General features: G+C 39.4%; 3 protein-coding genes across 3 annotated transcripts; all 3 read right to left on the bottom strand.

Annotated features, from left to right (window-relative positions):
* Positions 1 to 83,993: 83,993 nt before the first annotated feature.
* On the bottom strand, positions 83,994 to 84,944 carry LOC110158773 (olfactory receptor 51E1-like). The gene has a single exon (XM_020923292.2). It carries the CDS (start codon positions 84,942 to 84,944, stop codon positions 83,994 to 83,996), a length of 951 nt encoding a protein of 316 aa, XP_020778951.2.
* Positions 84,945 to 87,758: 2,814 nt separating this feature from the next.
* On the bottom strand, positions 87,759 to 88,694 carry LOC110158774 (olfactory receptor 11A1-like). Its single transcript, XM_020923295.2, has one exon. The coding sequence runs from the start codon at positions 88,692 to 88,694 to the stop codon at positions 87,759 to 87,761; it is 936 nt and encodes a 311-aa protein (XP_020778954.2).
* A 14,746-nt stretch (positions 88,695 to 103,440) lies between these two features.
* mylka (myosin, light chain kinase a) lies at positions 103,441 to 287,828 on the bottom strand. The gene is made up of 35 exons (XM_055148384.1): positions 287,674 to 287,828; positions 260,338 to 260,488; positions 245,550 to 245,757; positions 241,155 to 241,200; positions 237,297 to 237,462; positions 234,235 to 234,400; positions 234,126 to 234,147; positions 231,949 to 232,117; positions 231,809 to 231,876; positions 231,199 to 231,299; positions 229,016 to 229,225; positions 214,396 to 214,527; positions 199,240 to 199,437; positions 194,575 to 194,782; positions 191,348 to 191,392; positions 190,056 to 190,172; positions 183,646 to 184,439; positions 169,392 to 169,508; positions 163,222 to 163,281; positions 129,757 to 129,804; positions 125,741 to 125,868; positions 124,083 to 124,239; positions 123,184 to 123,374; positions 119,413 to 119,524; positions 118,149 to 118,187; positions 116,453 to 116,543; positions 114,370 to 114,573; positions 109,929 to 110,146; positions 109,667 to 109,790; positions 107,729 to 107,881; positions 107,529 to 107,652; positions 106,995 to 107,085; positions 106,139 to 106,267; positions 104,908 to 105,020; positions 103,441 to 104,006 (listed from the first exon to the last, which is right to left on the bottom strand). The coding sequence occupies exons 2-35, from the start codon at positions 260,482 to 260,484 to the stop codon at positions 103,875 to 103,877; spliced, it is 5,028 nt and encodes a 1,675-aa protein (XP_055004359.1). The 5' UTR covers positions 260,485 to 260,488; positions 287,674 to 287,828; the 3' UTR covers positions 103,441 to 103,874.
* Between the last annotated feature and the right edge of the window lie 530 nt (positions 287,829 to 288,358).

The raw sequence follows: 288,358 nt of genomic DNA, 5'->3' as shown, positions 1-288,358 counted from the left end.
TTCATGTGCAAGTTACATCTACTATACAGTGTTTTTCAAATTAAAACCAAAAGTAAGAAAACGAAAATGCTGAAAAACAAAAATCTACAGTGCTTTTATCAGTTCAAATTATAATGCTACCCATGGGAATATGCAGTTGGCTCCTATTGAAAAAGCTATTGTTGATCTAAATTTAAAGGTTGTATAGAGGATTTTCCAAGGAACGAGAAATCCAGCGACTGTTTGTCCTTTTTCAAATGTTGCGCATGCGTGAAACCACCCCCCCTCCCCTACAGCTCCTACGTAGAAACGCCTCCTCCCTCCTCCTCCTTACGCCAGAAACAGGTTTGTTTACAGCCGGTGCACATGACTTGTAAACAACTAACTACAGTGTTGGTTAGGCAAGACGGAGAAGTGAGGAGCGGGGGGAGGGGGTGCGCGGACATTTCGTTCGCGGACGAGAAGTGAGGAGCAGGGAGAAGAGCGGAGCAGGGAGAGGGAGAGGAGAGAGGAGAGGGGAGTGGTGCGCGGAGATTCCGTGCCCGGAGAAGTGAGGAGAAGGGGGAAGAGCGGAACGGGCAGCGGGGAGAGGAGCAGGAAAGGGGTGCAGAGAAGGTTGCGCGGAGATTCAGTGCGAATGAACTAGCTACAACACGCAGCAGCAAGCGGACTCTTTCTTTGCCTTGAAAATTACGTTTTCAGACATAGGATATCGCTTTCGTGTCCTGAAAAACGTTTGTCTAGCTCTTGGAAATAAAGTACGTTTTCATAATAAGCAGAAGTTTTCTGTCCAGGAGTAATTTGTGGACCAGTGCGTCAGTCTTTAGACCCTGCGTCTGCTTCAGTCGCGCCATCGCTGGAATGAATCTTCAAGAATCACCTTAGTTTGGCTTCGCTGCTTTTCCCCTTGTCTTCTTCTTTCAGCGACCTCAAAAACGGACTTTCTTTTGCGGCTAAACTGCTCCTGGATTCTTGTCGCCATTGCAACAAACTTTGTGCGAACTGCGAGGAAGATATAGGTAAAAAAAAAAAAAGCCGCTAAGAACTGTTGCGCTGGTGGAGTAAACAGCGTCTGTGCGTCTTGCGTCTGTGGACTGCGTGACAGTCGTACGTAAACCACGTACCGGCGCGCGCAGGCAAGTCAGTTACACTAGAAACGTAGGGAGTTTGATTGACAGCCTGTCAGCTAACAGATAACGAGGCAGTGTCGTTATCTATTGGCAAATGTTTAGCCCCACCACGTCCAGAGTTGATGAATTTTTATTCTCTTTTTTTTGGTCATCATAATTACAAGGCTACTGCATCTCTATAATCTATCATTGACAACTTGAAACAAAAAAAATCCTCCATACAACCTTTAAAGCAAAGTGTCATTAAACAATTTTACTCAAACTTGCAGGGACATAATCAACATAATATTGAAAAGTTGACTAATCGTTGGGAAGAAGATCTCCAATGCCACTATGAGGAACATAGTTGGAAGGACAGTATCCGGTCCACTCATTCACTATTCCTCAACAACAAATATAAAGAGACCCAATTTAAAATTTTACACAGGCAGCACAGAACACCAGTTTTTCTGAGCAGGATAGACCCAAGTAGATCACCTTTATGTCTTAAATGTAAGGCAACAGATGGGACAGATTATTTACACTGTCTGTAGACTTGCCCAAAAATGTCCAAATTCTGGCAATGTATAACTAAAGAAATAAGCAGCGTAGTGAAATTAAAACTAGTGAAGGATCCGGGTTGGTTTCTGCTGGGGCTGCCACCATTAAACAAAGTGGCAGACAAAAGTAAATTAAAACTAGTGGCTAAATTACTATTTCTGGCATGTAAGTGTGTGCTGTTTAACTGGATTCAAGAGAAGCCACCAACTGTCACCCAGTGGTATAAAGACATTTTTAGAGTCTTATCCATGGAAAGAGTCAGCGCTAAATTGAAAGGTAATGATGATTTCTTTATGGAGTTGTGGCGGCCTCTGCTTGATGACTCGCCCGGTGATCTCAGTGTCATTATACAGAGAGGTACAGGCTCAGTGTTTGACCAGGTCAGTGTGTCTTGCTTAATTGGGTAATATGTATGTAATGAGAAAAACTCAAACACATGCTCAGACTGCTGTTTGTTTTACGTGTTGTGTTAAAATGTTGAAAACTTAATAAAATATGTTTAGAAAAAAAAAAAAAATCTACAGAGTGCCTTATGTGTTAATTCTAGTTGTGCTTACTAATCTTGAACTGATTTTATGTGGTGCATGGCGCTTAAAAATCTGTCATGAGTCATGCCCTTCAGTCTTTTAGTCCTTTGTTTTTTCAGCGCTTATAGTTTATGCAAATTAGCCATGTGGTTTTAAGTTTCATTTCTATAAAACATGAACAAATGTGCTCAAAGCTGCATTAAACACATTATTACTCAATATAAAATTTGAGTCGTCCTCGTAGGAATTAAAAAAACAAACTTTAAATAAATCATCCACCCACATTCACATTCATAATACACTTTCACCAAAACAGGGAGGCAACGCCGGGCCCTCACCCCAAGCAAGCTGGGTCGTGACAACAGGATTATAAGGCACCTCACGCTCTCCTCGGGGTCACATTGACCCGAAGAAAAAATGTTTTCCCTTCCTGCTCTCTTGGGGCAGGTTAATCAGACCCAAACATTTATTTTCTCACCTGGCGAGAATTTATTTGAAAATAAATGTTTGGGTCTGATTGACCCGCCCCAAGAGAGCGGGAAGGGAAAACATTTTTTCTTCGGGTCAATGTGACCCCGAGGAGAGCGTGAGGTGCCTTATAATCCTGTTGTTATGACCCAGCTCGCTTCGGGTGAGGGATGTAACAAAACAAAAAAAAAAAACAAGATGGAAAAATGTAATAAATGAAGTAATGTTTAATTAACAGGAATAAAGGTAAAGTAACAAAAAAATATACAGAAAATAATCTAAACAAAGAAACAAAACAACAGACGAGTTTTGTGCCACAAAACGGGTCATGCAGGCTTACACAAAACGAGTTAACCAGTTAACTAAGGGACACACACAAAACTAAAACACAAGTTCGCCAAATTAAGGAGGAGGGGCAGGATTGGACAGATGTAAAAGTATTCCACCAATCACAAAGGAGGGCTTGAACAGCAAGATCCAGGACAGCTACAAAACAAATTACACCTGTGCACCTTATGTATGAAAATAGACGAGATAATTCAACATTATTGATATTGCATCTTATAATCAGGTGCACCTTAGAGTCCGAAAAACTTTTTTTTTTCTTCTGGTGGTTAGTGACCTGTAACCTGCCACAGTACGGCACTGAACTTAATCTACATGGACAAGCCACAAGGCTAAATTACAGATCAGATCAATGGAGAGTCAAACCAACTTGACATTACTGAGTGCCTGGAGGAAACCCACACAGACACACGGAGAAAGATGTAAACTCTGCACAGAAAAACCCAGGCAGCCCGGGAATATCCATAACCCATGACCTTCTTGCCACCACACAAAACACGCAAACCATCACGTCTTTCATGATATCTGTCACTCAAATGAAGGAGCAAACCGCAGAAGCTTTGATTGCATTCACAAATTTCGATCTTTTCAGGAACCATTTGATTGAAAAAAATGCCTCTACCCGCCCCGTCCGCTAGAGATGCGCGGATTGCGGTTACAACCGCGGTATCCGCGGTTAATCCGCGGGTCGGGCGGATGACGTGACGAAAAATTATATTTTAATTAAATTCGGGCGGGTGGCGGTTTAACTACTAAAAAAAAAAAAAAAAAAAAAATGTTAGTATTGTTACCTACATCTGAAAAGACGAGTCTCATTGTCTATGCTTGTAGTATGAAGTGTACGTCATATCCTTAATTAGCCCATTTGACCTCGTTTTTATGTTCTGAAGGTTCAGGTTGTGTCGGGTTATTGATGCCTAAGGTTTACGAGGCACATTTTATATGCAGTTTATTTTATTATTTCTAATTTATTTCAGCTGTTTGCCAACACATAAGTGGCTATAGGGCCATTTCGATATCAGTTATATTTTAAAAACACGCAGACATTATAGCGTAGACTGCCACTCGGGGATTTAAAACTTAAAGAAAGACCAATGGAGTGAGGCTATGACTTTGAAATAACATCGGGCAATGGCAGAATGTTCAGAATGTAACAACATCCAACACGAAGGCAAGAAGGTTCAAAAACAGCCTAGTCGGAAAACATTGTCAATTAATTAGCTGCGCAAGAAAACCAGGTAAGTTTGGGGTTGTTACGGACAATTAAGAATGTGAACATACACGCTGAGCGAATTTTGGAATGAATGAGCTGTAGAGTTTGCATTTTTTTCGAGGCTCCTTAGTTTGTTTGCTGTATGATTGTTCTAAAATCTAAAATCAATCGGCGGATGGCGGGCGGGTGCGGTTTTGAAAACCTTCGGTGCAAAATGGACAGCGGGCGGATGATGAGTTTTGTGTCGCGGTTACGGATGAAAAAATAGCCCATCCGCGCATCTCTACCGTCCGCAGACAGAGACGGTGATTAGAAGTGTTGTGTGTGGTTATAGATCCAGAGTGAGAGCTGGAGGAGTATCGAACAGCACAGTCAGATAATCCCTGAGCATCGTCCCCCGGTGACAGATCAGCAGCACATCAGGGCAGAGGGAGAACAGGTTAGAGACGCTCGCTTTGTCTACTCTGTGAAAACTCTAACTATGTACAAATGTGGAGGAGGCTCAGTCAATCGCTCCTATAATCAGGAAGTGCACTGTTAGTATTACTGTGACGGCAAAACAGCCCTTGTTTAGTCCTGGTTTGGGCCGGGTTTAGTTCTGGTTTAGTCCTGGTTTAGTCTTGGTTCAATTCTGATTTACTCCTGGTTTAGTCCTGGTTCAGTTCTGGTTTAGTCCTGGTTCAATTCTGGTTTAGTCTTGGTTTAGTCTTGGTTTAGTCCTTGTTTAGACCTGGTTTAGTCTTGGTTCAATTCTGGTTTAGTCTTGGTTTAGTCTTGGTTTAGTCCTTGTTTAGACCTGGTTTAGTCCTGGTTCAGTTCTGGTTTAGTCCTGGTTCAATCCTGGTTTAAACCTGGTTTAGTCCTGGTTCAGTCCTGGTTTAGTCCTGGTTTAGATCTGATTTAGTTCTGGTTTAGTCTTGGCTTAGTCTTGTATTAGTCCTGGTTTAGTCCTGGTTTAGCCCTGATTTAGTCCTGGTTTAGTCCTGGTTTAGGCCTGGTTTAGCCCTGGTTCAGTCCTGATTTAGTCCTGATTTAGTCCTGGTTTAGGCCTGGTTTAGACCTGGTTTAGACCTGGTTTAGCCCTGGTTTAGCCCTGGTTTAGTCCTGGTTTATCCCTGGTTCAGTCCTGGTTTAGCCCTGGTTTAGTCCTGGTTTGGTCCTGGTTTAGTCCTGGTTCAGTTCTGGTTTAGTCCTGGTTTAGTCCTGGTTCATTTTTGGCTTAGTTCTGGTTTAGTCTTGGTCTAGGCCTGGTTTAGCCCTGATTCAGTCCTGGTTCAGTCCTGATTTAGTCCTGATTTAGTCCTGGTTTAGTCCTGGTTTAGACCTGGTTCCCTGGTTTAGCCCTGGTTTAGTCCTGGTTTAGTCCTGGTTTGGTCCTGGTTTAGTCCTGGTTCAGTTCTGGTTTAGTCCTGGTTTAGTCCTGGTTAATTTTTGGCTTAGTTCTGGTTTAGTCTTGGTCTAGGCCTGGTTTAGACCTGGTTTAGCCCTGGTTTAGTCCTGGTTCAGTCCCGGTTTAGTTTAGTAAAATATAAAAAACAAAAACATACTCAAGTTAAAGTAAAAGTAACACATAAATAAACACTTAAGTAAAAGTATTAATGTGCATTTAAAAATGTACTTAAAGAATATTTTGTGCAGATTTTGAGGTCTTATAAGTGCAGTGATTTGGGCTGACCACAAACAATTTATTTCATTTTTTTTTCTTTGTATATTTTTCATGTCAACAATAAAAAAACACTTTACAAAATGTAGTGAAGTAGAAAGTACAGATACCCCCTCTCAAATATAGTGAAGTAAAAGTAGTGCACCTTTAAATCTCTCTTTCAAATGCCTTTATTTATTATGATTACATTAACTTCTGTGTAAAAATAATAATTAAATCACAGACACATTGAAACCTCTGTCCATCTGTCCGCCCTCTGTCTCTGTCTGTGTCTGTGTCTCGGTTAAGAACTCTCCTTATGAGCAGTGAGACTTTTCCCATTTAAAGTTAATGGGCTACAGTTAAAACAACAATACCCCCAGATGCCAGAGACCACATATCACCACAGCATGTACAGACCCTCCATTTAAGACCCAGATGCCCTTCCTTCCTTTCTCCACACATTCTGGAGACCTCAAGGCAAGGCAAGTTTATTTATATAGCAACAATGTGGAATTCAAAGTACACTAAGAGGCATTAAAAACGCAACAAAGTTAAATGCCAAATTATTTTGAATTTAAAAAAAACTTTGTACACGAAAACTGTTTTGTTTACGATCAGTCGTGGGTTATGAAACAGTGGAGCCACACCTTTCAGCCCAAAGAACAAAATAACGTGCCGGACGGTGCCAATCCCTACTTTTCAATGTGTGAGTCGTAAGGACATTGTTTGAAAACTTTCGATGAGTTCTCTCGATGATTTGAGCTCAGCTGGTGAAGGCTTTAAAAACCCAGAGGAAAAAAGAAAGATGTCGCACACGGTCATCATGCCACGCTTAGCAGCAAACGAGAGAGAGCAGGCCATTGGTGCCAACTTTAACGTCATATCGCACGCATCTGTCAGGAGTAGGGATGGGCATGATTAATCGATAATTGATCATTAAGAATTTCGTCGATTACGTTAATTTTAATCGACAAACCGAATGCAGGTTGTTGTGCGTAGCGTGACCAAACGGGTCTGTACATGTGTCTCTCTGCACTCAGAAGGAGCGAGCAAACACAAACATTCGGTGAGTCTGCAACGTACCGAAGCACAAATGCGTATTTAACGATGATTTGTACAAGAAATTCCACGCTTTCCGTTGCGTTCGGGACAAGTGTGAGTCCATGTGCACAGTGTATAAAGCAGGAACATATGTTTCTGTGTCCAGTGGGAAAAAGTTTTGCCAGGTGAGAGTCGCGCAATGTCGATGACGAGTCCCCACCTCCCTCCCCCCGTACGGTGTCCTGGTTTTGACAAACGCAAATATGGTCACACTAACCTGTATTCCACTGAGTCATGTCTTTTAATCCGACAGAAATTGACCGCATCAGCGACACAAGAGCTGTAGTTTTACCTTCGCTGAGTTTATGCAAATTAGCGATGTGGTTTTAAGTTTCGTTTCTGTGAGATTTGCGCAAAACTGAATTAAACACATTATAATCTCAAACGGGCTGATGTGGCTCTAGAGTCGTTACAGTTTATATGTCGTAAAGTTGAATTTATTTATGCAGATTAGTAGTGCAGATAGTAATAATAATGATGATCATTTTAATATAAAAACCTTAATGATTAATCGATAATCGATTGTTAATTCTTCCGACGATCGATTAAGAAAATTTCATCGAATGCCCATCCCTAGTCAGGAGTGTCTGGCCGAAAACAACGTGCAGGTTATGGACCGGCCGCCTTATTCTCCAGATATGAATCCGATAGAACACCTCTGGGACAATCTGGATCGCCGTGTGCGCCGTCGTATCCCACTTCCAGCAACTGTCGCGGATCTTCGTACTGCTCTCTTGGAAGAGTTAAGAAGTTGCCGGTACAACACACACCTCGATACATAGGCCACGATATGATACATGTCTTGATACAGTGCACTTTCGATTCGATACGATATATTTCAAATCGATTCGATACGGTTCAATAAAAAATAAAGGCTAAAGGTAAAAGTACTAAAAGTCTTTGTAAAACCACCGCTAAGTTCATACGAAACACACACATTTTAATCAGCAAAACAGTGAAAATGACAAATTTGTTGCATAAAAAAATTTCCTTCCACTAAACAAGGAACAAAACTGTAGCACTTTAACAAAATAATTTAGTAAAATATACCAAAAAATACTCTTGGCGTTATATCAATACAGCAGCGCACTATATTCATACAGTATCATCACATTAAACGATACGATATATCGATATTTCAGTATTTTTGCACACCTCTATTCACCAAGACAGGGAGGCAACACCGGGCGAATTACACCACGATCTGCCAATGGATCGTGGACGCCTGGGTTTGTTTTGCTTAATACTCCTTATAATGCGGTGCACCTTATGTATGAAAATAGATGAGAGAATTCAACATTACTGATAAAATAATGATAAAATACAACATCTGGGCTAAAGCCGGGCGTAGACATTTTTGACCCTTTTTGAGACAATTTTTCACTTGTGCGACTATTTTGGGGATCGATCCAAGTTTTGGCTTCATCGTGTGTCGTGCTTCATGTAGTTTACATGGGGTAAAGAAAACCGATTTATACCTCACGACCAACTCCCAATCGGCATTCGTAGGTCGCAAGAATATCAAACTTGTTTAAAATCCAGTCGCCTCTCGTGAGGGTTTCACTCTGTCGAAGTAATTCCATGAGCCGATTTGCCAGAATCTGCCAGACTGAGAACAGAAATTTGGTGAAAACTTGATGCTACTTACCTCCAGTTCCTTCTGAAGAACTGACAACCCGTACTGCCCACGTCTGCACACGCCTGCCCACGTCTGCCCAGTCATTTCTTTGACCCGATTCGTCGCCTCTTCTTTTTGGGCTTGTCTGCGCAGAGAATGGCACAAATTGCCAAGGGAGCACGTCTGTTTTTTGCCTGGATCAGCATCGTGTCTGTGGTTTTCTAATTTCGTGGTTTTCTTCTTCCAGAACAACAACTTTGGTCGTTAGGTGAACGTGCAGTGTGCGCAGGCAGGTCGCATCCGAGCACCGTTTCGTGAGAACAATGATTCGTGAGCTGTGAACTTTTAAACCCTCCGATTTGGTCGTACAGTTTAAGCTGGGACAGAGTGACGCGACCGAAAATATCGCACAGTGTACGCCCGGCATAAGGGATCAATCTCAAGTGTCGTCCGTTTGTTTCGCTTAATGCGCCTTATAATCCGGTGTGACTTATGTATCAAAATAGACGAGAGAATTCAACATTACTGATAAAATAATGATAAAATACAATATGTTTTTGATGAGATAACAGCATCATAACATGACTAAAAGCTCACAAAAATGAATTCTGTGTATTATAGGACCTTTAAAATCAACCAGCTCTGTTTTTCCGTTTTAAGCTTCTCATTGTTACCAGCGCAAGGACACCTCAAGGCACTAAAAACAGTGGAGTTCCTTTTCAAACATCTGCCAATGGATCATGAACGCCTGGGCAAAGGGATCATTGTCAAGTGTCGTCCGTTTGTTTCACTTCATACATCTTATATATGAAAACAGAGGAGAGAATTCAACATTATTGACATTCTGCCTTATAGTCCGAAAAATACGTTAACCGTTTTGAGCCCGGATTGAAATATTGTCAAAGCAGACAATGTATAAACCCCTCCTACCCCCTAACCCCCTACCCCACTGTCTCCATACCATACTGCCCCCTACTGAGACTCGGTCGATCTCCAGCTAGCGCGCTCCATTAACGATGCTTCTCTGGCCTTTGTGCAGACTCCGGGGGGGGCTGGGATGGGCACGGTTGGTGGGGGTCGGCGGTTGTATGGTGAAGGAGAGGGTTATGGTACTCACACACACACACACACACTGCACTAATGAGCTGCACCCAAGTTAATATTTTAACACTTGTGGCTATTGTGCGGCCATATGTCTCCGGGAGCTGAGGAGTTAAAGTTAGGGAAGGGCCAGAGCGGGATAGAAGTCAGCTTAGGGTAGATCAAAGCAGGTGTGGAGAAGAGTGGATAATAGACTGGTCCGGGGTGATTCTTGGAGAGTTTGGAGGTGGAGTTTTTTGTTAAGGATCCAATGATATGCGTTTATTCAGGGGTTTCAATGTGATTTTTCAACACTGGCTGTACATGCGAACGAAAAAGCAAGAAAAGTCACCAACAAAACGACGTAACTTTCTGGAGATGGCACGTTAAAATTAAAACCATACTTCAGAATATATAGATAGATAGTTTAATGCCATACTGTGGACAAGTAAACAACAATATTTCCATAAAAGCAACAAGGTGGAGGATTTCAAAGTGATTTTTCAACACTAGTGGAGTTACTATTAAAATTATATGTCTGTAACCAGCAAACTCAACTGATTTCTTTCTGATCATGGTCAGTCATAAGATTTTGGGGTTTACACGTCATTTAAGTCATTGTAAAGGTTCAGAAATCAGATTATAATCAGATTTTGTATGTAACCAGAGCCACTGTTAGTCAGTTTCATCAGCCGGTTTCACTTCGTAGAAACAGTCTGACCTCGCAGCGTTAGAATTCGTTCACTCAACGGTAGACGGGAACTTTTTTATTTAACCAATCGCTGCTATTTGGTCGTGACGTATGTAATGCGCCGTTAACAGGGCTAACAGGTATTCCTGCTAAGAGGTATTCCTAACAGGTTTTCACAAATCCCGTAGGAAGAAGGGCAATAACGTCTTTCCCCTTGATAAAATTTACTAAACATTCTCTTTGTTCTGGCTTTAAATCCTCGATCTCGGGAATCGTTGCCAACACAGAATGTCTTTTTACGTCTACATTCATCTCAACGCTTTGTTTACTGTTGTGCTGTTCCACAAAATGGACCCAGACAGACGCAACGAGTTTGACGTCATGGTTTCACAGCTCTTCACTGATTGGACGGTGTGCGTCTACAACTTCCAGGGTTCTTGCAAACCGTCTAGTGTATTCGGATTCCTGACCTAGTCCCTGGAGAGAAATGAAATTGAGCGGAACATTGTTAAAGTTACTAATATTTTATTTAAACTTTCAGGTCAGAGTAAATCAGACCTATTTGCTTATACAAAGTGTACAATTCACTACCAGTCTCACTGAAAACTATGGATGAGCATTTATGGAATGTAGTTAACAAAAAATAAAGGCAAAATAACTCAAAACTGATTTTTAAAATAGCCACTCTTTGCTTTTATCACTGTGTTTGGCACACAAGTGAAAGCATCTCGGGTCACTTCATGAAGACCAGCGCTGTTGACAAAACAAAGGTGGCTATTTTAATATAAAACATGTTTTTAAAAAAATGTTGAGTTAAAAAAAAAAATAAATTTGTCTAGTATTGTAGTATTAAAAGTGTAGATGATCAGGTTACATTTTGTTCATTGTAAACCTTCAGATTGATATAAAGAGTTTAGAGCTTTGTTGATCCTGTTCAAATCTGCAAAACTGGTTAATGCATGTGGACCTGAAGAACTTTTTGAAGAAACACAGCATCGCCCCATGACATCATTTGCCAAACCAAAAAACTGGAGTTGACCGTACACGAAAAATGACTCAAACCTGTTGTTGGGTACAAATATTACATGTTATGATCTGATCTCTTCACAAGCAGATTTGACGAGCATAAACAAAGACATAATCACCAAAAGCCTAATAATCTCCGACACTGTTCAAACAGACACAGTAAATCCACTTTGGCCCAAACAAAAATAACTATGTTTGACACAGTGATGTTTCATGTTTCATAATGTGGTTTTCCGTCTTACAGTCACATCCTTCACGTCTCATACACAATGTTCAATCTCAGGCTCACACAGATAAAGTAACTGAACAAATAAATCTATTAATATAAATTTCAGTTATTTAAAATGGGAAAAAGATGAACAATGCCTATTTTAAAGGTCATATATTATGTAAAATGTACTCTTGTGATCTTAAAGTCATGTTATAATGCTGTTACCTCATCAAAATCATACCTAGCGTTGTGTTTTGTTTCTTTCACACATGTTTGAGTAACACTTTATTATTAATCTGTCTATATCTTTAAATCTTGAAATGCTCTGTTCCAACCTTGTGATGTCATGAACCTGTAGTTTTCAAATTTTAAAGCTATATTTTACTTTTAGTTCAGTGGAGATTGGCAATTCCAGGGCTGAAATTATCTAAATCAGGGTCAAACTCAGATTCACAGAGGTCAAAATTAAAAACTGGGACTAATTTGTGGACCAAACTAAAACAAAATTTCAGCAACATCTGCGTGTTTTTTCTTCTTTCAACATCTGCAATGTTAAACCTTTTCTTATTAAAATAAATGTTTAATAATAGTTCTGCTTAAACACTGAATCCAGAACAAGAACATTTTAAATAAATAATGTCTCTATAGTCTGTCTGTAGCTGGTGGGCAGCTCTAATACAGATTTGATATGATCAGACGGGCCAAATGTAATTATATCACGGGTCAAATTTGGCCCACAGGCCTGAGTCTGACATGTCTGATCTAAGGTTTGTTGGGTTTTTGTCTTTAGTTACAGGTGCTGGCCTGGCTTCTACAGCCCTGTATGGGGGTTAACTCGGTGTCGCACCTTTTTGTTATGTTTGGCCAGCTCATCAGGTCCACCTTTCCATTGTTACTTTCGTCTTAGTTTTTTTCTGGCTCGGGTTAAGGGTTTGTTTTGTTTCCAGCGGCAACATACAAAGTCTGCAGTAAATAAAAATATCTTCAATCCTTAATTTGCTTCCCGTAAAAACACACTGGAGCACTTCCTGTATTACCAGATGACATCACAAGGTGGAACAGAGTGTTTTCTGTTGGAGAGAAGAACTCAGCCTAAATATGCAGGGTTTGTGAGTTAAACGTGTGTGAATGAAACAAAACACAACTCCAGGTCTGTGTGTGACAGAGGTGGAGACTTGTGAGTCGTGACTTGGACTCGAGTCAGACTTGAGTCACAATTTTTAGGACTTGACTTGATAAAATGGACTAAGACTTGGGACTCGACTCTGACTTGAAGATCAGTGACTCAGGACTCGGGCTTGAGCCCTGTGACTTGAGAAGACTTGATGCTTCTCCTAAAAAAAGATGTTTTCTGAAAATACTTTTGTCTTTACAGTTGATAAATGTGGTACTTAATTTTACAAAAACAAACTGGAACATGTTCCTCCCCCTTTTGTTTGTTACTTTGAATGGAACTGAAGTACTGTGATGTGGTATCCTCAAATGTACTACAGTAAAATGCAGTACAATACAGTAAAACAGAGGGAACTACAGAGAACAAGTTCTTTCATGACAAAATTGCTGTTATTAAGCACTTTTAAATCTGAAAATTTCTATTCTGATCGTAATGATTCACACTAAAATCTTGACAAGACATTTATATAAATACTCTTATACAGTATAACTACTACAATAAAGTACAATTTAGCTTAAAATTCATATAAACTACAAAAATCTAAGCTGTATTTGGTACTTTTTTGGTTTAAAGACCTGAAATTACTTGGACTTGACTTGGACTTATGGACCAGTGACTCGAGACTTGACTTGGACTTGCCTGAATTTGACTTGGGACTTGACTCGGACTTGAGGTCAAAGACTTGAGACTTGCAGAAAAACGACTTGGTCCCACCTCTGGTTTGTGATGAGGAAACAACATTTTAACAGATCAGAAAAGAGTCTAAAATGGGCCCTTTAAAGATAACTGGTCTAACTTTGATGACGGGTGTGGCTTTGTCCCTCAGGCTGCTCCAGTGTCAAATGTTTTCACTCCGCTATTTACACCTGATGCCCTGCAGGTAAGAAACATCATACACCACTCATTTACTTAAAGCATCACCATAAAACTTTCTGGACTCTCCACATCCCCTGCAAAATAGATCTCCTCTAGGCAAAGTAAGAGCAGGTTTGTGGAGATGCAAGCCCACCCACAGCCAAGTTTTGTATGTTTTTCAGTCCGAATAAATCATCCAAAATGAAATAAACATGCTTGGATATTTTTCTTTGGGATAAAAAGTTATAGGGGATTTTTTGTGTCGACTCGCCAGACAAAACATTTCAGATTTTCCATTTAGTAACATGGGCATTTCTGGACATGGGATCAACTTCACCTCTGCACAGTTTGACTACTTAAACGTTCATTCATCTCCTCTTAAAAAGCTGACACAGGCACACAGGCCGGACTCTGGGCTGAAGGGAGAGAGCAGAGGCTATAGAGCAGAGGCTATAGACCAGAAGCTGCCCGGGGTGAGAGCTTTGATGATCTGGGACAGTCTCAAAACACTGGAGCAGAAGAAAGAGGGAGAAAGCCCTCACATGTGGAGCAGCCTCTGACAGGAAGCCGCCCATCTGTGGCCAAACAGCTGGGGGCCAGACGGGGAGGACAGTGGGGGCCGACGGGGAGGGGGGGGCACTGGGACGGAATCAGGCAAGCCAAGTCTGCTTCCTTATAGTGACTGTGGGCTTCTATTTTTAAGTTGCTTGTAAATTTTGTTTTCGCATAATCAAAGTTAAAGTGATAGTACATCTGGAAATGGCATGTCACCTGCACGACTCCATGAAAACATGAAGTTAAAACCATATTTCAGAACTTTCTCTATGGCGATACATGAGTTTTTTGCCTCACTGAGTTATATTAGAACCAAAGGAACAATATTTCCGTGGAAACAAGTGATGGAGTCCCTCCTTTAGGTCAAAAAAGTGTTCTCTGTTTACACGAGAACACTTGCAGGTAAAAACGACAAAATATTTGATCAGAAGTGCCTTTCGTTTAGACGGTGACGGCGTTTTTGGGGCTTAAAAACGCAAAAATCTGAAACCACCCTCCAGAGTGGAAGAGTTGAATACGCTCCGCCGTAGCGTTTACGTCTACACTGCCCAAGACGCAAAACTCTGGTCAGATTTGCTCAGGTCTCGTACGCGTTTACATGACATACATCACCACCTAGTGTCACCATCGAGCCACCTGGCATGCATACACAATCGAATTCCACACACTTTTCTGTCACCGTATACGAGCAGATTTCCTCCTGAAAACGCTCGTCCAAACGCGGAATGAAAACCTCCCCAACTCCTTCCGGTCCGTGAAATGTTGTGTGATATAAACCCGTCCGTGGCGCAAAAAGGGTTGGGGACCACTGTTTTAGACAATTTTTTTCTGCTTCTCCGTGTTTGATAGAGCTTAAGAAAGTGACGTCCCCATCTTGTGTGACAAAATATTGTGTGACAAAATATTGCAGATGTGAGCGGGAGCGGGACTGCACAGTGCGGGTGCGGGCAGGAGCGGGACTGAAAATTCTGTCCCACGCCAATCTCTAGTGGTGACACTTTTTATACGCCAAAAATTAAAAAAATTACAACTTTTTTTTTGTTATTTTTGTTGTAATATGTTGAGATTTACACTGTAGAGGGTTTGAATAAGTCACTTCTATGGCTAATTATAGGTTCATTCTGCTATTTATACTGTATGTTGCAACTCTTTGCTTTTAATGATACTGTATGTTTAAAAATTTTAGATTACATTGCTTTATTTTTAATTGTGTCAGTGGCATAAAACAGTTTCAGTATTATTATTATCGATTTATCTCTATGGCAATATATCATGCTTCTAAATTTGTTATCGTGACTCATTATTTGGGTTTTTGGTTTTCATTCAAAGGCCTGGTCGCTTATTCTTCTCGGAAAACCTGGCGACCCAGGTACACCGTCACAGGAAGTGTCCACGGATCACCTTTACTCCAGACAGGACCCGACAGTTAGGGCAGGAACATGACAATTAACCTGTCGGAGAAGTTCCCTGGGGGCAGTGGACACCCTTGTCTGGTCCCCTGCACTTAGGACTAAAGCTGGGTGTATCCGTCAGTGAACTGCATCTGCTGGACCTCTCACCTCACTGCTCCAGAGGTATGTGCCACACTGACAATAGAACAGAACCGGCCGCCCCACCACCCCGGGGAGACCTGGGAGGAGACAGAAGAGTAACAATGACAGGCCAACGCATGAGTGCATGAGATAAATGAGATAAGATTGTGTTGTGTTTGGCCTACAGTGGGGAAAGTGCCAGAGGACGGATTGGCAAGAGAAAGAGATGGATGGAAAAGTAGATACTTGCCAGAGGAGGATAGAAATAAGCTTGGATGTCTCTGTATTTGAACATATGCCGTACTGTGTTACTGTGTGAACATTAAATCCATCTAAGACCCTGCAGTGCAAATCAACGTAAAACAACAAGCTTGGCATTCCTGATCTGTGTTCAGGTCAAAGATGTGGAGGAGATTATTGGCCTGGACAGTGACATGCAGACAAATAAAATATCCTCTCAACATTTTTGTTTTCATTTTGGCAAATTAATGAATTTAACTAAAACTGTGAATGTGCCGTATGTGGTCATATTAAATTACAAATACTAAAATGCTGTTTGGCCATTTTTTGGTTTAAAATTTTACTTCCAGATTGGAAATTATGACATCACACTAGAGAATACCAAATGTGTTTCCTACCAGCAATGTTGTACTGAGCTAGTATAAGAAAACATTTTTATTCCATCCATCCATTTTCTTCCACTTATCCGAGGCCGGGGTGCGGGGTCAGCAGTCTAAGTAGGGACTCTCAGACTTCCTTCACCATGAACACTTCCTCCAGTTCCTCCAGGAGAACCCCAAGCCATTCCTAGGCCAGCTGAGTGACATAGTCCCTCCAGCATGTCCTGGGTCTTCCCTGCGGCCTCCTCCCACTGAGACATGCTCGAAACACTTTCCAAGGGAGGAGCCCAGGAGGCATCTGGAACAGATGCCCGAGCCACCTCAACTGGCTCCTCTTGACATGGAGGAGCAGCGGCTCTACTCGAAGCCCCTCCTGTGATCATATTTATTTAGTTGAAACAGGTTTAAACAGGTTTAAACAGGGCCCATATTGCATTATGTTCTGATCTACAGTACTGGTCAAAAGTTTTAAAACACCACATTTTTTCCATTTCCTTTTCCATCCACACTCGTGGCTCGTTCTTTTTACAATAGAAATCAAATATTCTTCAGAAAGTTCTTCCCAAGTCTGTTGCACAAGTTTCCATAAATGTGTGACACTTGTAGGTTGCTTCACTCTTCTGTCCAGTTCATCCCAAACCAGCTCCATGGGGTTTAAGTCTGGAGACTTGGACTTGACAGACTCTGTCTGTTCAGTTCTTACTTTTGCACCATTTCAAGCTCTTCATTGGACTTGCACGACTTGAAATGCAATAAATAACTGGAAAAATTAGCGTGTTCTAAAGCATTTGACTGGTAGTGTTTATCTAATCAAATTAAGTAAAAATTTGAGAATGATAAAAATTTGCCGTGTGCTGTTTAATACAAGTATAGGTAGTGATTTTGTCCTCTGATTAGTTATTTCTAGTGATATATAGGTATATTCACTATTTAAAAATGTGAACATTTTCTTTTGCAGCTAATATAATTAAATAGAAAATTCTAATGATTTGCAGGAGCAAAAGTATTAGTAAACACCTACCAGCATTTGACTGTTCTTTCTCATTAAACAAACCTTATACCTTAGTAGTCAGTTTACCTGGAGGAGCATTTTTCTCTCCATAGCATTACAGTAGCTCTCCCCCCACCCATACCTTTGCAGTTGGAAACACCCATTATCCACCTAACGACCCAGACCATAAAGTCCAGTGGTTTATGGTGGCTCCTGGGGGCACGAGGGGTCATAAAGACATTATTGTTCATGCATACATTCAACAGCAGCAAATATCCCAGTGTACAAGAAGCACGGCCCCCGGCTCTGGTGGCACTGAGCATAACTGGGGGAGATGGATGGAGATAGTTACTCAGGCGGAGATCACGGGGAGGGCCAGAGGGTAAAGGTGACGTGTTTATATGTTTACGATGTGTAGTAGAAGAGAAGTACTGCTATCCGGGGGTGTCCTCTGTGAAATTAAGTCTATTTAAGGGTTTGAAAATGATGGGAAACAAAGCAGGAATGTTTTAATTTTGGTTCAGTAAGAAAAAGTGAAGCAAGACGGGTTACACACATGATGACACTAGATGAGCTGCCTACAGTTGCCTGAAAGTGTAAGAAAAAATCTGTTTTATTAAGAAACTGAATGTAGGGGAAACAGTAGCTCAGTTGTGTGTTTACTGATCTGAAGGTTGGCGGTTCAAATCCAGCTCTCTCTGACCAGTGTAGGTCAGTTTCAAATCAACTTTGTAAATTATTGCTTGTAGTCAACTTGCTTCTACTTGCATTTCTTATTTTACCATAGCACCACATGGAGGAGGTGGACTGTGTAGCATTATAATTTCAAATTTGACAAGTCTATTTGTGTACTCAGTAGGGACGGGTATTTGATTAAATGTTCGTAATATTAACGTTTTAATATTAAAATTATCATCATTATTATTATTACTATTACTAATCTGCATAAATAAACTCAACTTTACAACACATAAACCATAACCACTGTAGAGCCACATCAGCCCGTTTGACATTATAATGTGTTTAATGCAGCTCTGACACATTTGTTTACGTTTTACAGAAAGAAAATTTAAAACCACATGACTCATTTGCATAAACTGTAAGTGCTGAGAAAAAAAAACAGCTCTTTCCTTGTGACCTGATGCGGTTCAGCTTCTGTCGGACTGAAGGACACGACTCAGTGGAATATGAGTGTTCTCTCTGTGAAAGAGGGATGTTGACGATGTGAATTTTATCAAGGGGAAAGACGTTATTGCCCTTCTTCCTACGGGATTTGGGAAAAGCTTAATATACCAGTTATCCCTGTTAGTGGCGCATTACATACGTCACAACCAAATACCAGCGATTGGTGAAGTAAAAAAAGGACCCGCCTACTGTCGAGCGAACGAATCCTAATGCTGCGAAGTCAGACTGTTTCTACGAAGTGAAACCGGCTGATGAATCAGAGTAGTCAGTTGCAGCCTCATCTCCTTATGCTACACTACACACAGCAACCTACATTTTGGTTTGTCGATTAAAAATGAACGTGATCGACGAAATTCTTAATGATCAATTATCTATTAGTTGACTAAAGGTGTTTTAAATGGTAAATGGTTTAAACCTAAAATGCCTCTTTCTGATCTGAACGGTCACTACCTAAACCGCAGCACCAGCAGCCAATCATGATTCAGTGCTGGTGCAGCCTCTGCAGCTCAGGGAGGAAATTCTGGAGATTCTGACCTTTCACATGACCATATACTGAGAATGAGAAAAAAAAAAAGTGTCCTCACTATGCAGGTTTAGGCCTTGGCTCTGATCGTACTTATTTTTAACTCTTTCCCCCATGAAGACGACATTTGACGACCCCCCTGAACCCTTAATGACGACTTTTGACACCTCCGCCGTATCACTAAAGACGAGATTTGACGACCTTTAGAAATGGCTCGGTTTTTCACATTTAAACAGAGACTGTGATCGGTCGGGGCCACTACAACCCACACTAGACTGACCAATAGGATTCAAGGATATGTTTTCGCCGATTTTTTCCGAAGTTAATCGAAATAGTGACGATGGTAGCTTCCGGAAAAAACACAACACGAAACACGTGCAATGGAAAGATTGCGGCGCTGCGGCGCACAGTTTTAGAAATAATGAGGAGCGGACGTATTTTATGGATAAGTTTAGAGAAAGTGACTTTTATAGATTTCAAAGTGATGATGTTGAAGTTGATTATAAAGTGGAAAACAGCGATAGCGACGGACTTTCAGGGAGAAGATGAGAATGCCGCTGATGCGTCTGTGTGGAGTCCTGCGATATCCCAACAAACTATCTGAGCTTTATACTCGATTATGAACCAAAATTGCCCTGAAATCTGAATGTTGCCCAGGCCAGTCCTTTAAAATATTTCAGTGTTTTTTTCCAAGATGCGATGTATAACAGAATCGCTACAGAAAAAACGCTTATGTGGAGCTCTGCACACGAGAAAATAGCCAAGATGACAAATACTGGACACACACTGACGGGGAAGAGTTTTATTATTATATTATTATCTTATAATAAGCTAAATTAGTTGAATAAGCTAAATGAGTTGAATAAGTTAAATGGAAAAAAATTAATTGGGTGCACACAGGTAAAAACAGGTGCACACTTGGCTATACTGTATCTGGTGATATGAAATCTGTTTAAATACTTTGACAAAGTATATTTTTTATTTTTTTATGAATATAGTTTTCAGAAAATGCAGATATCAGATGCTGAATGTAGTTTTTTGTTTCAGTGAGCTGTTATACACCTATAAATGAGTTGAATCACATTTAAACATCCATAAATGAAGAGTTCAGAGTCTAAGGTTTCCAGAGATACAAATATGTCTGTGTTACAATTAAGTTCATGAGTGTAAAAATCATTTATAATCACTCGTGGAAGTCTGTTTTCTTTTATGCAATTATGCTCTATGGGTAGAACTAGTAACATATGTATGGGTTGTTCCTAGTAGGCGTCCAGGGGGGAAAGAGTTAAAGCAGGCTACATACCCCACCTTTAAGTCTCCAGCCCACGTGATGATCTCACATTACCTTTCATTTCCCTGTCTTCATCACTCACTCTGTCCGGACCATCCTCCACCTCTCTCCTCCTCTACACACATCCAAAACATGTCCACTCCAAAGGACTTCAAAAGTGTCAGTAGTCCAGAGCCCTCCGGAGGTATCCCATCTCTCCATTTTAAACTCACATACACACCAAAAAAAAAAACTTACCCTGAAACCTGATCTCACCCTTCACCCAGATGATGTTATGACAAGCGCGGACAAAAGAGCCAATCCTTGCGAGCTTCTCTGAGAATAGACAAAGATTGTGTTTAAAAGCGTACTGTCAGGATTTCCATGACAGAGTGAGACCTCCTTCCTTTCGTCGAGAGTCATTTTGATGTTTTCATATCTGCGCTGAATGGAGTTGGCGTTTCGGGTTCAGAGCGTGGAGACAATCGGAGAATACCTGAGTGTCACATGGAGAAACCTGAAGAGATGTTTGTGTTTGTGCAGCGATGTGGAGATTTGATGAGATTTGACTAGTACAATGCAAAGTTTTATCATGTTTTCATAAGACCCGGGGCATTTAAAAGTACAGTATGGAACCTTTTAGAGATGGCACGTCACCGAGATGACTCCATGGAAAAAGAAAGTTAAAACAATACTTCGAAACATTCTCCACGGAAATAGATAGTTTTTATGCCATACAGTGGAAAAAAACAAAACAAACTCTAGCCAAGTTAAGATGACTTGAATTAAGATTTGAGTAAATTTCACTTGACAAGTAAAATGATCTGCCAGTGGAATAAGACTTTTTGTACTTAAAATATGAAAACACATCTTGCTACACTTAAAATAAAGAAAAACAACAACTCTTTGCACTTAAAATAAGCAACCAAATTGAATGTTGCTTATTCCGTTGGTAGATCATTTTACTTGTCAACTTGAATCGACTCAAATAAAGTAAAATGATCTTAATTGAAGTCATTTTATAGCCAAAGGAACAACATTTCCATGGAAACAAGCAGGAGTTGGCCAAATAGTCAGGTTTATGAAGATGCAAGTCTGTACCTGTACCTGTTTTTTCTAAGCTTTTCAGTGAAATAAAACCTACAAAAAATCTATCTATCTGTATTTTTGGCTGAAAATTATGGAATTGTCTCTGCGTATGTCACGTTAGCTGTCTGTAATCAAAAAGTACAGTTCTTAACTTATTTCTACAAAGACAGAAGTTGACATTACAGGGTCAAGTTACATGTCAGATCTGTAGAAAGGCGAGCCCACTCACAGTAAGAATGCGACTTTTTAGGTCAATAAAAATCCATGTTACTGAGTAAATGCCGAATGGATGATTTTCAATATCAAACCAAAAATAAGAAAACGAAAAAACACATCTGTTTTTTTCATTATTTGGACTGAGACCGGGACCAAACCAGAACTGAGACCAGGACCAGACCAGGACTGAGACTGAGACCAGGTCCAGGACTGATCCCAGGACTAAACCAGAAGTAAACCAGGTCTAAACCAGGAGTAAACCAGGTCTAAATCAGAAGTGAACCAGGTCTAAATCAGAAGTGAACCAGGACTAAACCAGGTCCCAGTCTCAGTCCCGGTCTGGTCCCGGTTTAGTCCTGTCTGGTCCCAGTTTCAATCCTGGTTTAGTCCTGGTTCATGTGGCGCAAAAGTCCGGCATCGCAGTTTAAGTCACAGAAATGGGAAACCGTTATCCGTTTTTTTCTATTATTCATTTAAACACAAAATCGAAAACTGAAAAAAAAATAATAATAATAATAATTATCTTTTTTTTTTCACTTTGGTTTTGCAGACAAATAATGAAGAAAACTGTTGATTTTTCATTTTCTTATTTTTCATTTTATTTTGAAAATTGAATGAACGAATGATACACAGATTTTAATGCCACACTGAGACAAAACAATGACATTTCGATGGAGACAAGCAGCACAGTTACACAGTGCGCCTTTAACTATGAAAGTAAAATTAGCAATCTAACCTAATATGCACTTTAAACATAAATATAACACATGTACCACCTGGTGAGGGGCAGTGCTTTGTGTTCTGGAGCAGTCTGTGGTTTGGTCTTGTGGAGGTGGTGTGGACCGCGTGGGCTGGACTCTGCTCCCAGCTCAGTCTCCACATGTTGGGCTTCTCCTCGGGGAAGCAGAGGGTCACCACCTATCGCCTTCTCGTGGGCTGTGGTCACTCTCTGTGGGGTGGTGGAGGCGGTATCTGATTCTGAGACCGTAATGTTGTTTGACCGGTGAGGAAGAAAAGGAAATCTCTACTTTATCTGTTTCTATTGCATAATACTACCTTCCTAAAACATACAAAAACAGCTTCTTACAACTATTACTCTATAGTTTCCCCAATGGCAGTGAAATATTCCCTGATTCAGGAAATACGGTAAAACTACCTCAGGAAAAAAAAAAAAAAAAAAACAAGATGGTGAGCTTGAAAACATGGAGTGTCCAGCAGCACAGTGTCCAGACTTAAACCCCATCGAGCTGGTTTGGGATGAACTGGACAGAAGATTGAAGCAACCTACAAGAGCCACACATTTATGGGAACTTCTGCAACAGACTTGGGAAGAACTTTGTGAAGAATATTTGATTTCTATTGTAAAAAGAATGAGCCATGAGTGTGTTCAGCTGTTATATCTGCCAAAGGTGGACACTTTCATGAGTCAAAAGTTTAGAATATGTTTTGGTCAACAGTAAACAGCAAAAAACTGGAAAAAGTTTGGTGTTCTAAAACTTTTGGCCGGTAGTGTATGTAGTAGAGAAAGGAATAAGCTGATCAGTGCAGGGTTGGCAGTGATGCGGTTGCTGTATCGGACTGTTGTGGTGAAGACAGAGCCTTGGTTCATACCCTCACCTGTGGTCATGAGCTTTGGGTAATGACTGAAAGGAGGAGATTGCAGATACAAGCGGTCGAAATGAGTTTACTTCGCGGGGTGTCTGGGCGCTCCCTTAGAGACAGGGTGAGGAGCTCAGTCACACGGGAGGAGCTCGGAGTAGAGCCACTCTTCCACGTCGGGAGGTGCAGTTGAGGTGGCTCGAGCACCTGTTCTGGAAGCCTCCTGGGTGCCTACCTCGGGAGTTGGTATCCAGGCATGTCAGAATAGGAACCCCAGGGGAAGACCCAGGCCACGCTGGAGGGTCTATGGCTGCATTCAGACTGCAGCCTGAAGTGACCCAAATCTGATTTTTTGGCCCCTATGTGACCTCTAATGTCTGAACGACACAGATCTGATTTTTTCAAATGCAACCCAGGAAACTTGGATATGTGCTCCTGAAACCGATACATATCTGATCTTTTGACATGCGACTTCAGTCTGAACGGCCAAAGTTCATTCATCCACCTACACCTTATCAACAAGCCACAAACATCACTATTCTGCGCTGAAGTAGGCGAAAATTGTTAATGAACTCCGTGTCACTGAAGTGAAGCACATCACCACTCACCACTCTTGGCTCCGTCTCCACATCCACACGTTACTTTCAACGGACGTCGCTGCTGCTGCCCCACAAAACACCACGGCCAAAAACCTCGTCCTTCTCCTTCTCAATCTCCTCCTTAAAACAAGTAAGTTGTTCATGTTCTGGCTCTGGTACAAGAGGAACTTTAAAATCTCCAGGTGCTCAATGCTCGTGTCCATGTTTGGACAACTTCCGTAAACACAGAGCACGCTCGCTGCGGTTGACGTCGTCGTGTCTCCAGTGGGCATGCGGAACACTTTCGGGCCGTTTAACGTTCACACTGGAGATCACATACAAGTCGCATTTAATTGGAAATGTGAACGACCTCGCAAAAACATCGGATTTCACAATAAAATCGGAATTGAGCGTTAAGCCCTGCAGTCTGAACGTAGCCTATGTCTCTCGGCTGGCCTGGGAACGTCTTGGGGTCCCCCTGGAGGAGCTGGAGGATGTGTCTGGGGTGAAGGAAGTCTGGGAGTCCCTGCTTAGACTGCTGCCCCGGATAAGCGGAAGAAAATGGATGGATGGAATAAGCATAGAAATACTGGCCCTACTGAGGACAAGATATTCTGACTAAATGCTGATCCAGAATGACGATAAGGTCACAGATCCATGTTTACAACTGTATATTGCAGATCTACATGCAGATCGTGACAAGGCGACCTAAAAAAAAATCTCTTGCGACCCACCTGAGGGTTGCAGATCAGTCTTTGGGAAACAATGTTCTAAAGCCATTCAGGAAAGGTTCATTTCTATGCGAATTGTTTAGTATCAACATCTGCTCAAATGATTATCTAGTTTCGATTCTAGTTTTAGTATCAATCGGTATTTGATTTTTGATACTTTTGGCGACCTTATTACTTGCTGGAGATTCTGTCCAATGGTGCAACACTGGACACGCAGCCATTTATTTAATCAGTCCTACTATTGTATTTACTTCTTATATAAGCTCCTGACCTGTATATAAACAGACACATGGCACACATTCCCCCTCACACACACACACAACACACACAACACACACACACACTTGAAATCAGTCTGACAGGAAAGCTCCGGTCTTTCCCAGGGGAAGCCTTCACACAGCCCTTCAATAGACATTGTTATTAGGCTGTTATTCTTTGGGCTGACCCGGCCCTCTCTTCCTCCCTCCACACACACAGATATAAATACTACGCCTGGCTCAGCTGATGGCTTCTGCAGGTGAGTCATGGTCAGCTGTCGCCCTCATCAAGCTGATAATCCCGTAAAAGTTTGATCCTCTGATGGTTTAAGGGCCTTTCTGTGACGGCATCGGCCCTGACGACGATTCCCCAGGGTCTGGTGACACACGGAAACGAAGACAGTGAAGGATGGACCGAGGCGACAGCAGCTCAGTCACAAACATTAGCATACAAACAGAGCACTTCCTTCACCATATATATGCGCTGGGACAAATCCGTTGTTTTTCTTCACTCCACAGCATTGATTGTTTATATAAATGGACACACAGGTAACCCACTAGCAGTCACGTTCTAAATAGGAAGTGTTCATGGGGGCGTTTCCGGTCTCCTGTCGATTTGAGCTCCCGACACAGCAGTGGAGTAACAAGTCACATTTTAAAAGTGTATTTGTTTAATTGTATGTTTTGACCAGTTAAGTGTATAAGCATCGACATGTCTGTGATTTAATATTTGATTTTATCGTTATCATTTTCATTACACTGTATTTTATTTTGTTTCCATGTGTAGTAAACGTAACTTTGTTTAGAAAGGTGCTGAATACAAAATAAAATATCACTAGTGTATATTATAATCAGACATTCACACTGTAGCCTATGATATTTATTTAACATAAAGATTTCAGTGTTTCCAGTTATTTTTTTTCTCTTATATAGTGGGAACCTCGGCCTGAGTCCGATTATCGTTTTGAATCGGTTTTCCGAGGAAACTGCCTAGCGACACACGTGACACGCCCCTTTTCCTGGGACGGCGCAACTTGGACCTTGGTGGCGGAAAAAGTAGACAAGGATTCCGAGTCAGAAGCCAAGACGGCTGCGCCCACTGTGGCATGTAAATATGAAGTGTTTTCATTGTGTTTGTGTGAAACTTAGGTGGTTTAACAGATCATTTCAGTCACTCGTATCACTGCAGTACTTTACCGCGTCTGTATCACTGCCTGTGGGTTTGGTAGCCGGTGTTGTGATGTTGTGAGGGAATGTGCAATAAAAACTGCACATAGGCTTAGGGAATGTACAATTATTAATATTAATAGAATACAAGAATGCAAGGACTTGCCTGTAAAGAATGATTTAAAGGTCCTGTTGCTGCTTATGTGGTGCTTTGTGTTGTGTTGTCCTGTTTTTTGATAAAGCATATTATCCCTTGTCCCAAGACAATAAAGCGAGACAGTAAAGGAATATCTTATCTTGTGGTGAGGTCAATATTGAACAAATACTTAATTTAACGGGCGTTAATGTCCCTAAGGTTGTGACATAAGAGAAATCATAACATGAAATGAAGTGCAAATTTCAAAACTTAGATTAATTAAAGCGGTAGCATTTTCATAAGATGAATAGTCATTATCATAATCCATGTAGTCCAACACGTGAAACATAATGAAGCTTTGGACGTGATGTCAAATCCAAGGTCCAAGGGGGAGTTGGAAGATAATCAAATGCAGGGTTATTTGATAGAAGATATAGGAACGGTGAAATGAGCTCCCTCTACCCAAATTCATATAAATGAGTGAATAATGGTGATTCTACAGTGGGAGGATTATCCGATGGCTAAATTGGCCTGTCGCTATGTGCAGCCTTTAGTCAGAGCCCTATTTGAACAGAATATGACTGTCCAAATGAACTACCTACGCGTACTCATATATATATGTGAGCTGAAACTGTACATAACTAAGGTATAAAGTCGTGCAAACAGCATCAAACCCACGTCTCTAACCCAGTATGTTGTAAAACTGGGGAGGTCATGGGTTAAGGTTTGGCTTTATTAGATCTATACAACTTTAAATGGAAAAAACGTAAGGTGACTTATTAGGACGGAGGAGCGAGAATCGATAGACAGCTCTGTCGATTTAGGCTGCGGGTAGCTCATTTTGACGGGGCAGCCCATTTCGTCAGAACACCGGCTACATCGACTTTGGTTCCAGCCTCGGTCTTAATTTTGGTCTTAAAATGTTCACATTAATCCACTCTACATGATCCCGGTGTTTTCATTTCATTCTTATTATGTTTTTATTATTTAATTCTTATTTTTAATATAGACCTGGCTCCAAATTCACCTTCTTGAGCATCGTGATCTTCATTTGACGACACCCGGATTCTGTGGGTGAGGTCTACTTCTTTATACAGTCTATGCTCCACAGACTTTAAGATAAATGATGCATCTATCAAACCTTTTACGTGCTCCTCAGTTTACCGCCTGATTAGCTGTAGAGGCACAGACTGGATGTGAATGAGCGAGGGCCCCATACAGACCCACAGGGGGGCCAGCCTTTTCACCGGGCTCTCCCTGGGAACCTGCTCCTCACCCCATCGCTCCACCAAACCGGGCCTTTGCCATTCAAATGATAAGATCTCATTAGCTCTTATTGGATTGGACACATACTGTTTTCCCCATTTAAATCGTCAATAAACTGTCTCAGAGAAATAAAGTTTAAGTGCCTAATTTCCGCCACTCCTGTTTATTTGTTCGCAGATGTTGTCATGGCTCTGCTGGCTCTTCCCCGGGATTCCTGATCTAATGGACTTTGCCTGCGAGGACCCATTTTCAGTGCCATCAAAAAGGACAAATAAATGGAAAATATTAGAGATGTAATTATTATAATGGGTATTTCTAATTCATGAACACAGATTTCCAAAAACTAAACCTTGGTGCTTAACCATTTGATACCTGAGTTAAACCTGTTGGAAGAGGTGGGTGATAATATTTTTTTTTAAAATGTAAAGGAATTGTACTTTTACACCAACATTAGTAACAGTTTTATTGAAGTAACATGTACTTTTATTTGAGATTTGGTTCCTTTTCCCACTGTGATGTGGGCAATATTAAATGTTTTCGGTATTTGTGTTTCTTGCAGCGCTTCTTCAGATCTGATTTCGTTTTTCTCATTTTTGTGGCAGATTTTTTGCAACCAAAGGCAAAACAGCCAAACAAACCAAAACCAAAACAAAAATGGGCATGTTTTATGTTAAGCCAAGTGAACACTGTGCAATTTTTGGCCCTTTTTGAGCCCATTTTTCACTTGTGCGTTTTTGGGATCGGGCCGAGTTTTGGCTTAATCGTGTGTCGTGTTTCGGGTAGTAAACATTGGGTAACAAGAACCGATTAATACATCATGACCAGCTCCCGATCGCCAATCGTAGGTCGCAAGAATATCAAACCAGTTTGAAATCCAGTCGCCTCTCGTGAAGGTCTCACACAGAACTTGAATCGTGAGCTGTGAACTTTTAAACCCTGTGATTTGGTCGTACAGTTTGAGCTGGGGCTGAGTGAAACCATTGCAAATATCACACAGTGTATGTCCAGCATTAGTGTCAATACGATTATTTTGTTTCTGAAAACATGCAGAAGGTAAGAACTTTGTGCATTTGTGAGCATCTGAGCTTTTCTCCCAACAATTGTACTTTTACTCCAACATGAGTAACAGTTTTATTGAAGTAACAGTATTCTTATTTGAGTTTTGGTTCCCCTTCCCACTCTGAGTAAGTCTACACTTGACAAAAGCTTTATGTGGACAATATTAAATGTTTTCAATATTTGTGTTTCTTGAAGCGCTTCTTCACATATGATTTAGTTTTTCTCATTTTTGTGGCAGATTTTTTGCAACCAAAGGCAAAACGGCCAAACAAACCAAAACAAAAACAAAAATGGCCATGTTTTATTTTAAGCGAGTCGTACTTTATGTGATTTTTGGCCCTTTTTGAGCCGATTTTTCACTCGTGAGACTGTTTTTGGGGTTTTGGGATCAGGCCGAGTTTTGGCTTAATCATGCGTTGTGCTTCGTGTCGTAAACATGGTTTAAAGGGAACCGATTAATACCTCATGACCCGCTCCCGGCCATCGTAGGTCGTAAGAATATCAAACCTGTTTGAAATCCAATTGCTTCTAGTGAAGATTTCACACTGTTGAAGTCGTTCATATAGTGTGAGAACATGAATCGTGAGCTGTGAACTTTTAAACCCTGTGATTTGGTCGCACAGTTTGAGCTGGGGCTGAGTGAAACCATCAAAAATATCACATAGTATATGTGCATATGCATTAGTGTCAATACGATTATATTGTTTGTGAAAAAACAAGCTGTCTGAGCTTTTCTCTCGATTCAGTGTAACTTGTATACATTTGGTCCAATGAGGTTCATTTGGTCTTTCGATAATTTATATTATTAGGTTCATTTTTCAGACCAAGAGTTTGTTTTCATACCTGACAGTTTGGACTGCTCACTGCGCTCTTCTTCAGAGTTACATGATGTTGCTGTGACGTGTCGCTCAGCTGATTTAAACAGATTTTGTTTCTGTTTTCCCACCGGTGGAGGCAGGACGACAGCGCCACCTTCAGTCCGACTTCCTCAGGACAGTATCCCAGCTGTGTGTGAGAGTAAAAGTGTATACGTTTGATTTTTCTACATGTTCTGCTGTTGTGAAGCTTCAACAATCAGATTCTAATATTCATCATGACGAGCCACGTTTTCTGATCAATAATGTGTAAAACTCAATTCAGAGACACACACATCAGTTTGGTTTGAGCCAGGTTAATTCATCCACCGTCTTGAATCCAAGTCGTGTATCTGCTGGAGCTCTCTCTGGTGCGGTGAACGAAGAGGGTAAACGGTCCCAGGACGGGCCCCTGTGGTTCCCCTCTGGCCCCTGGTCCGTGGGACGTCTTTATGTTTGGGTGAAGTGCCGGTGACTCAGGGTGTAGTCAGTGTGAGCCGGAGCAGAACAGAGCAGGCACAGACTCAACAAGTGAAACTAAACCCGTATTAAGTGATGACACACTGGGAAATCAGATAAGTCCAGTAATCAGATAACCCAAGAAGCATAACTTTTCACACCATTTTGGAATCTTATCTGCTATTATCTCATCCATTTTTTTTATTTTTTATATAAATATTTGTATTAAGGAATCACAGTAGACTCATACAAGATTTACGAATCACTTTTTTCCTTTCAACATCACCATAATAGTACTAATAATAAGTGTCAAATCCAGATATGCTCAAAAATCTAATAAAGGCAAACAATGAAGTAATAATTATGAGGATGAAAAATAAAATCAGAAGTGAAAGAGGAGAGAAGAAAGTAGGATGGGGAATCTGTGTATCATTAGTTTATTTGTTTTCAATATAAAACCAAAAATAAGGAAACGAAAAAATCAACTATTTTCATCATTATTTGTCTCCAAAACCAAAATGAAAAAAAACAGATAACGATTTGTTTTTTTAGTTTTTCGATTTTGTGTTTAAATGAAGAATGGAAAAACGGATAACGGACGTTTCCTGTTTCCGTGACTTAAACTGAGACGCCGGACTGAACCAGGACTGGACCAGGACTGGACCAGGACTGGACCAGGACTGGACCAGGACTGGACCAGGACTGGACCAGGACTGGACCAGGACTGGACCAGGACTGGACCAGGACCAGGACTGGACCAGGACTGGACCAGGACTGGACCAGGACTGGACCAGGACTGGACCAGGACTGAACCAGGTGTGGACCAGGACGGAACCAGATCGGGACTGAGACGAGGACTTAGACCAGGATCAGACCAGGATTGAGACTGGGACTGAGACCGGGACTGAGACTGGGACTGAGACCGGGAACAGACTGGGACCAGACCAGGACTGAGGCTGGGACCAGACCAGGACCAGACGGTGATTAAGACTGGGACCAGACCAGGACTGAGACCGGGACTGAGACCAAGGGACCAGACCGGGACCAGACCGGGACTGAGACCAGGACTTAGATCAGGACCAGACCAAGACTGAGATTGGGACTGAGGCCGGGATCAGACCAGGATCAGACCAGGATCAGACCGTGATTTAGACAGTGACTGAGACTGGGACGAGACCGGGACGAGACCAGGACTGAGACCGGGACTGAAAATGTTTAGTCCTGGTGTAGTCCTAGTTTAGTCCTGTTTTAGTCCTGATTCAGTCCTGGTTCAGTCCATATGTGGCGCAAAAGTCCGGCATCGCAGTCACGGAAATCACGGAAACGGGAAACGGTCGTTATCCGTTTTTTCCATTTTTCATTTAAACACAAAACAAAAACAAATCATTATCCTTTTTTTACTTTGGTTTTGGAGACAAATAATGAAGTAAATCGCTTTTTCATTTTCTTATTTTTGGTTTTATTTTGAAGAACAAATGAAATGACACACGGATTAACAAGGCATTCACTGGGAGACCAAATATAGCTAAAAAATGATTATCTGGTCCATGTTAAACCCTATTTTTGTGTCATATTTTGGACTGCAACTAACAATTGTTGCCTAACCCATGTTATGTATACATCACATTTCATAAAATAAGAATGCGTTTGGGAGTTCTGCAGCCGCTTTGAACACAACACTGGAATTCTACCTAAAAAACCTGTTAAACTATGCGCCGCTAATGACGGGCTTCTCTTCTCCGACCCTCCCTCCGCACTGTTGTTGTTTTGCGTTCGCTGATGCAGATTCTTCTCCTTTCTCTCCCCTGTCTTTGTAGCTCCCCGCTGGACTCCTGTAGGCCGGGATTAACCCCAGACCCCCGGACCACCACCCCCACCTACCTGCCCGCCCGCCCGCCCGCCTCCCCCGACTCCTCCTCAGCCCCCGCTTCCTCTCTTCCTCTCTTCCTCTCTTCCTCTCTCCGTAGGCCCGTCGTGTTTTCCCCCCGGATGGTTCTCAATGTGAGGGGGGCGTGCCGTGCTCAGGATTAGGGACATTCACACGGCGGATGATTGGGAGATCAGGTGAAAAGTTCTGACCCCCCGTGGACGCTAAACAACTATTTCACTTTCAGTTAATTCGTTATAAGGGTCGAACGTGGAGCCTGATAATGAAATCGCTGCCATGTGAGAGTGGTAACTTTGAAGGGAATGTGTGTAAAATTCTTCATACATTCTGAGGGTTTCGGTTAAACAGCAGGTTTGGGATAAAATTTTTATTAAATTACAGCTGTTTTTATTCTTCAGAAATACCTCCTCAGATCTGACCTGAAACTATAGACCCTCTACCAGAAAAGTTAAATAGTACAGCTTTAACATTGTATGTGGTCATTAACTAAACCTAAATTAATAATAAAAGTAATTATTTGACCTTGATTATTACACTTTAGTTATAAGACAATTTGTTGTAAAAATGAACACTGAATAATGGATGAATCAGATCTATGAAGTAATAATAAACAAACTCTGGTGACTCTTTAATATATTGATATTGTGCAATATTTTTGGTTGATATCGACCTCTGCTGGGGCATGTTTTATAACTTTTTGATTATAAAGACAATTTAAGTGCATTTACTGACTTACTGACTTACTGACTTACAGATTTAATGTTTAATTGTAATTAATTGACATATTACTAAAATAATTAGCCCTGGTGAATGGTAACCATACTGAACTTTTGGGTTATTGACCAATGACAAAATTTTATTTAATTAGTATTAATGTGTATTTTGATTAATGATGAATTAACTGAGATATTGATAAATTGAATACGGACTGTTCACTTATATTTGATGCTTGTATGTTTGTGCATACATTGAATTTATGTTGGGTTAGTTTAAGACCTAGTTACTTTTATTTAAATGATGTTCATTTATGTTCTTTTTGGCCTTTTAGATGTTTTTTTTTTTTTTTTATGGACTCTGGATCACAAAGTCACAAAAATCATCACAAAATCAACTAAACTGCATCCTTCAACTCAATTTCGTTTTATGGTAGGAGAAAATCTATTATTTTTTTCCACTTACAAAACCTTGGATTAACCTGTATATTTACATGCACTGTGTATTTACATTTTTTATCCTTACTATTTTTATATACTATGAACCAGATATTATGTGTTCTTAATAAAGATTGAATTGAACTGAAATACTTTCAACTTGGACTGAGTACATTACCTTGGATTACACTAACTATCAGCTCTAACTGAATCATCGTGGACTGTACACACAAACTGCAACCACTGGACTGGTTTCCTTCCTCTTAAACAATATTATATTTTGTGTTTGTCTTTATTTTATCATTTGCTTTAATTTATTTCAATATGTAAATACTGTCTGGTATCTAAAGAACAAATCTGTTGCGGCGTTACACATGGTTGTAAGAAATTATAGGTATACTTCTGTGTCACCCTTTTTCATTTTATTATTTTATGCGACGCAAAATTGCTCAGACTAGATATTTAACTTTATTGTATTGCTCGAGCGCTACATCCACTTCTCTTTACGTCTGCCCCGGGTCACCTGAGCCTCTCACTTCTCACATTAGCGTTTATTTAAGAGTAAAAGGTGACCCCTACTGTAGCATTATGTAAACTGATCTGCCCATTAACCCTGAGCTGTGGACCTGCTACCTGATACTGTGTGTGTCTGTGTGTGTGTGTGTGTCTTTGTGTCCATGTTGTCGATGCTGAGATAAGCCGTGCCCAGACAGGAAGCAGTACAATGCCCTGGGAGGCCGAACAGGAAGGGGCGGGTCCAGCGGAGCGTTCCCAGGCTGCGCGGAGCCAGCTATGTCCCTCCACTACGGCGTCCGCTTTTGTATCGCGTGCACCGGCAATTAAGCGGCGTTTTATAGTGGGTAAAGCGTTTGTTTACGAACTGGAAGGTTGCCGGTTAGATTCCTGTCCCATGTGCATCGTGTTGTGTGACTTCACCCACACCTGCAGGCTCCACATCACAAAGAAAACTCTGAGAAAACTGATGAGATTATTTCAGATTTAGGGCAAGACACTGCAGATCAAATATTTTGGACAGATCACAGCACTGACCATAAACATCAAACTTATATATTTTGTATTTTATTATTATTTTCTATATTATTATTATTTATTTTGCAGCTACCAGCCGAAACATGTCACAAGGTACCCAAGAAAATAATTTTATATATTTAAATTTTATATATTTTGAGTTATAATTGATTTTGAAAGATCATGCAGAAGGGTTTGTTGACGTCAAAATCAAAGCCTGGTTTATTAAAGTTTTAACTAAAAATAAAATGCAATTTAAATCTGAGAAAATGTTGAAGAGGTTCGAAGCAGTGACATATTTTGTATCTAAATCAGGCCCCGTTTACACACACACAGGTATTTTTAAAAACTGAGACATTTTTCTTCGTTTGTTCACATATTTTACACGCAAACGGTGTGTTCGTCTCTGAAAACAAATCTTTCTAAAAACTCCGGCTAGAGTGGAGATTCAGAGTTTTAGGAGCTGATGTGCCAAAAGTGCGACCGATGTTTCCCTTTTGCTCTGATGATGATGATGATGATGAAGTATCAGAGCAGTAAACGCATTTCTTCTGGTGCAAACGCTTTTCATTTGCATTTGCACACACAGCTGATGTTTCATATCCATGACCGGAGACGAATGAGGCTTTAACAGATCTATGGAGAGGCGAGCCCGCTCACTAATGCACGTTTTTCAAGGTATATTTGAGTAAAATTGACAACTGTAATGAAATAAATGCGACAGGTTTGAATCTAATCCAGGTGATGCCCAGAGACTTGGTGTAGTTATGACGGCGCTCGATGGTGTATTTATGCAGGTTGATGTAAATGAAAACTTATTTGAAAACGATGCTGTGTGCACGATGTTATTTTGGAAAATGGAAGGAGGGAAACATAAAACTCAACATAAATGGCTATATGTTTAAACGTAGCCTTAATGTCTTTAACCTCTGCTCAAATTTGTTTTGTCTTTTTTTATTATGTAACTCAACTAAATACTGGGATTGTATGTTTCATTCTGTCCAGACTCGGTGGGGGTAAACTGCTACTGTAGCCACAGTTGCCTGGGACAGACTGGCGGAAGCGAGGCTGCCAATCTGTGCCATGGGCCCCTCCAACCACCATCTTCATTCACGCACACACTACGCTCATACTGGTCCTGGTTCTGTTCTGGTTAAGTCACTGGTTTGGTCCTGGTTTAGTACTGGTTGAGTCCTGCTGTAGTCCTGGTTTAGTCCTGGTTTAGTTCTGCTTTAGTCCTGCTTTAGCCCTGCTTTAGTTCTGCTTTAGTCCTGCTTTAGTCCTGCTTTAGTTCTGCTTTAGTCCTGGTTTAGTCCTGCTGTAGTCCTGGTTTAGTCCTGCTGTAGTCCTGGTTTAGTCCTGCTTTAGTCCTGGTAGTAGAGTTCTTCTTTAGTCCTGGTTCAGTCCATCTTAAGTCCTTGTTTAGTTCTTCTTTCGTACTGATTTAGTCCTGGTTCTTCAGTTCTTCTTTAGTACTAATTTAGTTCTGCTTTAGTCCTGGTTTAGTCCTGCTTTAGTCCTGGTTTAGTCCTGCTTCAGTCCTGGTTTAGTCCTGCTTTAGTCCTGGTTTAGTCCTGGTTTAGTCTTGCTTTAGTCCTGGTAGTAGAGTTCTTCTTTTGTCCTGGTTCAGTCCAGCTTTAGTCCTTGTTTGGTTCTTCTTTGGTCCTGTTTTAGTCCTGGTTCTTCAGTTCTGATTTAGTCCCAGTTCAGTCCTGTTTCAGTCCTGCTTTAGTCCTGGTTTAGTCCTGCTTTAGTCCTGGTTTAGTCCTGCTTTAACCCTGCTTTAGTCCTGGTTTAGTCATGGTTTAGCCCTGGTTTTCTCCTGGTAGTAGAGTTCTTCTTTAGTCCTTTTTCAGTCCATCTTAAGTCTTTGTTCAGTTCTTCTTTGGTCCTGTTTTAGTCCAGTTTCTTCAATTCTGGTGTAGTCCCAGTTCAGTCCTGGTTGAGTCCTGCTTTAGTCCCGTTCATTTTGATGTAGACCTGGGATAATCTGCCTTCATCCTGTCTCATTACATCTATAATACTCCCTGTGGTCTCTGCAGCGTCTCCGCAGGTTTGGACAGAGAAGGACAAAGACGCTAAATGACTGAACGAGGGATTTGAAGGATTTTGAGATGGAGCGATTCGGCGTTTACCTCTCTCTGGTACAAAAGGTAATCTGGGTTTAGTTACGCGTGTTAGAAAACAATTAAGTTAGTGGAGAGTGAGTAAGAGCAAAGTGAAGCACAGGTCACTAAACACTTCATGATTTTATTAGAGAACAAGAAAGAAAAAAATGTGGCTTTATGTTTATGTAACTTATTTTTTTAATGTTTTTAATAAATTTTGTGATTTAAAAAATTATAATAATAATAAATAAAAGATACTATAAAACTATAAAATATCAAAAATATATATTAATAAAATAAAAATAAAAATAAATAAACAAAATAACAAAATAAAATAAAATAAAAATATATGAATACAATTAAATAGAATATACACTATTTTCTGATCTGTTATTATGTTGTTTCTTCATCACAAACAGACCTGCAGTTGTGTTTTGTTCTGTTCACACGTTTAACACAAAAATCTGCAGATTTAGGCTGAGTTCCTCTAAACAGAAAACACCGTTCCACCTTGTGATGTCACATGGTAACACAGGAAGTGCTCCACTGTGTGTTCAAGCTGCAAACAGCAATCATTTAGATCTGTGGTCCACAACCTTTTTTGCAGACCGGGGGTGAAGTCCTTGTTAATACGTCGTTTAGTCCTGGTTTAGACTTGGTATAGTTCTGGTTTAGACTTGGTTTAGTTCTGGTTTAATCCTGGTTTAGACCTGGTGTAGACCTGGTTTAGTCCTAGTTTAGTCCTGGTTTAGGCCTAGTTTAGTCCTGGTTTAGTCCTGATTGTGTCCCAGTTTAGAGCTGGTTGAGACCTGGTGTAGACCTGGTTTAGACCTAGTTTAGTCCTGGTTTAGTCCTGGATTAGTCCTGGATTAGTCCTGGTTTAGTCCTGGTTTAGTCTCAGTTTAGACCTGGTTTAGTCCTGGTTTAGACCTGGTTTAGACCAGGTTTAAACCTGGTTTAGTCCTGGTTTAGTCCTGGTGTAGACCTGGTTTAGACCTTGTTTAGTTCTGGTTTAGTCTCAGCTGTCTTTACCGACTCTAAGGGGAGACTCACATACACCCAATTTGAAAACCAATGATTTAGATCATTTCATCGCTGGAATTGCCAGTCTCTACTGAACAAAAGGTAGATATTATTATATTTCTTGACATCACAAGGTGGAGCAGAGCATTTTGAGCTTTGGAAATGTAAACAAACAACACAAGATACTCAAACGTGTGAATGAAACCAAACACAACTCGAGGTCTGTTTTTGATGAGGTCTAAGATGACTTAACGCTCACAGGGTAAATTCTGAGTAATACAGGACCTTTAATCAACTATTAGCTCATTACAAATCAAGTCTTATTCATGTTTTATTAAAGGTGCACTATGTAACTTTTCTGTTTGAGCGTCCATCACCTGCTCGTTTCAATGAATATGTCATTTCTTTGCCTGAATTGTTCCACAGAGTGACATTAAACAGCTCTACTTTACATTTATTCAATTACAGGTGGTTTTATAGTTCAACAAAACAGGCATTCTGACTGTGAACGGGGTCGCCTCTCCACAGATCTGACCTGTAACTTGATCCGGTTTGGTCTCCATGAAGATAAAAACGTTCTTTAAGGCTATAAACAGTGTATATTATTATAAGGTTTGGTTATTAAGCTCGTTTTTTTTGGTTCACATTTTAACTCTGTCCTCCCAAGAGCCAATTAACTCTTTCTTTGTTATCACACCATCCTCCTCCTCTCCTCCTCTTCATCGGGCCCAGTGCCACATGAGCGCTTTGGGCTTTGGGCCTGAGGGGGGGGGGGTCTTTCACACCCGTGTCCCGTCCCGCGGTGAGGGGACGGGGAGGGGGGTCGTGAGGGGGAGTATCCTGGGCCCTGACATAATAAAGGACTCCTGTTTTTTCTTGGCGTTTTTAATTTTGTTTTGCTGTGATTTTGTGCGGAGTGGGAGTGAGGGGAGTGGACAGGGCTCGGTGAGAAAATCTGCTTCATAAACATCACACAGGAGCGCACAGAAACGGTTTCCCAGGGTAGCGATTTCTGGGCCAGCGTTACACTTTTAAGACAACAAAAAGTAAAACGTGAAAGTTAAAGGACGACCTTAAAGAGCCCATAGTACGATACTTTCTGATCTATGTTTGTTTGACATTTATTTAGTAAGAAGTTAACCCCTTGAGATGGAGCGTCTCGATTTCGAGGGGGTCATCAGAACAGGTACAGCAGCAGAAAAGACATTTACCATAGAATATACAATAGACAAGACAAAAAATAGCAAAAAAAAGTCAGGCACACACACACATTTACACACTAACATACAGGGCTCTCAAAATTATAATGTTTTCTCACCACAAACAGACCTGCAGTTATGTTTTGTTTCATTCAAACCTGTTGAACACATAAACTTTTTTTACTCTAAAGCATATTTAGGCTTTAGAGTAAAAAAACAAAACTGAAAACACTATGTTCCACCTTGTGATGTCATGTGGTAATACAGGAAGTGCTCCACGGTGTTTTTAAACTCCATGGACCTTCACAAGAATCGTTTGGATGATTTCAGCCCTGGAATTGTCCATTTCAACTGAACAAAAGATAAAAGGTGAAAGGTGAATGTAACAACAGTTTTACATGACTAAAAGCTCACAAGAGTCAATTTTGCATAATATAGGACCATTAAGGAAGTCTACATCGAACAATAAATAAATAAATACATAAAAGAAAAAAGGGCACATGTCATGGCACCATACACTGGTAAAAAAAAAATGTTGTCTCAACTTTAAATAATGAGCAAACCTGCTGCAAAGTTTTTTTTTGAGTTAACGCTAATCATTTCCTGGGGTCAACTAATTATTCCTTTTTCTTTACATGTGAATATTTGTTCACAAAAAAACATAAAAAGTCATGCAAGCATTTTATTTGCTGTTTAGTGAAGTCATTACATTAGTATTAGTAAAATGAGTTTCCTCTGCAGGGTCTCTGGGTGCTTCCTTAGAGACAGGGTGAGGAGCTGAGTCTCACGGAGCTCGGAGTAGAGCCGCTACTCCTCCACGTGGAGAGGAGCAGCTGAGGAGGCTCAGGCATCTGCTCTGGATGTCTCCTGGGCAACTCCCTTGGGAGGAGGCCCTGGAGAAGACCCAGGACATGCTGGAGGGACTACTGTATGTCTCTCAGCTGGCCTGGGAACGCCTTGGGGTCCCCTCAGAGGAGCTGGAGGAAGTGTCTGGGGTGTAGGAAGTCTAAGAGTCCCTGCTTAGACTGCTGCCCCCACGACCCGACCCCAGATAAGCAAAAGAAAATGGATGGATTATTAGCTGAACCAGGAAATGGTTAACCTATCAACTCTTGTCGAGGCAGTCAATTTAAAAAGCTCTGCAGCAGGTTTGCTCACTATTTTAAATTTTAAGAACGAACTGTTAAATTTAAGTCTTTAAGCTCAAGTGAAGAAGTCAAGTACATACACTGGAAAGAAAACAATATCTAGATAATTAAAATGACTTAAATTAAGATCATTTTACTTTATTTGAGGATATTCAACTTGACAAGAAAAATTATCTACCAATGGAATAAGTGTGTTTGTTTTTTTTAATTCAAGCAATATTCAATTTTGTTTCTTTTTTCAAGTGCAAAAAGTTGTTGTTTTTCTTATTGTAAGTGCAGCAAGATGTATTTTCAAGTACAAAAAGTCTTGTTCTAGTGGCAGATAATTTTACTTATCAAGTGAAATTTACTCAAATCATGATAAAAATTTCTTAATTCAAGTCATCTTAACTTGACTAGACTTTATTTTTTGCAGTGTACTATAACATCACATTTTACCAGAGCAATAAACCACAAACAATGTAAATAAACTATTATCAATAAAAATACACTGGGTATTTCAAGTGGTAGATAGTTATAAAGTGGAGTACATAATTTCCACTGTAGTTCTCGTACCACAGTTTGAGAAACACGGACATAGATCAATTGTTGCCAAAGATAAACTCTAAAAATATCACCCGTTTCATTTGATTAAACCTCTACAATTCAATTACCGCGTTATGTAATTAGCAGCGACGGCCCGGTGATGAGTCCCGTTATCACCGGCAGATCAGATTTTCTCAGGCTTAAGCCCCGCCCCCCTCCCACCCCCAGGCAGCTGACCCCCCACCCCGGGCTCCCGCGTGACCTCTGACCCCTGACACATGTCCACGCCACCAGCAGATAACCCGAAAAGCCCCGGAGAGGAGAGCAGTCGTCACGGTAACGCACTCACGCTCTCCTATCTGCACCATCTTAAGTCTAAAACAACAACACGAGGATGAAGCGAGACTGACGAGGACGCGGTCGGTGTGATAATGTGTTCTGGCCTTGTCGGGGTTAATTAAAGTAAATAAGCTGCAACTGTGTTACTAAAGATAAATGGAGAAGGAATAAACACATACAATAAAAAAGCAGTCAGGCAGTGTTTTGTCAGATTTTCTTGCTGCATTCTCTATTTTAAAAAAGCAAAAAAAAAAAAAGACTTTTTTTTTCACAAAAGTTAAAATTTGCTGCTACTTTGCAATAACAAATGTGGTCCAAGTAAATGACGTGCAGCTGTGTGACTATATGTAAATTAGTTACCAAAACTTAAAATTATTGAGGCCATTGATTGTCTCAATTATTTTAAGTTGATGAACTTAAAAGTCAAACATTTGCAGTTAACATGACTCATAGTTTTCTGTTAAGGCAACTCAGTTATTTTCATTTATTATGACTTAAAAATAAAACAGGTAAATAACTGTATATATATAACCAATAACAATATAAATATGAATATTTTTATTGCTCTGAAAAACTTGCTTAAAAAAAAAAAAGACTTAGAAGAGAGAGTCACCCAGTTGTTTCCTTTTTCTAGTGCAGGGATGTCAAACATACGGCCCGGGGGCTGGATCTGGCCCTCCAAGACCTTTAATCTGGCCCTCGGCTGATTTTCTACTAAAATATTTGAATTATATTTTCTATTAAAATATTGGTGTTAGCATAGCAGTGTCTCCAGCGTCTCTGTACGTGGCCCCTCCCACCAAAGCAGCACAAATGAAGACTTGCCTCTTTCCAAACGCTCTTAAAGGACGATCGTTTTGACTGTTGACCGTGACACCCTCATCAGCAAAATGTCAAAAATGAGAAAAGTGGAGCCGAGTGAAGAACTTTCCAAGAAAAATTGACTTATTCCTATTTGCAAACAAGTTGATGTTAAAACAGTGTGTTGAAATTTGATTATCTGTCACATAAGGGAGAGTTGTTGTACAGTTGTAGGGAGTATTATCTGTTTCATAAGAGTGAGTTGTACAGATTTAGAGTGTATTATCTGTTGCTTAAATTGTTATGTTTTTGTTTAGTTGTAGGGAGTATTATCTGTTACTTAAAGGAGCCTGTTGGAGGATGAGCTCTTCGTTCTATTTGTGAAAACGATGAGTAAGTTTTTCCCGTGAATTCAATGCAAATGAACTTGACTCATGTTGACACAGTTGATTATCCGACATGTGCTCAAATCGTTAGTTATTATTAGAAATTATTATAGTTGCTAAGTCGTTGTTAGCACGAGCGTCGGATTACGCAGCGCCTACTAATTATCGGTCTACGGCATGGACAATCCAGATGTACAGAAGGTTTCAGGACACCGTAAAAAAAAGGTCAGAACTTTGAGGTGAGAAATTTAAAGATATACTACGCGTCCTAAAACTGTCTCCGAAACCAAATTCAGCCACAAAACATGTCGCGTTTTTCTCTGTTTTTCTCATCAGTCCCACATCAAAGCTCGTGCTGCTAATGATTCATACGTTCCTGTAGTCTGCCTGGACGTGGTCAGCGCCTGTGTGTGAGCGTCCTTGGTGTGTGTCCTACCTCCTAGCTCCTTTGTCCTCGCGGGAGTTTGGTCGTGTTGATGCGGTGAGTAATGGCGTTCTGAGCGGGGGGACCATTCCTGTCATTCCTCGCATTAGAAGCGTGACACAGGGTCCTCCTCACGAACTCTGGGCTTTGTTACTTCTACTACTACTGCTAGTACTACTACTACTACTACTACTACTACTACTGTTAATGCTGCTACTACTATCACTTCTAATCAAGTGTGGAAAGTAACGAATTACATTTACTCACATTACTGTAATTGAGTAGTGGTTATGAGTAATTTGTAAAGGTGTAACTATATCCAAGTCTCACGATACGATATCGTCACGGTATGAACCTCACTGTACGATATTTATTGCGGTATCAATCAATCAATCAATCAAACTTTATTTGTATAGCACTTTTCATACATTTAAAATGTAGCACAAAGTGCTTCACATGCAACAGAAAAATTACAATACAATAATTAAAATCAAGAGCAACCCCCCACCCTCGTGGGAAAGCTCACGATATGGAGGGGAGGCTCACAGTTAAAGATGTAACAATATCCAAATCTTTCTGTAAATATTTTCATGATATACATCTTATGGTATATTTATTGCAATATTTTGTGAAGGTGAACAAAACTGTTAATTTGCTACTTTTTCCTCTTAAAATACCTTGACAAGACTTAATCTAAAGAACTAAGGCTTAAAAATGCTTAGAACTGTTATTTCTTCTTGTAGTCTTCACTGAAATGGAGCAAAGGATCATGGTCTATGTAGTTCCCTCTGTCTTTTTTTTTTGCTATTGCTGCACCATAACTCTTCATTTAAACAAAGAGACTTGTGATTCAATATATTGTGATGGTTGTTACTGAGTAAAATCAGACTGATAGAGAAAAAAGATGAAATGTGAAAAAAATAAAATAAAACAATCTGCCGGAAATGAAAGGAAAGGTATGCCACAGGACCGAGGTGCTACCCCACGCCTGGGGCCAAGCTGCCGGTGGAGCAACTGGAGCAAGGCATGGGCCAGTGCCGGCGTCGAGTGGAGCAGGAGGTGACCACAGTCAGCAGTGAGCCCCAGCAGCAGCAGCAGCAGCAGCAGAAGCAGTGGTCACTCAGTGTTCGAATTACGTGGGAGCCACAGGGAGATGAGAGGATCGCAGCCATAGACCTCAACGCAGATCCATAAATCAAAAATGACGGGGACAAGGCAACAGCAGCAGTGTGCGTTGAGTCAACTGAAAACTATACTTCACCCTTTTGTCCTGGTTTAGTCCTGGTTTAGTCCTGGTTTAACTCAAATGTACAAAGTTTGTCTGTATCACCTAAAAGTTGATTAAAACAACTTGTGCTGGATTAGATTTATGACTTCAATTACATTTTGGGAAAAAAAAAAAGCACATATTTAGTAGATTTTATCAGTCTACTTTATCATCACTGCTACAAACTCAGGGAATTGCAAGAAGTCGCCAGGTGGAATCTGAAAATGTGGACTTTTCTGAGAAATTATGTTACGAAAAGTCCATTTTAAGTCTAAACTATTTCCTCTCTCGTAAAAAAAAAAATACAGGAATACCATTATGTTGTCTTAGGACTGTCAAACTCTCAGTCAAAAGCTCCTTATAGCTCACCTCCTCTTCTGCCTTATCCTTTAAAACAAGACGTTTGTCAAAACATTGCATGAAGTATGTGTTGAAAAGACGAGGTGGGCGATGAGACGTGCCTCTTCAGATCTCGCTCATGTAGAAACACAGTGTGGCGTCTGCAGGTACAATGGTTTTATACTGAAGGAACGCGCTGCAGAGGAATGTGTGGGAGGAGAAAAAGAGCAGGGGAGAAGAGCGTCCCCTGAGGTACCCCACCACCACAAACAAGAGCACCTCTCTCAGACGCTTTGGTAACTGTGGGATTTAGACTAAGACGTCATACGGGGTGATTATGTGTTTAATTTTGTGGGGCAAGGTGAACAATTAGCATTCCAGTCTCATAGCAAGAAGGTAAAAAAGTTCAATTATCGGGATGGGGTGATCGGTTCTCTATGGCAACAGTAAAAGGAAAACTGAACTTAAAGGTGTACTTGTTAAATGTTTCTTGATCTCATTGTTTTCTGTTCACTAGTGCTCAAGGTGGATTTCTGAATCCGTGAGTCATTCGTCATTCATTTGTTTTTTCAAAAATAAAACCAAAAATAAGAAAACAACAATTTTTTTCATTCTTTGTCTCCAACACCAAAATGAAAAAACTGATATTTTTTTTTTTTTTTTATTTAAATGAATAATAGAAAAAACGTATAACAACCGTTTCCCGTTTCTGTGACTTAAACTGTGGGATTTTGTGCCACGTACAGACTGAACCAGGACTGAACCAGGTCTGGGACCAGACCAGAACCAGACTGGGACTGAGACAGGACTTAGACCGGGACCAGACAAGAACCAGGACCAGGACTGAGACCAGGATTGAGACTGGGAAGAGGACCAGGACTGAGACCGGGACCAGACCAGGACCAGACCATGATTGAGACTGGGACCAGACCGGGACTAGACCGGGACTGAGTATGGGACAGAGACCAGGACCAGACCAGGACTGAAAAAGATTTAGTCCTGATTCAGTCCATATGCGGTGCAATAGTCCCGCATCGCAGTTTAAGTCACGGAAACGGGAAACGGTTGTTATCCACTTTTTTCCATTATTCATTCAAACACAAAATTGAAAAATGAAAAGACGAATCATTATCTGTTTTTCATTTTGGTTTTGGAGACAAATAATGAAGAAAATAGTTGTTTTTTCATTTCCTTATTTTGGGTTTTATATTGAAAAGAGAATGAAAGAATGATACACAGATTACCTCCGTTTCCCGTTTCCGTGACTTAAACTGCGATGCTGGTTAGGGGTCCATCACCTGCTTGTTTCTATGGATATGTCATTACTCTGCCTGGAATGTTCCACAGTATGACATTAAGCAGCTCTACCTTACATTTATTCAACTACAGGTGGATTTATAGCTCAAAAATACCTAGAAAAACAGACATTCTGACTGTGAGCGTTGTTGCCTTTCCACAACTCTGATCTGTAACTTGGTCTGGTTTGGTCTCCATGAAGATAGAAACATTTAATATCATATTGTGAGACATTCAGATGAAGCAATAACATGTCCACAGAGAAAAGCATTTGACGGACCCTCCACCCGAAAACGTAAACAATGAACCTTAACGCTGACACTTAAAATATAAAATCATTATTACATGACAAAACTTGAGATAGCCCTGTGTCGGTGCGATTTTTCTCTAGCTCCCGTCTGCGTCTCCAAACCTTGATTAACGTGGACGTCAAGCACTGGTCCCAAACATGTCTGAATTCCCCTTTACCCCTTTTATCTCCACTCTCATTATGGTCCCTCACCGCTCTAATGCTTTTGCTTGTAAAACCCATTTGCCTTCATCTATCAGAGCTGCCACCGCTCCGTGCTCCTCACCCGGTCCCCATTGTTCGGCCTTCCACGCTGATTGGTCCCATGATGCATTGCTCTCGGGGCCCACAGACATGTTCGTCGGAGACAGGGCGGGCTCATGTTGTCATGTGTAGTGAGCGCGAGATAAGCTCCACGCACTCGGTTTGGATTGTGTTGTGTAAAACGGACAGATTCGTCATAACCTCTGCTAATGAGGGCTGGAGAAACAAAAGCGGGTAAAAATAAGTCTGAATGGAGTTATAGCAGAGATTAAAGTCATTCAGGACATATAGTGCGTCTACGTATATGTACTACAGACAACAATGTTTGAAAATCACATGTTCTGAAAAAGCAGGCGACGCAGGTTTGTGCTCTGAACATATATATAATGTTCTGTGGGAAATATTATGTGTTGATCAAGCTTATTCACCCAATATCTTGTACCTTGGAATGACAACAGGGTGAAAAACACATATGACTATCTGTAGTTCTATAAAAGACATTTTTTCTGTACTTTGAGATGCCACGAAGCAGAAAACTGATGTATGTGAACCCCGTGGCGTGTACCCACCCATGATAAAGTGTACCGGGTCAGCATTATTGTTCATTTTCTTCTGTATATGCTAAATCAACAAGTTAATGTTTTGTCAGATGTGTGGTATAAAGCTACCCCTCATTGTGAGTTGGGCAGAGGCGTCGTTCCGGGGTGGCAGTTGTACTTGGTAATCAGCACTGAATCTCTCGGAATGGAAAATGCTGAAATAAGTTCCCACACTTTTTCACTGACAAAATTTCAAAACTTTTCCACACCTTAAAGGTTGTATGGAGGATTTTTTTTTTTGTTTCAAACTGTCAGTGAAAGATTAAAATACCATTACAGAGACGAATCAGCTTTGTAATTATGATGACCAAAAAAAAAGAACAAAAATCGATCAACTGTGGACGTAGTGCGGCCAGATAAACATCAGCCAATAGAAAACGAGGCTCCCTCATTTTCTATTGGCTGTTAGGCTGTCAATCAAACTCCCTAGTATAACTGACTCGTCGGAGCGCAGGGATTATGTGGTTTACACAACGGTTCTTCGAGGCTTTTTCGAACTGTCGCTTCCTCGCATTTCGCACAAAGTTTGTCGCGACGGCGCACGAGAATCCATGACCGGTTCGCCGCAAAAGAAAGTCCGTTTTTGAGGTCACTGAAAGAAGAAGAGAAGAGGAAAAGGAGCAAAGCCAAACTGAGGTGATTCTTGGAGATCTCGTCCAGCGATGGCGCGACCGAAGCAGACGAAGGGTCTAAAAAGTGACGCGTCGGTTGCTGAATTACCTCTAGACAGGAAACTTCAACAGTAATTCTGAATGCGCACAAGGACTGTCACTGTATTTCTCTTCCCTTAAAAAAATCCTCTATACAACCTTTAAGTAAATGGTCACATTTTTCTATAGCGCTTTTCCACCTTCAAGGCACTCAAAGCGCTTTACAACAAGGAACCACTCACCCATTCACACACCAGGGTACGCAGACACTGTGGGCAAGGTGGGTTAAGTGTCTTGCCCAAGGACACAAAGACAGCATTCATCTGTGGGAGCTGGAATTACACCAGTCAACCTGTGGGTCAGTGGATCTGACCGCTCAACCTGTGATGTTTATGTCAAGATCTGGATTCGAACCACCAACCTTTTAGATCAGTGGACGGATGCTCTACCAACTGAGCTACTGCCGTGTGAAAAAGTGAATTTTTCATGACTTTACGGCACTTAAATGTGTAAAAGTTTTAGAACACCACACTTTTTCAATTTTTTTACTGTTGACGAAAAAACTGCCTACTGCCGAGCGAACAAATCCTAACGCTGCGAGGTCAGACGGTTTCTACGAAGTGAAACCGGATGATGAATCATGCTCGGCTTTTACTGCTCACTGCAATCACAAAATTACCCAAAGACTTAACACCTCTTCAAGCCTAAAATTTTATAAAATGGTAGAACGTTCCAAAAAGTCAGTTGTGTATAATTCCTCCTTCAGACAAAGAACTTGGCAAAGTTGCATTGTGAGGTTGGTAACTATGCAAGAAAACAAAGGAACCATATATATTTTTTCTGACTATTTTACATAAATTATTGCTTGTTAGAATGCTTTCACTTTTCTCGTTCATGTCTCATTCTGGAGAAGGGACTTTCCTCACTTGACTCCTGTCTTTGAAGTCCCAACAATGAAGTCCGTAAGCATGATGGATGGTGTGAGCGCCTCAGAGCTGCGGTCCTGACGTAGTCCTCCTTCAGACTGGACCGGACCAAAACACCAAAACCATCTCGTTCAGAGCTGCTGAGAACCCGCGCTGCTTTCCTTTCCTCACAGTCTGAGGTGTTTTCCTGTTTCCGAGAGCTGTTTGAGCCTTTTCGAACACAGACAGAGAAAATAACATTGGAGTGTGTGAGAGAGGAGAGTGGAGTTCACAACGTCCAGGACAATTCGTAATCGTACGCGCAGATCAGGCAGACGTCATGTGACTGTGACGTGCAAGAGTGGATCAGGGGAATTTGAGGTAACGTTCTTAAAATGTCTGAGATTTTAAACAAAGAAATGCAGGAATATCTAAATGGCCTGTACCCAAGGTTTTTTCCTCTTGTATTTGAGCAAAATTTGTCTTGTGCCAGTACATGTACTTTTAGAAACTCATTGCAGTAAATAATTAGGATGCCCAAGTGTAATACCCTTCATGATTATCCATTTCTGTTTTTCACATTTACTATATTTTCTGGACTATAAATCGCTCCGGAGTATAAGTCGCAGAAGTAAAAAAACTGCATAATGAAGAAGAAAAAGACATATATAAGTCACACTTTTTGGGGGGAAATTTATTTTACAAAATCAGAAACCAGGAACCGACATTTCATCTTAAAAGGCAAGTTATAGTAACACAACAGAACAGAGAACAACAGACTGTTAACGTCACATATGAACAGTTCTGCAGATAAACTATAACATAAACAACAGAACAGAACAAGTTTAACAAACTCTCCATCTCACTCCAAATCACTAAATCCATTAAATTCTTCATCTTTGGTGTCACTTCTGAGCAACTCTTCGGGAGTAAACGGAGCACCTGAGTCGTCAGATCCAGCATCAGTTTCAGTGTTATGACCTAAAAAGATGAGTCCCAACATATTTAGGAAGGACATGGAAACCAAATTAAGGATTAGAGTTTTTTTTTTTTCTTTGTAGATGTTTTGAAACCCTTAACCCGTGCCCAAAAAAGAACCAAGAAAAAGTGACAGAAACAGAAAGGTGGACGTGAGCCAGTCTTAGAATTGTTCCGGTCTTTCTGAATCCCGACAGGATGACTTCGGTGTCACTGAAGTCCAGGCTTTGTTGATCCATCCAGTGACTTCCAGGAAAGTCACAAGTTTCTGTCTCACGCCAAACTTTTTTTCTGCTGCTCGATTATCGTTTTCAGCTGCAGATTTCACGACTTGCAGTCTTGTAATCTGCAAAATATGATTTTGGTATTTGTGTTCAGTTTTCTCAGTCGTCTTTATAAGTTTATTTAGATGTTAAATTGTTCAGTGGTGCAGAAGTAATGGTGCGATCGACTGACATGATACAGACAGGACAGAGGCTCTTTCTGCAGGAGACATGCGCAGTAGAGCCAAGTGACAGTGGTACAGGAGGAACAGGAGCAGCAGATACTGACACACAAGACTCTTCTCTCTCTTGATGTTTCACTGTGACCATTTTAATCTATAAGTCACACCGGAGTATAAGTCACAGGAAACGCCCAAACCATGAAAAAAGTGTGATTTATAGTCTGAAGCTGCTTTAATTCAATTGATAAACCTGGTGCTTAGATACTGACTTTGGTATTTTTTGTACTAGGTACTTGTAGAGGTGAAGAAGAAAAGATATAGAGACTGAGGAGGCTCTTAGTTTTGCTGCTGTGGTGGAGACGTTATACTGAGGAGGGTTGAGGCTGAAAGTTGTGCGAGAGAAGCTTTATTTTAGCGCGATTTGAAAATTTTGCCTGTCACCTACTGGCCAATCATTTCTTGCCTCCTCTCCAGTCAAGTCATTGGTGTGGTCATGTTTTAGAGTCAGTGTGGACTTGATTTGGCCCTGATTTAGTCCAAGTCTAGTCCAAGTTTAGTCCAGTAAGTATGAACATGACCATAAAAACCCTTTTTAAATACTTCTATATTACGCTCCAGGTCTGTTTTTGAGGAGGTAACAGTATTTTAACACCACTTAACTCTCAATTTAGGCAATTTTGCGTAATATATTCATTCTTCAAGTATTTCCTAGTTAAATAAATACAGGATATCTTCAGTCATATTACCATTGTATAGACAGTATCATGGATTATCACTAAACCTGTTGAATGTTTTGAATTTCTTATCAGTATTTGGCTAAAGGAAAGTAGAACAATCCAAGCAGGAGCAGAGTAAATATTTGATCAGTTACTATCACTGAGTCCCACCTCCTGCTGCCACTGTCTCCAATTGATCACCATTGTTTTCTGATGAATGCTCAACCACATGACCCCAAACAACAGACTATAGACCACTGTAGACCTGACCTGTGCTGGAGACGCTATGACTCTTCTACAAAATACAAACTTACACAAGTATGTATATACTTCTGATAAAATTTCCACAGAGATGCAGTCATTTTCACATCATCAGTGGTTATAACCACTCGCCTGGCGAGAATTTATTTGAAAATAAATTCTCGCCAGGCGAGAAAATACATTTTTGGGTTTGACTGACCCGCCCCAATGGAGCGGGAAGGAAAAAAAACCCTGAGGTGAGTGTGAGGGCTAAGTTTCTCCAAGAGCCATGAACCCATCCGGACACTTTTTGGTTCTACTTTTGACTGCACCTCCCTACTCCTGCATTCAGTCTTTCAAATTAGATTAGCTCTTTAGCGCCCCCTACACACACACAGGAGACAAACTCACAGCAGTCGTTGGGTAGGGGACATTATGGGTTGATATTTACGGCTTCCTGGGAGCTGACAGACGCCGGTTTATTGGTGCATGGTGGGAGTGTGTGCGTCATTAGGAGGGAGTCTGGAGCTGTTAAAAGCCCACCACCTTTTTCCCTGCGGACATCAGCGCTCAGTGCAGGTTTACGAGGCTGGACAGTGATTGACATCTGCCCGTTATAGAGTTCAACAGTTACCACCCCCTTATTTTGGGAGCAGGAGTGAGTTAGCCATGGCAACTGTCCTCTACGGTCATCACGTGATTACCATATTTTTTGGACTATAAGTCACATTTTTTTCATGGTTTGGATGTTTCCTGCGATTTACACTCTTGTGTGACTTATATATTAAAATCTTCACACTGAAGCATGGAGAGGCTCTGGTCTTATGTGTCAGTATCTGCTGCTCCTGTTCCTCCTGTACCACTGTCACTTGGCTCTACTGCACATGTCTCCTGCAGAAAGAGCCTCTGTCCTGTCTGTATCATGTCAGTCGATCGCACCGTTACTTCTGCACCACTGAACAATTTAACATTTAAACAAACTTAAAGACGACTGAGAAGACTGAATACAAATGCAATACAAAATGCAATACAAAAAGAAAATCAAATTTTAAGGATTACAAGCTGCGAGACGTGGAATATGCAGTTGAAAATGATAATTGAGCAGCAGTTTGGAGTGAGCGAGAAATAACAAAGTCTGGACTTCAGTGACACCGAAACCATCCTGTCGGGATTCAGAAAGACCGGAATAATTCTAACTGCAACTGATGCTGAGTCTGAAGACAGCTACACAGAAGAGGAAGTGGTGCTCCCTTTGTCTCCAGAGGTCATGGAGTTGCTCATAATTGACACTGACGATGAGGAATTCAGTGGATTTAGTGATTTGGAGTGAGATGGAGAGTTTGGTAAACTTGTTCTGTTCTGTTTTTTATGTTATAGTTTATCTGAAGAACTGTTCATATGTGACGTTAACTGTCTGTTGTTCTCTGTTCTATTGTTATTACTAGAACTTGACTTTCAACAGGAAATGTCTATTCCTGGACTCTGATTTTATAAAATACATTTCTCCCAAGAAGTGCGACTTATATATGTTTTTTTCTTCTTCATTACACATTTTTTGGCTGGTGGTGGCACTTATACTCTGGAACTTATAGTCCAAAAAATATGGTATATTTTTTTCAGTGGGGAAAGGTCCTCACCAGGTCTTCAGAAGGTTCTTTCACATCAGAAAGGAATAGTTTGTCTGAAACCATACATACACATTTAATAGTATTTACATCTGTGTGTGTGTGTGAAAATGATTCAATCTTTAAATTGCACGTGGATCCAAAAAAATACATTTCTGCAAATTTCTAAAAAAGCAAAACTATTCTTATTCTTATTTGTGTTTTTTATCATTATTTTTTTTATTAAGAACAGTACACAACATACATTTCAATAGGCATATCAACAACTGTTGGTTCTTATTTTTTGTTAAAACAATAACCAGTTCTAACCAGTTCTGGTTTTTTTTTTTTTACTAAAATTGCCATATTTTCACATACAAGTCTGTGTCAGTCAATTGCACCACAAATATGTTTTTCTTTTACATATTATAAGAAAAAATACATACTTTTTAACAGAAAATGAAAAACTGAGGCTCATAACTCATGGAAATCGAACCATTACAACCATCTGTGCCATCACATTTTACACCATAATTTGTATTACCTCTAAAACAAGTCTGAGCATTACTACTGTACATCACAGTGCTCCCCGAGGGCCTTTGACACCTTTAATTAATTTGCTTTCACTTTGCAAGTTTGAGCGCTTCCAGATCACACCGTTGGGTCAAACTCAGCACGTGCAGGTGTGAAGGGCCCTAAAGCAGGACAGACTCTAGGAGCTCTGGTTTGTGTATGAGCGTTAAACCCGGGGCTGTCCATTATAATTTTAGTGACAGGGACAATAAAGGGACCACTGGTTTATGGCGAGTCCTGGGGAGCTCAGGTCGTAAAGGGACTTCTGTTCTCATGGTCCTGACAGCATGTAGACGGACTCTGGCACACACAGCTGTTTTAAAGGTATGTATGTCTGGTTACTGTATTTTTTGGACTATAAGGTGCACCGGATTCTAAAGCGCAATATCAGTAATGTTGAATTCTCTCATCTGTTTTCATACATAAGGTGCACTGGATTATAAGGCAAAACAAACGGATGACATTTGAGACTCATCCCTTAACCCAGGCGTCCATGATCCATCGGCAGATCGTGGTGTCTTGGTGAATGTGGATTATGAATGTGAATGTGGGTGGATCATTTAAGTTTTTTTTTTTTTTTTTCTTTTCCTACAAGGATGACTCAAATATACATTGAGTAATAATGTGTTTAATTCAGCTTTGCGCTCATTTGTTTACGTTTTACAGAAACTAAACCACATGGCCAATTTGCATAAAATATAAACACTGAATAAATAGCAATTTTTTGTTTTGTTTTGAGTGCCGTGTATGACATAAAATCGCTTCAAGGTCAATTAAGCTCAACTTGAATTAAAACCAGCGCACCGGATTATTAGCCTGATTCATCAGCTGCTTTCACCGTTGAAACCGTCTGATCTCGCAGCATTAGGATTCGTTCGCTCGACAGTAGGCGGGTACTTTTTTTATTTAACCAATCGCTGCTATTTGGTTGTGACGTATGTAATGCGCCACTAACGGGGTAAACTGGTATATTAAGCTTTTCCCAAATCCCGTAAGAAGAGGGACAATAACGTCTTTACCTTTGATAAAATTCACCAAACATTCTCTTTGTTCCGGGTTTAAATCCTCGATCTCAGGAATCGTTGACAACACAGAATGTATGTCTCTTCGCTGATTGGCTGGTGCCCAAACTCACACTTTTTCCAAACCGTCTAGTGTATTCTGATTCCTGACCTAGTCGCTGGAGAGAAATGAAATTAAGTGGAGGCACTAGGTGGCGCCAGCCTGGCTACCGGATTATAAGGTGCACTGTAGATTTTTCAATTGTACAAATTTTTATGTTCTGCACAACACTGCAAAACAAAAAATACAAACAGTATCTAGGTAAGTTAAAATGACTTAAATTAAGAATATTTTACTTTATTTGAGTCGATTCAACTTGAAAAGTCAAATTATCTACGGATTGAATAAGTCTGTTTTTCTTAAATCAAGCAACATAAAATTTTGTTTCTTATTTTAAGTGCAAAAAGTTGTTTTTCTTATTTTAAGTGTAGCAATTAAGTGTTAGCAATTAAGTAAGTACACAAAGTCTCATTCCACTGGCAGATAATTTTACTTGTTAAGATTAGATTTACATTTTTACAATTTACAATTTTAAATTGTCTTAATTGTCTGTACATGTAACTATGAAGAAAGTTATTTTTGCACTGTGTAAAATCTCAAGATAAATGTTTTTGTACATTCCACCATCTAAAAAAAAAAAAAAAATCTTTGGTCAAAATGGGAAATTTCAAACAAAAATCAATCATTTGAATTGTTTTCTCTTTTTCGTTTCAAGTGTGAGCAAATTCTAAAACGAATGGAGATTAAACCGAGGTTCAAAGCCGCTCGCATCAAAACCAAAACTTAAAACCACGTCGCCTGTTTACTCACAAAGTTCACTTCAGAGAAAAGTTGAGCAAAAACACACACCCCACAGCATGGACACTTCAAAGAGCGCCTCACACCTGGCCTCGGTCCGGCACACCTGGCCTGACTCCGCCCCCTCACCTGCCCGTCACCTCCATGGCAACGCACAACACCATACCTCCGGCGACCCTTCGACCCCTGCACTGTAAAAATACTGCGTTTACTTGTTAAATTTGAAACACTGTAGGGATTCTTGGTGAGTAAAAACATGTCATTCTCACAAAGAGCAGAGCCGTGTTTTGAAATTCAAGGCTGCGTTCGTCGGGGGTAAACACACACGGTGATACTCGGGAGGTATTTAGACAGATGTAACTCTTGTCTTCGCGTCTGGAGGTGGACAAACAGAATGACTCCCAGCTGCCCCCCCCCCCCAGGCTTCGTACCGACAACCTTGACCCCGTGACCCCGAGACAACAGAGAGTGTCCTTTACAAGCACAAGTGATTTATGGTGGAGCTACAGTTTAAAGTTTGTTACAAGACATTCCCAGGCTTTGTGTTCGGGAGATTGTAAATGAATTGAAACTGTAATTAGTGAAAAGAGGCAATTAGCATTTGCAGGGGCTGTGATGTAATTATTTCAACTAATCTTATGTTTAAAAAAATAATAACTTTGCTCCTGGTGTGTTTTAAAACTGCACTTTGAGCAGAATCCAATCAAAACATACTTAATTTTATTACTTTATTACTTAACTACAGATACCGGAACAAAAAAAATACTCTAGTAAAAGTAAAATTATCTGCTTAAGTAATCGTATTAAAGCACCTGTTCCTCTAAAGAATGCACTTAAAGAGTAAAAAGTAAAAGTATTTCACACAGATTTAATAAAACCTCAAATGTATTTTATTTTGATGGAGGTTTGTGTTGAATGTTGTTCAGCAGAAACAGCTGAATCAGTTGCTTTTTCCAATCGTTTTTATTTGTGTATTTTTGTTTGCTCAAACTATGAACATGTTAAAAAAAAAACTCAGCTTTTTCAGCAGGGCTCTTACTTAATACTACTTGTACTTTTACTTTTTAATTCTGTTCAAAACTGTAGTGGAGTAGAAAGTACAGATACCTGCTCTCAAATGTAGTGAAGTAAAAAGTGTCCATTTTAAGAATTGACTTAAGTGCAGATACCTACACTTTTTTTAAACATAAATACAGTATTTTACTATTTTTTAGTAAGAATTTTACATTTGATATTTTCTGAAAGTGTTCAGCCCTAGTTGAAGTGTTTTTAGTACTTTTAAAGTATGTATTGCTGCTACAAAGAAAAACTTTTCTAAGGGTCTGTTTACACGAGAACGCTTGTGGGTAAAAGTGACAAAATATTTTATCAGAAGTGCCTTTTGTTTAGACAGTGATGGCGTTTATGGGCTTAAAAACACAAAAATCTGAAACCACCCTCCAGAGTCGAAAAGCTGAATACACTCCACCGTCGTGTTTCCATCTACACTGCCCAAGACGCAAAACTCTGGTCAGATCAGCTCAGGTCGTGTATGCGTTTACGTCACATACATACAGTACACAGAAACAAACATGTCGGATCATTTCCTTGCGTCGGACCTTCAAGATGCTCTGGCAACTCTAATAAACTTACAGGAGGCTCCCAATAAATGTACAAAATCTACAGAGATACTATTAGTGAACAGAGAAGGATCTACAATCACAATAATCACAATCAAATTCTGGATGCACCAGTTCGTCGCAGGTGAGTCAGACGGATATGGACGAGACCTGGAGAACAGCTGATGAAAATGTGTGGCGTGAAAACTTCCGTATGTCCAAAGACGCTCTTGTTGCTTTAAGTACAAACATACACAATCAAATTCCACACACTTTTGCGTCACTGTATGCGCGCAGATTTACTCCCGAAAAAGTGAAGATGCAACGCCGCTTTTGCATCTTCTGTTCAGACCGTCATCATATAAACGTAGCCTCAGTAATACAAACATTGCCAATTTCGCAACTTTTTTCAGAAATAGTCATCAGATAAGTTCACAGTATCTGTACACTTTCACCCTATATATTTTCTGCATTCAAACTGCCTTCACTTCTCAAAAAAATCAAATCTCAATCAATGTTTTGAGATATTTAAACTGCTCCACTCCTCAGTGCATCAGCAGGTGGATTCCTTGCGCCCTCTGCCGTGACCATTTGTTGTTTTCTACACTCCATTATTACTCCATTATTTTTAGTACAACTTGAAATGACTAGTTGTTCAAATGTTGTTACAAAGGCTAAAAAACAGGTCTTGTAAAACCTTTGAATTCTCAGCTGGTGAGAAGATTCCTTGGTTTTGTTCATGACGCCTGCTGCACAATATCTCAAGTGTTTTTTGTCTTTTTTTACTGCTTTAATCATTATTTGTAAAGAATGTACTGGTGCTGCAAAGGAAAACATTATTTAACAGCACACAACTTTGTACATTTAGCTTGTTTTATACTGAAATTGTTGTTGCTTAGTTTCAAAATCAAATTCTTTTTAGGTAGACCATTATGACCAAACGCTTACCCTAACTCAGACATGTCAAACTCAGGCCCGGGGACCAAATTTGGCTCATGATATCCTTATATTTGGCCCACGAATATGTATTAGAGCTGCCCGCCGGCTACAGATAGACTATAGAGACATTATTTATTAAAAATTTTGTTATTATTTTATATTATGCTTGTTCTAGATTTTATGTTTAAGCAAAACTATTATTTTATTTACTATTATTTTATTATTTTTATTATTATTGTATTATTTATTTATTTATTTTTTATTATTGTATTATTTTATTTTTATATTTATTATGTTATTATTAAAACTATATTTTTTAGTATTATTATTTATTAAAAATTATTATTGTATTGTTTTATTTTTTATTTTTGTATTATTTTATTTTTATTATTTTATTATTGTATTATTAATTTTTTATTTTATTATGTTATTATTAAAACTATTATTTTATTTACTATTATTTTATTTATAATGATTATTTTAATGAGAAAAGGCTTAACATTATATATCTCGAAAGGAGAGAAAACGTGCAGATGTTGTTGAAATTTTTCAATAAATATTTAGTTTGGCCCACGACTTAGTCCCAGTTTTAAATTTTGGGCCTCTGTGAATTTGAGTTTGACATCCCTGCCCTAACTCCTAAAAAATAAAAGTTGGTGCTCCACTAATTTTATTTTTTGATGATTTTGTACACACACATTCACCATTCTGATTGCAATTCCCATCACGGCTCATCTAGCAGCTATTGTTTTTAGCATTATTTAAACTGCTACTGCTCTGTGCTTCAGCAGGTGGATTCCTTGCACCGTCTACTTTGACCTTTTGTTGTTTTCTGCACACTTTACTACATTATTTTTAGTACAATTCGTTCATACTGTGATTACAAAGCCTGAAAAATGTGTGTAGTAGAACCTTTGAATTCTCAGCTGGTGAAGATTCCCTGGATTTGTTTACGCTCGGCCATTTTAGGTCCAAGACACCTGCTGTGGGATCCTCCAGGTTGTTTTTGGTGTCTTTTATTAGAGAAGTTGCTGAATTGTTGTTATTATTACAGAAGGTATGAAGGGAACCTGTTTTTAGTGGCATTTGTTGTTCACTTTGCAATGGAATTTTTTCAGTGGTGGGGCCTGGAACAACCTGTACCTAACAAATTAAAAGGTTCACTAGGTAACTTTATCGTGCAATGTTTGTCACTTGCTTGTCTCCATGGAGATGCTATTGCTTTGTTTGGAATGTTTCACAGTATGGCAACAAACACATCAGCTCCTGTTTTAGTCCTGGTTTAGACCTGGTTTAGATCTAGTTTAGACCTGGTTTTAGTCCTGGTTTAGACCCGGTTTAGATCTAGTTTAGACCTGGTTTTAGTCCTGGTTTAGACCCGGTTTAGATCTAGTTTAGACCTGCTTTTAGTCCTGTTTTAGTCCTGGTTCCTGGTTTAGACCCTGGTTTAGACCTGGTTTTAGTCCTGGTTTAGTCCTGGTTTAGTCCTGTTTTAGTCCTGGTTTTATTCCTTGTTTTAGTCCTGGTTTAGACCTGGTTTTAGTTCTGGTTTTAGACTTGGTTTAGACCTGGTTTGGATTTAGTTTCCGGGAATGAGTTGAATGTGAAAACAGTAAAATACCTCTGTGTAATCCATTTATTTCAATGAAGTAACTGTAATCCACTTACCACTCATTGAAGCAGTAACTGTAACTGAATACAGTTACTCATAATTTGTACTCTGATTACATAACTCCGGTACATGTAATCCATTACTCTCCAACAGATCTGTGGAGAAGTGACTCCGCTTACAGTGAGAACGCATGTTACTCAAGGTATTTTTGAGCAATAAAACTTGTAAATTATGGACTCAGACTTGAATTTTAATAGCCACATCAAATCGATAACATCTGCAGCATTTTACCATCTAAAAAACAACAAAAATCAAAGGTTTACTGTCTAAATCAGACTTGGAGAGACTTGTGTTTATGTCCAGTAGGTTAGACTACTGTAACGGTCTGCTCACTGGCCTCACCAAATGAGCCGTGAGACAACAGCAGTACATCCAGAACACTGCAGCTCGGGTCTTGACACGAGCTAGAAAGTACAAGCACATACGCTACTAGTCACTACTCTAATTTTTCCAGTTATTTATTGCAAATTCAAGTCACGTAAGTCCATTGAAGAGCTTGAAATGGTACAAAGGTAAAAACTTAACAGCCAGAGGTTAATAAATAAATAATAGATAAATAAAAGATACAAAACACAAGTTCAAGCTCTGCCAAAACTACCTCAGGAACAAAAGAACAAGATGGTAAAGCTTGAAAACATGGAGTGTCCAGCACAGTGTCCAGAATTAAACCCCATGGAGCTGGTTTGGGATGAACTGGACAGAAGAGTGAAGCGACCTACAAGTGCCACAAATTTATGGAAACTTGTGCAACAGACTTGGGAAGAACTTTTTGAAGAATATTTGAATTCTGTTGTAAAAAAAAAAAAACGAGCCACAAGTGTGTTCAGCTGTTATATCTTGGACACTTTCATGAGCTTTGGTCTATAAATTGATTCCATAATTTTATTTTCAACTCAAATTGCTTACTTGTTCTATACTTTCATTTCCGTGTGCAATGACACCATAAACTGAATAAATTTCTGTAAAAAAATGGAAACAGTGTGAGGTTCTAAAACTTCTGGCTGGTAGTGTAAGTCCATCTCTGACATGTCAGTGCCATATGAACCGTCTCGCACTCTGAGGAGCTCAGGGACCGACCCAGAGTCAGGACTAAACAGGAGGAGTCAGAGTTTCAGATTTATGCGACCAAAACCTGGAACAGTCTTCCTGAACGTGTGAGACAGACTTGACTTTGACTCTGTTTAAATCCTGACTCAAAATGGTTTTGTTTAGCTGCATTTGACTGAAAGGTTTTCTTTTTTCATTCTGCACTCTTCTCTCTAATTTAATGTCTCTCTCTCTTTTTAATTTTACAATGATTATTTATGTGTTCATTTGTTTCATTTGTTCATTTGGGGGGGGGTACAGTGTATGAACGCATATTGTGTATTACAGGCGGGTAGTCATATACACACGGGTGGGTCAGGACTAAACCAGGTCTAAACCAAGACTAATCTTGGACTTAAGAGAGAGAGCGCCGAGCAGTTTGTCCGCAAAGCGCGGGTCCTTTCTCCTGGGGTCACCTCCAAGCCCGTCCCAACGGTGAGTCCTATTTCAGTTCTGGTTTAGTCCTGGTTTAGTCCTGTTTTAGTCCTAGTTCAGTCATGGATTAGTCCTCCTCTTCAGTCCTGGAATCAGTCCTGGGTTAGTCCTGGTTTGGTCTTAGTTCAGTCCATGGTGTAGGCAGCGCAAACGTTTGATATAAACTCAGGTTAACGGGCAGGTGTGGTCCTGTACTGCGCGAGTGCGGTGCTGTGGGAGTCTCCAAAAATGGACCCTTGCAGGACTCTGCGCTGTAGGCTCCATTACGGAATAAATTAATCGTCAGTTCGTTACATAAAGAAGGAGGAAAATAACAAAAGGACGACAGCAGCAATAAGATTTAAGAAGGATGTAAAAAGGGTTGCACCTGTCCTGTGTGAGAAAAGTGTATAAAGTTTGTGGTGAGGGGTTTTACAGCCTTAACACAGATAGAATAATTGTAAAATATAAAGTTGACTACTTCGCGGATTTCACCTATCGTGGGTTATTTTTAGAACGTAACCCCCGCGATAAACGAGGGACACTGTCCTCTCACCTCCCAACCTGTGCACATGGACTCACACTTGTCCCGACCGGGATGGAAAACGGAGAATTTCTTGGGGGTTAAACCCGTTTTTGCGCTTCGGTATGTTGCAGACTGACCGACTGTTTGTGTCTCGCTCCTTCTGAGTCACAGACGCTGTGAGAGACGCTCAGTTTAATGCCCCCAATGTACGGTAATGAAAACCCGGACATTTGCATCACTTTATAAAAAAAAAAACCCGGACAGGACGCAAAATACGGACATGTCCGGGGAAAAACGGATCTTTGGTCACCCTACAGTACAGTTATCAACAACTACCACGCTCGGAAAATAAAATGCTTTAAAATGAAATGCACGGTGCACAGTGGACGTATTTTGACCCCAAGAGCTGCTTGTGCAATGAATCTGTTCTGGGTCAACACAAATTCTGCTCAAATACATGGAAAAAAAATGTATACAGGCCCTTTAGGACAGTAAATATGGAGTCCTGGAAGCGACAAAAAGCTGTATCTTTATAACCATCACCACGTTTACAATAGAAAACACATTTAGCGTTCAGAGCCATTGTCTCGTCTCCACTTTCAGCTCTTTCCCACATGTTACGAGCCTGGGAGCAGGACTCGTACCAGTATTCCCAGTATTCCGAGCTTCCTGGAGTTGTCAGTGGACTCTTCCTTCTCCGCGGGGATGATGGTTTTCCCTTCTCCGGCCCCTCCTCTCCCTCGTCGGTGAGTGATGGAGGCAGGTCACGAGTGAGGACACGTAACAGCTGTAAGCGTACGCTCCACTGACACGGGCGATGTACGGGAGAGATCCGAAGATGGATGGAGGGGAGGACGAGATGCTTGCTCATGTCTTCACCGGCTTAAATGGAGAAAACAGATACAAATTCATATTACAGCGTGCCATTGTTGCTAACCGGCTGAAATTACGAGCTTTGTCTAGAAAATTCTAAATGTTACAGGTCTATAAACTTGGATACTTGGAGTGGATATTACAGTTCTATAGGGTTTTAACTGCTAACTTAAAACATATTTAGATGTTGTTGCCTTTTTATCCATCTATTCGTCCATTTTTCTTCCGCTTATCCGGGGCAGCAGACTAAACAGGGACTTCCTTCACCCAAGACACGTCTTCCAGCTTTTCCCGTGGGACCCCAAGGCGTTCCAAAGCGAGCCAAAAGACATAGGGCCTTGCGGGTAAAAACGACAAAATATTTTATCAGAAGTGGCTTTCGTTCAGTCGGTGACGGCGTTTTTGGGGCTTAAAAACGCTAAAATCTGAAACCACCCTTAAAAGTAGAAAAGTTGAAATAACTCTGCCGTAGCGTTTTCGTCTACACTGCCCAAGACGCAAAACTCTGGTCAGATCTGTTCACGTCATGTACACGTTTACGTCACATACATCGCGACCGAGCCGCCTGCCATGCAAACCCAATTGAATTTCACACACTTTTGCGTCACTGTATGTACGCAGATTTCCCCAGGACTAAACCAGGTCCTGGTTCAGTCCTGTTTTAGACCTGGTTTAGTCCTCAGTTCAGTTCTGGTTTAGTGCTGGTTCAGTCCTGGTTAAACCTGGCTTAGACCTGGTTTAGACCTGGTTTAAACCTGGTTTAGTCCTGGTTCAGTCCTCTGTTCAGTTCTGGTTTAGTCCTGGTTCAGTTCTGGTTTAAACCTGGTTTAGACCTGGTTTAGTCCTTGGTTCAGTCCTCGGTTCAGTTCTGGTTTAGTCCTGGTTCAGGCCTCAGTTCAGTCCTCGGTTCAGTCCTCAGTTCAGTTCTGGTTTAATCCTGGTTCAGTTCTGGTTTAAACCTGGTTTAGACCTGGTTTAGTCCTTGGTTCAGGCCTCAGTTCAGTCCTCGGTTCAGTCCTCAGTTCAATTCTGGTTTAGTCCTGGTTCAGTTCTGGTTTAAACCTGGTTTAGACCTGGTTTAGTCCTCAGTTTAGTCCTGGTTCAGTCCTTGGTACAGTCCTCGGTTCAGTCCTCGGTTCAGTTCTGGTTTAGTCCTGCTTTAGACCTGGTTTAGTCCTGGTTTAGTCCTCAGTTCAGTCCTGGTTTAGACCTGGTTTAGTCCTGGTTTAGTCCTCGTTTCAGTCCCGGTTCAGTCCTTGGTTTAGTCCTGGTTTAGTCGTCGGTTCAGTACTGGTTTGGTCCTGGTTTTAGACCTGGTTCATTCCTCGGTTCAGTCCCCGGTTCAGTCCTGTTTTAATCCTAGTTCAGTCCTCTGTTTAGTCCTGGTTCAACTCTGGTTCAGTCCTAGTTTAGTCCTCGGTTCAGTCCTGGTTCAGTTCTGGTTTAGACCTTGTTTAGTCCTGGTTCAGTCCTCGGTTTAGTCCTGGTTTAGTCCTCGGTTCAGTCCTGGTTCAGTCCTCGGTTCAGTCCTCGGTTTAGTCCTGGTTTAGTCCTCGGTTCAGTCCTGGTTCAGTCCTCGGTTCAGTCCTCGGTTCAGTCCTGGTTTAGTCCTCGGTTCAGTCCTGGTTCAGTCCTGGTTCAGTCCTCGGTTCAGTCCTGTTTTAGTCCTGGTTCAGTCCTGATTCACTCCTGGTTTAGTCACATTACGCATTACAGTTTTGAAGTAACTTGCCCAACAGTTCTTGTAATTGAATAAACGTTTGGTAGAGCTGTTTAACGTCATACTGCGGAACATTCCAGGCAGAGAAATCCACAGAAACAAGGAGGTGACTGAACCCCCCCCCCCAAAAAAATAAAAAAGTTACACGGTGCACCTTTTGAAAGTAACCGAAGCGCGACTGATAAAACGTAAACCCTGTGACATTGCACGTAAAATATAGTCCACAAGTTTTTCCAGCATCTTCATTCATTGATATCGGTTTTATTTATAGCTTCTCTCCGTTTTGCTTGGACTCGTCTGGTCGGATTCCAGCGTTTCTCGCACAGAACACCTTCCTTTTGGGGCAGTTTTACGATGGGACGTCCTGCTCCGAGGGGCCCATCCATCTCTTTATCGCGGGCGCCGCAGACCAGCTCCATGTTTGCTCAGACTAAAAACACTCCCAAGAACCACTACTTTCTGCCATTGTTGCTTTGTCAGGCGGAGGTGAGGGTTCACGGGGGGGAGAGGAGCATCGATTTGCCCCCCATGACACCTCACGGCTCTGGGGCAGCGCGAGGGGGTGGAGGACAGGGGAGGGCGATGGAGGTGGTGGTGGAAAAGTAGGAAAAGTTTTGTTCAAGTGGTGGATCTATAATAAGAGCTGGACAAAGCACACTGCAAAAACTTCAACTTAAGATCACGTGAGTTAAGAAAATATGATAATCCACCAGTGGAACAAAATCCATGTATCGTTCGTTCATTTGTTTTTCAAAATAAAACCAAAAATAAGAAAACAAAAGAACTGCTATCTTTTTCATTATTTTCTCTAAAACAAAAATGAAAAAAAACAAAAAAAAACAGATAGTCTGGTCTGGTCCCAATCTAAGTTCACGATCTGGCTGAGTCAGACCGGACTGAGACCAGGACTAGACCAGACCAGGACCGGGAACAGATCGGGACTGAGATCAGTTTAGTCCTGGTTTAGACCTGGTTTAGTCCAGATTCAGTCCTGGTTCAGTCCAGGTTTAGTCTGGTTCAGTCCTGGTTTAGGTCCTGAGTTTAGGACCTGGACTTTAGACCTGGACTTTGACTGGACTTAGACCTGGTTTGAGACCTGGTTCAGTCCTGGTTTAGACCTGGTTCAGTCCTGGTTCAGTCCTGGTTTAGACCTGGTTTAGTCCTTGGTTTAGACCTGGTTTAGACCTGGTTCAGTCCTTGTTCAGTCCTGGTTTAGTCCTGGTTTAGTCCTGGTTTAGTCCTGGTTTAGTCCTGGTTTAGTCCTGGTTTAGACCTGGTTCAGTCCTGTTCAGTCCTGGTTTAGACCTGGTTCAGTCCTGGTTTAGACCTGGTTTAGACCTAGTTTAGACCTGGTTTAGACCTGGTTCAGTCTTGTTTTTGTCCTGGTTCAGTCCTGGTTCAGTCCAGGTTCAGTCCTGGTTTAGTCCTGGTTTAGTCCCAGTTTAGTCCTGGTTTAGACCTGGTTTTAGACTTGGTTTAGACCTGGTTCAGTCCTGTTTAACCTGGTTCAGTCCTGGTTTAAAACATTTCAAGAAACAGGTGTCAGATACAGCATAATTATATAAATGTGTATGTACAAGTCAAAATAAAATATTGAAATATAGTAATATTACTATGTCTCAGCTATTTACAACACATCGTAAGAAAAAAAGTGCAAAGATGATATAATGATTGACAGGACATAGGACTCGTCTGCAGCTATGGCTTATCCTCCCACGGTTAGTCACTACTGGACATCGCTTAAACCCGTTTTTATGGTTTAAATCCTACAGAAGTGTCCGGGACCGAGGCTAAGCTGCGCCTGTGAACTTGAGCGTGTTGTAGTTTACACCAGTAGGAGCTCCTGGTATCTCCTTACCCCAAACCCAGACCTCCGAAAAGGGCTCCGTCTGTCAACATCTCCCCCTTTTCATGCAGAGGTCAGTCAGGCCGGTCCCCATCGACTCCTCCAAAACACGGAACAAGAAAGTAGCTTAATGTAATGCCTTTTTAATCAAAACAGAATACGTTTTAGGGATCGCTGGGAAAACCTTGTAGTCGGACAGAATATGAGTTTTAGTTTAGACGGTGATAATCCTTCTGTGAGAGAGTCTTGTAAAGATGTTCTTGCGAGCGTCTGCGTTGCCTGTAGCAGTGAGATGATGCTCAGCGACTCAACGTTAAAGGTGCATTAAACTGTTTTATCTTACATTTATTCAATTACAGGTGGGTTTTTATCCAAATCCAAATCCATTTTATTTCTATAGCACATTTTGTAAAGAAAGTAGTTTCCAAAGTGCTGCACAGAGCTCATTAAAATGAAGACAACAACAAGGTAAATTGCTAAAAATGTAATCATACTAATCCTAAAACAATAAAACCGGTAAAGTGAAATAAAAGCTGATCAGACGTGGCGTTCCAGAGCGTTCCAGAGCGTTCCAGAGCGTTCCAGAGCGTTCCAGAGCGTTCCAGAGCGTTCCAGAGCATTCCAGAGCTTGGAGCCAGCTGGTTTTAAGGTTCGTCTTCGCCACCTCAAGAGCTGGCCCTCGGACCTCAAAGCTCACAAATACCTAGAAGAAAAAAATCATTATGACGGGCAGGGTCGCCTCTCCATAGAGCTGACCTGTAACTTGGTCTGGTTTGGTCTCCATGAAGATAGAAAGGTTGTGAAACATTCCAGACAAAGCAATAACAGCTCCAAAGAGAAAAGCATTATGGAGACTCCACACAGCGTTTCCACTCTTTTTCACTGACAAATGTTCAAAACTTTCCATGACCTTTTCTAGTCAGGCTGATGTCGCCAAGTGCCTCTGCTTAATTTCATTTCTCTCCAGCGACTAGGTCAGGAATCAGAATACACTAGACCACAGGTGTCAAACATAAGGCCCGGGGGCCGGATCCGGCCCTCCAAGACTTTAATCTGGCCCTCAGCTGATTTTCTACTAAATTATTTTAATCATATTTTCTATAAAAATATTGGTAATTTTCTGTTCCGCTTAGCACAGCAGCGTCTCCAGCGTCTCTGTACGTGGCCCCTCCCACCAGAGCAGCACAAATGAAGACTTGTCTCTTTCCAGACGCTCTTAAAGGACGATCATTTTGACTGTTGACCGTGACACCCTCATCAGAAAAATGTCAAAAATGAGAAAAGTGGAGCCGAATGCAGGATTATCCAAGAAAAATTTATTTATTCCTATTTGCATACAAATTTATGTTAAAACATTGTGTTGAAATAGCATTTTTTTCATAATATTATAATATTTTGTAAAAGAAAGAGTTCATCAATTAAAAAAATTTCTGTAATAGATTTGCGTTTCTCTGCACAAATATTTGAACTTATTGCTGTTTTTGGGGTATATATGCCATGAGTTTTCCCTTTAGGATCAAAGTAGGTTGGATACGGCCCCCGGACCAAAATGAGTTTGACACCCCTGCACTAGACGGTTTGTAAGAATCCCGGAAGTTGTAGACCGCACACCGGCCAATCAGCGAAGAGCTGTGAAGCCAAACTCGTCGCGTCGGTCTGTGTCCCTTTTGTGGAACAGCACAACAGTAAAACAAAGCGTTCAGATGGATGTAGACGAAAACAGACATTCTGTGTTGGCAACGATTCCCGAGATTGAGGATTCAAAGCCGGAACAAAGAGAATGTTTGAATTTTATCAAGGGGAAAGACGTTATTGCCCTTCTTCCTACGGGATTTGGCGCATTACATACGTCACGAACAAATAACAGCGATTAGTTAAATAAAAAAGTATTCGCCTACCGTCACGCGAACAAACTCCAATGCTGCGAGGTCAGACGGTTTCCACAAAGTGAAACCGGCTGATGAACCTAAAGTGAATTTTCCATGATTTTATAGCACCTACATGTGTAGAACTGATCAAACTTTTAGGGCTAAATATGAAATGTGAACCCTTTTCCACTCACCTTATAGTTTGGGATTATAGTTTTTTAACATTTAAAATACTGTCAGTGCATTTATTGTGGTGTCTTTTAAACAAAAGGTGCAGATATTCAGAAATAATCATGATAGTCTAATGAGAACTTAACAGAACGCTGTAGTTGCATGAAAGAGATACTAAAAGACACACGTTTTTCTGTGCACTAAAAGCGAAACAAATAACAGCCGTTTCCCGTTTACGTGACTTAAACTGTGATGCCGGACTGAACCAGGACTGAATCAGGACTAAACCAGGTCCGGGACCAAACCAGAACTGAGACCAGGACCAGACCAGGACTGAGACTGGGACCAGACCAGGATTGAAAACGGTTTGGTCCTGTTTTAATCCTGGTTTAGTCCTGGTTCAGTCCAGTTTAAAATCACAGTTTAAGTCCGTAAACGGGAAACGGCCGTTATCAGTTTTTTCCATTTTTCATTTATTCACAAAATCAAAAACTGTAAAAAACAAATCACTTTTCACTTTGGTTTTGGAGACAAATAATGAAGAAAATTGCTGTTTTTTCTTTTTTCTTATTTTTGGTTTTATTTTGAAAACCGAATGAACGAATGATTCACGGATTGTTCTTAATTGAAGTCATTTTAACTCACCGAGACATTGTTTTTTCCCAGTGCAAGCAGCAGAAAAGTTCCACAGTGCACATTTAAAACAGAAAAAGAACTCAGAAGTCAGCGTTTCATCCATGAGGTATTCTGAAATCTCTAAATGATCAAAGTGGGGCTGGTCGGCCGGTCGGAGTCGGCAGCTCGGAGCACATGCCTCCTCTCTGCGCATAATCTGATTGTGGAGTTTGTGGAGCTTACGGAGACGAGCGAGTGTGAAACGCGCCGTGACAGGACCACGGCCCCTCTCGTCGGACACCCTCGTCCCCCTGTCCCCCTGTCCCCCTGTCTCTGTGGGACGTCCCGCTAACCCCACTGTCCTTTAAAGGTGCTGTATCTTGAGTTTTATGTTCGTTTTATTACACTGTTTTCTGATCTGTTGTAATGTTTCCTCATCACAAACAGACACATGAACCATCGATATTTAGACTGAGTTCTTCTCTCGAACAGTTTGTCTCACCTTGTGATGTCACGTGGTAATACAGGAACTGCTCCAATGTGTTTTAAACTCCACACACCTTCACTAGAATAAGGGCCCGTTTACACAAGCAGGTAAAAACGACAAAATATTTTATCGGAACTGCCTTTCGTTTAGACGGTGACGGCGTTTTGGGGGCTTAAAAACGCAAAAATCTGAAACCGCCCTCCAGAGTGGAAAAGTTGAATACGCTCTGCTGTAGTGTTTCTGTCTACACTGCCCAAGATGCAAAACTCTGGTCAGATCTGCTCACGACACGTACACGTTTACCTCACATACATACAGTACCAGTGTTGGGAGTAATGCTTTTTAAAAGTAACGAATTACTGTAATGCGTTGCTTTTTGCTGTAATGCGGTAATGTGGCATTACAGGGGGAAAAAAATGTATATTTTACTCGATACAAATGTGACTAATGCACGTTACAATGCTTTTTTAACCTGGATTGAAGTGGTGGGTTTTTTGTTTTTCTTCATATAAATTCGCTAAAATCACAGCGATATCAGCAGCGGCGAAACGCCGGAGACCTGCGTAGACTGTCGGGTAACAGCGGGCGAAAGAACCAACATAGAACTCAGCATAGGTTTAGTCCAAGATTAGTCCTAGCTATTAGCTCTGGTTTAGACCTGCTTGAGTCCTGGTTTAGTCCATATACAGTGCAAAAGTTCAGCATCTTCACAATTATTTTTATTGAGAGTAACTTAAAAGTAATGCAATAGTCATGTAATGCCTTACATTTTAACCCTCTCCTTGGGGTCACATTGACCCGAAGACATTTTTCTTTCCCTTCCCGCTCTTTTGGGGTGGGTCAATCAGACCCAAAAATTAATTTTTAAATAAATTCTTGCCAGGCGAGAAAATAAATGTTTGGGTCTGATTGACCCGCCCCAAGAGAGTGGGAAGGAAAAAAATATATATATTCAGGTCAATGTGACCCCGAGGAGAGCTTATATGCAGTAATATTGTAATGTAACTAATTATTTTGAAATGACAGTAACAAGTTATAAATAACACATTACAGTTTTAAAGTAACTTGCCCAACAGTGTGCAGTACACAGAAACAAACATGTCAGATCGTTTCGGCTCCCAACAAATGTGCAGAATCTGCAGAGATACTATTAGTGAACAGAGAAGGATCTACAATCACCTCTGTCAAATTCTGGATGCACCAGGTCGTCGCAGGCGAGTCAGACGGATGTGGACGAGACCTGGAGAACCAGTCGATGGTGCGACAAATGTGTGGAAGGAGGAGCTGATAAAAATGCATGGCGTGAAAACTTCTGTATGTCCAAAGACGCTCTTGTTGCTTTAAGTACAAACATACACAGTCGAATTCCACACACTTTTGCGTCACCGTATGCATGCAGATTTCCTCCTTAAAACGCAGAATAAAAAGTGAAGATGCGACACCACTTTTTGTGTCTTCTGTTCAGATCGTCATCATATAAACATTGCCTAATTTGGGTGATTGCAGCTCTGGAATTGCCAATCACTTCTGAACACAAGGTAAAATTGTAGCTTTTAACTAGAAAACTACCATTTCATGACATCATAAGGTGAAACTGAACATTTTGAGGATTATAAAATAAATCAGAATATAACTAAACATAGATCCTTTAAAGTCGCATTATTAAACTTATATAACTACCGCCTGCTTGTTTGTATGGAGAAGTTATTGCTTTGCCAAATATATTCCACAGTGAGGCATTAAACTTGTCACTAAAATGTCACTAGACTCAGTTACAGGTCAGATCTGCGTGAGGAGATCAAATAAAGATGCATGTTTGGTTTTGTTTTTTATATTTTTCACATTTCCTATAATAATTTCTAAACTACATCACAAGTTAAGACTGTAATTTCCCCAAAACATAGACAGAATCTTTTTTTTTTTTTTCTTTGCTGTTTCTGAGTTCGCTTTTTTCCTTATTCAAACCTTGGTTAACTCCCACTTTCACCAGCAGAGGGCGTCACATAATCCAAGTCTCATATATATTCCCGCACACAGCACAGATAGAAATGCGAGGATTTGTGGGTAAAACGTGCCCTCTAGTGGACAAATGTGGTACTAACTTTGCATAAGAGTGAAATGAAAGAAATCAAAAACTAGAAACTTATAGAAATGATAGAAATAGAAAATAGAAATATAGAATCATTGTATAATATTTTACATGATACGCATTTGATCTGATTCTATAAAAGCATTTTTGTTGTAAATATTTAAAAGGTACAGTATGGAACTTTCTGGAGGCGGCATGTCACTTGCTTTATTCCATAGAAATAAAGAAAAAAAAAAAATTAAAACCATATACTTCTGAATATTCTGCATGGAGACAGATTTATTTTATGTTACAGATTATAGCCAAAGGAACAACAACATCTCCATGGTAACAAAACAAGGAGGAGGCCCTAGTTAGTCCAGGTTTGTGGAGATGCAAGCCCACAGTGTAAAGATGCATGTTTTTGTTTTTCAGTAAATAAACAACAACAAAAAAAAAAAAAAAGACATACTTAGCTAAAAGTTACATACTGTGGCTTTAACAAATAAATACAAACACAAAATCAAATAACGTAACTGTCAATGTCATATTTTTTTTTCTGCTTTTGTTTTCTTCCTATGCGTTTTTTTTAAAAGGTACACTGCGTAACTTTTTTGATAAAGGGTCACCATCTTGTCTCCACAGAAATATCGCTTTGCCAGGAATTTTCCTCAGTATGGCATTAAACTTATTAATCTGAAAAAAGTCTCAATTTTATGAAAAAAAGTGTTTATGAAAAAAGTATGTAATTCTGTACATTTTTAAAACTTCATCCTACTCTTTTTGAGCACCAAGTCCCAAATACGTATCTTCATGTACATATCCTTGTTTTTGCAATTGTTGTTGATTTTGTTGTACCTTGCTTAAAAATTCTTTAAAAAAAGTCATGAGAAATGGATCAAAATACCAATTGATCAGTACAAAATTCTCACTGACAGTTACAGACATTGATTAATTGCAGCGATTGCCTTAAAACTTTGTGAAACCAAATATTTAAAAAAATGTTAAGGGACCCATCATTTTTGTCCAGGCCAGTTTCATTATTTTGTTTTTTCTAATAATTCTCTTGAACCACAGGTGAAAAGCAATGTTTGATTTTCGTTGGACAATTTTCAGTAAATTTATATTTATTATTGCTTTTATTTTATTTAGTTTCAAGTTATTTCAGTGACCATTGTTGATTTTTCTTTCATTGGCCGAGGGGTACCAACAATTTTGTCCACGTCTGTACCTGTGCCAAACTGTGGAGCTTGCAGACAACACAATTACATCTCCATGACGACAAGCAAATGACTGACCCCCAAGCAGAAAAAGTTACTTAGTGCATCTTTAAAGGTTCTATATTACACAAAATTGATTCTTGTGAGCTTTAAGTCATGTTATACTGTTGTTAAAAACAAAAAACCTGGAAGCTATGTTTTGTTTTGTTCACATCTTCGTTTTTTTTATTTTATTCATTATTATCTTAAAAGCTCTCAAAACGCTCTGTTCCACCTTGTGATGTCATGAAGTGGTAGTTTTCATGTAAAAGCTCAAAACGCTCCTTTTGACCTTGAGTTAGTTTTTCATGAAAAAGCTTTTTTACCTTGAGTTCAATAGATTGAAAATTCCAAGGCTGAAATTATCCAAATGATTTTAAGGTGTATGGAGTTTAAAAACACAGTGGAGAACTTCCTTTATTAGGCTATGTTCAGACTGCAGCCTGAAGTGACCCGAATCCGATTTTTTGGCCCCTATGTGACCTGTATCTGATCTTTTAATGACAGTCTGAACCACACAGATCCGATTTTTTTCAAATGCGACCCAGGCCACTTGGATATGTGCTCCTAAAACCGATACATATCTGATCTTTTGACATGCGACTTCAGTCTGAACGGCCAAAGCGCATTCATCCACCTACACGTTATCAACAAGCCACAAACGTCACTATTCTGCGCTGAAGTAGGTGAAAATTGTTAATGAACTCCGTGTCACTGAAGCGAAGCACATCACCACTCACCACTCTTGGCTACCGTCTCCGCATCCACACGTTCCTTTCAACGGACGTCGCTGCCGCTGCCCCACAAAACACCACGGCCAAAAACCTCGTCCTTCTCCTTCTCAATCTCCTCTTTAAAACAAGTAAGTTGTTCATGTTCTGGCTCCGGTACGAGAGGAACTTTAAAATCTCCAGGTGCTTGGTGCTCGCGTCCATGTTTGGACAACAAACAACCGCTCGCTGCGGTTGACGTCGTCGTGTCTCCAGTGCACATGTGGACACTTTCGGGCCGTTTAATGTTCACACTGGAGTCACATACAAGTCGCATTTAATTGGAAATGTGAACGACCTCGCAATAACATCGGATTTCACAATAAAATCAGGAATTGAGCGTTAAGCCCTGCAGTCTGAACGTAGCCTTACAGTATGACATCACAAGGTGGAGCAGAGTGTTTTCGTTTTGAGAGAAGAACACCACCTATATCTGCAACTTTTGTGTGTTAAACATGTGTGAAAGAAACAAAACACAACTCCAGATCTGTTTTTGATGAGGAAACATCATAACACAAATTTAAAAAACTGCGTAATATGGTCTCTTTAAATCTTTAAATCAACACAAATACTTCAAAACGGTAAATGACTGACTGGCGAGTATTTCGGCGTGTCCTTACGAGGCACATTCCACGCGCTCTGACACAATGACCTACAAAACATGAAGCTGGACTCAGGCTGCAGGCTTTAGGCTCTGATGAGAACTGGAGCGGGCAGAATGAGCAGAGGTCAGAGGTCAAACCAACACTACTTTATGGGAGAACAATAGGGCAGTTAACCAGGAAGTGGAGCACATGACACAAACGATCTTAAATCAACAGTAGTCTGGTGTTTGAGCGAAATCTAATGGGCAGATAACTGAGTCCATGTTCTATATTTTTTGGACTATAAGTCGCTCCAGAGTATAAGTCGCACCAGCCAAAAAATGTGTAATCAAGAGGAAAAAAACATATATAAGTCGCACTTTTGGGGGGAAAATTATTTTATAAAATGAGAGACCAGGAACCGATATTTCATCTTAAAAGTCAAGTAAAGTCTAGTAATAACAATAGAAGAGAGAACAACAGACTGTTAACGTCACATATGAACAGTTCTTCAGATAAACTATAACATAAACAACAGAACAGAACAAGTTTAACAAACTCTCCATCTCACTCCAAATCACTAAATCCATTCAATTCTTCATCCTCGGTGTCACTTCTGAGCAACTAGGCCTCGACCTCCGGAGGTAAACAGAGCGACGCTTCCTCTTCTGTGTCGCTGTCGTTAGACTCAGCATCAGTTCCAGTTAGAATTATTCGGGTCTTTCTGAATCCCGACAGGATGGTTTCGGTGTCACTGAAGTCCAGGCTTTGTCCATCCATCCAGTGACTTCAGGAAAGTTTCATGGTGCATCCTCCCGGTGTCACAAGTTTCTCTCTCACTCCAAATTTTCTTTCTGCTGCTTGATTACTGTTTTCAGCTGCAGATTTCACTACCTGCGGTTTGTAATCTGCAAAATATGATTTTCTCTGTGGGGCACTTGTGTTCAGTCTTCTCAGTCGTCTTTATAAGTTTGTTTAAATGTTAAATTGTTCAGTGGTGCAGAAGTAATGGTGCGAACAACTGACATGATACAGACAGGACAGAGGCTCTTTCTGCAGGAGACATGCACAGTAGAGCCAAGTTGTTACGGTCCCAGGCCTTAGATTGTAATTTGTTTTGTGTGTTCTAAATTATTCCGCTGACACACCTTGACTCCTGCTGTGGGATCCCTGGTTTGTGATTGGTGGGGCTTGTCTACGCCCACCTCACCTGCAGCCACCTCCCCCTATTTAAGAAGATTACCTGCACCTGATCGGGGCTGCTGGCCTTGGTGTCCAGTCTGCCATTTTGTGTTTGTGTGTGTAGTTTAGTTTAGTTCTGTTTTGTGCCTTTTTTAATTTGGTCACTCGATTCTGTTTGTGGGTTTATGTGGTTTAATTTGGGGAACTTGTGTTTTGATTTCATGTGTGCCCCTTAGTTTTACCACTCGTTTTGTGAAGCCTGCGCGACCCCTTTTGTGGCACAAAACTCACCGTTTATTCTGTTGTTCTGTTTCTTAGATTAGGTTATTTTCTGTATATTTTAGTATTTTGTTAATTAACAGGAATGTAAAGGTAAATTAAACATTATTTAATTTATTCAATTTTTCCATCTTGGTTATTTTTGTTACTTCCCTCACCCCCAAACGAGCTGGGTCGTAACACAAGTGACAGTGGTACAGGAGCAGCAGATACTGACACACAAGACTAGAGCCTCTCGCCGTCGTCATCAGTGTAAAAAATTAATATATAAATGTCGCAGAACCACCAAAACCATGACAAAAAGATGCGACTTATAGTCCAAAAAATACGGTACATAGCTACACTACACTATTCTACTTTCAGAATGGTACAGGAGTGGTCATCTTTGGCATGACATTTCTAGTGGAGAGACGCTGCCTGATGATAGTCCTGGTTTAATCCTGTTTTAGTCCTGTTTTAGTCCTAGTTCAGTCTTGGTGTAGTCCTCCTGTTTCAGTCCTGGTTCAGTCCGTAAGAGTCAAATTTGGATGAAACAGGAAACGTCCATTATCCTTTTTTTCCATTATTCATTTAAACACAAAACCGAAAACTAAAAAAAAAAGAATCGTTTTTCATTTTGGTTTTGGAGACAAATAATGAATAAAACAGTTGTTTTTTCATTTTCTTATTTTTCGTTTTATTTTGAAAAACGAATGAACGAATGACACACGGATTGTTGAGCTCCACAGATCTCGGGATGGAACATAATAAAAAAAACACTGTGACCACGGAAATCGCTCTGTGCAGTATTGACCTCGCTCAGTATCTGTGGACAGGAAGATATCTGTGTTTTGTAACAAGTTTGATTTTTTTGGTTTGATTTTTTTGGGGATTGTTCTGTTGTTGTGACGCTTTGACCGATCAGAGTCAAATAATCATCCTGGCGTTTCACATTTTCTCTGTGTTTGCCTACAAAAGCCGCTACACAAATGAGGCAATTAAAATCCTCTCGTACTTTTGCCTCTGTGTGGGTCTATTGTCTCTGGGGCCAGTCGGGTTTGGGGCCAGTTGTTGGAGGTTTGATCAAAGCGGGGCCCTCAGCAGTTCCTGTGTGTTTGGGATTATCACACCTGCGGATCAGGGATTAACCCATCGAGACATGGGAACCAGGAGCGGAGCGGTCCGACCTTCAAATCTGCTCCCCCCTTCCCCCCACGCAGAACCAGGAAAACAAAGACACATTTAAAGACTCCAGAGTGTTTAGTGACGAGGGGACGAGACGCGGTGTGACACTGTTTAGGCCACAGTTGAGGTTTCATGAAGAACAGGAGGGGGATGGTAGATTTTTGGACAACACAAGTATTTTTAGGGAAAAGTAAAGTAAAGTTTATTGTCTCCAAAGAGAAAATTTGACTTGCACTGCAATGGCAATCAACATAAAGTTCACCACACATTCACAATCCAATCCAACTTTATTTGTATAGCACATTTTAACATTCTAACACTAAGGCTACGTTTACTCATAGCCTGTTGAGAAACTAATATTTCCCTCCCTCTGTTTTCCAAAATAACATCTTGCACACAGCACCGTTTTCAAAAAAGTTTTTATTTACATCGACCTGCATAAATACGCCATCGAGCGCCGTCTTAACTACACCAAGACTCTGGGCGGCACCTGGATTAGATTGAAACCCATCCATCCACTGTCTTCTACTTATCCAGCAATCTAAGCAGGGACTCCCAGACTTCCTTCACCCCAGACAGTTCCTCCAGGTCCTCTGGGGCGACTCTGAGGCGTTCCCAGGCCAACAGTCCTGGGTTTTCCCCGGGGCCTCCTTTCAGTGGGACATGCCCGGAACACCTCCAGAGGGAGGTGCTCAGGAGGCATCTGGAACAGAGGCAAGAGCCACCCCAGAGGAGCAGCGGCTCTACTCCGAGCTCCTCCCGTGTGACTGAGCTCCTCACCCTGTCACTAAGGGAGCGCCCAGCCACCCTGCGGAGGAAACTCATTTTGCGAGCTTGTTTCAGACCTGTAGTATTTATTTCATTATAGTTGTAAGTATTACTCAAAAATACCCTGACACATGGAAAGTGTTTGCACCAGAAGAAATGTGACTGCTGCTCTGAATTCTTTCATGATCATCATCAGAGCAAAAGGTAAACATTGGTCGCACTATTGGCGCATCAGCTCCTAAAACTCTGTTTATCTCACTTTACACATAAACGTGAAACCGTAGTTTCCAGAATCTCCACTCTAGTCTGAGTTTTTAGAAAGATTTGTTTTCAGAGGCGAATTCCCTGTTGTGTGTAAAAGATGGGTACAAACAAAAGGAAATGTCTCTGTTTTAAAGGTTGTATGGAGGATTTTTTTTTTAGGTTCAAATTGTCAGTAAAAGTTTAAAATACCGTTACAGAGACGCAGAAGCCTTGTAATTATGATGACCAAAAAAAAAAAAAAAAAAAGAATGAAAATCTATCAACTGTGGACGTAGTGAGTCCAGACAAACATCAGCCAATAGATAACGAGGCTCCCTCTTTATCTATTGGCTGTTAGGTTGTCAATCAAACTCCTTACATTTCTAGTGTAACTGACTCTCGGCGCGCGGGGATGACGTGGTTTATGCGGCGGTTCTTTGAGGCTTTTTTTAAACTGTCGCTTCCTCGCAGTTCGCACAAAGTTTGTCGCGACGGCGGACGAGAATCCACGACCAGTTCGCCGCAAAAGAAAGTCTGTTTTTGAGGTCGCCGAAAGAAGAAGAGAAGGAGAAAAGGAGCGAAGACAAACTGAGGTGATTCTTGGAGATTCCTTCCAGCGACGGCGCGACTGAAGCAGACGAAGGCTCTAAAAACTGACGCGTCGGTTGTTAAATTATTTCAACGGTGATTCTGAATGTGCACTGGATGTAAACAAGTGTGATTTCTAGAGTAAAGAGGCGGGAGGAGGAGATGTTTCTACTGAGGAGCTGTGGAGGAGGAAGGTGGTGTCACACAAGCACAACATTTGACAAAGGACTGTCACTGTATTTTTCTTCCCTGAAAAAATCCTCTATACAACCTTTAATGAAAAGATGGGTACAAATGACCTACGAATTTTAGCAGTCGCCAGAAATTTTGTAAATATAAGATTCATGGCGCGCCGAAGATGAGGTACAGTTAGATGTGTTTTAAAACAACTCATTATTCAGTTGTGAGCGCACAGTTAGACATCAAAATTATTTACAAAGGAAATGGGCATCAAATAGGGAAATATGTATAATTCAGAAATCCCTTGGAGAGCGACTGGAAGCTCCTGAGCTACAGGTTGGAGACTTTTTTTTTTAAGCTTTTGCTACACCACAACTCTTAATTTAAACAAAGAGACTTGTAATTCAATATTTTGTGATGGTCCCCGATGTTATTGTGAGAACTTTGACTTGTGACTGTATTTCACCTCAGAGTAAAAGAGTTTAGTGCTTTGCTCATTGATTCTGCAAAAATACACAATTTCCGCCATAATTATTATTATTTTTTTCGATACCAACGTGACTCATATTTTTGTAAAGTATTGGAGAACCGTGTGTTCTGGATCCCAGGCAACCAAAATATAAGACTTAGTGGTAAATGACGAGGGGGAAATTGAGACTTTTGACTGAGACAAGAGGCCCCTGAGAAGCACAGTGGAAATGTTGCTGCATCAAAACTTGAACTTCCTTCGGTTCAATAAAATACATCTCTAAAAGATCATAAACATGTTGTACAATTTACAAATCACAGACTTTTTACCAACTGTCGTGACCCAGCAGACAAAGAAACTCTTGTATTTGACCAGATAAGATGAAGATGGATTCATTCAGTTTTCTTCGTGGAACAGCTCTAAGTGAAACGACTCGCACTTTGTTTGCCGTTGTGATTGTGGTAAAACAGTGTTGGGGAGTAACAGATTACATGTACCGACATTACGTAATCACAGTACAAATTATGAGTAACTGTATTCAGTTACAGTTACTGTTTCAGTGAGTGGTAATTGGATTACAGTTACTTTGCTGAAATAAGTGGATTACACAGCGGTATTTTCCTGTTTTCACATTTTGGGCTATATCCCTTTTTTTTTTCTCTCAGCCAGGTCTAAACCAGGTCTAAAACCAGGACTAAAAGCAGGTCTAAACTAGATCTAAACCAGGTCTAAAACCAGGTCTAAAACCAGGACTAAACCAGGTCTAAAACCAGGACTAAACCAGGTCTAAACCAGGTCTAAAACCACGACTAAACCAGGTCTAAAACCGGTCTAAAACCAGGACTAAAAGCAGGTCTAAACTAGATCTAAACTAGATCTAAACCAGGTCTAAACCAGGTCTACCACAACTTAAACAGGACTAAACCGGGACTAAAACAGAACTAAAACAGGTCTAAACTAGATCTAAACCAGGTCTAAAACCAGGACTAAACCAGGTCTAAACCAGGTCTAAACCAGGTCTAAAACCAGGACTAAACCAGGTCTAAACCAGGTCTAAAACCAGGACTAAACCAGGTCTAAAACCAGTCTAAAACCAGGACTAAAAGCAGGTCTAAACTAGATCTAAACCAGGTCTAAAACCAGTCTAAAACCAGGACTAAAAGCAGGTCTAAACCAGGTCTAAAACATGACTAAAAGCAGGTCTAAACTAGATCTAAACTAGATCTAAACCAGGTCTAAACCAGGTCTACCACAACTTAAACAGGACTAAACCGGGACTAAAACAGGACTAAAACCAGTCTAAAACCAGGACTAAACCAGGTCTAAACCAGGTCTAAAACAGGTCTAAAACCAGGACTAAAAGCAGGTCTAAACCAGTCTAAAACCAGGACTAAACCAGGTCTAAACCAGGTCTAAAACCAGTCTAAAACCAGGACTAAAAGCAGGTCTAAACTAGATCTAAACCAGGTCTAAACCAGGTCTAAAACCACAACTTAACCAGGACTAAATCAGGATTTAACAGGACTAAACCATGCTGGGCGGACGTGTCTCCTCTTCTTCTATCAATAATATTTTTAATTTGGTTCAGTAAAGTCTGGGCTTTTTATTTTCTTTTAGCTGATAAAACGTCTTATGTTATGATTTCCTCGTCTTTGCTTCTCTACAGCAAATCAAGTAATCCAAAGTATTCAGATTACGTTACTCACTTTAAGTAATTTAATGGATTCCGTTACAAACTAAATTTTGAGGTATCTCATCTGTAATCTGTAGGGGAATACATTTTAAAAGTCACCTTCCCAACACTGGTTAAGAGAAGGAGAGATTTGGAGTCCATCAAACTCAACAGAAATGTGAGGGTGGACTTTTGGAGCAGCTTTTGAAGGGATATCTCCGAGTGTTTTAAGGTACGCAGGCTGCAGACGCTAAGCTGCGAGCAAATGGACTGGGAAATGCCAGAGGAATTAACTAAACAAACAGAGGGAGATTTTCTGCGTGGTTGGGAAAGGCTGATCCAGCACTGACACATGACACTGCTGCTTTTCTCTTCGCTTCGTCAAAATGTGGCGCACAATAACGTCATAAAGAGAGAGAAAAGAGTAAGAGTGGACAAAAATCATACTCGAGTTGTTGGGTTACTTCAAAATAAAACTGATCAAGTTGAAGTAAGATTAGGAGTCAAAACGTAGGCTATTGGAATTGTTCACAGTAATCATATTAAACTTATCTATTTCCATCGAGAGAAGCTCTAAGCCAGTCATGTCCAAACTATGACCCGGGGGCCAAATGCGGCCCTCAGACAAATTTTTCTTGGCCCTCAGACTTTCCAAATTTCCTTGCATCAATTAAAAAATTTTTTACTGCAAGTTTTTTGAAAATCTACCTTGAAAAAGCTCATGTTTAATATTTAGCGTGTGGTTTTAAGGATCTTAGCGTGAATAAAAACTGATGGATCATTCTAACGTGTTAAACATGCACACATTTCAATTATTCCCTGTACTGAGCGCAAATCTACGGCCCTCGATCGGCCTTCTGCTTTGTCTGTGTTTAGATATGTGGCCCTTGAAGAAAAAAGTTTGGACACCCCTGCTCTAAGCCAATGTACAGGTCTGATCTATGGAGAAGTGGGCCAGTTACATTAGAATGCGTAGAATTTGCTGTTTACTGTCGACCACTTGTAGGTTGCTTCACACTTTTGTCCAGTTCAAACCAGCTCGATGGGGTTTTAAGTCTGGACACTGTGCTGCTGCTGCCAGGTTTTCAAGCTTTACCATCTTGTTCTTTTTTCCTGAGGTAGTTTTGGCAGCGCTTGGACTTGTGTTTTGTTATTTTTATATCATTTCAAGAATTGTTTTTGTCAGATGTGGACCTGGATGAAGAAACATCTGAGCTGCCTGCACGCTGAGGAAGACTGAGGAGCATAGAGAGCCTGTTTAAATCCAGGCTCAAAACATTTCTGTTTGACTGAAAACTGTATAACTGAAAGGTTTTCATTCCACACTCTTCTCTCCAATTTATGTCTGTCTTTTTTCATTTTAAATCTCATGTTTATTTATGTTTTGATTTGTTTTTATTATGATTTTAATGTATTTCTTATTCTTTAAAGAATTGTGTACGAATTGTGCAATACAAATAAACTTGCCTTGCCATTTTTACCTCTCCACAGATCTGACATGTAACTTGGCCCTATGGCATTTCCTGCTGTCTCCATAGAGATGAATGAGTGTAATGCTATACTGTGGAACATTCCAGGCAACATCTCCATGGAGAAAAGACGGCGATGGACCCTTTATCTGAAAAGTTACACAGTGCATCTTTATTATCTTTTATTTATTCATCTTTGACCTAAACTGATCAGAAAGTGGATTAGTGGCTTGTCACATCTTGGATTTTAGTCTCATGAGCAATTTGGAAAATATCTGCACTGAATCTTGTCTCGAACTCCACACACCTTCTCTAGAATCATTTGGATCGTTTCAGCTCTGAAATGTCCAATCTCTACCGAACTAAAGGTAAAAAGTAGCTGTTAACTTCAAAAACAGAGCATTTGGAACTTTGGAGGTCTCTCCTTGTTTTGCTTCATGCCTGAAAAAGAATTGTATTTACACAGGTTGTCCAGCAGAGGGCACTAAACATCAACTTTAAAACAACTGAGCCAAACCTGAACTCACAAGCAGGTTATGTGCAGTGTTGGGGAGTAACAGATTACATGTACCGCCGTTACGTAATCAGAGTACAAATTATGAGTAACTGTATTCCGTTACAGTTACTGCTTCAATGAGTGGTAATTGGATTACAGTTACTTTGCTGAAATAAGTGGATTACAAGACGGTATTTTCCTGTTTTCACATTTTGTGCTACATCCCATTTATTTATTTTTTTTATTTCGGTAATTCCACTCATTGCTGGAAACCCAAACAGAACGCGACAGTAAGAGCGATGGAAACGTCATGTTAAAGTTGGCGGTGTCAGTCACACAGTGGAAGCAGCAGTGCATTGGTAAAAACGCATTTGTGTCTTGGAAATTCTTCTCCCGATGTGAGATAATATATATAAAAAACAAAAACAAATATAAAATCGCCTACAACTTAAATGTGAAACAGGAGCTACTGGCACTGGTGAAAACAACCTGCATAGACCCATAATATCTGCACTACTGTCCTATAATGACCTGCCACATGAGTGGACGCACACAAACACACACAAACACACACACACACACACACACACACACACACCTTCATCATCGTCATCAACCTGAGAACCCGCGGACCACGTCTCCTTCCGTAGTTACAGCGCGGACACCGACGTCTCGTGCGCCGCGTGTGGACCGTGTTTTCTCGCGTAAACCGCGCTTCCTCCTGTGCGCCTCTAAACCAGAACTAACACCAGGACTAAACCAGGACTAACCCAGGACTAAACCAGAACTAACACCAGGACTAAAACCAGGACTAAACTAGGACTAAAGCAGGACTGAACCAGGTTTAAACTAGGACTAAACCACGACTAAACCAGAACTAAAGACCTGATCTAGACCTGGTCTAGACAGGTCTAAAAATCAGGACTAAACCAGGACTAAACCAGGTCTAAACAACATGACACCTAACAGTAGGTTGACATAATTTAAGGTGATCTCATATAAAAAATAATTTCTCTATCAATAATATTTTTTAATATTAAGGAAAGGCTGATCTTGTTATTGTCTTTTAACAGACAAAACCTCTTATATTAAGATCTCGTGGTCTTTGTTTCTCTACAGCAAACAGTTGCTTATTCATGGAGACTTGGGCTCAGACAATTTGAAATTTGAAATTTAAAAGTAACCTTCCCAACACTGGTTATGTGTCATACTATTTTAACTTTTTACATTTTTATTCTTGACTTAAATTGTTGATCTTTTACATCAGCCAATATTATTTTCAAGAAATTCTACTCTTACTATGAGGCACTGTGCTTTGAGTGCCTTGAAGGTAGAAAAACACTAGATAAAAACATAATCATTTATCAGTTGACTGACATTTTTCGTTACTCTACCCACACATTATTTCATGTATATTTTCAAATTACAGATTTTTTTTTGTAGAAAGTGTATATTTGCAACAATAAGCTCTATAATTAGTGCAGGTAGATAGTTGTATAATTACTGCCCAGTTTCAAACACTAGGAACTCAAAATACATAAAATAAGTTATAAATAAAATGACATGAACATGAAGCAAAAAAATGGTCAACCTGATTTATTTTTATTTTTTATTGTGGATGTGGAAATTGTATTTTTCATTATTATTATTTTTTTTTAATTTGGAGATATAAAATATTAATAGACAATTCAAATGTTATCAATTTAGGATTTCACTATTTTAAGAGACGTGTCAATAACCATATATCACAATAAAATCATTTTACTTCTTTATTTTTCTTACAATAATTGCAATACAAGTTTGACATTGCAAAATCTCTACAGAATATTGTTAAAATAAACCTGTGAAAACAAATGGCATACAATGATAGATATATATATATACAGTATAATAAAGGGAAATAAGTGCAAGATTAGATATTGAAAGGAAAAATAGGTTTAAAGGTTGAAAATATAGAGAAAATACATGACATATTATTAAAAATTGTTCTGAAAGAGGGTACTTGCATGTATAGAAAGGGGGATTGGCAAAACAATACACAGGTCACCAAGATTATGTTTACTTGGAGAGAAATCATGCCAGGGGTATCAAAATGTGAATTTAAAATGTGGTTTTAAAGGTCGGGGTGATACTACTGCACGGATAATTCTTATTGTGTGAAAGCAGCCCTCTTTTCCAGACCTTAACAGATGGATGGACAATATAATAAATAGTTTCATATGAGAAATTATTGTCAAGGCTGAATGATAATGTGGACATTTTTCTAAAATCTTGTGCACCAATTTTTGACTGAAGTGCCTATGACAAGTTCAGTTTTGCTAGAACACATTTAAGATCATTGTGTTTGGGATTTTAGTAGGAATTTTTCCAATTTGGACATTTTTAGGCTTGAAATTATATTTGCAACAGGTTAAGATTGAGTAAAAATTAGACAGCCACGAAAACTAAGAAAAATAACTCCACTAGTTTAAAAAAATATATACAATAATAATAATAAATGATAACCAAATCCTCATATTACCCATTTTTTTACTTTGTCGACAAATATTTAGTTGACTTTGACTTTTGATTGTTCAAATTACTGTTCAAACATATACAGATATTCAAAAGTTTAGACTCATTCTCTCATTCAGTCATTTTCAAAGTGTCTTTTTTTCTTGCTACTTTCTACATTTGATAAACACACAGAAAGCATCAAATACATGAAGTAAGATAAATGGAATTATTTAGTAAAGAACATTAAAAAAAAACTCTTAATTGACAAAATATTGAATAGATTTAATATATTTGACAAAGAAAACGTGGGTATTTTGAGGATTTGATTATAACATGAAAAAAGCAAATAAAAAAAAACCCAAATGCATCAAAAAAGCTTTACCAAGGAGCAGCTTTAATTAAAAAGGACCCACGATTAGTGAATCAGTGGCGTTAATATTATAGATTCACCATTTCATATCCCTATTGTAACTTAACACTGTTCCAAGTTTTGTATTTGTGTTGTTTTGTCTTTACTACATACAACTTGAAAAACTGACATTAAAATTATATATAAATATAATAATAACGAGTAAAAAGTGATAGTTTTTTTTTTTTTCTTTGTCACATAATTCCACAGATACTTCATATATTTGTTGTCTTTTGTATTATATCAAAAGTAGAAAGTAGTATACACTGAATGAGGGAGTCCAAACTTTTCACTTATTTCATGACGACATTCAAATTCTTATAAAAACGTAGTGGCGCATTTTCTCTTACTCTGAAAATGGTTGAGTTTTAGTTGGATGGCGCAGGAGCCTTTTCACGTGCCTGTATATCTCTGCCACTTTGAGCCCGTACACCACCGGGTTGAAAACCGACGGAATCACCACGACGAGAATCGACGTGGCCACTGTGACGTTACGGGCTGTAATGCGTCTGTGCAACAACTCGGTAGAAGCGGCTACGGAAAAATTCATAAAGACGAGTATGTGGGGGAGACACGTGTTCAGAGCTTTAGAGCTGAACGACCTGGAGCGTTGTAAAGAAATGATGAGGACTTTGCCGTAAGAGAAAAGCACAAACGCAACAGGTAAGAAAATAGTTATCGTGGCGCTCATGAGCCCGTAGGCGTTGTTAATCTGAGTCGACGCGCCTTCGCAGCTCATGCTAGTGAACGTGTACGGGTCGCAGAAGATTCTCGTGACCTGAGTGTAGCAGACGGGAAGCCGGTTGGACAAAACCATCGCCCCTGCCACGCGGAGAGCCGGGAGGAACCAGCAGAGGAGCAGCAAGGCCGAGACCGTGCGAGGAGACATGAGGCTGGCGTAGTACATCGGGTGGCAGATGGAAAGGTAGCGATCGAAAGCCATGGCCGACAGGAGCATGAAGCTGGAGCTGCCGAGCGTGGCCGTCAGAAACGCCTGGCACAGACAAGCCGAGCGGGACACCAGGACCACGCGCCGGCCCTGGACCAGGTCCCACACCAGCTTGGGGTAAACGGCGGAGCTCCCCACGGCGGAGTTGACGAGCACGGCCACGACGAACACGTACATGGGGCGGTGCAGGCTGCGCTGGGAGCACACGATGTACACCACCAGACTGTCGCTGAGCATCACGAACACGTAGAGGAACAAGATGAAGAACGCCAACCACAGCCTGTGCTCGTACAGCTGGGTCAGACCGTCCAGACTCACGGTGCTCATAGAAACGTTCATGTTCATCATCGTTTGACAGTCGGTTAATGACACGGTAAATCATCAGAACACCAGAGAGTAAAGAGAGTGCAGAGCGTACAGAGCCACAGACACATGCGACAGCGTCTGTAGCAGCAGCAGATGTTTCTCAGAGAGCTCACAGAGAGAGACAGACAGCAGCACACACGTCCCTCTCAACATGCTGAAGCACACACCGGCATGGTTCACACACACGTGGTCCTTACATAAGACAGGGACACAGGCCACGGTCCGCTCTGGCTTTTATTGTGCTCTTCGCTGATGGACACTCCCCGAGGTGCTTATTAGACACAAACATGTTTACGTTTGCAGAGATAATGGTGAGTTTTAAAATTAATTAAAGTGAACTGAACTGTGAGCACCAAACTTCAGCAACAGGATTGACCAAAATGTAAAATTTCAACCAATATTGGGTGTACCTCAGGCATATATGATAGCACCATGACTGTTTTATAGACTAAATTAATAGACCATAAGTGAGCCTTAATGGTCTCACAAACCTCCAGTGTCTATTATTACAGTGAATAACTGAGGCTACGTTTATAAGATGACGGTCTGAACAGAAGGCGCAAAAGTTGCGTTGCATCTTCACTTTTTATTCCGTGTTTAGACAAGTGTTTTCAGGAGGAAATCTGCGTGCATATGGTGACGCAAAAGTGTTTCGAATTCAACTGGGTAAGCGTACCTTCCGACGTGTTTGTTTCTGTGTACTGTATGTATGTGACGTAAATGTGTACATGACATGAGAAGATCTGACCAGAGTTTTGCATCTTGGGCAGTGTAGACGGAAATGCTACGGCAGAGCGTATTCAACTTTTCCACTCTGGAGGGTGATTTCAGAATTTTGCATTTTTAAGTCCCAAAAACGCCGTCACCCTCTAAACAAAAGACTCTTCTGATAAAACATTTTGTTGTTTTTATCCACAAGCGTTCTCGTGTAAACAGGCCCTTAATATTTGCTATTTTCAACTAATAATGGAACATCTACATAGCCACATTTGTTTCGAAAATATCAACTTTGCCTCAAATTATTTGCATTACATGTAAAGCAAACAGAGCTTTATATTTTGCTTTTCAAAACATGTAGGGCCTGCTCATGATAAAACCAGGCTAAGGTTCTGTGTGTGAAACGTGAGGCCTGCTCCAGTTTGAATGCGAAATTGCAGTAAGCATCAAATTGAAATAAGTTCACTAACGAAGTAAAATCATGTTAAACAGTGACATAATTAATAATTTTAATATCCCTTTATTCTTCTGTGCCTATATGCATGGATTTACTTTCAGGATACTGGACTTCCACACAATCTGCTCACAACCGAAGAGGATGGTCTGCATTGCCCTAAGCATCGGCTCTCCTCAGGGGAGTGTCCAGAGCCCTCTCCTGTACTCCTCAGCACTCTCCATTACCCCCCTCAGTGCCACTGGTTTGACACGGGGCGGGCACTTAGCAACGCTGTCAATCATGTCTCGTTAAGACTAGCAGGAGCTGACCTCAGGAAAAGAAGGCATCTGATTGGTCAGCTCTTAAAATTCATATCTTAATTTATAGACAAACAGTCTACAATCGAGACCAAGGTGTGCAACAACAATCTAGTGTCTTATGTACATCTGTTATACTCATATTCAACCAGTACACACTACATATTTTTATCTTTTTGTAAAGACATACATTTTGTTTACACATTAAATGTAATCCTTGAATATTGTAAATATTTCAATTTGATTTGGAAGTTATATGCACATATTGTTATTATTGTGTGACTGTGAGCACTTTTACCCAGACTGTATAAACATGGGGACTATGTGACGTCACCCACAGTGTTCAGCTCCAGTCAAATGGAACTCACAGGGCAAACATGGAGCAGAGTTTCATGTTAGGAAGAGATTTAGGGATAAAATAGTGAAATAAAAATACCAGGATCATATAGGAAAGGAAAGGTACTTTATTGTCCCCTGTAAGGAAAACTCGCCCTCTGCATTTGACCCATTCTTCTGTGCTGCTGGGACATCTCCTCAGGAGCAGTGGCAGTGCATGACCTGTCCCTGTGATCTGGAGTGTATGGAAGAAACCAGAAACAAGGAGAACATGCAAACTCCACACAGAAACACCCAGGCAACCCACGGATCTAACAGGTTAAAGGCAGGTTAAAGGAACAGTCCGGAATTTTGGACATAGGACCTCACTTCCTAGCGAACCAGAGTGTTGGAGATGTGTGGAGACACTTCAGCAGTGAGTTGTACTTCCTGATAGAAAGCTCTGCAATGGCGGACTGATATCACCTAGCGCTTGTTTTACCGACAAAGTAAAGTTCCACTGCTGCTGGGAAAATAGTCCCTCAACATGCGACAATTCATGCAGTGCAAGGTTAGTTTTATTTCAAACATTATTCTATCGATACAGACATTTACACTGACAGTCTGGTGTAATAATAGATTTGCTTTGGGTGTTTTGTGGAGTGGGTAAAACTGTTTTTAGTGGCAGGATAACTGTGACCATTGACATGCACTAGTCTAACACCAGTGACCTCTGCAAATACAAGGACTGGATGGAATATTTTTAAAAGTGTCTCCACACGTCTCCAACACTCTGGCTCACGAGGAAACGAGGTCCTATGTCCAAAATTCCTAACTGTGCAGCCTGCAATACGAACATTTTAAGATAAAAATTTCAACAGCAGCAGTTACAGAAAGAGTCAACTTGAGACCGAGTCAAGGGAACCAGAAGCGTCCCATGTACATTTTCTATTTGGAAGTAACAGGTCAGCCATTTTCATTTCCATATTCAGTCTCTGCCTTTTCCATTGTTTAGGTGTCAGTTTGTGGTCTTTGACAGTGCAGCAGTTCCTTTAGCTTCAGGTAAATCTCACGCATCTTCAGCCCGTACACGATGGGGTTGGACACCGTGGTCACGACCACAATAAGAACCGAGACGACGAGGGCCGAGCGGCTCTCCTCTTCGCTCGACTCAATCTGCTGCAGGTCCACAATCGTGCATATCGCGTAGTTGAGCACCACGATCACATGGGGCAGGCAGGTGTTGAGGGCTTTCGAGGCAAAAGTCCCAGAGCGCTGCAAACAGAGGATAAGGATGCGCCCGTACGAGAAGAGCACGAACGCAATGGGGAGGAAAAAGAGGAGCGTTCTGTTGAGAAAACCATACGCTTTATTCGGCATGTCTCCTGAACAGTTCAAACTGATGTAAGAATAGATGTTACAGTACAATCTAGAGAGTCTGTCATAACACGGTTGCAAACGATTCGCAACCAACAAAGCCCCTGCTATGGGCAAAGGAGGGACCAGCCAGCAGAGGAGCAGCAGAGTGGTGACGGCGATGGGCGACATGAGGGCGGCGTAGCGCATCGGGTGGCAGATGGACAGGTAGCGATCGAACGCCATGGCGGACAGGAGAAGGAAGCTCGAAGCGCCCACCGAACCCAAAACGAACCCCTGGCACAGACAAGCCGAGCGGGACACCAGGACCACGCGCCGGCCCTGAGCCAGGTCCCACACCAGCTTGGGGTAAACGGCGCAGCTCCCCACGGCGGAGTTGACGAGCACGGCCACGACGAACACGTACATGGGGCGGTGCAGGCTGCGCTGGGAGCAGACGACGTACACCACCAGACTGTCGCTGAACATCACGAACACGTAGAGGAGCAAGAGGAGAAACGCCAACCACAGCCTGTGCTCGTACAGCTGAGTCAGACCGTCCAGACTCACGGTGCTCAAAGAAATGTTCATGTTCACACAGGCGAGGCTAGAAAATATACCACTGCTCAAAAGTTTTAGAACACCCTAATTTTTCCAGTTATTTATTGCAATTAAAGACGTGCAAGTCCAATGAAGAGCTTGAAATGGTGCAAAGGTAAAAACTGAATAGACAGTTAAAAAATAGATAAAGGATAACAAAAGTCAAACAAAGTCCAAGCTCTGCCAAAACTACCTCAGGAAAAAAAGAACAAGATGGTAAACTTGAAAACATGGAGTGTCCAGCACAGTGTCCAGAGTTAAACCCCATCGAGCTGGTTTGGGATGAACTGGACAGAAGAGTGAAGCAACCTACAAGTGCCACACATTTATGGAAACTTCTGCAACACACTTGGGAAGAACTTTCTGAAGAATATTTGATTTCTATCGTAAAAAGAACGAGCCACGAGTGTGTTCAGCTGTTATATCTGCCAAAGGTGGACACTTTCATGAATCAAAAGTTTAGAATACATTTTGGTCAAAAGTAAACAGTAAACAATAAAAAACAGGAAAAATGTTTTGACTGGTAGTGTATATCGCAGTCGAATCAAAATGAGAGAAATGCAAAGACTGCAATTATTTAGGTTACATACATTCCAAAAATAAAAATAAAAATTACAAGATATCACCTCTAACCATGCTATCTGCTAACCCAAAACTTTACTAACATGTTCTTAAATGATGATTGTTAAAGTGTTGTGGTCCAAATGTTAGTCTTCTATCAAACATTAACAGCTCCTGCATGTGTTTAAAATGAGGCCTACCTACTTCTAAAACATAAATCACAAATACAATTGAAATCGCAATGTTTATCAGAAAAAAAATCACAATTTGATATTTTCCAAAACTGTGAAGTGTTATACTACGAGACACTATCATTCACCCTAACCCTATGTGGCGTTTATTTGGTAATTTAAGCATTTGTCATTTTTCATAATTCAGCAAATTGACAAAACAAATGGCTTTACAATAAATAAAATAAATAAAAATAAAGAAGAAAGATATAAAAGGGTTCAAAAGAAAAAGAAAGTTGCAGATATATTTTAAAAAATTAATAAATTATGCCACTGCATGCGTTATTCAAAGGTTATTTAAATTTTTCATTACAGCAGAAAGTGCAAAGTCAAACACAATGAGATGTTTGGTGTTTTTGAATAACGCCTTGACCTTTGACCTAACCTCTTCAATGGCTTTTAAAACATTATATACATACACAACACTAAAACAAAAACAACAACATCAGCTTCTGGCCCGTATACAAACTCTGAACGGTGGAAGAAGCAGCAGAATTATCGAGTAGTTACAATAAAAAAGTCAATAACGCACACATTTAAAAACATAACAATCCAAAGTTTACATTAACCAAGCAACAGGGCATGATATAAACTCACAAACCTGAAACTATAATACACCAGCAAAGATCAGAAAATGGGTGGAGAAAACAGAAAAGCGACATTATCCGTTTGTGTCCAGCTGAAGACAAAAATTGACCAAACGTAAATACAAATACATCGTTAATTCTGATAATGAACAGTCAATTTCAAATTCTGTTGTGTTGTTTGGATAATATCGCATGTGAAAAGGCTGAACCACGCCACATTTGGAGAAAACCCGTAGAATTATAATGGGTTAAGAGGAATTAACCAATATTACTGGAATTAGGAATTAAAAAAATATCCAAAAGTTGTCATTATTACACCATACAAGTGAATCGCAATTACAATTCTTATTTCTGGAAACAAAAGTGTACGTTTTGTTTAAGGACCTGCACAAATTTGTCATAAAATTGGAAATAAATGGCAACAATAATGTGATTATATAAAACCATCTGACCACTCAACCCTCCACCCTGCAAGAAAAACAAAGAGAGACAGCATACACGTGAATTACAATTACAGTTATTATTATTTTTGGTCAAAACAGGTGTATATATGTTGGTTATTGAGAGAGTTAGAAATAGCAGCAATAATAAAACGACATTAGACTCGCCTGTAGCTCAACCGTGGAGTTAGAAGAGTGGAAATACGAAGAAAATCACAATTACAATTCTTGTTTTTAGTCAAAATAAATGTATGTTTTGGTTATTGACATGCATAAATACGTTAGAAAATGGGAAGGAAATAGCAACAATAATACAAATACATTAGACTAGCAGAAAACAATGAGAAGACAGACTGCAGACCAAACAACAGCCGGTGTGTGGAGCAGCTGTAGCTTGTCCGTGAAGCTGAAAAACACAATTACGTTTCATTAGTACAAACATCAGCACGTTCGCTTCACTGTCAGGTTAAACTGTGTCCTGACGGGAGCAGAGGGGCACTGAGGTCTGAGCTTTTATCGGCGTCCGTACTCTCCACGGCGCTCATTAGAGACCGGGATTTAAAAAAAAAAAAGTTTTAGTGTTTTTAATTATTGCTCTGTTTAGTGGGATGGTCCATGTGGTAAATGTCAAGGGGGAGTTTGTGAAAAAAAACGTTAAAAAGTAATACAGGAAGTCAGAGGCGGGACCAAGTCGTTGTTTTGCGAGTCTCAAGTAAGTCTCAAGTCTTTGACCTCAAGTCCAAGTCAAAGACAGGCAAGTCCAAGTCGAGTCTTGAGTCACTGGCCCATAAGTCCAAGTCAAGTCCAAGTCGTCTGCTCTGAGCTCCAAGTCATTTCAAATCTTTAAACCGAAGTATTTTTGCAGTTTATATGACTTTTAAAGTAAATTATACTTAAAAAAAAGTCATGGTATATTTATATATGAGTATTTATGTAAGAGTTTAAACACAACGGATTCCAGGCACTCCAAAAAAGTAAAAAAAAGTTTTTAAAAAATCACACAAGGAAAAATATAGTTAAAAGGCCTTTATTTGAATGAAAATAAAAGGCCTTTTAACTATATTTTTCCTCATGCGATTTTTTTTTTAACTTTTTCTACTTGCCTGGAATCCATTGTGTTTAAGTTTTGATCTTTTTTCCAAGAGCACCCTCTACCTGCTCCTACTGATTGGAACACCTGCAGCAAACAGCCACATTTTTGTTCTTTCTGCATTTATATAAGTGCAAATTTTTCTTGTCAAGATTTTAGTGTGAATCATTATGATCAAAATAGAAAGAATTTAGATTTAAAAGAGCTAAATTACAGTTATTTTGTCATGAAGGATCATGTTCTATGTAGTTCCCTCTGTTTTACTGTATCGTACTGTATATCACTGTAGTACATTTGAGGATACCACATCACAGTACTTCAGTTCCATCTAAAGTAACAAAACGGAAAAGGCAGAGGGACATGTTCCAGTTTGTTCCTAAAATTAAGCACCACATTTATCAACTGTAAAGAGAAAAGTATTTTCTAAAAACATATTTATTTAAGGAGAAGCATCAAGTCTTCTCAAGGCCTCAAGTCCCAAGTCTTAGTCCATTTTATCAAGTCAAGTCTCAAGTCCTGAAAATAGTGACTCAAGTCTGACTCGAGTCCAAGTCACGACTCGCAAGTCCCACCTCTGCAGGACGTAGAGCTGAGTTCTAAAACGCAACACCTCCAACTATGACATCAATTCAGAAAATTACATCCCAAAACACAAGAATTTATGCACAAGGAACAAATTTTTCTTGTAGTTTAAACATGAATTTAACAAAATAACAGTAGTATAATTAATTAATTGTAACTATTGTGTAATTTAGATCTGTTAATGTGGGAGTAGGCCACTGACAGCCTTTTACATACGACCTGAACAGAAGAGTCTGTCACCGGTATTGACTCTTGGTTGAAACATAACGTCTTCCGCCGTCTCAGAGCTGATGCCGCCTCAGGGCAGTGGCACGGTGCTGCTCCACTCGAAGTCCAGTTGAGAATTGAGAGTGGCACATTTTGATACAAGCCAAATCAGACAGGACTAAGAGAAGCAAAACTGTCTCAAGTCCAAGGGTAAAATCTTGGCACTGAAGCCTTCAATAACGTCTGGAGACATACTGGTACGGATGAACTACTGAAGTAATTAAAAGAATATTAGACTGAAATGCAAGGAACTTTAAAGCACTGATTGAGATACGAGTGATTTTCAGAAGGATTTGGGGGAAATCACTAAAAGGATGAACACTGTGGAACAAAGAGTCTGAAACTGAATAGACCGAAATCAATGTTACGAAAGTGGTGATTCAAATGGACAAACATGTGCAAAAAGCATCGTCATCGTCGTCCTGGAGAAAAGTGAAGGAGGTAAGATGATCGATTCTGATATGGTAAAACTGGCAAGTTCATGGCTATAAAACTGGTAACGGCTCAGACGGAGACTCCAGACTGAGGGCGTGGCAGCGTGCGTCTGCTCTAAAACTAACTGAATTGGCGTCTGCTCCTAAAATACCTGCTCCACTGTGAAGTTATATGATAAAGCAAAACCAACTTAAGGAACCGTGGACAAATACACCAAATGATGATCTTTCTGAGCATCGAAAATACAAGGAGGTTTGCAAAGTGTCAGCAATCACCCTAAAATCAGTAATTCAGCCTTCAAGCCAGAAATTGTGCCGCCGTTGTTTTTCCACCAGTTTAATTCATTGATTTATGGAGCCAAACCCAAACATACGTCCTTGTCTTTCCAGGCCTCCAGCTCACAAAACTCGAGCACAAAGCTAAACCCCAATTCCAGTGAAGTTGGGACGCTGTGTAAAACTCACAAAAAAACCCAAAACAAAACAGAATATAATGATGTGCAAATCCTTTTCAACCTATACTGAACTGAATAAACTACAAAGACGTGATATTTAATGTTCAAACTGATAAACTTTATTGTTTTTATGCAAATATTCACTCATTTTCAATTTGATGTCTGCAACACGTTCCAGTGTTCCGACGTGCAGAGATTTCTCCAGATTCTCTGAATCTTTTGATGATATTATGGACCGTAGATGATGAAATCCCTAAATTCCTTGCAATTGTACGTTGACAAATGTTGTTCTTAAACTGCTGGACTATTTCCTCACACAGTTGTTCACAACGTGGTGACCCTTGCCCCGTTCTTGCTGGTGAATGACTGAACTCCTTTTATACCCGATCATGACACTCACCTGTTTCCAATGAACCTGTTCACCTGTGGAATGTTCCAAACAGGTGGATTTGAAGCATTCCTCAACTTTCCCATTCTTTTGTTGCCCCTGTCCCAGCTTTATTGGAACGTGTTGCAGGAATCAAATTGAAAATGAGTGAATATTTGCATAAAAACAATAAAGTTTATCAGTTTGAACATTAAATATCATGTCTTTGTAGTTTATTCAGTTCAATATAGGTTGAAAAGGATTTGCAAATCATGGTGTTCTGTATTTTTTTAAGTTTTACAGAGCGTCCCAACTTCACTGGAATTGGGGTTGTATTTTAAGGACTATAGACAATTTATTTGTTGCTTTTACATTTGTTTATTTTTTAAGTCTGAATTGGAAAGCGTGGCCTCTGATTGGCTTGACTGTGACTTTCAACGTTTTTGCTGAGGCCAACAATTTCAGCCTGAACCTGACAAAGGCCTAGACCAGGGGTGTCAAACTCATTTTGGTCCGGGGGCCGTATCCAACCGACTTTGATCCCAAAGGGGCCGGATCAGAAAACTCATGTCATATAAACCCCAAAAATAACAATAAGTTCAAATATTTGTGCAGAGAAACACAAATCTATTACAGAAATCTTTTTTTAAGTGATGAACTCTTTCTTTTACTAAATATTATAATATTATGAACAACCTGAAACTTTAAGAAAAATACAATTTCATCACAATGTTTTAACATGAACTTGTTTAACATTAACTTGTATAAATAGGAATAAGTACATTTTTCTTGTAAAATCCTGCACTCAGCTCGACTTTTCTAATGTTGGACATTTTTCTGATGAGGGTGTCACGGTCAACAGTCAAAATGATCGTCCTTTAAGAGCGTTTGGAAAGAGACAAGTCTTCATTTGTGCTGCTCTGGTGGGAGGGGCCACGTACAGAGACGCTGGAGACGCTGCTGTGATAAACACCACAGAAAATTAACAATTTTTTAATAAAAAATAGAATTTAAATATTTTAGTAGAAAATCAGCCGAGGGGAAGATTAAAGGTCTTGGAGGGCCGGATCTGGCCCCCGGGCCGCATGTTTGACACCTGTGGCCTAGAGCATCTCAGGAAGAAAGGCAGGAAATCAGGTTCTGAACTTCCCATGTTGTTCTAAAAGCCTCTCCTCTCTGTCCTGTCCAGACTAAAGTGACCCCCTCAACATTAAACTTATTTTACCAGTGTATGGATTTTATTTAAAGTGAAAATAAGGGGCCTATGAACATCATCCTGGCCAAGACCGTGAGAGATGACTTTCACTTTAGAATATCTAAGTCACATTTCTTTGTGATTTACAGAATAAAAGCTGAGTTGGATAAAACAAGTCATCTAAATGTGTGAAGTATAGAGAGACACACACAGGGGAGTGAAAGAGGACAGGATGATGTAACAAACCCCACTACAGGTGTTTGTCCTGAGCAGGTCCCCGAGGTGCTCATTAGACTGACCCGCTGCCCGTCTGAGCCCCCACAGACTCCGTCCCCCAGGGTCTAAACATGTTTACTACCATTAGTAACTAAAACACTTGTGTGAAAGTTTTGGATTTCAAATTCCATTAACATGACTGTCCCCAGATCCAGAGTAAATATGTTCAAAACAAACACAGATTTGGAAACAATTTTAATGTTGATTTAGTCTTAGATAGAAAAACAGTGAACAAGAAATCCCATTTGTTTATGTTCTAATGTGGTGCTTTGGTTCTCAAGATAATTATCCAATCAGAAAGCAGAACGAGCCTCATGTGAGTCTTTTATTTGAGTTGCGAGTTTTAATGCTGAAAAAATGTTGCTTTGAACCTAAAATGTCTCTCTCTGATCTCTCTCTCATCTGAATGTCACTACCTTTGGGTTTACCCAGCAGCTGCAGTCAATCGTGACTCAGTGCTAGTGAAGCCTCTGCAGCTCAGGGGGGGAATCTGGAGGTTTTGAGCTTCACATGAGGCCTGAGCCTGTCCATATACTGAGAATTTAAAAAAAAAAAAAATCTTGTATGTGTCGTCTATCTGCAGGTTAAAGCACTGGTACTGTTAGGATAAATAACTAGGCTGAGCTATTTTGTATAATCACTTCTATAGTTCATTATTGTACTGAGGTCATTTGAAGATCACGGCTCTGATCACAGCAGTGAGACTCATAGATTTATGTTAAGATAAATGTATGTTTTTCCAGTCTATCTTTTACAAACTAACTAAATAGGACAAGATCTACTGACAGGGATGATGTCATGACTTTGGTAGACAGAGAACAGCCTGGATGGAGTCTGACTGGACTGTGCAACGTGCCAAGAGGTCTGGCTGACCTGTGCACCAACGAAGAGGCACTAAGTCTGGGTCTGTATTTTATGGACATGTTTGTGCTGTTGATGCTAGATTCTAAAGTGGGAGGGCCAACCCATCGAGCTGCACCTGATTGTGGGCGTGGCATACAACCTTTAAAAGCCGACTGCTGGAGACGGCCCTTTCTCTTCTATCCTCTCCACCATGAGCCCACAACCAGTGTTGGGGAGTAACAGATTACATGTACCGAAGTTATATAGTCAGAGTACAAATTATGAGTAACTGTAGTCGGTTACAGTTACTGTTTGAGTGAGTGGTAATTGAATTACAGTTACTTTGTTGAAATAAATGGATTACACGGTGGTATTTTCCTGCACATTTCAGGCTATATCCTTTTTTTTTTTTATCCCGGTAATTCCACTCATTGCCGGACACTAAACCAGGTCCAAACCAGGTCTAAACCAGGACTAAACCAGGTCCAAACCAGGTCTAAACCAGGACTAAACCAGGTCCAAACAGGTCTAAACCAGGACTAAACAGTCATAACCAGGCTCTAAAAAGACTTAAAACAGGTCTAAACCAGGATTTAACAGGACTAAATCACAAAACTTCTTATGTTCAGATCCTCGTCTTTGCTTCTCTACAGCAAATCAAGTAATCCAAAGTATTCAGATTACGTTACTCACCTTAAGTAATTTAACAGATTATGTTACAAACTACATTTTGGGGTATGTAATCTGTAGGGGAATACATTTTAAAAGTCACCTTCCCAACACTGCCCACAACTTTATTTGCACTTTGTTTTTAAATAAATATCTATTTTTCTATTTTTTTTTAAACATGTGTGGACTCCCTCTTGTTCGAACCCTGAGTCAGTTCAGCCCATTGACTTGAATGGCCATTTTGAAACCGCGGGGCTTGGAGTGGAGTTTTAAAACACAGGGGAGCACTTCCTGTATTACCACATGACATCAGGAGGTGGAACAGAATGTTTTCTGTTTGAGAGAAGAAAAGAGAATAGGTTTGTAGGTGTGTTAAACATGTGTGAATGAAACAAAACACAACTCCAGATCTGTTTTGATGAGGAAACATTACAGCATAAATCAGAAAATAGCCTAATATGAACCTTTTAAAATGGACATTTAAAACAGAAAAAGCCACACAGCAACAGCCCGTTTATTTGTGATAAAAATTTATTTGGTTTCTGTGAGCAACTGCAGTCGTAGTGTTCTCATACATGGGATTCGCAGTTCATCAAACAGATATATTTATAAAAATGACTCATCTACATACAACGCCTAATACAAAACAATCCGGGTGAGACACTGCTTTAGGATGGAGAACAAAGGGAACACCGGTGAAAAAAAAAGAAAAAAAAAAAAATTAAGTGCAGACAGAAATCTCCAAGACATCAGAGAAGATAAAAAATACCATAATTATGAATCTGTGCTTTAAATAAGTCTAAAAATAAAACATTTGTTAAAACATGGAACACAAAGAGACGGTACGTTTCACACTAACACTAACACTCCGGTGAAGGGAAAAGGCAAAAGTCTTTGGTTTTGGTTTTGGCTGCAGCCCTTAAATACATGAAAACAACAGCACACAGTCTGCTGGAATGTGGCAACACTAAGAAAACACCCACAAGTGTTCAGACAGGGACAAGAGCTCAGGCAGGTGCAGGCAGGTGAAATGAACAAAGTCTATGAAATTATTTTTTTTTTTATTCTTTATATGAGGTATTAATTATTATGATTTTAAATTCTTACATTTTGTCTGTGTTCAGTTTGAATGGTGAGTGACTAAACGTTTTGATTTATGGATTTAAAAACAGTGCAGGAAACTGACTCGACTTTTACCTGTGACTTCACAAAACAGGGAATTTCAAAACTGATGAATTTGAAGCAAAGTGAAGCAAAATACAACTCGAGTTATGTTTTTGAAGAAAGGACAATGTTCTTACATGAAAAAAGCTAAAAAAAAAATAAATAAAAAAAAAGTCAAATTTGCATTATATCTGTTCTTTAACAGTATTTTTACTCTATTACTGAAGAAATATATTGTACAGTGTAAAAAAATCTGTGTATCATTTGTTCATTCGATTTTCAATAAAAAAACAAAACTAAGAAAACGAAAAAACAACAGGTTTTCTGGCTCCAAAACCAAAATGAAAAAACAGATAACGACCGTTTTCTGTTTCCGTGACTTCTGTGACTGCGAGGCCGGACTTTTGCGCCACATATGGACTGAACCAGGACTAAACCAGGTCCGGGACTACACTGGGACTGAGGCTAGGACTTAGGCCAAGACTAGACAAGGAATGAGTTCGGGACCAGGATTGGAACTAAGATCGGGATCAGACCAGAACTGTGACCAGGATTGAGACCGGGAACAGGACCAGGACTGAGACCGGGACTGAGACTGGGACCAGACTGGGACCAGACCAGAACTGAGACCAGGACTGAGACCGGGAACAGGACCAGAACTGAGACCGGGACTGAGATCAGGACCAGACCGGGACCAGAACCGGGACTGAGACAGGGATCAGACCAGAACTGAGACCAGGATTGAGACCGGGAACAGGACCAGAACTGAGACCGGGACTCAGACCGGGACCAAACCGGGACCAGAACCGGGACTGACACTGGGATCAGACCAGAACTGAGACCAGGATTGAGACCGGGAACAGGAGCAGAACTGAGACCAGGACAGAAACTGGGACCAGACCAGGACTGAAAACGGTTTAGTCCTGGTTCAGTCTTGGTTCAGTCCGTATGTGGCACAAAAGTCATGAATCGTGAATGTATCATGAAAAATAAATATTTTTTCATTTTCTTATTTTTGCTTTTATTTGGAAAAACAAATGAAAGAATGATACACGGATTGTAAAATTAGTCTTATTTGAGTTAAAATTTTGGATACTCATCCCACTGTGAGTGAGTCTACAAGTGACAAAATCTTTATGTTGACTATATACATTTATTTTAGTTTTAAATTTGTGTGTCTATCCTTTGAAAATACCAGATTTGGGGCATTATTTAAAGTTTTATCCTTCAAATGGCATTGACATTAAAATATAAATCAAATGTTACGTACAGACAGTTCCTCTAAAGTCGTAGTTTCCTTAAATACTTTTTATTCTTGAGTTTCTTTGAGTAATATTAATGTGAACTTTAACTTCCCAAAAACGTCACACAGCTGAAGATTGACACGAAAAATGACAGAATGAAAAATGTTACACAATTCAGTTTGATTTGTCATAATCCCAAAATATACTACTATACTCTCAGTTACACCTCGCACAATCTCTAGAATAAAATTTAACTGTCCTAAAAAAAATCCTAGTTGAAATATACTGTATAATATCTTAAGGCTCATATTAAGGCAACAGTGGAAACAAAGGCACGGTATAAATAAGTGCTCAGACAGTAGAAGATTCGAGAAAAGCAGCGCAGCAAAACACGGAACGAAAATAAGTCGGTTTCAAAATCACCAGAGCCTCGTGTTGACAGGTTAGGTTCAGTATTATGGCGTTTTGACAAAGTTGTGCTCTTACTGTAATCACGTTATCTTTTCGACAGTGACTTTTACAAAATTCGAAAGCTGAAATTTTAGTTTGGTAACTTAGGAACTGTATGTGGTCTGAGCTCTTACTGTTTTAAAGGGACAGTCTGGAATTTTGGACATAGGAGCGCATTTCCTAGTGAGCCAGAGTGTTGGAGACGTGTGGAGACACTTTTTTTTAAAAATATTCCACCCAGTCCTTGTATTTGCAGAGGTCACTGGTGCTAGACTAGTGCATGTCAATAGCCATAGTTAATCTGCTACTAAAAACAGTCTTACCGATGCCACAAAACACCCGAAACAAGTCTATTATTACACCGGACTATATGAGAAAACGTTTGTGTTGACAGTTGCGTCGTGTTTGTCTGTCATGTCATAACTCGTCTTATTTTGAAGTAGGTTTTGGATTTAATTGTTTTGACGTGACTTCATCATCTTACTCTACGTCGCTGAATGTTGAGGATCAAAAACGTTACTTTGAAAAGTTAAAACTCGCCGATAAACGTTGACGCTGTTGATCTTGACTTGTCGTTACGGACGCTTTTTGTCTACCAAAATGGCTGGTGTGACTTCATCGTGTTTTGTTGTAAATGTGAAAATGATGTTGATAGAATAATTTTTGAAGTAAAACTAATCTTGCATGGCATGAATCGTCGCAAGTTGAGGGACTATTTATCTCAGTGTGTGTGGAATTTTACTTTGTCGGTAACACAGGTGCTACTAGGTCAGGGGTGTCAAACTCAAATTCACAGAGGGCCAAAATTAAAACCTGGGACTAAATATTTATTGAAAAATTTCAACAACATCTGCATGTTTTCTCTTCTTTCAAGATATGTAATATTAAACCTTTTCTTATTAAAATAAAAGTTTAAAAATAGTTTTGCTTAAACATTGAATCCAGAACAAAATAACAAATTTTTAAATAAATAATGTCTCTACAGCTGTTCTGTAGCCGGCGGGTCAGCTCTATTAGTGGAGCTGTTAAGGACCAAAATAGTTCACTTTTATGGTACAAGCATGACATTTTGCCACATTACTAACACCCCCAGGACTAATATTTCTCGATATGGAACCAAGCCCAGAAATCCAGAAATGTTGGTCCTAGGGATGGTAATAATCTGGCAAAGTGTCATGCTTGTACCATAAAAGTGAACTATTGGGCACTTTTTTGGTCCTTAACAGCTGCACTATAATACTAGGAGTGTGCAAAAATATTGAAATATCTATATATCGTATCGTTTAATGTGATGATACAGTATCGATATCATGGGCTGCTGAATCGATATATCACCAAGAGTATTTTTTGGTATATTTTACTAAATTATTTTGTTACAGCGCTACAGTTTTGTTGCTTGTTTAGATGAAGGAAACTCATTTTTCACTGTTTTGATGATTAAAATGTTTGTGTTTCATATGAACTTCGCACAAGAAGTGGTTTAACAAGGACTTTTAGTATCACAGCCATCGATATGATCTCGCAGGCCAAATATAATTATATCACGGGCCAAATTTGACCTGAGTTTGACATGTCTGTGCCAGGTGATATCAGTTCGAAGTACAACTCGCTGCTGCTGCTGCTCAGACATAAATTCTTCAAATGCAAGGTTGGTTCTAATTTTTACTTCTAAAATTATTCAATCGACACAGACATTTACATGGACAGTCTGGTGTAATAACAGATTTGCTTCGGGTGTTTTGTGGAGTGGGTAAGACTGTTTTTAGTGGCAGGATAACCATAGACATAAAAAGTGTCTCCACACGTCTCCAACTCTCTGGCTCATGAGAAAACAAGGTCCTATGTCCAAAATTCCAGACTGTCCCTTTAATTAACCTACATATAAATATACTAGTACGTTTTGAGAGACTCTGCGTTCTGATTGGATACTTGTCTTAAGAGTCAAAACATCAAATTCTAACACAAAACTCGTCCATCTTGTTTGATATTTTTTGCAACTAAGAATAAATCAGCATCACAATTGTTTACCTCGTATCTGGGGACAAGTTTATGGAATTTAAAATCAAAATCGTACATACAGTTCCTTTAAGTTACTGCAGCTATGTGAGGAAAGGGTCTCACTACTGCCATCCGCCTGTTGTGGCCAAAGAGTGAAACTGCGGTCAAGAGAGTTCAACGGGCTCCGAGTCTTTTCCTGCTTTGCCCCTGTTTTTAATGTCGTTAAATAAAACGGTACAAGCAAAATGTCTGCACGTCGGCCTAGCACGTTCAACAGTCAATATAAGGCTCCTATTATCACATTTACGAGACCCCCACAGGAAAAGTTTAGGGATATTTAGTCACATTTAAGGTTAAAAATAAATAAATACAATAGTTTTTTTTAAAAATGGAACTCGTGCTTTTCTGAGCAATGTTGAAGAAATATTACATTGCTATCTCTCTTTTTTTTTTTTTTTCATTTTTCCCACCCGCTCCTCCTATTGGTCAGCCTCCTTCATGATTTGAGTGACAGGTGGGTTTAACCAATCACAGTGCAGTGTGAATTCTAGAAAACGCATATTCAAAAATAAAATACATAATGTAGGTGGTTGGTGAAGTAAAAAATTATATATTCTTTAAAAAGCAACACAATTTGCAACACTCCAAAAGTAAAATTGGATAAAACTTGCTAAAAAAAAAAAAAAAAAAAAAAAAAAAAAAAAGGAAGGAAATTCACAGAGTTCCACTTTAAGTATGTCAAATGGTTAGTGCTAGATCGTCACGTCCGGAGGGATGATAGAGATGATGCAGCTGTTGTTGCCAAGGCAAACTTGTAAACGTCTGTCGCTATGAACAGGCCTTAAATGTTTTATTATTCGCTGTTTTACATTTTATTTAATGGAGTAGACTGAGGTTACTACTGATAACTCGTTAACCGTATTTTTCGGACTATAAGGTGCACTGGATTATAAGGCACAATATCAATAATGTTGAATTTTCTCATCTATTTTCATACATAAATTGCACCGGATTATAAGGTGTATTAAGGAACAAACGGACGACACTTGAGACTGATCCTTAATCCAGGCGTCCATGATCCATCGGCAGATCGTGGTGTGATTCGCCCAGCGTTGACTCCCTGTCTTGGTTAATGTGTATTATGAATGTGAATGTGGGTGGATTATTTAAGTTTGTTTTTTATTTCCTACGAGTACGACTCAAATATACATTGAGTAATAATGTGTTTAATGCAGCTTTGTGCATATTTGTTTACATTTTACAGAACTGAAACTTAAAACTGCATGGCTCATTTGCATAAACCAGAGGTGTCCAAACTTTTTTCATCAAGGGCCACATCTCTAAACACAGACGAAGCAGAGGACTGATCGAGGGCCGTAGACTGGGGCTCAATACAGTGAATAACTGAAATATGTGCATGTTTAACACTTTAGAATGAGCCATCAGTCCTTATTCATGCTCAGATCCTTAAAACTACACACTAAATATTAAATATCAGTTTTATCAAGGTAGATTTTTTTTTTTAAACTTGCAGTAAAATGCTCATTTTTAATTGATGCGAGGTAATTTGGGCCAATTCACCTATAAGCCTGAGGGCCAAGAAAAAACTGTCTGAGGGCAAGCGCTGAAAAAAGCAGTTCGCTCCTTGTGCACTGATGCAGTCAGCTTCTATCGGACGAGGCTCCTGACTACAGTAGCTGTAATGCTCCAACAGTTCATCAAGCAGTGTGGCTTCGTAGTTTACCAAAGTCGTACTAAAAACATTTTGACAGATTTTTGAGCGCCGTGTACCACATAAAATCAGTTCAAGGTCAGTAAACACAACCATAGAGAAAAATCCTGTACACCATCTTACTTGCAAAATGTGAGATTTATTAGGACAAACCGTGCAATGTTTCGGCACTAGTTGCATGATTTGTCCTAATAAATCTCTCATTTTGCAAGTAAGATGGTGTACGGGATTTTTCTCTATGTTCTTGGGCTGCTCGCTCTCCTCCAATGCACCTGTCTCAAGTAATTGCAAAGTTAATTTTTTTTTTTTATACATTAAGCACAACCAAAATGAATACATAAGGCGCACCGTCGATTTTTGAGAAAATTAAAGGATTTTAAGTGCACCTTAAATCCAAGAAATACGGTAAATTATAACCCTCTTCATAATCTTCACTGACCAATCACAGCAGACCGTCCCTCCGGAGCGTACTGTCTAGCATTAACTTTTTGTAAATGCATTGATGCTTATGGCCGTTCTATATCCTGCTTAAGAGCTCTTCCTGTGGGGACCCAGACTTCTTCACACTCCTCCTTCACTCCACTCCTTCACTCTTCCTCCTCTTCCTCCTCCTCCTCCTCTCCGGCCATCACCTCCACCAGAAGCTCGGCCGTGCAGGTGGCCTCCCCGAGACTGTTCACCGCCTTCACTGTGTACTTGGCGTCGTCGTCCCCTGACACCTGAGCAGGGAAATCGGTAAATTATTCGAAGGTTACAGACGAGAGACGGATAAAATAAAACTTAACACAATATAATGAAGTTGTAAATGCCAAAATAGAGGAATGCAAGTGTGTGTGGATAGTGTTGCAGATATTAAAAGATAAAATATAATGTAAAAATTAAATAAAAAATAAAAGTGGACATTTATACACTGTACTTTTTTGTATATGTATACCCCATTGTGTGTTTGTGTTTGTTTGTTTTTTACTCTTTTTTTTTAATTTTGTATAAATTTTATCTTTAACTTTATATTTTATTGTATTATTTTGCATTATTATTATTATTTAAACTACTTTATTTTCATGTTTTTGTTATGTAAGTCATACAGAATTTGAATTTAAATTTATTGATTTATTTTTATTTATTGATTTTATTTTTTTTATACTTACAGTGTATTTTAATGATTATCTGGTACCAGCAATAAGCTTGTTCTGTCAGTTTTTTGTTGTTGTTGTAAAATATAAAAGTTACAAAAAAAATTTAATAAAAAATGAAAGTGGACATTTATACTCTGAACTTTTTTGTATATTTATACCTCATTGTGTGTTTATGTTTTTTTAACTCTATTTTTTATTTTGTCTCTATTATCATTATTATTATTATTATTATTATTATTAAACTACTTTATTTACATATGTTTTTGTTATGTAAGAATTTTAATTAACTTATGTATTTATTATTTTTATTTTTTTACTGTATTTGATTCTTACAGTGTATTTTAATGATTATTTGGCACCAACAATAAGCTTGTCCTGTCAGTTTTTTTGTTGTTGTTGTAGATATTTGTTCTAAACTGAAAATGTTAATAAATGAAGTTACAAAAAATAAAAAAATAAAAAAATGAAAGTGTATGATAGTGACCTCTGAAATGACCAGGCTGCAGTTGCCCTCCTCGTCGTAGTCGATCTGGAAGTGCCTGGTCTCTTTGATGGGCTGGTCGTCCTTGTACCACACCACCTCTGGGTCTGGGTAACCTGGAGTGGAATAACAGACAGATTATGGACACTTACGGGGGGTTATACACACTGGATATATGATGAGTATTATAAAGTATTAGGTCCAAACTTGTAGAGTGTTAGAAGTTTGAGTTGTCAGTGTGAAAAGTGTGATTGGACAAAGCTGACTTTAAAACGTGGCAAGGAGAAGGAGGTTCAAAATTGTAAACGGCAGCCATATCAGACTGACCTTTGTACTTGTGCTTTTAGGGGACAGGTTCATAACAATTAATAATTCTGGTACAAAAAATGAGAACAGCTAACACGCGCTGTAGTATAAATGAAAGTAGAGTTGTAAGAAAACGCGCTGAACCCAGAGATACAGTATGAACAATCTGAATGTTCTGTTTTTCAGGTGTTATTTAGTTCATTTTAATGCAGATACTTTTATTTTGAAATGTTATTTTGGTACTCCAAACCAGTCTGTGGGACAGAAAGTGTGAAAAATAAGCGAGAGAGATGAAAACGCAAGTTGGCAACAAGAACAAAACGGACTCATACCTCTGAAAATCAAATTTGGGTGTATAAATTACTTAAAAATTCAATTGTAAAGTTAAAAAGACGTTATTATTTAAAGTAGTCAGCTGTGATTTATGTTAACGGCGTGTTTGTATCACACATCCTCATATAAAAAGCTAATTATAAAAACGAATCTGTGATAAATTCATGTATTCATTTTTATGTTAAAATATTTGTTGTAACTGCTTTACTACAAGTTACTGAGGTCTCAGTGTATCTGTACTGGAATGTGAAAATATTAAGAGATAGCTGATTGTGTTTTTCTATTTCTCTTGCAGTTTCACTCTGCGTTCATAAGACGAGCATTAAATGTGAAAACTACAACTGTCTGACTGTCATTGAATCAGAGTTTAGCTCGCTGTCAAGCTGGAACTGCAAACATCTCAGTGAGGACAGAACAGTGGACTTGTGACAGTGTTCTCCATTCCAGCCTAGACTGTTTCTCTAGCTGGAATTCACTTTGTTTAAGAAAAATGAAGCAGAGTTAACAGCTGAAAGACTCCATTTCTGACTGTTAAATAAGAGTAAAAAACAGCCCTTGAGGTAGTTGGCACACTGGTCCTGATGCTGACGTGTACCTTCTATCTTGCAGTCGAAGCGGGCGGCGCTGCCCTCCACCACCTCCACGTCTTTAATGACGGAGCTGAAGGTCGGCTTACACTCGGTCTTCTGCTCGTACTCCAAACACTCCAGGAACTGATTATCCTCTGAACACAAGCAAAGACAGGATTTAAAAAAAAAAACTTTACAACATTATTAGTTTTGCAATACACACAGAATTAACTTATACTTAAATGTACAAAAAAATATGTTAGTACCGTATTTTTCAGACTATAAGGTGCATTAAGCGAAACAAACGGACGACACTTGAGACTGATCCTTTAGCCCAGGCGTCCATGATCCATCGGCAGATTGTGGCGTAATTCGCCCGGTGTTGCCTCCCTGTCTTGGTGAATGTGGATTATGAATGTGAATGTGGTTGGATGTGGGTGTGTTTGTTTTTTTATTTAGGATGACTCAAATATACATTGAGTAATAATGTGTTTAATGCAGCTTTGCGCACATTTGTTTACATTTTACAGAGAAAAAACTGAAAACCACATGGATCATTTGCATAAACTATAAGCGTTGGAAGAAAACAGCTCGCTCCTTGTGCCCTGATGCTGCGACAGTCCATCAAGCGGTGTGGCTTCGTAGCTTGCCAAAGTTGTAATAAAACATTTTGACAGATTTTTGAGCGAATTTTTGAACCGCATAAAATCGGTTCGAGGTCAGTAAACACAACCAGATTATGCGCACTGGATTATAATGGCGCACTGTCGATTTTTGAGAAAATAAAAGGATTTTAAATGCCCCTTATAGTCTGAAAAATACGGTAATTAACTTTTAACAGATTTTCTTTTTAAATGTACATATACTAAAGGCTGTGCAGACCTTCTGTGGGTGAGCCTTTCTTGGCGCTGACTCCTGCCATCATGGCCATAGACGACAATCTGCCGATGGCTCTCACTGCATGGCCCGTTTTCTGTGGGAGAAAGATGCAAGGACACAACCAGAGAAAGGAACATTTTAGTAGTAAGTAGTAGATAATAGGTAGTAGGTAAAAGTACATTTATAATTATTAAGTAACTTTTTCTTCACCATGTACTTTCTATGAACACTTAAATGCTACTTTTTTGAAGTAAAAGTGCTAAAAAAAAATAAGTTGCGTCAGTATTTAGATTGTATTTATTTAACCACAGACACATTTTTGTTTTCTTTTATATTTATTTTTCTTAATTTTAATATTTAACAAAACCAAAACAAAAATGGACAAAAAACCCTCTCTCCACATACTGCAACAGAAAAGTTGCTGTGTTTTCTTGAGTACTCATTTTTACCACTGCTGTACATTTTACTTGTAATATAGTAATAGTTTGGAAACACTGGTACTCTTACTGCATAAACAATGAGTTTGGATAGTCGTACCTGCCACTTCCTCCTGAGAATGTACTTCTTCATCCTCTCTTTGGACAGTTTCTTGGCCTTCATGGTGTTGGTGTCCTGTTTGAGCCATGGGTGTTCGTAGCACTGGGCACAGGAAAGTCTAGTCCTGCAACACACAAAAACACATCTATAAAACCACATCGGCGCTCAGAACGGCTCCCCCCGGTGGCCGCGGACAGTACTTCATGTCCTTCTTGAGCAGGTTGGTGATGAAGTCTTTGGCGTTGTCCGAGATTTCGTCGAAAGCCTCGTCCTCAAAGTCCCAGGTTGCCGAGGTAACGTTGGACAGGGTTTCGTTGTCGTTGTCGCCCATGAACGGAGACAGACCCGAGAGACTGGAGGGAGAATAAGAGAGAAACATAAATACACACTAGATAATAGTACAGAATTAATTAATAGAATTTATCTGCATGAAATATCAAAGCCAAGGTATGTAAAAGTCATAAAAAACAACTAAATAAGAGTACCATTTGTGCCCATCTGACTTTGATACAGTTTAAAGTTCTGTTTAGATGTCATTACTCAAAAACAAGACAAACGCAGATCTTTTCCTCTGTTGTGGATGTTTGTGACAGGTGTGGGGGATCACCTTGTAATCCAACACATATGTTTTTTCTCTGCCCAGTCCTGACGACCTTTTGGCGGGTTTACTTTGATACTTTGTCCAAGTGGTTGTCAAAAACAATGGATGTTTCTCTGTATGTCGCTGTCTTCGGTTTCCCAGAAGATTTCTCTTGTTATTCACCTTTACAGCTGCAGGTTTTGGCGTTTACTTCTCTTGTTGCAAGACGCTGTTTGCTCTCATACTGGAAATCAACAAATGCCCCATCCAACACTCAATGGATTTAAGAAGTTATGTTCTTTTTGAAAGTAGAGAAGATTAGGTATTCCAGGAAAGGTAAAAAGAAACAGAAAATGCACACCAAAATTCTTGTAGAGGTGCAAATGCAAGGAGCAGCCAGACAAAAGTGAAAAAATGCATAGCACACTCATGGCCCATGTCCAAAAGCTTATTTATTTTCAAAATAGCGTTTCAGCAAAAAAAGCCTTCATCAGATATTTTTCTTGCACAGTGATGTTGTGGTCCAAAGCAAGGCTTTTTTTGCCGAAACATTATTTTGAAAATAAATAAGCTTTTGGACATCGGGCCATGAGTGTCCTATGCATTTTTTCACTTTTATTCCAGGAAAGGTAATTTTTTTAGAAAGAGACAACTATTTATTGACTTTTTTGAAACAGTCACCACCATCACTTTTTTTTTAAATTTAATATACTTTTATTATTATTATTATTATTATTATTATTATTATTATTATTATTATTATTATTTTATTTTATTTGTTATCATTCTGTTGTATGATGCTACTCGTATTTCTTGAGTGACTTGTGTTTGTTAGTTAGCTTTATAAATTATGTTTTATCTGCATAAAAATGAAAAAAGTGTGTGTACATGTGTTGTTTGAATGACCTATCTATATCTGTTTACACATGAATAAAATCATGAAACTGATAAAAACAACTAAAAAGTAATATATAAAAACTGGACACACTGGCAGCAAATGTTTTAGTCTTTCACAATGTCTAAAAGGTTCATACTTAATACTGTTTTTATACTCAATTACTAATCGCATTTGTTCGGGTATTAACCATCTGTAACAGGTGAAATAGGAATTTTAGCACACACTTATTTATTAACAGAATAAAATAAAATGAATAAATTGTGCATATTTACACTAAAAAACAACACAAAATTTAAACTATTCTGTGTAAAGAAAAAGTACATGTGGTGTGTCAATATGTGTGAATATGAACACAGTGTAATACATGTATCAGGCCACCAGATGCCGCCAAAGAGCAACTACCAGCACACATGAGGCAGAGAAAGGCAGCAGAAAGCAAAATGTCTTTAATACCTCAGAGAGCTGGGACATGCAGAGTCAAAGAAAAAGGACTTCTAGCTACTCTGTCTTTTCTTAGGTAAACAGTTATATACTGCATGTATTTGAATTTGTATTTGAATTTATTTGTTTGAAGGATAAGCTCCTTGAGATGTCTCACCATCTCGTTTTGGAGGGGGTCCTCATGTAGCATGGACATGTCCAGGATGGTGTTTTACTCACAGGATGTAGCAGATGACTCCTATGCTCCACATGTCCGTGGGGTAACTGATGGCTTCATAGTTGATCACCTCTGGGGCCACAAACTCAGGGGTCCCAAACAACACCTTCAGAGTGCCGGCGTTTTCTGTACAAATGAAAAAGAAATAAGTTGTCCAAGAACACACAAAACATGTTCTGATGAGGGAACAGCATTATAAAAGTCCCAGCTCTGATTAAGAATGTGGGGTGTGTACATAAACGTTTAAGATGGTCATGTCTGTACCTAGTCTCCTGGCGAGTCCGAAGTCGATGAGTTTGATCTTGCTGCCGGTCTTGTTCACACACATGATGTTCTCTGGTTTGAGGTCCAGGTGCACGATGCCCTGTTTGTGGATGAAGCTCACTCCGTCGATGATCTGCAGCATGTATTTGATCACCTCCCTCTCCGTCAGCTCAAAGTCCTCGTCAATGATCCGCTCAAACAGCTCTCCTCCTGAAATACTGTCATAAAAGAGAAATAGAACATTTTAATTTCTTAGATTTTGAACAATGGGGTTGAACGATTTTAAGAAAAAAATTTGTTGCGATTTTGTTGGCAGATATTGCGATTTCGACTTCATCCACGATGTTTTTTTCAAATCAAGTTTCAGTGCACATGAACATTTGCAAACATCACAGAAACTTACATCACACCAGAGTCCTGCACCGACGATTTGACGCTGGACCATAAAGCCCAAATTACGCAGAAAATAAGGGCTGTGATTGGTCGCCTCTACCACTGCTCTACAGACATTTCCTGTACTCCACTTTTCTTTCTTTCAATATGCAGTAATCAATAATAATGTGTTTAATGCAGCTTTGTGCACATTTGTTTACATTTTACAGAAACAAAACTTAAAACTACATGGCTAATTTACATAAACTATAAGCACTGCAAAAACAGCTTGCTCCTTGTGCACTCGGACTAAAGGATACGACTCAGTGGCCATACCAGTTTGTCAAAGCCTGATCCCGTCAGAGCTCAGAAGCTCAGCAGGGCCGGGCCTGGTTAGTACTTGTATAGGAGACCACTGGGAAAATCAGGAGCCACAGGGGGCGCCAGTTGTAAAAACTGTTGTTGTGTGCAAGACACTTCACCCTCATTGCCTAGTATGAAAGAGGTGTGTGTGTGAGTGATGGTGGTGGTTGGAGGGGCCAATGGCGCAGATTGGCAGCCTCACTTCCATCAGTCTACCCCAGGGCAGCTGTGGCTACAATAGTAGTTTACCACCACTGGGTTTGGAGTGAATGAATAATGAACTGTAAAGTGTCTTTGAGTGTCCAAAAAAGTACTGTATAAAACTGATGGATTATTATTATTAGTGGAATATGAGTGTTCTTTCTGTGACAGAGGGATGTTCTGCTGATGGTGAGTCTGTTCTGTGCTTCTATCACGTTGGAGTTGGCTCATGTTTAACTTTACACGAACGCCAGTGTTGTTGAATTACTTTGAGGTGCATAGACCTCGACCCAGATCCATAAATCAAAAACAACAACGACAAGGCGACGGCGGCAGTGTGTGTTGAGTCGACACAGAACTAAACTTCATCCTTAAATTGTGCTTTAGGAGCACTGCAAAAAACCACGGCTTTGTTGCTCCCAAAATTGTGTTGTCTGAGGTCACCATTTTTGGTCCAAAATGATGGATTGTTCAGCCATATTCCACAGTACGGCATTAAAGAGCCTTTACTTCATTTTTTCTCATATTTGAGCACATTTTTATTGTAAAATGATATAATAAAAAAAGTATAAATAAGACCGCTATGTTTAATGTATTTAATTATAAAGTACTTTATTGTCTGATAATCAGGAAATGCGAGGTTGGCATGCTAGTTGTTAGGTTTAGCCTGATGTCACACTCCAATTTGGTTTCTGAATGTTTCTGGGAAGCAAAAAAAACACTTTGGACGACTGCAAAGAATTTAAAATGGACTAGTTCAGTTTTTCACTTTTTCAATCAGGTACAGCACCTTTAAAGCACCAACTTATCTCCATGGAAGACACAAGTAAAATCTGTGTGACATTTATTTTCACTTATTATTATAGAAAAGAAATATTTACTTTTTGTGTTATATCTGTGTATTCATTCGAGATTGATAAGTTTAATGCCATACACTGGAACATTCCAGTCAAACCAAAAACATTTTCATGGAACCTCCACCAAAATAGTTATACAAGTTATTAAGTAAGCCTGTATTCTCTGGTACTGTCTGTACTGCATCACCTCTGTGGTAGGGCTGGAGGAGTTTAATACAAAAACATCTCAAATCAAAGTTATCATGTTTCCACTGATCTTCTATATTTAGCCGAGGAAATAGCTGCTTCCAGATTCCCCTCAGAGCTGGAACACAAAGCTGTAAAAACAATGCATCAAAACTTGGTGGTAAAATGCATGTGACAGGTTTTTGTGTTTTTCTAAATATTACTTTGATTTTTGAGAAACTTTTGAATATGTTATTATGTTAATGTTTCAGTGAATGGTGTCTCTGCATTCATCTGCACTTCGTGGAAACTGTCTGATCTCGCAGCATTAGGATTCGTTCGCAGGTATTTTTTTGTTTAACCAATCACTGCTATTTGGTCATGACGTATGTAATGTGCTGGAACATTCAGTGGTTTCCAAGTAATTGCCGGAACAACAGCAAACAAAGCAGAGCAGAGTGAACATGTCTGTCAGTGATCATTGTCGTTTCTCTGAGATGAACTTGCGAATGAAAGGTGCAATAAAAAATGCAAAGTTTGTATTTGATAAAGGAAGTCCAAAAGAGAATAGAGTATTGCAGTCTGCTATTGGCTCAGGTCTCTGCACTGGCTCCTGTGGCTCAGAGAACAGACTTTAAAGCAGCTCTGCTTGTACAAGTCTCTCCATGGCCGAGCACCAAAGTCCATCTGTGACATGTTAGTGTCATATGAACCATCTCACACTCTGAGGAGCTCAGGGACCGGCCTCCTGCTGCTGCCCAGAGTCACGACTAAACAAGGGGAGTCAGAGTTTCAGGTTCATGCAGCTAAAACCTGGAACAGTCTGAACATGTGAGACAGACTCTTCTGTGACGCTGTTTAAATCCAGACTCAAAACATTTCTGTTTAACTGTGCTCTTCTCTCCAATTTATGTCTCTCTTTTTTAATTTTAATCTTCATGATTATTTATGTTTTGATTTGTTTTTATTATGATTTTAATGTGTTTCTTATTCTGTAAAGCACTTTGAATTACTGTGTGTACGAATTGTGCTATACAAATAAACTTGCCTTGCCTTGCCTATTGGAACTTGTGTTGGTTCAGCTCTTCACTGATTGACCAGTGCGCAGTCTACAACTTGCGGGGATCTCGCAAACCGTCTAGTGTATTCCAATTCCTGACTTAGTCGCTGGAGAGAAAGGAAATTGAGTGGAGGCACTAGATGGTGCCAGCCTGGCCACTTGATTGTCTTGAACATGAAAAACAGAAGTAGCTCATCTTAAACCGTCTGCCGCAGTCCAGAGTTACATCTCACTTTTCCTAACAAGTCCTAATTATTCATCACAATTACTAAAAAAGTAATTGTCAGCATTACAACAATGATAATTACAACAACTAGCATGCTAACAGTGCACCAGCATCACTTACCATCTACTTTCAATTCACTTTTACAACATACAGTATTATCTGCTCTGGGGCAAAACAAATTGGACTTTAATAATGCATGAACAAATTCGGTCCCTTTAACCAAGTAGTTGTCATTTTGTTTTCCCAGCATCAGTTTCCAACAGAGGTCTTTGTTTTGCAAGTCTCAAGTAGTTATTTGACCTCAAGTCCGAGTTAAGTCCCAAGTGAAATTCAGGCAAGTCCAAGTCAAGTCTCGAGTCACTGGCCCAAAAGTCCAAGTCAAGTCCAAATCGTCTGCTTTGAGTTTCAAGTCATTTCAAGTCTTTAAACCAAAGTACCAAATATAGCTTTAGTTTTTGCAATTTATTTGACTTTTAAATTGGACTTAAAAATCGTAGTATATTTGTATGTGAGTATTTATAGACTATATAAGGGTTGTAGAATTTAATTTAGTTATTTTTCCCTTTTTAAATGTCTTGACAAGATCTTAGAGTGAATCATTACGGTCAGAACAGAAAAAATTCAGATTTAAAAGTGCTTCTCAAGTCACTGACCTTCAAGTCCAAGTCGAGTCCCAAATCTTAGGCCATTTTATCAAGTCAAGTCTCAAGTCCTAAAAATAGTGACTCAAGTCTGACTCGAGTCCAAGTCACGACTTACAAGTCCCCATCTCTGGTTTCTAATCAAAAAAGACAAACTTAAACCATGTAAAACAGGAATAAACCAGGAATTAAAGGTCCAATATTACACAAAATTGACTCTTTAAGACATGTTATAATGCTGTTACCTCATCAAAAACATACCAGGTGTTGTGTTTTGTTTCATTCACACATGTAATCCTTTATTATTCATCTTTCTACAGGCTCAAAATGCTCTGTTCCACCTTGTGATGTCATGTAGTGGTAGTTTTCAAGGTGTATGGAGGCCTAAATATGCAGGATTTGTGAGTTAAACATGTGTGAACGAAACAAAACACAACTCCAGGTCTGATTGTGACGAGAAAACATTATAACACAGATCAGAAAACAGCAATACGGGCTCTTTAACTTGGACTAAGCCAGAACTAAACCAGGACTTGAAGCAGCAGTGAGTACATACAGCTCTAGCACCATGACGATGTCGGACTTTCCCTCGAAGGCGTCCACGCACTGCACGAGTTTGGGGTGGTGCAGGCTGTTCATGATGCCGATCTCCTGCCTCACGTTCTCCTTCTCTTTGGCTGAGTAGGCCTTGATGAACTTCCCCGCCCAGATCTTCTTCGTGGACTTCTCGACCAGTTTGAAGACCTGCCCGAACTTACCCCTGAAAAACACACAGACACACAGGAAAACATACACACATATTACTTTAGATGACTGACCAAATATCTGTATAGTATGAATCTAAACAATTAATTTAGACAGGTTTATAATGGCTCAAATATTGAAAAGGGACACTGTCACTTTTCTGCTGTTTTGTCTACCACCTGCTTGTCTCCATAGAGATGTTACTGCTTTGCTTGGTATGTTCCACAGTACTGCATTAAACTTTATCACTTACTAACACTTATTTGATTAATTTTAACTCTGATTAATTCTTTATAATGCTAAAAAACACTATTAACAACATGCAACAACAACTGAGTGTGGTCACCTCTCCACAGATCTGACTTGTAACTTGGTAACATGTACGATCATTGAGTTTTGGATCAAATAGTATAATTTATGGCAAGGCAAGTTTATTTGTATAGCACAATTCAAAGTACTTCAAAGTGATTTACAGAATAAAAAATACATTAAAACCACAATACAAACAAATCAACACATAAATAATCATCATAAAATTTAAAATAAAGAGAGACATTAATTATATAAGTTAGAGAGAAGAGTGCGGAATGAAAACCTTTCAGTCATTTGCAGCTAAACAGAACAGTTTTGAGCCTGGATTTAAACAGATTCAACATAGACCTGTCTCACATGTTCAGGAAGACTGTTCCAGGTTTTAGCTGCGTCAAACTGAAACTATACAAGTTATACTAAACTTTCATTTCATATATTTAAAGGTGTGCAAAGTAACTTTTATAGTGGGGGGTCCATGACCTTGCTTATTATTTCCATGGAGATTTTTTTGCTTTGTTTGGTATGCAGTGTTTCTTGCAGGAAATTGGTCTAGACTATAGTTTTGTGAGGATTCACGTGGTTTGGAGGGATGTAGTCAAGGTCACCTTAACTATAAAGTGCTGCGGGAAACACTGGTATGTCCTCATATCAAGTCAGACCTGTAGAGAGGCCGTCCTGCCCTCTGTTTTTCAAGGTATTTTTGAGCTATGAAAAAACACCCATAAGAGATTAATGCATAATAGATACGTTTGGTGGTTGTTATGGTGATAGATAACCAGGCTGGCGCCACCTAGTGCCTCTGCTCAATTTCATTTCTCTCCAGCGATTAGGTCAGGAATCAGAATAATAGACAGTTCCAAAAACCCCGGAAGTGTAAGTTTGGCCAATCAGCCAATCAGCGAAAGAGTCATATATTCAGTGTTGTCAATGATTCCCAAGATCGAGGATTTAAAGCCGGAATAAAGAGAATGTTTGGTGAATTTCATCAAGGGGAAAGACGTTATTGTCCTTCTTCCTACGGGATTTGGGAAAAGCTTAATATACCAGTTAGTCCAGTTAGCGACGCATTACATACATCACGACCAAATAGCAGTGATTGGTTAAATGATAAAAAGTCGAGCGAAATCTAAAAGGCTGCGAGGTCAGAAAGTTTGTATGAAGTGAAACGAAGTAAAACCAACTAATGAATCAGGCTAGGTGATAGATCCCCTCATAACAAAAGCTACACAGTGCATCTAAAGGTTCTATATTATACAGACCTGGAGTTGTGTTTTGTTTTATTCACACATATCTGTATAATCCTTTATTATTAGTCTGTCTACATTCCTAAAGCTTAAAATGCTCTGTTCCACCTTGTGATGTCATGAAGCGAAAGTTTGCAAGTTAACAGCTACTTTTTACAATTTGTTCAGAAGAGATTGGCAATTCTGGAGCTGAAATTATCCAAAATATCTAATAAATAAACATAAAATAAACATGTGTGAATGAAACAAAACTCCAGGCATGTTTGTGATGAGGATTGTCAGATGGATCAGAAAATAGCCGAATATGAGCCCTTAAAATCCACGAGTTTGTGTTCTTACGTTCCGAGTCTCTCCTCCACGTCGTACAGGTCCTTCACCTTCAGGTCCGTCCTGATGGTCACGTCTCTGTACTCGGGCTCCTTCTCTGCGTCTGAAACACCAGAGTTACTAACGACTCTACAAGCAAAGTTTAAATCACATCCACGTACTGCTGCTCCCGTTCAAATATCATTTATAATAACACATATTTTTTGCTGTTGAGTCTAGTATTTCATGATAATCAAGTCATAATTTCAGATGGAGGGCAGGGGCTACTGTAACTCTACGGGAGATTTACTGTGTTTGAAAGAAAAAATCCAAAACAGAAATCTATAAATGTTGAACCTTATCATTTGTTTTGACTGGCTCCATAAACTTGCCCAATAAAACTTACGGCTTTAAAGTCCTTTCAGCTGACAACAATCACCACATGCTGAATAATAGCACCGTTCCCTGAAACTACAGTAACTTTTTAAAAACTTTATTTTATTTACACTGACACAGAAGGCATTGAACGTTGTGCCAGTTTTTGTTTCGTGTGGATAGGCCCAGTAATTACAGAGATATGAACCATAAACCAGACATTTAAACAGCTAATTTCACCACAGAATTCTGACCCGCAAATCGATTTCCAACTATAGAAATTCTCAAATGTTATGATGTCGTCTGAACTCAACCCACCAAATGTTCTATCTTGCCATCTATTCTCAGTTCAATTTTGATACTAAAAAAAAAAAAAGGTTCAGTTCAATACCAATTTTAATACCACAATTATATGAAAAATATATCTTTAGTTACATTAAAGAAAAGTCGAGTTCTGCCTTTTCAGTATCGTTACTTGTTTGTGATTTTTGAGTTTCCAAACTAGTTTTGACAAGACATGATTTAGTTTGTCTCTCATTGATTGTTCTATTTATAGGACCTCGTTTCCTAGTGATCCAGAGTGTTGGAGACGTATGGAGACACTTTTTTAAATATTCCATCCAGTCCTTGTATTTGCAGAGGTCGCTGGTGCTAGACTAGTGCATGTCAATGGTCGTAGTTATCCTGCCGCTAAAAACAGTCTTACCCACTCCACAAAACACCCAAAACAAATCTATTATTACACCAGACTGTCCATGTAAATGTCTGCGTTGATAGAATAATGTTTGAAATAAAACTAACCTTGCTTCGCATGAATCGTCGCATGTTGAGGGACTATTTTCTCATATATCAGTCCGCCGCTGCCAAGTTTTCGATCAGGAAGTACAACTCACTGCTGCTGCTCCGATATAAATGCTTCAAATGCAAGGTCGCTTTTACTTCTAAAATTATTCTATCAACACAGACATTTACATGGACAGTCTGGTGTAATAATAGTTTTTCTTCGTGTGTTTTGTGGAGTGGGTAAGACTGTTTTTAGTGGAAGGATAAACTATGACCATTGACATGCACTAGTCTAGCACCAGTGACCTCTGCAAATACAAGGACTGGATGAAATATTTTAAAAAGTGTCTCCACACGTCTCCAACACTCTGGCTTCACTAGGAAATGAGGTCCTGTGTCTAAAATTCCGCACTGTCCCTTTAAAGTATTGTACTATTACTACTATTTTTTATATAGAAAAGAAAAGAGAGTTAGTCAGCAAAGTATGCTCTGTAGTTTTATGTACTGTATGTGTTTATTTTATAGAAAACTTGAAATTTGAAATTACAAATGAAATTTAAAAGCTCCGTACCATCGTCCTCTTCCTCCACCTCGGCCTCCTCCAGGTTTTCTGTCAGAAGAACCACACACATGTTAGTGAGGGGTAGCTTAAAGGTGCATTGTGTAACTTTTCTGGTCTGTTAAATGCTTAAAATAAGTTTTTCATCTTCCAACTCCTTTTTAAGAAATGTGTTTTTCTGTTGTTTATAATATATGTAGTATCTCCAACCTGTAGCTCTCCACCCCCTCCTAAGCAGCTCACCAATACATTTCTGAATTATACAGATTATGCTGATTAACTAAAATTTTGTTAATTAGATACCATTATTTTATTTAGCTGCATAATTTCTTGCGACCTCTAAAACTGGTACCTCCCTCGCGTTTGCGTTTTTGTAAAAGTAGCTCACCAAAGGAAAAAGGTTGGAGACCCCTGATGTAAATGGTAAATTTTTATTCTCACCTCGAAATCAAAACAATAAACAGAATTTCACATATTCAGATAGCAACCTTATTTAACTTTTACACAGTTGGTGATTCTGACCAGTTTTGTTTTATAGACTTTATTTTTGCATGCTCGAACTGAACGTTTCAAAGTATAAATATTTGTGATGTGATGTTCCACCCTCTGTCCTGCTCACTCTGTCCTCCCGACGTCAACTTCACTGGTCATTATTTATCTTTACACGCATTAACCTCAGTTATTCTGAATATCTTAAATAGTATTTAATTCCATTCAGATCCTCTTACAGTTTGCGCCACACAGATCAGATATTTTTTGTTGTCCCAAGAGTCAAAAAACAAATAGGAAAACACTCATTTAAATATAAAGCTCCTTCTGATTGGAACGATCTTCCCTCATCGATTCGTGCATTAACTTCTGTCCCTTCATTTAAAAACGCTCTGATTCGATATTTGCATAACCCATGTAATTGTTTTTGATCATTTTGTTGAATTTTGTTGTTCATCTTGTTGCATTTTGTGACTATATTTGAACTCTGTCTTAGTTTTTGTTCAAATTTGATTTATTATGTGTCAAAGAGTCAAGTGTGAGTGTGTGTGTGATTTTGTTGTTTTGATGTTTATTTGAATTTCTGTATCCGACTGTCTGCCCTTCTGTATCTGTCTTTTTTATTGTTGTAACTATAAGGACTCCCTCGAAAACGGGGGGCTTATCCTCTAAACAAATAAATCTGAAATTTGAAATGGTTGTCAGCTTGTCATTGTGCTGTAGTGTGACTCTAAATCCACATCAGACCCTGGAGTTGTCCTGAGTTGGTTTTATTTCAGTATCTCACCATCGTCCACCAGCCCCACGGTGACAGGCTCTGACTCTGCGCTGGGCTCCCCCACTCCGTAGACGTTCTCTGCCCGCACACGGAACTTGTACTGGCGCTCGGGGAGGAGGTTCTGGAAAACAAATATAAAGAGATGTGACAAATAATACAACAAAAATGTGACGAGTTATTTAGGGATGGGCAGTAGAGAGGGAGGGGCAAAGGGATCTGTTGTCCCAGGCCCCAGGGTTTTACGGGCCCTGGAACTGAACCCTCTTCCTATTAATTAATATTAGAGGGGGGGTCCATGTGAGACTTTTTGCCCCGGGCCCCCAAATCTCTGTCAACAGGCCTGAATATATAAATATATGTCAAGTGAAGTATAACAATTCTCTCAAAGCTGATATTTGCAGATATTTTTTTAGTACTGCTTCATTCTCTCTGTGCCGTTTTTGAACTGATTACTTTTACATGAAGGTGCATTTATATTATAGTGATCTACATCCATAGACTGTATAAAGAAGTGGACTAAGTGGGTGTGATGTCATTCATAGCGTTCAGCGCCGCTCAAATGAAGCTCGTGATGCTAACGGTTACAGGAGCAAAGTTGGAGCCAGGCTCTATGTTATGAAAAGGATTTTTTAGACAAACAAAACAGCGAAAGAACCTCAAAACATCAGGATCATGTACAGCGGGTTAGTGCCAAGCACCCGGAGTTTCAATGGGCCGAGCTCAATGGTGCATGAATCCAGATTCACCTTTAGCCCGGCAAGGTGCTTTTGGTGACTGTGAGCCGATTGAGCGTGTGCAGTAGTGCTCTTTTCTCCCGGGGGCACACACAAATGGACCTGAGCGCACGCACGAAGCGAGATCTTGTGTATCACGTGATCCCTTTGACCAATCAGAGCAAGAGGAGCTAGAACAGAGCGGGAGCGAGCGATTATAAATACATTTTTAAGACAACTGAAGGATGTTGAGCTAAGAAAATGTTTATGATCTAAAAATAGGTAAACCTTGCCAGAAAAGCTGACATTTTTGAAAGTTGCCCTGTCACTCGAACACGAGCAGTTTGTGATTTCATGGAACTTTCTCAGTCCAGGGTTTTTTTCCGCAGTAGTACCAGTGAGTGACCACTACATCAACTCGAGGTAGCTACAAGCAGCAACACCCTATCCAGTTATTTGATTAGATTCATGGTTAATATGAACATTTTAAGACCAAAATGACAAGGCTCACAGCAGTAGGAAAAGACAGAGGGACGACAATATTCCAGTGTAAATCAATAGGAGCTAGGGTCAGAAGGAGCCGGAAGAGCCGCAGCTGAACTTCTAATTCGGAATGGGGTGACTAGAGCGTTAGCCATGTCCATTTATATATACAGTCTCTGACAATAACTCAGCATATAATCTCAACTATCTTTTTTTTGTTGCACTGTTTGTTTTGCATTTATTTCTGTCTAATTGGAGTAAAAAAAAACACACACACACTCACCACAAGAGCTGTATTTTATTTTTTCTTACTAATACTATGCGCTTCAAAGCTAAAATTGCATAATGATGTACCGCTGTGTATTCCTTTTGTATTAGGAAAGTAACTCTATTCTGAACACCAACAATTAAAAGGCTGTTATTGGAAACAGGCACCGATACTGAAAAATTTGGTTGATATCAGCTTCCAAAAATCGGTTCAGGCGATACACTGGTTGGAAGTGATGTAATAAGATTATTTACTGATCATAGTTGGCCCAGAAAGTCTCATCATGTTTAAACGTTTTATTTATGGACTTTGTATCGGTGTAAGTATTGCATTGTGAGGTACTTTGCCCCAACAATCTGCCAAATTAATGTTTAATGTTATTTCAAAAAACACAATTCTGGCAGTACTTTCCTTTTTCTGAGAAGTTTTTCCATCTTAACTCGATTCTGAAGATAAATGCATTTCATTAAAACTAATTTTGATGTTTTCCAAGATCAGAAAAATAACACTGGACAGCTGCATTTTTGATCTTAGACGTAGCAGTGAACTGGAGATCGGACAACTATGTTCACTGACACGAAGCCAGAGTGAGATGGGGCTCGATTCAAACTTGGGACCCTCTCGTTGTTTGGCAAACGCTCAGCCAGTTTCAGCAGAGATCACAGTACTCAGATTAAACTGTAATTTATGTATTGCGCGCGCCCAGCCAAAGCCTCAGTTATCTCTGCAGTTAAAAGGACAGTCCAGAATGTTGGACGCAGGACCTCGTTTCCGAGTTATCCAGAGTGTTGGAGAATCTGTGTGTCATTCATTCATTCGTTTTTCAATATAAAACCAAAAATAAGAAAATGAAAAAACAACAGATTTCTTCATTATTTGTCTCCAAAACCAAAATGAAAAAACAGATAACGATTAGTTGTTTCAGTTTTCGATTTTGTGTTTAAATGAAAAATGGAAAAAAAGGATAACCCGTTTACGTGACTTCCGTGACTGTGATGCAGAACTTTTGCGCTGCATACGGACTGAACCGGGACTGATCCAGGTCCGGGACCAGACCGGGACCAGAGTGGGACTGTGACCGGGACCAAGACCAAGACCGAGACCAGACCGGGACCAAGACCGAGACTGAGATCAGAACTGAAACCGGGACCAGACCGAGACCAGACCAAGACCAGTCCGAGACTGAGATCAGAACTGAGATCGGGACCAGACCGAGACTGAGACCAGACCGGGACCAGAGCGGGACTGAGACTGAGACCAGACCAGGACCAGGCCGGGACCAGACCGGGACTGAGACTGAGACCAGACTGGGACCAGGCCGGGACCAGACCGGTACCAGACTGAGACTGAGACCGGGACTGAGATCGAGACCAGGCCGGGACCAGGTTGGGACCAGACCGGAGGCTCAGAGCCCACAGCAGGTCCAGAGCTCGAAGCTGAGGCTCAGACCCTGCGGAGGTTCGGAGTCAAAGCTCGGAGTTTGCTCTGGTCCCGCCCTGATCCCGCTCTGGTCCCACTGATTTGCTTCAGTTTTAGAAGCATTTGCAGCAGGGTATCCCCAGGTTTGACTACCCCAAATTTAAGACTGTTTTAAGACCTTTTTAAGACCACTTAAATGAAAATTAAGACCAACATCGCACCCATTATGCGGGCAAAAAACTTCAGATCCAATTCTAATAATGACCAACCTACTACTACTACTACTACTACTACTACTACTACTGTACTGATTGTTCACTCACTGCCGCCGGCGCCAGAAACCAAAGTATTGTTTGCACATACTCCAAATAAGATGTTCATGCACATTAAGTGATTTTATGTTAGTGTTTATTTTTTCCTCCAGTTAACGTTGCACTGCAGAACGGCTGAGTGTACAAAAAAAAGGCTAATGAAATTTAAGACCTTTGTGAAAAAAACAAGACGTGGACAACCAAATTTAAGACTTTTTAGACCTTAATTTAGGGACATGAAATTGAAGACCTTTTAAAGACTTTTAAGACCCTGCGGCTACTCTGTGATAGAAGTACGATTTCCTGATAGAAAGCTCGGCAGCGGACTGATATCACCTGGCACCTGTCTTACTGGCAAAGTAAAATTCCGCTGCTGCTGAGAAAATAGTCCCTCAACATGCAGCGATTCACGTTTTCCATTATTTTGAGTTTATTTTGTTTGCCACACACAGTTTTGATGCTTTAAATGAGAAACTACAATGTAAATAATCATGGAAATAAATAAGAACCAAAAATTAAAACACATGTCCAACCTTTTGACTGGTATTGTCTTTAGCAGCACCTAAAATTAAACTGTGATACAGACCTGTACATTGTAGGAGGTGCTGTTGCAGGAGACCAGGTGCTTCCACTCTTTCCCCACAGAGTCCCAGATCTCCAGGTTGTAGGACTGCACGGCGCTGCCCCCGTCGTAGGTGGGGCCGTACCAGGACAGGGTCAGGCTGGAGCGACGAATGTCTGAGGCGGCCGGGACCTTCGCTGGAGGATCGGGTTTATCTGGAGAGGACAGGGAGAGAAGGGAGTGTCACGGACTTCTGATAAACCTAAAAACATCGAAACTTTATGACACATCTACAGTCTTTGTGTCCATCGGAGTCGACCTCTCCTTCACTGTGGCTTCTCTTTTTCCTACTGAGTTTTAAGGAGAAAATTTATTGCTGAGAAGGAGAGTCTAACACAAATTACGGCCTTTCATCTTTTTAATCCAGCCAAACTTAAATAATGATAATAATTTTCAGTGTTTTAAAAGTTTTTTCAATAAATACTAAATACCGTGGGACTTGAAAGACATTTATTTTGTTGTAATGCTTTGTAATGATTTTCAATTATGAGATATTTCAGTAACAGTTCAATTTTTTTCTCTTATGAGGTGGATTCCCAAAAAAACTCCATCTATCTGCTCCTGGTCCGGCCCTTCCGTCAAATTTTAGACCCCTTTGTGGCCCACGAGTCAAAAAGTTTGCGCCCACCCCTGGTCTAACAAAAGATGGGACAATTATCCTGGAAAATGTTTCGTTAATCTCTGTTTGAATTTTTAACTTTATGTTTGTTAAATCAAAAATGTTGTTAAGCCCTGTGAGGTGCCTGTTGTTGTGGACTCTACAAAAACAAATGGATTCGAATGTTTTACAGGAAATGATTAGGCTTCTGTCAAAATCACATTGCAGAAATAAGTAAATAGTTCAGCACGAAGAGTTTCCGTACCGACGATGGTGAGGTTGAGCGCGGCCTGCCTGAGCCCGTAACTGTTCCTCAGCTCCACAGTGTAACAGCCACAGTGCTCCTGCTGACCGCTGGAGATGGTCAGTCTGCTGCTGCTGTCTGTGCTCTCGATGGAGATGTCTGACGCCCCCTCCTGGATCTAAAACACATTTTTACACGTGAACATAATTGTCGTTTTACCAGCTTGTCAAAACCTGATCTCCTCAGATCTCAGTGGCTGGAAAAGTCCTCTGAAAAGTACAATTTCTTAAAAGGTCCTGTAGTACACAAAATGGATTCTTGTGAGCTTGAAGTCATGTTATAATGTTGTTTCTCTTTTTCCGTCTTGTGATGTCATGAAAAGGTAAATGGTCACATTTTTCTATAGCCTTTTCCACCTTCAAGGCACTGAAAGCACTTTACAACAAGGAACTACTCTAGCCTGATTCATCAGACGGTTTTACTTCGTTTCCCTTCGTACAAATCTCACCTCGCACGTACGACGGTAGGCAGGTACTTTTTTTCATTTAACCAGTCGCTGTTATTTGGTAGTCACGTATGTAATGCGCCTGCTAACGGTCATTATTACTGGGACTATATTAAGCTTTTCCCAAATCCTCTAATGAGAAGGGCAATAACGTTTTTTCTCCTTGATGAAATTCTCCAAACATTCTCTTTATTCCGGCTTTAAATCCTCAATCTCAGGAATCGTTGCCAACACAGAATGTCTGGCTCCTCGCTGATTGGCTGGTGCCTGAACTCGCACTTCCGGGGTTTTTGCGAACCGTCTAGTGTATTCTGATTCCTGATCTAGTCGCTGGAGAAAAATGAAATTGAGCGGAGGCACTAGGTGGCGCCAACCTGGCTAGAACCACTCACCCATTCACGCACACATTCATACATCAGTGTACGCAGACACTGGGGGCGAGGTGGGTTAAGTGTCTTGCCCAAGGACACAACAACAGCATTCACCTGTGGGAGCTAGAATTACACCAGCCAACCTGTGGGTAAGTGATCTGACCGCTGAATGATGTTTATGTCGAGAGTGGGAATCAAACCATCAACCTTTAGATCAGTGGACGAACCCTCAACCAACTGAGCTACTTCCACCCATCTTGAAGTGGTAGTTAACAGCTCCTTTTACCTTTAGTTCAACAGATATCGGCAATTCCAGGGCTGCAATTACTCAAATGATTCTAGTGAAAGTGTAGGAAGTTTAAAAACACAGTGGAGAGCTTCCTGTATTAACACATGACATCACAAGGTGGAACAGAGTGGGGTTTTTTTTGAGATATGAACTCTAAATCTGCAGGGTTTGTGTGTTAAACATGTGTGAAAGAAACAAAACACAACTTCTGGTCTGTTTCTGATGAGGATATATGTTAATGATGAAAAAAATCAGGTGCCACAGTCGGGCATCAGTGTCAAAAACTGTCATTCACCCACGTATCCAAGTAGAATTGTGGTGAGGGAGTGTTGGTGTTGGTCAGAGGAGCCGACTGGCACAGATCTGCAGCAGGGTTTGTAGGACTAAAGGGTAGACTGAGGCGGGATGAAGGGCATAACCTTGAGGACCAAAGGGGAGACTGAGGAGGGGCTGTGTCTGGAGGACTAAAGGAGAGAGTGAGGGCCAAGACGACCAAAGAGTCTAAAGGTCTTACTGGTTTCCTGAACTTGAGCCAGGTGCAGTTGATGGGCGGAGCTCCGGAGAACTTGCAGAGGATCTCCACCTTCTCTCCAGCCAGGATCTTCATGTCCTCTGGGAACTGCAGGATCTGAGGAGGCAGAGCTGGGGACACAAACAGGAGGGATGCATTTAACCAGGTGTGTCTTTAGATACTGTCCCATTGTCAACATAATTCATTTGTGTGTCATTTGTTCATTTGTTTTTCAATATAAAACCAAAAATAAGAAAACAATAAAACAGCAATTTTCTTCATTATTTGTCTCCAAAACCAAAATGAAAAAAAAAAAAAAAAAAAAACGGATAAAGATTCTTTTTTTTTTTTCAGTTTTTGATTTCGTGTTTAAACGAATAATGGAAAAAGAACGGATAACAGCTGTTTCCCGTTTCCATGACTTAATTTGCAATGCGGGAATATTGCTCCACATGCGGACTGAAACAGGTCCGGAACCAGACCAGAACCGGACCGGGACTGAGATCAGGACTTAGACCGGGACCAGACTAGTTGTGAGTCTGGGACCAGACCGGGAACAGGACCAGGACTGAGACCAGGACTGAGACCAGGGCCAGTCCAGGATCAGACTGTGATTGAGACCGGGACTGAGACCGGGACCAGACCAGGACTGAAAACGGTTTAGTCCTGGTTTAGTCCTGGTTCAGTCCTGGTTCAGTCCTGGTTCAGTCAATATGTGGTGCAAAAGTCTGGCATCGCAGTTTAAGTCATGGAAAATCATTTAAACACAAAATCGAAAAATAATAAAGCAAATCATTATCTGTTTTTTCATTTAGATTTTGGAGACAAATAATGAAAAAAACATTTATTTATTTATTTTATTTTTTTCAAAATTTTTGGTTTTATATCAAAAAAACGAATCAACGACTGATACACGGATTATACTTGAACTGAATCACGTTTTGATTTTTGTTTTGTTTTTTGGTCTGCCTGTTGTTGAACTTCACACAAAATCTAAATGCACAATAAAATTAACCATAAAACTGCAGGAATATCACATTATCCCCTTGTTTCTGAGATGACACTAGAAGTCTCTGTCTGTTTTAAGGTATTTGTTTTATTAGTTTTAATTACAGACTATTTATCTTCTATATTTCCAGGACATCAATGGCAATATTATCCATTTGTTGATCTCTCACCTCTACCTGAAAACAGAAAATAGATCATGAAGGACTTAAAGTGTACACTACAATATAGTGAATGAATGGGCAGGTCTCTGGCAGCGATTCAGAAGATTTGTGTTACAACCAGGAAAAGAGTCCAGTTGGCTTAAATCTGAGACATGTTTTGTCTGCAAGCCAAAGTATTTATATTTTCAGATGTTAGGGTATTTGCAGTTAGATAGCGAGCCAGATGGACTTTCTCTTTGTGTTTTATACAGTCATCAATCAAAGCAGTAATAGGCTGAAATTCTCGGTTTGTAGCTTTTGTCCCTCCGTGTATTTGTGTAATCTTATAGCCATGAAATGCATGTTTTTTGAAGTTTTTACTGCACTGAAAACTTAGAAAAACGTGCGTCCTTACTCCGAGAGGGCTTGCATCTCCACAAACCAAAATTTTGCGTTTTTATTCTCTGTAAGCCGTAATCATCAAAATGTAAAGAAATAACCACTTGAAAGCTTCACTCTCTGTGCAGTGAGTCCATAGTGTGTATAAAAGAAGTGGACTAAGCGAGTGTGACGTCACCCACAGCGTTCAGCGGTGCTCAAATGAGGCTCGCTTTTTTTGATAGACAAAATAGCAAAAAAAAAAAAAATCTGGATCATGTAGAGTGGGTTAATATGAACATTTTAAGAGTAAAATGACAAGACTCAATGCAGCGGTCACAGAGAGAGGGACGACAAGATAATGTAAATCAATTGGAGCCAGAGTCAGAAGGAGCCGTAAGAGCCTCCTGGAGAACTTTCTATCTGCTATGTCCACTCATATTTACAGTCTATGGATGAGTCTATATATTATATGGGTTTGGCTTTCTGAAACCTTTTCATTGTATTCTAAAGGAAGAAACAGGGATCATTTTCACTGTCTTTCTAGTACATATTTTAAGAATGAATTTGCAAAAACGGGTAATCAGGTAAATCATACAAACAGTGGTATTTGGGAAAAGTTCTACTCAAGTAAGAGTAAGTTAAAGAGCAAGTGTTTCTTTTTTTTTTATGTAACTGGAAGAAAAAAAACATGAAATATTGCACAAAATCTGGAATTTTCAAGTGATAAATGAAAAAAAAGAAAAAAGTAATCCTATTAGAAGAAGAGTGAAGAAGAAGTGGAAAACACAAATATTCAATTCATTTTATATTATCTACATAAAGATTTGTCACTAGGGAAGAGGAACCAATACTTTTACTCAAGTAATAGCAGTGTTACTTCAGTAAAATTATTACTCAAGAAGGAGTAAAAGTATGCTGCTGGCAAAGTACTCTGAAAAGTACAATTTCAAAGGTCCTATAGTACACTAAATGAATTCTTGTGAGCTTGAAGTCATGTTATAATGTTGTTGCTCTTTTCATTCTTGTGATGTCATGAAGCAAATATTGGCATCTCCAGGACTGCAATTATCCAAATGATTCTAGTGAAAGTGTATGGAGTTTAAAAACACAGTGGAGCACTTCCTGTATTGACACATAACATAACAAGGTGGAGGTGGAGCGTTTTTTTAATAAGAACTCTAAATATGCAGGGTTTGTGTGTTAACTCTTTGGGCGCCAGAGGTTTTTTCCTAAAACGTTCAATTTTGACATCTTAGTCCTGGATGAGTCCTGGTTCAGTCCAGGTTTAGTCCTATTTTCATCCTGGTTTAGTCCTGTTTTAGTCCTGGTTTAGTCCTATTTTCATCCTGATTTAGTCCTGGTTTAAGTACTGGTTTAGTCCTGGTTTAGTCCTAGTTTTTAGTCCTGTTTTATTCCTGGTTTAGTCCTGTTTTAGTCCTGTTTTAGTCCTGGTTTAGTCCTGGTTTAGTCCCATTTTCATCCTGATTTAGTCCTGGTTTTAGTCCTGTTTTAGTCCCAGTCCTGGTTTAGTCCTATTTTCATTCTGGTTCAGTCCTGGTTTAGTCCCATTTTCATCCTGATTTAGTCCTGGTTTAGTCCTGGTTTAGTCCTGGTTTAGTCCTGGTTTAGTCCCATTTTCATCCTGATTTAGTCCTGGTTTAAGTACTGGTTTAGTCCTGGTTTTAGTCCTGGTTTAGTCCTATTTTCATTCTGGTTCAGTCCTGGTTTAGTCCTGGTTTATCCTCCTGGTTTAGTCCTGGTTTAGTCCCATTTTCATCCTGATTTAGTCCTGGTTTAAGTACTGGTTTAGTCCTGGTTTAGTCCTAGTTCAGACCTGTTTTAGTCCTGTTTTAGTCCTGGTTCAGTCCTGGTTTAGTCCTATTTTCAGTCCTGGTTTAGTCCTGGTTTAGTCCCATTTTCATCCTGATTTAGTCCTGGTTTAAGTTCTGGTTTAGTCCTGGTTTAGTCCTGGTTTAGGTTTAGTCCTGGTTTAGTCCTGGTTTAGTCCTGGTTTAGTCCATTTTCATCCTGATTTAGTCCTGGTTTAGTCCTGGTTTAGTCCTGGTTTAGTCCCATTTTCATCCTGATTTAGTCCTGGTTTAGTCCTGGTTTAGTCCCTGATTTAGTCCTGGTTTAGTCCTGTTTTAGTCCCATTTTCATCCTGATTTAGTCCTGGTTTAGTCCTGGTTTAGTCCCATTTTCATCCTGATTTAGTCCTGGTTTAAGTTCCTGGTTTTAGTCCTGGTTTAGTCCTGGTTTAGTCCATTTTCATCCTGGTTTAGTTTAGTCCTGGTTTAGTCCTGGTTTAGTCCTGGTTTAGTCCTGGTTTAGTCCCATTTTAGATCCTGATTTAGTCCTGGTTTTAGTCCTGGTTTAGTCCTGGTTTAGTCCTGGTTTAGACCTGGTTTAGTCCTGGTTTAGACCTGGTTCAGACCTGGTTTAGTCCTGGTTCAGAGCGGAAGCCCCTGCACGTGCTTCATTCACTTTTACCTTGTTTTGGAGGTGTTTTCGGCGTGGGCTTCTTTATCCTGGCTTCACCTGTAAAAAAAAAAAACACAAGTCAGTCAGATTAAACTTGAGACTTCGAGGTCACAAGGAGGACACGGTTCACATGTTTTTACAGCGCACGCAGCGGCGAACGGAGGCGAGCGAGGACCAAGAATGCAGGAGAGACTGTCCTATGCCCTTATATGGCCGTCCCAAAAATAGCCCTGTGTTCAGATGGCTGCAGGGGAAGAATCTCACTCTGAAATATGAAATGTACAGGCTTTAAATAAACCTCTTTAAATAAAATGTGGTCTTCTCTTGGCCCCGCCCCTCAGTGGAAACATAAACACGCGAAAACTTCCAACACGAGTTATTTGCGCTTTAAGGAAAACTCGGGCAAAGCTGAATGTATAACGCAGAATCTGTGTGTCAGTCGTTCATTCGTTTTTTCAATATAAAACCAAAAATAAGAAAATGAAAAAATAACAGTTTTCTTCATTATTTGTCTCCAAAACCAAAATGAAAAAACAGATAATGATTTGTTTTTTTTCAGTTTTCGATTTTGTGTTTAAATGAATAATGGAAAAAAAACGGAGAACGGACATTTCGAGTTTACGTGACTTGAACTGTGATGCCGGACTGAACCAGGACTAAACCGTTTTCAGTCCTGGTCTGGTCCCAGTCTCAGTCCCGGTCTCAATCACAGTCTGGTCCTGGTCTGGTCCCGGCCTCAGCCCTGGCCTCAGTCCCGGTTTCAGCCCAGGTTTCAGTCCTGGCCTCAGTCCCGGCCTCAGTCCCAGCCTGGGCCCGGTCTGGTCCCGGTCTCAGTCCCAGTCTCAAACAAAGTTTGGTCCTGGTCTGGTCCCAGCCTCAGTCCTGACCTCAGTCCCGGCCTTAGTCCCAGCCTTAGTCCCAGTCTCAGTCTTGGTACTGTTCCCAGACTCATTTCTGGTCTGGTCCTTGTCTAAGTCCTGGTACTGTTCCCTGTCTCAGTTCTGGTCTGGTCCTGGTCTAAGTCCTGTCTAAGTCCCGGCCTCAGTCCCGGCCTCAGTCCCGGCCTCAGTCCCGGCCTCAGTCCCGGCCTCGGTCTGAAACAAAGTCTGGTCCTGGTCTGGTCCCAGCCTCAGTCCCGTCAGTCCCGGACCTCAGTCCCGGCCTCAGCCCCGGCCTCAGTCCCGGTCTGGGCCTGGTCTGGTCCCGGTCTCAAAGAAAGTCTGGTCCTGGTCTGGTCCCAGCCTTAGTCCTGACCTCAGTCCCAGCCTCAGTCCCAGCTTCAGTCCCAGGCTCTGGTCTGGTCCCAGTCTCAGTCCTGGTACTGTTCCCAGTCTCAGTTCTGGTCTGGTCCTGGTCTAAGTCCTGGTACTGTTCCCGGTCTCATTTCTGGTCTGGTCCCGGCCTCAGTCCTGGTACTGTTCCCTGTCTCAGTTCTGGTCCTGGTCTAAGTCCTGGTCTCAGTCCCGGTCTCAGTCCCGGTCTCAGTCCCGGCCTCAGTCCCAGCCTCAGTTCCAGTCTGGTTCCGGTCTGGTCAAGGTCTCAGTCCCGGTCTCAAACAAAGTCTGGTCGTGGTCTGGTCCCAGCCTTAGTCCTGACTTCAGTCCTGACTTCAGTCCTGGCCTCAGTCCCAGCCTCAGTCCCAGGCTCTGGTCTGGTCCCAGTCTCAGTCCTGGTACTGTTCCCGGTCTCAGTTCTGGTCTGGTAAAAACTCTTTTATTTCGTTTTTTTTTAATGTATGTATTTGTTTTCGGTTTTTGGATTTCTTGCCAAAATGTTGCATACTGTGGCTTTAAAATGTTATGTCATACTGCTGCGCCTTCCTGTCAAAGTATAACATTCATATTATATATATATATATATATATATATATATACATCATATAACATAACATCACTTTGTTTGACAATATGTAACAATATCCAAGTCTCACGATACGATGTCGTCACAGTCTGAATCTCACGATACCATATTTATTACGATATTTTCTGGAGGTGAACAAAAGTGTGAATATGCTTCGTTTTCCTCTTAAAATACCTTGACAAGACTTAATCGAAAGAACTAAGACTTAAAAGTGTTAGAACTGTTATTTCTTCTTGTAGTCTACACTAAAATGGAGCAAAGGATCATGGTCTATGTAGTTCCCTCTGTTTTTTAGCTACTGCTGCACCATAACTCTTCATTTAAGCAAAGTGACTTGTAATTCGATATATTGTGATGGTCCACGGTATTATTATTACAACTCTGATGATACGATATCACGATATTTCAGTTTTAATGAATGCTAAAGCTCCAGCGCGCCCCGTAGAAGCAACAACATGACGACTCCTATATGGTTTCAGTGGCAGTGGCAGTAGTGAGTGTATTAATAGCAGGATGTGGGGAGGACATGCTGTTACTGTGTTGACAGACGGTGGTCTCAGTCCCATCATGTCATCACACTCACACGTACTTAGTGCTGTGATAAATAGACTGATGATAAGCCACTATACAGGTCAATGGGGTCATATGAAGGGATTAGAGAATGGATAAAGTTTGGTAGAGATATTCAGGAAGCAATAAAAGAGGGAGGATGATCAGTAATAAAAAAAGATGTAATTTAAACATTGACTGTTTTATAAATTACCTACAGATTAAAAAAGAGGGTGTGACCATCTCTGAAATGAGCAGTACAGCTATTGTGCAATGTCCCAGTCAAATAAACACATAAATAAACAAAAAGATAAATAATCAGTTAGTTTTATATATTATCATGTTGCCTCAATACAAAAAAAATCACTGAAAGGGAAAGGATCAGTACACGATACATATTTCAATGAATCAGAGCTCCTAAAAAAAACATTTTTTAAATGTCATTTTCAACTCTAACTTTTCTGATACAGGGCCTGTTATCTGCTTGTAATCATGGAACATTTTCTAAAATGTTCCACAATATGGAATTAATCTTTATCTCTTAATATAGAACAGAAGGTGATCCCACTAGGCCAGGCATGTCCAAACTATGGCCCATGGGCCAAATGCGGCCCTCAGACAAATCTTTGTTGGCCCTCAGGCTTCCAGGTAAATTGGCCCAAATGACCTTGCATCAATTAAAAATGAACTTTTTACTACAAGTATTTTGAAAATCTACCTTGATAAAGCTCATATTTAATGTTTAGTGTGTGGTTTTAAGGATCTTAGCATGAAAATGATGGATCATTCTAACGTGTTAAACATGCGCATATTTCAATTATTCACTGTATTGAGCACCAGTCCATGACCTTCGATCGGCCCTCTGCTTCATCTCTGGTTAGATATGTGGACTTTGATGAAAAAGTTTGGACACCTCTGCACTAGGCCATACTGCGGATCAGATCTGGCACACAGCACCAATGCAACGTATTTGTGTGCATATAAAACCTCTGTAACTGAATTAATGCAAGAGAGACAAGCTTAATGCCATATTGAGGAACATTTTGGATCTCCATGGAGAGAATGAGATGGCAAAACCTTCCTCACAAAAGTTAAATAATGCACATTTAACCCAATTTCACTCATTTCACTCTCATTCATCTACACTGCAAGGTGGAAGAATATACAAAGGAATGCTGTACACTATGAAACTTTCAGGGTTTGACACCTGCTTGTCACAATAAAATTGTTGTTGCTTTCACCAGAGTGTTAAACAGTATGGCATTAAACTAATCTGTCTTACATTTATCCAGTTACATATGTTTTACAGCTCATAAAGACCTCAGAAACATGCATTATTACTGTGAGTAACCTGGCCTCTCCACAGATCTGTAACTTTGCCTTGTCTCCATTGAGGTAGACATGTTAAGTGCTTGCCTAAACTAAATATATCTATACATCTATATATCTATCTACACCTATATCTATATCTATATCTATACCTATATCTATATCTATACCTATATCTAGATTTTTTTTTAAGCTTTTAGGACATTGGCCATCTGACTGACTGCATTTTTTCACTTTTACATTGCTGTTCCTTGCATTTTCACCTCTATAAGAACTTTGGTGTGTGTTTTCTGTTTCATTTAAATGCCATACTGTGGAATATTCCAGGCAAAGCAATAAAATCTCCATGAAGAGAAGCAGGTGACGGACCCTCCAACAGAAAAGTTAACTAAACACTAAACCCATAGTGAGTGCAGGGCAACACGTCCCGCTGTTGTCTAACCTCAGTCAAACTCTGGAGGAGAGGATACAGTGCACTTTTAATTAAAAAAAAAAGGTCCAGTCTAATGGAATTGTAACGTTTGACAAATAAATAATAGTGGTGAGAGGAGATATATCTACAGCACAAGTCAAAAGTTTGAAAACACCATACATCTTGCATATATTTGATGTATGTGTTGTATCGAAACTGTAGAAAGTAGTAAACAAAGAAAAAACCTGAAATGAGAAGGTGAGTCCAAACTTTTGACTGGTGAAGAATAGCACTGTGTGTAATTATGAACATTCTCCAGGAAGTATCTTCACCAGAATCCTCAACACAGCAGCAGCTCTGAGCTCTGGTTCAGATGAGACGGGTCAACCTTTTCCACCAGCTTTAAGAAACACCAATAAACAAAGCACCAATAAATACGGGCAAGTATTTATCACACTGTGGAGAATAAAACCTGTACACTCACATCATCATTTAACATTCAGATATGGGTTAAAGGGCTCATATTACACTATTTTCTGATCCGTTATACATCAAAAACAGACCCAGAGTTATGCTTTGATTCACTGACACATGTTTAACACACAAACCCTGCGTGTTCAGACTGTGTTCTTCTCTCAAACACAAAACCTGTTCCACCTACTGATGTCATATGGAAAAAGTTTGTTAGGTTTTTTAACTCTATACACCTTCACTAGAATCATTTGAATAATTTCAGCCCTGGAATTGCCGATCTCTACTGAAATAAAGGTAAAAGGTAGACTAAAGGGTTACTCAAATGTGTATGTGAATAAACCAAAACACAGCTCCAGGTCTGTGTTTGAGGAGGTAACGACATTATAACCAGGCCTAAAGCTCACAAGAGTTAATGTTGCGTCATACGGGACCTTTAATATAGGTTAGTTTAGGGCAGGGGTGGGCAAACTTTTTGACTCGTGGGCCACAAAGGGGTCTAAAATTTGACGGAAGGGCCAGACCAGGAGCAGATGGATGGAGTTTTTTGGTAATCCACCTTGTAAAAGAAAAAAATAACATGGTATATGTAGAAAAAATATCCAATGTTACTGAAATATCCCATAATTGAAAATCATTACAAAACATAACAAAATATCTGTCTTTCGAGTCCCACGGTATTTGCTATTTAATGAAATGGCTTTTAGACGCGCTCTTAAGCCTCCAGCCCCATCAAAAAAAGGCCGCGTGCCCCAAAATCCAGAGCGCCGTATACACGAATCCACTCGGGTGTCCCAGCACGACTTCAGTAAACTACAAAGCCGCACCACCCGCAGAACACGCGAACACACACGGAGCAGACAGCGACCGCACAGCGAAAAACATCCGCAGCCACACTCATCACTCCACGCCGACGAGGAACGGAACGGAGGAACGAACTGAAAAAGCGAGCTGCAATGTGCCGCTTCTAGACACAACTGAACAACTGAGTCACTGCGAACACGCCGACAATCCAGCGGTCCCAGACAGCACCCTCCCTACACGCCACAACTGAACAAAGCCCAGAGTCACCGTGAACGCGCCAAAGTCCGACTGAGCCATCTAAGGCTACCTTCAGACTGCAGGGCTTAACGCTCAATTCAGATTTTTTTGTGAAATCCGATGTTTTTGCGAGCTCGTTCACATTTCCAATTAAATGCGACTTGTATGTGACTCCAGTGTGAACATTAAACGGCCCAAAAGTGTCCCGCATGTGCACTGGAGACACGACGACGTCAACCGCAGCGAGCGTGCTCTGTGTTTACGGAAGTTGTCCAAACATGGACGCGAGCATTGAGCACCTGGAGATTTTAAAGTTTCTCTCGTACCGGAGCCAGAACATGAACAACTTACTTGTTTTAAGGAGGAGATTGAGAAGGAGAAGGACGAGGTTTTTGGCCGTGGTGTTTTGTGGGGCAGTGGCGGCGACGTCCGTTGAAAGGAACGTGTGGATGTGGAGACGTAGCCAAGAGTGGTGAGTGGTGATGTGCTTCGCTTCAGTGACACGGAGTTCATTAACAATTTTCGCCTACTTCAGCGCAGAATAGTGACGTTTGTAGCTTGTTAATAACGTGTAGGTCGGATGAATGCGCTTTGGCCGTTCAGACTGAAGTCGCATGTCAAAAGATATGTATATATGTATCGGTTTCAGGACCACATATCGAAGTGGCCTGGGTCACATTTAAAAAAAATTAAAATCGGTTCTTTGTCATTCAGACTGTCCTTAAAAGATCAGATACAGGTCACATAGGGGCCAAAAAATTTGATTTGGGTCACTTCAGGCTGCAGTCTGAACGCAGCCTAACTGTTGTGTTTCCTTTAAAGTCTGGTGCGGTTTATTTGTGAAAAAAGTTCGAAAATAGATCATTCAATGACAGTGCGTTTTATAATCTAGGTCGCCTCAGAGCCCGGAAAATACAGTATTCAAATTCAGCAGGCTGGATTAAAAAGATTAAAGGGCCGCACATGGCCCCCGGGCCGTAGTTTGCCCACACCTGGTTTAGGGTTTTGTTTCAGATTAGACAGGTAGTGACTATGGTAAAGGTCAGGATCTGCATGAAATTAATATCAGTGTAATGTCTCCACAAATCAACAAGAACTACTTTGATTTGTTTAATGGTTTAATTTCATTCAATCATAAGTCATGTCCTTGGATAGAAAACCGACATTTCCTAAATTCCTGAAACACGCAAGTCTGAACAAAAGGTCAAAGGTCATGAAGTTTGTAGCAGTGTCAGAAAAGGCTAAGAGAATCATTTAAGTGGACATATCACACATTCTTGTCACTTTTATACATGCTGTTTACAGTGTTGGGAAAGTTACTTTTAAAATGTATTCCCCTACAGATTACAGATTACATACCCCAAAATGTAGTTTGTACATAATCCATTAAATTACTTAAAGTGAGTAATGTAATCTGAATACTTTGGATTACTTTAATTTGCTGTAGAGAAGCAAAGAGGAGGATACTGTAACATAAGATATTTTGTCTGCTAAAAGAAAATGAAAAGCCCAGTCTTTCCTTATAATATATAATATTATTGACAGAAGAGGAGGAGACACATCATCCCAGCATGGTTTAGTCCTGTTAAATCCTGTTTTAGTCCTGTTTTAGTCCTGGTTTAGACCTGACCTGTTTTAGTTTAGTCCTGGTTTAGTCCTGGTTTAGACCTGGTTTAGACCTGCTTTTAGTCATGTTTTAGTCATGTTTTAGTCCTGGTATAGTCCTGTTTTAGTCCTGGTTTAGCTCTAGTTTAGACCTGGTTTAGATCTAGTTTAGACCTGCTTTTAGTCATGTTTTAGTCCTGGTATAGTCCTGTTTTAGTCCTGGTTTAGCTCTAGTTTAGACCTGGTTTAGATCTAGTTTAGACCTGCTTTTAGTCATATTTTAGTCCTGGTATAGTCCTGTTTTAGTCCTGGTTTTAGACTGGTTTAGTCACGGTTTTAGACCTGGTTTCAACCTGGTTTAGATCTAGTTTAGATCTGCTTTTAGTCCTGTTTTAGTCCTGTTTTAGTCCTGGTTATAGACCTGGTTAAGACCTGGTTGAGATCTAGTTTATACCTGGTTTAGTTTACGGGAATGAGTGGAATTACCGGGGGGAAAAACAAACAAACAAACAAAAAAAGGGATACAGCCCAAAATGTAAAAACAGTAAAATACCGCCGTGTAATCCATTTATTTCAACAAAGTAACTGTAATCCAATTACCACTCACTGAAACAGTAACTGTAACTGAATACAGTTACTCATAATTTGTATTCTGATTACGTAACTCCGGTACATGTAATCTGTTACTCCACAACACTGGCTGTTAATCAACTTTGCATTTTTACTTTTTTTTTTAAAGACAATTTTGGAATAGCAAAGCACTAAACAAACTCCCCATTTCTAATCGATTTAAGATTTGTGTTAGAGTTCACGCTGCAATGGAAAAAGCGATTTAACAGCCATTTAGCGAGGTGATCACAATAATGTATCCATGTGTTTGTCGTTATAAACTGTGTGGGAAACTTTGGGGTTTTCGATCTATCGGAGTGAACTCTGAGCGCTCGGAGAAAGACAAACTCACAAACAGAATTAAAGTGGAACTAAAGCATCTCGTTTTCTTTTATGAGATTAATCTGTTTGCACACGGTCCCTGTTAAAATAAACAATATATTAAACTAAATCAATAATTTGTTACTGCACTGTGTCTATGGTGTTTTAACAGTATTGTGTATGGTTCCTAGTCTTTTTTTTGGCAACTGTCGAGCTAAAAAAAACTGTCAAAAGCTGAGTGTGCTGCTTCCAGTGCACAGAGAACTTTCAAGTACTATGTGACATCACGCAGGACTACACTGATCACAACCAGGTGTTTCCTCCTCAGTTCCCAGTTTAGCAGCTCTATTTGCAATGTGGTTGTGGGCGGAGTTTAGAATCCGACAATGACATTTCCACTTTTCATGACTTTTCCAGGATTTCCATGACCGTGGGAGATCCGTGTATCATTTGTTCATTTGTTTTTCAAAATAAAACCATAAATAAGAAAAATTTTTAAAAACAACTGTTTTCTTCATTATTTGTGTCCAAAACTAAAGTGAAAACAACGGATAATGATTCGTTTTTTCAGTTTTCGATTTTGGGTTTAAATTAATAATGGAAAAAACGGATAACGGCCGTTTCCCGTTTCCGTGACTTAAACTGTGATGATGGACTTTTGCGATGCTTACGGACTGAACCAGGATTAAAACAGGTTTAAACCAGGGCTGAACCAGGACGGGCCCAGAGGTGCACCCGCATAGACTGTTGGGTGATCAGGACTGAGACCGGGACCAACCGGGGACCAGACCAGGACTGAGACCAAGTCCAGACCCTGACCAGGACCAGGACCAGGACCCAGGATTGAGACAGGCCCAGACCGGGACTGAAACCGGGACTGGGACCAGACCAAGACTGAGACCAGGCCAGGCCTGAGACCGGTTTAGTCCTGGTTTAGTTCTGGTTTAGACCTGGTTTAGTCCTGTTTTAGTCCTGATTCAGTCCGTACGCGGCACTAAAGTCCGGCATCGCAGTTTAAGTCACGGAGACGGGAAATGGCCGTTATCTGTTTTTTCACGTTGATTTTGGAGACTATAGACAAAAACAGTTGTTTTATCGTTTTCTTATTTTTGGTTTTATTTTGAAAAACAAATGAACGAATGATACACAGATTGTTTAGGTGTTTAGTGTTTGGAACAAGTGTGAAAGATGTAAAATGCAACTCTAGCAATGTCTTTGATAAGAGAACAATGTCAGAAGAGAATTAAAAGCTGCATGATGTGTCCTCTTTAATATCAAATGACATCTGGAATACTCTGTGGAACATAACTTCCATCTCCAGATGACCGATCACTTTTGGCTGTGACAATTTGTGCTCACATTACAATGGACACGACTCATGTACAGCTGTGTGTGTCAAGTGCAAATAAATATAAATGCTGCACCTTGGAACATTCCAGAAAAAGCGACAACATCTCTGTGAAGACAAGCCTAACCAAAGTTACTCAGTGCATTTTCAAGCTATATTTGAACCACTGTATTGTATAGTCCAATGAGGTTCATTTGGTCTTCCGATATTTTATGTTATTAGGTTCTTTTTTCAGACCTAGAGTTTTGTTTCATACCTGACAGTTTGGACTGCTCACTAGTGGTCTTCCTCAGAGTGGTCACGTGATGTTGCTGTGACGTGTCTCTCAGCTGATTTAAACTGGTTTTGGTGCTGTCTTCCTACCGGTGGAGGCAGGACGACAGCGCCACCTGGACAGTATCCCAGGAGTGTGAGCGTAAAAAAAGCCCCCTCGTCCCGGTTTATAGTCCTGCGGGCACGTTTCCTTATTTCGATTGCCTCTTTAATCCAGCGGGGATATTTGTTTTTCTCTATTCCAATGATGGAACAAACTGGTATGGAGCAAACATCATTGGGACTAGGGATGGGCATTCGATGAAATTTTCTTAATCGATCGTCGGAAGAATTAACGATCGATTATCGATTAATCATTAACGTTTTTATATTAAAATGATCATCATTATTATTACTATCTGCACTACTAATCTGCATAAATAAATTCAACTTTACGACATATAAACCGTAACGACTCTAGAGCCACATCAATCCATTTGACATTATAATGTGTTTAATTCAGTTTTGTGCAACTCTCACAAACAAAACTTAAAACCGCATCGCTAATTTGCATAAACTAAGTGAAGGTAAAACTACAGCTCTTGTGTCGCTGATGTGGTTCAATTTCTGTTGGATTAAAAGACATGACTCAGTGGAATACAGGTTAGTGTGACCAGATTTGCCTTTGTCAAAACCAGGACACCGTACGGGGGGAGGGAGGTGGGGACTCGTCATCGACATTGCGCGACTCTCACCTGGTAAAACTTTCTCCCACTGGACACAGAAACATATGTGCTGCTTTGTACACTGTGCACATGGACTCACACTTGTCCCGAACTCAACGGAAAGCGTGGAATTTCTTGTACAAATCATCGTTAAATACGCATTTGTGCTTCGGTACGTTGCAGGATGACCGAATGTTTCTGTTTGTGTCTCGCTCCTTCTGAGTGCAGAGAGACACATGTACGGACCCCTGTTTGGTCACGCGACGCACAGCAACCTACATTCGGTTTGTCGATTAACGTTAACGTAATCGATGAAATTCTTAATGATCAATTATCGATTAATCATGCCCATCCCTAATTGGGACAGAGGAAAACAAACATCGCCCGGGATACTGTCCTGAGGAAGTCGGACTGCAGATGGCGCTGTCGTCCTGCCTCCACCGGTAGGAAGACAGCGCCAAAACCTGTTTAAATCAACTGACCAGACACATCACAACATCACGTGACTCTGAGGAAGACGCTAGTGAGCACTCGAAATTGTCAGGTATGAAACAAAGCTCTAGGTCTGAAAAAAGAACCTAATAACATACACTGTATTGTATTTCAGCTTATATCCTGTCTTACTGTCGGCCAATGACAATTTTTACTTCTCAACAAATCATTCTTAAGGTTATTCATCAACAAACTTTCTTCCCCTCCATCACTCTTCTGTTTCAGCTACAATTTTCCACTGCACCATTTGCTTCTGTCCACGGAGATGCTGTTTCTTTCTTGTAGGCTCATGTTCGTTTGAGTTATTACGCTCAAAACTACATTAAAAACATTCATTCTGTTAGCAGGGTCATCGCTCCACAGATCTGACCCGTGACTTGGCCTGGTGGCATCGGCCGCTCGTCTCCAAGATATGTTTTATTCCATACTGCGGAACAGACGCACGCATTCGTATCATGCTTTTGTATATTTATGGAAAATTGTGGTATGGGAGCATGGGTGACGTAGGCCTGTGGCTTGAACGTTGGGATAGGGCCTGGGAAAGATCACTAGATTACTCAAACATGCGTATATAAAACCACTGCAGGCGTGTGTTTTCGACGTGGGAACAACATAATAACATGGTAAAAAGCTTTAAAAAGTCACGCAAATTGACAGATTTTTATGTAGTGCTTTTTTACCTTCAAGGCACTGAAAGCCCAGGGAGGGTTAAGTGTCTTGCCCAAGGACACAATAACAGCATTAATCTCTGGGAGCTCTCTAAAGATGCACTGCACAGCTTCTCCGGTCGAGGGTTCGCTACCTACTTGTCCGGAATGTTCCATAGTATTACATTAAACACAGCCATCTAGTATTTATGCGTTATCGGTGTTTCTATTGCACAAAAATACAATAATTCCTTCTGTAAAAAGGTCGACTCTCCACAGATCTTAACTCAGGGTTCCCACTCTTTTTCACTGACAAAATTTCAAAACTTTTCCATGACTTTTTCATGACCTGAAGTGAATTTTCCATGACTTGACGGCACCTACATGTGTATTGGGTTAGGGTTAGGGTGAATTGATCAGACTTTTAGGGCTAAATATGAAACGTTAACTGTTTCCACTCCACTTATAGTTTGGTTTTATAGTTTTTAAACATTCAAAATCCTGTCAGTGCATTTATTGTCGTCTCTTTTAAACAAAAGGCGCAAACATTCAGAAATAATTAGAATAGTCTAATGAAAACTTAACAGAACGCTGTAGATGCCTGAAAGAGATACTAAAAATCCATGACTTTTACAAAACTTTCATTTAATTTACGAAATTCCATGACTTTTCCAGGTCTGGAAAATGACATTTTTACAATGACATTTCCAGGATTTCCATGACTGATGAAAAGGATAACGAAAATTTCCCGTTTCTGTGACTTAAACTGCAATGCTGGACTTTTGCGGCGCATACGGACTGAACCAGGACTAAATCAGGACCGGAACCAGACCGGGACTGAGACCAGGACTTAGACCGGGACCAGACCAGGACTGAGGACGGGACTGAGTCTGGGACCAGACCAGGACTGAAACTGGGACTGAGGCCTGGACCAGACCAGGACCAGACCAGGCCTGAAACCAAGACTGAGACCAGGACCAGACCGGGCCTGAGACCAAGACTGAGACCAGAACCAGACCGTGATTGAGACCAGGACTGTGACAGGGATCAGACGGACTGAGACCCGGGACTGAGACCGGGACTGAGTTTGGGACCAGACCAGGACTGAAACTGGGACTGAGGCCTGGACCAGACCAAGGCCAGACCGGGACTGAGATGGGACCAGATCAGGACTGAAAACGATTTAGTAATGGTTTAGTCCTGTTTTAGTCCTGATTCAGTCCGGCATCTCAGTTTAAGTCATAGAACCGGGAAACGGTTGAAACGGTCGTTATCCTTTTTTTTTTTTTTTCATTTTTCATTTAAAAACAGAATCAAAAACTGAAAAAACAAATCATAATCTGTTTTTTCATTTTGGTTTTGGAGACAAATAATGCAGAAAACAATTGATTTTTCATTTTCTTATTTTCACTTTTAAATTGAAAAACGAATGAACAAATGAAACACGGCTTGTGGTAACCCTTTGTGCACGATCTCTTGTGTTAGGTTTAAATCTACACTGTGGAACATTCTAGATCAGGGGTGTCAAACTCATTTTGGTCCGGGGGCCGTATCCAACGTATTTTGATCCCAAAGGGGCCGGATCAGAAAACTCATGTCATATAAACCCCAAAAATAACAATAAGTTCAAATATTTGTGCAGAGAAACGCAAATCTATTACAGAAATCTGTTTTAATTGATGAACTCTTTCTTATTATAATATTATAATATTATGAACAACCTGAAACTTTAAGAAAAATACAATTTCAACACAATGTTTTAACATGAACTCATATGCAAATAGGAATAAGTAAATTTTTTACTCTGCGTCCACTTTTCTCATGTTGGACATTTTTCTGATGAGGTCGTCACGGTCAACAGTCAAAACGATCGTCCTTTAAGAGCGTTTGGAAAGAGACAAGTCTTCATTTGTGCTGCTCTGGTGGGAGGGGCCACGTACAGAGACGCTGGAGACCAAATTACCAATATTTAAATAGAAAATATAATTAAAATATTTTAGTAGAAAATCAGCCGAGGGCCAGATTAAAGGTCTCGGAGGGCCGGATCTGGCCCCCGGGCCTTATGTTTGACATCTGTGTTCTAGATAAAACAATAATACTTCCACGGAGACAAGCAGGTAGCAGAAAACAGTGCACCTTTAAATCTCTCGCACGGATCTTGACAAACAACACCCCCACAGCTCACAATCCTTAACACCAACTGTCACATTTCGCAAACATCTCCCCGTCCAAGTCCACCAAGTTTCGTTTTTACAAGCTCGTAAGAACGGCGTTGTGCCCCGCTCGGTGATATGCCCATTTATACTAGCGCTTTTAACAAGAGGAGGACACGTTCGTACGGTTTTTGCAGATGAGCTCTTCCAAACTTGGGCCCTGGACCATGCGGAGGTGCTCTTCTTAAAAGGAGAGCGGAGCTGTGTTTAGTGAGCGCCGTGCGGAGGGAAAACAGTCGGCCCCTGTGCAGGAAAGACGGCCTTATAAGGAAGTGGTGCCGAGGGGCCAGTGTCAGGGCGAGGCTCGAAGACACTTATGTGCAACTTGCAACTTGCAGGAGCGTGCAAAAATACTGAAATATCGATATATCGTATTGTTTAATTTGATGATGCAGGATCGTTATCGTGAGCTGCTGTGTCGATTTATTTCTTGGAATATTTTACTAAATCATTTTGTGACAGCGTGACTATTGTGTTGCTCGTTTTTACAAGAAGAAAACTCATTTATAAAGGTGGGACGAGATATAATTTTCGAGAGACGAGAGAAAATATGAGACTTGGTCTACGAGAACGAGACAGGATGAGATTGTAACAAAACTTAGACTTAGACGAAACTTTATTGATCCACAAGTGAAATTATTTGGACACATCACAACAGAGGTGGGACCAAGTCTTTGTTTTGTGAGTCTCAAGAAAGTCTAAAGTCTATGACCTCAAGTCCGAGTCAAGTCCCAGGTCAAATACAGGCAAGTCCAAGTCGAGTCCCGTTTCACTGGCCCATAAGTCCAAGTCAAGTCCAAGTCCTCTGCTTTGAGCTCCGAGTCATTTCAAGTCTTTAAACCAAAGTACATCTTAGATTTTTGCAATTTATTTGACTTTAAAAATAAATTGTACTTGAAAAAATCATAGTATATTTGTATTTATATAGTATATAAGAGTTGTAGAAATTAAGTGAGTTACTTTTTTCTTTTTAAATGTCTTGACAAGATCTTAGAGTGAATCATTACGGTCAGAATAGAAAGAAGTTAGATTTAAAAGTGCTTCTCAAATCTTCTCAAATCACAGGTCTCAAGTCCGAGTCAAGTCCCAAGTCAAATACAGGCAGGTCCAAGCTGAGTCTCGAGTCACTAGCTCAAGTCGTCTGCTTTGAGTTTCAAGTCATTTCAAGCCTATAAACCAAAGTACAGCTTAGATTTTTGCAATTTATTTGACTTTAAAGATAAACTGTACTTTAAAAAATCGCAACATATATTTGAATGTGAGTATTTATAGAGAATATAAGAGTTGTAGAAATTTATTTAGTAATTTTTTCCTTTTTAAATGTCTTGACAAGATCATAGTGTGAATCATTACAGTCAGGATAAAAAGAATTCAGATTTAAAAGTGCTTCTCAAGTCACTGACCTTCAAGTCCAAGTCGAGCCCCAAGTCCCTTAGTCCATTTTATCAAGTCAAGTCTCACGTCCTAAAAATCGTGATTCAAGTCTGACTCAAGTCCAAGTCACGACTTGCAAATCCCCACCTCTACATCACAATATAATATAATAACAAAAAGTGAAAATATAAATGGTAATAATAAATTCTATATAAGTAACAAAAAAAATAGCAAGAAACAGGTGTCAAATAAGACATAATTATATAAATGTAAATGTACAAGTCAAAGATAATTCAAGAAAGATAATTCCTAATACATATATTTCACAATTTAGGTTCACAGTTTTGTATTTATTAGTTTTAATATTTTTGTTTCCACTCTAGTACTGCTTTTTGAAACTATACGACTTTTAACTCACCAACAATCCAAATATTAAGACAAAAAATTGTGTCTTGTGGCAATTTTGTCTCATGAGATCTTGTGGTACGAGATCTTGTACCATTCCTACTCATTTATGCAATCCTTTTGACATATTTACTGTTTTGATGATCGGGGTGTGCAAAAATATCAAAATATATATATAAATATATCGCTTAATATATCATTTAATGTGGTGATACAGTATCGATATCGTCAGCTGCTGTATTGATATATCGCCAAGAGTATTTTTTGGTGCATTTTAGACTTTTAGTATCACAGTCATTATTTAGCATTCATTTTTTATTAATCCGTATAAAAATAAATGGATTAGAAATTAATCTCTGTGTCAATTAAAATGAAAAAGAAGAAAAACAGTCAGTGTGTCATTTGTTCATTCGTTTTCATTCAAAATAAAACCAAAAATTAGATTTAGACCTGATTTAGTGCTGTTTTAGTCCTGATTCAGTCCTGGTTTAGTCCTCCTGGGTCAGTCTTGGGGTCAGTCCTGGGTCAGTCTTGGTTTAGTCCTGGTTTAGTCCCACTGGTTCGCTCTTGGGATCAGTCCTGGTTTAGTCCTGATTCAGTCCTGGTTTAGTCCTCCTGGTTCAGTCTTGGGGTCAGTCCTGGTTTAGTCTTGGTTTAGTCTTGGTTTAATCCTGGTTTAGTCCTGGTTTAGTCCTGGTTTAGTCCTGGTTTAGTCCCACTGGTTCACTCTTGGGATCAGTCCTGGTTCAGTCCTGGTTTAGTCCTCCTGGTTCAGTCTTGGCGTCAGTCCTGGTTTAGTCTTGGTTCAGTCCTGGTTTAGTCCTGGTCCAGTCCTAGTTCAGTCCTGGTTTAGTCCTGGTCCAGTCCTGGTTCAGTCCTGGTTCAGTCCTGGTTTAGTCCTCCTGGTTTAGTCTTGGTTCAGTCCTGGTTTAGTCCTCAGTCCTGGTCCAGTCCAGTCCTGGTTTCAGTCCTGGTTCCTGGTTCAGTCCTGGTTCCTGGTAGTGCGGTTCGGTCAAAGTCCTAGTCCGGCAGTCAGTCAGTTTAAGACAAAAGTTTAAACACAAAATCGAAAACTGAAAAAAATGAATCAATATCAGTTTTTTTCATTTTGGTTTAGGAGAAGATAGTTGTTTTTTTTTCTTTTTTCGTTTTCTTATTTTTGGGTTTATTTTGAAAAACAAATGAACGAATGACACACGGATTAAAAACCCTCACGAAACACAAGCAAGCTACTATCTCTCTCCATTATTCCCGTTTCACCCACTTTAACAAATGAAATGTATTATTCAAATGCCCTGAAGTCTCCATGTTTATTCAGTGGTCGTCGGTCTGGTCTCTGAAACATGAGCCAGTAAAACCAACAACTCTGCAACAACTACTTCAATATCTTTGGGTAGGTTTACTTTCCTTTCCATCTTCATGGAGAACAAACCAGACCAAGTTACAGGTAAGATCTGTGGAGAGGCAGCCCAGCCCCCAGTCAGAATCCCTGTTTTTCTAGGTATTTTTGAGCTATAAAACCACCTGTAATTGAATAAATGTAAATGACATGTCAATAGAAACAAGCAGGTGATGGACCCTCTACCAATCCATGTGTCATTCGTTCATTTGTTTTTCAATATAAAACCAAAAATAAGAAAATAAAAAACCAACTATTTTCTTCATTATTTGTAACCAAAACCAAAATGGATAAACAAAAATTTTTCCCTTTTTTTTCAGTTTTCGATTTTGTGTTTAAATGAATAATGGAAAAAATGGATAATGGCCGTTTCCTGTTTCTGTGACTTAAACTGCGATGCCGGACTGAACCAGGAAAAACCGTTTTCAGTCCTGGTCTTCCCAGTCTCAGTCCCGGTCTCAAACCGTCTGGTCCTGGTCTGGTCCGGCCTCAGCCCTGGCCTCAGTCCCGGTTTCAGTCCCAGTTTCAGTCCAGGTTTCAGTCCTCAGTCCCGGCCTCAGTCCCAGTCTGGGCCCGGTCTGGTCCCGGTTCAGTCTCTCAAACAGTCTGGTCCTGGTCAAGTCCTGACCTCAGTCCAGTCCAGCCTTAGTCCCAGTCTCAACTGTTCCAGACTGGTCTAAGTCCTGTCTCAGTAGTCTGAGTCCTAGTCTCACCAGTCCGAACCTGAACCCTTTAAATGTGTTTAACCGTGTTTCTGTGACTTAAACTGCGATGCCGGACTGAACCAGGTCTAAACCTGGACTGAACCAGGACTAAACCAGGACTAAACCAGGGCTAAACCGTTTTCAGTCCTGGTCTGGTCCCGGTCTCAGTCCCGGTCTCAGTCCTAGTCCTGTTCCCATTCAAAGTTCCGGTCTCAGTTCTGGTCCTTGTCCCGGTCTGGTCCTGGACTCAATCCTGGTCTGGTCCTGATCTAAGTCCTGGTCTCAGTTTCGGCTTCAGTCCCAGCTTCTCAGTCCCGGCTTCAGTCCAGGTCTCAGTCCCGGTCTGGTACCGGTCTCGGTCCCAGTCGGGTCCCGACCTCAGTCCCGGTCTCAGTTCAGGTCTCAGTCCTAGTCTTGTTCCCAGTCAAAGTCCCAGTCTCAGTTCTGGTCCTTGTCACGGTCTGGTCCCGGTCTCAGTCCCAGTCTCAGTCCCAGTCCTCTTCCCAGTCTCAGTTCCGGCCTCAGTTCTGGTCTCAGTCCTAGTCCTGGTCCCGGTCTGGTCCCGGACTGGTCCTGGTCTAAGTCCTGCTCTCAGTCCTGGACTGGTCCCGGTCTGGTCCATAATTAATTTAAACACAAAATCAAAAACTGAAAAAATCAAACCATTATCCGTTTTTTCATTTTGATTTTGGAGACAGATAACGAATAAAACAGTTGCTTTTTCGTTTTCTTACTTTTGCTTTTATTTTGAAAAAACAAACGACCAAACAATACGCGGCCCCTCTACCAGAAAAGCTCCACAGTGCAGCTTTAAACGCCGCGATGCCTGCGTGTTTATTCAGCGGCCGTGGCTCTGGTCGGTGAAACGTGAGCCCGGTGTGGCTGTAAACACGCTCGCTCGGCCCTGCACACAGAGGAGGGGGCGAGGGGCGAGGGGAGGGCGAGGGCGAGGGCGAGGGCGAGGGGACGAGGGGACGAGGGGGCGAGGGGACGAGGGGGCGAGGGCGGGTTTTGCGGGCGGGCGGGAGGGAGGCCTAAGCCGGGATGATAAAGATAAGGCGCGCTTTTTCCACTGCACACAAAACATCCATTAAACGTCCATACCAGCGCAGATTAACGGTTTGATGCTCGGGTCACGGGGAGGGGAGCAAAATGTCAGACATGTCCCGAGAGGGGAGGCCTAGAGTGACCCCGGCACAAACACGACTACAGCAGGTTTACTTCAGATATGTTTAAGTTTGTTATTGTTGTTGTTTAAGTTGTTTTTGTCTCATTCATATTCACAAATACACAAAAGGTGAACTGCAAAGAGTCATTGGTTTGTACATGGTTTGGATCTGGTTCAGTCCTTGTTTAGTCCTTTTTTTACTCCTGGTTCAGTTCTGGTTTAGTCCTGGTTTAGTCCAGTTTTAGTCCTGGTTCAGTTCTGGTTTAGACCTGGTTTAGACCTGGTTTAGTCCTGGTTCAGGTCTGGTTCAGTCCTGTTTTAGTCCTCCTGGTTCAGTTATGGTTTAGTCCTAGTTTAGACCTAGTTTAGTCCAGTTTTAGTCCTGTTTCAGTCCTGGTTCAGTTTTAGTTTAGTCCTGTTTTAGTCCTGGTTCAGTTCTGGTTTAGTCCTAGTTTAGACCTGGTTTAGTCCAGTTTTAGTCCTGTTTTAGTCCTGTTTCAGTCCTGGTTTAGTCCTGTTTCAATCCTGGTTCAGTCCTGGTTTAGACCTGGTTTAGTCCTGGTTTAGTCCTGGTTCAGGTCTGGTTCAGTCCTGTTTTAGTCCAGTTTTAGTCCTGGTTCAGTTCTGGTTTAGTCCTAGTTTAGACCTAGTTTAGTCCAGTTTTAGTCCTGTTTCAGTCCTGGTTCAGTTTTAGTTTAGTCCTGTTTTAGTCCTGGTTCAGTTCTGGTTTAGTCCTAGTTTAGACCTGGTTTAGTCCAGTTTTAGTCCTGTTTTAGTCCTGTTTCAGTCCTGGTTTAGTCCTGTTTCAATCCTGGTTCAGTCCTGGTTTAGTCTTGGTTTAGTCCTGGTTTAGTCCTAGTTCAGTTCTGGTTCAGTCCAGGTCTAAACCCGGTCTAAACCATGACTAATCCTGGACTTGAGAGAGAGAGACAAACAACACTGAGTTCATGACGATTGATGATAAATAATGATCAGTTTTTGTTACTAAATGATTATATGTGTCGGCAAACCTCATAGTCTCTTGATAATTTGGTAACATCACTTAGGCCGATGTTTACCTTTATCAAATGCCTCAACAGCTAAGGACTAAACCAGAACTGAACCAGGACTGACCTAGGACTGAAACAGGACTAAAACAGGACTGAACCAGGACTGAAGAAACCAGGACTGAACCAGGACTAAAACAAGACTGAACCAGGACTAAAACAGGACTAAGCCAGGTATAAACCAGGACTAAAATAAGAATAAATCAGGACTAAACCAGGTCTAAACCAGAACTGAACCAGGACTAAACCAGGACTGAAACAGAACTGAAACGGGACTGAAACAGGACTAAAACAGGACTGAAACAGGACTAAACTAGAACTGATAAAGAACTGAACCAGGACTGAAACAGGACTAAACTAGAACTGATAAAGAACTGAACCAGGACTGAAACAGGACTAAACTAGAACTGAACCAGGACTGAACCAGGACTGAAACAGGACTAAACTAGAACTGAACCAGGACTGAACCAGGACTAAACTAGAACTGAACCAGGACTGAACCAGGACTGAAACAGGACTAAACTAGAACTGATACAGAACTGAACCAGGACTGCAACAGGACTGAACCAGGACTGAACCAGGACTAAAACAAGACTGAACTAGGATTGAACCAGGACTAAAACAGGACTAAAATAGGAATAAATCAGGACTGAACCAGATCTAACTAGGACTGAACCAGGACTAAAACAGGACTAAACCAGGACTAAAACAGGACTAAGCCAGGTATAAACCAGGACTAAAATAGGAATAAACCAGAACTGAACCAGAACTGAAATGGGACTGAAACAGGACTAAACCAGAACTGAACCAGGACTAAACCAGGTCTAAAACAACCATGTACAAATCAGTGACTATTTGTAGTTCAGCATCTGTGCATTTGTGAATATGAATGAGACAAAAATAACCCCATAAAGTTTTAGCTCTGTGTGTTAAACATGTGTGAATGTGACTAAACAAAACTCCAGGTAAGTTCTGATTAGGAAACAGAATCATCACAGAGATCCAAAAATAGCAGAATATAGTCCCTTTAAAGGTGCTGTTTTCTGGGTTGTCTCCATGGAGATTTTACTTCTACTTGAATCACAGTTTTTTCCTTATAGAGACGTTATTGCTTTGCCAAAAATGTGCCAGACTATGGCATTGAACAGGCACGATGGAAACTATGGAACATTCTAGGCAAAGCAATAACATCTCCATGGAGACAATCCCGAAAACAGAAAAGTTACATCGAGCACATTTAAAGGGCCCATTGTGTTATTTTCTGAACGGTTAAAACTTACTTATGTTGTTTCTAGGCATGTAACAGTAACCGAAATATCGTGATATCGTATCGTCAAAGTTCTCAAAGGTATTCCCAGGTTTGACTACCCCAAATTTAAGACTTTTTAAACACCTTTTTAAGACCACGTAAATCGCGGTGTCAAACATACGGCTTTTCCAGCCCTCCAAGACTTTCTACTAAAATGTTTTAATTATATTTTAAAACCTGAAGACAGAATTTGCAATTTTTCGCACACCGTTCACAGTCAAAACCTCTGATGTGCCCACAGACATGCAACGAGAAATAATAGATTTACAGTTACTACCTTTGTGAGCAGGTTTTCTCAGTAATGAACATTAATAAAACACTCAACACACAAACATGTGAATGACATTCTGAAGACAGCAGTGACTCAGGACATGGTGCCTGATATTGATGCACTTGTGCAGGCTAAAAGATGCCAAGTTTCAGGAGCAAAAAGAAAACATGACTAAATTCTATGAAATATAAACATACAAGTTAATGTTAAAACGTTTTGTTGAAATAGCTTGTTTTTTTTTAAGTTTCAGGTTGTTCATAATATTATAATATTTGTAAAAGAAAGATTCATCAATTAAAAAAGATTTCTGTAATAGATTTGCGTTTCTTTGCACAAATATTTGAAGTTATTGCTATTTTTGGGGTTTATATGCCATGAGTTTTCTGATCTAATCTGAAAGTAGGTTGGATATGGCTTCCGGACCAAAATGAGTTTGACACCTCTGACTTAAATGAAAATTAAGACCAACATTGCACCTATTATGTGTGCGAAAAATACCAGATCCAGTTCTAATAATGACCAACCAACTACCAATACTATATCTAGAATCTAAGGCTATGTTTATATGATGGCAGTCTGAACAGGAGACACAAACTTGACATCACGTCTTCACTTTTTATCCGCGTTTAGACGAGTGTTTTTGGGTGACGCAAAACTGTGTGGAATTGGATTGGGTATGCATGCCAGGCGGCTCGGTGGTGACGCTAGGTCAGGGGCGGGCAAACCTTTTGACTCGTGGGCCACAAAGGGTTCTAAAATTTGATGGAAGGGCCGGACCAGGAGCAGATGGATCGAGTGTTTTGGTAAATCCACCTCATAAGAGAAATTGAATTGAAAGTCATTACAAACCATTACAACTTTTACATTATAAGTTATTTAAGTTCGGAGGGCTGGATTAAAATGATTAAAGGGCAGCGTTTGGCCCCAGGGCCGTAGTTTGCCCACCGCTGCACTAGATGGTGATGTATGTGACGTAAACGCGTACGCGACCTGAGCACATCTGACCAGAGTTTTGCGTCTTGGGCAGTGTTTACTCACCGCCGCCGGCACCTGAAACCAAAGTACTGTTTGCGCATACTCCAAATTAAACCTTCATTCGCATTATGTGATTTCACGTTGTTTTTTTTCCCTCCCTCCATTTAACATTGCACTGCAGCTCGGTTGAATATACAAAAAATAGGCCGATGAAATTTAAGACCTTTGTGAAAAAATAAGACTTGCACAACGCAATTTAAGACTTTTAAAGGCCTTAATTTAGGAACATGAAATTTAAGACCTTTTTAAGACTTTTAAGACCCCACGGCTACAGTGCAATAATATCGTGGACCATCACAATCTCTTTGCTTAAAATTATTATTAGAGTTATGGTGCAGCAATAGTTAAAAAAAGACAGAGAGAACTACACAGACCATGATCCTTTGCTCCATATCACTGTAGACTACAAGAAGAAATAACAGTTGTAAGCACTTTTAAGTCTTAGTTCTTTGGATTAAATCTTGCCAAGGCATTTTAAGAGGAAACCAGAGGGACCATAACTCTTAATTTAAGCAAAGAGACTTGTAATTTGATATATTGTGATGGTCCACGATATTACTGTGAGAACTTTGATGATACAATATCACGATATTTCGGTTATTGTTACATCCGTAATTAAAACAGAACAAAAACAAGCATAATATGAGCCCTTAAACCTTCTCATTTGACAGCTTAAATCCTGTATCAGTGAGTCCAAGTAGACCAAAAGTTTCACTGTTGAGCAACTGCCTTGTGCAAAATTTCACTACATGAGCAGTGGAAACACTAATAAACAAAAGTGGAGACAGGAAATGCACTGACCACTTGCTGACCTCATTCATCACTCCCCATTATGTTTTTTTTCTGGTGTTATGAACGCAAATCTACTACGACTGGAGAGCTCACCACAAGCAAGTCATGTCTATGGACCAAGTTACTGCTCAGATCTATGGAGGAGTGATCCCATTTGAGAACATCATTTCAACAAGAACACACATTTGTCAAGGTATTTTTGCACAATAAAATCACCTGTAAATGCAAGACAGTTTTAATGGCATATAGTGGGACATTTCTAGTCAGGCTGGTGTCACTTAGTGCCTCCGCTCAGTTAAATTTCTCTCTAGCGACTAGGTCAGGAATTGGAATACAATAGCTGCTTCACAAAAACCCCGGAAGTGCGAGTTTGGGCACCAGCCAATCAGCGAAGAGTCATATATTCTGTGTTATCAACGATTCCCAAAATCAAGGATTTAAAACAGAAACAAAGAGAATGTTTCGTGAATTTCATCAAGGAGAAAGACGTTATTGCCCTTCTTCCTACGGGATTTGGGAAAAGCTTCATATACCAGTGGCACATTACATACGTCACAACCAAATACCAGCGATGATAAAAAGTACCTGCCTACTGTCGAGCGAACGAATCCTAATACTGCGAGGTCAGACGGTTTCTACGAAGTGAAACCAGCTGATGAATCAGGCTAGAACATTCCAGGCACAACAAAAAATATGTTTAAGGAGACAAGCAGGTGGCGGACCCTTCCCTTAAAAGATTACGTATTGTCCCAAACTGATGAACTCGCAAAAAGATGGGACCCCATTTTAATGTAATTGATCAGGACTAATGACAAATATATTTTATATATTCTCAATTTATAAATTTTGATTACAAATGATTTGCCAACATCTCGACCAGTCAAAAGCTCTCGCAAGTTTTTTATTTTGTACTTTTTATACACATACAGAAGACATCAAAATAGTGTATGACACAAAATGTATGAAATTATGGAACAAAAAAAGGGTAAATATCTATACTAAATATTTTTCACCAAAGCAAAGGGTGATTACTTGAGGATTTGAATATATAAAAAAAATATATATATATATATATATATATATATATATAATTTCACTATATAATTCCATATATCTTGTGTCATATATTTAATGTCTATGAATTATTATATGAAATGTAGTAAAAATGAAATGGTGTGTCCAAACTTTTGACTGGTAGCAAATATGTTAATCTACTTTTCTGGGCCCATGTAAAAAATAAAACACATATTTATAATCTGGGCGGTGTATGGATTAATGTTTGCTCTTCAGAATGACTTGACCTTCTTAGTTCAGATTAGAACTCAATATCTGTGGAATAAGATCGTGTGATGAGATGGGCTTGGCCGTCTTCCCTCTGTTATGTAACATAGTAAATAACTTAGTACAAATATGCATCTTGTGTCTAGTGTGGTCTCTGTATTGATTTATTTCAGGAAATGTCCAAATTGTTGTTTTATTTACAATATCAAACACAAAAACACACACCATGTCTTGAATTCAGAATATTAATACAGATTTTTACTGTTTTAAAACACGCTTTTCACAATCTTCAGAGAGCAAAGCGGATTTTTTTGTATCAACTAGCATGCCAACAGTGCACTTCCTGATTCTCAGACAATAAATCACTTATAATTAGACGCAGACAGTACACCGCACACTTATTTTCAATGTCAGGAGCTGCTTATCCGAGACACATTTGGCTGAAATACAAGGAAAAAACTCTAGTACTCGTCCTTTAAATCAAGTAGTTGGTTGATATTTTTCTAGTATTTTTGCACACAATCATGCAAAATAGTATTTATTAAAGACCAAAAAACGAAAACAATGTGCAACTTCTTCCGAGTAGCATGAATAAACTTATGAATATACTAATAATATTATAAACTTATAAATATTATGTCATACTTGGTTTCTACTACCTCACAATGTTAATATATAAACAATCTACAATAATAAAAATCTACTTTGTCTATTTTTGTCCTGGTCTACATGTAGATCAAAAAACCAAATGGGTGCGAACAGCGGCTATGAGACGTTCAGGCACGTTTAGTAATTTAGGATTGGCACAAAAACTGTGCAGCTATAAATACTAATATAAACAGCTATCACACACACAATTACACATTTGACCTAGATAAGCAAAATCTCATTCACACTGACCATTTGATTTTCAGACACTGCAGGACTTTGCTCATTGAAGCTCTGGCAGTTTTTACTTTCACTTTAACATGAGAGACCAAAACAGTAGTTTATCATCGCTGCTGTTAGGTACTGGTGCCCATTTGTGCGTCCTATTGCATGTATTTTTATATCTACTGTATTTTCCGCACCATAGGGCACGCTCATAAGCCTCCAACCCCATCAAAACAACGACCGCGCGCCAACAATCCAGAGCGCCCTATACACGAATCCACTCGGGTGTCCCAGCACGACTTCAGTAAACTACAATGCCGAACCACCCGCAGAACACGCAAACACACACGGAGCAGACAACGACCGCGCGGCGAAAAACACCCACAGACGCACTCATCACTCCACGCCGACGAGGAACGGAACGGAGGAACGAACCGAAAAAGCGAATCCAACGTGCCGCTTCTAGACACGACTGAACAACTGAGTCACTGCGAACACGCCGACAAATCCGTTGGTCCCAGACAGCACCCTCCCTACACGCCACAACTGAACAAAGCCCAGAGTCACCGTGAACGCCACAAACAAACAAAACCACTGACCCATCCAACTGTTGTGTTTCCTTTAAAGTCCGGTGCGGTTTATTTGTGAAAAAAGTTTGAAAATAGAACCATTCTATGACAGTGTTCCCTCCGTGCACCTGGGCACGCGCTCGTCGCCTTGCGTGCTCCCTTGCCTTGGCTTCAGCTCTGAGAAGGCTGCACCGTGCCTGTTCACTGATAGCCTTTTGTGTTTGACCTGGTGGGACCGGCTGTCCTGGTTTCGCTTTTGTTTGGGGAAGTTTTTTTTTTTTCCTTTAGGTTAATGATGTCCGCACCGGCTTCTACAGCCCTGTACGGGTTTGGCTCGGTGCCTCATCCTTTTGTTCTGTTCGGCCGCCTCACTAGGTCCATCTCTCAGTTGTTACTTTGTTTTTGGGCACGGGAGGGGTTTAAGCATTTTTAAAGTAAATTCAAATGAACTTAAAAGTAAAAATGTTTACTTTTGTAGCCTTTTTGCCTCTTGTGTCCTCTTTAATATGTTTGATCCACCCGGGTCATAACAGCTGCTGATCTAAAACAAACGAGAACACGTCCAAACAAATGTCTATATTATTTGCCAGGCTGTTTCTTACCTCATGCAGATGAAAGCCTCTCCTGCCTTACTATTGTTCTTTTACTTTGCCAAACAGCACCACACGCTTTGAAAACACTTTACAGAGACAAGTGGATCATTTAGTTCTGAATGTTTTGAGAATTTTGGAGAGGAGGTCTTCTGCATTTGTGGTTGGATCGTACCAAGTTTGGACAAAGGTTTTTCACGCTCGATGGTCCAATTCCAGACCCTTGTGGATTTGAACAGAATATAGAAGAGACTAGCTGTTTAGACAACAATATTTTTATGGGTACAAGTATTAATTTCTGTGTAGTAGCGGTTAGACTTGTGTTATTGGGATATGGGACATTAAACCATAAAACCTCAGTTGTAATTTCCTGGTTTAGGCCTGTTATCCTGTTTTCTCGAGAACACAGTGGGGGAAACACTTGCAGCCATTATCCCTGTATCCACGCCGGTCTTTAGTGGAGGTGTGAGCTTAGAGGGCGTTAAGTCCCCAGGAGCAGACCTCGGCGGGGGGGTGGAGCAGTGCCCAGAAGCGTCTCGTGATGGAGAACTTAACACTTGGCTGGAGTCAGTGCTTAAGAGTTCACAAGTGTTTATGAGTCTCAGGCTTCACACCAATGAAGGAGAACTAAGGACCCATCCTGGATAAGAACTTCAAACGGAAGCACAAAACAAAGCCAAAATAGCCATAGAAGATTTTCCACAGAAGCTGACGGGAGACAAAAAAGTACTGCACGAGCATGAATGTCTGTAGAACTGTAAACAACTGCACACCCTGAACTAGGTCTGTGAAATACGAACTGGAACAGGTATAGACACTAAAAAGAAGTCACATTCACAGGATGGAAATGAACCTTTCCTGAACAGCTTTAGAATGATCTTGAGCTCTAACATAACAAGTATAAGACCACTATGGAACATATCTGGATGACTGAGGGATTACACAGATATAAGACCACATGGTAGTATAAAAGAAAGTACCGTATTTTTCGGACTATAAGTCGCGCTTTTTTCATGGTTTGGGTGTTTCCTGCGACTTATACTCCGGTGCGACTTATATATTAAAATGTTTGAGTGAAGCATGGAGAGGCTATAGTCTTGTGTGTCAGTATCTGCTGCTCCTGTTCCTCCTGTACCACTGTCACTTTGCTCTACTGCACATGTCTCCTGCAGAAAGAGCCTCTGTCCTGTCTGTATCATGTCAGTCGATCGCACCATTACTTCTGCACCACTGAAAATGTAACATTTAAACAAACTTATAAAGACGACTGAGAAGAGTGAACACAAATGCCCCAAAAAGAAAATCAGATTTTGCAGATTACAAACTGCAAATCGTAAAATCTGCCAGTTGAAAACGGTAATCGCAGCAGCAGAAAGAAAGTTTGGAGTGAGCGAGAAACTTGTGACACCGGGAGGATGCACCATGAAACTTTCCCGAAGTCACTGGATGGATGGACAAAGCCTGGACTTCAGTGACACCGAAACCATCCTGTCGAGATTCAGAAAGACCGGAATAATTCTAACTGGAACTGATGCTGATTCTAACAACAGCTACACAGAAGAGGAAGCGGTGCTCAGTTTAGCTTCGGAGGTCGCGGAGTTGCTCAGAAGTGACACCGAGGATGAAGAATTGAATGGATTTTAGTGATTTGGAGTGAGATGGAGAGTTTGTTAAACTTGTTCTGTTCTGTTGTTTATGCTATAGTTTATCTGAAGAACTGTTCATATGTGACGTTAACAGTCTGTTGTTCTCTCTTCTATTGTTTTTACTACAACTTGACTTTTAAGATGAAATGTCAGTTCCTGGTCTCTGAGCTTATACAATAAATTCCCCCCAAAAAGTGTGATTTATATATGTTTTTTTCTTCTTCACTACGCATTTTTTTGGTGCGACTTCTACTCCGAAGCGACTTATAGACCGAAAAATACAGTACTATGATTTTGATATGATTTTATGTTGAAAAGCACATTGTATTGTCTAAAAGAGGGTTTTTTTTAATCATCATTACAGCATCAGAAACCGCACTGAGTATCGCAGCTATTCCTTAGTATCAAAATAGTTGGATAGTTCAGAATTATGACAACACAAACATGTTCCGAAATAAGATTCCTGTATTAGTTTGCTGATTCAGTCTTTTTGTCAATTCATCTCAATGTTTCAGAATCCTATAATTAAAACATAAAACGCAAATCACAGTTCTGTATTTTTCCCCAAATCCCTTCACTCTAAGCCAAGGCATGAATGCAAACCAGACGATGTTGCTATAACTGCTCCTGATAACAACTTGTGATAAGACTCTCCATCCCCGGTCCACGTAAAAACATAAATTTAGTTTAATGCTCAATGGGACCTTAGTTTAAACTGAAACATTTTGCATAACAGCAGTGAGTCAGGAGCTATCGGGGGGCTGTGAGACACTGAGCTGGAGGTGGCAAGATGACGGAGTCTGTTGCGCGGTTATTTTGAGGGTCCTGGCCTGGTTTGTGAATGGCCAGTGTTGGGGAGTAATGGATTACATGTACCAGCGTTAAGTAATCAGAGTACAAATTATGAGTAACAGTGGATTACATGGCAGTATTTTCCTGTTTTTCTAAAACCATGTCTAAACCAGGTCTAAACCAGGACTAAACCATGACTAAACCAGAACTAAACCAGGACTAAGCCAGAACTAAACCAGGACTAAAAACCAGAATGTCTAAACTAAACCAGGAACTAAACCAGGACTAAAAACCAGGTCTAAACCAGACTAAACCAGGTCTAAAACCAGGACTAAATAAAACCAGGTCTAAACCAGAACTAAACCAGGACTAAACCAGAACTAAACCAGGACTAAACCAGAACTAAACCAGGACTAAAACCATGTCTGAACCAGGACTAAACCAGGACTAAAACCCATGACTAAACCAGGACTAAATCCATGTCTAAACCAGGACTAAATCCATGTCTAAACCAGGACTAAATCCATGTCTAAACCAGGACTAAATCCATGTCTAAACCAGGTCTAAACCAGGAATAAATCAGGTCTAAACCAGGACTAAAACCATGTCTAAACCAGGACTAAATCCATGTCTAAACCAGGTCTAAACCAGGAATAAACCAGAACTAAAACCAGGACTAAACCATCTAAACCAGTCAGGTCTAAACCAGGAATAAACCAGAACTAAACCAGGTCTAAACAATATGACACTAACAGTAGGGTGGACATACTTTAAGGCAGCAGTGATCTCATATAAAAATAATTTCTCTGTCAATAATATTTTTAATTTGGTTAAGGAAAGAGTGGACTTTTTATTGTCTTTTAGCAGACAAAACATCTTATGTTACGATTCTAGTCTTTGCAGCAAACAAAAGTCTGTTCATGGAGACTTGGGCTCAGCCAATTTGAAGAGAACAAACAAGAATTTTCAGGATGTGGTTGTTACATTCATGTAGTTTTAAAAAGCATGACAATATCAAGTAATCCAAAATTTTCAGATTACATTACTCACTTTAAGCAACTTAATGGACTACGTTACAAACTACATTTTGAGGTATGTCATCTGTAATGTGTAGGGGAATACATTTTAAAAGTCACCTTCCCAACACTGTGAAGCACAATACAACACAGAAGGGATGGGCACACCGGTGTATGAATGTGTGTTCTATTATGTAAAATGCATAAGGTGGAAAAAACTTATAAAAATGTGATGTTTTACTAAATTACATGGTGCAAATACAAAAGTGCAATTAATTATTAAATGGTAATTACAGGAGCACTCTGTCGTTCTACTTTATAATAAGATTAATCCAATTTATTTACCAGAAATAATACAAAACACGGCTTCAAAATTCAAAAATCCCTGTGTTATATGTAGGAGTGTGCACAAATATGGAAATATCGATATATCGTTTCGTTTAAGGTGATGATACGGCATCAGTATCGTGTACTGCTCTATCGATATATATCGCCAAGAGTAGTTTTTAGTATATTTTTCTAAATTATTTTGTTAAAATCGTTACAATTAGCATTTTTCATATGAACTTTGCACAAAAAGTGGTTTAACAAAGACTTTTAGTATTAGCCTTTATTTTTTATTGAACAGTATCAAATCGATTTGAAATATATCGTATTGAATGGAAAGTGCACTGTATTGAGGTATGTATCGTATCAGCAGCTTCTTAATGATAGACAGCCCTAGTTATATGTAAATGTGCTGTAAAGTAAAGCCGTGGGTCTTGTCTATTGTACATTAGTGATTGGGGAAACCAGAGCACATAGAGTCAACTCCTACAGAAGCTGAAATTCTTTGTTCAAAAACATATTAACAATGTACTGGCCTTTTCCGGTCACTACTAAAGAATCTCAGCACCATTAAGTGTGACAGAGGCAAGAACAAACAATGTGTAACTTTTGACTGTGCCAAAAAGTTCTATTCCACTGAATCAGACAAATACTCTGCTGAATCCAATGCCACTGTCTGCAGTTACACACACGAGTTATAAAACAGTATTAAATCGCATCTAGACACTAAAATCTGATTCATGTTGGAGGCTTTGAGGATCATTTGGGGCGAACCACTATCACATTTTTTGGGATTGCACTATTCTGAAATCTTATTGGAGTCAGACAAACCATGTTTTTGGGGCTAAATCGATGTTTACTTTTGAGTGTTTATACTTGGGAGATGTTAATGTCCAAAATTGGAGAAATTATGATAAAACGTTATTAGCAATCCTTCTTGTAGTAAGCAAAAAAAAAAGCCATTACAAGAAAATGGCTGAGGACAAATCCTTCATCAATAGAGGAGTGGGTAGAAACAGTCTATGAAATTTATGTGATGAAAAATCTGTCTTTCCAAAGGGACTTTTTTTACGAAACATACACAAAATGGAGTATGTGAGTATATTTACCTAGGACTTCATCTGAAAACTTATGCTATACACATCTCACATCTCGATTAATATTTCAACAAATGACTGTAACAGCACTCTTCTCCTCTGGGTTTTTTGTTTTGTTTTGTATAATTGAAAAAAAAATAAAAATAAACTGTAAAATCTGCAGTTTTTTTCAGATTCCTCGCATCAGATTTGCAGTTTTCATGTCACCTAAATCATTTTAAAGGTACTATATTACAAAAAAATTACACTTGTGAGCTATAATCCATGTTATAATGTTGTTACCTCCTCAAAAACAGACCTGGAATTGTGTTTTGTTTCATTCACACATGTTTCAGTTACTCTTTATTATTAGTCTGTCTACATCTCCAAAGCTCAAAATGCTCTGTTCCACCTTGTGATGTCATGGAGTGGTAGTTTTCAAGTTAACAGCTACTTTTACCTTTTGTTCAGGAGGTGTATGGAGTTTATTACCACATGACATCACAAGGTGGAGTAGAGTGTTTTCAGTTTGAGAGAAATATGCAGGATTTGTGTGTTAAATGTGTGTGAATGAAACAAAACTCAACTCCAGGTCTGTTTGTGATGAGAACAACATTATAACATAGATCAGTGGTCTCCAAACTTTTTTGGCCCACAGACCGGTTTTATGTCAAACAGTATTTCACGGACCGGAGGGAGGAGGGGGGCTGGGATTCTTTTCGGGACATTCACAGGGATTTTCACGGACCGGCAGCGCTCGGAAGGAGATGGCATGGTTGGCATGGCTTAGTCCTGGTTAAATTCTGTTTTAGTCTTGTTTTAGTCCTGTTTTAGTCCTGTTTTAGTCCTGGTTTTAAACCTGATTTTACACCTGGTTTTACACCTGGTTTAGACCAAGTTTTATACCTGGTTTTACACCTAGTTTTAGACCCGGTTTAGACCCGGTTTAGACCTGGTTTAGACCCAGTTTAGACCTGGCTTACACCTGATTTTAGTCCTAGTTTTCGTTCTGGTTTAGTCCTAGTTTTACACCTGGTTTTACACCTGGTTTTACACCTGGTTTAGACCAGGTTTAGACCAGGTTTAGACCAGGTTTAGACCTGGTTTAGACCTGGTTTAGACCTGTTTTAGTCCTAGTTTTCATTCTGGTTTAGTCCTAGTTTTACACCTGGTTTTACACCTGGTTTTAGACCAGGTTTAGACCAGGTTTAGACCTGGTTTAGACCTGATTTTAGTCCTAGTTTTCATTCTGGTTTAGTCCTGGTTTTACACCTGGTTTAGTTTTGGTTTAGTTCCTGGTTTTAGTTCTGGTTAAGAGGCACGGGAAACACTGGAGGAGGCACAGTGGGGGGGTGTGGTTTGTGCTTTTGTGGCCTGGTACCAAACGACCCACGACCCGGTACTGGTCCACGGGGATTGGGGACCCCTGACACAGATGATAAAATAGCGTAATATAGTCCCTTTAAACGCCCAGAAATCTGAAAATAATCCGATTTTGGTGTAATATAGTGTCTCCAAGCTTTATTTCATACATCCTGATCTCACTACATCTACTCCTCACATTCCAACAACAACTTTTCCCCGCAAGTCATACGAAAATCTTGATGAACTGACTAAAGAGACAGCCGTAAACCCCGTAAGCCGCTCCCTGTCTGTCGTGTATATAACATTTACGGGGTGAGCGACCTGGGGGCTGATGGGAAACGCGATCCTATCATACAGAGGTAGGAATAATAACATGACAGTGATATACGCGCTGATGGTTCCAACGATACACAAAGCGCTCGAAAATAGCCCCGCGGCCCTCTCTCCCGCTCCCTCGCTCTGCGCTGGTGTGTGTGTGTGGGAACCGGCCATCCCAGCCCGCACGGCCATATTGGGACAAAAGGAAGGAGTCTGCCGAGTACCGCATATTTTGGAAACTCACTCTCTGAAGTCGGAGTCGCCTTCTTGGACTTCTTGTCGGCCGGGGAGTTCTCCGCCGGGTCTGTGGAAAGAGGAGCAGAGGAGGAGGAGAGGATAAATTATTAAAGGCGCTGAACCGGAGTTTGACAGTCTGAAAAGGCCCAAGTTACGCTATTTTCTCATTTTTAAGCACACAAACACTGAATATTTAAACATTCTCTTCCACCTTGTGATGTCACGTGGTAATACAGGAAATGCTCCACTGTGTTTTTAAACTCCATGCACCTTCACTAGAATTATGTGGATAATTTCAGACCTGGAATTGCCAATCTCTACTGAACTAAAGGTAAAAAAAGGAGCTGTTAACTTGAAAACTACTACTACATGCATGACATCACAAGGTGGAACAGAGCATTTTGAGCTTTAAAAATAGACAGACTATAAAGCATGTTTACTGAAACAAAACCAACTCCAAGTATTTTTTTTGATGAGGTAACACCATTCTAACAAGAGTTGTGTAAAACAGGACCTTTAAAAAAAAGAAAACATAACTACCGTATTTTTCGGACTATAAGGCGCACTTAAAATTTGTGAATTTTCTCAGAAATCGACGGTGCACCTTATGTATTAATTCTGGTTGTGTTTACTGACCTCAAACCGATTTTATGTGGTACACAGCACTCAAAAATCTGTTAAAATGTTTTAGTACGACTTTGGTAAGAAAGAAGTCGAGTCCTGAGTCCTGAGTCGTGTCCTTTAGTCCGACAAAAGCTGACCACATCAGTGCACAAGGGACGAGTTTTTTTCAGTGCTTATAGTTTATGCAAATTAGCCAAGTGGTTTTAAGTTTCATTTCTGTAAAACGTAAACAAATGCGCGCAAAGGTGCATTAAACACATTATTACTCAGTGAATATTTGAGTCCTCGTAGGATATAAACAAATTTAAATAATCAAACCACATTCATAATCAGGGTATCCCCAGGTTTGACTACTCCAAATTTAATACTTTTTAAAGACCTTTTTAAGACCACGAAAATGAACCCTTGTGCTATCCTCAAAGGGACACAGATGTACCCCTCTGAGGTTAAAACAGTTTCCAAATAAATAAAGAGCATAAGCACAACAAGGCACACGAAGAACGGAGACAATGTAAGGCCAAGTCACGTGGCTGTTATGTGACCGGGTCAAATGGATGGTTAGGGTCACAATTGTACACTTCTGAATCCCTTTGAGGATAGCACAAGTGTTAAGACCAACATCGCACCCATTATGAGGACGAAAAATATAAGATATAAAATAAGACTTGGACAACATCATTTTTAAGGTCTTAATTTAGGAACATGAAATTGAAGACCTTTTTAAGACTTTTAAGATGCCGCGGCTAACCTGATAAAACACATTCACAGGGAGCCAACGCCGGGCAAATTACGCCACGATCTGACAATAGATCGTGGACGCCTGGACTAAGGGATCAGTCTCAAGTGCCGTCCGTTTGTTTCGCTTAAAATGCTTATGTATGAAAACAGACGAGAGAATTAAACATTATTGATATTGCGCCTTATAATCTGAAAAATACGGTAGTTATTTTTAAACATTTTGCAGTTTATAAGCTCTTTTCACAATTTTCAGAGATTAGTTGAGTTTTACTGGCAATCCTAACAGCAACTAGCAAGCTAACCGTGCACTTCCTGACTCTCAGACAATAAAACAATAAACAATATTTTCCTTTATACGATATATCTGCTCAGAGACAAGATACAAATCCTCAAATACATGGAAAAAAGTAAATCAGGTACAGGCCCTTTAACACGTCAATAAATCCTGCGTCTGGTGGTTCGCGTTACGTTTTATTCCAGGGGAGCGGTGAAATGTAGAAGTTTTACTACAGATCTCAAAGTGAAATAGTGGCAGGGGCGGGCCTGTCCTGTCAGATTAGAATGTAAAGTTGCCAGTGAAATACGAGGTTAGTGAACCAAAACGTTTGGAGGAAGTTCTTTTATTAGTTTTCTGTTCACTTTGTTTTTATTAGTTCAGGAAATACAAGCGCAGATTTTGAGATTCCTGAGAAATAAAATATCAACAAATGTTTTAATACTTAGGGAAGAGATTCAAAAGTAATGGACTATAGGTTTTGTTTTTACCACATTTACTTATTTACTTAGATCTAGCTAAAAACTCATCAGACAAGAACAAATTTTAATATTAAACAAAAATAGAAAAGGGTTTATGTATTAATTTGTAATAACTATGGAACAAACTAGATATAAAGCAAGGTCATGAAAGAAAGAAAAACAAAAAAATATATGTAAAAGGAATTAGTCAATTGTATGGTCTTTGGATAATAATCAAAGTACGCAACTACATATTCTGAGTGAAAATGTAAACTTCTGCACATGGGAGGGTAAGATACTACTGCCTAAGGACTCCTGTTGTTCCCAGTGGTCTCCCATCCAAATACTAACCATTTGGAGAATACTGTAAACAAATTATTCTGTTCTGAGAATCAAACTAAAGAAAAAATGAAAAAAACAGATAACGGTTTGTTTTTTCAGTTTTTGATTTGTGTATTGTGTTTAAAAGAATAATGGAAAAAAAAACGTTTCTATAACTTTAACTGCGATGTCGGACTTTTGCGCGGCATACAGACTGAACCAGGACTGAACCAAGACTAAAACAGGTCTAAACCAGGACGAAACCAGGACTGAACCAACCAGGACTGAACCAGGACTGATCCTAGGCCTAAAACAGGATTAAAACAGGTCTAAAACCAGACTAAACCAGTTCTAAACCAGGACTAAACCAGGACTGATCCTAGGACTAAAACAGGATTAAAACTGGTCTAAAACTGGACTAAACCAGTTCTAAACTAGTTCTAAACCAGGTCTAAACCAGGTCTAAACTAGGTCTAAACCAGGTCTAAACCAGGTCTAAACCAGGACTAAACCAGGACTGAACCAGGACTGATCCCAGGACTAAAACAGGATTAAAACTGGTCTAAAACTGGACTAAACCAGTTCTAAACTAGGTCTAAACCAGGTCTAAACTAGGTCTAAACTAGGTCTAAACCAGGTATAAACCAGGTCTAAACCAGGACTAAACCAGGACTAAACCAGGACTGAACCAGGACTGACTGTCGGAACGGGCCCAGAGGTGTGCCCACGTGGACTGTCGGGTGATCAGGACTGAGACCTGGACCAGACCGGGACCAGAACAGGACTGAGATCGGGACTGAGACCGGGACCGAGACCGAGATCTGAGACCAGGACCAGACCAGGACTGAGACCGGGACCAGACCAGGACTGAGACTGGGACCAGACCGGTTTAGTCCTGATTTACACCTGGTTCAGTCCTGGTTCAGTCCGACGGGAAATGGTCGTTATTCGTTTTTTTTTCCATTCTTCATTTAAACACAAAATCAAAAAAACTGAAAAAACAAATCGTTATCAATTTTCTCATTTTGGTTTTGGAGACAAATAACCAAGAAAATTTTTGTTTTTTCGTTTTCTTATTTTTGGGTTTATTTTGAAAAACGAACGATACACGGATTCTCCAGGTCTGTTTTTGATGAGGAAACTACATTATAACGGAGATCAGAAAATAACATAGTCTGGTCCCTTTAACTGCTACGTGCACGTCCAAACATCCACCGTGCAAACACAATTAATTTGTCCTGAGTGAACTGTGACCCCAATAACAGAAGCCTACTAATGTTTTGGCTCATTTAAAAGAACATTCTGATATAAAGTCCTGTTTGCTTGTTTAAATGGCATTCCCGTAAGCTCCGCTGCTAACGAGCCATTTCCAGGAAAAAGTTTGGTAAATAAAGAATTACAGTTTGGCATAATTACAGGAAACTCAGGAGCAGCTGAGTTCAGAGAGGAATCCTCGCAGGACAAACAACATTAGGTTTAATATAATGTGGAATTTAAAAAGTATCTCTGTGATGCAGCAGGTCTTAATGCCAGATGCCCTTCCCGTTACGGCAAGTCACATGGAAGAGCTCGGGGAATATCGGTTGCCACAGTGGGGCAGAAGAGGCTCTAATGGTTAGGAAGAGACACCTTGGCACCTTCCTTTTATTATTATTATTATTATTATTATTATTATTATTATTATTTGTATTATTATAATTCTAAGTTGGAGTTTGTGAGAGCAGAGTTTGTTGTTACTTCATCAAAAACATACCTGGAGTTGTGTTTTGTTACCTTTAGTTCAGTAAAGACTGGCAACACAAACACAGCGAAGCACCTCCTGTATTAGCACATGACATCACAAGGTGGAACAGAGTGAATTTGAGGGAAGAACTACGGAAGCCGAGAGGGGTCACAACAAACGCAAACGCCGCAACAAATGCAAATGCGACGACACAACAAAAAAAGCCACAACACACCAAAAAAAGCCACAACACACAAAAAAAGCCACAACGCACCAAAAAAGCCACAACACACCCAAAAAAAAGCCACAACACCCAAAAAAAGCCACAACACCCCCCCCCAAAAAAGCCACAACACACCCAAAAAAAGCCACAACACACCAAAAAAGCCACAACACACCAAAAAAAAAGCCAACAACACCAAAAAAAGCCACAACACACCAAAAAAAGCCACAACACCAAAAAAAGCCACAACACACAAAAAAGCCACAACACACACAAAAAAAAGCCACAACACACAAAAAAGCCACAACACACCAAAAAAAGCCACAACACACAAAAAAGCCACAACACACCAAAAAAGCCACAACACACAAAAAGCCACAACACACCCAAAAAAAGCCACAACACCAAAAAAAGCCACAAACACACCAAAAAAGCCACAACACAAGAAAAAAAAAGTCACAACACACCAAAAAAAGCCACAACACACCAAAAAAGCCACAACACACAAAAAAAGCCACAACGCACCAAAAAAAGCCACAACACACCCCAAAAAAAAGCCACAACACACCAAAAAAAGCCACAACACAAGAAAAAAAAAGTCACAACACACCAAAAAAGCCACAACACACCCCAAAAAAGCCACAACACCAAAAAAAGCCACAACACCAAAAAAAGCCACAACACACCAAAAAAAGCCACAACACACCAAAAAAGCCACAACACAAGAAAAAAAAAGCCACAACACACCAAAAAAGCCACAACACACCAAAAAAAGCCACAACACACCCCAAAAAAGCCACAACACACCAAAAAAAGCCACAACACAACAAAAAAGCCACAACACAACAAAAAAAAAAAGCCACAACACACAAAAAAAAGCCACAACACAAAAAAAAAGCCACAACGGAAATGACCACGGGACTCTATTTTAATGCAAACGCCGTAACAAATACAAACGCCACAACACAAACGCAAATGCCACACAGAAGTGACCGCGGGACTTTATTTTCCAAGTGAAGAAGAAGAACTACAATGTGAAAAGTAAAGGAACGGAGAAGTTGGAAACATAAGTAAAAGTAATTTATTGTTTTATCATTATTCGTTCACGTTGTAGTTCTTCTTCTTCTTCACTTGCCGCTTGATCGGTCCGCCGGAAAATAAAGTCCCGCGGTCACTTCTGTTGTGGCATTTTAATGTGTTGTGGCTTTTTAACTGCTTTAACATACACACATGTACTCGCGCTAGTTTTAGAAGAAGGGGTAACTTCTGAAATTGACAGACTGACGTTTCATCTGTATGTAGTAGTAATGTTACAGGTTTTAACAGCTGGACGTGTTCTTTGTTGTCAGTATTGTCAGTCCGTCTGTAAACGGAGCGACGAACAACTCTAGTCTCAAATGTAAAATCAGCTCGGACATTTAACATTAATGCATTTGTGTTGGATCAACCTGTTTGGAATTTCAAGGGGAATTTATTTATATACTTAAAGAATAAAATAACATTAACCACCTGAGATATTTTTTTTCGTACTGTGTTTCTCGGCTTCATGAAAACAAATGTGAGCACTCAACTGAGAGGTGGGGGACGTAGGAAAAGTATTTGCGACTCATTCTCACGAGTGGCCTGTTGGGGGAGCACTACCGCTGATGTTAAAGTACTTTTGAGCTATAAAACACCTGTAACTGAACACATGCAAGAGATATATGTTTAGTACCCAACTGCGGACCGGACCCTCCACCAAAAAAGCTACACAGTGGACTTTTAAATACGAAAATAAATCAGAAATCGTGCACATTCGTTGAGCTCTACTTACCGTCCACTAGCACCATACAGGAGCACTCGCTTTTGCCTGTGGAGTTCTCTGCTATACACTTGTACTGGCCCTCGTCCTCGGGCAGGGCTTTGTCTATGGTCAGGGAGCAGAGGCCACCTAAAACACAACACACACACACACAAACACAGTCAGAAACAAGAACAAGTTTACTGAGGTGTTCTGATTCATTAATTGATGGATTGATTGATACTTAAATGGCGGCATTCAAGGCAACGCAAGTTTATTTGTACTGCACAATTCATACACAAAATAATAGAGGGGTGTATGGGAGGAGGAACGGTGCGAAGTCCACGAGGTATGGTTAAGTTCTGGCTAAATCCTGTTTTAGTCCTGGTTTAGTCCTGGTTCGGACCTGGTTTAGTCCTGGTTTTAGTTCTGCTTTTAGCCCGGGTTTTAGCCCTGTTTTATACCCGGTTTTAGACTTGTTTTAGATCTAGTCCTGGTTTTAAGTCCTGGCTAAATCCTGTTTTAAACCTGGTTTAGTCCTGGTTTCGACCTGGTTTATTCCTGGTTTTAGTTCTGGTTTTAGACCTGTTTCAGACTTGTTTAAATTTGTTTTAGTTTTGGTTTAGACCTGGTTTAGACCTGATTTGGACCTGATTTGGACCTGGTTTGGACCTGGTTTGGACCTGGTTTAGTCCTGGTTTTAATTCTGATTTTAGTTCTGGCTTTAGACCTGGTTTAGACCTGGCTTTAGACCTGGTTTGGACCTGGTTTAGACCTGGTTTAGTCCTGGTTTAGTCCTGGTTTTAATTCTGATTTTAGTTCTGGTTTTAGTCCTGGTTTTAGTCCTGGTTTTAGACCTGGTTTAGACCTGGTTTGGACCTGGTTTGGACCTGGTTTAGTCCTGGTTTAGTCCTGGTTTTAATTCTGATTTTAGTTCTGTTTTTAGTCCTGGTTTTAGACCTGGTTTAGACCTGGTTTAGACCTGGTTTAGTCCTGGTTTAGACCTGGTTTAAAACAAAAACAACTTTTAATCACATACACAGAACAGTTTTTTAGCCTGGATTTAAACATAATTTTGTAATAATAAAAATAATAAAAGTAATAATAAAGTTAATTTTGTAAAAGCGAAACAACAACAGAACAGAACTATGAGTATGTTCTAATATGTGACCGATTATATTTTGGAGTTTTTTTGGAGCGAGTATCCATGGATTTCAGAATTTCAGTCGGCGCACAGTAACCAAGTCCCTGTAGATGCAGATCGAGAAACAGATTATGGCATTGGCTCTTTCTGTTTATGTGCCCTGGGAAACTGGCCAACGTTGCCAGGCTAAACACCGTCAAACAAGTCATTCATTTTCGTGTTAACCTAAATATCATATTATGGTATCGTTAAAGTTCTCACAATAATATCCTGGACCATCACAAACTACTGAATTACAAGTCTCTTTGCTTAAATTAAGAGTTATGGTGCAGTAATAGCTAAAAAAAAAGAGGGAACTACATAGACCATGATCCTTTGCTCCATTTCAGTGCAGAACTACAAGAAGAAATAACAGTTCTAAACACTTTTAAGTCTTAGTTCTTTGGGTTAAGTCTTGTCACGGCATTTCAAGAAAAAAGTATCATATTCAGAGTTTTGTTTGTCTCCAGAAAATATCGCAATAAATATCGTACCGTGAGATGTATATCGTGAAAATATCGTAATGTTGTTACATCCCTAATCGTGAGCTTTCCCACGATATCGCAATAAATAATCGTATCGTGAGGTTCATACCGTGACGATATCGTATCGTGAGACTTGTAGCTACATAATTTAAAGTTGCATCATGTAACTTTTCTGGTAAGGATCCGCCGCCTGCCTGCCTGCCTCCATGGAGAGATGTTATTGTTTTGTCTGAATAGTTCCACAGTATGGCATTGAACTTGAGTATCTCCATGGAAACAAGCAGGTAACATAAGACACCGGTAATGCCGGACTTTTGCGCCGCATACGGACTGAACCAGGACTAAATCAGGACTGAGCCAGGACTGAACCAGGACTGAACCAGGACTGAACCAGGACTGAACCAGGACTGAACCAGGACTGAACCAGGACTAAATCAGGACTGAGCCAGGACTAAACCAGGACTGAACCAGGAGGACTGAACCAGGACTAAACCAGGACTGAGCCAGGACTGAACCAGGACTGAACCAGGACTGAACCAGGACTGAACCAGGACTAAATCAGGACTGAGCCAGGACTAAACCAGGACTGAACCAGGAGGACTGAACCAGGACTAAACCAGGACTGAGCCAGGACTGAACCAGGACTGAACCAGGACTGAACCAGGACTGAACCAGGACTGAACTAGGACTGAACTAGGACTGAACTAGGATTTGATCCCAGAACTGAACCACGATTGAACCAGGACTGAACCAGGACTGAACCAGGACTGAACCAGGACTGAACTAGGATTTGATCCCAGAACTGAACCAGGACTAAACCAGGACTGAACCAGGACTGAACCAGGACTGAACCAGGACTGATCCCAGGACTGAACCAGGATTGAACCAGGACTGAGCTAGGACTAAAACAATAAATAAAGCCTGTGAAGTGATGATGTATTTTTGACAGTCGAGTCGCGTCTGTGAATTCATACTGAAGAAATTGTAATCATACATTTTCATTTCGTGATTGTAATTCTTGATGTCCTAACTTTCCAGTTTATACACTGATGGACAAAATACACACAACACATTTTATGTATGACTCAACTCATTAGAGAGTTTACAAATATTTAATTTACGCTCATCTACAGCCAAATCACAAAATACAGCCAAATTTCTATCCTTTGCACACGAATATTTCTGAAAGTTTTCTTACTCCATAGTAACAGGCCCAGAAAGCCTCAAAATATTAGAACTTTTATTTATACAAAGTTATTCTGTAGTTACTTGGTGAATAAATAACAGCTACATAACCCATTTGGATCAGTTTTGTCTTATTTTATTTTGTTTTACAGACATTTTCAGCCTGTGTGTGTTGGTATCAGTTGATATTAGCTGCAGATACTTAAAGATGCACTATGTAACTTTATGGTCCGGGGTCTGTCACCTGCTTGTTTCTATGGAGATGTCATTGCTCTGCCTGGAATGTTCCACAGTATGACATTAAGCAGCTCTACCTTACATTTATTCAATTACAGGTGATATTATAGCTCAAAAATACCCACAAAAACAGGCGTTCTGACTTTGAGCAGGGTCGCCTCTCCGCAGATCTGACCCGTAACTTGAGTGGGGATGGGGATTAAATACATTTTCTTCTTTCTACTTATTTTTGGGCAGATTTTTAGTTGTGGCTGTTTTTATTTCTAAGAATGTAAATCTGTACTTGCCCAAAATAAAATAATAAAAATCAAAAATAAATAAATAAATAAATAAAAATAAATAAAATAAAAAATATAAAAAAATGTAATAAAAAAAATATATATATATATATATATAATATATAATATATATAATAAATAAATACAATTAAATTAAATTAAATATAAAAATGAAAATAAAAATAAAAATAAACTGAACTGAACTGAAATAAATAAATAAATAAATAAACTTGGTCTGGTTTGGTATTAAGACAGAAAGTTTTAATACCATACTGTGAAAATTCCAGACAAAGCAATCGGATTTCCACAGTAAAAAAAAAAAAAAAAAAAAAAAGCATTGGATGGACCCTACACTAGAAAAGTTACACAATGCACCTTTAAAGCCACAGTAACGAAATCGGTATTGGACCAGAAAAAGCCGGATCGCTTCATCCCCGGCAAAAACCCACGGAGACAAGCGCGTGGAGGTGGCAGAAAAGTGACGTAGTGAACCTTTAACTGCGACTAACGTTATTTAAGCAAGATGGCGTGGCTGACTGAGAACCTGAAAAACAATCCGACCTTTGTCTAGCCAGAAGATCAGCGTGGTCCTGTCCAAAATAAGATGAATGAAAATTACTCCCATGGTGCACTGCAGTCACTGACATTAAAGCGGATATGTTTACCTCTAAGTCCGTCTAATCCGGTCTAAATTTACAACAATGCGGTCGCCCATTAAACCCTACACCACTAATGTAACACAGCAACATAAACTATAGTTGTTGGGGATGAAGATTGAGAAGTTGCACAGTTTTAAAGCTGCATTATGTAACTTTTCTGTTGCATTTATTTATTTAAGAACCTGTATCTGAGTTTTCCCAAGTATTTTAACAAAACTTTTTCTTCATATGTTGTATAAGCAGCTCTTAGGGTCAAAATAAGGCTACTGTTTGTTCTATGTATCTAATTAGAAAGCATTTTATTGTACCATAATCAGGAAGTGTGTGTTAGCATGCAAGTTGTCATCTTTAAACTCTGCGCTGGTCTCTGAGACTTGTGAAAAGTAAACTCATCGCAGTGACTAATTAGGATGTTCGGAATGCGTAAGGTACCGTATTTTTTGGATTATAAGTCACACTTTTTTTCATGGTTTGGGTGTTTCTTATATTTATACTTCGGTGCGACTTATATATTAAAATTTTCACACTGAAGCCGTGAGAGGCCCTAGTCTTGTGTGTGAGTATCTGCTGTTCCTGTTCCTCCTGTACCACTGTCACTTGGCTCTACTGCGCATGTCTCCTGCAGAAAGAGCCTCTGTCCTGTTGCAAGTAGCGAAATATGGAGCCGAAAACGGTAATCGAGCAGCAGAGAGAAAGTTTATAGTGAGCGAGAAAGTTATAAGGGACTGGCAGAAAGCTGGGATGGAAAACATAGCTTCGCGGGAACCAGGAGCTTGCGCCATTCAAGTTTCTTGGAAGTCACTGGACGGATCGACTTCAGTGACACTGAAACCATCCTGTCGGGATTCAGAAAGGCCGGAATAATTCTAACTGAAACTGATGCTTAGGCTGACGACAGCGACACAGAAGAGGAAGCGGCACAACGTTTATCTCTGGAGGTCATGGAGTTGCTCAGAAGTGACACCGAGGATGAAGAATTGAATGGATTTAGTGATTTGGAGTGAGATGGAGAGTTTGGTTAAACTTGTTCTGTTGTTTATGTTATAGTTTATCTGAAGAACTGTTCATATGTGACGTTAACAGTCTGTTGTTCTCTGTTCTATTGTTTTTACTACAACTTGACTTTCAAGATCCTGGTCTCTGATTTTATAAAATACATGTCCCCCAAAAGTGCAATTTATAATCCGAAAAATACGGCAAGTGACGAATAACTTTGGATCACTGCAAACTGTTTAAAATGAACTACTTTAATAATGAACTACTATAAACAAGATACAACAACTTTTTTATTTTTTTATTTTTTTTTATGGGTATTTTACTGTTCAAAATGAGTGAGGCTGCTTCTCCACAAATCTAACCTGTAACTTAGCCTTGTTAAGTAAATTGCTCATCTCCATGGGGATAGATTTTAATTTTAATGAAATACAGTGGCCAAAAAAGTTTTAAGACTGCCAGAAAAAAACACAAAATGTATTTAAACCACACATTTTTATGAGCCTGTGATCAATAGGAGCGTTCATGTTCCTGTTTAGGTGTTTGATTGACAACAAAAAGTAACAAAAAATAACTAATAATAGTCTAAGGAGAGCACAAAACAGTTCACCTGGCTGTTGTAGTTCCAGCTAAATCAGTTCTTTCTGGTCAGATTGTGCTAAAACAAAGTTCAGATTAAGTTTAACTTGAGTTATAGAGCTTCAGTCAGAGTCATGATAACAAATTTTGAAGTACGATATATTGCGGAAGAAAATATAGACAATAAACAATAATATTTAAACTAATTTATGCCACTGACACAATAAACCTAAAGCAGGATTATCCCCAAAAAACGACTCTAAATCTACAATAAGTTCACATAAGTTATTAAATTCATCCTTTTATGACTTAAATCTGAACAAAGAATCAAAGTATAACCAAAAACTTGTGCACATAATAAATACGGGCCTAGTAAACTCTTCTTAATACCCTAACCTGCTCATATATCCTGACCACAGTACATGACCTGTGCAGAGCCGGTCCAGCTGTTGGGGGCAGTGACTTTTGACCTTTGGGAGGTGACCAGTCATCCTCAGCATGTGGAGGATCTGGACATGGGGCTGTCCTCTGACCGAAATAACAGAGAGGATTAGAGCACAGTCATACACGGGGAATCCTCTGCACCAGCCTGCGCACACGAAGGAGAGCGACGCCTAGTTTGATATTAGTCACAGACACATATATGTTTACACAATATATCGAGCTGATATTTGGACTTTTTAGTGTATCGGTGATCCGCCTTGAAGGTGTGTTGTGTAACTTGTGAGGTGGAGCGTCCATCCCTTGCTGCTTGGCTCCATGGAGATGTGCCTAGAATGTTCCACAGTATTAACCCGATTCATCAGCCAGTTTCACTTCATGGAAACTGTCTGACCTCGCAGAAATAGAATTAATTCGCTCGATGGTAGGTGGGTACTTTTTTTATTTAACTAATCGCTGCTATTTGGTGATGTATGTAATGTACTGTAACTGGTATATTAAGGTTTCCCAGATCCAGTAGGAAAAAGGACAATAACGTCTTTCCCATTGATAAAATTCACCAAACATTCTCTTTGTTCCGGCTTTAAATCTTTAATCTCGTTGTCAACACAGAAGGTATGGCTCTTCGCTGATTGGCTGGTGCCCGGACTCGTACTTCCAGGATTCTTGCAAACTGTCTCGTGTATTTTGTTTCCTGACATAGTCACAGGAGAGAAATGAAATTGAGTGGAGGCACTAGGTGGCGCCAGCCTGGCTAAGAATCTCCATGGAGACTTGCAGTACAAATGACAGGTTAGATCTGAGGAGAGGCGACCCCGATCGCAGGGAGAATGGCTGTTTCTGAGCAAAAAATAACACCTGTACGTGAATAAATGCGAGACAGATTAGTTGAATGCCATACTGTGGAAAATTTAAACCAAAGCATTAACAACTCCATGGACAAAAACAGGTTGCAGGCCCCCTCCAGAAACGTAACACAATGCACATTTAAATCTCCATCAGAGGGCGATATTTTGTTTTGGTCAATTTTGCTGGCTTGAAATTCATACAAAGCTTTAATATGAACACTTTAATATGAAGAGATACATTAAAAAACTTAACTAAACAGCTCTGTTTGTGGTAAAAAGGGGTTTGAGGGGAGTTTGGATTAAATTGAAATTACATAATTAGAAGACAGTCATCAAAGTCGGTGCAAATCAAATCATGTTTAAATAGACAAGAATTAAAAGTAACAAGCACTTCTGGGTTAATCAGACTGGTGCCACCGAGTGACTCTGCTCAATTTCATTTCTCTCCAGCGACTATGTCAGGAATCGGAATACACTAGACGGTTCACAAAAACCCCGAAAGTATGAGTTCGGGCAGTGAAAAGCCATGTATTCTGTGTTGGCAACGATTCACGAGATCGAGGATTTAAAGCTGGAACAAAGAGAATGTTTGGTGAATTTTATCAAGGGGAAAGACGTTACTAGGGGTGTAAGAAAAAATCGATTCCGTGATATATCGTGATGCTTCGCTGCACAATTCTCAAATCGATTCAAAACAGATCTGAATCGATTTTTGTAAAATTTTAACAAAAATTCACATTCACTGATTTTTTTCTGTTCTCTTCACTGTTCTCATGATTTAAAAATAAATATAAAAATGATAGTTCATACAATTGTGTTCTCTTGAAGGTGTAGTTGACTGTATTATTAGAAGTAATTATTCATAAATCGCAATATATCATCCACCGTTTTAGTATCGGGATATATCGTGATATACTGAATCGTGACATGTGAATCATGATATATATCGTATCATCAGATTCAAGGCAATGCAAGCCCTTAGACGTTATTGTCCTTCTTCCTACGGGATTTGGGAAAAGTTTAATATACCAGTTATCCCCGTTAGCGGCGCATTACATACGTCACGACCAAATAGCAGCGATTGGTTAAATGAAAAAAGTACCCGCCTACCGCCGAGCAAACAAATCCTACTGCTGCGAGGTCAGACTGTTTCCATGAAGTGAAATCAGGCTACTTCTAGATTACTTCTCTGAGTACATTTCAGACACTATACTTAACTATATTATTGTTACTCGAGTTATACAGTTTACAGTGGAACAGTACTCTTACTGTAAAACTTCGCAATCACCACATCAAAACTGGGACTAAACCCGGAACTAAACCAGGAGCAGACCAGGATTAGAAAGCGACTAAAGCAAGTTTACGTAAGAACCTTGAGTGAACAGGTTAGAAAAGCTTCATGCTGACAATATGAAATGTTTTAAACATTTGTTTCCTTCAGATATTAATTCGTTTTTTTCTCATTTGTGTGTGTATCCTTCAAAAACACCAGATTTTGTGCGTTACTTAATCTTTTGTTTACTCTTACAGTCACTGGATCACGACTTTGTACATGAGTTATGTTGATAAAGTCATTTTTTGGCTTCTCTACCCATTACTGGTAACAAAAAAGTGCTTAATTCCTTACAAAATACACAGCAGGACTACTGCAAGCTGTACAGTACAGTTAAGACATGCACTAACCACACGTTACATAACATTTTAACCTCCATCTGGCCAAATAATCTATATAAATCCATACATAATCAGAAAGTACTGGTTTTATTACATTTCAGTTGTTATCCAATTAACTTGGCTTGAGATTAGCTCGAGAATGTTTGACGGACTAACAAAAACGAGCAGTGTTTATGCGGTCCTGATACGATCTCCTCATGTCTGAAGTCCCATAGGAGCGGTGAACGGAGCCCTGCTGGTGCTGTCCTTCTGCTGTGACATGCAAAACAACTCACTGACCCATTCGATACAAAACACGAATACAAAAAGCTGTGTGTGATCTGCGTTTCTGGAAACTGGAGCTTAAATGTATTGCTTTGGATTCGATTTGTAAGGTTGTGACAGAAGTATTCCCTATAATGAAACTATCCCCCTGTCTATCGCTGGGAAAACTAATTGGAATATTTACAGTGAACTGGCTTGACTCCAAAATTTGGAAAAGATAGGGGATAAAATCTGAATTGTTAAAGGGACAGTATGAAAGCTGACCTGTGTGTTCCCACATTTGAGATTAACACGTTCAAATGAAATATTGCTCTTTCTGATAACAAATGGAATGCTGATTTATGATTAGTAACAAAAAAACACTGGATAATTCGATGTTTTGGTTCTCAAGATTATCCGATAAGAAACCAGAATCAGCCTCACATGAGAGTTTGGGTTGCCAGTTTCAAAGCTGAAATTCAATGGGCTTAAACCTGACAGGACTCTCTCTGATCTGAATGGTCACTACCTAATCATGAAGCAGTGCTAGTGCAGCCTCTACAGCTCAGTGAGTGAATTCTGGGGGTTCTGAGCTTTCACATGAGTCATGAGAATGAGAAAAACTTGTATGTGTCCTCTATCTGCATGATAAGGCACTGGCAACCCAAGTTCAGCTGTGATTGTAAGACCGCACTTTTAGAGATAGGACAAGTATTTCATATAGCTGGGCCTTTTTGGATTATTTCCAAATAGCAAAGGAGAAATTCAATTTGTCAACTCGACCAAAGGTTTTTGATTGAACATGTTTCGCAGCTCATCAAAGTTGTTTCCTCAGTTCTGGTCAGATTGCTGGTGGACACTTCTTTATATCTGCCTGAACAGTGGAGCCAACTACACTAACTGTAAACAAGTAGGTGTGTTAGTTTCAGAGTAGTTTCAGTGTAGTTAGCTCCTTCTTTCAGGAAGGTACAATAGACGAGACAAGTATTTAACCCCTTGCTGGTTTTGTAGGTTTGCCCACTGACAAAGAAATGAATGAATGAAATTAAAGGTAGATTTATTTTACCATTGAGAGATAGAATATCAAAAAGAGAATCCAGTAAATAACTTTAAAGAAAATATATAAATTGATTTGCATTTCATTGAGTGAAATAAGTATTTGAACCCTCTAGCCAAAAAAGACTTAGTACTTGGTGGCAAAAACCTCGTTTGCAAGCACAGAGGTCAGACGTTTCTTGTAGTTGATTACCAGGTTTGCACACATACCAGAAGGAATTTTGGTCCACTCTTCTTTGCAGATTATCTCTTTTCATGGCTGTTGCTTGACAACTCAAAGCCTTAGCTCCCTCCAAAGGTTTTCTATAAGGTTAAGGTCTGGAGACTGACTGGGCCACTCCAAGACCTTATTGTGCTTCTTCTTGAGCCACTTCTTCATTGCTTGGCTGTATATTCTGGGTCATTGTCATGTTGGAAGACCCATCAGTGACCCATTTTCAGTTTCCTGGCAGAGAGAAGGAGGTTGTCACTCAGGATTTTACGGTACATGGCTCCGTCCACCCTCCTGTTGACGCAGTGAAACAGAATGTTTCCACCTCCATGCCAGACGGTGGGGACGGTGCTCATGGGGTCATAAACAGCATTTCTCTTCCTCCAAACATGGCGAGTTGAGTTCATGCCGAATAGCACCTTCTCCCATTCTCTCTCCAAATCATTCAGGTTTTCATTGCACATGTGCCTTCTTAAGCCGGGTGCACTGCAGGATTTTAATCCATTGTAGCGTGAAGTGTTACCCATGTTTTTTCTTTAGTGACTGTGGTCCCAGCTCCTTGAGATCACTGACTAGCTCCTCCCATGTAGTTCTAGGCTGATTTCTCACTGTTCTCATGATCACTGAACCCCCATGAGGTGAGATCTTGTGTGGAGCCCCAGACTGAGGTCGATGGATGGTCATTTTGTATTTCTTAAATTTTCAAACAATTGCACCAACAGTTGTCTCTCAGCTTCTTGCTTATGATTTTGTAGCCCGTTCCAGCCTTGTGCAGATCTGCAGTCTTGTGCCTGACGTCCTTTGACAGCTCTGTGGTCTTTCAAGGGTGAAAAAATGCATCGCACACTCGGTTGGCCAATGTCCAAAAGCTTTTTTATTAACAAAATAACGTTTCGGCAAAAAAAAGCCTTCATCAGATATTTTTCTTGTTTTGGACCACAGCACACCCTTGTCTGACTGCTCCTTGCATTTGCACCTCTACAAGAATTTTGGTGTGCGTTTTCTGTTTCTTCTTCTTTCATGTTTGGAGAGTTTGGAGTCTGATTGATTGACTGATTCTGCTGACAGGTGTCTGTTATACAGGTGACTAGTTAAAACTGGAGTGTAATTCAGATAGCAAATTGATTAGGAGTGTCTAACTGGTCTGTGGGTAGGGGCTCAAATACTTATTTCACAAATGAAATGCAAATAAATTAATATACTTATACTTATACTATACTATACTATACTATTATACTATACTAATTTACTATCTGTGTGTTTTTTTTTTTTTTTTTTTTTTATTTCTATCTCTCAATGTTAAAATAAAACTAAGATTAAAATTATAAAGTGTTAACTTCCTACAAATTCAGCAATGGATCAAATACTTATTTCCTCCACTGTATAATGCAGTGTCCACCAGCAATCTGACCACAACTGAAGAAGCAGTTTGGATGAGATGTGACATGTATTCAATCAAAAAACTTGAATTAAATTTCGCCTTTGTTATGGATCCTACCTGGACGACTGGATTTCACTCATTTACTTCCAAATAGTTTGACTTGAGAAGCAAAACACGACAAAAACAACATTTACATACTGAGTGTTTTTGTACTTGTGAAGAAACTGCCCAGTAAAATCTGTCATTTGAACATTATATTCCTTCACATCTGATCTGTTTACGCTACCTTTAATGTGTGATGTTGCTGTTTTGAACCCTCTTAACACTTGTGTCCCACTCCCAGAATAAACACCAGGTGGGTACAGTAAGGCAGCTCTATGTAAAACGATCCGCGCTCATATGAATCCAGTGACTGTCGTGCATCACATCCGTCTGTCCATTGTTTGGGATGGAGCTCTATGTTTAGCCTGTGGAGGGTGAAGGGGGAGGGTGGGTGGTGGGTGGTGGGTGTAAAGGGGGTGCAGGAGGTGGAGGGGGGGGCAGATGTGCGCTCCCAGGACTCTCACTTTATTAGGAAGTATGTGCCGCTTGTCTCATGTGAAAGTGTTAACTGCTGGTATTAAAGGCAGTTTATGTTTCGTCAAAAACACTGCAGAGTTTGGGGGTTAAACTTTAAACCTAATGATGACCGTTTAAGTAATTATAGTCAAGATTATCTAGCATTAATGGCTCTAGGGCTTGACCAAATTGATGCTGCTTGTACAGTGAAAGTGCAGTTAAAGCCACAGTATTGCTTGCATTTCCACAAACCCGATTCTTATTTGGGCCTCTTCCCGCTTGTTTCCATGGAAAATCTGTTCATTTGTCTATAATCTTTCACAGTACCACATAAAAACATCTATATCCAGGGAGAATGTTCCAAAGTTTGGCTTTAACTGGCTTTAACTTTAACTTAACAGGTGACAAGGTACTTCCAGAAAGTTACACACAGCACCTTTAATTCAGATTTACTCTATTTTGCTACTGTCTGTGTTGTTTCATTTTAACAAGCAAACTTTTGGCCCAAAAAGAGATAAGGTTTACAGTTTGTATCCAGGCATGTAACGATATCCAAATCTCACAGTACGATGTTTTCAGGCTACTTTTTCCTCTTAAAATGCCTTGACAAGACTTAATCCAAAGAACTAAGACTTAAAAGTGCTTAGAACTGCTATTTCTCCATGTAGTTTGCGCCAAAACGGAGCAAAGGATCATGGTCTATGTAGTTCCTTCTGTTTTTTAGCTATTGCTGCACCATAACTCTTAATTTAAGCAAAAAGACTTGTGATTCGACATATTGTGATGGTCCACGATATTATTGTGAGACTTTTGACGATATGATATCACGATATTTTGGTTACTGTTACATCCCTAATAGCTTGTATCTAGGGATGTAACGATGTCCAGATCTCACTGTATGATATTTATTGCAATATTATGTGGAGGATAACAAAATTCTGAATATGTTATGAATACTTTTTTCCTCTTAAAAAGCCTTAACAAGACTTAATCCAAAGAACTAAGACTTAAAAGTGCTTAGAACTGTTATTTCTCCATGTAGTTTGTGCCAAAATGGAGCAAAGGATCATGGTCTATGTAGTTCCCTCTGTTTTTAAGTTATTGCTGCACCATAACTCTGAATTTAAGCAAAGAAGAGGTTAACAAAATTCTGAGTATGTTACTTTTTTCCTCTTAAAATGCCTTGACAAGACTTAATCCAAAGAACTTATACTTAAAAGTGTTAGAACTGTTATTTCTCCATGTAGTTTGTGCCAAAACAGAGCAAAGGATCATGGTCTATGTAGTTCTCTTTGTTTTTTTAGTTATTGCTGCACCGTAACAATGAATTTAAGCAAAGAAACTTGTCCACGATATTATTGAGACTTTTGACGATACAATATGACGATATTTTGGTTATTGTTACACCCCTACTTGTATCTCTTCTGTGTTGTTTGTTGGGCATGATAACACCGTAGTTACAATTCTAGTGGGACTGGTTATTACGGTACAGCGCAGTAGCGACACATGCATACGACCGCAGCCAAACACGATTGGGGCATTCGAGGCCCGCCTACGCTGTGATGGAGCGATCGGTACTTTGACAATGTGAAGCTATCTGGCTTTCCTGTAGCTCACTGCTAAATATTTTCTTACAGACCAACAATACAAACAGGTGCAAATCCGCAGTGGGTCTGTGCATGTGCTCCCGTGTGACAGATGACAGGAGAACATAAGGGGGAGTGTGACGTGAGGTCAAACGTACAACACACATCTACAACACACATCTACAACTCACATCATCTTGCGCATATTTCAATCTAGATCCACGTTTAGGTGCTCTGGGGGTTGGTTTAACGAAGCGGTTCATTCACAAATCGCTACCAAGCTTACATACCTGCAGAATTAAAGGTGCTGTAGCTGAGTTTTACAGTCTTAAAAAACGTGAAAAACAGAATTTATTCATTTTAAACTGTTTGCAGAGGTCCAAAGTTAGTCCTCACTTATCTAATTATTCACAGAGATGAGTTTATGAGCACTTTTCCGAGACCAGAGCAGAGTGACAGCAAAGTAAAGTAAACAACAACTATCAGGCTATGTGCACTTCCTAATTTTCGGGAAAAGAAAATGGTTCATAACTTATTTTGACTTTGAGAACTGCTTAAATCTGTACTGGGGCAAGACAAATTTTGCTCAGATAAGAAAATATCATGCAGGTTATCATATGGTTCACTCTTTTTGAAAGTCGTTTCCTTCTTTTTGCAATATTCTCATGACTGTTTTTGAGTGGGTCTTACCTTCATTGGCCAGCACGATGAACTTGGACGCCTTGACGACCTTCCCGTCCAGCGTCCAGGTGACAGTGGCGCCCCCTGGGTCGGCGAGCCGGCACTGCAGCCTGAGCCTCTGTCCGTCCAGCACTGTCACGTCGCTCAGCTTCTCCTTAAACTCCGGTCCTTTGCCGCCGCCTCCACCTGCGCCTCCACCCGCCGCCGCCTTCTTCTCGTGGTGCCCTCCGTCTACGCAGTTATTCACCGCCACTTTGCTGTCCTTCTCCTTCTCCGCGGGTTTCACCGGCGTCTCCCCGTTCTTCTCTGGAGCTTTCTTCTTATTGGCCAAAACCGATCGGAAGTCCGTGGCGTTTTTATTCTCGGACGGTTTGCTCGTGGCGTTCGGCGACGGAGCTGCCGGCGAAGAAGAACCTTTTTTCCCTAAAACGGCTCGGAAGTCCACCTGTTGTCCGGCGCTGGTCTTGCGGTCGTCCTCGAATTTGGCCTTGACGCCTTTGAGGTTAGCTTTAAAATCCATCTTATCGTCTTTCTCGACCACGGAATCGTTATTATTATTGTTGGCGTTGTTCGGATTATTTCTACGTCCGAGCAGCGAGCGGAAGTCTAACTGCTGTGCCTCCCTTTGCCGAATCTCGTCTTCTCCTCGCTCCCTGGTCTCCACCGATCTCTTCAGCAGACCTTTCGGAGCAGCTAGATCTTCCTTTCTGAGATCTTCTTGACCGACTTGCTGCTTGAACTCCCGCTTGGAGCTCTGCCACTGCGCACTGCTGCTCCTCTCCTCCGCTCCACCGGCTCCGGGACTGGGAACGGATGAAAAAAAAAAAAAAGAAAAGATGAGGGAGAAGAGATGCGGAGAGAGAGGGGAGAGAGAGAGAGATGGCTTAAAGCTGCAAGTGGACAGTGAAGCCAGTGAAGCCCGTAAAGGCGCAAGCCCGGCCCACCCGAGCATAAGCAGCTAGGGAGGATAGGGGAAAGAGTAAGGGGAGGGGGGAGAGACGAGGAGAGGGACCTGGACTCTAAATGTTACATCACAAATGACTCGCCGGTCCATATAAAGGCATGCGCCCGGTCGGTTCTCAAAGCATAAACACACGTTCCTCCCAGTTCACTTGATTCCCACTGGTGCAACTAAAGTGAAAATACTGGGAAAACTCTCCGTACACTGCAAAAACGCTGGAAAAGTGTGTTGGATTAAGAATATTTTTTTGATATGACTAGGGTTTAATAGCTTAGATGCATTTACTGTGAAGACAACTATTTCACTTAATTCATTTTCCATGCCTGGAATGTTCCACAGTATGGCATTTAACCTTTTGCTTTTATTCCATTACAGGTGTTTCTACTGCTTAAAAATATCATAGTGTGAGCAGGTTTTCGCCACAGAACTTTGCCTGGTTGGTGTCACTTGTTTCCATGGAGATATTGCTTTGAATGTTCTGTAGTACAGCATTAATCATGACTATCTTGATGAAGACAAGTAATGTATGCGCCAGACCTTCCACTAGAAAAGTTACACCGTATGTCTTTAAGGTTTGATTTGTTTTGACCTTTTACAGATTTTTGTGTACTACATGATTTGAGTAGTTTTGATGAGGTTTGGGTAACACTTTATAATAAGATGCCACAATAAACAGCAAACTAACTCTTTGTTAATATTTATTAATTGTTGCTAAAATATCTATTTGGCACAAGTTAATACTTTTTTCATCATTAACTAAACATTAGTTGTTAACTGTAACTATATTATTAACTAATATTGTATTAATATTTGTTAACAGTTAACTAAATGTCTTTTTGGCACCAATTAATAGTTATTTTTTTCATCATTTAAATGTTAATCTCTCGGTATAATATTGTCACGATATGCATCTAACGGTACAGTATTTATTGTGATATTTTGGAAAGGCTAATATAAATGTAGATAGGACACTTGATGAGATTTTGGTGTGAATTATTTCCGTCATAATCCCAAGAATTCAAGTCAAAAACATATTTCTTCATGTTGTCTGCACTGAAATGAATCATGGGATATGTAGTTCCTGATGTTTATAAGATGTTACTACTATAAAACCTGCATTTAAGCAAAGAAACTTGTGTAATTCGATATATTGTGACAACCCACGATATTATTGTGAGACTTTTGACGATACGATATCACGATATTTTGTTTATTGTTACATCCCTAATAGTTAATAATGCTCACAACTAATGTTTAGTTAATGATGAAAATGATCAACTTGTGTCAAACTGATATTTTCGTAACAATTAACAAATATTTACAAAGGGTTAGGTAATTACTACTTTGCTATTCATTATGGCACCTTATTATAACGTGTCACCAAATTTTGATTTGTTGCAAGATTTTTTGTTGTTGTGTTTTTGGGTTTTTTTTTTTCCCCAGAGTTTTTCATTTTTTTCTTACCAATAAAAAAAAAAATCTGTGTAGGTTATGTGGCTCCCTGCTTCACCTGGTTGTAATGTATAAAATTTAATCGACTGAAGGAGCAAGAAATTAATAAGTTTACTCTACCTCCTACAGCATAAAATAAAATGAAAATACTGAAAATATGTTGAAAATATTTACATTTTCAGAAATCTTTTGAAACCAAGCAAAACATATAGGTTAAAAAGTAAATAAATCCAAACTAGAGCAAAACCACTTAGAACTAAATTCTGAATTCAAGTCATTTTATTTTAAGGAGCTCTTTTCTGTTTTGCTGTTCTCTTGCTCCATTTTGCCTTGATTTCCTCCATTAGAAAAGCTCACGATTTGTCCAGAATGTCATTCCAGAGCCATGTAAACAATGGGAGCGTCCAGCTGGGAGGCCCGGAGGAAATGTGCCTGTGATTGGTTTGGGTGATATGGAGGGATTAGAGGAGCTTTAGGGAATTTCTGGATATAGGACAGACGGGTGGATGGATGGATGAATACGGGGATGAAAACAGGAGAGCTGGGGGCTGGTCGGGGCAGGATCACATGCACAAGTATCATTCATGCAGCGTGATTCGATACGTAGTACATGTATGCAGAGGTTTATCTTTTAACAGAACGTATTATGCTTTAAAGGTGCGCTATGTAACTTTTTGGTTTGGAGTCCATCACCTGCTGTAACTGCTCTGCCTGGAATGTTCAATTACAGGTGCTTTTATATAGGAATTCTGCTGTGTGTGGGGTCGCCTCTCCACTGATCTGACCTGTAACTTGGTCTGGTTTGGTCTCCATGATGATAGAAAGGTTTAAATCCAGTGGACTCACTCTGTCACTGCATCCAACAGATCAGTGTGTGGACGCAAAACAACTTTCTCCAGCTAAACGCAGACCAGACTGAAGTCATAGTGTTTGGTCCACAGAAACAAAGGGACAGTGTCAGCAGTCACCTCCAGTCTCTCTCTCTAAAAACTTCAAATCAGGCAAGAAATCTCGGGGTAATAATGGACTCAGACTTGAACTTTAACAGCCACATCAAATCAATAACATCTGCAGCCTTTTACCATCTAAAAAAACAGCAAAAATCAAAGGTTTACTGTCTAAAGCAGACTTAGAGAGACTTATCCATGCCTTTTTTCTCCAGTAGGTTACTGGAGGTTACTAGGTCTCACTGGTCTATCCAAACGAGCTGTGAGATGCTGCAGAACATCCAGAAGGTTCCAGCTCAGGTCCTGATTTGAACTAGCAAGTACGAGCGCGTAAGTCCTGTGGTCAGGTCTCTGCACTGGCCCCTGCGGCTCAGAGGCTTTAAAGCGGCTCTGCTTGTGTACAAGTCTCTCCACCTGCGCCTCCACCCGCCGCCGCCTTCTTCTCGTGGTGCCCTCCGTCTACGCAGTTATTCACCTCCACTTTGCTGTCCTTCTCTTTCTCGGTCGTTTTCACCGGAGCTTTCTTCTTACTGGCCAAAACCAGTCGGAAGTCCGTGGCGTTTTTATTCTCGGACGGTTTGCTCGTGGTGTTCGGCGACGTAGCTGCTGGCGAAGAACCTTTTTTCCCCTAAAACAGCTCGGAAGTCCACCTGTTGTCCGGCACTGGTCTTGCGGTCATCCTCGAATTTGGTCTTGACGCCTTTGAGATTATCTTTAAAATCCATCTTATCGTCTTTCTCAACCACAGAATCGTTATTATTATTGTTGCCGTTGTTGTTGGTTCTCAGAGACTTTAAAGCAGCTCTACTCGTGCACAAGTCTCTCGATGGCCGAGCACCAAAGTACATCTATGACATGTTAGTGCCATATGAAACATCTCGCACTCTGAGGAACTCAGGGACCGGCCTCCTGCTGGTGCCCAGAGTCAGGACTAAACATGTGGAGTCAGCGTTTCAGATTCATGCAGCTAAAACCCAGAACAGTCTTCCTGAACATGTGAGACAGACTCTATTTTGACGCTGTTTAAATCCAGACTCAAAACGGTTCTGTTTAGCTGCAAATGTCTGAAAGGTTTTCATTCCGCAGTCTTCTCTCTCATTTATGTAATTACTGTCTTTCTCTTTTTAATTTTATGATGATTATTTATGTGTTGACTTGTTTTTATTGTGATTTTAATGTAGTTTCTTATTTTGTGAAGCACTTTGAATTACTTTGTGTACGAATTGTGCTATACAAATAAACTTGCCCTGCCCATTCCAGACAAAGCAATAACATCTCCATGGAGAAAAGCATCTGACGGACCCTCCACCAGAAAAGTTACACAATGCACCTTTAATGGGTAGATACTATACATTATTTATATGGTTAATGATGAGTAAACCTGCTCTTGAGCACCTTGGCTTTGTCATTTCATGTTTTAGAACGTAAAATATTGTCTATCTTTAGACAAGAGACTACGAGTACACTGTTCAGCTCATATCCTGACTGGGCCTTGAATTTGATATAATGCGACTATTAATGGCTGATGTAGGCCTAGGATGTGTCATAACTTTTATTGATACAAATCTGTTGCGTAGTTACAAAATAATAATTACCTACAACTGGGATGTCCAAACTTTTTTCATCAAGGGCCACATATCTAAACACAGATGAAGCAGAGGGCCGATCGAGGGCCGTAGACTTGTGCTCAGTACAAGGAATAATTGAAATATGTGCACGTTTAACACGTTAGAATGAGTCATAAGTCTTTACTCATGCGAAGATCCTTAAAACCACACAGTAAATATTAAATATTAGCTTTATCAAGGTAGATTTTCAAAAAACTTTTAAAAAAAAAATTGACGCAAGGTCATTTGGGCCAATTCACCTGGAAGTCTGAGGGCCAAGAAAAATTTGTCCGAGGGCCTCATTTGGCCCGCGGGCCATAGTTTGGACATGCCTGACCTACAACAATTGGACCCAGATACTTAAACCCAAAGTATCTATATCATTATGAAAAAGATGTACAAGAGACCCCCTTGTTTCTACAGATGCACTCCCTATACTGGGAACTGGACTTTTACCTCTGATGTAACAAATCTGGGAAATTCTAAGTTGCAGTGTGCTCATGTATATTAAAAAAAATCCTAGAATGAAAATGCTCTGTTCAACATCATGTGGTAATGTGCTTTAAAAATCAAAATATTTTCAAATTAATTCTAATCAGATCTTCCATTGTGTTCACTAAAATATAATAAATATTTTAACACTGGTTCACTTGTTTTACCAGCACAGTTTTATTTCCTACATCTAATCCAATGACCGTCACAGTAACTTTTCTATATAATGTATTATTTTACGTTATCAAACATGAAATACCAACGCAATATCATAATATATCCCCACTGAGCACCAGTGTAAGCTGATTAAGCAGATAATGAAAATGGTCGATAGATGCAGCTGTGTCCTAAACCCCCCGCAGGCTGGTTATTAAGTTATTATAAAGAGGACGGGAAGCCATTTTGTCACTTCTGTGCTAATCTAAACCAACACACATGGTACTAGTGGTGACCCAGCCCAAGACCAAAACCAGTTACTGTTGTTGTGTCATTGGGCCAATACACTGACACTGCGGCCCCTATAATGATAATATATTAGATTTTGTAGATTTGTTACGTTTATTTTTGTTCTTGAACATTAAAAAACTGATTAGCTTTAGTCTACTTCTTCGCACTTTGCAGAATCAGACTGGTATCGGTATCGGTGAGTACACCAAGACCAAGTATCGGTATAGGGTCTATAGTACTTTGACTGATTTTGAACACAAAGCTGCAAATTCACCTGATTTGTACTCGCAAAGTAGCAAAAAAAAGGACCAGGAACAGCAGACAATACTTTTAAAACACCATATCCCCAGTTTAGTAATGAAAAAATGATAATATAGATTAGTTCCACTTTAAGTATGGCTTGCACATGTGAAGTAAGTGACAAATAAAAGGCATTTAAATTCAAAGTAATATTAGTTTTCATTGATGAACATTTTCTGAACCTAACAGTACAAAATCAATCTGTCTCTTTACCTGTGCTGGTCTCCCGTGCCCGTTGTACCCGCTGGTCTCCGTGCCCTGCTCCTCTCGCTCTCCCCCTCCTCTTTGACAGACAGAGAGGCGATGGCGCTGCATTCTCCCACCTTGTTCCTGGATCACAAACGCATCGTGTCAGAGCATCCCACGTCTCTTATCACCTTGAGTAACGCCTGTTTGTGTCAGAACTCTTCTTATCAACATTTTAATCATTCCCCAGTTTGAGTCATGTATAGATTTTGTATCAATCATGCAAACTGTAGAAAATGTTAAACGTCACGAACAGACAAAACAGCAAAAAAAACAAACACCAGGATCATGCAGAGCGAGTTGATATGAACATTTTAAGACCAAAATGACAAGGTTCACAGCAGCAGTTATAGAGAGAGGGACAACAATATTTTAGGACCGTATTTTTTGGACTATAAGTCACATTTTTTTCATGGTTTGGGTGTTTCCTGTGATTTATACTCCCATGCAACTTATATATTAAATTTTTCACACTGAAGCTGCGAGAGGCTCTAGTCTTGTGTGTGAGTATCTGCTGCTCCTGTTCCTCCTGTACTACTGTCACTTGGCTCTACTGCGCATGTCTCCTGCAGAAAGAGCCTCTGTCCTGCTGCAAGTCGTGAAATATTCAGGTAATCGAGCAGCAGAAAGAAAGTTTGGAATGAGCGAGAAACTTGTGAGGAACTAGCGGAAAGCGGAGACGGAGAACAGCTTCACGGCGACATGCGACTTTCCTGAAGCCACTGGATGGACGGACAAAGCCTGGACTTCAGTGACACCGAAACCATCCTGTCGGGATTCAGAAAGGCCGGAATAATTCTAACTGGAACTGATGCTGAGTCTGACGACAGCGACACAGAAGAGGAAGTGACGCTCTGTTTACCTCCAGAGGTCAGGGAGTTGCTCAGAAGTGACACCGAGGATGAAGAATTGAACGGATTTAGTGATTTGGAGTGAGATTGAGAGTTTGGTAAACTTGTTCTGTTCTGTTGTTTATGTTATAGTTTATCTGAAGAACTGTTCATATGTGACGTTAACAGTCTGTTGTTCTCTGTTCTATTGTTTTTACTAGAACTTGACTTTCAAGATAAAATGTCGGTTCCTGGTCTCTGATTTTATAAAATAAATTTCCCCCAAAAAGTGTGTGTTTTTTCCTTCTTCGTTACGCATTTTTTGGCTGGTGTGACTTATGCTCTGGAGCGACTTATAGTCCGAAAAATACGTTAAGTAAAATGCTGTTCTGTAATGAAAATTATTGTATTCATGTATAAGTGACTTACTTGAGGCTGATCAGATATTCTCCTGCGTGGTGCTTCTGGACTTTCCTTCAACACAACATTAGAAAGAAGAGGGATTATTTACACTTAGTTGATGAATTGTTGCAGCCCTGCACATAAGGTTAAAGCATCTTCAACACTGCATAAAATACTGCAATAAATATGGTTCTATCAAGTGAATAATGTCCTGTGAAGTTTTCCCTGGAATATTTAGGCATGTGTCAGCCTGATAAACACACAGCATCAGTCTTCCCAGCTTTTTGGCCACAAGCTACTGTCAACTTATATCAGTAAATAAAGCAATCCTGGCAGCTATTTTCAATAAAAATGTGTTACGTTGGAATACTTTACAAGTTATTCCACTGAACACAATGTCTGTTTTGTATTGTGCCAAAAATCCTTTTAGTAGGGACTTACATGGAACAAATATATTACAAAGCAAAGCTGCATCCAATCACAGAGCTCTCAAGCCTTCATATAAACGCTGCATCTCTTATCCCTTTTCCTGGCGTGTTTTAAAATAAAAAAACTGTTGTATTGTGCTCGAGGACAGGTGCGTAAGAGAAGGCCCCTGTCAAATCTGTCTTTGTGAATAAATTACTGATGATGATAAACGGCAGTATTGATCTGAAGCAGCTTAAAGGTCCTATATTTTTAAAAAAAACTTTAAAAATTGACTCTTGTGAGCTTTATGCACTGTGGTTAACTCATCAAAAAGATACTACGAGTCATGTTTCGTATCATTCACACATGTTTGAGTAATCCTTTAGTATTAGTCTGTCTACATCTTCAAAGCTCAAAATGCTCTGTTCCGCCTTGTGATGTCATGAAGTGGTAGTTTCAGTTTTAGTTAACAGCTCCTTTTACCTTTAGTTCGGTTGAGATTGGCAATTGTAGGACTGAAATGATCCAAATGATTCTAGTGGAGGTGTAGTTCAGGGGTCTCCAACCTTTTTCCTCCAGTGAGCTACTTTTACAAAACAAAAATGCTGGAGAGCGACTCATTAAGCGGCCGCAAGAAATTTATAGACAATTAAAAAACGAGGGCGAGCCTTTGGGTACAATTAGACGCCAATGAAACATAAACCACTGTCCTTTTATTAGTGCAAAAAGTTGGGCTTAAGAATTATACATTTACAATAGTAATGCAATAGTAAGGCATGTAATTAACCACATTTTTGTTATAAAAAAAAAAAAAAGTAAAAAAAAAAAAAAAGTATTTCGCTCTTTTCCCTATATTTATTTTTTTTATTTGATTTAATTTTATTTACTTATTACTTTATTTTTATTCTTATTATTAGTTATTTATTTACTTATTTTATTTTATTATTATTATTTCCACTGGAGACAATGGAGGAGGGAAATGGGAGGGGAGTGGGGGAATAAAAAACTTGTCACATTATATTATTGCTACTTATTGTTTTTTTTCTGAGACATCTGCTTTATGTGCACCAAAAAAAGAAAGAAAAAAAAAAAAAAAAGAGTTATTCATCAGCAAATGGTATAATTTCAAAATTCTTTGGGGAGCTACTTTGAAGGGGGTGGCGAGCTAGGGAGTTTAGGGAGTTTAAAAACACAGTGGAGCACTTCCTGTATTACCACATGACATCACAGGGTGGAACAGTGCTTTCTGTCTGAGAAAAGAACTCAGTCTAAATTTGCAGGGTTTGTGTGAATGAGTGCGTATACATGCACATCAGTAACCCGGTTATTAGCCATACCCCGGTTATGTCAGTATTCGTGTTACTGCGTATACATGCGCACTGAGAAACCGGGACACTCATATCCGCGTATACATGATCAAATGGAGTATCCCGGTTTCTTGACATAATCTTACAAATGCGCAGGCGCAAAAATTTACTTAAATCAATTTCATAAACCAGGAAAAATACAAACCGTGAGCTCCTTTAGCATAAGAAGCTAAGGAGCTACGAGATCTCCCACAATCCACTGTGCAGATTCTTCATTAAAATCTTCTGCATAAATAAACTCAACTTTACAACATATGAAAACACTATAGAGCTACATCAGCCCGTTTGATCAGATAATTCAGCTGTGATCACATTTGTTTACATTTTACAGAAACGAAACTTAAGACCGTAGGCTAATAAGCATAAACTGTTAGCGGCGATAAAAACAAAAAACTCTCTCCTTGCGCCGCTGATGCGATCAGTTTCTTTTGGACTAAATGACACGACTCTGTGGATTATGTGTGTTATTTCTGTGACAGAAGAGGAGCTAATGATGGTAAGTGTGTTTCCGTGCATATAGAGTATAGGAGATAGTTCATGTTTTAGTTTTTCAGCGATCACACGAGTGCAGGTCGTACGAGTGCAGATTGTACGTGTGCAGGTTTAGCGCAGCTCTTTATTTTACAGTCATTTCACTCGTTTGGTCATTTTATTTATGTTGGTCAATTTATTTATGTGACTACTGTTGTGGTGAAAAGACTGGAAAGTGTCTTTTGGACGCATGCGCACTCAACTTTATGTTGCAGTAACCGGGGTACTGCGTATACATGCCACAAGGAACCCGGTTACTATCGGAATAAACCAGCTACAGTAACCCGGTTTGTATTAACCGGGATACTGCCAGAACCGGGTTACTGAAACCGGGTTACTGCGTATACATGCACCATCAAGAAACCGGGATACTCAAAAAACCCGATCATAACCGGGATACTGATGTGCATGTATACGCACTCAATGAAATAAAACATAACTCCAGCTATGTTTTTGATAGGAAACAACAGTATAAAACAGATCAGAAAATACCATAATCTGGGCCCTTTAAGGTCCAGTTATTCCTATTCAAAACTGAAAACTCTCTATTAGGGGTGTAACGATATCCAAGTCTCATGATACAATATCGTCATGGTATGAACCTCAGGGTACGATATTTATTGCGATATTTTGTGGAGGCTCAACAAAACTGTTAATATGCTACTTCTTCCTCTTAAAATGCCTTGACAAGACTTAATCCAAAGAACTAAGACTTAAAAGTGCTTGGAACTGTTATTTCTTCTTGTAGTCTGCACTGAAATGGAGCAAAGGATCATGGTCTGTGTAGTTCCCTCTGTGTTTTTTAGCTATTTCTGCACTATAACTCTTTATTTAAGCAAAGAGAATTCGATATGTTGAGATGGTCCAGGATATTATTGTGAGAACTTTAACGATACGATATCATGATATTTCCGTTTTTGTTACATCCCTACTCTCTGCAGTACAAACCTGATCAGAAGGGAGATGACGTCCTCCTTCTGCAGCAGCTCGTAGTCTCCTCCAGAGGTCAGAGGTCGGCCGGGGTCAGAGCGGCTCCAGGTGAACTGTGGGAAGGGGTCACCGGCGATGGCGCAGGACAGCAGGACGTGTTGCCCCACACTGGCACTCACCGCTTTGGGCTTGGTGATGAACCAGGGCTGCACTCCATCCTGGGGCTCTGGGGGCATATAGTGTTGAAAATCAGATACTAATCAATACTAAAACTACTAGTAGTATCGAAACTAGATACTAATTTGAGCAGGTATCAATAATTTAAAAAAAAAAAATCAAGGGATTACACAGATATAAAACGACAGTGATATAAAAATTACCATTATTTAATGTTGAAAATCACATTCTATAGTCTAAATAGTGTTTTTTATTATTATTATTGTGGTATTGGAATCTGTATTGAGTATCGAGTATCGAGTCTATTCCTTAGTATCAAAATATTTTATCGAATATTGAAATTATAGTATCATCGCAATATTAATATCTAATATTGTACTTATATGAACTGTATATAATGCATGACAATTATTTTATCTTTTTTTATACAATGTTAGAGGTAGTGAAGTGTTAGTCTGATTCATCAGCCGGTTTCACTTCATGGAAACTGTCACATTAGGGATTTTTCGCTCGACAGTAGGCGGGTACTTTTTTAATTTAACCAATAGCTGCTATTTGGTTGTGATGTATCTAATGCACCAATTCACCAAACATTCTCTTTGTTCTGGCTTTAAATCCTCGATCTCGGGAATCGTTGCCAACACAGAATGTCTGTCTTCGTCTACATCCATCTTGACGCTTTGTTTACTGTTGTGCTGTTCCACAAAATGGACCAAGACAGGGTCATGGCTAGTGTAGTGTAGCTGTCAATTTTCTTTTTTTTTTCATATATATTTTATTTAATTTTTGATTTTTTTTTATATTGTGGTCTTACGGCCACACAAAAATGCCACAAAATATACAAGTGTACAAATGCCACATTTAAACCCCCTCCTCCCCATTCCCAAACCCCAATTCAACCTCCCCACACCCACCCCCACCCTTAACAGACGCTGAAAAGAAAAAGGAAAAAAAATAAATAAATAATAATAATAATAATAATAATAATAATAATGATAATGATATTGACCAGAAAATAATAATAAAAATAAAATAACATAATTACATTAATATATACAAATGACATACATTTACATACATACACATAAACGCACACACTCAAACACTCACCCATAACAAATACATTCAAAAATATATAAATAAATTAAAAAAAAAAAAAAAGTATAAATTACATATTTAAATATATGTGTACAGGTGTCCATATTTTCCAGAACATATCTTGTTTGCCATTTCGCTCATAAGTCAATTTTTCCAAGGGAATGGTTGATGATAACTGAGTTAACCATAAGTCCAGTGTAGGTAAATGCGGGGTTGCCCACTTCAAAAGAACACATTTTCTTGCCAAAGACGTCATAATCATTAACATAGACTGGGTAACATTATCAAAAAGTTTGTCAAGCTGTCAATTTTCAAAACAATTTAATGCTTATCCGTATCAGATTTATACTGTCTTCAAAACATGAAAAATCTTATTTTAAAGAGGAGGTATTATGTAAAATTGACTTTTTTTTCAAGATTTTACCATGTTATAATGCACTTCTATGATCAAAAACATGCCTGAAGAGGTCTTGAGGCACTATTCGAGCCCAGTAGTTTCTTCAATATTACATGATTAGTTTCACACCAATTGCAATGTGATAACACTCTAAGAGGGAGTGAAAAAAATGTAAAAGACACATATTAAACAATAAAGCATTTTCAAAACAATAAACGGTAACATGGTGATCTAAATAAATGCATTAGTAATCAATACCCCATAGAAGTGTGACACCCCTTGAGTTATTGTAGAGGAAATGTCATGGCTGAGGTTTCCAAAAGAAGTTTAAAAAGTTTGAATACAAATATTATCTCAGGTTTATGTGGCTTTACTCTGGACCATTATTTATTCACTCTCCGGTCACCACCTGGCTGCCCTCTGCACAACCTCTCCGACCATCATTAATCATGCGAATACAATCACTCTGGCTGCGCGGGTGAAGTGTCTTGCCAAAAGACACAACAGCAGTATGCAATGACTGCGCTACAGCTGAACCAACAATAAATCAAATATATACATTAGGAGGCATGTCGCTCTGGGTGGGTTTTCTTCCATGTACCCAAAGCTGTTGAAAAAAATGCACGTTTCGTTTGTGGAGATAATGAGGCTCACCATACACACACGTTCTGCTCCTGAGTGAAGTTAAAAACATTTTGGACACACGTTGGATCAACAAATGGACAAATAACCAGTTTTAATGTTACTCAAAATGTGATGACACTTTACATGAGGGATATACCCGATTGACCAAGCTATGTCAGATATTTATTCAAAATTTGTTGAGCCTGTGCGAAAAAAAAAAAAGCAATTACACATAAATGGCTTCAACCAGACCCACCTTTGCTGAAAAACTGGTTAAAATTAATGGAAGAAACTCATAAAATGGAATGTTTGAGATACATGTTAAGGGTTCAAGCTGATGTTTTTTATTTAAAATGGGCTAAATGGTCCAAATATCACTTTTTTTTTTTTTTTTTTGGACATGTAAATGTATGTTAAATGTATGTTAAATGTATGTTAAATTCTTTGCAGACGGTACATTTTTGTTTTTGTTATTGTGTAAAATGCTCAATAAAAATTAAATGACAAGAAAAAAAAAAAAAAAAAGACATGGTTTATTTCTGTCCTGTGAGTGTTGGTTGTTTTTAGTATCAGTACCTGCACAAATAAGTATCTTGTTTCAATATTTTGCATTTCAGAAAACAACAAAACATGCTATAAGATAATAATATTTCATACAGATGGGGGGCTGCCAAAATTAATATTGTTAAAATGCTGTTTTTTGTTGTAATACAGTGAGTTCTTGGGTCGTCAGGTTAAACATTTATGAATCTACCTTTTGGAAATTTCATGGCAAAGTACAATGTAATCAATAAAAAAATCTGGCTCTTATCAGCTATTTGGGATTATGGCATCATCATACTTTAGAATCTGAAAACCGCCAATTTTCAGTACATCAGACAACCCGAACAAAGGCATATCTTTAGTCATATTGATATTTTTATAGCTGATGCCATCAACATTTCCTGGGGGTGTGAAGTTAGACTTTAATCTGAGATTTATTTTAACACAGTCTGACCATAAAGAGTTGAATTTGGTTGAAACTACAACAGGTGAGACGATTTGTGTTGTTTAAATCCATTTTGTATTTTTTCATGAGTTTTCAGACTACTATTGAACATTGCTTCGGATTAAAAGAAGCAATATCAATAGTGTTGAATTCTCTTGTCTATTTTTATGCATAAGGTGCATCGGATTATAAGGCGCATTAAGCGAAACAAACGGACGACACTTGAGACTGATCCTTAGCCCAGGCGTCCACGATCCATCGGTAGATCGTGGTGTAATTCGCGTTGTCTCCCTGTCTTGGTGAATGTGGATTATGAATGTGAATGTGGGTGGATAATTTAAGTTTGTTTTTTTATTTCCTACGAGGACGACTCAAATATACATTGATTAATAATGTGTTTAATGCAGCTTTGCCATGTTTGTTTATATTTTACAAAAACAAAACTTAAAACTATATGGCTCATTTGCATAAACTATAACCGCTGAAAAAAACTCATTCATTGTGCTTCTATCAGACTAAAGGACACGACTCAGTGGAATATGAGTGTTCTTTCTGTGACAGAGGGATATGTTGCAGGTGGTGAGTCTGTTCTGTGTTTCTATCACGTTGGAGATGGTTCATGTGAAACATTTCAGAGATTATAAGTCTGCAGGTCATACATATAGACTGTATATATGAATGGATTTATATTCTCTGTAGCATTTCATTGATGTCATAAATGCAACACAATATGTTTTTTTTATACAAAGGATACAGGTTAAAAATAATGATATGCAGTGTTCTCATCATTTTAGATGTCAAAAGGGTTTTGTGGCTCCAGGTGTTTTCTTTTCGGTGGGAGTCGGTCCAAATGGCTCTTTGAGTATTTAAGGTTGCCGACCCCTGGTAAACACGAGCCCCATGTTTAAATCTTCACCTCCTAGCATTGTGGTGGTTAATTACTTTGAGGCACACAGACCTCGACACAGATCCATAAATCAAAAACAATGGCGACAAGGCGACGGCGGCAGTGTGCGCTGACAATAATTCGCCCTTTACTCGGCGAGGCTCCTGACTACATTAGCCAACAATCCATCAAGCGGTGTGGCTTTATAGTTTACCAAAGTCGTACTAAAACATTTTAACAGATTTTTCAGCGCTGTGTACCACATAAAATCAGTTTGAGGTCAGTAAGCACAACCAGAATTAATACATAAGGTGCAAAGGATTATAAGGAGCACTGTCGATTTTTGAGAAGATTAAAGGATTTTAAGTGCACCTTATAATCCAAAAAATATGGTAGATTTAAATACCCCCAACGTGATGTCACTGCAAAGTATCAGTACAGCTGTAGTTGATGTCTTTTTTAAGTTAATATTTTCTTTTTCTTCTGTTATATGGCTCGTGTGTTGTGCCTTACCCTCCACTGTGAGCCTGGCGTGGGTGCTGGCCTCCCCGTGCTGGTTCCAGGCTCTGCAGCTGTAGGTGCCCGTGTCCTCGGGGAACACCTCCTGGATGAGCAGGGTGCAGCGGTTCTTCTCCCGGAGCAGCTGGAAGTCCTCGCTCTCTGTCACCTCCTGCCCGTCGTGGAGCCAGAGCACCTCAGGAGGGGGCTGGCCTGAAGAGCAGAGCACAATCTGTTTAATCATCTGTATCATACTACTTAAACTGCTAATAAGACACACAACAAGAAGGTTCTGGGTTCAACTCTTCACCACCCAGGCCTTTCAGTGTGGAGCTGCATGTTCTCCCTGTGTCTCGGCAGGTTTCCTCCACCCAGTTTTTTCCCATTAACCCAAAACATGCACCATAGGTAAAATCCTCCAGCTAAGACACTCCTGACTAGAGCTGCTCAATTATGTAAAAAAAAAAAAAATACTATCATGATTATTTTGGTCAATATTGAAATCACGATTATTCAAATGATAATTTTTTAGTTACATGATGCATTTATTCAGCATTTCTCTCTCAAAAAACACACTTTGTTATTGATAATTTACACAAAACATTCAAAACTGAAAATAAACTCAAGCTACAAATATGAACCTTAGAGCAGTTTTGTGATGTATAAAATATAAAACGAATAAAATAAACTTTGAACATGAAATAAGGCATAGAAAAAGATAAATGTATCCAAAATAAACCATATATCCAGCTGTACTTCAATCTCTATATTTAAAAAAAATGAATAAATATACCCAAAATAAACTTTGTTAAGCTTTAAATCGTTTCAACTCGATTATATGAATTTGGAGATGACACACAAATTGAAATCGCGATCGAAATTCGATTCATTGCACAGACTTAGTCCTGACCAAGACTAGCTGAAGATCGGAAGATGAGTACGACACTGAAGGATGGGTCGAATGGGTTAATTTTTTCTTTTTTTTAACACTCCCAAATTCTAATCTAGATAAGGAAAAGTCTAATGGACAGAAAGTAACGTCTGCTTTCAATACATATATTATTTTAACATGCAAGGCCAATCCGTTTCAAATACTCAAGATCATATTAAAAGGCAAATAACAATCCAAATTATGTATAAGAACAAAATATAACTCCAAGTACACAAGGAACAACATTATAAAAACTGAAAATTCCCTAAATATACTGTAACTTCTTAGAGGATTACAGCTACATCTTTCATTCACAATAACTTGAGTCGTTGGTCGGCTGTGCTCTTTAAAGGCCAGACAGGAAGTAATGATTGTTGATAGTTACTTAACGAGATAATTTCATTACATTTGAGAAAGGTTAGTTAAGAGCCCCTGTTCAAAGACACGTGCAAGAGCTTAACCTTTGAACGAGATGGTTAAAGTTCTTACGCATTCATCCTAAGCCAAAGAAACCAGTTAACCCAAGATTCTACATCAGTGCACACATGAGGAGTTGGAAAAGGTGGAAGAGCTGGAAAATTAATCGCAACTGAATCAAAATCTCTGTTTGAATTAGCATATCACGTTTTACTTCAGCCTAAAGTTTAGCCTTTTCAGTCATGTCGTGATCCAAAAGGGATTGCAGTCTATGTCCCCGAATAGGCAATTTGTACAGCACAATTCGTACACAAAGTAATTCAAAGTGCTTTACAGAATAAGAAATACATTAAAATCACAATATAAACAATTCAAAACATAAATAATCATCATAAAATTTAAAAAAAGCGAGAGAGAGAGACATTAAACGAGAGAGAAGAGTGCGGTAAGTAAACCTTTCAGTGATTTGCAGCTAAACAGAACAGATCTGAGTCAGGATTTAAGCAGAGTTTAAGTAGAGTCTGTCTCGTGTTCAGGAAGACTGTTCCAGGTTTCAGCTGCGTGAACCTGAAACTCTGACTCCCCGTGTTTAGTCCTGACTCTGGGCACCAGCCGGAGGTAGGTCGAGATGTGCGAGATGGTTCATATGGCACTAACATGTCAGAGATGGACTTTGGTGCTCGGAGAGACACTTGGAGGTGCTTGGAGTTTACCGTATTTTCCAGGCTATTAGGCGCTCTGGATTATAAGAAGCACTGTCAATGAATGGTCTATTTTCTAACTTTTTTTCACAAATAAACCGCATCAGACTTTAAACGAAGCACAACAGTTGGATGGGTCAGTGGGACTTTGTTTGTGGCGTTCACGGTGACTCTGGGCTTTGTTCAGTTGTGGCGTGTTGGGAGGGTGCTGTCTGGGACCAACGGATTGTCGTTGTGTTCGCAGTGACGCAGTTGTTCAGTTGTGTCTTAGAAGCGACACGTTGCGCTCGCTTTTCGGTTCGTTCCTCCGTTCCGTTCCTCGTCAGTGTGGAGTGATGAGTGTGACTGTGGGTGTTTTTTGCTGTGCGGTCGCTGTCTGCTCCGTGTGTGTTTATGTGTTCTGCGGGTGTTGCGGCTTTGTATTTTACTGAAGTCGTACTGGGACACCTGAGTGGATTCGTGTATAGGGCGCTCTGGATTGTGGGCACACGGTCATTTTTTAATGGGGTTACAGGCTTAAGAGCGCGTCTAAAAGCCCTGAAAATACGGTATTGTTTTCAGAAATTATTTTTATGATTTTAACTTTTATGTAATTGTTTTGTTTGTAAGTGTCTCATTTGTTGTTGTTCTGTGTGAAGAGTAGCTGGTGTCACGGACGTCAGCTAATTGGGAATCTGAAAAAAAATCACATCAAAATACACAAACACACACAAACATGAGCTACCTATCTGGTCAGTCAGGACACTTTCCAGCTATAATTCAGTAAAATCCATTGGCTCTTAAAGTCTGAATTTGAGATCAGTTTAGTATGTGACTCAGTTGTTCAGTTGTGTCTAGAAGCGGCACGTTGCGCTCGCTTTTTCGGTTCTTTCCTCCGTTCCGTTCCTCATCGGCGTGGAGTGATGAGTGTGTCTGTGGGTGTTTTTCGCCGCGCGGTCGCCGTCTGCTCCGTGTGTGTTTGCGTGCGCTGCGGCTTTGTAGTTTACTGAAGTCGTACTGGGACACCTGAGTGGATTCGTGTAAGGGGCGCTCTGGATTGTGGGGCGCGCAGATGTTTTTTGATGGGGTTGGAGGCTTAAGAGCGCGTCTAATAGCCCGGAAAATACGGTATTCTCTGAACCACAGGAGCCAGTGCAGAGACCTGAGCACAGGATTTATGTGCTCGTACTTCCAGGTTCAAGTCAGGACACAATAAATAAACAAACAAACTGCTATCACTACAAGGGCTGCAATTTTTTAAGTACCATAATTTCATCTACAAATGACAAAATGTGCTAACCCTGTAGTTTAGATCTACACAAACTTTCTGAAATGTGATTCTTGCATTATTTTTAAGTTCATAGTTGGAACAGAATCCTATTATTCAAACAGAAATGGCAAATCTAATCGCAATGTTTGTCATAAAAATTGCAGTTACATAGTTTCCCAAAATCTTTCGGCCCCGGCAAAAACAGATAAGTGCCTTTGAGAAGAATGTCTGTTTGTCTATCAGTGTTTTCAAAAGCAAAATGTTTTTACTGCAATAAAAATATTATCCAATCACTTCTGCCTCAAATTAACTGCACTGTTATTAAAGGTGCACTGCGTAACATTTCTAGTGGAGGGTCCGCCACCTGCTTGTCTCCATGGAAATGTTATTGCTTTGCCTAGAAAGTTCCGCAGTATTAATTAAACCCATCGATCATTACATTACAAGTCAGATCTGTGGAGAATCACCCCTATTTATAGAAGGACTGACTGTACTACTGAGCAATAAAAACACCCATAAATAATAAATGCGATGTATAAATATTTAATGTCATATCATGGAACATTCCAGGCAAAGCAATAACATCTCCATGGAGACAAGCAGGTGACGGAACCTTCACCAGAAAAGTTGCGCATTAGGGATGGGACAATAAACACTCTTTTATCGTGATGAAAAGGGTAGAGGATAATCGTCCACCCATCATGGTCTTTTCTAGATCATTATTGTTTTCACTTTTAAGCAAAATACATGGTTTGGGTGTTTCCTGTGATTTATACTCCAGTGCGACTTATATATTAAAAATGTTCACACTGCAGCTGTGAGAGGTTCTAGTCTTGTGTGTCAGTATCTGCTGCTCCTGTTCCTCCTGTACCACTGTCACTTGGCTCTACTGCACATGTCTCCTGCAGAAAGAGCCTCTGTCCTGTCTGTATCATGTCAGTCGATCGCACCATTACTTCTGCACCACTGAACAATTTAACATTTAAACAAACTTATAAAGACACTGAGAAACTGAACACAAATGCCCCCAAAAAGAAAATTGTATTTTGCAGATTACAAACTGCAAGTCGTGAAATCTGCAGCTGAAAACGGTAATCGAGCAGCAGAAAGAAAGTTTGGAGTGATTGAGAAACTTGTGACACCGGGAGGATGCAACGTGAAACTTTCCTAAAGTCACTGGATGGATGGACAAAGCCTGGACTTCAGTGACACCGAAACCATCCTGTCGGGATTCAGAAAGGCCCGAATAATTCTAACTGGAACTGATGCCGAGTCTGACGACAGCGACACAGAAGGTTGGCTGGTGTGATTCTAGCTGCCACAGATGAATGCTGTCGTTGTGTCCTTGGGCAAGACACTTAACCCACCTTGCCCCTAGTGTCTGTGTACACTGGTGTGTGAATGTGTGTGTGAATAGGTGAGTGGTTCCTTGTTGTAAAGCGCTTTGAGTGCCTTGAAGGTGGAAAAGCGCTATAGAAAAATGTGACCATTTACCATTGACCAAGAGGAAGCGACGATTTACCTCCGGAGGTCGAGGCCGAGTTGCTCGGAAGTGACACCGAGGATGAAGAATTGAATGGATTTAGTGATTTGGAGTGAGATGGAGAGTTTGGTAAACTTGTTCTGTTCTGTTGTTTATGTTATAGTTTATCTGAAGAACTGTTCATATGTGACGTTAACAGTCTGTTGTTCTCTGTTCTATTGTTTTTACTAGAACTTAACTTTCAACAGGAAATGTCAGTTCCTGGTCTCTGATTTTATAAAATAAATTTCCCTCAAAAAGTGCAATTTATAGTCCGGTCCAACTTATATAGGGTTTTTTTTCTTCTTCATTACACATTTTTTCACTGGTGCGACTTGTACTCCGGAGCGACTTATAGTCCGAAAAATACAGTACTATAACAGTTGTTTAAATATGGAACCTCTATATCCATAACATTTTTAACTGTCAATATTGTCCCATGCCTATTGCACAGAGCACCTTTAATATGTTTAAAAGATGGTACCTAAATGATTTCTACACTGCACTATCCGGGGCATGTTTTTGTACAGTCTTCAGCGTCAGTGGAAGTCTACAGGGACGGTAAATCTTCGTAGCTCGAGAGGACATTTGTGAGCATGTCTTGGTGGGTCTGCGGTGTTGTGAGAGCTGCTCATGTGTGCAGACAGATAGTGCTGCTCTGATCCCCACAGCTTATATGGAGAAGAAGCCCCAGTGGAAAATCATTATGTAACAAACACAAAGCAACGAGAAGCGGGGGGGTTGAATGGACTTCTGTAATGACGGACCGATACTGTATTTCCTATTTGGTTTTTGTGGCTGCTGTCTCATGTCTATCGCTGTCAGCCAGTCGCGGTCTGCTGCCTTTGACTTCCATCAGTCGCACTTAAAAACATGCTTGAATTTAATATATTTATAATTTAACAGATACAAATGGGCCCGGTCAAGCAGAAATAAACAGCAAGGCCAAAAATTCAAGTTAATGCATCTGATATAAAAATGTATTCAACAGATACATATGTACTCTAGTTTATGAAACTGTTGACCTTTTTTCTGTACCATTTTTGGTTCTAAAGTTACATACGTTTTAAACAGACCATGTATGAAACATGGAACAAAAATTATTTCCCAAATTACAAAAACCTGCAAATCATGTAAATAAATGGATGTATTTCATCATATCTTGTGTTATTCCATCTTTGAACTGTTAATGAAGGTACATGATTTTTTTTTTTTTTTTTATGTATTTAAAATGATAAAAATTAGCTTGGAAGGACTGACATATTTTATAGAAATAGTTTCCTTTCATTTTGAAGTAATATTAAAGTATTTGGAAGAAAAAAGCGACAAATGATGTAAAATCCTGCACCTTCTACTTGTTTGCACAATTTTCCCTCCGTTACCATGACCTTTCTTAATAAAAAAATCTCATTACTCAAAAAGTAAGAGGTTTTTCAAACTAATCTTGTACCATATGGTAGAAAACTATATGAAGCAAATATTCAAACCAGTTTGTTAAGGATATGTAAGTGAGAACCAAGAGTTATCACTGTTTGGATTTATTGCCTAAAAAGTGCTGCATATTTCATTCCCTCCGTTACCGACATGAGTTTTTAAATTTTTTGTCAACAACTTGAAAGAATATCACAGGTTTAACTTGACCCTGTTGGAGTGTAACTCTTTCCTACATTCTGATACTTTACTTATTTCAATAGTCCCTCTAGTTTCTGAATAAGAGACATTTGAATGTCAAAAATCTGCCCCTGTTTCCCTCCGTTACCACTTGACCAGACCCAATAGAATAGCATTTTTCATATTTTAAGGGTAATGAGATATTAATTCTAATTTAAAGGCAAACATGACTAGCTCCGGAGTTAGTTTTTATTATTTAGATGCTGTCAAAAGTTAAAGGTGCACTATGTAACTTTTCCAGTGGGAGGTCCATCACATACTAGCCTTGCCTGGTTAGTACTTGGATGGGAGACTGCTGGGAAAATCAGGTGCTACAGTGGGGCTCAAATTGCAAAAAAACTGTTGTTGTGTCCTTAGGCTAAGGCTGGGTATCATTTAGAAGTTGCTGATACGATACGTACCTCGATACAAAGGCCACGACGCGATACGTATCTCGATACAGTGAGTTTTCGATTTGATACGATTCAATACAGTATATTTCAAATCAATTCGATACGGTTCAATGAAAAGTAATGGTTAAATCGTGGCTGTGATAATAAAAGTGTTTGTTAAACCACTTCTTGTGCAAAGTTCATATAAAACACAAACATTTTAATCCTCAAAACAGTAAAAATGTCAAATGTGAGAGTTTCCTTCCACAAAACAAGCAACAAAACTGTAGCTCTGTAACAAAATAATTCAACAAAATATACCAAAAAATACTCTTTGTGATATATCCATACAGCAGTCCACGATATCGATACTGTATCATCACATTAAACGATACGATATATCGATATTTCAATATTTTTGCACACCCCTACCTTAGGCGATACACTTTTCCCACATCGCCTAGTATGAAGGTGTTGTGTGCGTGGTCAGAGGGGTCGATGGCACAGATTGGCAGCCACCTTTACATCAGTCTGTCCCAGGGCAGCTGTGGCTACAATAGTATTTTACCACCACCGAGTGTGGAGTGAATGAATAATGATCTGTAAAGCGTCTTTGTGTTTCTTTATGTTTGTGAAAAGCGCTATATAAATAAAAAACATTTACTAAAAACGTATTGATGCATCTATTCTTGGTTGGTCTATTATTGCATTTGGGGTGTTTTTATTCCTCAAAAACACCTTGAAAAACGTCTATTCTTATTACGAGTGGGGTTGCCTATTCACAGATCTGACCTGTAACTTGACCTGGTGGTGTCACCTGCTTGTCTCCATGAATATAGATCAGGGGTGTCAAACTCATTTTGGTCCGGGGGCCGAATCCAACCTACTTTGATCCCAAAGGGGCCGGATCAGAAAACTCATGGCATATATACCCTAAAAACAGCAATAAGTTCAAATATTTGTGCAGAGAAACACAAATCTATTACAGAAATATTTTTTAAATGATGAACTGTTTCTTTTACAAAATATTATAATATTATGAACAACCTGAAACTTTAAGAAAAATGCAATTTCAACACAATGTTTTAACATGAACTTGTATGCAAATAGGAATAAGTCAATTTTTCTTGGACAATCCTGCACTCGGCTCCACTTTTCTCATGTTGGACATTTTTCTGATGAGGGTGTCATGGTCAACAGTCAAAACGATCGTCCTTTAAGAGCGTTTGGAAAGAGACAAGTCTTCATTTGTGCTGCTCTGGTGGGAGGGGCCACGTACAGAGACGCTGGAGACACTGTTATGCTCAGCGATGCAGAAAATTACCAATATTTTAATAGAAAATATAATTAAAATATTTTAGTAGAAAATCAGCCGAGGGCCAGATTAAAGGTCTTGGAGGGCCGGATCCGGCCCCCGGGCCTTATGTTTGACACCTGTGATATAGATTATAGAAGTTTAATGCCTCACTATGGAACATTCTTAGCAAGGCGAACCCTTAACTGCAGGAATTACATAGAGCCCTTTTAAAGTATATGAAGAAAATATGACTGTGTAATACTAATGTTTGGTTATTCATGTTTTAAAAGGGATTGTAGAAGTTTTGTGGACAGAAGAAATGCCCGTATCATTCAGATAAGAATTTCACCATATTCGTGATTAAAGGTACACTATGTAACTTTTTGGTTGGGGGTCTGTTTCTGTGGATATGTCATTGCGCAGTCTGGAATGTTCCACTGTATGACATGATACATATGACACTCTACCTTACGTTTACTCAATTACAGTTGGTTTTCTACATCAAAAATGCCTAAAAAAAACAGGTATTCTAACTGCTGCCTCTTCACATATCGGATCTCTAACTTGGTCTGGTTTGGTCACACAGAATGATTCAAGGCTATGAATATTTCCCTCCCTCCGTTTTCCAAAATAAGATTGTGCACACAGCATCATTTTCCAAAAAAGTTTTCGTTTACATCAACCCGCTTAAATACACCATCAAGCGCAATCATAATTACACCAATATTTATTTCATTACAGTTCTAAGTTTTACTCAAAAATACCTTGAAAAAACGTGCATTACTGAGCGGACTCGCCTCTCCACAGATCTGTTAAAGAAATCACTGACCTACGAGCTCATTGGTCTCTGGTCGTAGATATGAAACATCAGCCGTGTGTGCAAATGCAAACACATGAAAAGTGTTTGCACCAGAAGAAATGCAACTGCTGCTCTGACGCTTTTATGATCATTATCACAGTGAAAGGTAAACACTGGTCACACTTTTGGTGCGTCAGCTCCTAAAACTCTGTTTATCTCACTTTACACACAAATGTGAAATCGTAGTTTTCCAGAATCTCCACTCGAGCCGGACTTTTTAGAAAGATTGGCTTTCAGAGGCGAATTTGCTGTTTGCGTGTAAAGAAGAGTACAAACGAAGGGAAATGTCTCAGCTAGGGATGTCCCGATCACATTTTTTGCCCCCGAGCCTGAGTCGAGTCCGAGTCATTTGATTTTGATACTTCTATAAAACATTATGAAAGGAACTAAGAGCAAAGAATAAGATCCAGGATGTATGTGGGGATCAGATTGTGTTGATTTCAATGTGTAATATTTGGGCTAAACTTGTGAAAAATCAAATGTCCAAAACTTAAATTTTATTAACTTTTCTAACCATGCACCATCATTTGTATCAACATGCAAACAAACAGCACCGTGCGATGACGCCATCAGCCGCGCAGGTGTAAACACGGGCCTCAGAACCACAGGCAACAGCGCCTGACCTGACGTAACGGCCGAGTCCGGATCGAGTACGCAGTCACATGATCGGCACCAGATCGGGACAACCCTATTCTTAGCTTTTAAAAATATCAGTGAACGTGTAAATGGAGCCTAATACTATATTGTGAAGCATTCCAGGCAAAGCAATAACGTCTCCATGGAAAAAAATCATTTGACGGACCCTCCACCAGAAAAGTTACACAATGCGCCTTTAAATGGAGCAATAGTTAAGATCACAATCACATCTACATTAACTGCTACGCTCTACCTGTCAAGCCAAACATATAAATATACTCTATTTACCCTCCTTCACTTCACTCCCCCACCTCAACCTCTGCAGCAGACAGTGTTGGGGAGTAACAGATTACATGTACCGGAGTTACGTAATCAGAGTACAAATTATGAGTAACTGTATTCAGTTACAGTTACTGTTTCAGTGAGTGGTAATTGGATTACAGTTACTTTGTTGAAATAAATGGATTACATGGAGGTATTTTCCTGTTTTCCAGACACTAAACCAGGACTAAACCAGGACTAAAACCAGGTCTAAACTAGATCTAAACCAGGTCTAAACCAAGACCAAAACCAGGACTAAACTAGATCTAAACTAGAAAAGCACTCAGAGAGCGCAGACCTCCGCCAAGGACTACCCCCATTTTTGATATAAATTGCGATAAAATCATCAGATCCGGATCAGCCTTTCCCATTGGACTAAACCAGGAATAAATCTGTCACGTGGAAACAGAGGGAGGACCCAAAACGCAGGACTGCTTCAAAAATATTTAATGACAAATCAAAAATTCCAAAACTCAAGACTAAATTGCCATGACAATGAGACACAGAGACAATGGACCAACAAAGGGCAGAGGAGAACACAGGGTATAAATGCGCACACACAGACACAGGTGAAACACATTAGGGCGGGGCAAACAATCAAGACAGGAAGTAAAACTCAAAAATACAAGGTGACAGGACAAATGTCAAAATAAAACACAAACTACAACCACTACAAAACATGAACCATGACAAAACCAGGACTAAAACAGGATTTAACAGGACTAAACCATGCCGTGCGGACCGTGTTTCCTCCTCTTCTGTCAATAATATTTTTAATCTGGTTAAGGAAAGTCTGTGCTTTTTATTGTCTTTTAGCAGACAAAACTTCTTATGTGAAGATTTCCTCGTCTTTGCTACTTTACAGCAAATCAAATAATCCAAAGTATTCAGATTATGTTACTCACTATAAGTAATTTAATGGATTACGTTACAAACTACATTTTGGGGTATGTAATCTGTAATCTGTAAGGGAATACATTTTAAAAGTCACCTTCCCGACACTGGCAGCAGAACCATCACCCTCTTCAGCCTCTCCAACTCCTCCTCTTCACCCGTGTCTAGTCCCACGGGGGGAGACATTTTCCAAAACAAATCTACCTCACACCTCCTTACTCACCCTCGCTTGTTTGACGTTACAAGTTAGAAATGTGCAAATCGTCAGAAAACAAACTGTGCGTGAGATTATATAACGCTGCAGGGGGGGGGAGAGACGCTTTGTAACGAAACACATAAGTTATAACGTTAATATAGAGGAGATCGCAGCAGAGGAGGAAATGAAATCTGTCCTGGTCTAAACTCCCACACTCGGAGATCTGACCGGAAATACCAACACACACACACACAAATACACATAGATTCGGTTGCCTTGCTGTTTGAGGACATTACATTAACTTCTATTCATTTCCTAGAGACCAATCTTAACCTTAAACACAGTGACTACTTCCCTAACCTAAACCTAAACCCTAACTTAACCTGTTTTAACTCATATTTAAACTTTAAGCCACTTTACTGATCTAATAATAATGGAGGCAGGTACGGATTTTAGTCTCCACAAGGCGTTATTGGAACTGTATCTATGTATACAAGTAAGATTTAGATTTTTAATTCCATAAACATGACTTAACTGTGTCCACATAAGCAGTGTCGGGAAGGTGACTTTTAAAATGTATTCCCCTACAGATTACAGATTCCATACACCAAAATGTAGTTTGTAACGGAATCCGTTAAATTGCTTAAGGTGAGTAACATAATCTGAATACTTTGGATTACTTGATTTGCTGTAGAGAAGCAAAGACGAGGAAATAGTAACGTAAGATGATTTGGCTGATAAAAGAAAAGAAAAAGCCCAGACTTTACTGAACCAAATTAAAAATATTATTGATGGAAGAGGAGGAGACACGGTTCACGCAGCATGGTTTAGTCCTGTTAAATCCTGTTTGAGACATAGATTAGGCCTGGTTTTAGTCCTGGTTTAGTCCTGGTTTAGTCTTGGCTTAGTCCTGGTTTGGACCTGGTTTAGACTTGATTTGGACCTGATTTGGACCTGGTTTAGACCTGGTTTTAGTCCTGGTTTTAGTTCTGGTTTAGTCCTGGTTTAGTCCTGTATTAGTCCTAGTTTAAACCTAGATTAGATCTGGTTTAGACCTGGTTTAGACCTGGTTTTAGTTCTGGTTTTAGTCCTGGTTTAGTCCTGGTTTAGTCCTGTTTTAGTCCTAGTTTAGACCTAGTTTAGATCTGGTTTTTAGACCTGGTTTAGGCCTGGTTTGGACCTGGGTTTAGTCCTGGTTTAGACCTGGTTTAGACCTGGTTTGGACCTGGTTTGGACCTGGGTTTAGACCTGGGTTTAGACCTGGTTTTGTCCTGATTTAGTCCTGGTTTTGTCCTGGTTTAATGTCCGGCAATGAGTGGAATTACCAAAAAGAAAAAAGAGGGTCTGTCAAAATGTTTTTTCTTTCCTGTGGAGATGTTATTGCTTTGTCTGGGATGTTTCACAGTATGGCATTAAACCTTTCTATCTTCATGACAACCAAACCAGACCAAGTTAAAAGTCAGATCTGTGGAGAGGCGACCCCCGCTCACAGTCAGAACACTGCAAAAAACAAAATCTAGCCAAGTTAAGATTATTTGAATTAAGAAAGTTTTATCATGATTTGAGTGAATTTCACTTGACAAGTAAAATTTTCTGAGACTAGATAATTTTACTTGTCAAGTTGAATCGACTCAAAGTAAAAATTGTATTCATTTAAGTCATTTTTACTTACCTAGATATATTTAAAAAATGTGAAAACAGGAAAATACCTCTGTGTAATCCATTTATTTCAACCAAGTAACTGTAATCCAATTACCACTCACTGAAACAGTAACTGTAACTGAATACAGTTACTCATAATTTGTACTCTGATTACGTAACTCCGGTACATGTAATCTGTTACTCCCCAACACTGCCCATAAGAGGTAAACATTCATACCAAATGTAGATTTTATGATAACTATTGTAATGCTGATTTATTCTTAAACCTAAAAGGATTCTCTCTGGGCTGACTACTTAAAACCCATCACACTTTATTTTTATAGCAGTTTCCAAGCAGCAGGCAGTTTCCAAAGTGCTGCACAGAGATCATAAAAAGAAACAACAAAAGATATAACACACACGCACACAGACACACACTTTACCTAGCTCAGAACAAAGCAGCTCGTCTTGCCCTGGGGGGTACATTAAGATCAGATGTGAACAACATGCATGCCGGTCTCCATTGGTTAAAGGCTGAGGAGAAGCTGAAGGCCTCACTACTTGTTTTTATGAGGAATGTAATGGTATCAAAGCTTCCTCAGTGCTTACACAGTCAATTAATGTTCAGTTCTGGTACACAAGCCTACCCCACCAGACGTAATACCAGAGATCTCTTCACTGTTCCACGAAACAGAACAAAATCAGGTCAGTGCACGGTGATGTACAGAGCAATGGTTGAGAGGAATTCGCTTCCTCTTCAGATTACTGCAGCTAATAACAAATCAAGGTTTAAAAAAGAAGAGAAGAACTATTTTACAGCCATTCGCAAGTAATCAGTAATGTACCGTATTTTCTGAGCTATAGAATGGTCTGTTTTCTAACTTTTTTCACAAATAAACCGCACCGGACATTAAACGAAACACAACAGTTGGATGGGTCAGTGGGATTTTGTTTGGCGCCTTCAGTGTTGGGGAGTAACAGATTACATGTACCAGAGTTACGTAATCAGAGTACAAATTATGAGTAACTGTATTCAGTTACAGTTACTGTTTCAGTGAGTGGTAATTGGATTACAGTTACTTTGTTGAAATAAATGGATTACACAGCGGTATTTTCCTGTTTTCACTTTTTTTTTAAATTCTTTTCAGTAATTAAACTCATTGCCAGACACTAAACCAGGTCTAAAACCAGGTCTAAACCAGGTCTAAACTAGGTCTAAACCAGGACTAAACCAGGACCAAACCAGGACTAAACCAGGACCAAACCAGGTCTAAACCAGGACTAAACCAGGTCTAAACCAGAACAAACAGGTCTAAACCAGGACTAAACCAGGTCTAAACCAGGACTAAACCAGGTCTAAACCAAGACTAAACCAGGTCTAAACCAGGAACAAACCAGGTCTAAACCAGGACTAAACCAGGACCAAACCAGGTCTAAACCAGGACTAAACCAGGTCTAAACCATGTCTCAAACAGGATTTAACAGGACTAAATCATGCTGCGCGGACCGTGTCTCCTCCTCTTCTATCAATAATATTTTTAATTTGGTTCAGTAAACACTGGGCTTTTTATTGTCTTTTAGCCAACAAAACATCTTATGTTACGATATCCTGGTCTTTGCTTCTCTACAGCAAATCAAGTAATCCAAAGTATTCAGATTACGTTACTCACTTTAAGTAATTTAATGGATTATGTTACAAACTACATTTTGGTGTATGGAATCTGTAATCTATAGGGGAATACATTTTAAAAGTCACCTTCCCAACAATGGGTGCGTTCACGGTGACTCTGGGCTTTGTTCAGTTGTGGCGTGTAGGGAGGTGCTGTCTGGGACCGCTGGATTGTCGGCGTGTTCGCAGTGACGCAGTTGTTCAGTCGTGTCTAGAAGCGACACGTTGCACTCGCTTTTTCGGTTCGTTCCTCCGTTCTGTTCCTCGTCGGTGTGGAGTGATGAGTGTGACTGGGGGTGTTTTTTGCTGCGCGGTCGCTGTCTGCTCCGCGTGTGTTTATGTGTTCTGCGGGTGGTGTGGCTTTGTAGTTTACTGAAGTCGTACTGGGACACCCGAGTGGATTCGTGTATAGGGCGCTCTGGATTGTGGGCGCGCGGTCATTTTTTAATGGGGTTAGAGGCTTAAGAGCGCGTCTAATAGCCCTGAAAATATGGTATTGTTTTCAGAAATGATTTTTATGATTTTAATTTTTGTGTAACTGTTTTGTTTGTAAGTGTCTCATTTGTTGTTGTTCTGTGTGAAGAGTAGCTGGTGTCACGGACGTCAGCTAATTGGGAATCTGAATAAAAATCACATCAAAATACACAAACACACACAAACATGAGCTACCTATCTGGTCAGTCAGGACACTTTCCAGCTATAATTCAGTAAAATCCACTGGCTCTAAAAGTCTGAATTTGAGATCAGTTTAGTAAAAGTTAATTTGTCCAAAAGAAGCAGAAAGAGTCAATGATACCTGTGAGCTCCACAGTCATGGTGACCCTGCTCCCGTCCATCACCTTCTGGTCAGACAGACAGGTCACAAAGCGAGGAGCCTCACCCACGGCTCTGGACTCTGTCACCTTTGACCTCTGACCCTCGTACCGACCTGAAAAACACAAACACAGCCACGACATTTTATCATCTTGTCAATAAGACAACTGTCAAGATGCATTAAGTAATTTTTTGGTTGAGGTCTGTCACCTGCTTGTTTTCTAATAAGATGTTATTGCTGTGCCTGGAACGTTCCAACAGCTCTACCTTCACATTTATTCAATTACAGGTGGTTTTATTGCTCAAAAATACCTAGAAAAATAGACATTCTGAGCGGAGTTGCCTCTCCATAAATCTGGTAGATAAAGACATGCACGTTCAACAGAAATTATGATTACGCGCTGGGTCCAAAAGAAGAAAGAGATCCGCACTGCAGCTCCCTGAAGCTCCCAAATTTTCACGTCTGTGTTAATATACAAATGATGAATGTATGCGTATCGTGCATAATTTGTGCTGGATACTTTATTTGGCCTAAATGAAAACATTTTAAGCAGCCTAAACTTGCGGGCATGGTTTAATCTTGCACACATTTTAGACAATTCCTTTCCACTTTTCCATGTTTCAATAAAGTTTAAGAAAGAGAACATCTTGAGGACTTGAGGGCCGGAGATCGACAAAATATTACAGATGGGTCCGGTCAAGCGGTAACGGAGGGAAACAGGGGCAGATTTTTGACATTCAAATGTCTCTTATTCAGAAACTAGAGGGACTATTGAAATAAGTAAAGTATCAGAATGTAGGAAAGAGTTACACTCCAACAGGGTCAAGTTAAACCTGTGATATTCTTTCAAGTTGTTGACAAAAAATTTAAAAACTCATGTCGGTAACGGAGGGAATGAAATATGCAGCACTTTTTGGGCAATAAATCCAAACAGTGATAACTCTTGGTTCTCACTTACATATCCTTAACAAACTGGTTTGAATATTTGCTTCATATAGTTTTCTACCATATGGTACAAGATTAGGTTGAAAAACCTCTTACTTTTTGAGTAATTTTTTATTAAGAAAGGTCATGGTAACGGAGGGAAAAGTAACGGAGGGAAAATTGTACAAACAAGTAGAAGGTGCAGGATTTTACATAATTTGTCAACTTTTTTCTTCTGAATACTTTAATATTACTTCAAAATGAACGGAAACAATTTCTATAAAATATGTCAGTCCTTCCAAGCTAATTTTTATCATTTTAAATACTTTTTTTTTTTTTTTTGAAAAATCATGTACCTTCGTCAACAGTTCAAAGATGGAATAACACAAGATATGATGAAATACATCCATTTATTTACATGATTTGCAGGTCTTTGAAATTTGGGAAATAATTTTTGTTCCATGTTTCATACATGGTCTGTTTAAAACATATGGAACTTTAGAACCAAAAATGGTACAGAAAAAAGGTCAACAGTTTCATAAACTAGAGTACATATGTATCTGTTCAATACATTTTTATATCAGATGCATTAACTTGAATTTTTGGCCTTGCTGTTTACTTCTGCTTGACCGGGCCCAGATGCAGGCGGGTGTGGGATTCAAAATTACAATTCTTTGCGGGAGCGGGACTGCACAGTGCGGGTGTGGACGCGCAGACCTCTAATCTACACCAACAGCCCCTTTGACCACCTCTTCAAACCTGCTCTGAAATGCAGTAATTCTTGTATAATCTTGTTTCTCATTCTCATTATTAGTTTATTATGTTATTTACAAGTTAATTATTCCTCTTCCAGGCCAGTTCTCATGCCACAGTTCTCAAATTAAAATGCTGCAGTTGCAAAATTGCTCAGAAAAACGTCAAGGAAAATTTTGCCAAAAACTGTTCACAGCTCTGATTCGTCCCTCAAGTATAGTTTCCGTGACCTCCCCGAGCGCTTGTGTACGTCGCTGACAGTGAATGCAACATCAGGCCTGTGTCAGTGTTTAATAACAGAGGGACCCGGGCTTTATAAGGACCGCAGATCTGCTCCGGAGCAGGAAATCCCCCACAGGAGATTCCCACAGACAGACCCACTCGCAGTCATCCAAATGTCCTTCAGTTCAGTGGACACCAGAGAACATGGACGCAGAGAGAGAAAGAGAGTATTCCCTATTACGTACAAAAACACCAAACAGCTTCTAATCCATCTCTGCTTTCTCCTATTAAAGTGCCCAACTCTGGCGGTGGTGTTTTTTTAAGTTATTTGCATTGTAATTTATTTTTGTGTTGAGTTCAACTAGACTGTAACGGTCCGGCTCACTGTATTTATTCATGTTTGTATGAGAACTGCTCTGAGAATGCCACAAATGACTCGCCCTCTGGGACTAATAAAGTTTTTTTGAATTTGAATCTATTGATTGCATTGCACTGTTCCATTAAAACTGCGCCGCGTAACTTTTCTGGTGGAGGGTCCGTCAAATGCTTTTCCCCATGGAGATGTTGTCGCTTTGTCTGGAATGTTTCAAAGTACGGTATTAAACCTTTTTATCTTCATGGAGACCAAATTAGACCAAGTTACAGGTCAGATCTGTGGAGAGGTGACCCCGCTCACAGTCAGAATGCCTGTTTTTCTAGCTATTTTTTGAGCAGCACCTTCCAAGTAGTTCGCCAAAGGATTTCTGAATCATATGTATTGCACTGAAGAACAAAAAAATGTTATTTAAATGCCTATTACCATTTAAAACATATCATTTTGAAGCCTATCTTTCCATCTTTCTATCTATCTAATAAATGTATAATAGTTGCATTTATAGGCATCAAACTGTAACCCGTCTAATTTACTCCACTTCTTGTGAATGCTAAATTTTGCAGCTCTCTGGCATGTTCATTTTGTAAAGGTAGCTCAGAGGAAAAAAGGTTGGAGACCCCTGATGTTGGGTAAACGTAACTCCCGGTTAATTTCTCCAGTTAACAAGGTTAACAAAGGAAATATTCTGTCCATGAAGAATTTATCCACAATTACCAAGGTAAGAAAGACAAAAATGTAAAGGCAAACAACGTCGAGCATTAGTGAACTACTGAGTTATGGTCATGAATATAACAGACGTAATAAGTAATTCATTAATAAGTAACTTGTTAACACAGAATTAAAACTAAAAATCGATTTCATGATGTCGATATTGGCACAGACAGGGAGATTTGTGCAGTTTAAATGTTAGACATGTAATCTGTGAACATCTGTAGCATTTGAACTGCACAAATCTGTCTGTCTATGCAAATATCGACATCATGAAATAGATTTTTTATTTTAATTCTAGAATCAGTCTGAGTTACTTCTGTTTTATTCATGCCCATAATGTTAATTTTGCTCAGGAGTTCACTAATCCTAGTCGTTGTTCGCCTTTACGTTTTCGTCTTTCTTATCTTGATAATTGTTCATGGACAGAATATGTTCTTTGTCAACCTTGTTGGTTGAAGATTTGGTGATGGGGCAGATTTACGAAGCTGGTGGAAAATACGCAAGACATTTCCACAGATATTTTGCCATAGAAAACCATTAAGTGGGAGTTAAGTTTACACACTTCTGACCATTGTGAAAAAAGTCTATGTCATCCTGTGGGAAATACCAGGCAGAGCAATGGCATATCCACAGAAACAATCAGGTGACAGACCCCCAACCAAAAAGTTACATAGTGCACCTTTAAATACTTAAATATCTCTCTCTCTCTAAATGTCTAAAAGGTAAATGCACAAACGAATCTGAACTAGCAGGAGATCATAAACCCCAAAGGATTTAGAAGTTATTTGATTCCTCACATGATTTATGTTCTGTTATTTCAACTCTCTGCCCTTTTTGTTTAGTAAAAAGTAGCTCTCTTAACTAAGACACCACCGAACCATTAATCGACTAAATGACTAAAGGTCTACAGCCGTACAGTATGCGGCATGATAACACGGTCCCCTCACTAACCAACATCACATGATCAGATTCTTTCCCAGGAGGATGTGAGCTCTCATTGGCTGGTGTTCTCCATGAGCGACAACTTCCTGCAGTAAAATCTTGATTAGTCTGAATCCGAGGCCAGAGGACATCGGAGAAACTACAGACAAACTCACACGGAGCAGCTAAATAAAGCATATGTAATATCACTAAACACCACAACACTAAAAGAATGTCTCTTGTAAACTGAGCATTTCTGTTCATGTTGGGGATGTCAAGATTATTCAGGTCAAAATATCACTGTATAAACACAAAAGGTCTAGTATGTAACATTTTAGCCCAAAAATGGACTAAAATAAAAGCCTGTTTTTTCTTAAGGTGATTTTTTATTGCACTGAACAACTTGCATCTCCACAAACCCGACCCGTTTGATTTCATAGACATTTTGGTAACACTTTATAATAACTACACCTTATTTAGCCTTAATAAAACATGAACAAAGACTTAATTAATAATGAACAAAGACTTAATTAATAATGAGTCACGCTTAGTCACTACTTAATTAGCACTTAACTTGCACTTAATTCGCCTGTGCTGCAAATAGTTACTCATAATTATTTCATACTTAATTACTCATGAACTAACCATTTGAACCAACCGTTATATTTAAGTACAAATTTGAGCATTTATTAATCATTAGTAAACTATGAGAGATTGATTCACTAATAATGCAATGCAATGATAATTCCGGCAGCTGTTATCTGTTAGTTACGTCTTTTTGAGAGCTTTTCTAACGTGAAGAAATAATTATGAGTAACTATTTACAGCACAGGAGAATTAAGTGCAAGTTAAGTGCTAATTAAGGCAGTAATTGAGTAGTTACTAAGCATGACTCATTATTAATTAAGTCTTTGTTCATGCTTTATTAAGGCTAAATAAGGTGTAGAAATTATAAAGTGTTACCGACATTTTGCTTTAAATGGCTATAATCTCCAACAGTATCGCAAATAGAGGAATTTAATTTGTCAACTGGGTAAAACTTTATTTGGTTGAAGACAGTTTCACAGCTCATCCAAAGAGCTTCTTCAGTTCTGGTCGGAATGCTGGTGGATACTTTCTTAACACTTCCTTATATCTGTCTGAAGGGAGGAGCTAACTACAATGAAACTCCTCTGGAACTAACACATCTACTTATTTACAGTTTCTGTTAGTTAGTTAGGCCTATTGAACTTGAGTGTAGGGTCTTAGCAGAATCATTTCAAGGCCGTAATGGAGCTTTCACACCTCTGGGCCTGACCTGACTATACCTATAGTTCTCTTTGCTTGTTTTGATTTAGGTTTGAGGATGGAGTTGTAAATAGGAGATAGATGGTGTCTGAGTTTCTCCTTTTGCCGTGGATTCTACCTGGACGATTGAGGGATTTTACACTCCAAAAGTATGGCATAAAACATACTTTGGAATGTTCCGAAGTATGTTGTGATCATTTTAGAAGGTTAAATATATTCAAAGTGCTTTTATATCCCACCACTACTATTACTACAGCTACAGCAGGCTGACACCTCCATTAGATCCATTAAATACTCGTGGCTCCAGATCTGGGTAATGTTCCCCTGACACCACACTGTTTTACTGCACAGGCTGTAGTCGTGGCATTGTAGGATGAGTCAAATGCAGAGGATAAACTTTCATTGGGAATGAAATCTACCTTGCCTTTTGCTTAATTTCACAAGTGGATCTAAACTGTCCAACTTGGGCTGCTTGATTATAGAAAAACAGTACGATTTTGAATTGCACAATCATGTTCAAAAAACATGTTCAAATCAAGTATAGCTTTAATGATAACAATTCTAATGCTCATTTAACCATGATTACACAAACACTGGACCTGATGACCAAGTTGTTTATGTTATAATTTTGTGTTTTGGTTCTCAAGATGATTATCCAATCAGAAAACAGAACAAGCCTCACATGAGTGATGCTGAATATCCAGTGCTGAACTACAGCACCTGATGGATTTCAGCATTAATCACTATTCTAGTGCAGCCTCTGCAGCTTAGTGAGGGAATTCTGGAGGTGAAGATGCAAAAAGTGGCGTCGCATCTTCACTTTTTATTCCAATTTAGACAAGTGTTTTCGGGAGGAAATCTGTGTGCATATGGTGACGCAAAAGTGTGTGGAATTCGATTGGAATTCGTATGTTTGCATTTAAAGCCACAAGGGCATATTTGGACATACAGAAGTTTTCAAGCCATGCATTTTCATCAGCTCATCCTTCCACAAAGTCGTCCCACCATCGACTGGTTCTCCAGGTCTCATCCATATCCGTCTGACTCGCCTGCGACGAACTGGTGCATCCAGAATATGACAGAAGTGATTGCAGATTCTTCTTTGTTCACTAATAGTATCTCTACAGATTCTCGACATTTGTTGTTTTGAAGCCTCCTGTAAGTTTATTAGAGCTTCCAGAGCAACTTGAAGGTCCGACGCAAGGAAATGATCCGACACATACACAACATGACCAGAGTTTTGCGTCTTGGGCAGTGTAGACGGAAACACTATGGCGGAGCGTATTCAACTTTGCCACTCTGGAAGGTGGTTTCAGATTTTTGCATTTTTAAGCCCCCAAAACACCGTCACTGTCTAAATGAAAGGCCCTTCCGATAAAATATTTTGTCATTTTTACCTGCAAGCGTTCTCGTGTAAACAGGCCCTGAGAATGAGGAAAAACTTGCGCGGGTCCCTCAATCTGCAGGTTAAGATACTGACAACACAGGATCAGGTTTTTTTTTTTTAAACAGTAGGATTACAGGTTAAATACAGTTCCTTTAACCTGCAGGGAAAGTACCAACCTTTACTGACCTCTTAATAATGTTTGGTAACTCTATGTAGATTCGAAACGTGTTTTTGTTCTTAGTTTCGCGGGGCCGAATGAGAGCAGATGATCCTGAGTCAGTGAATTGTATTTTCACAACAGTAAAACTTAAAATGACAATATGGAATTCAAACTATTGCGGGGCCATATGTCCAACTGTAGTCCCCCGCCTCTTTTTTTTTTTTTTTTGGAAAGACTCACCCTGTTCAACAAAGCCGTTTTTTTCTCCACCACATACTTAAAGTGAAGTCGAAACCATCACTTATGTCCTGTATATAATTTGTGACCATAGTTCGTGTGTGTGTGTGTGTGTGTGTGTGTGTGTGTTCAGAGCAGAGACAGTTCAGTGAGTGAGTACTGCTCCAGACCTTATAAGGAGTCCCCATTTCCTTTTTGCATCCTCTCTCCCTCCTTCCCTCTCTCCTCTCTGTTTCTCTTCTTCTCTCTCTCCTCTTGCTCAACGTCTCTCTTTCTCTCCTCTCTGCCTTTCCACCTTCCCCTTTTCTCCTTTTCTTCCTCTCTCTTCAGATTAACTCACTCCGTCCCCGTCTCTGTGCAGTCTTTCACCTCTCTCCACCACCCCTTCTCTCCTCTCTCTGTCTCTTCTCTCCCTCTATCCCTCCTTATCTCCTCTCTCTCTCTCTCCTCTATCACTTTCTCCTCCATCTCTCTATACCCCTCCTCTTCTTCCTCTCTTTCTTTCCTCTGCACCCCTCTCTTTCCCCTTCTCTCTATCCATCTCTGTCTCCTCCTCCCTCTTGTTCAGCTTCTCTCCTCCCTCTCATCTCTCTATCCCTCTTTTCTCTCCCTCTTTAGCCTCTCTACCCTCTTCTGTACTCCCCTTTTCTCTTCACTCCTTCCCTGTTCTCTTGTGTCTTTCTCTCTATTCATCCCACTCTCTTTTTTCTCTCCCTCTATTAATCCCTTCTCCTCTTCTCCCCCCTTTCTCTCTCTTTTCCCTCCTCCTGTTCTTCTTCCCCAACTTTTCTACACAGCTTCTCTCCTCCTTCCCATCTCTCTATCCAACTATTATCCCTCTCCTCTCAGCCCTCTCTCTGACCTTACCCCCATCTCTCCATCTTTTTGCCTCTATCCCTCTTTCTCTCCCTCTTGCGCTTCTCTACCCCCTTTTGTCCTCCCCCTCTCTCTTCACTCCTTCCCTGTTCTCTTGCGTCTTTCTCTCTATTCATCCCACTCTCTTTTTTCCTCCCTCTATCTATCTCTTTTCCAGCTCTCTCTCCTCACTCATTCTGAATTTTTCCTCTCTAGCCCTTCTCCTCTCATCCCCCTCTCCCTCACTCCCCCTTACCCTCTCCCTTTCTCTCTTTTTCCTCCTACTCTTCTTCCCCATCTTCTCTACACAGCTTCTCTCCTTCCTCTCGTCTCTCTATCCCTCTATTATCCTTCTCTCCTCTCAGCCCTCTCTCTGACTTTACCCCCGTCTCCATCTTTTTGCCTCTATCCCTCTATCTTTCTCTCCCTCTTTCACCCCTCTACTCCCTTCTGTCTCTTCTTTCCTCCCCACTCTCGCTCTTCACTCATTCTGAATTTTTCCTCTCTATCCCTTCTCCTCTTCTACCCCCCTTTTCCTTTCTCCCTCTCTTTTCACTCCTTCCCTGTTCTCTTGCATCTTTCTCTCTATTCATCCCGCTCTTTTTTCCTCCCTCCATCGCTTTTCCACTCCTGCTCCCTTCTCTCTTCCCCCCTTTCCCGCTCTCTCTCCTCACTCATTCTGAATTTTTCCTCTCTAGCCCTTCTCCTCTTCTCCCCTTCTCCCTTTCTCCCCTCCTCCCTCCCCTTTCTCTCTCTTTTCCCTCCTCCTCTTCTTTCTTCCCCATCTTCTCTACACAGCTTCTCTCCTCCCTCTCATCTCTATCCCTCTCTCCCTCCTTTATCCTTCTCTCCTCTCAACTGTTTTCTAGCCAATCCCTCTCTCTGACTCTCCCCGTCTCTCCGTCTTTTTGCCTCTATCCCTCTTCTCTCTACCCCCTTCTGTCCTCCCTCTCTCTCTCCACTCCTTCCCTGTTCTCTCTTCTCTCTATTCATCCCAAACCCCCTTTCCCTCCCTCTATCTCTTTCTCACCCCTGCTCTCTTCTCTCCTTCCCTTCTCTCTTTCCTTCCTCCTCACTCATTCTGATTTTTTTCCTCTCCGGCCCTTCTCCTTTCCCTTTCTCCCTCTCTCTTCACTCCTTCCCTGTTCTCTCGCGTCTTTCTCTCTACTCATCCCGCTCTCTTTTTTCCTCCCTCTATCCATCTCTTTCTCACCCCTGCTCCCTTCTCTCTTCCCCCCTTTCCCTCTCTCATTCTGAATTTTTCCTCTCTAGCCCTTCTCCTCTTCTCCTCTTCCTCTCCTCCTCCTCCTCCTCCCTCTCTTCTCGCTCACGTGCCCATACGTCTGTATTCTCGCAGCAGTACATGCGTGCGGCTCTGGGCTCTGCTCTGTGTACATTTCAGACATACCAGAGGAGAGCCGCTGCTTTTGTCGCCGGAGCAGAGAACACGCAGACGTTCACAGTAACGGGAACTACAGGATAAGTCCAATATATGACGCTTTCATTCACTAAAAATAACTCCAAGATACGTGTTTATCGACCGTAATGGTTTCTAGACGCTTCAGGAGACAGGGCTTTTACACTTCGCTGTATTCAAACTTTATGAATCTGTGTATCATTTGTTTATTCGTTTTTCAATATAAAACCAAAAATAAGAAAACGAAAAAACAACAGCTTTCTTCATTATTTGTCTCCAAAACCAAAATGAAAAAACAGATAACGATTCATTTTTTCAGTTTTCGATTTTGTGTTTAAATGAAAAATGGAAAAAAACGGATAAAAACCATTTCCCGTTTACGTGACTTTCGTGACTGCGATGCCGGACTGAACCAGGACTGATCCAGGTCCGGGACCAGACCAGAACCAGACCAGGACCAGAGCGGGACCAGAGTGGACTCCGAGCTTTAACTCCAAGCCTCCACGGGGTTTGAGCCTCAGCTTCGAGCTCTGGCCCTGCCGTAGGCTCTGAGCCTCCGGTCTGGTCCTGGTCTCAGTCTCGGTCTCAGTCCTGGTCTGGTCCCAGTCTGGTCTCGGTCTCAGTCTCGGTCTCGGTCTCGGTCTCAGTCTCAGTCTCAGTCTCAGTCCTGGTCTGGTCCCGGTCTGGTTTCAGTCTCGGTCTGATTCCAGTCTCAGTTCTGATCTCAGTCTCAGTCCCGGTCTGGTCCCGGTCTGGTCCCGGACTTGGATCAGTCCTGGTTCAGTCCGGCATTGCAGTCACGGAAGTCACGTAAACGGGAAACGGTCGTTATCAGTTTTTTCCATTCTTCATTTAAACACAAAATCGAAAACTGAAAAAACAAATCATTATCAGTTTTTTTCATTTTGGTTTTGGAGACAAATAATAAAGAAAACAGTTGTTTTTTCGTTTTCTTATTTTTGGTTTTATATTGAAAAACGAATGAAGGAATGATACACAGATTTTAAAGGGACGCTATTTTCTGATCTGTTATAATGTTGTTTCCTCATCACAAACAGACCTGGAGTTGTGTTTTGTTTCATTCACACGCAAACTCTGCATATTTAGGCGGAGTTCTGCTCTCAAACTGAAAACAATCTGTTCCAATTTGTCATGTCATGTGGTAATACAAAAAGTACTTCACTGTGTATTTAAACTTCATACACCTTCACTAGAATCATTTGGATCATTTCAGCCCTGGAACTGCTCATCTCTAATGAACTAAAGCAAGGGTCTCCAACCTTTTTCCTACGGTGAGCTACCGTATTTTCCGGGCTATTAGGCAGTGCACTGTCATTGAATGGTCTATTTTCAAACTTTTTTCACATATAAGGCGCATTAAATGAAACACAACAGTGTGATGGGTGAGTGGTTTTGTTTGTTTGTGGCGTTCACGGTGACTCTGGGCTTTGTTCAGTTGTGGCGTGTAGGGAGGGTGCTGTCTGGGACCAACGGATTGTCGGCGTGTTCGCAGTGACTCAGTTGTTCAGTCGTGTCTAGAAGTGGCACATTACACTCGCTTTTTCGGTTCGTTCCTCCGTTCCGTTCCTCGTCGGCGTGGAGTGATGAGTGTGTCTGTGGGTGTGTTTTGCTGCGCGGTCGCTGTCTGCTCCGTGTGTGTTTGCGTGTTCTGCGAGTGGTGTGGCTTTGTAGTTTACTGAAGTCGTGCTGGGACACCCGATTCGTGTACAGGGCGCTCTGGATTGTGGGCCGCGCAGTCGTTTTTTGATGGGGTTGGAAGCTTTTGAATGCACCCTATAGTGCGGAAAATACGGTACCTTTACAAACCAAAAATTCCAGAAAGCTACTCATTTTAGTAGCCACAAGAAACTGAGATGATTATAAGAAAGAGGGCGAGCCTTTGGGTATAATTAAATGCCTATAAAACATAAACCATTTATTAGTGCACAAAGTTGGGCTTCAAAATAATATACAAAGTTAATTGGCAAGTAATTAACCAAAATTTTTGTTGCTAAGCACAATATAATTCTGAAATTTCTTGGCGAGCTACACGGAAGGAGGTGGAGAGCTACAGGTTGGAGTTTCCTGGTCTAAAGGTAAAAGGTAGTTGTTAACTTGAAAACTTCCCTACATGACATCACAAGGTGGAGCAGAGCATTTTGAGCTTTGTAGATGTGCAAAAATATTGAAATATCAACATATTGTCTACACCTCTAATGCATGATATAAGAGACAAGTTTTTTTTTTTTTTTGTTTTTTTAGATAAAATACTTTCTAAAATTTTGAGCAGATTTTGTGTGCAATTTTATCTACATTTTCACTTTTTACAGCAATACCATCAGATTTGTGATTTAGTAATTCAGAACAACACATTCAGGTGAAAATACGAACTTCTAAACTATTACAAAGATAAAATCCTGTTAAAATACTACAGGGTTATCAAGTTTTAGACAGAATAAAACCCCACCCTGTGTAACACTCAACCAGAAGCATGTATAAATATAAATGAGTACAAGATACTCACATCAAAACTCTTTATTCAAATGATTTTTCCTAATTGCTTTTGCAAGTCTAAAAGCGGGTTTGCTATTTCTCGACCCAACATGGCCATTGCAGAGGGATCCCTTCTGTGTGTGTGTGTGTGTGTGTGTGTGTGTGTGCGTCTCTGTGTGTGTGTGTGGCGTGCGGAGCGGCGTGTTTTGTCTTTATATGGTTCAGGGCTTGTATTTGTTTAACACTGTGAGCCCCTCTCTGCTTTTTACTGCTGCTATTTCGGTTGTGCTGATTCCTCACTGCTCCTCTCTGCGGCCAAAGAGCTGCTCGGTTTAATGACGGCCCGACGCCAATCAAATACGGGATCATTTAGGTTTAATGTTAACGTGAGAACTTAAAGGAGCTGTATATAGTCCGAGCTCTCGACAGGTTTAAAAAGGTACTGCAGTAAATTTGAACAGACGTGTCTTGAACTGTGTGAAGCGTCTTGGAGTGTCAAGAAAAGTGCTATAGTGTCATGTATGATTATGCATTATTATTATTATTAGATAGGAACACCCTTTTTGAATAATTTGACAAGATTGGACTTTTGGATTGGACAGTTTGTGTGTGTGTGTGTGTGTGTGTGTGTGTGTAGTTTTTTTTGTGTATTTTGAGTGTGGTATGGGAGTGTTTGAGTTTGGTTTTTTTTTGTCAATCAAAAGTTATTTGTTACTTACTTTGTTAGCACTTTTCATACATATGAAAAGAGCAACAGAAAAATGACAATTATTAAAAATAACAGCAACCCCCCACCCCATTTTTTCATCCATATATACAACAATTTAAACAGAAACATAAAATATAAAGCTCCTAAATGTTATAGTATAAATAAAACTGGAGAGCTAAAATCAGATGGAGACTAAGTAAAATAGTAATCATAATTTAATTAAAAAAAATAAAAAATATATAATAAAATAAATAAAATAATAAATAATAATAATAAATAATAATAATAAATAATAATAATAATAATAATAATAATAATAATAATAATAATTTAAAACAAGTATAAGTTTCAATTAAAAGCTAAATTGAAAAGATACGTTTTGAGTTTGCTTTTTAAAAAAATGAACACTCTGTTCTGACTGTTCCACAAACGGGGGCCGTAAAAGCTGATTGAGGCCTCAACTTGAGTTTTAGTTTGGACTCTTGGGACAGTTAAAAGACGAGACCTGAGGACCTGAGAGTCTGAGAGGCTCATATGGTTAAAGCAGATCAGATAAATAAATAGGATAGGATCATTAAGAGCTTTATAAACCAATGAAAGAACTTTAAAATCTATATTTATCTAAGTCTATATTAAGTCTATTTGTTTTTGTTATGTATAAATTTACATAAAATTGGAAAAAAAAAAACTAAAATATGAGCAAAAATGTATTGTACAACTGAACCTGTGTTGCCATTTCCTTAATCTGCAAATATAGGACACATGTGTTTCTCATTCTCAGTATACATGAGTAAGTGCCTCATGTGAAAGCTCAGAGCCTCCAGAATTCTCTCCCTGAGCTGCAGAGGCTGCACTAGCACTGACTCAAGATTGGCTCCAGGAGCTGGAGGAGGTTTAGTGAGCATTCAGATCAGAGAATCCTTCTAACTTTAAAACAACTGGATTTCAGCTTTGAAACTGGCAACCCAAATTAAAGACACATGTCAAAAATACAAAATTAAGAATAAATCAGTATCACATTTGTTACCAGTAAATGCGATATTGAACATACTGTAAATCTGAGCACGTTTACTTTACCTCTGGGGAGACAGACAAATCCTGCCTTAAAATGTTCTATATTATATAAAATTGACTTGTTGTCACCTCCTCAAAAACAGACCTGGAGTTGTGTTTTGTTTCATTCACACATGTTTGAGTAAACCTTTATTTTTAGTCATTCTACATCTCCAGAGCTCAAAATGCTCTGCTCCACCTTGTCATGTCATAAAGCTGTAGTTTTTAAGTAAACAGCTCCTTTTACATTTTGCTCAGTAGTAGGGGTGTAACGATATCCAAGTCTCACGATACGATACCTTTGCAGTATGAAACTCACGGTACGATATTTTTTGTGATATCATGGGAAAGTTCACGATATGGTGCGGAGGCTCACAATTAGGGTACGATACTTTCACGATATACATCTCAGGGTATGATATTTATTGCAATATTTTGTGGAGGCTACAAAACTGTGAATATGCGACTTTTTCCTCCTAAAAGTCCTTGACAAGACTTAATCCAAAGAACTAAAACTTAAAAGTGCTTAAAACTGTTATTTCTTCTTGTAGTCTGCACTGAAATGGAGCAAAGGATCATGGTCTATGTAGTTCCTTCTGTCTTTTTTTGAGCTATTGTTGCACCAGAACTCTTCATTTAAGCAAAGAAACTTGTAATTCGATATATTGTGATGGTCCACGATATTATTGTGAGAACTTTGACGATACGATATCACGATATTTTGTTAAATCCCTAGTCAGTAGAGAATGGCAATATAAGGGTCTTTAAGATGTTTTCAATATTTTCAGGTTAGAAAATGCTACTAAGTGGATGCAAGAAAATCTATACCGTAAATATAGTCAGTCACAACCTGTGCCAAACAATCAATCACGTCTGAAGAAATTAATCGACCACAAAAGCATTCACTTTCTCTCACATGATTATCTGGCGTAACCCTCCTGCAATCCAGACCCACTGCACACTTTGTAACTCTGCTGCCATCTGCTGGTGACTATGAAAATGTTTATAAGAACCATGTCACTACGTCTTAATTAAAGTGTAGTCTAACCTCTCAAAATTTTAAAACGCGAAACAAAACCCATCAGACACGGCGCACTTACTGTTCACTTGGAGGGTCCATGCTGCTGAGGCAACGGTGGCTCCTCCCCCTGTGGTCAGCTGACACCTGTAGGTCCCCCGGTGCTTGGATCTGACCCGGTCGATGGTGAGGGTGAGTCTGGGGCCGTCCTGTCTCTGCTCCACGCCAACACCCAACCCAAAGGGGGCGCCGTCCTTCAGCCAGGTCACCGTGGTAAATGTAGCTGAGGACACTGAGAACACAAGTTATTTTTACTGTTTTTATTGAGGTAATGGTATTTTAATTGTACTTATAAGTGTATAAACCAAACTTTTGTGGTCCTATAGCCCATTCATTCATGCACTGCAGTGTTAACTAGTAATGTAAAGATATCCAAATCTCTAGGTACAATATTATCATGATATGCGTCTCACGGAACGATATTTATTGCGATATTTTGGAGAGGCTAATATAATTCTAGTTAGGACACTTTTTTACTTTTAAAATACCTTGACAAGATTTTGGTGTGAATTATTTCCATCATAATCCCAAGAATTCAAGTAAAAAACATATTTCTTCATGTTGTCTGCACTGAAATGAATCATGGGATGTGTAGTTCATAAGCTGTTGCTGCTATAAAACCATGCATTTAAGCAAAGGAACTGATAATTTGATATATTGTGACAATACGATATCACAATACTTCGGTTATTGTTACATCCCTAGTGTTAACCTTCCAAAACAAGATGGATTCTTGCAATATTTGTGAGATCACAAACTTATGAGAATCCATCTTGGCCCCCACTGGTACAAAAAGCAACATGGTCTGTGTAGTTTCCAAGTAAATAGGAGAAAAAGATCCATTCAATGTTAGTATTATGAGACATTATAATGTCAATAAGGCTAGACCCTTATCTTTTTATTTTTATTTATTTTTTTGTTTTATTTATTTAAAAGGGACAATGCATATTCATGAACATATACTTGTAAATAGGCCAGAATTAGCCCGAAGGCGACTTTTATCGTGCTTGGCAGGTCAGAGAGACAGAGACATAAGACATAAGAACATAAGACAGTCACACAATAGACAAACATGGTAGAAACGGCACAATAAGACACAATCACGACATACAACATTGACATTTACATAGGAACATAAAATTAGTGGTTACAGATCTGGTTTCTCTTAAGCCATCGTTTCAGATTAGTTTTAAATGAACTGAATGTGGTGGAGTCTCTTATTGCAGCTGGAATGTTGTTCCAGATTTCTGTTCCCTTGACTGATAACACCTGCTGAATGAAAGTTGTGCGTCTATAAGATATTGCACAGTCGTCCTCTAATAGAAGCTCTTGTTCCCCGACCACTAGAACTGGACTTGGTCTTAATGAACTCACCCAGAGGAGGTGGAGCGAGTCCATTTAAGATAAATTGATTAAATCACATAAAATGCTATAAAATGTTCACTTTATGATTTCATTTGTAACTAGTGCTGTCAGGCGATTAAAAAAATTGAGAGATTAATTAATTATGATCTGTAATTAATTAATCTAATTAATCTCTTTTTAATCTCAGCTAAAAATTGCTGAGAAAAGCCTTCAACTTGAGGTATTTTCATTTAAATTCATTATTACATTATTATTATTACATATAAACTATGAACACTCTAGAGCCACATCAGCTCGTTTGAAATTATAATGTGTTTAATGCTGATTTGCGCAAGTCTCACAGAAACGAAACTTAAAAAACCGCATGGCTAATTTGCATAAACTAAGCGAGAAAAAAAAAAATGCTCTTGTGTCGCTGATGCGGTTCAGCTTCTGTGGGACTGAAGGACACGACTCAGTGGAATATGAGTGTTGTTTCTGTGACAGAGTGTTGAAGGTGAAGGTGAGTCTGTTCTGTGTTTGTGTCGTGATGTTTTCAGACGTGTGCAGCTTTATCACAGATGCGGCGAGAACGAGAATGAAAATCACAATTGTTTGCGGGAGCGATGTGTTATTGTCCCTACAACACATAAAAACAGATTTTATAATAAGGCAACTCGCGTACAGAAACAGTAAAGTTAGAGATTAAAAATGAGATTAACGCGATTAAAAAACATAACGCGCTAAATATGACTGTAATTAATTAATCGCAATTAACGCGATAATTTGACACCCCTATTTGTAGCTTACACTGGCAATGCTGACAATCATCAAAACAATAATCATCTATTTCAGAGTTACCTTGGCAGGTGAAGGTGACCTGTGCTCCCTCTGTGGCCTCCTGGTCCAGAGGAACTGCCTCAAAACGCAGGTCAGACCCCGAGAGCGTCTTTCGAACACTTCTGAGGCACAAATACAAATATTATCAGATCATATTTAACAACTCCAGTGAAAAAAAACAAACTTAATCCTACACTGATATAACTTTTTAAATAACTTTTATTTTACCAGCTAAAACATTAAAAACTAATTTCTCTTTACAATGTTGGCACAGGTACTTAAAAGTCAAGCAAGGGACTGGCACCATCTGCTGGCCAAAAACTAAACTGGTGGGCTAGAGTGAGAAATCCTTTATAGAAATCGTTTACAGAACTTTTCTTAATATAATTTTATAAAAAAAGATCAATAATATTATTTGCAAATGTGACAAGCTACAAAAATCTACAACCAAATCTGCAGTTTGACTAATTCAATTTGGCAATCTCAAATTAATAAAAGTAATACTGTAGTCGTGCTCTTCTATTTTCATTTAAACCTCTATAAGAAACATTCTTCTTTGCCAAACAGGTTATAAAATTGAGAATAAAATTAAAGTTAACTAAAACATTAATGGAAAAGCATGGCCCTGTACCTGTTATTGTCTGAACCACTGATTGCTACTTGAGGTGGTGTTGAAGGAGGATTCACTGCGGACTGGACCTGAGCATTGAAAATAAACATCACAATTCTTTAAAAAGCAGATTTTGCGTTACTCCACCTCTCTGGTCTTACTTTTATGGGAGCTGCAGTTTTCCTGGGGGCCACAGGGGGGAGCTGTACAGCAGGTCTGGTTCTGGAGCTGCTCTGCGGAGGCTCTTCTTTAGTGTCTGTGGGTTCTTCTGCGTGTGACTTGGAGGTTTTCATGCTGCTGTTGTCTTTCACAGTGGACTGGGGCTCAGTTCTACAAGAAAACGACAAATATTCCTGGTTTCAGAAGACATCACGACTAATAATAATATAAAATTAATCCTAAAATCCTAAAATTAATACTCAAATTAAATTAAATTAATACTCAAATGCAGATTTTTGTTGTAATACAGTGAAGTTCTTGGGTCTAGTAAATAATAGAAATGATCAGATTCCACATTTGTGAATTTGCTTCTTCAGTACTTCATAGTAACTTCTAATTATAAAGAGATTTAATCATTTCTCATTTTAATTTAATCATTTTATTTTTTTCATTTTGTTGTATGTACTCATATGACAAAATTTAAAGGTCTTACAAAGTATAAATGTGTTAATTTGTTTGGAAACACAAGTTCAATATTATTATGTTATTAATATTATTCAATCTTAAACATTGGGGTACAGTGCAAAGTGGGTTAAAGGTTAATTTTCCAAGGAAAGAGAAAAAATATATCAAATGTTGCTCCCTCCTCCACAGCTCCCAAAGTAAAAACGCCTCTTCTCACTTCCTTCTTACGCTAGAAATCATGCTTTTTTAGAGTTCAGAATTGCTGAATGACTTGCTGTTAAATTGATCAATCCAGGAGTAATTTAATGAACAACGCGAGGTGGGATCAAGTTGTGGTTTTGCAAGTCTCAAGTAAGTCTCAAGTCTTTGGCCTCAAGTCCGAGTCAAGTCCCAAGTCAAAGACAGGCAAGTCCAAGTCGAGTCTCAAGTCACTGGCTCATAAGTCCAAGTCAAGTCCAAGTCCTCTGCTTTGAGCTCCAATTACAAGTCTTTAAACCAAAAAAAGTACCAAATATAACCTAGATTTTTGCAATTTATATGACTTTTAAGCTAAATTATACTTAAATAGTTATGGTATATGAGTATTTATATAAGAGTTGTAGAAATACTAATTTTTCCTTTTTGAATGTCTTGACAACAGTGTGAATTATTATGGTCAGAATAGAAAGAATTAAGATTTAAAAATGCTTAATAACAGTTATTTTATTTATTTATTGTCTGCCCTGAAATGGAAGGATCATGTTATGTGTAGTTCCCTCTGTTTTACTGTATTATACTGTATATTACTGTAGTACATTTGAGTATCACAGTACTTCAGTTACACCCAAAGTAACAAACAGAAGTGGGAGCGACATGTTCCAGTTTGTTCCTGTAAAATTCAGCACCGCATTTACCTGTAATCATTTATCTGCACCTTTATTTAACTGTAAAGAGAAAAGTATTTTCTAAAAACATATATTTTTAGGAGTCTCCTCAAGTCACAGGGCTCAAGTCCGAGTCAAGTCCCAAGTAAATGACCTTCAAGTCCAAGTCGAGTCCCAAGTCTTAGTCCATTTTATCAAGTCAAGTCTCAAGTCCTAAAAATAGTGACTCAAGTCTGACTCAAGTCCAAGTCACGACGTGCAAGTCCACACCTCTGCTTTAAACCCTTCGTCTGCTTCAGTCGCGTCGTCACTGGAAAGGATCTCCAAAAATCACCTTAGTTTTGCTTCGCTCCTTTTCACCTTCTCTTCTTCTTTCAACGATCTCAAAAACTGACATTCTTTTGCAGCGAACCGGTCATGGATTCTTGTCTGTCATTGCAACAAACTTTGTGCTAAGTGTGTTAATTGAGTAAACGGCGTCTTGTGTATGTGGAAAGCGCGAGAAGAAACATAAATCGCGTAATCCCAGTGCGCCCGAAAGTCAGTTACGCTAGAAACGTAGGGAGTTTGGCCCCACCACGTCCACAGCTGATGGGTTACAAGGCTGCTGCGCCTCTATAATGCTAGTTTGAACTTTCATTGACAAAATAAATTCTACATACAAGCTTCAAGTGTTTTCCCACCAACTGGAAGGTCACCAGTCCAAACTATGTCCAAGAATCTTATTGTGAATATAGCTGACAATCATTTCCAAATCCTGCCCAATTACTGTGCAAGTGTTTTGTTATGCCAAATATAAATAATAAATAATAAATAAAATAACAATACCAGAAAAAAAATAAGTGACTTACTTTGTTGATTCACTTAAAGAAGCTGTAAAAAAAACCAAAACAATGAAAGTTACCCGACAATTCCAACGATTATCACATCTGAAAATGAAGCGTGTGATTGGTGGATCACCCTGGACGCTGAGCGGAGCCGTTGCCGTGGTCGCCCCGGCGCTGTTACTGACCACGCAGGTGTAGCACCCGCCGTCCTCCGCACACACTTCCTTTATCTCCAGGAAGTGAAGACCAGAGCGCTCGAACATGGAGACCCGCCCACCCGCCTCAAGCGCCGCCTCATCCTGACAAAAACACAGATCAGTGAAAATTAACCTGAAGAGAAAGTATAGACCTAATATATTTAATTATAATTTTGTGACCCTTATTACCCAAAATTGAGTCTTGTGAGCTTTAATCTATTTTATAATCCTCAAAAACATACTTCTTTCGTTTTGTTTCATTCACACGTTTGAGTACTGCCATACAAAGGTAAAAGATCTTCACTCTCCAGAGAAAAATGACTTCATAGTTTGTGTTGTCCAGACAAAAGTATAACAGGTAGGGCTTCCAAAATTTGACAAATAGTTGCTATGAAGAAATGTCGGTATGTAAAAAATATTGAGCTCAAAATTTACCTTATTTGTCAGTTCCTGTACTCGGCCTTTTTATCATGAGCCAAAAAAAAGGAGTCGTGCAAAAGGCAAAAGGCAGAAACTAACATGATCATTATTTGCTTGATTTTCTCCAGACTTCCATCCATTATAAGAAAACACTTCACCAAAGTCGAGTCATCATGGTGTTTGTTTGAAATTATACAGAAGAGCTTTGGATTTCCTGTTTAGTGTTGATCAGGATCGTGCGGCGACACTTACACAGTTAAACAGTCTGACACAAGTGACTTTGCAGAATAGTGTGTACAGTATGAATAAATACACAAAATACTGTCACATTAAAGATCATTTAAGTATCATTATTTATTTAATGTGTTAAGAGCCTATGCCAAGGCCACAACAACAAGAATGAGGCGAGAGGTTGGATTTTAAAATAAAACATATTTATGAACTAAATCACAAACAAAACATACACTGTTACTGCCTTTTGCTTTTGCACGACTCCTTATTTTTGGCTCATGATACTAAGGCAGAGAACAGGAACTGACAAATAAAGAGTCAAAGGTCAATTTTGAGCTCAATATTTTTCACGATATTTATTCACATGATAAAGGAGGTCTCAAATACTGCACCCCCAAAACGACATCAACCAATTGTTTATTGTTGTTTATTGTTGTCTGTCTACATCTCCAAAGCTCAAAATGCTCTGTTCTTTTATTTTTATTTATTTATTTTATAGGGACAGTGCATATTAATGAACATCTACGGCACTGCAGTGTAAATATGCCAGATTATAGCAAAAATGCTCATGTCCATCTGTCGTCCCCAGGCAGGTAACACCACAAATTTAACTAGAAAAGCACTCAGAGAGCGCAGACCTCCGCCAAGGACTACCCCCATTTTTTATATAAATTGCGATAAAATCAGTCTTCTGGATCAGATCCGGATCAGCCTTTGGAATATGAAAGAGGATCCCATTGTCCATCCCTGAGTCAAATTTCATGGGGTTTGGTCAATAATTAACCGAGATATTGAGAAACTAAATTTTTGGCCCCATTTACCACAATGTTAACTAAAATTTCAAAGAGATCCAGAATCCAGGATTTCTTCCGGATCACCCCCAAAATGAAATCAGTTCTTCCTTTTCAAATCCTGAAAATTTCATCAAAATCGGTCCATAACTTTTTGAGTTATGTTGCTAACAGACAAACAAACAAACAAACAAACAAACAAACAGACAAACGCCGGCAAAAACATAACCTCCTTGGCGGAAGTAACAAGGACTAAACCAGGACTAAAACCAGGTCTAAATCAGGACTAAACCAGGAATAAACCAGGACTAAAACAGGATTTAACAGGACTAAACCATGCCGTGCGGACCGTGTTTCCTCCTCTTCTATCAATAATATTTTTAATCTGGTTAAGGAAAGTCTGTGCTTTTTATTGTCTTTTAGCAGACAAAACTTCTTATGTGAAGATTTCCTCGTCTTTGCTACTTTACAGCAAATCAAATAATCCAAAGTATTCAGATTACGTTACTCACTATAAGTAATTTAATGGATTACGTTACAAACTACATTTTGGGGTATGTAATCTGTAATCTGTAAGGGAATACATTTTAAAAGTCACCTTCCCAACACTGGCAGCAGAACCATCACCCTCTTCAGCCTCTCCAACTCCTCCTCTTCACCCGTGTCTAGTCCCACGGGGGGAGACATTTTCCAAAACAAATCTACCTCACACCTCCTTACTCACCCTCGCTTGTTTGACGTTACAAGTTCCTTCCTTTTCACATTTCCAACAAATCCTGAAAATTTCATCAAAATCGGTCCATAACTTTTTGATTTATGTTGCTAACAGACAAACAAACAAACAAACAAACAAACAAACAAACAAACAAACAAACAGACAAACGCCGGCAAAAACATAACCTCCTTGGCAGAGGTAACAAAGAAAAAACAACAAAAACAAGTGACAGATCTGAAATAAAAATGTCCACAAGTCTGGTTTTCCTTTAGCAGCTGTTTCGAGTGGGATTTGAAAGTGGCCAGTGTTGGAGTCTCTCTTATTGATAGTAAGAGACGGTTCCAAAATGTAGTGCCTCTAACTGAGAGCACACATTGTCCGAATGTGATGTCACCACCTTGTGATGTCATGAAGCAGTAGTTTTCAAGTTTACAGCTATCTTTGTCCACTATATCTTGGCAATTCCAGGGCTGAAATTAGCCATCTGATTCTAGTGAAGGGGCATGGAGTTTAAAAACACAGTGGAGTACTTCCTGTATTACCACATGACATCACAAGGTGCAAGAAGAACTATAAAGAAGCCTAAATATGCAGGGTTTGTGTGTTAAACATGTGAATGAAACTCACAACTCCAGGCACATTTTAAACATTATACATTAAGAGAATAGTGAAATATTGGCTCTTTCAAAGCTTGTAGATTAGAAAAGGGACACAGGAGTGCACATATTCTGAACAAAAAGTTACAATAATTGAAACCATGATTATAAATTTGATTAATTTGATTAACTGAGCAACCCAAGTGAAAAACAAACAAACACAAGAGCTCATAAACTCGTCTCACCCGTTGCCATGAGACCTGTGGCTGGGGCCGTCCTGTGATTTTGGCTGAAAACTTGACGGTTTGTCCCGCTTTGGCACAGATCCGACCGGGTTTGGTGATGAAGCGCGGTGGGCTCTCTCCCCAAATACCGGCTCCGCTCTGCACCGCCGAGACCCCCGAGCGACACCTGCAAACACAGAACCAGGAGACTCATTTAGCTGTGTGTGTGGAATCTTCTGCTCATTTGCACATCTGTGACACTGTTCAGGACATTACGCCTCATAAATCAGATTTGTCAAAACAAGAACTAAACAGATATTACATACAAGGGTGGAAATAGAATCAGACTCAGACAAACTTTATTGATGCACATGGGAAATTCCTGGTACACATCACAATATATTATAATAAGAAAGAGGGGGAAAAAAAAAAACTGTTCGGAACATACTTCTGTTTTGAGGTCACATTTCGGTTCATTTTCAGTACAGTATGGGAACAAAATACAAAACCATTTGCTTGTTGTTTATTTATGTGTTAAACCAACAATTTGTGCTGCTTGGTAATAGTAATAAGTTAAATAAAATATTCTCAAATAAGCATCAAATGTATGAAATATTATTAAAAAAATAAAACCTTTCAAAAAGTAAAGTGCACCACTAACAGTTCCAGGATGAAGTTTTACTCAATCTTCATATTTGTGGCCATGCGGGCGAAAGGTGAAAGTGAGAAAGTGAGGACTGTGGCACAATGACAGTAGTTTTGTGAGGATTCACGTGGTTCGGAGGGATATAGTCAAAGCGGGGGGCAATTGTTGTCAAGGTGGCCGCCCTAACTATAAAGCACTGCGGGAAACACTGCCCCAACCACACATGAGTTCCCTCATGAATATTACAGAGGCAAGTCTTCTGTGTAGCTGCACATGTGGTGGTGGAATGTAAACACACATAAATTGTGGAAATTCACTCAGCACAGCCCTGCACAGAACCCAGCGTCCTGTATCGAAACAGTTCTGCACAAATACATGTACCATTATACCCCTACTAATAATAAATTATAAACACCAGTTTACACCAATTCCAAAACACCTCCTGCTATATATATATATATATATATATATAATTTAGAAACAGCATAACTTAAAATGCCTGCTGAAGAATCAATTCCCAAACACCCATCTTGCCTATTATGAATGTATGTGCACGTAAGTGGTAAGTGGAAATCTGAGAGGCACAGTTGCTTCGATTAGTGTTGAGGCAATAAATGAGGTGCTTTAAAAGTATAAGGTGTTTTTCTTACTGTTTGACGCTCATTTGCTCATAATCTCTGGAACTTCAACTGATTAGAGCAGTTGTAAAGATAGCAACTTGGTATGTACGTTACGTTATATACCTTTCTCAAAGCTAAATGAGTAAATTAGAGATGGGAAATGCATGCCAGCAAAATGAATATTACCATTTTCCTAAAAACAGATCATGATTCACATAAACTTGTCTTTATATTGTCTTTATATAAGTGTCTTTATATTACAATGACAATTCTTGTCAAAGTTCACAATTGATTGTAGTCAGTTAAATCCACCTGTCACTCACTCAAAACAGACAATTTATTAACCAAGAATGAGATCACAATTCAATTTTTATCACCATATTGTCCCTAATGTAAATCCAGTAATGACTATGTAATAGGAAAGTGAGCTATAACTGCATGGTTTTGAGTTAGAGGAATTTACACAGACACGGGGGAGAACACGCAAACTCCACACAGCACAAACTCGGAACTCGAAACTACAACCTTGGACCAATGATTAACCAGCTTTTCTGTGACCTCTTTCCTGCCCCAACCACAGCAACTGTTAAACTGTTGACATCTCCAGAGACACATGCTTTCACTATCATCCTCCCCGCAGCCCAGTGAGCCGTGAGAGGACATGTTTATGATGAGCCTGCAGGACGGACACTCCTGTGAATATGTGAAAACCATTAGCGGTGAACAGTAGCAGCGGCTCGGACCGGAGAGGCCGTATAATAATGAACTGGAAATTCACTTAGAGAAGGGAGAGACCGATTTACTGCCGCGCTCATCTGCCGGAGCGAGGTTAAGGACCTGGCAGGTGGAGAGGCACCTGTCAAAATGCCTGTACTAGATTTTTTTTGTGCATGTATTTGAGCAAAGTTTGTCTTGGCTCAGTGCAGACACAGTATATTGTATAACTCTAAGCTCTTATGGTAGAAATGAGAGACTCCTGTGTGGTGTCTGCAACTATAACAATAAAAAATAAGAGACTTAATTTATATAGAGCTTTTTAAACACTCAAAGATCCTGTACAAAGAATAAAACTTGAATGCAGAACTAGAACTAAAACCAGGACTAAACCAGGACTAAAACCAGGTCTAAACCAGGTCTACACAATGTCTAAACAAGGTCTAAACCAGGACTAAAACCAGGACTAAAACCAGGTCTAAACCAGGTCTAAACCAGGTCTAAACAAGGTCTAAACAAGGTCTAAACAAGGTCTAAACAAGGTCTAAACAAGGTCTAAACAAGGTCTAAACCAGGACTAAAACCAGGTCTAAACAAGGTCTAAACCAGAACTACAATTAAAAGCAGTACCGTATTTTTCGGACTATAAGGCGCAATATCAATAATGTGGAATTCTCTCATCATTTTCATGCATAAATTGAACCGGATTATAAGGCGCATTAAGTGAAACTAACGGACGACACTTGAGACTGATTCTTAGCCCAGGTGTCCACGATCCATCGGCAGATCGTGGTGTAATTCGCCCGGCGTTGTCTCCCTGTCTTGGTGAATATGTATTATGAATGTGAATGTGAGTGGATCATTTAAATTCGTTTTTTTTTTATTTCCTATGAGCATGACTCAAGTATACATTGAGTAATAATGGTTTCAATGCAGCTTTGCGTACATTTGTTTACATTTTACAGAAGCAAAACTTAAAACCACATGGCTCATTTACACAAACTATAAGCTCTTAAAACCAGATCTCTTCTCATGCGATCATACGGTCAGTGTCGGTCAACCTTCGCGAGGCTCCTGACTACAGTAGCCGTAATGATCTGACAATCAAGCGGTGCAGCTTCGTAACTTACCAAAGTCGTACTAAAACATTTTGACAGATTTTTGAGCGCCGTGTACCACATAAAATCAATTCAAGGTCAGTAAAAACAACCAGAATTTATACATAAAGGATTATAAGATGAACTGTCAATTTATGAGAAAATTTAAGAATTTTAAGTGCACCTTATAGTCTGAAAAATACGGTACATATAAAAAGTGTTAAACTGTCCAAAAATCAGGATGTGCGTTGTTAGCATTACCAAGAGTGCAAAGGCTGTGAAAAGAGTTCATAAACATATTACGGTGAATACTTTGGATACTAGGAAGGTGTTAGGAAGTGAGAAATAACTTTGGAACAATGCAAACTGTTTAAAATGAACTAGTTCTGTTTTTTAAGTTTTTAAGATGGTAAATAATCTGTTGTAGCCCATTTAATTCCATTGCATTATTTATATATTCATTTATATAAACTGAAATGATTAACAAGTTTAACTATACTGCATTATTATACTGTTATGAGTTTTACAATACGATACACTGAATTGTAAAATACCACTTTATAAATGCATTGTTTTGCTGCTGTTAAATCGCTTGAAAAATACAACAATAAACTAAAAGAGTTAATTATTTGTGAACAAATATTGAACAAACCACTTAGACGTAATACTGTGAATCCATAAGAGTGCATATTGAAAACATTTATTTAACTATATTTTACACAATATTTTACATACATCTAATTTTACAGTTTTAGCTTGAACAAGACTTTTGAGATTTGGAAATATATGTTGTGGAACTTACCCAGTTTTAAAGGAAGAAGGGAGGCCATACTTCTTGTTGGAGTTTTCTGAGGAAGAGGAAGAATAGATTTTTAAAAAGGATGAATTGTATAAAACGTATAACTACTTAAAGCAGAACTAAGTAACTTTGAGTGATAGAGCTCCCCCTGCAGTTCCCTTATGAAAATACACTGTCAGAGAAAAGACTTCAAAGCACTTTTCCCCCTTTTCTTCTCATTTCTCATTTATTACAATAAGGCATCAGATAACAAACATATAATGAGTATCTAACAAAGAGCCAGGATTCCCCAAGAGAGCTCTCCTCAGGTCGGGGTCAGCCACACTGCAAGTCAGTTTTTCCTCACAGAGCCAGCAGGGGGAGACGAGGAGCGCTTTAAACACCCTGAAAATACATATTTAATCATCACAGGGACTTACAAACATGTTTATTAAGGTAAAAATGTTACTTAGTTCTGCTTAAATAAAAAAATTTTTTTAAAAAAGTACTTAAAGGTGAGTTGTGCAACTTTTCTAGTGGAGGGTCCTTTACCTGCTTGTCTCTATGGAGATGTTATTGCTTTGCCTGGAATGTTCCATGGTGTGACATTAAATGATCTATATAGTCATTACAACAATAACAGAATAATTCTCTCTTTGAATAAAGTTGCCTCTCCACTACTAAAACCAGGACTAAACAAGGTCTAAACCAGAACTAAAACCAGGACTAAAACCAGGTCTAAACCAGGACTAAAATCAGGGTTAAAACCAGGACTAAAACAGGACTAAAACCAGGTCTAAATAAGGTCTAAACCAGGACTAAAACCAGGATTAAATCCAGGTTTAAACCAGGTCTAAACCAGGACTAAAACCTGGTCTAAATAAGGTCTAAACAAGGTCTAAACCAGGTCTAAACAAGGTCCAAACAAGGTCTAAATCAGGACTAAAACCAAATCTAAACCAGGACTAAAACCAGGTTTAAACCAGGACTAAAACTAGGACTAAAACCAGGACTAAAACCAGAACTAAAACCAGGACTAAAACCAGGTCTAAACAAGGACTAAAATCAGGGCTAAAACCAGGACTAAAACCAGGTCTAACCCAGGTCTAAATCCAGGAGTAAAAAACCAGAACTAAAACCAGGTCTAAACCAGGTCTAAAACCAGGAGTAAAACCTGGTCTAAACAAGGTCTAAACAAGGTCCAAACAAGGTCTAAATCAGGACTAAAACCAGAACTAAAATCAGGACTAAAACCAAATCTAAACCAGGACTAAAACCAGGTCTAAACCAGGACTAAAACCAGGTCTAAACCAGGACTAAAACCAAGATTTAACCAGGTCTAAACCAGGATTTAACCAGGTCTAAACCAGGTTTTAACCATACTGAAGACAAGCAGGTGGCGGACCCTCTAGTTGAAAAGTTACACATTGCGCCTTTAAAGTGCATCTTATTTATACCACAGTTTAACCACCAGTGAGACACCAGTTACCTCTAATAACTTCCACATTACATGAAAAGGAAAAATCTGGTTGTATTTAGAAGAACAAGGATCTTATTGGTTTATTTACGACTGAACAGACTCACATCACATGCACCTTCACTGCGATGACAAAGCGCGGAGCTCAAACGCAGCTGTGTTACAACCAATTGGGGAAAAACAACACTATAAATAAAAGTTAAAGGCTATGTACACACTGAGATTTTCCAAAAGGTTATACAGGGAGACTGGAGTGGAAAAAGAAATCGGAGAGGCAAATTCCACATGACAACGCCGGCTATGTTTAGATGCACTTCAAAGTCCGATCATTATCTGATTTCTGGAGTTATCAGGTTATTGGAATGTCAGGTAAACAGTTACATCTGATGGGAGGAATCGGATTTCTTTCGGAGCGTTCATATGCAGGTTTAAATTGCTCAGTCTTTTTCACTGATTTGATTATTTGATTGATTATTTATTTTATTTCGGTCACAGGTATATCTTGACATTAATTCACAGTCATATTTAGTCATATTTAACATACACAGACAGAAAAGGTGCAGGCTGAAGCTTAAGCTTTTTATGCCTTTACCCTTTATTCCTTTATCAGAGCGTCATCTTGACACCAGTTCATCTTCATAAATACAGCAAGAGAAAACAAACAAATCAGAAACAAACTGACACATTTTTTTTTTAACTTACATGTTTTTTTCAAGACATGACTTTATAGCACCTACATGTTTGGATTGAAGATACTTTTAGGGCTAAATATGAAATGTGAAAAGTCCCTCAGTCGTCCAGGTAGAAACCATGGCAAAGGAGAATTTCAATTTGTCAACTGGACAAAGTTTATTTGGTCGACTACATTTCTCAGCTCATCCAAGCTGCTGAAGAAGAACTGAGAGAAACGTATTCGCCACTAAATATGAAACATTAATCCTTTTCCACTCACCTTATGTTTTGGTATTATAATTTTTTAACATTCAAAATTCTGTTAAACAAAAGGCGCAGACGTTTGGAAATAATCATAATATCCTAATAAGACCTTAACACAACACTGTAGTTGCATGAAAGAGATACTAAAATTCCATGACTTTTCCCAAACTTTCATTGAATTTACAAAATTCAATGACTTTTCCAGGCCTAGAAAATGGCATTTTCAATTTCCATAACTTTTCCAGGACTTCCATGACTGTGGGAACCCTACTGATAACAATAAGCATTCGAATAGGGCCTGGGAGAGATCACTAGATTACTCAAACATGTATGGATGACATTTAAAACTTCTTCAGGCTTGTTGTTTGCAAAATACCTCCTCTTTAATATTACCTTTAACCACTTCTAATATAGGCCTGTTATGACTCGAAGGCCAGCACATTTAAAAGGACACAGGGGTCAAGAGTTAGCGTTTCATTTCTTTTATTTTTGATCTTGTTTTCTCATTTGTTCTTTTAACCATTTCAAAGAAATTTAAAAACCCTCCTGTGCCCACAAAAAAAAAAAAAAAAAAAAGTAGTAATGAACAAAACGGTGGACCTGATGAGTTGGCCAAACAGAACAAGTAAAAACAGGACAGCCGGTCTCACCAGGTCAAAACAAAAGGCTAACAGACTATAAATACAGGACAGGCAGCCGTATTTACAGCTTCTGCACAGCCACGCCAAAATAAACCATAAAAAAAGAGTTAAGCAAAAAACAAAACTTCCAAAAAACAAAACAAAATAACTGATAGTTTAACTCGGTGCGTAACAAGGCCATAGGACCAAACTAAGCCTACATCAGGACTGAACTGGGATTAAAGGTCCTATATTACCTCAAATTAACTCTTTAGCTTCAGCTTTAAGACAAGTTATAATGTTGTTACCTTCTAAAAACAGACCTGGAGTTGTGTTTTGTTTCATTCACACGTGTCTCAGTAATCCTGCTTTATTAGTCTGTCTACATCTCCAAAACTCAAAATGCTTTGTTCTACCTTGTGATGTCATGAAGTGGCAGTTTTCAAGTTAACAGCTCCTTTTACCTTTAGTTCAGTAGAGATTGGTAATTGGGCTGAAATCATCCAAATGATTCTAAAACACAGTGGAACACTTCCTGTATTACCACATGACAAGGTGTGTTTTCTGTTTGAGTGAAGAATTCAGCCTAAATACGTAGAGTTTGCGTGTTAATAAAAAATGAAACAAAACACAACTCCAGGTCTGTTTGTGATGAGGAAACAACATTTTACTATAGAATGGGGTCTGGGACAGATCGCTAGATTACTCAAACATGCATGGGTGACATCTCAAACCTCTTCAGGCTTGTTGTTTGCAAAACACTTCCTCTTTTATATTACCTTGAACAACTTCTAATATAGGCCAAAGGACCAAACTAAGCCTACATCAGGACTGAATTGGGATTAAAGGTCCTATATTACATCAACTCAACTCTTGTCAGCTTTAAGACAAGCCAATGATGTTCATTATGTCTTCTTATATACTTTAACTTCTTAGGTTCTTTTTAAAGACAATGCAGTAAAGTGTATTTACCTTGTTGACATGTTTCGGCTGCTAGCTGCTAGAAACATGTCAACAAGGTAAATACACTTTACTGCATTGTCTTTAAAAAGAACCTAAGAAGTTAAAGCTTTAAGACAAGTTATAAAGGTGTAAAAACAGACCTGGAGATGTGTTTTACTTCCTGTATTACCACATGACAAGGTGTGTTCTCTGTTCTGAACTCAGCCCACACACGCAGGGTTTGTGTGTTATACAAACAACATGAAAACACAAAATGAAACCAGAACTCCAGGTCAGTTTGGGATGAGGAAACAACATTTTACTACAGATCAGAAACTAGTGTAATCAGGAATTTTTTTTTAAAAGGACCAACCAGTCAACATACAAATAGAATATCATAGAATAAATGTGAGGAATTGCAAAGATGAAAGATTAACGAGTTACCGTCCAGCAGGATCTCCACGGTGACCTGCCGACTCCCCGCCTGATTGGTGGCTTGGCACGTGTAACAGCCCAGGTCCTCGGCAGTGACTCCGCCGACAACCAAGCTAAACAAGCCTCGCCCGCTCTGCTTGACGACGCAGCGCTCTCCCCCGATCACCGGCGTCCCGTCTTTGTACCACGTGACCTGAGGCTCGGGCTGACCGTGAACCTGGAACAGACAGACGGGACTTTGAAACCACAAGCTTTATAGTTGAGAACGTACCACAATATGAAAAATAGAAAGAGGAGACTACGTTGGTCACTAGGGGCGTAACGATATCCAAGTCTCACAGTACGATATCGTGACCGTATGAACCTCACGGGACGATATTTATTGCGATATTGTGGGAAAGCTCAAGATATGGAGAGGAAGCTCAACGATTAGGGATGTAACAATATCCAGATCTCTCTGTATGATATTTTCACGATATTTTGTGGAGGCAAAACTGCTAATATGCGACTTTTTCCTCTTCAAATGCCTTGACAAGACTTAATCAAAAGACTTAAAAGTGTTTAAAACTGTTATTTCTTCATGTAGTCTGCACTGAAATGGAGCAAAGGATCATGGTCTATGTAGTTCCTTCTGTTTTTTTTTTTTTTTTATCTATTGCTGCACCATAACTCTTAATTTAAGCAAAGAGACTTGTGATTCGATATATTGTGATGGTCCTCAATATCGTTGTGAGAACTTTGGCGATAAGATATCACGATATTTCAGTTATTGTTACATCCCTATTGGTCACTGTAAATATGTCATGTCATTTTCTGTATTGTCCGGGCGATTAGACGCGCTCTTAAGCCTCTAACCCAATCAAAAAACGACCGCACGCCCCACAATCCAGAGCGCCCTATACACGAATCCACTCCGGTGTCCCAGCACGACTTTAGTAAACTACAAAGCCGCAGCACGCACGCAAACACGCACGGAGCACACAGCGACAAACACCCACAGCCACACTCATCACTCCACGCCGACGAGGAACGGAACGAAGGAACGAACCGAAAAAGCGAGCGCAATGTGCCGCTTCTAGACACGACTGAACAACTGAGTCACTGCGAACACGCCGACAATCCAGCGGTCCCAGACACACCCTCCCTACACGCCACAACTGAACAAAGCCCAGAGTCACCGTGAACGCCACAAACAAAGTCCCACTGACCCATCACACTTTGTGTTTCCTTTAAAGTCCGGTGCGGTTTATTTGTGAAAAAAGTTTGAAAATAGACCATGTAATGACAGTGCACCTTATAATCCAGAGCGACTAATAGCCCAGAAAATACGGTACAAATAAAAATCACATCACTTTCATACTGGGCAAAGTGGGTGAAGTGTCTTGCCCGAGAACACTACAGCAGTAAACGCCGGTCCAAACAGGATTAAAACATCCAACCTACTGGAGGAACATTTTAAGGAACTGTATGAAGGTTGCGCTCGTCCAGTTTTAAACACAGTATTACAATCACAACTGAACCTCGGTTGCCAGTGTCTAAATCTGTTAATAGTGTTTCTCATTCTCATTTAGGGCTGGGTATCATTAAGAAGTTGCCGATACGATACATATCTTGATATACAGGTCACGATACTAAACATATCGCGATACAGCGGACTTTCTATTCGATACGATATAATTCAAATCAATTTGATACGGTTCAATAAAAATAAAGGTTAAATCATGGCTATGATACTAAAGGTCTTTTTTTTTTTTTTTTTTTTTTTTTTTTTTTTTTTATTAAAGACAGCAGAACATAACATTCAAAAAAAACAAAACAAACATCAACGTTTAACAATTGCAATATTCAACATAAAAACAAAAAACAAAGAAACAACCACAACACCACAACAAATACAAAAAAAAAAAAAACCCATTTCCCCCCAACCACCCACACCAACACAAAGTCAAAACAATATAAATGTGATAGTGCAACATAAATACACCGCTAGGCTCCCGAACACTGATAGACTGCGGCCAATTTATAATTGAAGTTCCTTTTGTCTCTCTTCCTTCCCTTTTTTTTTTTTTTTTTTTAAATTATAATTTTTTAAATGTATTAGTCCCTATACTCAAACTAATATTTATTTTCACCATCATCAGTTCCCCTCATTATCTTTCACCATATGTCACAATCTCAAAAAACATAACCCTAAAGGCATTTCTTTTTATTAATTATTACTGTTATTATTATCACTATTATTCCTACTATTATTTCCACTACCTTTCATCACTATTACTATTTTTATTATTATTAATTATTATTACATCCATAATACCTATTATTATCTCTACTATTAATTACAATAATTACAACAATAATATTTCATTATTATTATTATCATTATCATTGGTAGTAGTAGCAGTAGTAGTAGTGACAGTAGTAGTAGCAGTAGTAGTAGTAGTAGTAGTAGTAGTGTCAGTAGTCCCCAATAGTAGATATATGAATATTATATAGATCCCGACTTTAAATCTTTATGGCCGACATCAGTTTATATGATATATTTGCAAATATATCACAGACTAATTTTCTCCCAGGTATTTAAGAACCTCCCATCTCTTTTTATACTTTTTTTTCTCTTTGTCTGTTTCAACTGTGTAACCTTCCCAGGTTAAGTACTGATAAATATATTTTTTTAAATAATTAATATTAAGTGAGAATTGGTTTTTTGCTTTAAAAATAAAACGTTTTCCTAGGGTTATAATTAAATTGACAGGATCACTTCTATTTTCAAAATCTCCTAGTAAAGCAGAGGCTAAATCCAACTTGAAAACCAAACCCAACTCTAAACACATCTTCTCTACCTCACTCCAAAAAGAAGATACAATGTGGCAGTACCAAAACAGATGTTCAGTCGACTCTACTTCCAAACAGCAAAAACGGCATTCATTAGTATCTATCATATTCCAAATTTTTAACATTTTCCTTGTAGGCAGAAAATTGTATATTATTTTGATTTGAAAAAATCTATTTTGTACATCAATATTGGTATTGTAAATTAATTTAAAAATCCACTCCCATGGTAAAGGAGAGTCAATTATGTCCTCCCACTTTCTAAATGTATTGTAAGGGATTGTCTTTAATGAGTTATATGATAAATAAAATTTATTTATTTGTTGGTTTATTTTTATTCCTTTCATCCAAATAGATTTTTTTGTTGATGGTTTACACACTGAAAGTTTATGAAACCCTTGATTTATTTTGTTGCTTCCATTTCCTTCCCAGAGCTGTAATGATTTGATTATATGAGTGAGGTGAACAAACATTACCATATACATTTGTACATTCTTCATATTTAATGATCTTACCTTTTTCATTGGTTAGATCATTTACAAAAATAATACCCTTTTCAAACATTTTTTTCCAAAAGAAAGGTTTCCTATCTATCACAATATTTGAATTGTACCATATGATCTGTTGTAGGATGTCATCTCTTTTTTCTGGTTTATGAAATTGGAAGCGCCACCATGCATGCAGACATTCTTTTATAAAGCTAGATCTATTTCCAATCAAATTATCCACATATAGAAAGTGGGAGGGCATCAGTTGCAAAAAGGGATACAGTTTTTTGCTGCCATAGTAAGTGTTTTTTGTCCAACAAAATGCTCGTGTACCACTCTGTATTTAAATAAAGTTTTTGAACCATTGATGCTTTTAGAGAGAAACATAAAGCTTCTAAATTAAGCAGTTTAAAACCCCCACAGTTATAATCATTGTACAAAACCCCTCTCTGAATCTTCTCTGGTTTGCTATCCCAAACAAAGTCAAAGATCTTTTGTTCATAGGTTTTAAAGAAGTTTTGTGAAGGAGATGGTAATGACATAAATAGATATATAAATTGAGGAACAATAATAGAATTAATAATAGATACTTTCCCATATAAGGTCAAAAATTTCCCTTTCCATAATTGAACAATTTTATCAATTTTTTCTTAATTTTATTACTATAATTAACAGAACATAGGTCTTCAAGGTTCTCTGGGATAACAACTCCGAGTACATTTATTGGCCCATCAGTCCATACAACAGGTACTTTACTTACATCCATGGTAAACTTTGTACCTTTTAAACTGCCTATCCTCAACATTTTACACTTATTATAATTCAATTTTAGTCCAGATTGTTGGGAAAAGGATTCCAAAAGGTCCAATAGATTTTGTACATAATGAGGTTTAGGGCAAATAAGGAAGTTCGTGTCGTCAGCATACATTGATATTTTAGTTTCTATGTTGTTATTAATTAACCCTTTTATATTTTTATCCAATCTAACTTTAATAGCTAATATTTCCATTGCAATAATAAATAAGTATGGCGACAACGGACATCCTTGTTTTAGGCCTCTTAAAAGGGGTACTGACTCTGAGATGTGTCCATTATTGATAATTCTACAATTTGTTTTGTTATACAATGTTTTAATCCAATTTATTAGAGAATCACCAAAGTTAAAAAAAGAAAGACTTTTACATATAAATTCTAGGTTTATCTGATCAAATGCCTTTTCTAGATCTGCAACAAAAATTAGTCCTTTTTTATTCTCTGTATTATAATTTTCAATTATTTCCAACAGCTGTCTAATGTTATTACCTATATTTCTACCATGTAAGAAGCCAGATTGATCCTGGTGAATGATGTTGGCAAAATGGATTTAAGTCTTAGAGCTAAACATTTTTGCGAGTATTTTTGCATCATAACACTGGAGAGTAATAGGTCTCCAATTCTTTAAAATATACTGGGTTCTTTGTACTGACCATTTGATTCTTGTTTCAATAACAATGAAATGAGACCTTCTTTTTGGGAGTCAGTCAAATACCCCATTCTATATGAGTAATTAAAACTCAAGAGTAATGGTTTTCTTGATTTCTTTGAAGAATGTTTGATAATAAATTCAATAGGTATTCCATCTATTCCTGGGGTTTTCCCTTGTTGAAAGGACATGACAGCTTCAGAAAGTTCTTCCTCACTTATAAGGCCTTCACATAGATGTTTTTCTAATTCACTTAGTTTTCCATCAAATTTTTTTGGGAAGAAATCTCAGTATCAAGAGGAGTTACCTGATGTGTGAGAAAATATTTTTATAGTAATTTACGATTTCTTTTAATATTGTAGATTGTGTAGATAATATACTTCCTTTATTTGTAACTATTTTACATATATTCTTTTTAGAATGATTTTTCATTTGAAGGTTCAGAAAAAATTTTGAGCATTTTTCACCTTTTTTCATCCAGGTCGCTCTTTTAAGGTCATAGCTTTTTATTAAACTATTTTCTACCAGATCAGTTAACTCCTCCTGTTGGCCATTAGTGTGTCAAGAAGCTCATTTGTTGAATTTATATCTTGGTCTACTTTTTGTTGTAGTTCTTCAATATCCTTCTTTAATTCTAATTCCTTTATTTTAATTTTTTTTCTTTCTTTTCCATGATGAATAGGCAATAGCATGTCCCCTAAAACTACATTTAAGCGCTTCCCACACTATAAGTGGGTTTGAAGATCCTTCATTAAATTTAACAAAATCATTAATGAAGACTTTCGTTTTTTCAATAAATTCACCATCTTGGAGTAGCATTTGATTGAATTTCCAATATCCACATCCACGTATAACTTTCTTCTATTACGAAATTTAAACCTATACAGTTATGGTCTGAACGTAATTTGTCTTCTATTGATGATGTTGTAACTTTATTTATCAGGGAGAATGAAATCAGAAAATAATCAATACGGCTTGCTTGATTCTGTCTTCTCCATGTGTATCTTGTAAATTTGGGGTTTTTAAATCTCCAGATATCAGTTAAATCGAATGTATCCATAATGTTATTGATCTTTTGTAAAGACTGAGGATGGTAATTTATTGAAGTATTTCCTTTTCTATCTAATGATTTGTCTAAAGCAACATTAAAATCCCCTACTATAATCATTTCCCCCTGGTGTTCTTAATAATCTGTTACCTATCTCATCAAAAAACAAAGGTTCATCTACATTTGGCCCATACAGATTCACCAAACAAATTCCTTGTGTTTGAATTGTTAAACTAAGAATGAGCCAGCGTCCTTGCGTATCCCTTTCTATTGATCCTAATTGGAAATTTAAATGTTTCTTTACCAATATCATAACACCTTTTGAATTACTGTTGCCATGTGAAAAAAAAATAGGACCATCCCACTCTTTTTTCCATTTTTCTTCATCTGTATTTGTTGAGTGAGTTTCTTGAAGGCAAAAAATATCTTGCGGTTTACTTTTTAGCCACATAAATATGGTTTTTCTCTTTCTGTTATCTGCAAGGCCATTGCAGTTATAACTAATTATCCCAACTTCATTGTCCTTAATTCCATAAACCATGAGGCCTCAGAATGTTTACACATTTTATTAGTTCACTCATTTCCATTTCCCCTAAAATAAAGTTTCCCATAATTGAATTCTGTTGCACCCCTACACCTAATAAGAAAAACATATAACAGGGCAAACAAACATACATACAACAAAGACACACAGACATACAAGGACATACAAAAATAGACATACACACATGTACCCCCCAAAGCAAGAAAAATAATGGAGCATTCCCCATTTTATCCATTGCCCAGTCCCAAAGTAAACTGAGTAGCTCCGATCGTCAGTCCTGTCAAGTCCGTATAGTCGTTACCATAGCAATATTGTGATGACGTAATCACTATGCGACTTTGTTATTGTTCATCATGCCTGTACAGTTCACCATTCACATACAGTTTATCGACTATAAGACGGACTTTCTGCCCTTTTTGCCTAAAGGATTTCATAACTGGAACTAACTTACGTCGCTTTTCAACAACCTCGGCGGGATATTGACTTGTCATGAAGAATCGGGTGCCTTTCAACTTTTTAGACAGGGCAAGCACTTCATCTTTTCCCTTGGAGCTAGCGAACTTTACGACCATGGGTCTCGGTTTACCTTGCTCCTTTCGCTGTCCCAGTCTATGTGCCCGCTCAAATTGGATCTTCCTTGCACTTTCCTCCGTGAATCCGAGTTGCTCCTGCAGGAAAGTCCTGACGAGGGTCTCCGCCGAACCGTAAGTCTCTCCTTTTGCCTCATCTATCCCCATGATGAGCAGGTTGTCCCGCATGCTCCTGCAGCGGAGATCCAGCAGTTCCGACTTTAACTTCTCGTTTTCATTTGTCAGGCTAGTAGTTGTAAGTGTCAAACCAGCCACTTGTTTTTTTAATGTCTCTTGTTCCTTTTCCATGTCCTGTATTTGCTTGTTGTTGAACTCCACTGACTTTTTCAACTCCACGACCTCATTTTTTAGTTCGTCCAAAATGTCCAATTTTTTAAGTTGTTCAGCCATCATCTGCAACATCTTACGGTCCGCAGGGGTAAAGGTAGTTTGTTCATCCGCGTCGGAGGAAGACAATTGCTCACGAAAGCGTTTGGATCCCCCCTTTGGCATGGTGGCTAACAATGGATACCACCGGTGTCTCCTCTTCTCAAAGTACACTCGCGCGTGTGCGAAAAGTTAAATTCACGTCCACTAATCCACCGATGTGGATGTCATTCATTTAAACTGACCTTAGAACGGAGCGTTTTGGTTTTTTTTTTTAGATTAGAACATACATTGGGACTGCTGGGACGCGATCTCAGCGTGTGTTGCTCCTGGCAGCCATCTTTTTACTAAAGGTCTTTGTTACACCACTTCTTGTGTAAAGTTAATAAGAAACAGACCCATTTTAATCATCAAAGCAGTGAAAATGTCAAAAGTGTTGCATAAACGAGTTTCCTTCCACTAAAAAACAACAACAAAACTGTAGCTCTGTAACAAAATAATTTAATAAAATATACAAAAAAATACTCTTGGTGCTATATCAATACAGCAGCACACAATATCAATACAGTATCATCATATAAAATGATGCGATATATCAATATTTTGATATTTTTGCACACTCCTATTCTCAATATATGGTCTGTACTCCATTGTATTTATGTTAAAGTACTGTAATTTAGCTGTAAGTGGACAGTAAATGTGTTATAGTATCATGGCCTTGAACTCAAATGTGATTATTTTTAAGGAAATGTGATTTTACTGTGATGAAATATCAAATTTAATGAGTATATATTTGTAATGATAAAATTATTTCAAGAGACCCAGGAAGACTCGCTGATTGCGCCGCTTTCTAAGCTAATGGGATCCATATAAATAAACAAATAAAAAATAAAGTCCAGCTACAAAAGCACTGAATCATGATTGGCTGCAGGTGCTGGGGTTTAGGTAGTGAGGATTCAGATCAGAGAGAGATTTTTTTTAAGTTTAAACCAACTGGATTTCAGCTTTGAAACTGGCAACCCAAATGAGAGACTCGCGTGAGGCTCATTCTTTTTTTCATTTTTAAACTTTATTATTAGAACGTTTTAGTTATGTATATCACACATTTACATACACAAATTATTAGTATTGTGAAACAGAATAAATCATCAGATCAACCAAAAAAAAGGGAAAATGAAATGAAATGAAATAAAAATACAATAGGAGTCCATCCAGCTAGTGACATCTGCAAATATTTTTTACATTTACTTTTACATTAGGATTTTGATTGTAAGAATTCCACTTTTTCCAATACAGTTCTCCTTTATCTGAGGAGTGTTTTAAGCAAAATGTTAGCAAATGTTCCATAATCTGAATTTCATCGATTATGTCAACCCATTCTGAAACAGTAGGAGGGTTGACCTGTAGCCATTTTCGTGTGATCGCCTTCTTGCTGGCTGCATGTAGCATCTGAAGAAGGTATCTGTCCGTTTTTTTTTTGTTTTTTTTTCCAGCCCAGTTGGTATGTTTCCCAAATAAAATACATTAAAACTTTCTTCCTGTAAGAAGCTTAATGTTTTTAATAATCTCTGTCCAATAGGGGGCGATCTTGGGACACTGCCAGACAATGTGAAAATGTCCAACTGATGATTGTCTACAATTTCTCCAACAATTATCAACAGCGCACAAGAGCTGTTTTTTTCCTTCGCTTAGTTTATGCAAATGAGCCATGCAGTTTTAACTTTCATTTTTGCAAGACTTGCGCAAAGCTGCATTAAACACATTATAATGTCAAACGGGCTGATGTGGCTCTAGAGTGGTTATGTTTATATGTCGTAAAGTTGAATTTATTTATGCAGATTAGTGGTGCAGATTGTAATAATAATAATCAATCGTTAATTCTCCCAACAATAAGAAAATTTAATCGAATCCCTAGTTCTCATCGCATGTTTCCAAACATTTTCCTGGTTTGTGAAGTAAGCATGAATAGAGCCTATTATAACATAAACAGCTTGGCTATTGTAATTAAGAATAAATCAGCATTACATTTGTTATCAGTAAAAGCTCTATTGATTTGCACATATTTACCTCATCTCTGGGGACACACATAGGTTTATAAAATTTACATACAGTTCCTTTAACAACTGAGAACATGATCATTTTCCCTCTTCCGCCGTTTGACAAAAACACACATCATAACTCGTGTAACATAAAGCCGTGCGTTTAGAGGACCTGTAGAGGAAGGAGGATAAATACAGTAGTGTTCAGCAGGTGGTGTGCAGATGTGCTGATAGTTTGATGTCTTCAGCTGGACTGCAGGTCACGAACTCCAACTCCCAGAAGTCCTTTCTCACACCACTCACTTCACTGAGGCCGTTTTTGAGAAAGCATTACCTGCACCTACCACCGGCAACAGGGTAACAGCAAGCAACACCATAAATGTGACTTATAGGGACTTTTTAACTTTTTTTTGTTTTTTTTTAAGCACAATTTGTCTTGTCCCAGTACAGATATATTGCTTAAGCAGCTCTTGAGGTCAAAAAAGTCAGCTGTGTCATGTCTGGATCTAATCTGAAAGCAATTCATTGTTCAGAAATCAGGAAGTACGCTTAAGCATGCTGGGTGTTTTTACATTTACTATCAGGGTAAAAGTCTGCTTTGTAAGGCTACGTTTATATGACGAGGGTCTGAACAGAAGACGCAAAAGTGGCGTCACGTTTTCACTTTTTATTCTGCGTTTAGACGAGCGTTTTCGGGAGTAAATCTGCGTTCAGACGGTAATGCAAAAGTGTGTGGAATTCGATTGGGTATGCATGCCATCCGACATGTTTGTTTCTGTGTACTGTATGTATGTGACGTAAATGTGTACGTGACGTGAGCAGTTCTGACCAGAGTTTTGCGTCTTGGGCAGTGTACGCAACGGTCGAGCGTATTCAACTTTTCCATTCTGGAGGGCGATTTCAGATTTTTGCATTTTCAAGCCCCATAAACGCAGTCACCATCTAAACAAAAGACTCTTCCGATAAAATATCATGTCGTTTTTATCAGCAAGTGTTCTAAGAGTTGTGAAAAGTGCGTATAAACTCGTTACGGTAAATAATTAGGATGCTCAGAATGCATAAAGTAAATGAGAAATAACTTAAGATCAGGAATTCGCAAAGTTGAGTTTGGGGCCTCAGAAGCACTGCAAAGATTGTCCACACAACAAGAGTTAAAGAAAATGGAGTTTGAAATCATTTATTTGCTTAATTTACTACCTTAATCCAGCCCAACATTATAGTTTTGAACTGAGTATGCATTATTATTGGGAGACCCTGTACAATCTCCGAAAAAACGCTTTGCAGACTTTGGGAACTACTGCAAAAGTTCAGGATTCAGTTCATGGCGCACATTTTAAACATATCAAGGATTATAAATATTTGAAAGCAGACATAAATCTTAACTGCTAAACTAATACAAGAATCCCAGGTATTTCAGAACATTTGTGTATAAATGTAAACTACAAGGTTAGCATGATTTATGAGATCGTTTGCTGTTGGAAGAGGATATTATATGAGGAAACATAGTATTGTGCAAAATGAACTGTTTAGGGCTCCAAACTCCCTCCACTGCTCTGTACTCACTTCGTTCTCCAATTTTATTTGTTTAAATCAGTGATACACACAAGATTTGGCAGCATTGCGTAGCTATTTTGGCACAAATTTAAAAAAAATAAAGAAAAAACTACTTGCTAGAGTGATGTGCAGCTATCCATAAGAGACGTTTATGGCGATGTAGCGTAAAAAGGCAGATGGGAATCGGCTCTTAATACCTCATTGACCTCCACAGTTTTCCTGCTCGGAAATCAGCAGATTTATTTCTACAATTAAGTCATTTTTAGATCAGTATTGTTATTAAAACTGTCCAAAACACAACATAATGATCCACGGGTGTCATGGATTATAGCAAACAAAAGCAAACAAAAGCACGATAATCTTCCTTAAGTAATTCCAGACCATTCAAATCCCTGAACATTTTTCATAGTATTTTAACTACAATAGAGTTATACTGAGAAATACTATAGCAATACTTTAAATGTTTTTTTTTTTTTTTACTTTAATAACTAAACATTGTTTGTTGGATTGAATATTTATCATAATGGCTTGTAGGACTGCTACTTGACTCCATGGAGATATTATTGCTTTGCCTAGAATGTTCTAGCCAGATTCATCATCCGGTTTCACTTCGTGGAAACCGTCTGACTTCGCAGCTTTAGGATTAATTCGCTCGATGGTAGGCAGGTACTTTTTTTTTATTTAACATACCGCTCCTATTTGGTCGTGATGTACATAATGCAACAAATCCCTTAGGAAGAAGGACAATAACGTTTTTCCCCTTGATAAAATTCACCAAACATTCTCTTTGTTCCGGCTTTAAATCCTTGATCTCGGGAATTGTTGCCAACACAGAATGTCTGGCTTCATCTACATCCATCTTGATGCTTTGTTTACTGTTGTGCTGTTCAACAAAAGGGACACAGACAGGCGCTTGAGTTTGACGTCACTGCTTCACAGCTCTTCGCTGATTGGCCAGTGCACGGCCTACAACTTCTGGGGTTCTTGCAAACGTCTAGTGCAGGCATGTCCATACTATGGCCTGGGGGCCAAATGCGGCCCTCAGACAAATTTTTCTTGGCCCTCAGGAGTCCAGGAGAATTGGCCCAAATTACCGTGCATCAACGAAAAATTTACTTTTTATTGCAAGTTTTTTGAAAATCTACCTTGATAAAGCCAATATTTAATATTTAGTGTGTAGTTTTGAGGATCTTAGTGTGTATAAAGACTGATGGCTCATTTTAACGTGTTAAACATGCAGATATTTTAATTATTCACTGTTATGAGCACCAGTATACAGCCCTTGATCGGCCCTCTGCTTCGTCTGTGTTTAGACATGTGGCCCTTGATGAAAAAAGTTTGGACACCCCTGGTCTAGTGTATTCCGATTCTTGACCTAGTCACTGGAGAGAAATTAAATTGAGTAGAGGCACTAGGTGGCACCAGCCTGGCTAGGAATGTTCTACAGTATAGAATTAAATTGCTATGGAAACCATCAGGTCCCAAGGAATAAAAAAAACTGCAATTGAATACATCCAAGATTCCAGGCAAAGCAGTTTCATGCAGGAGAAGAGCAGATGGTGGGCCATGGAACCAGAAAAGTGACATAATGCACCTTTAATTACAGAAATATTTCTCAGTTCTAATAAAAATATCACATCTGATTTACTACAGCTCCTCTCCAAATCCCTTTTTATTTGAGGGAATGTGCTTAAGAAGGTACAGATGGTGCGTTCGGGGTGCGTGGGAGAAAGGGAACACCTCCTGAGCACCCCTAAAGCGCTTGTGTGAATTCCTGAGTGTGTCCATGTTTTGTGTTAGCCTGATCTGTGGTCCACTGCTTCTCATCAGAACACAGCTGCCAACAAGATCTGAGTTTAAGTTAATCCTGCGTTCACCGTCTCTGTATCTGCTCCAGCTTCGACCAAGCGAAATATTCAAGGCAACCGATACTGGAAATAAGGATGTTTTCAGCTTTGATGGGCCCCTGCGTGACTCTGCTATGAAACTGAGAAATTCTGTTCTGCTTAGATTATCAACGTCCATCATCAATCTGACATGTAGCTACAAGACTTCACTGGTTAAAGGGACCGTCAAGAGCCTGCACTCTTTCAGACGAAACCTACTTTTTTTTTTTTCATTCTCAGTGCTGCACAGTATTTTCCGAGCTATTAGACACGCTCTTAAGCCTCAAACCCCATCAAAAAACGACCGAACGCCCCACAATCCAGAGCGCCCCATACACAAATCCACTCGAGTGTCCCAGCATGACTTCAGTAAACTACAAAGCCGCACAACCTGCAGAACACATAAACACACACGGAGCAGACAGCAACCACGCAGCAAAAAACACCCACAGACACACTCATCACTCCACGCCGACGAGGAACGGAAAGGAGGAACGAACCGAAAAAAGCGAGTGCAATGTGCCGCTTCTAGACACAACTGGACAACTGAGTCACTGTGAACACGCCGACAATCCAGCGGTTCCAGACAGCACCCTCCCTACACGCCACAACTGAACAAAGCCCAGAGTCACCCTGAACGCCACAAACAAAGTCCCACTGACCCATCCAACTGTTGTGTTTTGTTTAAAGTCCGGTGAGGTTTATTTGTGAAAAAAGTTTGAAAATAGACAATTTAATAACAGTGCGTCTTATAATCCAGAGCGCCTAATAGCCCGGAAAATACGGTATTTTTTGGACAATAAGGAGCATTAAGCAAAACAAACGGACGATCGTAGTGTAATTCACCCTCCCTGTCTTGGTGAATGTGTATTGTGAATGTGGGTGGATAATTTAAGTTTGTTTTTTTATTTCCTATGAGGAGGAGTAATAATGTGTTTAATGCAGTTTATGTTTTTACAGTAATGAAACTTAAAAACACATGGCCCATTTGCATAAAAAAAAGCATTACCCTTCCAAATCGGTTTTACAAGGAAGTTGCCAAGCAACACGTGTGACACGCCCCTTTTCCTGGGACGGCGCGACTCAGACCTCAGGTAGCGGAAAAAAGTAGACCGAGTAAGGATTCCGAGTCAGAATCCAATGTGGCTCCGCCCACTGTGATGTGTAAATATGAAGTGTTTTCATTGTGTTTGGACACTTTGGTGGTTTAAATGACAATCACTGCCTGTGGGTCTGGTGTTGTGGTGAGGTTACACGCTACTCTCAGAGTGCGACACACAAAACATAATAATACGCCTCAAGCTCGGACGTGACGTTAAATCCACGGTCCAAGTGGGAATCGGAAGATAATCAAACGCAGGTAACTCTGCGAGGTTCCTGACTACAGCAGCCCTAATGCTCCAACAATCCATCAAGTGGTGCGGCTTCGTAGTTTACCAAAGTCATACCAAAACATTTTAACAGATTTTTGAGTGCCGTGTACCACATAAAATCAGTTCGAGGTCAGTAAGCACAACCAGAATTAATATATAAGGTGCACCGGATTAATGATTTTTGAGAAAATTCAAGGATTTTAAGTGCGCCTTATAGTCAAAAAAATATGATATATGGAAAAGCCATGTCTCATGTGAAAGCTCAGAACCTCCAGAATTTCAGCATTGAAACTGGCACCTAATTATTTTAGACCAAATTAAATCTAGGCACCCTAAAGAAGTGAAAATCGCAAGAGGAAAAGTATAGTTAAAAGGCCTTTATTTAGACGGCCAGAGCCAACATGTTTCGACCATGACTGGCCTTCATCAGGGATTACTGGCACCTAATTACTTTATTGTTCCATCCATTCTTTTTTTTTTTATTGTATTTTTTTTGTTTTTTTACATTAGACGATACTATAATTTGGCATACTTCCAAAGAAGCCAGTATTTTATAGTTAATAGGTTCATAACATAAGAAAATCTGAACTGCATGGGCATGTTTTGTGATCTCACCTTGCCCTCCAGCCGGGCGTCTCCTCCCAGAGCGACCCGGACGTTTCGAGGCGGCAGGACGAAGGCCGGGGGCTGGCTGCCATGGGGACCGCCTCCTGTCACCGTGGAGACCGCAGAGGAGGCGGAGGCAAGGCGCGTGCCGCTCATAGCACTGTCAGAGAGAGACGACCACAAACAATATGTCAACACATTAATAAAACAAAACAGCAGAATAAAATAGATAATGTTACAGCCCCCAAGTCTCCAGTTCACTGACTTGTTTTGTGTGTGTTTTAATTTCTTCAGCTGTCCCTCCTGATTTCTGCTGTGAGAGTCCTGGTCCCTGATTGGTTGGGCACTTCTACACTCGGCCAATCCTGCCTCACCTTTAGCCGCATCCCCCTATTTAAGATTTAAGAGGATCCCCAACATGCATTCAGGGCTTTCACTTGAACAGCCACGTAGTTCTGTGTCTCTCATGTCACTCTATGGTTTATTTCTGTGATTATGACTTTGGGTTTTCGAGACACTCATGCCTTTTGTTTACATGTCTCTAGTTTTGTCGTCTCTTGATTTTATGTGACTTTGTATGAGACACTCAAAGTCAAACATGACCTTTGTATGTTTTTAAATTTAATCTTGTGTTGCAGTCCTTTTGGTTCATTTCTGTACAATTAGTTTGCTTTGGAAGCTTTAGGTACATATTTTAGCATGTTTTGTTAATTTAACCTTAAATTATTACTTTATTTATACAATTTTTCCATCTTGGTTTCTGCTACGTCCCTTTTCCTGGCAGAGTTGGGTCATAACAAATACATCATTATAAAATGTACAACTTGTATATTATTTGTCTTTTTTAAAGTAATAAAAAATTGTCATTCTACATAGGGTATGTTTTATGTCAGAAAAAAGAAAAGTGAAATATATTTGTGATTGAAAGCAGGATTGTCAAAAGTATTTGTACTTACTAAATGCTAAAACTAGTACAGATATTTGATACTGATAAGGAAAAGCATACAGTCAGGCTCAGGTTATAAAAACTATGGAACCTACCTGGACCAGAGAGGGATTACACGGATATAAGGCCACAGAGTAATATATTAAAAAAAAAAAAAAGGTACTACGATTTAATATCGAATAATACCTCCTGTTAAGGTTAATATAAAAATTGTGCTGTCTCAAATAAATAAATAAATAAATAAATAAAATTACATTCTACTGTCTAAAATTTTTTTTTAATTAATTCATTTATTTATTTTTATTAAAATTATTACTATCTTCGGAATCAGAATCTATTACTATTATTGGAATCTGTATTAAGAAATGAGTCTATTACGAGTTTGAAATTTTAGTATCATGACAACACTAACAGAGTACCCACAAGTACACTGATAAAACTTCACCTTTCCAGAACAGTTTTTGAAAGGTCTAGAGCAGGCATGTCCAAACTATGGCCCGGGGGCCAAATGCGGCCCTCAGACAAATTTTTCTTGGCCCTCAGACTTCCAGGTGAATTGGCCCAAATTACCTTGCGTCAATTTAAAAAATATTTTTTTACGGCAGGTTTTTTGAGAATCTACCTTGATAAAGCTAATATTTAATATTCAGTGTGTGGTTTTAAGGAACTTAGCATGAATAAAGACTTATGGCTCATTCTAACATGATAAATATGCACACATTCCAATTATTCCCTGTACTGAACATCAGTCTATGGCCCTTGATCGGCCGTCTGCTTCATCTGTGTTTAGATATGCGGCCCTTGATGAAAAAGGTTTGGACACCCCTGGTCTAGGTATAGCAGAAGTAGTATAAAAGACCCTTGTAATATGACTATGACTAAATATTCATTTGGGTAAAATATTAAAAAGAACATTTTATTCTGACTTAAAAAAAATATGTATTATTATCATTGTGGTATAAAAGTCTGTATTGAGCATCTCCCTTGGTGTCAAAATAAGTTCAAAGGAAAAACGGGGTGAATGAGATGGTCAGTGAACACATCATCTTGTGACCGTCTGCACATGCATGGACTTAGAGAAAACTCACTAGGTTTAATCTCTTTAAAACATGACATGTTGTCAACTTGTAGATTTACTCACATTATTTCTCCAAACTCAATATTAATAAGATGATGTCTGAAAACCTAAAAAGTGTACTGTCCACCTCTGTGTGCTGCACATTGTCAGACAAACCATATATAGATATAGATATAGAATATTCAAAATAATTTGTCAAAAGACATTATAAATATAAAAATACTGTTGTAAATAAAATAAAAAATTGAGGGGGAAATTTATACTAACATTCAGACAAATAATCAAAAAAAAAAAATAAAAATCTGCCATGTCTAATTAATTTCTATTTATCAGTGATCATCTTGGGTCTTTTATGTCGAGGTTTATATGAAAGATCTGCAGCCAATCCAAAGCATGTGGTTAAGAACAGAGTTCAGACTCAGGAAATTTGACTTTTTGTGTTAAATGGCATCGCCTGTTTTAGATTAGTCATACTTTATTATCCAAAAGGGAATTCATTTCAGGCAGCACAACACATAATAACAATAACATCAATTTAATTAATACGCAGTGAAGCGTTATATAGCTGTATGTTACACCATGTTCAAGAAAACCATTTAAAGAGTTTGAGTGAAAAAGAAAAAAATTTGATCATGCAAAATGAAGCAAAAAAAAAAAAAAAAAAGAAATCTTGATTACTTTTATCATATCACGCAGCCCTATTTGCAAACATTTATTTTTTGTTCTTTGTAATTGTTATTTGAAACTGGGTAATGCTCCAAAAATGCACCTTTTCCTGCTAAATAAGGCCCTGGTGGTGTGTATTTGCTGGGCTCTGGTTGGTGTCATGATGTAATTCTGCATAAACAGATACTTCTCTCTTATCGCCACATGTTTTCACAGCAAACAGAACATGTCGCCTTCCTCTGGCTGCCCTCCTGCCAGTGCCTTATACGGACTCGAATAATACCGCTGATCTGATGTGATTTCAGTGCTTTTACATCTCACATGGCATTATTGAGATGGTTTGGTGCAGGGTCAAGGCATGTGCAGAGTTTCACGGTTCGCAGCGGTTTACAGAGCGTCTCCAGAGCGTACAGGAATGTGCAGTAGAGGTATATAGTCCTTTACAAAATGTATTTCAATTTGATTCAATTCTGTTTAATCTTGAATGCAATTAGCAAATCACTACAGCTGCAATTTTCTACCATAAATTCCTCTAAAACTAAATATTTTGTCTTGCGCATAAACCTGCTAACCCTGTAGTTTCAGTTTGTACAATCAGTTTCTGAAATATGATTCTTGTATTAATCAACAATTGTGATGCTTGTGAGGAAAAAAAGAAAAAAAGAAATAAATAGATGTATCTAGCATTTAGTCCAATTTGCAATTTCTTCTGGATTTAGGAAGTATTATTAATTTTCGTTTAAATAGTATGTAAGATTCTGGAAGTGGCACGATTTGATGGAAATACGAAGTTAAACCCAAACTTCACAACATTCCCCTATGAAGATAAACATTATATAAAATGTGTTGATTAGCAAATAGGTGGCTAGCACTTTTTAAGGGGAGTTTGCATGTTTTCCCTGGGTCTGGGTGGGTTTCTTCTGGCATTCCGCTTTTCCATGCACAATAACTAAAATCCTCAAGCTAAGACAGTCCTAACTAAGAGTACCCTAAGATCTGGACATGGGTCACTGGCAACATTGAAGAATACCGTATTTTCCGGGTTATTAGGCGAGTTCTTAAGCCTCTAACCGCATCAAAAAATGACCGCGCGCCCACAATCCAGAGCGCCCTATACACGAATCCACTCGGGTGTCCCAGCACGACTTCAGTAAACTACAAAGCCGCACCACCCGCAGCGCACGCAAACACACGGAGCAGACGGCGACCGCGCAGCGAAAAACACCCGCAGACACACTCATCACTCCACGCCGACGAGGAACGGAACGGAGGAACGAACCGAAAAACGAGTGCAATGTGCCTTTCTGAGTCACTGCGAACACGCCGACAATCCAGTGGTTCCAGACAGCACCCTCCCCACGCACCACAACTGAACAAAGCCCAGAGTTACCGTGAACACAACAAACAAAGTCCCACTGACCCATCCAACTGTTGTGTTTCATTTAAAGTCCGGTGCGGTTTATTTGTGAAAAAAGTTAAAAAATAGACCATTTAATGACAGTGCGTCTTATAATCCAGAGCACCTAATAGCCCAGAAAATATGGTAGGTCAAATGCAGAGGTCAAATTTCCCAACAAGGACAATAAAGTTTTACAGCACCTGGGAATTTTCAGTTTTGAGACCACAGAAGAATCTCACCTATTGTGCATGTTTATTAGCCAAGATGGCGCCACCTAGTGCCTCTGCTCAATTTCATTTCTCTCCAGCGAGTAGATATCGGAATACACTAGACCAGGAGTGTCAAACTCATTTTGGTCCGGGGGCCGTATCCAACTCACTTTGATCCCAAAGGGGCCGGATCAGAAAACTCATGTCATATAAACCCCAAAAATAACAATAAGTTCAAATATTTGTGCAGACAGAACAGAATCTTTTTTAATTGATGAACTCTTTCTTTTACAAAATACTATAATATCATGAACAACCTGAAACTTTAAGAAAAATGCAATTTCAACACAATGTTTTAACATGAACTTGTATGCAAATAGTAGTAAGTCAATTTTTCTTGGGAAATCCTGCACTTGGCTCCACTTTTCTCATTTTTTACATTTTGCTGATGAGGGTGTCATGGTCAACAGTCAAAACGATCGTCCTTTAAGAGCGTTTGTAAAGAGCCAAGTCTTCATTTGTGCTGCTCTGGTGGGAGGGGCCACGCACAGAGGCGCTGGAGAGGCTGCTATGATAAACACCGCAGAAAATTACCAATATTTTTATAGAAAATATCATTCAAATATTTTAGTAGAAAATCAGCTGAGGGCCAGATTAAAGGTCTTGGAGGGCCAGATCTGGTCCCCGGGCCGTATGTTTGACACCTGTGCACTAGACGGTTCGCAAAAACCCCGGAAGTGTGAGTTCAGGCACCAGCCAATCAGCAAAGAGATATACATTAAGTGTTGGTAACGATTCCCGAGATTGAAGATTTAAAGCTGGAACAAAGAGAATATTTGGTTAATTTTATCAAGGGGAAAGACGTTATTGCTCGTCTTCGTACAGGATTTGGGAAAAGCTACCAGACCAAATAGCAGCGACTGGATTAATTTAAAAAAATATCCTGCGAGGTCAGACGGGTTCTACAAAGTGAAACCAGCTGATGAATCAGACTACATGCTTATAATCTAAAATATGAAGACAATGATTTCCATAAATCTGAGGCGATCAACAGTCTGTGACGACAGCGTACAGGTGCTCACAGACGTTCCAGAGACACAATATTAGTCAGTAATACCTGGCAGGAGGATGGGGGGAAAAAAAGAGAGAATATGTCGACTTCACATGGAAACTGAGGCACCAAGGTCAACCCGGGGACAACAGGCTGTGAGGATAAACCAGTACTAGAAGCTCAGTCATTCTTAGTAATATATTTATTATTGTGAAAAGTGAGACTAAAACAAGAATGTACACGCCTCAACGAGTGACAGCGTGTCGCCAGTGAAGAGACATAATCCGTCTTTTATAAACATGTGAAAAAACTAAATAAACAACGCATTGTGTGGAGTTTCTGAAGCGTACAATTAAAAAAAATGTAACATGATATATAGCTGTTAATTTGTGCAAAAAGAGCTTGAATTCATCGCATCAGAACTCTGTATTTTATGGATGAAACAAAGTCAGCTCCCAATAGTTGATCACTTGTTCCCACAGGAAAACTATAGATAACAGCAGAGCGTTACCATGGTGACGGGAGATACCACAGCACTGACACACTGTGGACTCTTCGCTGTTACGGCCTTGTGTTCATGCAGGTCAAGAACAGTGAAAATCACACACAGCAGAAACAAACGGTCAACAAAGTCCTCGCTTATTTCCTCTTACAGGTTTGAAAGAGTTAACAACATCGATGGGATAAAAAAAAAAATGATATTGTATAACATAATACTTTTGCTTTACAACAGATACTTTCCATTTCACTTCACTATATTTGCATATTCGATTTGATTGTGTTTAATCTTGCCCTGCCCTATTGAAATATGAATGAATGCAATTAGCAAATCACTACAGCTGCAATTTTCTACCATAAATTCCTCTAAAACTAAATATTTTGTCTTGTGCTAAACCCGTACTTTCAGTTTGTACAATCAAAAAAATCATAAAAAAGTAATTAGATGTATCTAGCGTTCAGCCCAATTTGCAATTTCTTCAGGATTTAAGAAATATTATGAATTTTCGTTTAAAGATATAGTATGTGACATTCTGGAGGTGGCACATCATCTGCACGAGTCCATGGAAATACAAAGTTAAACCCAAACTTCACAACGTTCCCTATGGAGATAGATTGGTTAAATGCCATACTGGGGAATATTATAACCAAAGGAACATTTCTCCTTCTCCAGGCCAAATAAGCGTCAGGTTTGTGGAGATGCAAGCCCGCTCACAGAAAGGACACGTGCTTTTCAAGGTTTTTTAGACCAGACAAAAAAAAAGTATATGTTTTGGTTAAGATGTTCTTGCAGAGGATTTAAACACATTATATTCAAGTTGGATAGTGGCCCAGTAAAATAATGCATTGGTCTCACATACAGTATTTTTCGGACTATAAGTTGCTCTGGAGTATAAAAATGCGTAATGAAGAAGAAAAAACATATATAAGTCGCACCAGACTATAAGTCACACTTTTTAAAGGAAATTTACTTCATAAAATCAGAGACCAGGAACTAATACTTCATGTTGAAAGTCAAGTTCTAGTAATAACAACAGAACAGAGAACAATAGACTGTTAACGTCACATATGATTTATGCTATAGGCGAGTTTCAGCTGACGTCATTGTTATTAAAAGTGCGCGTTGCATGCTGGGAAATATTTTATTCGGCGGCAAGAAACACCGTAGTGGTCAAACACAGTGCGTAACCTCGCATATTTATCCCTAATAATGGTAAATTCCTGCTGCATTATCGGATGCACAAATAGAAGCACGGAAGAAGAAAAAGGTCTTTTTCGTATTCCGTTTCCTTCGGTCTGTACACTCTTTTCAGTAGGTTCGTTCAAGCTGGATTGTGGCTCTGAGTTTTGGTGAGAAATTGTGGATTCTAAGTTAGAATCGAATGTGAAGAAGTACATGTGGAAATTTCATCCTGGGATTTATCAGAAACTGTTGCTACGTCGCTACGGAATTGTTTGTTTTGTATTTCGAAGCGATTCAGCAATCGTTTGAGCGTGACCTTGTTTTTCTGGTATTTGTGTCCCAAATTCAGTGGTGGTGTGTAGTCCGGATGATTCAGATCACAATGCGGCTCTCCTCTCAAAAATACGACACATTTCGCCTTAAAATTGATTGAAATTACACATTAAAATAATTTATTTAACAGAAATGCACAAACCTGTCAAGAAATGGGCCCAACATACGCGGTCTGAACTTGTTGGAGTCCACAGTTTGCTAGGATCTTCTACATTTGCTCTGTGGATGTTTGAAAGCCATTTAATTCACCGTTAGAGGTTCTTTTCACTCAGAATATGAAAAAGACATTTTCCTTCTTCCGTGCTTTTATTTGTGCATCCGATAATGCAGCAGGAATTTACCATTATCGGGATAAATACGCGAGGTTACTCACTGTGTTTGACCGATATCCTGTTTCTTGCCGGCGACCAAAATATTTCCCAGAATGCAACACGCGCTTTTGTCAACAATGAAACTCGCCTACAGTTATCTGAAGAACTGTTCATATTATAATCATATTATTCCATCCTTTCTGAATCCCGACAGGATGGTTTCGGTTGGCACTGAAATCCAGGCTTTGTCTGTCCTAAACTCCCGGTTGAAGCTGTGTTCTCCATCCCCGCTTTCCGCCAGTACCAAGTTTCTCGCTCACTCCAAACTTTCTTTCTGCTGCTCGATTATCGTTTTCATCTGAATATTTCACTACTTACAGCTGGACAGAGGCTTTTTCTGCAGGAGACATTCGCAGTAGAGGGTGAATGCGGTCTACGGTGGTACGAGAGTAATAGGAGCAGCAGATTCTGGCACACAAGCCTAGAGCGTCTCACAGCTGTCAGAGTGAAAATATAAGTTGCACCAGAGTATAAGTCACAGGAAACACCCAAACAATGAAAAAAAGTGTGACTTATAGTCTGGATAAATACGGTTGTAATTTTATATCAGTCAGTCACCTGCTTGTTTCTATAGATATGCAGTGTTGGGGAGTAACAGATTACATGTACCGGGATTACGTAATCAGAGTACAAATTATGAGTAACTGTATTCAGTTACAGTTACTGTTTCAGTGAGCGGTAATTGGATTACAGTTACTTTGTTGAAATAAATGGATTACAGGGCAGTATTTTCCTGTTTTCACATTTGGGGCTAAACCATGACTAAAACCAGGACTAAACCAGGACTAAATCCAGGACTAAACCAGGACTAAAACCAGGACTAAACCAGGACTAAAACCAGGACTAAAAGCAGGACTAAACCAGGACTAAAAGCAGGACTAAACCACGTCTAAAAGCAGGACTAAACCAGGACTAAACCAGGACTAAACCAGGACTAAAACCAGGACTAAACCAGGACTAAAACCAGGACTAAACCAGGACTAAACCTGGACTAAAACCAGGACTAAAACCAGAACTAAACCAGGACTAAACCAGGTCTAAACAATATGACACATAACAGTAGGGTGGACATAACTGAAGGCAGCAGTGATCTCATATAAAAATTATTTCTCTATCAGGATGTGTTTGCTACATTCATGTCGTTTTAAAAAGCACGACAATATCAAGTAATCCAAAGTATTCAGATTACATTACCCACTTTAAGTAATTTAATGGATTACGTTACAAACTACATTTTGGGGTATGTAATCTGTAATCTGTAGGGGATTACATTTTAAAAGTCACCTTCCCAACACTATAGATATGACAAGTCAAGTCATATTGTTCTGCCTGCAATGTTCCACAGTATGGCATTAAACAGTTCTACTTTGCATTTATTCAATTACAGATGGTTTTATTGCTCAAAAATACCAAGAGAAACAGACATACAGACATTCTGACCGTGAGCAGGGTAACCCTCTCCACAGACCTGACCTGTAACTTGGTCTGGTTTGGTCTCCGTGACGACAGAAAGGTTTAATACCATGCTGTGAAACATTCCAGACAGAGCAATAACATCTCCATGGAGAAAATAATCTGACCAGGCCTTCGCTGGAAAATTCACACTTTAACTACCTTCACTTGTCTGTGCAACTGGAGAAATACAAAAAAATATGATCCACTATTTTGTCAAGTATCCAACACTGACACTTTTGGTAAGAAGATTTAAAAAAAAAAAACAAGGGAAAATACTACACGCGGTTTGGGGAGTAAATCAAAAGCGACTAATGCAAGCCAAGACTCATTTCCTCATAGGTCTGCCACCTCAATTAGCCCATTTCCTCTATCTTCAGAAGGCAGTGTGTGTGTGTGCGTGTATGTGTGTGTATTGTGTGTGTGTGTGTGTGTGTGTGTGTGTGTGTGTGTGTGAGCCCATTCACCCAGACACTCCAAATCTCCTTCAGAGCTGCAGAATTCCTCTAATTCTTGGTGTCATTTTTCAGACGTTTCCCTGTGGTTTGGTGTGTGCTTTGGACACTGTTTCGTCTCCCACTCAGGAAACTCCTCCAACAAATGTGAGACACAAGTACACTACCAGTCAAAGGTCTGAACTGAACTCACCCTCTCATTCATCGTTTTTTTCTGTATGTCTACCACTTTCTATTTTAGATGCACGCAGAAAACGTTGAATATATGAAGCGAGATGTACGGGATTATGTGGCAAACAAAGAAATGTTAAATACCTCTACTAACTAAAAAGATGGAGCGTGGCTGAACTTTTTGACAGGTCATGTATGTTTAAAAAGCACCAGTGACAAGTTTGGACTCATCTCCTCATTTGGAACACAGCGTCTAGCACGTAGCATAAAATCTGGGAGATGAATCCAAGATGGTGCAGTATTGTTTTCAATGTTCTGTGCTCAACGACGCATGGGCCCAAAAAAAAGTTTCTCTTCCGCATTTACTTCTTCAATAGGGGCTAGCACCTCCCACCCATGTGACGTCTGTTGCGTGCACAGCGTAGAGCGTTTGGACCAATCAGAGTGGAGACGGCCTAGCCCTGCACTGAGCCCGCGCTAACTTTTACAATGTTAACTTTTAGGCACTTTGAGGATTTCATTTTTTTTTTCAGTTTATGTTATGTAAAATACAAAAGAATCCTTACAAAATCCTAGCCTGATTCATCAGCTGGTTTTACTTCGTTTCACTTCGTACAAACTGTCTGACCTCACAGCATTAGAATTCGTTTGTTCGACCATAGGCAGGTACTTTTTATCATTTAACCAGTCGCTGCTATTTGGTCGGGACGTATGTAATGCGCCGCTAACGGTGATAACTGGTATATTAAGCTTTTCTCAAATCCCGTAGGAAGAAGGACAATAACGTCTTTCCCCTTGATGAAATTCACCAAACATTCTCCTTGTTCCGGCTTTAAATCCTCAATCTCAGGACACGTTGAGAACACTGAATATGTCACTCTTCTCTGATTGGCTGGTGCCCGAACTCGCACTTCCGGGGTTTTTGTGAACCGTGTAGTGTATTCCGATTCTTGACCTAGTCACTGGAGAGAAATGAAATTGAGCGGAGACACTAGGTGGCGCCAGCCTGGCTAACAAAATCCGACCTTTGTCAAAGTTATCGATGCCCTGTAAGCAAAACACGGGCAGTTTGAATTCCCAAAAAAATGCATTGTTCTTTCTGGGCCCCAAGTTCCCAGGAGCTGCAGTACCTGAAGCGGCCACTAGTCGGTCTCCAGTCCAGTGTTTATTATTGATCCATGATTTATATTAGGGCTGGGTATCATTGAGAAGTTGCCAATACGATACATATCTCGATACATAGGCCACGATACGATACATATCTCGATATAGTGCGCTTTTGATTCAATACGATATATTTCAAATCGATTCGATAGAGTTCAATAAAAATAAAGGCTAAATCATGTCTGTGATACTAAAAGTCTTTGTTAAACCACTTTTTGTGCAAAGTTCATATGAAACACAAACATTTTATTCATCAAATGTCAAATGTGTCACATAAAAAAGTTTCCTTCTGATGTAATAAGGAAGGAGGACATGTATTTGACAAAAATTGTTTTAGCTGCATCTAAAAAAGGAATTACAAAGAATTGGTTACAACCAGATCCACCTGCACAACAAGACTGGATCAGGATTGTGGAAAGAACAACATATAATCTTAAACTGAAAGGGTACAAATACGATGAGCAATGGGAAAAATGAAATGTATTCATAAATGACACCAGTAAAACAACATAGTACATAAAAATGTCAATACCAAATGCATGTTTAAACAAGAACCTGTAACTCCAGATTGTTGTTACATTGTTTTTGATTTTATATTGTTTTTGTATGTTTTGAAATGTTACTTAAAACCAATAAAAACAAAGTTATAAAAAAAAAAAGTTTCCTTCCTCTAAACAAGCACCAAAACTGTAGCTGTAACAAAATAATTTAGTAAAATATACCAAAAAATACTCTTGGTGATATATCGATACAGCAGCCCACGATATATCGACATTTCAATATTTTTGCACACCCCTAATTTATATATACAGTCTATGATTTGGACTCACCTTCTTTTTTTTATGGAATTATGCCTTTTGCACATCTGGCAAAGGACTGCAGAAGGAAACTAGCCTCTTGGATAATTCATATTATGCAGCTGTACTGTTGGCCAATATGCATAGTCCTTGTTATAAAAAAAATAAATAAATAAATAAATTCTACTTTACTAAAGAGACTACATACTGTATTCATGCCGTAGAAATGTACAACAACTCACCTTTAAGTAACAAATTGTATATAATTGTTATATACTGTTTTTATATACAATTAAGCTTGTGCAAAAATATTGAAATATCGATATGTTGTATTGTTTAATGTGATGATACAGTATTGGTATCGTGGGCTGCTGTACTGATATATCTCCAAGAGTATTTTTTGGAATATTTTACTACATTATTTTGTTACAGTGATGCTGTTGTCTGTAAGTATATCAAATGTAGAAAATACTAAAGATATAGAAAACAATGAATGAGACAGTGAGTCCAAACTTTTGACTGGTATTGTGTGCAGACAAATGAAAGACGATCAAACAATTCCTCTATGGGTAAATGAGGACTGAACCAGACCAAAACAAGCAGTGCTGGATGAAGTACTCAAATCTATTCGAGTAAAAGTAAAAATATCACATGAAAAAAATGAACTTGAGTAAAACTATTGAAGTACCTGTTTAAAAATGTACTTTAGGAGTAAAAGCATTTTTTTTAACAATTAAAGAATCAATTTTGATAAAGAATTTAGCTGATTTTAAGTGATTCAATCGATTTCTTAATTTTTCTAGCTTTTTTTGTGTATTTGGTTTGCTTGACTAAAATTACATTTGCAAAAAAAGTCTCTTTTTACTTTTCAGTCAAAATCTAAAATGTAGTGGAGTAGAAAGTACACATACCTGCCCTCAAATGTAGTGAAGTAAAAGTTAAAAGTATCCACTGTAAAAATACTCAAGTAAAGTACAGTTATCTAAAAATTGTACTTAAGTAGGCAAGGCAAGATTATTTGTATAGCACAATTCATACACAAAGTAATTAAATGTGCTTTAGAGAATAAGAAATGCATTAAAATCACAATAAAAACAAATCAAAATATAAATAATCATAAAGATTAAAATTTAAAAAGAGAGACATAAATTAGAGAGAAAAGAAGTATTGTACTTTTACATTTGTACTTCCACCACTGAAAATACGGACTACGAGACCAATATTGTTCCACAAAACCATCATTATTAGTCATTAGTCTACATCTGCTCCCACTGATGTAAAAGCACGTAGACGAGTATAAACAGGTCCAAGTAACAAACACAGATGGATGCAGTATTTTGATTTTAAATTCCATAAACATGACCTGACTGTGCCCCCAGATACGAGGAAAATCTGTTCAAGTCAAACATACCTTTTACTGACGAACATTGTAACGCTGATTTATTCTTAATTACTAAAACACTGGACATGATGAGCAAATTATTATAATACGATGTTCTGGTTCTTAAGAAGGAACAACCAGGTCTAAATAAGGACTAAACTTGACTCTCTACACAGACAGACTAAACCAGGTCTTAAATAGGACAAAATCTTTTAAGATGGACTAAACCAGGTCTAAATAAAGACAAAAAATTACTCTATAAAGACAGACTAAACGAGGTCTAAACCAGGTCTAAACTAGGACTTAATTAGTATCTTTAAAGACGTATTAAACCAGTTCTAAAATAGGACTAAACATGACTCTCTATAGAGACAGACTAAACCAGGTCTTAAAAAGGACTAAGTCTTTAAAGCTGGACTGAACCAGGTCTAAACAAAGACAAAAAATGACTCTATAGATACAGACTAAACTAGGTCTAAACCAGGTCTAAACTAGGTGTAAACTAGGTTCTAAACTAGGTCAAAACCAGGACAAAACCTCCAAACATGACTCTCTATAGAGCCAGACTAAACCAGGTCTAAAACTGGTATAAACTTGGTCTAAACTAGGTCTAAATTAGGACAGACCATCCAAACATGACTCTCTATAGAAACAGACTAAACCAGGTCTTAAAAAGGACTAAATCTTTAAAGCTGGACTAAACCAGGTCTAAACAAAGACAAAAAATGACTCTATAGATACAGATTAAACCAGGTCTAAACTAGGTCTAAACTAGGACAAAACCTCCAAACATGACTCTCTATAGAAACAGTCTAAACCAAGTCTAAACCAGGGCTAAACCAGGTCTAAACCGGGTCTAAACTGGGTCTAAACTGGGTCTAAACTGGGACAAAACCTCCAAACATAACGCTCTATACAGTCAGACTAAACCAGGTCTTAAATATGATCAAATCTTTTATGATGGACTAAACCAGGTCTAAACAAAGACAAAAAAAATGACTATAGAGACAGACTAAACCAGGTCTAAACTAGGTCTAAACAGAACAAAACCTCTAAACATGACTCTCTATAGACACAGAATAAACCAGGTCTAAACCAGGTCTAAACCGGGTCTAAACTAGGTCTAAACTAGGACAAAACCTCCAAACATGACTCTCTATAGAAACAGTCTAAACTAGGTCTTAAATAGGACTAAATCTTTTAAGATGGACTAAACCAGGTGTACACAAAGACAAAAATGACTCTATAGAGACAGACTAAACCGGGTCTAACACAGGACTAAACTTGGATCTCTTAAGTCAGTCTAAACCCGGTCTAAACTCGCCTACAGGACTAATCTCTTTTTAAAGAAAGACCATGTCCATGTCTAAACTTACACAAGTCCACGCCGACTCTCAACCAGATATAAACAGTTTGATTAAACCAGGACCAGCCAAATGACTCGTGAAGATTTGAGTTGAGATTGGCCAAATTCTCCGGGGTTGGTGGGCAGGTTGGGAGGTTTTATCGGGGCAGATTCCGTGGCGTCAGTGGAGTGTTTCACAAACTTCCCGTCGCCACAGCACGACTCTGGCCTCTGCTCCGTATGAACTCGGAGCGCGGGGCAGCTTTGTAATGAAGGGTTAGTCTAATGGAAGTATTGTTATTATAGGCCCATTATGGTTCCATGCCCTGCCCGTGTGTGTGTATAATGACAAGAGATAGAGCACAGGCCACTCGGACGGTTCCATTACTTGTGGTTAGACGCGGGAAAGCCTAAAAACCCCAGGGGGCGCTGAAGAGTACAAGTCACAAGTACAAGATTACGAAAGGAGAGCGATTAAACTGTGGAGCCAAAGAGAAAATTGTTAATATTTGCTCAACTGGAGAGAAACTACTCAACCGTTTTAACACACACATAAATTCACCAGTGCATGCAGCTATTATGGGCAAGGCGGGTAAAGAGTCTTGCCAAAGGACACAACTGCAGAATCCATCTTGTTTTATCTGTTTAACACAGATTTAAGTTGTTTTAAACCACATTCCACATTTCTTGAGGTAAGGTTAATCAGCAGTGGACGCAGTGCTGTTATGTGAGTCTGTGGGTAGAAAAAAGTAGAAAAAGCAGTGAGAGCCGAGAACAGGGACGATGTGGCCGTAACTTCTATGATTTAAAGGTTATATAATACGCAAAACTGACTCTTGTGAGCTTTGAGACATGTTATACTGACGATGTTGTGTTTTGGGTCATTCACACATTTCTTATTAGGCTACGTTTACACTAGGGATGGGCAAGATTAGTCGATAATTGATCATTAAGAATTTCATCGATTACGTTCATTTTAATCAACAAACCGAATGTAGGTTGCTGTGCGTAGTGTAAGGTGACCAAACGGGGGTCCGTACATGTGTCTCTCTGCACTCAGAAGGAGCGAGCAAACAGAAACAGTCGGTCAGTCCTGCAACGTACCGAAGCGCAAATGCGTATTTAACGATGACTTGTACAAGAAATTCCACGCTTTCCGTTGCGGTCGGGACAAGTGGGAGGCCATGTGCACAGTGTACAAAGCAGCACATATGTTTCTGTGTCCAGTGGGAAAAAGTTTTGCCAGGTGAGAGACGCGCAATGTCGATGACGAGTCCCCACCTCCCTCCCCCCGTACGGTGTCCTGGTTTGACAAAACACAAATATGGTCACACTAACCTGAGTCATGTCTTTTAGTCCAACAGAAGTTGAACCGTATCAGCGACACAAGAGCTGTATTTTTATCTTTGCTTAGTTTATGCAAATTAGCGATGCGGTTTTAAGTTTCGTTTCTGTGAGAGTTGCACAAAACTGAATTAAACACATTATAATAAACGGCCTGTTGTGGCTCTAGAGTCGTTACGGTTTATATGTTGTAAAGTTGAATTTATTTATGCAGATTAGTGCAGATAGTAATAATAATGATGATCATTTTAATATAAAAAAGTTAATGATTAATCGATAATCGATCGTTAATTCTTCCGACAATCGATTAAGAAAATTTCATCGAATGCCCATCCCTAGTCTACACAGAAACGAATATTTCCCTCCCTCTGTTTTCCAAAATAACATCGTGCACATAGCATTGTTTTTAAAGAAGTTTTCGTTAACATTAACCTGCATAAATACGCCATCGAGCCCCATCGTAACTACTATTAGATTCAAACCTGTAGCATTTATTTCATTACAGTTTTAAGTATTACTCAAATATACCTAGAAAAACTTGCATTAGTGAGCGGGCTCGCCTGTCCACAGATCTGTTAAAGAAGTGGCAAAATCACTGACCTCTGAGCCTCATTCGTCTCCGGTCATGGACATGAAACATCAGCCGTGTGTGTAAATGCAAACACATGAAAAGTGTTTCAGCAGAAGAAATGCGACTGCTGCTCTGATGCTTCATGATCATCATCAGAGCAAAAGACAAACTTTGGTCGCACTTTTGGCGCATCAGCTGCTTAAAACTCCATTTATCCCATTTTACACGTAAACGCCAAACCGTAGTTTTCCAGAATCTCCACTCTCACTCTGAGTTTTTAGAAAGATTCAATTTCAGAGAAGAATTCGCCATTTGTGTGTAAAAGTTGGGTACAAACGAAGGGAAATGTCTCCATTTTTAATCATTTTTCATCACACTTTATGTGCAAACGCGAAACGGTAGTTTTCCAGAATCTTTTTTATTAATTTTTTTTTTATATTTATTTGAGCAAGGTAAAACAAAATCAACAACACTAACAAAAAAAACAAGGATATGTACATGTACATATTAGGGATCTGGTGTTCAAAAGGCTTATAATGGAAAAAAAAAAAACAACTTATAATGTAAATGTATTTTATTGTAATTTAAAGGATCTCCACTCTAGCTGGAGTTTTAGGTAGAGTTGGTTTCAGAGGCGAATTCGCTGTTTGCGTGTAAAAGATGGGTACAAATGAAAGGAAATATCTCCGTTTTTAAAAATACCTGTGTGCGTGTAAACGGGGCCTTAGTCTGTCTAAACCTCCAAAGCTCAAAAAGCTCTCGTGTGATGTGATGAAGCGGTAGTTTTCATGTTAACAGCTCCTTTTACCTCTAGTTCAGTAGAGATTGGGAATTCCAGAGCTGAAATTACCCAAATGATTTTAGTGAAGGTGGATGTATTACCGCATAACGTGTGAATGAAAGAAAACACAAGTCCAGGTATGTTTTTCACGAGGATACATACTTAGTAGATCAGAAAATAACGTTATATAACCCTTTAAATGTAACTTGTTAAAATGAAATGGCAAGAATTACAGGCGACTAATGAAGGTCAAGTTTTAACCAACAGAAACTGAAAGCAACAGCAGGGTTTATTCTACTGGTGACTGATCAAAGCAGCTAAGTACACAAGACATACAACATCATTCATGTGCAATCAATGGCCACATAAACTAAAACAGAGTTGAAGTGATTTGAAACCTGCAGAACGAGTCGGAATGGTTCTAAAAATAGGTCACTGCGCCTACAGTTTAGGGATGGGGCAGGATGCCGCAAGATTATTGTCCTTCTGAAGAGAAATGGATTTATTTATTTACGCAATCAAGACGCAACCAGAATGGAACCAACAGCCAAATGAAGTAGTAACAAATTTGGCCATGACAGTGACAGTTTATGCTCTTTGTTGGATGCAACTTGCAAAATATTAAAAGACCCTCTACCATCATGAATAATTAGGATGCTTGGATTGCATAAAGTAAGTGAGGAATAACTTTGGGTCACTGAAAACTGTTTAAAATGAACCAGTTTACGTTTTAATACGTTAGAAATCAGGTACAGTGTCTTTAGATGGATGGATGGACAGATTCTTTAATTTTTTTAAATCTGTGAATGGCACTCTATAAATAAAGCCCTACTTACTAACTTACTATAAATAAATAAATAAATAAATTCTTTATTCAGGGTATCCCCAGGTTTGACTACCCCAAATTTTAAGACTTTTTAAAGACCTTTTTAAGACCACTTAAATGAAAATTAAGACCAACATCGCACCCATTATGTGGGCGAAAAACACCAGATCCGATTCTAATAATCACCAACCAACATAAAGTAGGAAAAAAAACTGAGGCACTCAAAAAGTACAAAATAATTAAAAGCCTTTAATACCACATGGCAGATAACATGTTGGCGTATTTTAACTTTATCTGCCATGTGGTATTAAAGGCTTTTAATTACTTTGTACTTTTCGAGTGCCTCAGTTTTTTTCCTACTTTGTATTTGAGACTGGTCCCTAAACTGAAGAGCACCAAAAGGACAATTCTGCACAATTTTTGCATATCCAAGTAGCACTCCTGCCCCCAAAGCTTTGCCACCAACCAGCTACTGTATCTAGAATCTAAACCTACACTTCCCCATGATCCATCCAACGTCTTCCTCCACTGTACTGATTGTTTACTCACTACTGCCGGTTCCAGAAACCAAAGTATTGTTTGCGCATACTCCAAATTAGACATTCATTCACTTAACATGATTTCACATTGTTTTTTGTTCCTCCCTCCATTTAACATTGCACAGCAGCCCGGTTGAGTTTACAAAAAATAGTCTAATGAAATTTAAGACATTTGTGAAAAAAAATAAAGACAACATAATTTAAGACTTTTTAAGGCCTGAATTTAGGAACATGAAATTTAAGACCTTTTTAAGACTTTTAAGACCCTGCAGCTACCCTGTTATTGGTCCTGAGTCAACCAGAACCAATAATGGTTTGTTTACACTAAGGCCTATGCACACAACCTTCAAACAGATGAACTTTGCAATGGTCACTTGTAGGGATGTCCAATATCGATATCCAAATCTCTCAGTACGATATTATCACGATATGCATCTCACGGTACGATATTTTGGAGAGGCCGGTATAATTGTAGATCAGACACTTCTTTACTTTTAAAATACCCTGACACAATTTTGGTGTGAATTATTTCCATCATAATCCCAAGAATTCAAGTAAAAAACATATTTCTTCATGTCGTCTGCACTGAAATTAATCATGGGATATGTAGTTCCTGATGTTTATAAGCTGTTGCTTCTATAAAACCATGAATTTAAGCAAAGGAACTTGTAATTCTATATATTCTGACAGCCCAGGATATTATTCTGAGACTTTTAACGACACGATATCATGATATTTCGGTTATTGTTACATGCCTCATTTGCCATGGCATGCTTTTACTGAAAACAATACATAAAATAAAAAATAGTTTGTTATCTAAAAGCCTAAGAGCCAACACACAATAGGCTAACAGAATAAAACGATTTTTCATTATTTAGGGTGAATGTCAATCTCGTCTGTGTATTTTTTGCAACTAAATTTGCTTTTATTTTCATGTTTATCTTTTCTTTTGGTATTTAAAACTTTGATTCTGATTTTAATTTTGATTTGTACAATGATGATAATGAGGAGCTGACAGCGCTGCCCACTCTGCCACACATTACGGTAAATGCATCTCCCTTTAATTGAACTGGAAATCCCCCTCAAGCACAGAACTGTAACCTCACATCTGATAAGCAAGTTTGTCCTTTCATCAGATAACAGCAGAGCCTTCAAACGGATTCTCTGGAAACAGGATGAAGCAACTCTCAGATGCCAGTTGGGAATAATTTGGTTTGAAACTCAATATATGAACAACAAGAGCGTGTACAGCCTGCAAAGCATTTTTTAAGCAATTTATGAGGAAGCAGAATAGCAGGACTAGAAAAAAAATCATTACAGCAAGTGGGTAGATGTTGTATTTAAACTACTGAGGACTGACTTACTGACAGGCAGAGTTGGGGAGTAACAGATTACATGTACCAGAGTTACTTAATCAGAGTACAAATTATGAGTAACTGTATTCGGTTACAGTTAATGTTTGAATGAGTGGTAATTGGATTACAGTTACTTTGAAATAAATGGATTATACTGTGGTATTTTCTGGTTTTCACATTTTGGGCTATATCCCTTTTTTTTTTCTCTCGGTAATTCCACTCATTGCCGGACACTAAATCACACTACATCTTAAACCAGGACTAAAACCAAGTCTAAACTAGATCTAAACCAGGTCTAAACCAGGACTAAACAAGGACTAAACAAGGACTAAAACCAAGACGAAACCAGGACTAAAACCAGGTCTATACAAAATCTAAACCAGGTCTAAAACCAGGTTTAAAACCAGGTCTAAAACAAGGTCTAAACTAAACCAGGTCTAGGACTAAAACCAAAAAAAAAAAACCAGGACTAAAAAGGACTAAACCACTAAACAAAACAGGTCTAAACTAGACTAAACCAGGTCTAAACCAGGTCTAAACTAGATCTAAACCAGGTCTAAAACTAGATCTAAACCAGGTAAAACCAGGTCTAAACTAGATCTAAACCAGGTGTAAAACCAGGTCTAAACTAGATCTAAACCAGGTCTAAACTAGATCTAAACCAGTGTAAACCAGGTCTAAACTAAACTAGATCTAAACCAGGTCTAAACTAGATCTAAACCAGGTGTAAAACCAGGTCTAAACTAGATCTAAACCAGGTCTAAACTAGATCTAAACCAGGTGTAAAACCAGGTCTAAACTAGATCTAAACCAGGTCTAAACCAGAACTGAACTAGGCCTAAACGAGGTCTAAACCCGGACTAAACTGGTCTCAGTCCCAGTCTAGCAAAGTGCAGGAGTGGGACTCAAAATTCTGTCCCGTGCAGACCTCTAGTATGAACCGACAAACTAATAAAAGAATCACATTTCAGTACAATATATCAAATTACAAGTCTCTTGCTTTTTAATTTAAGAGTTATGGTGCAGCAATAGCTAAATAAAAAGACAGAGGGAACTACATAGACCATGATCCTTTGCACCATTTCAGTGCAGACTACAAGAAGAAATAACAGTTCTAAACACTTTTAAGTCTTAGTTCTTTGGATTAAGTCAAGGTATTTTAAGAGGAAAAAGGTAAACAGATTTGTTAGCCTCCACAAAATATCACAATATCGTATCAAGAGATTTGGATATTGTTACATCTCTAATCGTGAGCTTTCCCACGATATCGCAATAAATATCGTACTGTGAGGTTCATACCGTGACGATACTGTACCGTGAGACTGGGATATTGTTACACTCCTAACCGATACTGATGCTGGTATCGAATGTCACTGCCAACTAGGGATGGGCATTCGATGAAATTTTCTTAATCGATCGTCGGAAGAATTAACGATCGATTATCGATTAGTCATTAACGTTTTTATATTAAAATGATCATCATTATTATTATTATCTGCACTACTAATGTGCATAAATAAATTCAACTTTACGACATATAAACCGTAACGACTCTAGAGCCACATCAATCCGTTTGACATTATAATGTGTTTAATTCAGTTTTGTGCAAATCTCACAGAAACGAAACTTAAAACCACATCGCTAATTTGCATAAACTCAGCGAAGATAAAACTACAGCTCTTGTGTCGCTGATGCGGTCAACTTCTGTCGGATTAAAAGACATGACTCAGTGGAATACAGGTTAGTGTGACCAGATTTGCGTTTGTCAAAACCAGGACACCGTACGGGGGGAGGGAGGTGGGGACTCGTCATCGACATTGCGCGATTCTCACCTGGAAAAACTTTTTCCCACTGGACACCGAAACATATGTGCCTGCTTTGTACACTGTGCACATGGACTCACACTTGTCCCGAACGCAACGGAAAGCGTGGAATTTCTTGTACAAGTCATCGTTAAATATGCATTTGTGCTTCGGTACGTTGCAGACTGACCGACTGTTTGTGTCTCGCTCCTTCTGAGTGCAGAGACACACATGTACAGACCTGTTTGGTCACGCTACGCACAGCAACCTGCATTCGGTTTGTCGATTAAAATTAACGTAATCGATGAAATTCTTAATGATCAATTATCGATTAATCGATTAATCAGGCCCATCCCTACTGCCAACACTGAAACATTTGCTGGATCGGGTATCGGTTCCATGATATTGGTTCGGCCGATATCCTGGCTGTGTCTTAAACTGGATGTAATTAGACTATGGCTGATTTTGGAACGTCTCATAATGTTTGAACTTTTATTCACACAAACCTGTTCTGGAGTCATTTGAAGGATACATAACAGTTGCGTAACACGTAACACAATCGAGTCTCTTGTGTAATAATTTATTTCGATAACAAGTGTCATTTTCAACTGAACTGAAAAAGCTGGATTCAATACATCCCCCACATTTCAGAACATGTTTGTACAAATCTAAACTACAGGGTAAGAGGTTTTATGCTGAATAAGACAGGTTATTTTGTTGTTACTGGAGGAAATGATGGTACTTTGAAAATTGCAGCCCTTGAGATTTGTTAATTATATCCATTCAAATTGGCTCTACTGACAGGTTGGCCTACGTTTGGGCTATTTTCAAGTTTTTATATATTGAAGCCAACTAGGCCTACTTGTATTAAAGGTGCACTATGTAACTTCTAAGGTCGATTTGCTTGGTTATTTCTTTACATAGAAAGTTTCACAGTATGGCATTACAATCCCTGTATCATTCGTTCATCTGTTTTTCAAGATAAAACTAAAAATAAGAAAATGGAAAAACAACTATTTTCTTCATTATTTGTCTCCAAAACCAAAATGAAAATTCTGATAACAATTCGTTTTTTTCAGTTTGGGCAATGGTTTCCCGTTTCAATGACTTAAACTGCGATGCCGGACTGAGCCAGGACTGAACCAGGACTAAAACAGGACAAAACCAAGTCTAAACCGGGTCTAAACCAGGTATAAACTGGGTCTAAACCAGGACTAAACCAGTCTCAGTCCTAGTCTTATCTCGGTCTCAGTCCTGGTCTCAGTCCTGGTCTGGTCCCAGTCTAGTCCCGGTCTCAGTCCTGATCTTGTCCCGGTCTGATCCCGGTCTAGCCCCGGTCTCAGTTCTGGTCCAGGTCTGGTCCCGGTCTCAGTCCTGGTCTGGTCCCGGTCTCAGTCCTGGTCTGGTCCCGGTCTCAGTCCTAAACCAGGACTGAACCAGGAGTGTTGAGACGGGCCCGGAGGTGCGCATACATAGACTGTCAAGTGATCAGGACTGAGACTCAGACCAGACCGGCACCATACCAGGACTGAGACTAGGACTAAGATCCAGACTCAGACTGGGACCAGACCAGACTGATACCAGAACTGAGACCGGTTTAGTCCTGGTAGACCTGGTTTAGTCCTGGTGCAGTTCTGGTTTAGACCTGGTTTGGACTTGATTTAGTCCTGTTTTAGTCCTGGTATACGGCACAAAAGTCTGGCATCGGATTTTAAGTCACAGAAACGAGAAACGGCCGCTATCTGTTTTTTTTTTTTTTCCATTATTCACTTAAATACAAAATCGAAAACTGAAAAAACTAATTGTTATCCGTTTTTTCATTTTGGTATTGGAAACAAAAAATGTTTTTTCATTTTCAAAAATGAAAAACGAATGACACATGGATTCATTACACATGTCTGCCTCTCTTTGACATTTAAAGGCGCATTCTGTAACTTTATTACATTCAACTTTTCTGATTACATGAAGACAAAGGGGGGAACATTCTGACCAAGCTGGTTCTATCCAGCCCATGAAGAACACACAGTAAGAAAGCACGTTTTTCTGGATATTTTTGTAATTGTCAGCACTTTTCATAAAAAAATTTAAAATAAAATAAATGCAAAGCAAGTCAGATTAATGCCATACAGTGGAACATTTCGGGCAAAGTATAACATCTCAACAGAAACTAGCAAATGGCAGACTGCCCAGAAGAAAAGTTGCATATTGTGGCTTTAAGTTATTCTAAATCGGCTAGTGTATTTTGACCATTTGTGGTTTTCCTGTTGTTTTCCTGCCTCCTTATAGCCTATAATTAGGCCTAGTAGTGGCCTATCTTAAAGGCATGGTCTGACACTGCATGGCATCAGAATAAGACTATCTGAAAATTAACTTCGTTTTTTTTTTTTCTTACTTATATTTTAACTGTAAGAACTTGAGGAATATTAAACTACTAACATCTTATAAACCAGGATTATATCTATGACAAAACCAGGTTCATAACTTCGGGTAAAAACATAATTAAAGCTGCACTATGTACCTTTTATAGTAGAGGTTCTGCGTCCTGCATATCTCCATGGATATGTAACTGCTTGGTCTGGAATGTTCCCCAATATGGCATTAAATAGATCTAGCATTTTTTTTAGTTAGTTTGTCTATGGCGCAAAAATACAGTGAAGAACATGTATTCTTAGTGTGTGTGAGCTCGCCTCTCCATAGATTTGATCTGTAACTTTGCCTACATATTCGATTACGATTTAATACGATATATTTCAAATTGATTCAGTACGGTTCGATAAAAAATTATGTCTATATTATGGCTGTGACACTAAAAGTCTTTGTTAAAACACTTCGTGTGCAAAGTTCACAAAATGCACAGTGGAAATGTCAAATGTGTTGCATAAATAAGATTCCTTCCTCTAAACAAGCAACAAAACTGTAGCGCTGTAACAAAATAATTTACTAAAACACACCAAAAAATACTCTTGGCGATATATCGATGCACCAGCCCATGATATCAGTACTGTATCATCACCTTAAACGATACAATTCAATATTTTTGCACATCCCTACTGCCAACCATCCCAACCCAAGGTGTGGTTTTGTTTTTTTTTTGCACTTTTTGTTAGCAGTTTAATGTCAAATAGACTTTTTTAGTTTATTTAAGGTGACCAGATGTCCCTATTTACACGGGACAGTCACAGTTTTGAGCCCTGTGTCCCCTGTCCCAGCAGATTTTTCCAAAACCAATGATTTGTCGCAGTTTTATACAAGAAATGTCCCAGATGTCCCTATTTTTGGCATATGTGATACATGCCAACAGTAAAGAGAGGCATAAATTGTCATTTATTTAAGTTAAATACATAAAATGATAAGTGAATGAGCCAAGTGTATTGCACATGTACAAAATATTATTAATGCAACCACCACAAACCGGAGGTGTCCTAGTGTTTTTTTATTTTGAAAATCTGGTCACCTCTATATTAACTTAAAAGCTATACAAGATTTAAACCAGATCTACTCAAACATGTGTGAATGAAACAAAACCAACTCTGGGTATGTTTTTGAGAAGCTAACAACAAGACAACAAGATTTAATGCTCACAAGAATCAATTTGTTGTCATACAGCACTTTTTAAGCTATTTAATGTCAAATAGAATTTTTTTTTAAAGTTTATTTAGGGCAGGCATGTCCAAACTATGGCCTGCGGGTCAAATGCGGCCCCCAGGCTCCCAGGTGAATTGGCCCAAATGACTTTGCATCAATTAAAATGAACTTTTTACTGAAAGTTTTTTTTGAAAATCGACCTTGATAAAGGTAATATTTAATATTTAGTGTGTGATTTTATGGATCTTAGCAAGAATAAAGACTGATGAGCTATTCTAAACACATATTTCAATTATTCACTGTACTGAACACCAGTCTATGGTCCTCTGCTTCGTCTGTGTTTAGACATGTGGCCCTTGATGAAACACCTCTGATTTAGGGTGACCAGATGTCTCTATTTACATGCGACAGTCCCAGTTTTGAGCCCTGTGTCCCAAGTCCCAGCAGATTTATACAAAACTGTTGATGTTATACAGGAAATGTCCCAAGTGTCCCTTTTTTTTGTGTTTTTTTACAGATTTTACCTAAACCAAGTCTAAATCAGGACTAAACTAAGACTAAACCAGGACAACATGAACTAAAACTGGACTGTTGTGGATCACAATTTTTGACTAATTTGATCCTGCCAACAGTAAGGAGCATACATTGTCATTTGTTTAGCCAAAATACAGAAAACTGTGTTTGCGAATGTCCATAAAGCAAAAAAAAAAAATGCAGCGACAGAAGCCCCTCAGATTATGACTGACGAGAATGCACAATCTTACGCGCTCTTTTTACTATTTTATCTATTTCAAAAATCCAAACCCCTGTGTGTCCCAGTATAGAATTTTTAAAATCTGGTCACCCTATACTGAGCTAAAGGTAAAATGTATTTATTAACTTGACCAGACGTCCCTATTTACCAGGGACAGTCCAAGTATGAGTAACTGTATTCAGTTACAGTTACTGTTCGAGTGAGTGGTAATTGGATTACAGTTACTTTGTTGAAATAAATGGATTACATGGCGGTATTTTCCTGCACATTTCGGGTTAGATCCCTTTTTTTTTTTTCCCCCCCCCCCCCCGGTAATTCCAGTCATTGCTGGACACTAAACCATGTCTAAACCAGGTCTAAACCAGGACTAAACCAGGTCTAAACCAGGTCTAAACCAGGACTAAACCAGGTCTAAACTAGGTCTAAACCAGGTCTAAACTAGGTCTAAACCAGGTCTAAACTAGGTCTAAACCAGGTCTAAACTAGGTCTAAACCAGGTCTAAAACAGGTCTAAAACCAGGATTTAACAGGACTAAATCATGCTGTGCAGGCGTGTATCCTCTTCTTCTATCAATAATATTTTTAATATGTTTAAGTAAAGTCTGGGCTTTTTAATTGTCTTTTATCAGACAAACCATCTTATGTTCAGATCCTCGTCTTTACTTCTTTACAGCAAATCAAGTAATCCAAAGTATTCAGATTACATTACTCACTTTAAGTACTTTAATGGATTACGTTACAAACTACATTTTGGGGTATGTAATCTGTAATCTATAGGGGAATACATTTTAAAAGTCACCTTCCCAACACCGCTAACCACCACAAACCGGGAGTGTCCCAGTTTTTAGTTTGGAAAATCTGGTCATCCTAATGTTATCAGAAGATTTAAACCAGATTTACTCCGTGTGAATGAAACGGAGGTAACAGCAATATAACAAGCTCAATTTAATGTGATAAGGCACTTTTTTTTTCTTTTTTTTTTTTTTTTTTGCTGTTTAATGACAAATAGACGTGTACTTTATTATTATTATTATCATCATCGTTTCTCTTTCGCAGCGGGAATTGCGGCGCGTGTTGCGTGGCTACGTCGCCCTCGTGCCTCCCCCGCCCACCTGAACGTCCTTTTAACTCTTCAAAACAAGTGGCACTCCGCAAACAAACAACAACAACAACAAAAAACGACGAACAAAACGAAATAACCCGAAATATCCAACGCTTCCAAACCCGTTCATAACTTCTACGAAATGTTTATCGAGCCGAAATTCACTGAGTCATTTGAAGTTACTCACCGACTTAAACGTCCGACTCCAGGTAAGAACAGAAGCGGCTCTGTTCACGCCAAGAATCGGAGCTTTGACCGCGGGGTTTTGCTAGCTTCTACGCCTCCTCTCTCCTCTCCTCTCTCCTCTGCTTCTCTTCTCCGCAGTGTGGCCCGGGCTCCACCTCTCTGCACCGGAGTCAAAACACTGGCACACAGGCTACACGAGGGAGGAGGAGGAGGAGCTGCCATCTTCCACCGGGGCGGGGGGGCTGTTCCCGCGTTTACGCACTGTTTATGGGCCAAATTACGCCGAGATTGAGGCCACGTGTTCAGCTCCTCCACGGATCTACAGGCGAGTTTCATTGTTGACAAAAGCGCGCGTTGCATGCTGGGAATTATTTTGGTCGGCGGCAATAAACACTAGTGATGGGCAAATGAAGCTTCATGACGCATTGAAGCCTTTCATTCAGTTGGTTCACTCTAGCGCACAGGTGTCAAACATAAGGCCTGGGGGCCAGATCCGGCCCTCCAAGACCTTTAATGTGGCCCTTCGGTGATTTTCTACTCAAATATTTTAATGATATTTTCTATTAAAATCTTGTTAATTTTCTGTGGTGTTTATCACAGCAGCGTCTCCAGCGTCTCTGTACGTGGCCCCTCCCACCAGAGCAGCACAAATGAAGACTTGTCTCTTTCCAAACGCTCTTAAAGGA

Source organism: Boleophthalmus pectinirostris, unplaced genomic scaffold (genome assembly GCF_026225935.1).
Source record: "Boleophthalmus pectinirostris isolate CB_2022bp ecotype Guang Dong unplaced genomic scaffold, ASM2622593v1 HiC_scaffold_1, whole genome shotgun sequence".
Classification (NCBI taxonomy): Eukaryota; Metazoa; Chordata; class Actinopteri; order Gobiiformes; family Gobiidae; genus Boleophthalmus; species Boleophthalmus pectinirostris.
The sequence above is the reverse complement of the archived record's forward strand: the minus strand, read 5'-3'. Positions and strand labels throughout refer to the sequence as shown.

Coding starts and splice junctions, on each gene's coding strand:
- LOC110158773 (XM_020923292.2), bottom strand. CDS start 84,944: ATGATGAACATGAACGTTTCTATGAGCACCGTGAGTCTGGACGGTCTG.
- LOC110158774 (XM_020923295.2), bottom strand. CDS start 88,694: ATGAACATTTCTTTGAGCACCGTGAGTCTGGACGGTCTGACTCAGCTG.
- mylka (XM_055148384.1), bottom strand. CDS start 260,484: ATGAGCGGCACGCGCCTTGCCTCCGCCTCCTCTGCGGTCTCCACGGTG. Junction 234,148..234,234: donor GGCTCCGCTCAGCGTCCAGG/GTGATCCACCAA, acceptor TTTTTTTTACAG/CTTCTTTAAGTGAATCAACA. Junction 106,268..106,994: donor GAAAGGCTCACCCACAGAAG/GTCTGCACAGCC, acceptor GCTTGTGTTCAG/AGGATAATCAGTTCCTGGAG.